At 45.2% G+C, this 288,358-nt stretch overlaps 1 long non-coding RNA gene across 1 annotated transcript; it reads right to left on the bottom strand.

Annotated features, from left to right (window-relative positions):
- Positions 1-3,059: 3,059 nt before the first annotated feature.
- LOC146832755 (uncharacterized) lies at positions 3,060-232,033 on the bottom strand. Its single transcript, XR_014961333.1, has 3 exons — positions 231,738-232,033; positions 134,226-134,351; positions 3,060-4,048 (listed from the first exon to the last, which is right to left on the bottom strand). It is a non-coding gene; the product is annotated as an uncharacterized LOC146832755 (long non-coding RNA).
- Between the last annotated feature and the right edge of the window lie 56,325 nt (positions 232,034-288,358).

Consider the following 288,358-nt stretch of genomic DNA (forward strand, 5'->3'; position numbering starts at 1 on the left):
TACACAATCCATTACATGATTGTCCTATGTAGGGACCACAGAATGTTACAACGGTAATCTGAATTAACACTGAACTCAGAGGCACATTGCAGCCTGTGGGAATAGAAAGGATGGAGTTAAACAGAATAAAGAATCAATGTGAGATATATACCTGCTCTTCTGGTGAGCCATAGAGCTGGCCACACAGGGAAAGGACCTCTTCTGCAAGTTTCTCCAGCTCCTTTGAAGAGAAGGCAGGGGCCTTCACACCTGCTTGGCCTGGAATGATTGCTCCCAGAGGTGGAAAACAGCAGCTAAAAGGGAGGAAGTGCTGATAGCAGCAGTGTCAGTAGGCTAGTGAGTTATGTTTCAAAGCGCAGCGTACATGTATGCGTTGTAGGCGGTCATCAGCATAGACGGACACAGCCATTGGGCCATGACCATCACACTCACCAATGATAGCTAACGGCTGTGTCACCATGGATGAAACCGCCCACGGCCCGATCGACGTCTACCGGGGGTGGGAGAATGCCCTAAATGCGAGGTCAGGGATCTGCCGTTTTAGTGGTTGGAGCTACTGTATTGGTGATTGTTAAATGCATCACCACCGCCACATATGTGTTGTAGCATGCTTACATGATGTGTTCCTACATGGCTCTATAATTTGCTTTACACAAACATCAGTGTAGTGCTTTACTGTGCATAAATGCTATATTACCGCAGTGAATTCTACACCGACAGTGACAGGATTTTAGGAGTACAATTCAAACTTTACAATATTAGGGTACTCATGATACATTTCGGGCTGTATAATGTGTAAATTCCTGCTACAGACACATGTTAAGACCACAATGGGGATAATAGGTGGATGTTGGACAGTAGACAATTAGTATGTGAATTATGTGTAATGCTTTCTGAACCAGTTATGTTTTGTCACATTACTTTTGACTTACTTTACACATATGTTACTCTGGACACTGTGACCAATGTTCAAAATTCTTTCCACTCTAGACATAGGTACTCTCGAGAGGCAGGAGATAACTGCCTCCAGTGTATCGCCTATTTCCAGACCTTCAGACCTTGGAAGTAAGGCATGTCAACAAGAAGTTTTGTTTAATTAGTCAAACAATAGAGGATTTATTTTTATCAGTTGGAGAATGATCTCCTTCCCCAAAACACTAATCCCACATGTATTCCACCTATTGTGAGACTTATGGCAATATTGCATTTTCTGGCCACAGGTTCGCTGGTGGTATGTCACAACCAATGTTCAGTAATGTACTACATGACATGCTTTCAGCAATGATGAACTACATCGACAGTCTCCCAGACGTGAGGATTTAGCCAATGTGAAGGAGGATTTGGTCACATCTCACATGTGGTTGGAGCTATTGATGGCACCCATATTGCTTTAGTGCCACCGGAAGCAGGGAACAAGTTTATCAGAACAGGAAACACTTCCATTTTTTCAACATGCAAGTTGTCTGCTTACCAGATTTGCACATCTAAAACATCTGTGCCCGGTTCCCAGGATCAGCCCATGATTCCTTCGTACTTCGGAACAGCACCATACTCCAGCTGATGTAACAACTACTACCAGAGAAGTCCTGACTTGTTGGTAAGTTTGCACCGCTGGGGAATCCAACTACACCCCAGGATGCTGCTTCAATGAGGTCCATGGAAAAACACAGTGGCCAGTGGAGTGGGCGTTTGGGGTCCTGAAGGCCAGATTCAGATGTCTGGAAAAGACTGGGGGAGCCGTCATCTACTCACCCTGAAAGTTGTATCACATCGCCGTCACCTGCTGCATGCTCCACAGCATTGCCCTGCAACAGAGCATCCCTTATATTGCAGAGGATGGAGACCAATGAAGTGCCACCGGGTGAGGATCCCGAGATGGCAAATGAGGATGATAGTGGTGAAGAGGAAGGAGCTGACTTGTGTCAAGATCTCATCGACAACTTCTTCTCATGAGTGTTAGTATATCATGACTTTGGTTATTAAAGCAACTGTTGTGATGATGTGAGAAGTATGTTTAGGGAAAATATTAGGCAGCCAAAGCTCTGGCAAAATCTGGTTAAAGGTGTTTATGGAGAAAGGCTTTGTTGGTGTTGCTTTGTTTAGCTTAGATTTTTGTCATGAACTGTGTACTCTAGAAGTTAACTATGTGTGTTGTATGTATGGTTTCATAGCTGATCTCTTATTTTTTGTCTGTTTTAAATACCTTCACCATGTTATCTTTATTTGGAAATTTCAGAGTTGTTACATTAGCAGGTATATGATACTGTGTGGACGTACGAAGTGAACATTGATTGTTCCTGAGCCTGACTGTCACAGACTTTGAGTGTACAAATACTGTATCGAAACAGCTCGTGCGGCGATAGGATGGAAGTAATGAGGAATCCATTGGGCTTGTTCCTTGTCGTGTTGTCGCCCTAATGCAATATGTGTGGCATCATGTGCTCCAACAAAATCTTCATACTAGTCTCCCTTCACATTGGCTACATCCTCATTGTACAGAAACTGTATGTAGCTGTTGACGTGTATCCTTACTGTAGGTCAAAGTGTTTGTGGCACATCATTGAAATTTGTTTGTGACATTTCACCAGATGGTACAACACTGGATTGGAATGACCCTGTGATCAGAAACTGTTATACTGCCATGTGTCTGTTCATTGGTTTAAATTATGCGGGATTCCTTTTGTGAGGTAGGCGAAATGGCTCCAGCTGATGACATCGGCCAACTTTATTTTGCCTATTCAATAGGAAATTATCTGATCTATCCTCACCTTCCATGTTGGTAAGGAATGCACCTGGAAATGTGGTCACTGCCAGACTTTTTGAGTCATGTATGATTTGCTATGTTTCTGACATCATGGCAGTCTATGTTTGGATAACTGGAATAGACCAGACACTTGTATGTATGTATTGGTGTGACATAGATGTGATCCTGAGCTAAACATTGTATACATGCTACATATCCATGCTTACACAAATAGCTGGTTTTAGCATTGTGAAGTTCACATGGCAGTACACATATACAGTGCTAGATGTGCGTGATACTACAGCAGGCAATGAGTATCTGACTAGTGTATTTATTGCAGTGAACAAGGAGAAAATAAACATTATGCAAAACCAAACAGGGAAACCAAAAGTGAATAAGCCGGTCATGGTGAATAAACCGTAGTTGAAGATGCCAAATTGATTTCAGTCTAAAGTCCTAAATACTATTCCCATCAGAAAGAGAAAATGATCCTGAAATGCTCCACAAGGTGAATGTTAAACACACTAGAGGAACTTAGGTGCAAGGTTTCTTATTGACTGTGGTGTAGGTCTTGCCATCCGCACCTCCTAGATTTTTGGGTTGATGTCTCCTCCTGCAGGGGAGGGAGGGATCCACTGCTGCTGAGACAGGGGTGTCTGCAGACGTGTCCTCCTCTGATACGGCCTCCCTTCCTGTGGCTGCTGCAGATGTAGATGGGTGGGATGTATTTGGACCACAGGAAGAGGTTGATTGTGGTGCTGGAAAAGCACTGCAGAGGGTGGTGTTGATTTCCTGCAGCACCCCAATGAGCAGACCCATGTTAGTGTTGTGGGAGGCCAGCTCCTGGTGTATTTCCCTCTGCAGCTGCTTCATCTCCTGGATTTCCTTTAGTACCTGGCCCATCCTGTTTTTGGACTCCTGAGATGCTCATAAGACTTGGTTTATGGTGGCCTGGGTATGAGTGGCCTCAGTTGCCTCACTCAGTGGGCCCATAGTTACCATCCCACAGCCCCTACTCCCATGGGCCTGAGCCCTTTGCCCAGACTACACCCTCCAACTGGTTCCTGGTTCCTCAGTGACTGGGTTGGTGATTGTTACCTCAGGATCGAGGACTGGGGGTGGCACAAGATGTTGGAGACTGTGCTAGGTACACAGGTTTGGGAACTGGGGTTACCTGAGGTGTTGCAGCCGGGGTGGGAGGTTTTGTGTGTGCACAGTGAGACTCATCACTGAGTGCTTCATCCTGGGGTAGAGTGGGAGTCTGTTCGGTGGCCAAGCTCTACTCAGGTGCTGTGCCAGATCAACCTGTTGAGAAATAGAGCACATTGTTATTGGTGGAATTATGGTATCTACATCCAAATGTTTTGTGTCACAGTAAGTAGAGACCTAGGAAAATCAAAATAGGTAGAGATTACTATTGTGATATATTTCCGTGGTATAAAACTTGTTAAGAAGGCATTTGGAGACCTTCAATACATGCACTAGAATTGAGCTGCTCATTAGATGTTCTGAAACATTGCGTTTTGGATTTAGGAATGAACATGACATCTCCCATACATTTAAGGCAACACAGTGGAGAAGTAACATGTGTCTTTGTCCATTCCAAGGCCTAGCTATACACAATACAGAAGAACACCCAACTTGGTTGTATATTTTGCATTAGTCATCATGTGAGCAGTGCAGAGTCAAAGGGTCACCTGCCACTTCTAATCAGCTGAGTTACCGTAATGCTTTACAATTATTTGAGGTACAGACTTGGTATGGTTTCACTCATGGCAATCAATAGTTTCAGTTGAGGAGATCAGGACACAAACAAGTTAAGTAGGCAGAAATGTCTCTGAATAGAGCATTGTATGTAGATTGCTAAGTCCATGAAAAGTGAACCACAGTTGTTGAAAATGTGCAAACTCAGTATTGCATCTAGTTATGAGTTAGAAAAATAGGGCCTCATGGTAGTTGTAGTCATTTCAATCTCAACTTGCCAACACTTGACAAATGGTAAAAAGGGTGAAGTCCATGAGAAGTGGAAATCAGTTGTAATATGAGAGACAAACGAAAATGGGCAAACTCACTATTGCATCTAGCTTTGAGTAAGAGAAACAGGGCTAATTGTAACTGCAATCATTTCAAACTCTACTTGTCAACACTTTACAAATGTTGAAGTCCATGAGAATCGGAAATCAGTTGTAACATGTGAGACAGATGAACATGGGCAAACTCACTATTGCATCTAGTTTTGAGTTAGAGAAACAGGGCCTCATGGTAGTTGTAGTCATTTCAAACTCTCCTTGCCAACACTTCACAACTGGTTAGTGTAACATACCTGTTGCCAAAATGTAGTTGGGCTAGACCATACATTTACATATTGACACATATCATGAGCCCTGAGATGATGAGTTCATAGTAATAGGCTTACAGACAGCATTGCAGCATGTGGCATGTAATGGAGATTGATACATGTAATCATTAAAAAAAGAAGGGAAGCAAATATATTATAGCGGAATTCATATGTGTAGGTCCACCCTCATGAAACAAACATTAACAGCTTCTTCTGACAATTAAAGATGAGATTACATTTTTCTTTAAATAAACAAGTATATAAAATCCCCTTGGCCTATTTCAATAAAAAAAAAAAATTCTAATCCTAATGTCCTATTTAGTAGGTAAAATTAAATCAGCTTTTCAATATTTCAGTCTCTTAGTGAAATTCACTCCAATCATACTAATTATCAGATATTTATACTACTTTGATTCAAACCATAGATTTTAAACTTGAGCCTGATTTTAAACTTGAGCTTCCATGTATTTCATGGTGCCCTGTCACTTTCTCAGGGCTCTAGTATATTTATAGCCGTTTTATATTACTGGACTCTCATATTTAATTATTTATAACAGATATAGGATAAAGGTGTTGAGAAACCAGAAAGAACAATATTTATACAGATCAATTATAACTTGCATTGTCACAAAATCCTACTAACTCCTAATCACACACATGCATCTCTGATCCTAATGATCCTAAAAACATATACATACCTGCAAAATATACACCACATACCAAATTGGTTACTAAACATAAGGTGGACCTAATTGATACAATCAAATTAAACATTTCTGTTTCCACTACCTATCACAATAATGGTAATTGCATATATGCTGGTGACTCTGTGGCCTTGGTTCTTCTAGATCTAAGTGCCGCTTTTGACACTGTCTCCCACAAAATTCTGTTGAAGCGCTTGTATGACATCGGAGTGAGGGATAGGGCTCTGGATTGGTGCCGAGCCTTTCTGACGGGAAGATATTTCCAGATTTGGATGCCTCCATTTCAATCTCAGAGGTGTGCTTCGCAACAGGGGGTGCCTCAGGGTTCCATCCTGAGCCCCTTCTGTTTAATATCTATATGCAACCTCTTGCGCAGGTGGCCAGGGGGAGAGGGTTGTCATTGGTGTCATACGCTGATGACACCTAATTGGTGATCGCCTTTTCTAAAAAAAAAACACCAGCTTAGGAAGGTTTAAGGAGGACCTGGTAGAGGTTGCAGGCTGGATGGCTAATAACTGCCTTCAACTGAATGCCAGTAAATCTGAGGTGCTGTTATTTGGGAAAGACCGAGACCTGTGGTCCGAGCAGTGTTGGCCAGACAGCCTTAAACCGGCCCCAGTGCCTAAAGAGGCTGTTAAGAACCTGGGGGTCTAGATCTGTAAGACCTGCGGTCTCCAGGCCCTAAGGGGTAACGTGACACGAGCGGCTGGGCACCCAAAGGCTTGTGTGTAAAGCGACCATACAACACACGCATCCTCTGAAGCAAGGAACGCACACAATAAGGGACGCCACACTGTAGAGATTTATGCAAATAACTCAAGTTTATCCAAGCAGTTCGAGATAAATGCAGTTCATGGGATAACAAGGCAAGTCATAACATATATATGCACTTCATGAGATATAAATTCAGTTAAGGAGATGATAATGGCAATTCACTTATGTCAGCGTTTGATCCGCCAGCACCATATTCACCAGTATGATATTCACCAGTATGATATTCACCAGTATGATATTCACCAGTACCTTGTATATTTTACTCCCCGTGGTAGGGTTTGGGGAATGTAGCGCTACTCCTGGGGGTGTGCAGGGACCCAGGGCAGACCTCGCGGGCCTACCGCTACCTTGAGACAAATCTGACAAACACTTTCAGAGCAGAGCATTAGAACGTAGCGCCACTCGTAACCAGTAAGCGGCGAATACGTCAGCACTGAGCATTAGAACCTAACAATACTCGTAATCAGTAACCATGAATACTTCAGAACGGAGCATTTAGAACATAGCGATTCTCGTACCCAATAGCCATGAATACTTCAGAGCGGAACATGTAGAACAGAGCGCTACTCGTAATCAATAGCAAGGAATACTTCAGAACGGAGCATTTAGAGCATAGCGCTTCTCGTAATCAATAGCCATGAATACTTCAGAGCGGAGCATTTAGAACATATCGCTACTCGTAATCAATAGCAAGGAACACTTCAGAACGGAGCATTTAGAACATAGCGCTACTCGTAATCATTAGCAAGGAATACTTCAGAACGGAGCATTTAGAGCATAGCGCTTCTCGTAATCAATAGCCATGAATACTTCAGAGCGGAGCATTTAGAACATATCGCTACTCGTAATCAATAGCAAGGAATACTTCAGAACGGAGCATTTAGAACAGAGCGCCTCTCGGAATCAGTAGCAATGAGTACTTCAGAATGGAGCAGTTCACGGAGCACAACGGGTCGCTCGGAGCGAGCCTCTCGTACTCCGGTGCAGTTCGGGAGACACAAAGTTCCTGAATAGTCAGTGGGGACCAAGGGCGAATCCCTCGGAGGGGTCTCTCTGTCGTGGTGACCAGGGGACTCCCACGGAGAGGGAACCCGGGCTCAGGGTGCGGTGTGGCTCCCAGCCTGTAGGGGGCGCACCGGGGTCAGTCCCAAGCCTCTGGGCTTACCTTGCTCGACGTCGGGAAGGCGTCCACACCGGCTCCGAAGTCCGCAGGCGATCCTGTTGCGACGGGGGCCGGCCACGGCCTCACGCACCTTCACCACAGCTGCGACGGCACCGACAGGGCCCCGGGCTTCTCCTCGGGCCTCGCGACGTTGAGGGGCACTCTTCCGGCCTCCGGGCCGCAGCGGTGAGCGCGCTTCAGCCTCCACGCCACAGGGGGGGCTCAAATTAAGCTGGGGGGCTCAAATTAAGCTGGGGGGCTCCGCGCTTGACGGAGCACGCTGCCGGGGATCCCAGGCTAGGTCAGGGAGCACAGGGGTCACAGCGCTAAGACCTGGTTGATCCTCAGCGATACCACAATGGGTTAGGTAGGTAGTTTCAAGGTTCAATCTGGACACGCAGTCTCAGCATTCAGTTCCGGCAAGTAGTTTGCTCTGGAAAGTCTTGATGGCGCAGATGTATCTGGCACCCTTAAGGGGTTCTGTTACAGGGGGGTAGGGAGTGAGTTGGCGACTAGGTCCTTCCTAGTCAGGCTGGGCAGAGGTTCCCTGGGTCCTCCTACTGCTGGGTAAGATCAGTGGGTTTCACAGGATCCCTCACTCACTTAAGAGGCAGCACCTAAATCCTGTCACTCTCAGAGGCATAAGTCCCTGGCTAGGCCCTACCGCCTACACTCCTGCGTGGATTCTCCAGCTCTGCTTTACCCCACTGGCCAACTAACTAGAAAAAGTTCCCTCCCTCACTTATGTATCCCTAGGTCAGGTGACCTCTAGCCAAGGCGGCAAAAGTAAAAACCACACCTCCCTTCTAGAAGGTTCCAGCACATTCCAGGAGCTTCCCTATTCTACCCATGGGACAAAAAGGCGGGCTGGTGTCGCAACATTGTTGTGGGGTTCCAGCCAGCTCCTGGCAGCTAGGGTGCTACTATGAAAGACCACTCTGCAGTAGCAGGGGCCTGTGGCAGCCATCTTGGGAGAAGGGAGCACCTGCACCTTAACACTGGTTGGCAATGAAAAGGCGCCCGGAGACCTAAGTCCAACATCAAAATGAGGGTGGAAAAAATGAGGCACGATCAAAAATAAATGGGGAGACCACCCTAGGGCTGACAGGTCCAACACGTGTCTCCCCCAGCCGAAAGAGGGGAGAGCTACCCAACCTCTAGGGAGTTCTCATCGCTAAGGCGGAAAAACCTGGAGAGACCGTCAGCATTGGCGTGGTCAACTCCGGGCCGATGTTCCACCCGAAAGTCCATCCCCTGTAGGGAAATGGACCACCTCAACAACTTGGGGTTTTCGCCTCTCATCTGCATGAGCCAGCGAAGGGGCCGGTGGTTGGTCTGAATGAGGAAGTGAGTTCCAAAGAGGTATGGCCTCAACTTCTTCAGAGCCCAGACCACCGCGAAGGCTTCTCTCTCAATGGTGCTCCATCGCCGTTCCCGAGGGAGGAGTCTTCTGGATATGAAGGCCACTGGTTGATCTGGGCCCTCGGTGTTGAGTTGCGAGAGCACCGCACCTATGCCGTGCTCGGAGGCGTCGATCTGCACAATAAATTCTTTGCCGAAATCCGGTGTTGCTAGTACTGGAGCGGTACACATCGCATGTTTCAGCGTGTCAAAGGCTTCTTGGCATGCAGCTGTCCATATGACCTTGCGAGGTTGCTTCTTCGAGGTCGATTCCGTCAAGGGGGTCACGATGGTACCATATCCCTTGACGAACCGGCGGTAATACCCAGTGAGGCCGAGGAAAGCTCGGACCTCTGTTTGGGTCTTGGGGGGCTCCCAAGCCAAGATGGTCTCTATTTTGGCCTGGAAGGGTTGCACCTTACCTCCGCCCACCAGGTGTCCCAGGTACACGACAGATCCCTGTCCAATCTGGCACTTGCTGGCTTTAATTGTTAGGCCAGCACGTTGCAGCGCCTGCAATACCTCCTGGAGGTGTTGCAGATGGTCCTCCCAGGTGCCACTGAAGACAGCTATGTCATCCAGGTAGGCCGCTGAGAAGGACTCCAGGCCAGATAGTACCTGATTCACTAACCACTGGAATGTGGCCGGAGCATTTTTGAGCCCAAAGGGCATCACTCGGAACTGGTAGTGGCCCTCGGGGGTGGAGAACGCTGTCTTCTCCCTCGCTCCTTCGGCCATGGCAATCTGCCAATATCCGGATGTCAGATCAATGGTGTTGAGGTACCGGGCTGCTCCCAGCCGGTCCACCAGCTCGTCTGCACGTGGGATGGGGTGAGCATCTGTCTTCGTGACAGAGTTCAACCCCCGGTAGTCCACACAGAACCGAAGCTCCGGCGTCGTACCCGGTGGGGCCGCTTTCGGCACCAACACCACTGGACTAGCCCACGGGCTGCTGGAAGGTTCTATCACCCCCAGCTCCAACATTTTGGCTACCTCACACTGGATGCTATCTTTCACTCGTTCAGAGAGCTGGTAAGACTTGTTCTTCACCGGGGGGCTGTCCCCTGTGTCCACATCATGGGTACACAGATGAGTGATTCCAGGCGTGAGGGAGAACAACGAGGCGAACTGTCCCAGGACATGGCGACAGTCCCTCTGTTGCTCTGGGGTCAAGGATGGGGAGAGGACTACACCTTCCACCGAACCATCCTTCTCTTGTACCGCTAGAAGGTCAGGAAGAGCTTCACTCTCTTCCTCTTCGCTCCCATCTGTCACCATCAGGAGAGCAAGCTCTGATCGCTCATGGTGCGGCTTCAGGCGGTTGACGTGGAGCATCCTGAGGGGCTGTCGGGGGGTCTTCAAATCCACTACGTATGTGGTCTGGCTTCGTCGCTCCACAATGTCGTACGGACCAGTCCACCGGTCCTGGAGGGCACAAAGCTCCCCAGGTTCCATGACCCACACCTTCTGTCCAACGTCCAACTCGACCGTCCGAGCGTTGCGGTCATACCATTCCTTCATCACGGTCTGGCTAGCCTCTAGGTTCTCTGAGGCCGCCTTCCACAGCTTGGCCATCTGGCTGCGGAACGCCAGCATGTAGCTGACAATGTCACGGGGAAGCTTCTGTGAAGTCTTCTCCTACCCCTCTTTCACTAAACTGAGGGGACCCCTAACGGGATGGCCATAGAGCAACTCAAACGGGCTGAACCCGACTCCCTTCTGCGGTACCTCCCGGTAGGAGAATAACAAGCAGGGGAGGAGGACGTCCCATCTACGCCTCAAGCCCTCTGGCAGGCTCCGGATCATACCCTTCAATGTCTTATTGAAGCGCTCTACAAGTCCGTTAGTCTGGGGGTGGTAAGGAGTGGAGAACCGGTAGGTCACCCCACACTCCTTCCACATGGCCTGCATGTAGGCCGACATGAAATTTGTACCCCTGTCCGACACCACGACCTTGGGGAATCCCACTCGGGTAAAAATCCCCAATAGTGCCCACGCCACCACCGGTGCAGTGATGGTCCTCAGAGGAATAGCCTCTGGGTACCTTGAGGTGTGGTCCACCAAAACCAGAATGAACCGGTGTCCCGCTGCGGTCGGAGGGTCCAATGGCCCAACAATATCAATACCGACCCTCTCAAAAGGGGTCCCGACCACGGGGAGCGGTTCCAAAGGGACCTTCAATTTAGTCCCAGTCTTGCCACTTGCCTGACAAGACTTACAGGTCTTGCAAAAGGTGTCTGAGGCAATCCTCATCCTGGGCCAATAAAAATGAGGGACCAACCGTGCAAAGGTTTTGTCCTGACCCAGATGTCCGGCTAAGGGTATCTCGTGCGCTAACTCCAGCAGGAAGGCCCGGTAACATTGGGGGACCACTAAGGCCCTCGAAGATCCATGTACCGGCACCCTGGGCTCACTGTATAGGAGACCATCCTCCCAATACACATGATATCCTCCCATCTTCTGACTGGCCACTTGGGCTTCGGCCTGTCGCTGCATGCCTTCAAGCGTGGGGCACGCCCTTTGTGCCTGACAAAATTCCTCCCGGGTAGGGCCTCCTCCCACATGCCAGTCAGCAAGGGTCGGCAAGTCCTCCACGGGAACGACATCCACCTCCACGGACTCCGGGGGCACCTCTGCGGCCTCCCCATCCATCTCACGGGGCGTGTCCTCTACCACCTTCTTCTTTCCTCTTCTGGTGTTGGGTTGGGCCATGATTCCAGGCTCCAACCCAGGGTGAGTTCCATGCTGGGCAGCCATGGACCGCATGACTACGCAAGTCCACCCTGGTAATTCCAGCATCTCGGTGTGAGCTCGAAACTCGACATCTTTCCACTTGGTGTGCTCCAGGTTGTTCCCTAGCAAGCACCCCACAGGCAAGGCAGGGCTCACCGCAACTCTTAGTAGGCCTTTGACTCCTCCCCACTCAAATGGAACACGAGCCACTGGATAGTGACTGACACTGCCGTCAGCCAATACGGCCGGATGGAACTCCTCGGGGACTACTTGGTCTGGGGACACCAGCCGCCTCACTACGGTGGTCATGCTGGTACCTGTGTCCCTCAGAGCCTCCACCTCCTCCCCGTTAATTTTCACCCTCTGCTGATATTTAGCAGTGTTCGGGGGCAGGGACACTACGGGGATCACCTCTCTATCCCCGAGTGAAACCAGGGTCATGCCTGTCCACTCCCCTTCCCTATCTAAGGGCAGCTCCACCCCAAGCGCTATACTACTCACCCCGGGACTTTTCCCGCCCGTTGGGGCTGGGGGTCGCTTGCGACACTTGGGATCTCCCTTGTAGTGTCCAATCTCCCCACATTCGTAGCACCGCACAATCCTTGGCTGCTGACTCCTGTCAGGGTAAGTGGGTCTTGTGGAATTGGACGGGGGTGGGGTTCCTACTCCCTTCCCAAACTTATTTTGAGGGCATTTAGAGAACTCCACCTTTTTATCTCCCCCCTCTTTCTTCTGGGGGAAACCCTGTCCGCCTTTCGAGCCATCTCCCCCGGGGCCCTTGTGAGACACCCGGGTGCTCACCCACATATCTGCCTCCTCCGCAAGCTCACGGGGATCCATCAACTTGCGGTCCACCAGATGTTGGCGCAGCTCCGGAAAGCAGTTATCCAAGAGGTGCTCCCGTAAAAAAAGATTGTACACCCCTTGGTAGTCCTGCACCTCGCTGCCACGCACCCAACCATCTAGTGCCTTGCGGGCAAAATCAAAAAAATCTACCCACGTCTGTGTGGCCAGCTTATGGCTGCCACGGAACTTCTGCCTGTACCTCTCGGGGTTAAGACCAAACTTTTTCAGTAAAGCCTCTTTCATGGGGGCATACCTGACCTGATCCGCCTTGGCCAAATATAGCAGGGTGTCCCTGACATTGGGAGGTATATACCGATATAAACCACCTCCCCAATTACTCTCGGGTACCCCATGGGCAGTCAAGGCTACCTCGTATGCCTCCAACCATTTAGCAATGTCGTCCCCCACTGTGTAATTGGCAATGACTTCCTTAGGTAGGTAGAATTTTGACTCGTGAGACTCTTTAGGTATGCTGCCACCATTGTCCTTATTTGACGCATTCAATTGGAGGGCGCGCAGCTCCAACTCTTTCAGCTGAAGCTCGTGCGACAGCTTCTTTTCCTCCATAGCCCATCTCTTGTTTTCTCTTTCTCTCTCTCTCTCATGTTCCAATTTCGCTAGCTCCCACTTTAATTGTCTCTCTTCCCTCCTGTCCTCGTACTCCTCTGGAGACGCGCTCCTCCTAGAACCTGTCCTACTACTGGCCCCAGAACGTCTCCCTGGGGGCACATTTTCAGACATATCTACGTTAAGTATGTCTAGTACTTCCTGGGCGCTCTCCTCCTGAGGTGCATCTGGCGCCTCCTGTCCCTCATCCTCTCTCCCTTCTGGGTGGGCCTCTACTCATGCCCTTATGGCGGTACGGAGTTCCGGTCCTTTGGCCCTCCGCACCCCAGGCACCCCCATCCCCTGCCCGAACTCTCTCAGTTGCTTCACCGAGTACCCCTAGTCAGCTAACCGGAATTCTATCTTGACAGGTGGGGACCTAGATACTAAGGAAGAAATTCCTAGGATATGGGTGACAGTTACCAGCTAACCAGGATTCTTTTACACTCTCAGCCTGGACAGTGGAATCAATAAATACAGCAAATAATAGTTGCAGAGCTTTGAAACAACAGGCGTTTAATTGTGGCGCCCTCCGCTTCACGGAAGGGTGCTGTATGGTCACAGGTCCTAATATCCCACCGCTCGCCAACAATGTAAGACCTGGGGTCTCCAGACCCTAAGGGGGTAACGTGACACGAGCGGCTGGGCACCCAAAGGCTTGCGTGTAAAGCGACCATACAACACACGCATCCTCTGAAGCAAGGAACGCACACAATAAGGGACGCCACACTGTAGAGATTTATGCAAATAACTCAAGTTTATCCAAGCAGTTCGAGATAAATGCAGTTCATGGGATAACAAGGCAAGTCATAACATATATATGCACTTCATGAGATATAAATTCAGTTAAGGAGATGATAATGGCAATTCACTTATGTCAGCGTTTGATCCGCCAGCACCATATTCACCAGTATGATATTCACCAGTATGATATTCACCAGTATGATATTCACCAGTATGATATTCACCAGTACCTTGTATATTTTACTCCCCGTGGTAGGGTTTGGGGAATGTAGCGCTACTCCTGGGGGTGTGCAGGGACCCAGGGCAGACCTCGCGGGTCTACCGCTATCTTGGGACAAATCTGACGAACACTTTCAGAGCAGAGCATTAGAACGTAGCGCCACTCGTAACCAGTAAGCGGCGAATACGTCAGCACTGAGCATTAGAACCTAACAATACTCGTAATCAGTAACCATGAATACTTCAGAACGGAGCATTTAGAACATAGCGATTCTCGTACCCAATAGCCATGAATACTTCAGAGCGGAACATGTAGAACAGAGCGCTACTCGTAATCAATAGCAAGGAATACTTCAGAACGGAGCATTTAGAGCATAGCGCTTCTCGTAATCAATAGCCATGAATACTTCAGAGCGGAGCATTTAGAACATATCGCTACTCATAATCAATAGCAAGGAACACTTCAGAACGGAGCATTTAGAACATAGCGCTACTCGTAATCAATAGCAAGGAATACTTCAGAACAGAGCATTTAGAGCATAGCGCTTCTCGTAATCAATAGCCATGAATACTTCAGAGCGGAGCATTTAGAACATATCGCTACTCGTAATCAATAGCAAGGAATACTTCAGAACGGAGCATTTAGAACAGAGCGCCTCTCGGAATCAGTAGCAATGAGTACTTCAGAACGGAGCAGTTCACGGAGCACAACAGGTCACTCGGAGCGAGCCTCTCATACTCCGGTGCAGTTCGGGAGACACAAAGTTCCTGAATAGTCAGTGGGGACCAAGGGCGAATCCCTCAGAGGGGTCTCTCTGTCGTGGTGACCAGGGGACTCCCACGGAGAGGGAACCCCGGCTCAGGGTGTGGTGTGGCTCCCAGCCTGTAGGGGGCGCACCGGGGTCAGTCCCAAGCCTCCGGGCTTACCTTGCTTGACGTCGGGAAGGCGTCCACACCGGCTCCGAAGTCCGCAGGCGATCCTGTTGCGACGGGGGCCGGCCACGGCCTCACGCACCTTCACCACAGCTGCGACGGCAGCGACGGGGCCCCGGGCTTCTCCTCGGGCCTCGCAACGTTGAGGAGCACTCTTCCGGCCTCCGGGCCGCAGCGGTGAGCGCGCTTCAGCCTCCACGCCACAGGGGGGGCTCAAATTAAGCTGGGGGGCTCCGCGCTTGACGGAGCACGCTGCCGGGGATCCCAGGCTAGGTCAGGGAGCGCAGGGGTCACAGCGCTAAGACCTGGTTGATCCTCAGCGATACCACAATGGGTTAGGTAGGTAGTTTCAAGGTTCAATCTGGACACGCAGTCTCAGCATTCAGTTCCGGCAAGTAGTTTGCTCTGGAAAGTCTTGATGGCGCAGATGTATCTGGCGCCCTTAAGGGGTTCTGTTACAGGGGGGTAGGGAGTGAGTTGGTGACTAGGTCCTTCCTAGTCAGGCTGGGCAGAGGCTCCCTGGGTCCTCCTACTGCTGGGCAAGATCAGTGGGTTTCACAGGATCCCTCACTCACTTAAGAGGCAGCACCTAAATCCTGTCACTCTCAGAGGCATAAGTCCCTGGCTCGGCCCTACCGCCTACACTCCTGCGTGGATTCTCCAGCTCTGCTTTACCCCACTGGCCAACTAACTAGAAAAAGTTCCCTCCCTCACTTATGTATCCCTAGGTCAGGTGACCTCTAGCCAAGGCGGCAAAAGTAAAAACCACACCTCCCTTCTAGAAGGTTCCAGCACATTCCAGGAGCCTCCCCATTCTACCTATGGGACAAAAAGGCGGGCTGGTGTCGCAACATTGTGGTGGGGTTCCAGCCAGCTCCTGGCAGCTAGGGTGCTACTATGAAAGACCACTCTGCAGTAGCAGGGGCCTGTGGCAGCCATCTTGGGAGAAGGGAGCACCTGCACCTTAACACTGGTTGGCAATGAAAAGGCGCACGGAGACCTAAGTCCAACATCAAAATGAGGGAGGAAAAAATGAGGCACGATCAAAAATAAATGGGGAGACAGGATCGATAGCGGACTCACGTTTGATACACAAGCTAAAGCCGTGGCAGGGACATGTTTTGGCTTACTGCGCGGCCTGAAGCCTATACTTGGCTTCTTCCCCCCTAGGGTACACCAGACCATTATCCAGGCGACAATTCTGACCAGACTGGATTATGGTAATTCATTGTATCTTGGGGCCAATAAGTCTTGCATTCAGCGTTTGCAGAGGATCCAGAATGCTGCGCCACGCATTCTGGTGACACTACCGAGATCTGCTTCTGTCTCCCATGTCCTGCTCAAGTTACATTGGCTGCCTGTTGAGAAACGAATCCAATTTAAAACTCTGTGTGTTTCGCATAAGATCCTCACTCAACAGGCTCCCCTGGGTCTGTCCAAGTTGCTTCAGCTTTATGTGCCTCGGCGGCCTCTTAGATCGGCCAATCAGGCCTTAGTAAGTGTCCCTCGTGTTGTGAGAGCGAGAGCTGGGGGCCGCTCGTTCCGTTGTCTTGCGGCGCAACTCTGGAATCTGCTTCCTGTTTCGATCAGAGAGATCCAGAGTCATCTGGTTTTCCGAAAAGCTATCAAGACCTGGCTTTTCCCTACTTTTGCATAACTGCCCTCTCACTAGCCACCCTCATTGTCTTTGGTCACACTGGGACGCCCCATCGCTGGGGCAGCTATGCGCTATAAAAGTCTGACAAATAAAATAAATAATAAATAAATAAATATAAGCAGCTGGCCGTATATCAATATAGTAGAAAACCCAATACATCATTTATTGAGTTCCTTGGAGAACCTTTTATTATTCATTTAATATATATTGTTAATAACTTCATGGATATTTCTCCCATTTAAAAACTCAGCTATATGGATTTTTAATATAGTCTTATAGCCCGCGGTCGCAGCCTATACCGGCCATTAAAGGCCCGCTCCAGTGTTAAAGGCCCGAGCCAAAGGCGGGGGCTTTAACAAGGGAGCGGGACTTTAATGGCCGGTAAAGCCCAGCGACGGAGGGCTATACGGCTATTAAAACATTTCGCCACTAGATGGCAGAATGTTCTAACAAATGAAACAAAGGCTTCTCGGAGCTCGAGGGGATTTAAATCCCCTTGGGCTCTGGGAGGCCTTTGTTCACAGCAGCAGCTGTGAATGAAAAAAAGAAACATTAGAATGTTGCTCTGCGGGCTTCTACCAGCACGTAGAAGTCCAGAGCACTCCATTGTCTGCAATGGAGTGCTCAACATTCTTATGTAAATACAAAGGGATCAACCCATTTGGATTTTAATATCCTATCAATTTACTGGTAGCATGAGTACATTGATTATGGCTTCTTAACGTTCTATCAGCACATAATTTGGTTATAAACTGTGCCTGGTTGGATTTTGTGTTCTTTTTTATACTTCCCCTGGTTAGTACTCACAAGTTTCTGTCTATTGAATTTTTTCCACCCTGTCAGTAGATTCCTGTAGAGTCTGCACTGCATAAACCCTATTAAGAATTTGGTCACTCATCTTTTTTTCGTCCTTCATATATTTACCCATCTCACTACAATTTCTCTTATTCCTCAATATTTCCCCAAGAGGTATTTAGAGCAGACCTTTTGACTTTGTCAAAAGTTAGCCATATGATATAATTTACCATTAAAACAAAGGAATCAATAACCATAATCCGATGCATTCATTATTTATACACACATTGCAATATTCAACAATAGAAATTGTCACTAAAATATTTTAAATAAAGCACTTTTAATCATTTAAGTCTTTTAAAAAAATAAATAATCTGCAGGTCACAAAATGCAGCCGTAGGAGCACCTACTAGGTTTTACCACACTTCTGATGAAGGGCATACAGCTCCTGCTCTGAGTGCTCTAATTTGTTTTTCAAAAACAAGAACTACATGTTTTCTCAAATTGTTTCTGGGGGAGCTGCTGCAGACCCTCACAACAATAAATAAATCATTGGCAGTGTGCCGTCCCCTCCTTAGGGCACCACAATTAAGAAAACATTTGAAAACAAAGCCCATGCACAGCATTATGGGGTGCTCCTCTCGGTAGCAGTGAATCTTTTATGAGTGTCTAAATTGCTTATTGGCTTTCAGAGCCACCTCCCAACACGTTTTATTTTTTGTTTATTTATTTTTGGGGGGAGGTGAGTCTTAGTCCGTCCTGGGAATCCCCACCATATGGTATGGTTGGAGGCCATAGAAGAAAGGGCCAAGGCCTCTACTGCTTTGCCAGCTCCCCAGCGAGTACCTATCCTTGGATGCCGGGACCAGGCATATATTTTTTAATTCATTTTTTTGGGTGGGTGCCCCAGTCCCACCCAGCAAAAAAACTTAGTCCTAAGGGAAGGAGCAGAGACTTAGGTGTAGGCTGTGTTTTTGTGCTTGCAACATTAATGTTTAGCATGTGTGTGTTATTTAGGATAAATGAATGCTTTTTTCCCCTTCTTTTCCATAGTGAAGGCAGAGATTTGCTCCTCTGCCTCAGAGATCTACAAATTAATATGTAACTCTAAAATCGAGTCATAAAACTACTAGTACTAACTTTACAGTTGTCATTTTAAACATAGGAAATAGGAATCTCCACTCCCTCATGTTAAGGGGTGAACACGTGTAAATCCTGCCACTTGGTGGATATTTCAACCTTGACATGATGAATACTACATGAGCAGTTATTAACACTTAGGGGTGGGCATACATCTACACGTGTGGAGATTTCTGAAAATAGATAGTGAGTGCAACTTTTGGGGGCCTCTCATTCCAGGCAAACTTTTGTGTTTGATATATATATATATATATCTATATATATAATTTCAACGGCCTGCTTCCCATGAAAACAGACTCCAGCATGCTTGGGCTCGCTGTAATAGTTATTTATTGCAACCCATACACAACCAGGTAACGCGTTTCAACTGCAAATGTGTCTTTGTCAAACCTATATTTGAATACTTTTTTATATTTATATTTTTATTTCAATTTAGGTTGTTGTTTAAACGTTTATTGTTAATGGTAATATTTTTTAGATTTTATTTTTATGATTTTGGCTATTTAATTTGTTGGGGTTAATTGTATTGTATTTGGTAATGTAATATATTTAATTTAAACAACTGGTTTATTTACAAAGTGATTTATTAAAGATATTGAATTCTTTTAGCAATAATATTGGAGTCAATATTGTGTGAATCAATATTTCTGACATAGTCTATGTTTATTTAAGGTAGCAATATTTTTGTTTCTAATATTTCTGATTTTGAAACAGGCTAAAATCAATATTTTTAATAACTATTGGTGTTCTCAATATTAACGGTTTTACTAGTTAGGTATAGGGAGTCAATATTTGTGTTATCGATATTTATTTTTTGATAATTTTGTGTTTCAGTATTGTATCATCAATATTATGTAAGTGATCCAATGCACCCTTACTTAAGAATACATTTAATTGCTAAAGCTGAAAAGGAAGGGTTCCTTTTTTCTTATGACTGAGATGAACTGCCACACCAAATAACTCTTTCAGTAACAAACAGTTTCCTTGAAATAGTTTGAGCTGTGCACTGCTATGACCTCTTTATGCCAGTATTTATTTTAGACAAACTTTCAGCAGGCTGTAAACGTCTGCTTTATAATGATCCAAAGATTTCAGAAGTTCACTGATGTGAGAGTGCACTCCCCACCGAGCATGATATATTGGCGGCCGTCCTGCTGCTGGGTTTGCACCACTCCGGAAGCTGGAGGCCACAGGGCTTGTATACGAGGGGCTCTACATGTGGGACAAGGGACATGAAATGCGCCAGCCACGCTTGCCAGAGGCTCATGTGAGAGCCTGCATTTCACTTTGAAAGCGCATCCATCCAGGAAAAGAAAAAGACTACACCTCCCATAAAGCTAAGCATAGACTCATCCAGAGCAGCCAATCAGGGGCATGCTATGTTGCTTGAAATTTGAAGGTGAGCCAATCACGCGCTTTCAGACTGCAACATCCTTTGAAAAAGAGAACCTCTCGAAACGCGTCAGGATTGCAGTCTCATTTGCTGACGAGGGTTGCTGGCTGATTCGAAAATAAAGGTTGTTTGGGGAAAACCTTCCCTTTGTCCGAGTGCAACTCACCTGTTGGTCACTCCCCACCGAGCATGATATATTGGCGGCCGTCCTGCCGCTGGGTTTGCACCACTACGGAAGCTGGAGGCCACAGGGCTCGTATACGAGGGGCTCTACATGTGGGACAAGGGACATGAAATGCGCCAGCCATGCTTGCCAGAGGCTCATGTGAGAGCCTGCATTTCACTTTGAAAGCGCATCCATCCAGGAAAAGAAAAAGACTACACCTCCAATAAAGCTAAGCATAGACTCATCCAGAGCAGCCAATCAGGGGCATGCTATGTTGCTTGAAATTTGAAGGTGAGCCAATCACGCGCTTTCAGACTGCAACAGCCTTTGAAAAAGAGAACCTCTCAAAACGCGTCAGGATTGCAGTCTCATTTGCTGACGAGGGTTGCTGGCTGATTCGAAAATAAAGGTTGTTTGGGGAAAACCTTCCCTTTGTCCGAGTGCAACTCACCTGTTGGTCACTCCCCACCGAGCATGATATATATATATATATATATATATATTCAATGAAAAAACCAAAGGTTTCACACATGTTATAGTTAGCTGGACATTTCACTCGTAAAAAACCAATGAAATTCCCCCGTTATAGTTAGTTCAGCTAACTATAACTCGCGCGCCCGCAATGCACTACTGATGACGTCACATATTACATCACTCATGACATGGTCAGTGACATCACTCATGACATCACTGATGACATCTCAAATGACATCACTGATGACATCATCCAGTGAATGTGTGTTTTTCTGAAAATTAAATATGTTTTATATATGTATATCTCAAGGTCGATGGAAGAATAAATGAGTATATAAGTGTCTAAATTGATGATTTGTTTCTGAAAAATTGATTGTACAACTGACTGATTAAGTGTATCTTTTTGAATACATGGCTTAGTGAGTAATGTTTAAATGTGTAAATACCTGTATCAGTCTCTCACTTTGTATATAAGTGGCTGCATGGGTTGGTGAGTAGCTACATGAGTGTTAATAGTTGGTTTTTTGAGTATCAGTATGAGTGTCTGAGTGTCTTCATGGTGCGGTGGGGGGTATTACATAGTGCATAGATGCATGAATGAGTGACTCACTGTTTGTATGTGTTGAAGACAGCATGTGTGCAGGACTGTATGGGTGGATGAGTGTGTGCATGGGTGTGTTAGTGAGTGAATGACTGTCTCAATAGTGTCTTCATAAGGAACTACATATGTTTTAAACTAGTATATGTGACTATTGGTGTTTATAAGTGAGTATATGTGAGAGTGAGAGATTGAAAGAGTTCCTGTATGAATAAGTATGTGTTTCTATAAGTGATTGTTAAAAAGACTAAGTATGTGTAAGTTTCTGTAAAAGTAAGTGTGCTGGTGTGTGTATAACTGTATATGCAAGTAAATGGATGTTTGATTCTTTATTAGCATGAGTGACTGTGTGTGTGAGTAACTCTATGGATGAGTGGGATTGTGTTACAGGATGTTTAGGTGTATGAGTACATATGATGTGTGAGTACATGTATGAGTGACTGTATAGGATTGTTGGTGGATGAGTGGATGTGTATGTGGATCTTAGAATTACTGAATAGGTTGTTGTAACTGTTATTGGTATTTCCATTGTTTTGAAAATTTTAGTCTCTATTTTTGAATGTTTGTATCAAAGGGTATATTAGGGTGAGAGGAGGTCTACCACTCTGTCACAAGGATAATGTCATCAGTGATGTCATTTGAGAAGTCATCAGTGATGTCATGAGTGATGTCACTGACCATGTCATGAGTGATGTAATATGTGACGTCATCAGTAGTGCATTGCGGGCGCGCGAGTTATAGTTAGCTGAACTAACTATAATGGGGGAATTTCATTGGTTTTTCACGAGTGAAATGTCCAGCTAACTATAACATGTGTGAAACCTTTGGTTTTTTCATTGAATTTCTAAGGTTTTTTAAATGCTAATTCCTAACTATAACGTGTGTGAAACCCATGGTTTTTTCAGTGAATTTCAAAGGTTTTTTAAATGCTAATTCCTAACTATAACGTGTGTGAAACCCATGGTTTTTTCAGTGAATTTGCAAGGTTTTTTAAATGCTAATTTTTTTTTTTTTCTTCTTTTTTTTTTTACATATTTTTATTTTATTTTCTATCCTTTTTTAAAGACTATGGTTAAATTTTTAAAATTCTACAATATGTTTTTTTTTACATATTTTATAAAATAAACAGGTAAAATTTATTAGCAATACATTTTTTCCTTTTTTTTTATTTTTTTTTTAGTACGCGTACCGTAAGCTTACGGTAAGCGTACGGTTTACGCAATGTTCGTAATTTATCTACGCTGTTTGCGTATAGTTACGCAATTTGCGTAGCCGCGCGTACTCCGCGTGGGGCGTGTACGCGTGTACGCTACACGCGCACGTTACGCGGAAGTGTCGGGGAGTGACTGTTATGCGCATGCGCGCGAGCGCGTGTCTTTTTTACGCGCATGCGTACTTTTGCCGTAAGCGTACCGTAAGCGTACGGTAGGTCATGTGATCATGAAACACAACTTTTGATTGGTTGAAACTACTTTCAGTTCTAGAACTCTCCTACACCACACCCATTCCCCTCATTTCTGCTTGTGATCCCTTAGGAGAAGGAGCTGGGTTGTCTTTGTGATACGATGGCAGAACAGCAGAGCTCTTCTGAGAGTGAGGCTAGCAGCACTACCTTGAGGCAGAGAGCGAGGAAACAAAAGACCTCTTACGTATGGGAGTATTTTACTTTTCCAGAAGGCCAGCAAAAGGTAAATGCACCCTTAGTGACTTGCAAGCTGTGTAAGCGTGTACTTTCAAGAGGTAATCCTGACAGGAAGTATTCCTTTGGGAATCACACCATGATGAGACACCTTAAGGATGTACACAGAAGGACACATGCTCGACTTACTGAAGGTAACCCTTCAGTAAATCAACTAAGCACATCCACAGCAGCTCAGCCTGGACCATCATCTGCAGAGCCGAGTCCTTCTTCTGCAGGTCAGGTGAGCCCTTCATCTGTGGGGGGAGCATCTCCTTTTTCTGGTCCTCTGGAAATTAACCCTCGGTTTGCGAGGGTTGAAGTACGGTGCGCCAATTGTCACGATCTAATTACTTATAGGGAGACCAGTATTTCCCTAGTGAACATTAAAATAAATCAGCACACTTGTCGTACCGTCTAATATTCCCGAACTTTCTTTCCTCTGTCGCTGCATGAACACAACGGCTCTTTTAAGAGCCAACCTTACCTTTCATCTATTTTTTATATATTTTTTTAAAAACGTATTTTTTTTTTTTTTTTTACCGTACGCGTACGGTACGCGTAATTTTTTTTTTTTTTTTTTAAAAACACTAAAAATCAATTATCACATTACAAGGTCCTTGAGAGACTACAATTAAAAACTGCAAATGTGATTGTAGAGAAGTGGAAAAAAGGGACCATGACATTATTGACTTACCATACCCACTCAAAAAAAGATTTATTCATTTAATTTATTTTTAGTTGCTTTTAAAATGGTTCTAGTTTTCGAAAATTTTCTATCTCAATCTGAAAAAAAAGAAAAAAGTATTAATATTTAATAAAACATTTAATAATACAGTACACATATTTACATATTTTTCAAAAAATATTTTTGCCTTTTTTTTGCTGTTTTCAGAAAATATTGCATTTCACTATAAATTGTGAAAGCAATTGCATTCATCATTTAACAGCAGGCAAAAAAAAATTAGCAATCTCAAAGATTGTTTTTAAAAAAGCCCACAATCTCTTTTTCCATAAACATAACTTTAAAGAAATGCATAATATTCAAAAAAATATCATCTAATATCAATACTTATTTCTTTAAAATACCGTCTGATATTTTTGTTTCAGAAGTATAATCACAATAATATATGTCAAATAACTCCACAATACATCTGGTTCCATTTCCTTTAGGCCAAATAGTAATTTTAAAAAATTTTTTTGTTTAATTTCCAATGGTAATCCAATAAAAAACAAAAGTTTAAATTGTACAGATGTCACCGATTCTCTGTAACATTTTGGTTTCCGAAAGATTAATTAATAATTAAATAAGTCCACAATAGAATTGTTTACTTTTCCGCATGGCCAAATAGTAATTTTAAAAATCTTTTTTGAAAAAATTTCCAATGGCAATCCAATAACATTCCAAAATTTAAATTGTGCAGATGTTACCGATTTTTTCTAAATTTTTGGTTTTCCAAAGTTTCCTTAAAAAATGGAAAAATTCCACATTACAATTGGTTACCTTTCCATTAGGCCAAATGATAATTTGTTAAATCTTTTTATTTGTAAATTCCAAATGGTAATCCAATAAAATGGTAAAATTGTTTTCTCCAGATGTTGTCAAATCTCTCTAAAATTTAGGTTTCAGGAAGATTAGATAGGAATTTGCTAAATCAAAAGGCAAACGTTGCTTAAAAATCAATTGGGAATCATTACACAGTGTCCAGCCTTTTTCACATTTAAGATAAACTGTGTAATGACCAGAAGTTACAGTAGGTCCATCATGGAAAATTATTGCAACTGTTACAAAAGTTTTTCCTGAAATTGATAATTGCTGTCCTGTAAACTTATTTATTAAAGTATCCAATTTGGAACCATCAGCTCTACATCGTTGCATCATTAAAATTACATACTGTCTGTATTCCTTTAAAATTAATGTTGAAAACATGTCAGATTTACACTCACTGCATTGCATGCTATGATTAGCATCTTTAACTAATTTAGCAAAAGTGACTGTTTTACTCTCTGGCAATGTTAAATAAATAAACCTTTCAGAATCAACATTAGAGCCACATATATTATAACAGTTTTCACAACTATGTTCCCATTTATAAGAGAGACCAAATAAATTTTCAATGTTAACCCCTTCTTCTTCCAGTACCTGAAGAAAATAAATCAAGAATTCCTGTGCGTCTTGCTGTACATTTTGAGAAAACTGTGTTCGTCCTGAACATACATCTAAAACTTTTCTAATTTCAGTAGCACTTTCTATTTGAGTTTTATCATTACTCAGCTTTTCAAAAAGGAGACTCAGCACAGTACAGAATCTTTTTCCCTGATTTACTATTATCTGCTCTTGCAAACATTCCAGATAAAATGCAACATTCAGCACTACATTAGCGTAGCAGTTGACACCAGAGCTATTTTCAAAATAACATCCTACAACCTGTTCTTCATTTTCCTTATTCTTTTTGCTTGCAATTACATCACTCCTCTTTTTTTTCCTCCTCTCTACATCTTCATTACAGATATTCTCATTTCTCCTTTTACGAGAAAGTACACGTTTCTCCAACACAGGATACTGACCTAAATGAGGAGCATAGCTTCTTCTTAATCTATTATACTCCTTTACACAATTTGTATCAGAACTAACTTTTGAATCATCAAAGTCTATCATGAATAAACCTGATAATGTTTTCACTCGTGACAAAGCAACATATGCCATACCTTCTTTGAACACAGTTGAACCAATGTTCACAAATGCACAATCTACAGTCAATCCTTGAGACTTGTGAATAGTTACAGCATATGCTAGAGAAAACGGAAACTGCTTCCTACGTACATACAAGTCTTTCACAAGCATGAAACGAACTGTACAACGACAAATATCTTTAACTTCTTCTATCTGATCAAATTTTATTTTTAAACATTCAATTCCATCTTTTTTCTGATAATTAATAAAACCCACAACTCTTCCCATAGCTCCATTAACTAAACCTTTTTCAACATCCAAATTTCTCCTTAAAAATACTCTACAGTTCATGCAAACATATAGATTTTTTTCTAATCCAGCTGTTTTGGAAATCTTCTTCTCTAGTGAATCCAATTTATTTTTCAGTGTGCCTGTTAATGTGACAGTAATTCTTCCATCCTCAATTTTGTCCACTGCTTCCAATTTCCTGATATCTTCCTTTTCCAATTTCAAAAGCTCCTCATTGAATATTGAGCATTCACGTAGAGTTGGCATTAAGCAGATGACACTTTTGTTTTCTGCAATGTTCTTGTATATCTTCTCTGCAACTATTTCTTCCTTTGGAAATAAATTATGTAGCAGCCGAGTCTGTAATGCTTTTTTGAAAGCTTCTGTGAGTAGTCCAATCCTGATATCTTTCAGAATACTTCCATATTCTTCATCGTTTGCTTGCCTCATATTAGTTGTAAGTTCCTTGTACTCAAAGAAGGACCAAATATTTGTATTACCGATGCTTCCCAATGACTTCTTCGTGTCTTCATGTGTCACAGTATTAAACACTGGTTGTCCTTTAACTGGAGTAAGTTGCAAAAGATCTCCAAAAACTATGACGTGTTTTCCTCCAAATAACACGTCATAGTCTGACTTCAGAATTTGCTGCATTCTTAAATGCACAAAGGCAAGCATTAAGTTCGATACCATGCTCACCTCATCAATAATGAGAACTTGCATCTTCTTCAATACTCTTGAAACTTCCAAGCATGCTTCTCCAGTTAGCTTGTTGTATTGTATTTTGTTCACATGCTCCACTGGTAACATTAGCAAACGATGTAAAGTGATTCCTTTTATGTTATATGCTGCTAACCCAGTTGGAGCAGTAACCACACAAGACAAAGTAGAATCCGTTTTTTGCTGTAGGTAGCTTCTGATGACTTTTATTAGGAAACTTTTTCCAGTTCCAGCTTGTCCGCTTACATACATCCTGATTGGATGAAATGATGTGCATGAGCACTCTTTTTTTTCATGTAGAAATCCGTGATCAATTTTGTTTCTGATCTCTTCATAAATTTGTTGCTGCTCTTGATTCAGTTGTCTTTCCAAATTTTGTAAGTCTATAAATTCTTCTTGAGCTTGATTCATAGCTGTTTCCACTTCATTCATGGCTATTGATGCTTCATTTTCAACGATTGGTTGTCCTAGGGGATCTTAACTGAGTGTTCCTGAACTTTGGCTGTCCTGAGAACTGTCTCTAGCTATTTCTGCTGCAATTGTAGTTTCCTGTTCAATTTCTTCATTTAACATTTGCAGATAAGTTGTGAATGTTCTGCATTGTATGCTGTCTTTGCAAGCATTAAATGAATCTTCATAGCTTTGAAATTCTCCCAGTAGTTCATCCTCTGTACGCCATGGTTTAAACAGCTGTAAAAGAGCCAAGTAGTAAAATTCCTTTTTGTCAGTAGTGTCGCAACTCAGCTTCCGGTGATTTATCAAACTTCCTTTTGTTTGCTTCACCAAACATCCTTCCTCACCAATGACTTTATATTTTCCATTGTTGATGTCTTCTGCGGCTTTCCGTGAATAAATGTAGTTCTGCAGCACTTCATAGAGACACATGTTCTCCAGATGATGACTTCTCTTTGGGTAATATGTATCCAACATGTTTGATTTCAAAATATCTGTACTTTCTGGGTCATTCTTGGCCAAATATTCAATTTCTCCAACAGATTTCAGTACCCGATTTCTCATTGCTGCAAGGCCTAAACTTGCCCAAATTATTCTTCTTGATTTCGAGTAGAGACTTGCAGAAGATAACCTATCTGAACATTCGTAGGATCCAATTTCTCGATGCGATAACATCTTCAAACTGAAACTGTACAGCTTCTTACTGACAGTTTTCTCGTGAGAAATCTCTTCCCACATTTCCTTCAATTCTGTTTTTTCTGATTTCGTAATGTAAGACGTTACATATCGAGCAACAGCAATGGAATTGTCAGCTACATACTGTATATCCATGTTAGCGTTCCACATGGATAAAATCACTGGGTTGTAGTCATTTATATTTTTTGATTCTTCTTTTCTTTTAAGGTTGTAGGTATTCTTAGGTGATTTTCTTGTGATAGTATGTCTCACAGATGACATAAAACTGTTAACTCTTCCATTTGAAAGAACAGGTCTAGGAAATCCAAATCGACATTTAGTGTAGTATTTATCTTTGCTCTTGTATTTCCGTCGACAGTATTTTCCACACCGATGACTTTGGAAACGTAAAACTTGCTCCTTTAACTTTTTCTCTTCTGTGCTTTTTGGTATAGCACATGTTGCATATTCTTCAATGTAAGATAACACTGCTTCATCAGTATCTGTTCCAAACTTTGGGGCATCCTTGATCCACAACAGCATATGAATATGAGGAGCACCTCTTGCCTGGTACTCTTTTCTCCAAAAGAAATCCACTACTTCTCCTAGAGGTGGATTTTTTTTATTGCAGATGAAGGACATCATAGCCTCAAATCTATGATTGAAATATCTGCAAACATTAACCGGATCCAATGAGCACAGTTCTCCTGCTGTCTTGTATTCGATGTTTTTAATGTTTGAATTTGCCTCTCGTAGAAAATCCAGTAAATCATCCCAAGCGTACTCGGCACAGCTTAGGGTAAGGAACCATGTTGGAGTTCCTAAATTCCGTAACATGCATTTTAATTCACCATGGCGTCGGTACCAATATTCATTTGTCCCACGCTGACAAGCCATCAGATTGATCAGTTGTGTTTCCAAATGATCATCTCGGTGCTGCACTTTCTCCATAAAATCCTTAGCAGACACATTTTGTAAATGTACTCCACTTTTTAAAATGTGATTTACTGCATAAGACAGTGCAGACAAGTCGCTTTCAAATAAAAGATGGAACAAATAAGGAATACTTTGTCGAAATCTGGGATCTTCAGCATATAGTCTTGTAGTCCGATACTCAGAAGCTGGAATCTGTTCCGGACGTTCATCGTATCGTCCTCCTTTTCCTTTAGGAAACAGCTGGGGAAAACATCGAGCTTCCAAGCTCTCCTCCCATACACTCACGGGAGTTCCTTTTGCTTTCTTCATCTGAAATAGATCAATATTGTCTCCCATAACTTCTTTTGAATGAAGAGGATGTATGCTAAAATGTTCATAAATTTCTTCTTCCTTTGACTTGTCCACTTTTTCAATTTGTCCAGTTGGTGTTTCTGTGTCTTCTTGTAAATCTTCTTCTTCTTCTTCTTCTATATAAATTGATTCATACCATTTGTTATTCTTTTTCAAATACAAATTTGCTCTTTGTACTTTCCGTACATCTACCAGCTCCTGCCAAATCTTCTTATTCTTTGTAGGTACACCATTAACCAGAATAATTAATGGTTCAGTTTCCAAAGTATCCGCATCAATAGTTTCCATATTTTTTTTCAAATCCAAGGGCAAATACACCACTCTACCTTTTAAACCTCTCAGTAAATCTGAAGGAGGTAATTTACCAGTTTTGGGCTCCATACGTACTATGGTCTGGAACGGATGAACACATTGAATGAGTATAGACTCATATGTATTTAATTCAGAAAGTTCAGCAGGAATAGCATCCAATTCTAAATTATTATGTACAGCTCTGGTCGGCATTCTATTTTCCTCTAACTTGTTGTAACAGTATTTACAAATACGCTGAACTTCACCCAATTCAAAACAATTTTCAAGAAATATATAGGTGGCAAAATCCTTCCACTTATAATTATCTTCATTTTCACTCTTTCTGTAGAGATCAACATACCTGGTTTGTTTTCTATAATGAGTTCTGCGGCAACAAATACAAGTATTATTTGGTCTTTCATTAGAGATTATTGCAAATTTTGTTATGTGATCATTAAATGTCTTACTTACAGAGGGTTCTACATTTTCTTCCACTTCTTCCTCATTTACTGTGTCCTTCTCTGCACTGTTTTGTTCAGGACCAAAGTAACAAAACTGAATTTCATCAACAACCTTCTCTACATCTGATACCGTTCCACGGAACAGAGCCCTATTCAATTCATCTAACTTTATTGCTGGACTTTTAGCAAAATACAACCGTCTCACAAACTTTCTCATTTCAGTATGATGAACAGCCAGCATCCTAAAATGATGGAAAACACTATTACACACTTTTCTAGATAGACAAGCCAGAGAATGACCCTGCAAACCAGTATTCTCTCTCACTCTGCATGGATCTAGACTTTGAAGCACCTTAATCTTCTGTTTCACACTTTTTTTGCTATATTCTCTTAGAAACTCACGAAATTTATCAATAGATTCCTGACGCACAGTGCAAATGCTACTACAATTCCAAGTGTACACTGGGGCTTTAGGACGTCTCCCCATAGCCTCATCCGCCATCACTTGTACCTCATCTCTTGGAACCATTATCTCCTTCTCCATTATGCAACCATTTTTCACTTCATAAGCACGACCTCTGGTGTCAACTGCATGCAGCAAACTATTACTTTGAAAATAACTCTCTTCATTAAAAAAAGGTTCACTACTTGAACTATGCATCCATTTTCCTAAAAACACTTTACAAAAGTTTGTTCTGTTCACTACTCTTTTCCTTTTGCTATGTGATTTCAGTACATTAACCATTTTGTCTAATGTACGCATCCTATTCAAAATTAAAATGAATAGTTTCCTTTTTAATTCTAATGCCTTTGCTGCAATGGCTTCAATTTCTTTTTTTCTCTTATAAAACTTTGCCTTTTGCTTATATTTCTTCACATCCTTTATCAAATTGGACATAACTCTCCTCTGAAACATTTTTCTACGTATCTCTTTAAACGCTGTTTTTCTGTTTAAGTTTATCTTTTTAGTTGCAGAAGGTATATTTGCATTAAATAAATTCTCAATTTTTTCCTGTCCTTTTCGATTGAAATCATTCTTTCCAGTACAGACATTTTGTACATTTTTCCTTTTTTTGAATATGTTCCTTAGAAAATCTTTTGTTTGCTTACCAGAAGATTTTTTCTTCTTCCCAACATGAGCATCTTCAACTAACTTAGGTCCTCCAGTTGTCTTCAAATATAGGTTTTTTTGTGCTCTTTTTTTACTCTGGATTTTGTAGGCATCTTAAATTGTGTTCACTGCTCTTCAGCAATACCTGAAAAAAACTAAAAAAAAATTCCTTTATTTTATTTAAATATATTACTACATTTGTTTTCACATTAGTCACAAAACGAAATTTCTTTGCCAATTTGAAAGCACACTTGCTACTCTTTTTTTTGGCAAGTGATAAATACTTTTACAGACTGACACATTATGAATCCACTTTTCAGATTCTGAAAACAGCACATGTCCAAACAGCTTTTTGAGACCAGCAACATGTGTAACCTGGGTGACTGACTACACTCCATCAAGGGCAACCAGCCTTAGTGATGCTGAATGTATTTGCATTACTGACTGAAACCTCAAACCCCACTTGCTTGTGAATACTGTGCATGATTCCACATGGTAAGTAGCTGGCTGTGTGCTAAGAGTCTGCTTCTGCACCAAAAAAGGCTCCCCCTTTCCTTCTAATCCAACTGTGAAATCACCAGAGCAATACGCAATAAATCTATGCCTGTAATTCCTATTTACACACAGAGTCATGTTTTCACATTAGTCAAAAAACAACATTTCTTTGCCAATTTGAAAGCACACTTACTACTCTTTTTTTTGGCAAGTGATAAATACTTTTACAGACTGACACATTATGAATCCACTTTTCAGATTCGGAAAACAGCACATGTCCAAACAGCTTTTTGAGACCAGCAACATGTGTAACCTGGGTGACTGACTACACTCCAGCAAGGGCAACCAGCCTTAGTGATGCTGAATGTATTTGCATTACTGACTGAAACCTCAAACCCCACCCGCTTGTGAATACTGTGCATGATTCCACAGGGTAAGTAGCTGGCTGTGTGCTAAGAGTCTGCCTCTGCACCAAAAAAAGGCTCCCCCTTCCCTTCTAATGCAACTGTGAAATCACCAGAGCAATACGCAATAAATCTCTGCCTGTAATTCCTATTTACACACAGAGTCATGTTTTCACATTAGTCACAAAACGAAATTTCTTTGCCAATTTGAAAGCACACTTACTGCTCTTTTTTTTGGCAAGTGATAAACACTTTTACAGACTGACACATTATGAATCCACTTTTCAGATTCTGAAAACAGCACATTTCCAAACTGCTTTTTCAGACCAGCACCATTTGTAACCTGGGTGTCTGCCTACACTCCAGCAAGGGCAACCAGCCTTAGTGATGCTGAATGTATTTACATTACTGACTGAAACCTCAAACCCCACTCGCTTGTGAATACTGTGCATGATTCCACAGGGTAAGTAGCTGGCCGTGTGCTAAGAGTCTGCTTCTGCACCAAAAAAAGGCTCCCCCTTTCCTTCTAATGCAACTGTGAAATCACCAGAGCAATACGCAATAAATCTCTGCCTGTAATTCCTATTTACACACAGAGTCATGTTTTCACATTAGTCACAAAACGAAATTTCTTTGCCAATTTGAAAGCACACTTACTGCTCTTTTTTTTGGCAAGTGATAAACACTTTTACAGACTGACACATTATGAATCCACTTTTCAGATTCTGAAAACAGCACATGTCCAAACTGCTTTTTCAGACCAGCACCATATGTAACCTGGGTGTCTGCCTACACTCCAGCAAGGGCAACCAGCCTTAGTGATGCTGAATGTATTTGCATTACTGACTGAAACCTCAAACCCCACTCGCTTGTGAATACTGTGCATGATTCCACAGGGTAAGTAGCTGGCTGTGTGCTAAGAGTCTGCTTCTGCACCAAAAAATGTCTCCCCCTTTCCTTCTAATGCAACTGTGAAATCACCAGAGCAATACGCAATAAATCTCTGCCTGTAATTCCTATTTGCACACAGAGTCATGTTTTAACATTAGTCACAAAAAGAAATTTCTTTGCCAATTTGAAAGCACACTTACTGCTCTTTTTTTTGGCAAGTGATAAACACTTTTACAGACTGACACATTATGAATCCACTTTTCAGATTCTGAAAACAGCACATGTCCAAACTGCTTTTTCAGACCAGCATCATTTGTAACCTGGGTATCTGCCTACACTCCAGCAAGGGCAACCAGCCTTAGTGATGCTGAATGTATTTGCATTACTGACTGAAACCTCAAACCCCACTCGCTTGTGAATACTGTGCATGATTCCACATGGTAAGCAGCTACCTGTGTGCTAAGAGTCTGCTTCTGCACCAAAAAATGTCTCCCCCTTTCCATCTAATGCAACTGTGAAATCACCAGAGCAATACGCAATAAATCTCTGCCTGTAATTCCTATTTGCACACAGAGTCATGTTTTCACATTAGTCACAAAACGAAATTTCTTTGCCAATTTGAAAGCACACTTACTGCTCTTTTTTTTGGCAAGTGATAAACACTTTTACAGACTGACACATTATGAATCCACTTTTCAGATTCTGAAAACAGCACATGTCCAAACTGCTTTTTCAGACCAGCAACATGTGTAACCTGGGTGACTGACTACACTCCAGCAAGGGAAACCAGCCTTAGTGATGCTGAATGTATTTGCATTACTGACTGAAACCTCAAACCCCACTCGCTTGTGAATACTGTGCATGATTCCACATGGTAAGTAGCTGGCTGTGTGCTAAGAGTCTGCTTCTGCACCAAAAAAAGGCTCCCCCTTTCCTTCTAATGCAACTGTGAAATCACCAGAGCAATACGCAATAAATCTCTGCCTGTAATTCCTATTTGCACACAGAGTCATGTTTTCACATTAGTCACAAAACGAAATTTCTTTGCCAATTTGAAAGCACACTTACTGCTCTTTTTTTTGGCAAGTGATAAACACTTTTACAGACTGACACATTATGAATCCACTTTTCAGATTCTGAAAACAGCACATGTCCAAACTGCTTTTTCAGACCAGCATCATTTGTAACCTGGGTGTCTGCCTACACTCCAGCAAGGGCAACCAGCCTTAGTGATGCTGAATGTATTTGCATTACTGACTGAAACCTCAAACCCCACTCGCTTGTGAATACTGTGCATGATTCCACATGGTAAGCAGCTACCTGTGTGCTAAGAGTCTGCTTCTGCACCAAAAAATGTCTCCCCCTTTCCATCTAATGCAACTGTGAAATCACCAGAGCAATACGCAATAAATCTCTGCCTGTAATTCCTATTTGCACACAGAGTCATGTTTTCACATTAGTCACAAAACGAAATTTCTTTGCCAATTTGAAAGCACACTTACTGCTCTTTTTTTTGGCAAGTGATAAACACTTTTACAGACTGACACATTATGAATCCACTTTTCAGATTCTGAAAACAGCACATGTCCAAACTGCTTTTTCAGACCAGCACCATTTGTAACCTGGGTGTCTGCCTACACTCCAGCAAGGGCAACCAGCCTTAGTGATGCTGAATGTATTTGCATTACTGACTGAAACCTCAAACCCCACTCGCTTGTGAATACTGTGCATGATTCCACAGGGTAAGTAGCTGGCCGTGTGCTAAGAGTCTGCTTCTGCACCAAAAAAAGGCTCCCCCTTTCCTTCTAATGCAACTGTGAAATCACCAGAGCAATACGCAATAAATCTCTGCCTGTAATTCCTATTTACACACAGAGTCATGTTTTCACATTAGTCACAAAACGAAATTTCTTTGCCAATTTGAAAGCACACTTACTGCTCTTTTTTTTGGCAAGTGATAAACACTTTTACAGACTGACACATTATGAATCCACTTTTCAGATTCTGAAAACAGCACATGTCCAAACTGCTTTTTCAGACCAGCACCATATGTAACCTGGGTGTCTGCCTACACTCCAGCAAGGGCAACCAGCCTTAGTGATGCTGAATGTATTTGCATTACTGACTGAAACCTCAAACCCCACTCGCTTGTGAATACTGTGCATGATTCCACAGGGTAAGTAGCTGGCTGTGTGCTAAGAGTCTGCTTCTGCACCAAAAAATGTCTCCCCCTTTCCTTCTAATGCAACTGTGAAATCACCAGAGCAATACGCAATAAATCTCTGCCTGTAATTCCTATTTGCACACAGAGTCATGTTTTAACATTAGTCACAAAAAGAAATTTCTTTGCCAATTTGAAAGCACACTTACTGCTCTTTTTTTTGGCAAGTGATAAACACTTTTACAGACTGACACATTATGAATCCACTTTTCAGATTCTGAAAACAGCACATGTCCAAACTGCTTTTTCAGACCAGCATCATTTGTAACCTGGGTATCTGCCTACACTCCAGCAAGGGCAACCAGCCTTAGTGATGCTGAATGTATTTGCATTACTGACTGAAACCTCAAACCCCACTCGCTTGTGAATACTGTGCATGATTCCACATGGTAAGCAGCTACCTGTGTGCTAAGAGTCTGCTTCTGCACCAAAAAATGTCTCCCCCTTTCCATCTAATGCAACTGTGAAATCACCAGAGCAATACGCAATAAATCTCTGCCTGTAATTCCTATTTGCACACAGAGTCATGTTTTCACATTAGTCACAAAACGAAATTTCTTTGCCAATTTGAAAGCACACTTACTGCTCTTTTTTTTGGCAAGTGATAAACACTTTTACAGACTGACACATTATGAATCCACTTTTCAGATTCTGAAAACAGCACATGTCCAAACTGCTTTTTCAGACCAGCAACATGTGTAACCTGGGTGACTGACTACACTCCAGCAAGGGAAACCAGCCTTAGTGATGCTGAATGTATTTGCATTACTGACTGAAACCTCAAACCCCACTCGCTTGTGAATACTGTGCATGATTCCACATGGTAAGTAGCTGGCTGTGTGCTAAGAGTCTGCTTCTGCACCAAAAAAGGCTCCCCCTTTCCTTCTAATGCAACTGTGAAATCACCAGAGCAATACGCAATAAATCTCTGCCTGTAATTCCTATTTGCACACAGAGTCATGTTTTCACATTAGTCACAAAACGAAATTTCTTTGCCAATTTGAAAGCACACTTACTGCTCTTTTTTTTGGCAAGTGATAAACACTTTTACAGACTGACACATTATGAATCCACTTTTCAGATTCTGAAAACAGCACATGTCCAAACTGCTTTTTCAGACCAGCATCATTTGTAACCTGGGTGTCTGCCTACACTCCAGCAAGGGCAACCAGCCTTAGTGATGCTGAATGTATTTGCATTACTGACTGAAACCTCAAACCCCACTCGCTTGTGAATACTGTGCATGATTCCACATGGTAAGCAGCTACCTGTGTGCTAAGAGTCTGCTTCTGCACCAAAAAATGTCTCCCCCTTTCCATCTAATGCAACTGTGAAATCACCAGAGCAATACGCAATAAATCTCTGCCTGTAATTCCTATTTGCACACAGAGTCATGTTTTCACATTAGTCACAAAATGAAATTTCTTTGCCAATTTGAAAGCACACTTACTGCTCTTTTGTTTTGGCAAGTTATAAACACTTTTACAGACTGACACATTATGAATCCACTTTTCAGATTTTTTAAAAAGCACATGTCCAAACTGCTTTTTCAGACCAGCATCATTTGTAACCTGGGTGTCTGCCTACACTCCAGCAAGGGCAAACAGCCTTAGTGATGCTGAATGTATTTGCATTACTGACTGAAACCTCAAACCCCACTCGCTTGTGAATACTGTGCATGATTCCACATGGTAAGCAGCTACCTGTGTGCTAAGAGTCTGCTTCTGCACCAAAAAATGTCTCCCCCTTTCCATCTAATGCAACTGTGAAATCACCAGAGCAATACGCAATAAATCTCTGCCTGTAATTCCTATTTGCACACAGAGTCATGTTTTCACATTAGTCACAAAACGAAATTTCTTTGCCAATTTGAAAGCACACATACTGCTCTTTTTTTTTGCAAGTGATAAACACTTTTACAGACAGACACATTATGAATCCACTTTTCAGATTTTTTAAAAAGCACATGTCCAAACTGCTTTTTCAGACCAGCATCATTTGTAACCTGGGTGTCTGCCTACACTCCAGCAAGGGCAACCAGCCTTAGTGATGCTGAATGTATTTGCATTACTGAGTCCAACCTCAAACCCTTAAACTATTCTTTTATTATACCAGTACACCTTAATTTATTGTGAAAACATAGTCCATATTATTTTACATGTTCCTCACATTTAAATTTCTCCCAAAACAGAAAATAATAAACACAACTTCAACAAAAAGAATTGCATTTCTATTATTCATTTCTTAATTTACCATATACATCCCCTCTCAGACTCTAAACTCACCTTTAAAATTAGTTAGTTGTGAAAGAAATGTGGCACTCAAACAGCAGATTTTCAGAGCCAGGATCTCTGTTCTCTACACCTCTCTCCTCTCAGCAGAACCAGATAATGGCAAACTTTCCCTCTCTTTTTCCACACATATAAATGTTAGTTTCAAATCTCAGTGCTTGCCCCTTTTTTTCAAATGTAATCACACATTTCTATTGGTTGAAAACCAACCCTTTTCCAAAAGTACCCTTCCCCCAACTTGACTTCTGCCTAGTACCCTTCCCCCAACTTGACTTCTGCCTGCTACCATAGCAACAGCTCATGGAACACTGCTGTGTGGAGTCAGGTCAGAAGTTCGCCAAACAATGTTTCAATTCCACAGAGCAAGAGTGCTTGACTTTTCAAACCTAACAGCAAATCCATAGTACTGTTCTTTGGTAACACATTTTTCTGTACCAATACAAAACATGCTTCTATTAATTTACACATACAGCCTAGTTTTTATTCTAGAATGGTATGAAACAGCCAATCAGTTCTTTTTTTTTAAAAAAAAAATATGTATGCCTCCATTTCCAAACTGTCTTTCTTTTCATATTGCCATTCTACTGAAAGACACCACCTGAGTGCATCCAGTTCTCCTTTGAAGATGTTCACAGTGTGGATTGTAGGGCACAGCTATGTCTTCTGGAGTGAAAAGTATGCAGAGAAAACAGATATGGTGAGAGACCTTGCTTTGCCAAATGTAGACATTAAATGGATTGGTCAGAGAGGGTTAAAGTGGCACCAATTGATGCCATTGGTGAAATCCTTCATGCACATCCAACACCCTGACCTCATAATAGTGCACTGTGGTGGCAATGACCTAGGCACTTTGACTGGGGTAGGTCTGGAAATGCTTATGAAGGAGACCTTTGCACAACTGTTTTCACTTTTCCCTAAAACTGCCTTTGTGTTTTCTAACATATGCCAAAGGCAAAAATGGAACTGGTCCAATCATTTCTGTCCGCAGATTGACAAAGCAAGAAAGCACGTCAACAAATCTGTTTCTGCTTTCCTCCGTGACTATGGTATGGGTTCCATTTACCACAACAACTTGCGTTATGACATGCAAGACATTTATAGAGGAGATGGTGTACACTTCAATGATGAAGGGAACAGAGTCTTCCTCTTGAACCTTAGACTCTGCATCGGTACTTACTTGTAGGTACCACTAAAAAAACACTTAATAAACACAACAGCTCTTTTTAGAGCCCCCTAATATCTAAACACTTAAATCTGATTTTCATTTTTTTTTTTTTTTTTTTTTTACCGTACGCTTACCGTACGCATACCCCGCGATTTTTTTAAAAATCAATAAATGTTTTCTTTGTACTTTTCTGTCCTTATTTGACCCCCTTACAAATGTTAGGGGGTCTGTAACTCTCCTCCTTGCCCCCTTTTCTTGTTATCACTCTTTTTTTTCTGAGTGAAACACACGAAATGGCGGCCGCCGCTTCCTGGTTTCGACCGATTCGAATGTTTACTAAGATCTAAGAGCCAATCAGAATCGCGCTCGCGCACGCCACCGTACGCGTACGGTAAGCGTACCGTAAGCGCACCGTAAGCTGGCTCAGATATATATATTGATTTAAAGGCTATTTTCTCAGAATCTACTGAACAGATTTACACCAAACCTACAAAAGGCACTTCCTTGACCTGAGGACTACCTCTCTGCCAAATTTCTAGTAATTCTGTTCAGCCGTTCGGGCTGTAGCCCTGTCTAAAGCTCCTATGGAAAAATGCATGGGAAAAACGCGTTTTGGGACCCCCCTTTTATCTCAGCCCCCACTTGACGAATCCCCCCGAGACTTTCAGGGAAGGAGCGGAGCGTAGCGCCCCACCTTTTTTGAAAAATTCGCGAGGATCCGGCGCCAAAGTTATTCAAAATAGAATGTTGCGGATTTCCTATGGAAACGTGGTCCTAACTATAACTACCTACTGGCGACCGCCAGTAGGTAATATATATATTCACTTAAAAAACCATAGGTTTCACACATGTTATAGGTAGGTGGACATTTCACTCGTAAAAAACCAATGAAATTCCCCCGTTATAGTTAGTTCAGATAACTATAACTCGCGCACCCGCAATCCACTTCTCATGACATCACATATTACATCACTCATGACTTGGTCAGTGGCATCACTCATGACATCACTGATGACATCATCCTTGTGATAGAGTGGCGGTAGCGCGAGTTATAGTTATCTGAACTAACTATAACGGGGGAATTTCATTGTTTTTTTACGAGTGAAATGTCCACCTAACTATAACATGTGTGAAACCTATGGTTTTTTAAGTGAATTTGCAAGGTTTTTTAAATGCTAATTGCTAACTATAACGTGTGTGAAACCTATGGTTTTTTCAGTGAATTTGTACGTTTTTTTAAATGCTAAGTTATGTATGTATTATTATATTTTTTATATATTTTACAATAAATGACATATTAAAAAGTATTTTTTTTCTTTTTTATGGTTTTTCACGGTGCGCGCACCGTGCGCGCACCCCGCGATTTTTTGAAAAAAATTAAAATGTTTTTTTCTGCCTTCGGGGTCCTTCAGGGACACTTCCTGATTTCGACCGATTCGAACGTTGGCTAACATTTAACCACCAATCAGAATTACGCTCGCGTACGTTAGGGTGTGCGGCTATAGATATGTATGTGCTTTTAACTCAATTTTCTCAGGAACTACTGAACAGATTGACTCCATATATGCAAAAGGCACTTCCCTGACCTGAGGACTACCTCTTTGCCAAATTTCAAGTAATTCTGTTCAGCCGTTCGGGCTGTACCTTCGACTAAAGGTCCTATGGGAAAATGCATGGGGAAAACGCGTTTTGGGACCCCCCTTTTTTCTCGGCCCCCGCTTGACAAATCCCCCCGAGACTTTCAGGGTAGGAGCTGAGCGGAGCGCTCCATTAGTTTTGAACATTTTGCTTAGATTCGTCAACCGGCGCCAAAGTTATTCAAAATAGAATTTTGAGATTTCCTATGGAAACACGGTCCTAACTATAACTATCTACTGGCGACCGCCAGTAGATAATATATATATATATACATATATATATATACATACATATGTGTGTGTATATTACCTACTGGTGGTCGCCAGTAGGTAGATATAGTTAGGACCTATTTTCCATAGGAAATCCGCAACATTCTGCGGAGAAGTGTGGCTCACTGGTTAGAGAAGGCATACCCTGAAGCAGAGGTCAGACTCGGAACCAGGGTTCAAGTCCCGACGCGGCAGGGTCTGAGCCCAAGTGTCCACGGACTCGATAATTCTCACTTCGGTGCCTACTCGAATCATGGGTTCACACTCTGCAACTCTGGGCAATAGCTTGCTTAATCTCCACTACGGGCCCCCTCCCGCGGCGGGATGCCTGGCTTTCACCTTGGGGATGCCCAGTACGGGTTATCTCACAGGGAAAAAGCCAGGACGGGTTCCCAATGCAAGCGCCGAGATGCCCAAGGGTAAGTTGAGCGCTATATAAGAACACACATACATACATACATTCTATTTGGAATACGTTGGCGCCGATTGACGAATCTGCGTGAAATTTTCCAAACTTTTGGCCAGCTCCGGTCCACGCCTATCCTGAAAATTTCATGGTGATTCATCAAGCGGGGGCCGAGAAAAAAGGGGGGTCCCAAAACGCATTTTCCCCATGCATTTTCCCATAGGACCTTTTGACGCAGCTACAGCCCGAACTGCAGAACGGAATTACACCAAATTTGGCAAAGAGGTAGACCTCAGCTCAGACTCATGCCTTTTGCTTAAATGGTGTAAATCCGTTCAGTAGTTCCTGAGAAAATTAGAGGTAAAAGTACATATATCTATGGCCTCGGAGGATCCGCGCATCCTCTCTGCACCCTCCCGATCACGAGCTGTATGCTAATTGGCTGCCAACACTCTGAATCAGGAAGTGTTGGCAGCCACAAGGAAACCAAAAAAAAAGGCGCAAAAGGGGGCAGGGTAGAAAAACCCTGACCCCCTAGGCCTGCTCAGGGGGTCCTACAAGGACCCCCAAGGCCCCAAATTTTTACTTTTTATTTTTTTTTAAACAGGAGGATGTGCGCTGGATGCGCGGATCCTCCCGATAGAAAAAAAAAATGTGCGCGGTCTCCCGCGCTGAATTTGGTAATTGGTCCCCGGGGGGGCCAAATCCCGGGGGCAGAGTAAAAAAATAAATTGTGGGGGGGTCCCAATCCCCCCCACACTGCCCCAAAGGCCACCACCCCTGGGGCTCAATGATTGTATATGTGGGGGGGCTAACGGCCACCCCGCAGCCCCAGGGACAGCCACCCCCCAGGGCTTTGTCAACATGGGTGGGGGGGCTCGCAGCCCCCCCAGCCCCGGGGACCACCACCCCCGGGGAAACTTGTACATGTAGGAGGGGGGCCACGCGGCCCCCCTCCTGGAGCCTTGTATAGGCCCTGGGGACCGCCACCCCCCAGGGCCAGCTCCTACAGTGTCCCGGGGTGCCCACCCCGGGACACTGCTGTTTGCAATGGCAGGGCGGGAGCCTTGCGGCTCCCGCCCTGCCATTGCAAACTGCTTTGCTTCATTGAAGTGAGAGCAGGGAAACCTGCTCTCGCTTCAATGAAGCAAAGCAGATTGCTTTTCCACATGGGGAGCAGCATGTTAGCTGCTCCCCATGTGGAAAAGCAATGCCGGCTCCCGCAGGACTGTGGGGGGATTGGCCGAGGAGGGGGGCCACGAGGCCCCCCTCCCCCATTAACTTATAAAAAATATATATATAACAATTCCCGGCCCCGGGGGATGGGGTAATGAGGCCACGCCCCTTTTTACACCTCTCTGCAACGCAGCTCCGGGGCGCTTACTGGAGGTACCTGGTGGCCTAGTTGGTCGTCAGGGGACCTCAGGATTCAAGGGGACTTAATCCCCCAACTTAAAATGCGCCACGGGCGCGTTTGCGCAGTGGTGAAGGTAGGGGGGCGGGGCCTGAGGCGATACTGTGTAAACACGCTCTGTGGTGCGTTTTAAGTTGGGGAATTCCTTCCTCTTCAATCCAGAGGTCACCTAGGGGCCAACTAGCCCACCAGGTACCTCCAGTTAGCACCACGGAGCTGCGTTGCAGAGTGTTGTAAAAAGGGGCGTGGCCTCTGAACACCTCTCTGCAACGCAGCTCCCTGGTGCATACTGGAGGTACCTGGTGGGCTAGTTGGCCCCCAGGGGACCGCAGGATTGAAGAGGAATGAATTCCCCAACTTAAAACGCGCCACAGGCCGTGTTTGCACACATCACCTCAGTCCCCGCCCCCTTCCTTCACCATTGTACAAATATTCCTCTAAAATCAGCCGAACTACGATTTCCGATTTACTCACCTGTCATCAGGAGAGAACCCAGTGCTGCATCTTTTAACCCAGCACTGATCCTGAAAAGTAATTCTATACGTACTTACCAGTAACTTGTATTTCCTTCCATAGGAATCCATTGTGTGGTTTTCACTAGAAAAGTTTCTAAGTTGCCATTTTTGAAACGTACAAATATTCCTCTAAAATCAGCCGAACTACGAATTCTAATTTACTCACCTGTTATCAGGAGAGAACCCAGGGCTGCATCTTTTAGCCCAGCACTGACCCTGAAAAATAATTCTAAGCATACTTACCAGTATCTTGTATTTCCTTCCATAGGAATCCATTGTGTTTTTTTCAGCAGAAAAGTTTCTAAGTGTCCATTTTTGAAACGTACAAATATTCCTCTAAAATCAGCCGAACTACGAATTCCGATTTACTCACCTGTTATCAGGAGAGAACCCAGGGCTGCATCTTTTAGCCCAGCACTGACCCTGAAAAGTAATTCTAAGCGTACTTACCAGTAACTTGTATTCCCTTCCATAGGAATCCATTGTGTGGTTTTCACCAGAAAAGTTTCTAAGTGTTCATTTTTGAAACTTACAAATATTCTTCTAAAATCAGCCGAACTACGAATTCTGATTAACTCACCTGTTATCAGGAGAGAACCCAGTGCTGCATCTTTTAGACCAGCACTGACCCTGAAAAGTAATTTTAAGAGTACTTAACGGTAACTTGTATTTCCTTCCATAGGAATCCATTGTGTGCTTTTAAGCAAAAAAGTTTCTAAGTGTCTATTTTCACAAACTAAAAATATTCCTAAAAAATCGTCTGTATGACTTAAACACATTCTTTGAACTGTTTACAGGAGATTCACCTGTGCTGGATCCAGGATCCACCACTGAGTAAGAAAAAGTAACGATAACACTACTTACCTGCTAAGTGAATTTTCTGCCATATGATAACATTGGTGATTCTATGTGAAACATTTTCTAAGTGTCAACTTTTAAAATACAATAATAATCCTTAAAAATCACTACTGTAAACAAAACGCTTTTACTCAACTGTTTACAGGAGATGTCCAAGGACTGAATCTAGGATCCAGTCCTGTGGTTAGAAAAGTAATCCATAAAGTGACTAATTGCATTTGACTAGAAATTCACATTGAGCTCAGTGTTGCTTTGTGTTTGAAATTGTGTTTCCCATTGCAACAACTGTAACTACTATACTTAAAAGTCTATTGCCTATTTGCAAAGTATTTAAACTAAAGTAATTCATTCTGAGAAAGTATATTTTGTATTGTAATGTATAATGTAATTAAAAAACATAAAATAACTAAAAATAACGTTTAAAAAATGTAGTAAATCAGTATCAAAAAAATCAGTATAACAATTAATACATTAAAAATTGTCATTTACAAAACCTTTGAAATTCACTGAAAAAACCATGGGTTTCAGGCCTGATATAGTTAGGAATTAGCATTTAAAAAACCTTTGAAATTCACTGAAAAAACCATAGGTTTCGGCCCTGATATAGTTAGGAATTAGCATTTAAAAAACCTTTGAAATTCACTGAAAAAAACATAGGTTTCAGGCCTGATATAGTTAGGAATTAGCATTTAAAAAAACCTTAAAAATTCACTGAAAAAACAATAGGTTTTAGGGGTGTTATAGTTAGCTGGACATTTCACTCGAACAAAACCATTGAAATTCCTCCGATATAGTTAGTTGTACTAACTACATCTCGCGCGCCCGCAATCCACTGCTGATGATGTCACATATTACATCATTCATGACATGGTCAGTGACATCACTGATTACATCTCAAATGCCTGAAACCTATAGTTTTTTCAGTGAATTTCAAAGGTTTTTTAAATGCTATTTCCTAACTATATCAGGCCTGAAACCTATGTTTTTTTCTGTGAATTTGAAAGGTTTTTTAAATGCTATTTCCTAACTATATCAGGCCTGAAACCTACAATTAAAACTTGAATTAGCATTAAGCACAGAAGGACATAACTGGAAAAAATAAAATTACAACTAAAGTAAACCAATCAATAAAATAAAAGTATGAACAAATAAAATCTACAAACAATTCAATTAACAACATAAAAGGTACACTCTTCAATTTCATTTCAAAAACTTTATTCAAATACAAATTGTATCCATGAAAGTACAATACAGTGCAATAAAATACATATGGTAAAATACTTTAAAACACAGTACATGAATAAAAACATACAGAGAATTCAAATCGTAGAGTAGAGTGGTGTAGAGTTGTGTAAAGTAGCATTCAGTAGAGTGCCAAAGAGTGAAGTGGCACAGAGTAAAGTGAAGTGGCGTAGAGTGGAGTAGAGGACAGGGGGGTAGAGAGGCATAAAGTGGAGTGGAGTACAGTGGCTTGGCTTGGAGTGATGTACCGTTGATGTACATAGAGCACAGTGACATAGAGTTGAATGGTGAAGAGTAAAGAGTCATAGAGTAGTGTAGGATAGAGTAAAATGGGGTAGAGGGAAGTGGAGCAGAGTAGAGTGGCGTGGAGTGCAGTGGTGTGGAGTAGAGTTCAGTGGCATAGAGTGGAGTACATTGGAATGGAGTAGAGTGGCATACAGTGGAGTGAAGTTGAGGGACTTGGAGTGGCATAGTGTGCAGTGGCATTGAGTTGAGTGGGGCACAGCAGAGTAAAGTGGCATAGAGTGCAGTGGCATAGATTCAAGTAGGGTGGAGTGAAGTGGGGTAAAGTACAGTGGCATACAGTAGAGTGGAGTACAGTAGGGTGGTGTAGAGTGAAGTGGGGTAGAATAAAATGGGGTAGAATTAACTGGGTAGAGTAGAGTGGCAAAGATTGCAGTGGTGCAGAGCAAAGTGCAGTGATGTAGGGTGCAGTGGGGGCAGATTACAGTAGAGTAGAGTGGAGTATAGTGGCATAGAGTGTAGTGGAATAAAGTTACTTTGAGTGATGTAGAGTAGAGTGGCATAGAGTAGAGTGGCTTGAGGGAAATGGGGTAGAGTGAAGGGAGGAAGAGTGAAGTGGGGTAGAATGAAAGGGGGTGGAGTGAAGTGGGGTAGAATGAAGTGGAGTAGAGTAGGTGTGGCCCAGAGAAGAGTGGCACATGGTAGAGTGGCATAGAGTGAGGTGGAGTAGAGTAGAGTGGTGTCGAGTACAGTAGTGTAGAATACAGTAGCAGAGTGGAGTGGCATAGAGTGCAGTGGTGCATGCAGAGTTGAGTACCATGGTGTTAGTGTGCAGTGCATAGAGTGAAGCAGTGTACAGTGTAGTAAAGTGGGGTAGAGTTGCCTTGAGTATAGTGGCTAGGAGTGGCATAGAGTGCAGTGGCATAGTGTACAGTGGTGCAGAGTAGAGTAGCATACGGTGCAGTGGTGTAGAGTGCAGTAGCACACAGTGGTGTGTATTGGCATACAGTGTACTAGAGTATAGTAGAGTAAAGTGGCGTAGCATGGAGAGCTTGCAGTGAGGTTGAGTAGAGTGGCATACAGTAGAAGGGTGTACAGTGAAGTGAGGTAGAGTAAATTGAGGTAGAGTAGAGTGGTGTACAGTTGAGTGGCATACAGTAGAGTGGTGTAGAGGCAAATTGTGTTGGGTCCATATTGCTATTTGGTTATATTTTGTATGTAAATAAATGCACATTTAATTTAGTCGCAAGTGCGTTGGCTTGATTTTGCCAATGCGAGAAAACGTCAAAGAAAATGTTCATTGGAGTGCCTGACTCCACTACATAGCAAGTTAGGCTCATGTGTTAGGTCCATTCTGTTTGGATGTTGGCAGCAAATCGGATTTGCCCTTGAGCCATGAAAAGAGCCCTGGGCCGATCTGCTCAAACTATGTGTCATCCAGTAATTTTACAGTGGTTCATTGACCACTATGGATACCCACCTGCTATTTGTTGTTTTTTTTGTTAAATATGTGGTAGGTGGAAAGTTAATACCCTGAAGGTTAATCTGCTTCACTTCGTACCTAGGATTTAAAAAATGGCCAGCCCTACTACTCCATATGTAAAACCTAAGTTTCAATGACTGGTTTATCTGAGAACGGCCCCCCTCCCCCATTAACTTACAAAAAATATATATATAACAATGCCCGGCCCCGGGGGATGGGGTAATGAGGCCACGCCCCTTTTTACACCTCTCTGCAACGCAGCTCCGGGGCGCTTACTGGAGGTACCTGGTGGCCTAGTTGGTCGTCAGGGGACCTCAGGATTCAAGGGGACTTAATCCCCCAACTTAAAATGCGCCACGGGCACGTTTGCGCAGTGGTGAAGGTAGGGGGCGGGGCCTGAGGCGATACTGTGTAAACACGCTCTGTGGTGCGTTTTAAGTTGGGGAATTCCTTACTCTTCAATCCAGAGGTCACCTAGGGGCCAACTAGCCCACCAGGTACCTCCAGTTAGCACCACGGAGCTGCGTTGCAGAGTGTTGTAAAAAGGGGCGTGGCCTCTGAACACCTCTCTGCAACGCAGCTCCCTGGCGCATACTGGAGGTACCTGGTGGGCTAGTTGGCCCCCAGGGGACCGCAGGATTGAAGAGGAATGAATTCCCCAACTTAAAACGCGCCACAGGCCGTGTTTGCACACGTCACCTCAGTCCCCGCCCCCTTCCTTCACCATTGTACAAATATTCCTCTAAAAGCAGCCGAACCACAATTTCCGATTTACTCACCTGTCATCAGGAGAGAACCCAGTGCTGCATCTTTTAACCCAGCACTGATCCTGAAAAGTAATTCTATACGTACTTACCAGTAACTTGTATTTCCTTCCATAGGAATCCATTGTGTGGTTTTCACTAGAAAAGTTTCTAAGTTGCCATTTTTGAAACGTACAAATATTCCTCTAAAATCAGCCGAACTACGAATTCTGATTTACTCACCTGTTATCAGGAGAGAACCCAGGGCTGCATCTTTTAGCCCAGCACTGACCCTGAAAAATAATTCTAAGCATGCTTACCAGTATTTTGTATTTCCTTCCATAGGAATCCATTGTGTGGTTTTCAGCAGAAAAGTTTCTAAGTGTCCATTTTTGAAACGTACAAATATTCCTCTAAAATCAGCCGAACTACGAATTCCGATTTACTCACCTGTTATCAGGAGAGAACCCAGGGCTGCATCTTTTAGCCCAGCACTGACCCTGAAAAGTAATTCTAAGCGTACTTACCAGTAACTTGTATTCCCTTCCATAGGAATCCATTGTGTGGTTTTCACCAGAAAAGTTTCTAAGTGTTCATTTTTGAAACTTACAAATATTCTTCTAAAATCAGCCGAACTACGAATTCCGATTAACTCACCTGTTATCAGGAGAGAACCCAGTGCTGCATCTTTTAGACCAGCACTGACCCTGAAAAGTAATTTTAAGCGTACTTAACGGTAACTTGTATTTCCTTCCATAGGAATCCATTGTGTGCTTTTAAGCAGAAAAGTTTCTAAGTGTCTATTTTCACAAACTAAAAATATTCCTAAAAAATCGTCTGTATGACTTAAACACATTCTTTCAACTGTTTACAGGAGATTCACCAGTGCTGGATCCAGGATCCACCACTGAGTAAGAAAAAGTAACGATAACACTACTTACCTGCTAAGTGAATTTTCTGCCATATGATAACATTGGTGATTCTATGTGAAACATTTTCTAAGTGTCAACTTTTAAAATACAATAATAATCCTTAAAAATCACTACTGTAAACAAAACGCTTTTACTCAACTGTTTACAGGAGATGTCCAAGGACTGAATCTAGGATCCAGTCCTGTGGTTAGAAAAGTAATCCATAAAGTGACTAATTGCATTTGACTAGAAATTCACATTGAGCTCAGTGTTGCTTTGTGTTTGAAATTGTGTTGCCCATTGCAACAACTGTAACTACTATACTTAAAAGTCTATTGCCTATTTGCAAAGTATTTAAACTAAAGTAATTCATTCTGAGAAAGTATAATTTGTATTGTAATGTATAATGTAATTAAAAAAATAAAATAACTAAAAATAAAGTTTAAAAAATGTAGTAAATCAGTATCAAAAAAATCAGTATAACAATTAATACATTAAAAATTGTCATTTACAAAACCTTTGAAATTCACTGAAAAAAACATGGGTTTCAGGCCTGATATAGTTAGGAATTAGCATTTAAAAAACCTTTGAAATTCACTGAAAAAACCATAGGTTTCGGCCCTGATATAGTTAGGAATTAGCATTTAAAAAACCTTTGAAATTCACTGAAAAAAACATAGGTTTCAGGCCTGATATAGTTAGGAATTAGCATTTAAAAAACCTTAAAAATTCACTGAAAAAACAATAGGTTTTAGGGGTGTTATAGTTAGCTGGACATTTCACTCGAACAAAACCATTGAAATTCCTCCGATATAGTTAGTTGTACTAACTACATCTCGCGCGCCCGCAATCCACTGCTGATGATGTCACATATTACATTATTCATGACATGGTCAGTGACATCACTGATTACATCTCAAATGCCTGAAACCTATAGTTTTTTCAGTGAATTTCAAAGGTTTTTTAAATGCTAATTCCTAACTATATCAGGCCTGAAACCTATGTTTTTTTCTGTGAATTTGAAAGGTTTTTTAAATGCTATTTCCTAACTATATCAGGCCTGAAACCTACAATTAAAACTTGAATTAGCATTAAGCACAGAAGGACATAACTGGAAAAAATAAAATTACAACTAAAGTAAACCAATCAATAAAATAAAAGTATGAACAAATAAAATCTACAAACAATTCAATTAACAACATAAAAGGTACACTCTTCAATTTCATTTCAAAAACTTTATTCAAATACAAATTGTATACATGAAAGTACAATACAGTGCAATAAAATACATATGGTAAAATACTTTAAAACACAGTACATGAATAAAAACATACAGAGAATTCAAATCGTAGAGTAGAGTGGTGTAGAGTTGTGTAAAGTAGCATTCAGTAGAGTGCCAAAGAGTGAAGTGGCACAGAGTAAAGTGAAGTGGCGTAGAGTGGAGTAGAGGACAGGGGGGTAGAGAGGCATAAAGTGGAGTGGAGTACAGTGGCTTGGCTTGGAGTGATGTACCATTGATGTACATAGAGCACAGTGACTTAGAGTTGAATGGTGAAGAGTAAAGAGTCATAGAGTAGTGTAGGATAGAGTAAAATGGGGTAGAGGGAAGTGGAGCAGAGTAGAGTGGCGTGGAGTGCAGTGGTGTGGAGTAGAGTTCAGTGGCATAGAGTGGAGTACATTGGAATGGAGTAGAGTGGCATACAGTGGAGTGAAGTTGAGGGACTTGGAGTGGCATAGTGTGCAGTGGCATTGAGTTGAGTGGGGCACAGCAGAGTAGAGTGGCATAGAGTACAGTGGCATAGATTCAAGTAGGGTGGAGTAAAGTGGGGTAAAGTACAGTGGCATACAGTAGAGTGGAGTACAGTAGGGTGGTGTAGAGTGAAGTGGGGTAGAATAAAATGGGGTAGAATTAACTGGGTAGAGTAGAGTGGCAAAGATTGCAGTGGTGCAGAGCAAAGTGCAGTGATGTAGGGTGCAGTGGGGGCAGATTACAGTAGAGTAGAGTGGAGTATAGTGGCATAGAGTGTAGTGGAATAAAGTTACTTTGAGTGATGTAGAGTAGAGTGGCATAGAGTAGAGTGGCTTGAGGGAAATGGGGTAGAGTGAAGGGAGGAAGAGTGAAGTGGGGTAGAATGAAAGGGGGTGGAGTGAAGTGGGGTAGAATGAAGTGGAGTAGAGTAGGTGTGGCACAGAGAAGAGTGGCACATGGTAGAGTGGCATAGAGTGAGGTGGAGTAGAGTAGAGTGGTGTCGAGTACAGTAGTGTAGAGTACAGTAGCAGAGTGGAGTGGCATAGAGTGCAGTGGTGCATGCAGAGTTGAGTACCATGGTGTTAGTGTGCAGTGCATAGAGTGAAGCAGAGTACAGTGTAGTAAAGTGGGGTAGAGTTGCCTTGAGTATAGTGGCTAGGAGTGGCATAGAGTGCAGTGGCATAGTGTACAGTGGTGCAGAGTAGAGTAGAGTAGCATACGGTGCAGTGGTGTAGAGTGCAGTAGCACACAGTGGTGTGTATTGGCATACAGTGTACTAGAGTATAGTAGAGTAAAGTGGCGTAGCATGGAGAGCTTGCAGTGAGGTTGAGTAGAGTGGCATACAGTAGAAGGGTGTACAGTGAAGTGAGGTAGAGTAAATTGAGGTAGAGTAGAGTGGTGTACAGTTGAGTGGCATATAGTAGAGTGGTGTAGAGGCAAATTGTGTTGGGTCCATATTGCTATTTGGTTATATTTTGTATGTAAATAAATGCACATTTAATTTAGTCGCAAGTGCGTTGGCTTGATTTTGCCAATGCGAGAAAACGTCAAAGAAAATGTTCATTGGAGTTCCTGACTCCACTACATAGCAAGTTAGGACCATGTGTTAGGTCCATTCTGTTTGGATGTTGGCAGCAAATCGGATTTGCCCTTGAGCCATGAAAAGAGCCCTGGGCCGATCTGCTCAAACTATGTGTCATCTAGCAATTTTACAGTGGTTCATTGACCACTATGGATACCCACCTGCTATTTGTTGTTGTTTTTGTTACACCTGTGGTAGGTGGAAGGTTAATACCCTGAAGGTTAATCTGCTTCACTTCGTACCTAGGATTGAAAAAATGGGCAGCCCTACTACTCCATATGTAAAACCTAAGTTTCAATGACTGGTTTATCTGAAGTCCCAAATAATTGCAAACTAGATTCTGCCTCTACATGTTTGAGATATCTTGGGACGTTTTTAGTGTAGTGCATTTTTGCACAGTGAGAATGAGGAAGAAAAACGCAAACGTCTTTTGTTATTTATGGATAAGTGTATATTTTTATATGCAATTGTAAATTTTGATGTGACTAAATGGTCTCTTTTAAAAACTTTGGTAACTATATTGTTATATTTCTCTTAACAAACTACCGTTTTAGAATAGATGGTTTGATAATTTTCATGTTATCGTTTACCTGTTTCTCTGCTTTCATCGTTTGCAATGAAGACAGCTCACTCTGCAGTAGACTGTGAGATGCAATCTGATAGCACGATGTTGACAACCACTTGACGTGAGGAAAAGAATACGTCATTCGCTTGACTTAAAATCCATTCCTCCCAATGAGAGCTCTGAGAATGTTGACAGATATATTAAACACTGGACCAGATAAGGGAATGTGTTGAGGGGCACTCTAGGATGTAGAGAAATCGAAGAGAATGTTCAAATTCCAAACCTATGCTGTCTATCTTGAAGAGATGAGACAATCTACTGAGATTAAAGCTCTTTTAATAAAGTCAGTGGCCATATCACGGAGGACAGAGGTATCTCAGCGTAGAGTGACGGCCTGCATGTGCCTACGCTAGTGTGTGAAGTGAATTCTTCATGTAACACGATATTTTTCCGAAGTAGGGCTTGTGTGGAGAGAGTATTACTTGGAAAAAGTGATGAGGGTTTGCCACTTTCTGAGCTGCGTTCCCTGAGATAATGCATTAAGTCATCGTAATATCGGGTTACATTAATTCACTTTACACACTTGACATATAAAACAAGCATTCGCTGGGCTCAGCATTGAGCCAACCCAGCCCATAGGGTTCTAGCCCCAGGGGCCTATATTTATGGGTCAGACAGCTGTTTTTTTGTGTCTAAAGGTCAAACATATAACTGGACTTCTCAGAGTTAATGCATGAATTTTAACCAGAACAATTATGAAACTGCTTCTCTCTGTTTCCGGCTTGTTCTGCCTAGATGTAATGTCCAGGTTGTTCTGCCTGTAGATCATACATTAACTTGGAGAAATTCCACTTTATATGTTTGAGACACCTTGCAGTAAAAATTAAAAACGCGTCCATCGTGATTAGGCTCCTGACCCTCAGGGGTTCCAGCAGCAAATACAAGATCAACAGAAGCATAATGGAATTGATTGCTCTGCATGAATTTCAAATTCTTTACATTGGGTATGATTAGATCTTTTTTAACCCGTTTTTACTTAACTGTTGTAGATTGAAGATTTAAACTCAATGTTAAAAAAAATAGAGAGATATATGTTTACCCCAGATTTACATTAACATTAAAATGTTATTTATTGCAATTTCTCAATTTAATGTGTTTTTTGCCTACTCTGCTCTGGTTTCTTAACATTTCTTCCCTGCCTCTATGTCTTGCAACAACTGTTTTCTCGCTAATCTTCTCCTTCACTAATCCAATAGAACCTCTGCTATATCAACTTGTATTGCAGCAAACTACTGAGGATTGCACCGGTTTTTCTTTTTTACTTGTAATATATGAATCCAGTCTTGATTTTGTTTGCATGAGAGGGAAAGAGGTGGTGGGAAGGATCTTCTTTGCATTTAAATCTGCCATGCTCTAATGGATGCCGGCACACCTTCCCGCCGAATACGTATTTCTTGTTCTTGTCTTGACACATTTTTTGAGATTCAAAGCCTGATGTATGACAAGAATGGTTGCAAAAAGAAGACACAAATTGCGCACTGATATTTTGTGAACTGTGTTTAATTTTGCAAGGCAGGCTATGAACTAATAGGTAGCATCTCAAAATCTTGCAGAACCACCTGTTTAATGAATGATAACTAGGAAAGTTGGTATTTGAGATTGGCCAGAAACACAAGATGATGCAAGTTACAGCCGGCTGTAATCCTATTATTTGCCTTCCCAAAAAGGATTTTTGTGTTCTGCTTTAAAAAAAAAAAAAAGATTTCCACTTGAGAACACTTCAAAAAGAGCGGGCAGTTGCCAGCTCCCCATGAGGTTGCCCAGTGAGATTCCCAAAGGGCAGGCTATCCAACAAATCCTTTGAGGAATCAGTAACTTTTCACTGGTTTACAACTGCAAACCATTGATACATCTCATTGTGAATTGCAATTAGGAGTGAACACCCCTTTCTAACTGGTATTCCGAATGAATCAGTAAACCTATTTTGCGATTTGGAAAGTCTTTACGAAATCGCGACCTGGTTTTAGTACGTAGAAAAAATACATTTTGAGGCCACAAACTCTGTAATTTTGTGGCTGCTCAATGGCTTATATTCCAGGCCCAACTTTTAAAAGATGTTTTAGGAGCAATCTTCACAGAAGCAGCTGAAAGTTCATGAACTGGAGGGATGATCACAGCAAAATGCTTGCACAGCATCAAAGAAAGTTCTGAAAACAAAGTATTGTTTATGCAGGTCAATGATAAAAATGGAAATAAGCATTAATGAGTCATAAAGCACTAAATCACTGATGTATTAAAGCTCTAATATAATTAGTATTTTTTATTGTTACCATTTTATTTTGTTTTAAATTATGTTATTTATTTTTATAGCATATACCTTCATGAGAAACACTTGACCCTAAAAAGTGCATTAGAAAATGTTTGTTTGCATTTTATGCATGAAACCACAGATTATAAAATATATTGATCTGATTCATAATCAGAAACAAGATTTACTAATAATCAGTTTGGAAAAAGGGGGTACAAACTGCCCACTGACTATTTGCAAATCAATTCTGATTTTGCGAGCCAACCTATGAACTAATAGTTGCAAAATTGTCCATCAGAGTGGGTAGCAACCCGAACAACCTCATGAATATTAATAAGGTAGATCGAGAATGGCAGCTCATTCCACAGGAATTGTGGTCTGCTGGGGTCAGGAGACTACCATGTCAGTGGTTGCCTTTAAATAAAGTAAGCCTTTTTAAATGTTTAATGTAGCTGTTTTCAGGGGCTGCTTTAAAAAAAGGTTTACTTTTTTAAAATGTTTGCGGTGGTTCCATGGACCACTACAGACTCATCAACATTATTTTAACATTCACAAAGTAGAAGTGGTTCCAAAGGGACCATTTCCCTTTCTGGAATGTGTTACCATCTTCTTTAAGGTTCCACAAACATTTCAGTGGTTTTCAACTACAATTGCAGTCACACACTATTGATACATCAGATACTGAATCACAATTTTACAGGGACTCCCTATTTATACTCTTTCGAAATTGCGATTTTTTAAATCTATTTCTAAATACACTTTTACATTTCAATAAGCACAAAGGGTGGGAAGGTTCATTCCCAAGGAAAAAAAACTCCCTGAGAAGAAAATGGAAAAAAACGTTAATATCACCCCATTCTGTCAGTGTTTCAATGTCCTCTATTTAGGTTTCCAAACAGGGGAACTGGAGTTTGCAGATATTCCTTGACATTCCCAGTGGTGCATGTGAAATCCTGCACCTGACAACACTTTCCATGCATACTACAGATAATTTTGTGAATTGAAAATGTTTACGTTCAGTAGGAAACATATATTGTCATTGTTTTGTAGACTTGGGGGCCATTTACACGATGAAAGCAGAGAGACAATAGGAATAATGAAATCCTATGCAGATACTAGTGAGCATCACATAAGCGAGTGGAGCACAGGCAAGAGTGTTTACTTGGGTGCAGAGTTTATAGTTCATCATCCTTGACAACTGATTAGGTAAGCAGTAAGTAAAAGGTTTGAAGATTGCGACATCTTGCCTTAGATTTACTGCAGTCTAAGAAACATTTTCAACTGTGAGAAAGTTATGATGTGTCTAACAGCTAGGGAGAGATCAGTCCACAATCAAGGTGCATAGACCTTGTGAATATATCTGATCACCATCTTTGCTAGTATTTTATGTAAGATGACACATGCCACCTTGTTTGTGGGATGGTCAGGATTTCTAATGAAGATAGCCTTACAGATTGTGCTATTTGCTAAGCCTGGGCAAAGCACTACGCTACGCTCGCGTAGTTTGCGAAGTTCGCGCTACTTCGCACTACGCGAATTGCACGTAGCACAGTGCGAACACGCGTAGCGTAGTGTTGCGTAGTGCTGCGGTCATTTTTTGCTTGCTCGCGGTCCTCAACGTCAAGTTGGCGACCGCGAGCAAGCAAAATGACATCCCGGCGAGACTTTTTCCTTGTTCGCGATCAGCAAAATCAAGTTGGCGATCGCGAGCATGGAAAATAAACCTCCCGGCGAGATTCCCAACACGAGGAGGTCAGGTTTCTCATTGCGAGTGGTCGCGTATGCTCGCGACCGCTCGCGATGAGAAACTACCAGTTCGCGTTGAGAAAGCTGCCGCTCGAGTAAAAATCTACTCGAGCAGCAGAAAACTACAGCTCGCACTGTGCAAGATGTCATTTTCAATGATTGCACAGTGCCGGTTGCTTTTCCGCACTGTGCAATCATTGAAAACGACATCTGGCACGGCGCGAACAAGGTACTACGCAGTTCGCGAAGTGCTACGCGTAGCTCACGTAGTGCGAACTGCACTTTGCGTAGCTTCGCGAAGTGCTACTTCGCGAACTACGCCCAGGGTTACTATTTGCATTAAGACAACTCAATTCAGTAGAATAAAATTCAGTTCCTTCAATGTGGCAGATATTTTGGTACATTTTATTAGACCTATGTAAGCAAATTTTCAATGTAATAAGTGGCTTCTCTAGTGAGTACATGTCTCTTTTGTTTAATGGTACACTCTTCCTCATTAAGCTACAGAGGGAGTAATGGCTCAAGGCTGAGATGTGACAGTTAGCGACACATGGATGTTTTATTCGATTTTCCTCAATGAAGAGCCTATAAACGTAGTGCATTCTTGTGCATAGGTATGAGCTTGAGATAGTGGATTACAAAAATGGTGGTTCCCTAAATGAGGGAAAGCCCCTGGCAAAGAGGTCCTCCATAGGTAGTAGCCCCTCATAGCATCCCTGGGTGGCCACCTTGCTTTTTCAGATATCTGGTTCTGGAGGATCACTGAATATCCAGCCAGCTCTCACCAGTTCCATTTCTTGTTTAAGAAGCCTAAATAGGGTGGGACTCCCAACAAGGTGCCAGCTTCTGGTATAGCTAGCTGACGATGAATGTGTTTATGCTAGTTTTCAGATGTTCGAGTACCACACAACATTAAAAGTCGATGTTACTGTGATAGAAGCCTATTTAGGCAAAACATATGTCTTTGTTTTGCAACTGTTACTGGAGATGTGTTATCAAGGCACACCATTCATTAAGATTCCTGTTCAGGATCTAGTTTTAATGTATGTTTAGTAGAAAGTAACAACAGCTCGTTCTAGCTCTCTTTCTCATGCAGGGAAGTATGAGATTAAGGGATAAAACACGCTGTTATAACATCTATCAAAAGGTGAGATTTATTTTAGGCAAGCAAAATCTTGCACCATTTCTGAATTTTGTTTCTGCTTTTTCTGTGTATTTGTTCTCCTGTCGGTTATGCTCTCAACATTACCACACACAAAGTAACAATAGTGTATGGCTCATTGTGAACTAACCTATGTGCTCTGGATGAACAACCAATTCCCATGAGTCGTACCAATGTTTCCACTTTTGCACCTTATGAGCTGATCATGATTGTATATGGGTCGAACCGCGATGGTGTGACAATTGATGCCATCTCCAGACTTGACATACTATATTAGTGGTTTTTCCCTTGGAGGGTTGCTGTTGTGGTTGTTTGGGTTGTTGATCAGACTTGAGCAAAGACCTAAGGACGGATCTCAGGCTGGCATAACTGCTGGCATTCTCGGCAAGCTGGCTCACATCTTCTTTGCCTTGCCTTTAACCAGACGTATTCCTATTACTAGAGAACTCTTGCAGACTGTCCCCTGTCCTTGCTGGTGGCACATACTCCTTGTCTAGTGAACTTTCTTTGGACTCTTTGGCTAAAATTATAGACTTCCCCGATGCTTGTTAAAGCAGACAGACTTAGTTGTTGAAGTCACTCGCAGTCTATTGTGTATTTTGTTTTGAAGAACGTGCTGAAGAAATTTTAAAGGAGGGTAAAATGCTGCAAGGAGCGAGACTGACACCACAGTGCAACCTGCTACCATTGGTCGGTTGGGATAAAGTTGCACTGGGATTGGTTGTATACATAATAAAAGGTCACACTTTTATTGGTTGAGATTGCTGAACAAAGGATTGTTGGAAAGAAATCATTTCCTGGATTCACAGAAAAACATTAGTGAATACCAATTATTAATCAAAAATCAAAATTTTCAAAGCTATATGAAAATTGGTACAGGGAGATGTAACAACACCAATTAGAGAGGGAGAAGAAGTACCACCTGAGGATATGCCAGGAGACATTGTCATGATGGATAAAGGGTTACATACATGTACTTGGATCGCACAATGGCACAAAATTAAAGTTCCCTCGTAATGGGACTTTTAATTTGAGGATTATTGAGAAATTAGGGAGGAAATTATACGAGATGAGACCACCTCCTAGACCTGCTCAATGTGAAACACTAAACATATGGGAACGCCAAGCCAATCAGGAAGAAAAAGAGACATATCAGGGGAGATGTAGGAGAGCCATGAGTGCATATGCAGATTCTAGTTCGGATGCACAAGATGCACAACAAAAAGCTTGGAGAGCAGACATAACAGCGGGAGCAGAATGTTCCCTGTTTTAACAGTAGGAGAAGAAGTCAGAGGTAAACAAAAGGAAAAGAAAAAGAAACTAGAGACAAGCAAGCCTGACACAATGACTGATTGCGAGAAAAGTGACATAGACAATTACTTTTTGAGTGACCTATTGTTAAATCTTCCGCCACCATACAGTGAATCTCATTTTGAAGAACTGACAAATGTGAAGTCTGATAAATTCCTAATGCACCTACTATACCTGTAAGTTTAAATGAGCCTGCACTTATTTCCCCGATAAGAAGAGAACTCGGAATGACAGACCCTTTGAACCAAAGTGTTTTAAATGCTCCAGACGTTTTGAACCTTTCTGTAACTATTGGTCCAGTTGCACCTCTTTATACACCTGGTTTTAGAATGAAATACAACTCATACATTAATTGTTCCTAATGGAATGAATGTCTCAGCCACTACACCTATGGATTCAGCTGTGAGACAAATTCTTGAGACTCCGATGGTCCCGACTCAAGGAAATGCCATGCATTCTTGAATTGTAAATTCTAGGTTAAAACAGATGCACTTCAATCCATATAACAGAATGGTACAGAATTCAACACCATTTTACCTGCCTAGAATAGGTGAACCTCTGCAAATAAATTACTTTGCCAATGAAATGACAGTGCCAGTGAGAATATCAAATTCTGATATGTCGTTATTGCAGATATCACTTGATGTAAGTAGAAACACAAATAGTGAAGATGTACACTCCAATGGAGAAATTAGGGCTTACTATCAAGAATTTAATGATTGCTTGAAAGGACTAAGTACCCCAGCTACTAATTAATAAAAATCCTGTGAATGTTCAAACACCAGAGAAATCAGATTCAGAATGAAGGGTATGCACAGTCCCACGGAAATAATATAGTTCAGAATCATCAGTTACGTAGACAAAGAGTTCAGAATCCTAATGTACCTCAAGCTCAAACAATGCAAGTACCACAAACCCAGATGTCACAATCGAGTGCACGTGTCCAGCAATATAACTAGAATCAGTCCTGTAATGTAAATACAAATTCCTATGGGAAGAGGGGTACATCCCAACAATTTTCAATCAGACAGATGATTTTGATCTAGACCCATCAGCATGATGGTGCCTGAGAGGGAGGAGGACTGCATGCTTGGCGTAGCCTTAGAGGTAGACTAGAGAGGTCCATATGCGGATGGTGAGGTAAATGGGAATCCTGTCTCATTCCAAGTTGACACTGATGCTACTTGCTCTACTGTAAGAACAGCAAAGGTTCCTAACCTACACCTCTCTGGAAAAATAATCCAAGTTGTTGGTGTTGCAAATAAACAAGTGTTCACCCCAGTTTCTGAAGCTGAGCCAGTTAAAATAGGATCCTTTGAGGATCCACATCATCTTGTTGTGTGCGATCCAAGTCCATTGACTCTACGTGGATGAGATTTGTTATGCAAACTAAACTGTTCCATTTATTGTACCCCAAATGGTATTGTATTCAACACTAATGATGAGGATGCTTTTCCTTAAGGTTGCTAGACAAAGATCTGAGATTGGATTTTATTTCCTATTGACTAAAGATGATCTGCCTACAGAGTTCAGAGATACAATGTTACCTAAAGTCTGGGACTTTACAGGTAAAGACATTGGACTTATTAAAAGTGCAGAATGGGTCTGTATCACTGTGAAGCCAAATGCTGAATTCCTGAGAATCGGATGTATGACATTACAACGCATACATTAACATCGCGGTACATTACATCGCGGTTTTGACAACGCAAGTCGTTACAACGACTTGCGTTGGAGGGCGCTGGACTTAGGAGTAGTATAATTTACTATTCCAACTCCAGTCTACGTACAGTAGGGAAGGGGTTGGATAGTAAATTATACTATACCTTGTCCTAGAGCGCCATCTAGCGCAAGTCGTTGTAACGACTTGCGTTGTAAAAACCGCGATGTAATGGCATCGCGATGTAATCCCCGCGTTGTAAAGATGTTTCTCTGAGAATCCCACAATACAAATTGACTCTTGGGGGCATATCAACAACAACCGGCGATAATTATCGCTGAGCGCACTAAGCGCTCGGATAATTATAGCCGGCTAGCGCCGATTTTTATCGCTGAGATAGCGTGCTATTAGCAACGCTTATCTCAATAGCGATAAAAATCCTGGTGCTAAGTGGCTAACGTGAGATTATCGCTGGAAACCCATTGATGTGACTGAACTGTGTACCAAATTGCAGACCTGACATGCAAGATGTGCCGTTGCCTGAAAAAGATCATGTGCTGTTTGTCGAGGGCTCTTGTTTATGAGATCATGAGCAAAATTTGAAAGCTGCCTATGCTGATAGAACCTTTGCAGGTGTTGTGGAAGCTTCATGGTTGCAAGCAGTGTTTTCAGGGCAAGTGGCAGAATTGGTCACGGATAGTCAGTACAGATTTGGCATCGTACATGACATTGGGCAATTGTGGTCACAGAGTGGGTTTATGACTTCCTCCGGTTTACCAATATGAAAGGGAGAGAGCATAAGGAACTGATTGTAGTCACTTCAATTGCCTGCTCCAATTCCAGCGGTGAAGTGTGTTGCTCATAGGCAAGGCACAGGCTACGTGACAGTCGGCAATTGTTATCCTGATGAGATTGCCAAATATTGTGCTTTAAATGCACATACTTTTAATGGTGATGTAGTCAATGAACTTCAGATGTCACAAATTGCAGCCTATTATTAACTGCTCTTGATACCTGGGAGGAAGTAAAAAAATTACCGGTAGAAGTACCAGAAGCTGAACATCAAGGTTTGATTAGATCTGGCTGTACTAAAAGATAAGACGATTTGTGTATTTATACTGACGGCAGACCTGTACTACTGGACAGTCTGTTACCACCTATGGCTAGACATTTTCCTGATTCTGTGCATGTAGAGAGATATGCAATGATGTGTCACTTCAGACAGACGTGGTTTAATTCAAGATTCAGATTGATGACTGAGAATTTGTGTCACAGATGTGTAGTGTATCAACAACAGAATGCTGGAAGCAAAACCCAAGTCACAATGTGTCACATAGAGAGATCAGAAGGTAATTTTAACTGGATTCAAATGGACTTCATTGAGATGCCCATTTGCAATTGTTGTTAAGAGAGTTGATTTCGAGGTTTCGTTTCCCAACTTCTCTTGAGTCAGACAGAGGAACTTATTTAACAATGAGGTCCTGAAAATGTTGTGTGCAGCATTACAAGTTGAGCAGAAGCTACATTGCAGTTACCATCTAGAGGTTTCTGAACTCATAGAACACATAAATGGAACACTGGAATTCAGATTGGCAAAGGTGTGCACTTCAACATCTTTGAAGTGGCCCGATGCATTGCCTCTTGTGTTGATGAGTTTGCGAAGTACACCAGGACGTCCTTCAGCACTTTGACTGCAATGCTAATCTAATGTTAACTTGATGATTTTATTATGTTTTGAGAAAGCCCCAGGCTTTCAGGCCGCAAGGGGCGAAATACATGTTGGCTGAGCTTGCATATGGTTGTGACTTAGTGATTCTCCTGAATAGACATATCTGGCAGCCAATGACTGGGAGAGAGCTTTTCATACCTTTTACTATAAAAATTTGAGTCCACCTGAACATACTCATCAACGAAGCTGATCTGCACATTTTTTCATAAGGAAAAGGAACACTTGAACTATGCCTTGCTATCTGGTTCGAACTTGCTGAACTGTTGAAAACAAATTGCTGCTAATCTTTCAAAGCTAAAACAGTCTGATTCTTGAGGATTCATGGATCCTACCAAGGCAATAACTCATAGATGCAAATATATAAATGTAAGAGTATTCACTATTATTGCACTAATATTAGTTGCATTGCTTATAATTCTAAATTTGCCTCATTTCATGCCTGTAAGTGATCCTAAGCTTAATGATTCACTCAAGACAGCTTCTTCATCTACTGCTTTGAAAGACAAAACCTTATACATAGATTCTTCCAAAGGGGATCATTCACTAAATGCATATATACCAAACTATTGAATGAGTATATTGACACAATGAAAGCTGGGGACTATTATGTGTGCGTGCAATTACCTATATCAGTTGCTGAGGGCATTACTTATCACAGTACTCCTTTCACATATGGAGCATCTTGTAGTTTATTAATACGTTCATTTTATGGAACTGATCGATTTCAATATTCTTCTTCAAACTACGACTTTTCAAAACTTCCTGTGATTAAATGGTTAAATGCACATCCTAAAGCTGCATTAGCTGAGACAATGGTATATTTCTTTAGACCAGCTTTGACATTAGAAATGGCTTATGCACATAGAAATAACTTAACTTTAGTTTTAGAAGGATACATGTAGAAATGCAACAACTGAAGCTGTAAATGACCCATTTTGGGTGAACTAGATTGTAGATTGAGCCAAGAGCTGGCACTCGCTAATGGCGCTGCGACCCCACTGACAATAGTAGTGGGTGATCTGAATTGTCATTTATGCCCCCTATTGTTCCCTATTAACGCTAATTGGTCAAATTGCCCAGTGGAAAAAGGCCCTCACTTTAGCCACTCACTGAATGGTGCAGAATTAGGAAAGCTCCTCTCTTCTCACGACTTGGAGCATACGATTGACTTAATTCCACTGGGGCAAGATGGCACTCTCCCACCCACCTTTAAAGGCAGAGGGTGCTCTTCCTATATTGATTACATTTTTGTCCCCAGATGCTTAAAGCATCGTATTATCACAGTGGGAATCGAGTGGAGTCCCTTTAGCGACCATAACCCCCTGGTTATGGAGTTTTTCTACCTGTCTAAACAGAAGTTGACCCCACCTGAGGATATTGCCGAGAGAGTAACGGACCAAGGCAGAAGACTCAGGTGGGCGAAATTAGATGGTGAAAGATTTTACCGGTCCTTAATGGATAAAGGTAAACCATGTATTGATAAATGTTTAGACCTTTCAGTAGAGGGGGCCAACTTAACTCAAGCTTTTGGCCAATTAACCAAACTGGTGGATGGCTTGTTGCGGACCAAGGCTCCAGTAAAGACCAACTCAAATCTCCCGAAATGGTTTGATGGGGACTGTACACGAGCCCTGATGGATTTAAAAAAAGCCCTCAGTAGTAAACCTAGGGACCTTCTAAAAGTCCACATGTGCAGACTAAATTATAAGAAGGAACTCAAAAGAAGGAAAGCTGCGCTGCAGGGGGAAGCGTGGGCGGCCTTGAGGGAGGCTTCTGAAAAAAGGGATATAACGGAATTCTGGAAAATAATAAATACCCCTTGTTTTCAAGATAAAAATTCACCCTCGGCTGCCACAAACATTCTACCGGAACAGTGGAAAGTGCACTTTGAAGGCCTGTATAACCATGGGGAGGTGGTTAGTACAGAGGAGAGGAGGGTGGCCATGCAGGGACAGTCCCTAGAGTTCACTCTGGAAGAAATAGTTCTGGGCATAGAGGGATTAACTAAAAATAAAGCCCCGGGACCTGACGGAACCCCCCCGGACCTGTTTTTGAGTAAGGTGGATTTATGGGCCCCCATTTTAACCAGAGTAATAAATGCTGCTATTGTGGTGGGCTTGCCTAGGTCTTGGTCATCGGCTATTATTGTACCGATTTTTAAAAAGGGTAACAGAGATAACCCCCAATGTTATCGCCCAATTTCCTTGATAGATGTGCCTGCTAAAATCTTAGGAAGAGTCATTCTGAACCGACTGATTGACTGGGCCGAGGATAATAATATTATCTCGGATGTACAGTATGGCTTTCGGTCGGGTAGGTCCACTAGTGACCAATGCCTGAACCTGTATTTGCTGGTCGCCAAATATACAAAATCCAGTAAAGAAACCATTTACTTGGGATTCATGGATTTGGCTGCGGCATTTGACCATGTAAACAGGAACAAGCTATGGGCAATGTTGAGCCATCTAGGGGTCGACCCAGGTATAATTAGCACTCTGAGGGAATTGCACAGAGAGACTTCTGCCAAAGTGCGTTATAACATGGATGGGGGGTTAACTGATTCCTTTAAATGCACTAGTGGTGTTAGGCAGGGTTGCATACTGGCCCCTTTTTTATTTTCCATATATATAAATGGTTTAGAAAAGTTTTTAATTAATCTAAAAACAGATTGCCCAAGGGTAGGAACACGCAACATCCCTGTTCTGCTGTATGCAGATGACGCGGTTCTTTTAGCGCGCACCCCCAAAAGCCTGCAGATTTTAATTGACGGGTTTGTTGAATTCATGGGTGCGCTAGACCTGTCTGTCAATTTAAAAAAATCTTATGTGATGACAGCAGGCCACAAACCACGGTCCAGCTTTACTTACAAAATCGGGATTCACACGCTAGACAGGGTGCAATCCTTTTCATACCTAGGCGTGCTGTTTGATGAGTCCCTGAAATTTGCCCCACTGGTACAGGAAAGGTGCGGCAAATTGGCGGCATCAATTGGGGCAATAGCAGGTTACGGGAGGAGAGTCGGGCGTTGGTCCCCGGAACAATCAATGAACCTGTATGGCTCTATGTGCTGCCCCAAAGTCATGTATGGCTCGGAAGTATGGGGTTTTATAAATCTTGACCCATTGCAAAGGGAAGAAAATAAAATTCTCCGCTCAATTTTAAAAGTCCCCAACTGCACACCTGCTTTCATTGCACATAGAGAACTAGGACGACCCTATCTAGAGGACCTGATTAAGTTTAGACCAATCCTGGCGTGGCTAAAAATTTGGTGTAACCCGGATGCTGCTCTAAGCAGACAGATTCTAACAGATTGCCTAGGGAGGGATAAAAGTCTAAATATCCCATGGTTGAACTATGTGAAATCCAGCCTGGATAGTATGGGTCGTAATGATTTATATTTAAACCCGTTAAGGATCACCCCACAGGACAAGCAGACCCTTAAGAGAAATTTTTGGGACCAAAGATCTCTTGTCAGATCTACAGTGGAAGGGGTTAAACCCTCAGTGATCACTTACAGCAGACTTGAAACCAATGATGGGATTGAACCTTACCTCTGTGTTGTGTATAATGCCCAAGAAAGGTTTTTATTGTCACGTTTTAGGCTCAATTTTTTACCATTCTTATTAGCTGAACCAGCTGGTTTTAGTTACTCAATTGAGCAGAAGGGTGCCTGCGGCTGCGACAATAAGTCTCCGCAGGACACCCTTCATTTTGTACTTCTATGTCCTTGGTATGCAATCCCAAGACGTAGATTTTTAAAGGAAATTTTAAAAAAGTCTAAGTTTACTCGTGCTAAAGATGCACTGATTTTTTTACAGAGGGCCAGTGATCCATTAACTCTATGCTCTGTTATTAGCTTTCTGAAATTTGCACTAAGACTTAAGGTAACCAGAGGATAGCTCTACTAAAGAATTTTATAGGATTCCCCACTTGTCACTCAGATTATGTTTATGTGATGCCTGTATAGTGAAAAATGAATTACTCTATGTTTACAGTATTAGTCATTGTTCTTGTATAATGATTTAATATTTTCTTAAACTGTATATAAATGTACTCTTTTATGATGGTTTTTAACCACCGAATAAAGAACTATTGATTGATTGATTCAAATGTATGATTTTTGGTACCCAAGAAAAAAAGCATTGAATAGTGGGAAGTATGATTCCTTTTGGCACTAGACTGGCAACATAAGGGAAAACTTTGCAGATAAAGAACAAGGAGCCAGATGTACGGCCCTAAATTGTGGTTGCAAATGGGCAATAGGACCATTTGTGACGGCAATTTAGGGAATGGCCAGTTACATACCTCCTTTTTCGAATCAGTAAATTTTCCCGATTAGCAAAAGTTGTCTTGCGACTCGCTATTAGGAAGGGGCGTGTCAAGGGCGTCCCTTCCTAATAGCGACTCGCATTTGTATGTATGAATGTTTTGCGACCGCAATTGCAGTCGCAAAACACTTGCAATTTACCACCTACTTCAAGTAAGTGGTAAACCATTCGAAAACGGGAAGGGGCCCCTTTGTGAATGGGTCAAAAATTATTTTTTAAACTGACTGCGATTAAAAAATGAAACTTAAAAGTTTCATTTTTCTTTTTTTTTAATGCATCCAATTTTCCTTTAAGGAAAACAAGCAGCATTTAAAACAAGCATATGCAATGCAATAGGTCTCGCATTATTAAAGTTTGAGCTATTGGCATTGCTAAATAATGCAACACCAATAGCTCAAACTTTAATAATGCGAAATCCTTGTTCCAGCCTTGTTCCAGCCTGCTGCCACTCGCCACGCTGCCTACCTGCTCCCTGTGGGGTCGCCCACACCTGCACACTGCAGCGTCTCCCTGCCGCCGCTGTAGCTTCCACCAACACGGCCGCTGTGTGCAGGGAGACTACCGCTCCCAGCAACCTTTGCGGGTGGAACCCGCCCACGGAAACTGAGCGCGCTGAAGGCGCATAAAGCCGGTGAGAGCCCCGGCAGAGCGGGGGTCCTTGTTCCAGCCTTGTTCCAGCCTGCTGCCACTCGCCACGCTGCCTACCTGCTCCCTGTGGGGTCGCCCACACCTGCACACTGCAGCGTCTCCCTGCCGCCGCCGTAGCTTCCACCAACACGGCCGCTGTGTGCAGGGAGACTACCGCTCCCAGCAACCTTTGCGGGTGGAACCCGCCCACGGAAACTGAGCGCGCTGAAGGCGCATAAAGCCGGTGAGAGCCCCGGCAGAGCGGGGGTCCTTGTTCCAGCCTTGTTCCAGCCTGCTGCCACTCGCCACGCTGCCTACCTGCTCCCTGTGGGGTCGCCCACACCTGCACACTGCAGCATCTCCCTGCCGCCGCCGTAGCTTCCACCAACACGGCCGCTGTGTGCAGGGAGACTACCGCTCCCAGCAACCTTTGCGGGTGGAACCCGCCCACGGAAACTGAGCGCGCTGAAGGCGCATAAAGCCGGTGAGAGCCCCCGCGACGCGGGATCGCGCGCGGGTCGGCGCCGGGCTAAGCCCGGGCAAAGGGCGGGCCGTTGTGAGGCCGTTAGGAGGTCGTAGGTGGTCGGGTTGGGCCACCTCCCTTGAACGTGTAGTGGACACGCTCCTGCAAGTATTCTCCATGAACTGATTCAGTCATACATGAGCTTTTCCTGTTTGTGCTAGAGTCGTATGTTTTTAGGTTATACAGTTAGGTGTATTACTATTGGTTATTGCTCTGCCTCCAAACAATTCCTAACTGTTGGTTTAATTTAATGTTATAGAGTGCTAGTATTACCCCGTATCTAGGGATTATTTGGGATATCAACTACACTGTAATTGTTTATGACCTAACCAGCGCCTAAGATGGCAAAGGCTAAAGTAACGATGGACAATTACTTGGTCAAAAGGGTCAGTATGATAAACAGTGAAAGACGGAAGTCCCTTGGGAAGGTGACCCTGGAAGATAATCCAGAGCTATGTATAAATGACGATGCCCACGGTTCACTTATAGGGAACTCTTTAATCGAAGCAACCTTAGTGGGGAACGTATCAGATTGCATTGTGGACAATGAGGTTAATATTGTAAGCCAAGATATATCGGAGCCCCAGAGCGAGCCTGAAGTCCCTTCTTCTCCTCCGAAAAGAGCAGTTAGAAAATGTAGAAAGTCTCAATTTAAGAAGGGTAGTGCACATCATAAATCAGTGCCAGACCAACCTCGGAGGCCCGTTGTGGCTCATGTTAAAACACAGACCCGTAATGAAGTAGATAATTGTACTCTTGCTGAGACTATAGCTAAAATTTTGGAGGATAAATTGGTGCTTTTGATTAAACCCTTTGTAGACAAAATTGAAACCCTGTCACTAGAGGTATCAAGGCTGGGTGGCCTTGTTGAGGGTTTGAAACACCATATTACACCGCCTATTATACTGCCTAAGGTACCATTGAAACCTGTTCATGCTGCCCCAGATCCTCCGCTAGAGGTGGGAAATTTCACTCCAACTGGCTGCACGACAACATTACAACCAGCTGATGGCGGTATTCGAACTAACACAGATCCACTCAGTAACCAGGGTCCTATAGCCATAGCACAAAAGCCTATATGTGCCAATCTCCCACCAGCTTGCGAACCATATGTGGTTATTTTATCTAATGTTCCCCCACTTGTTCCAGGCCCCCTTAAAGCCTCGGTTGAATCTCATGATTCACTCAAGAGGAAATCAGTTGCTTGGCTAAACAAAAACTGTGGGTTCCCCACGGACCTCTCAAACCAAATATTGTCTACTAGAAGAGTTGCCTGGTTAGGTAATACAAGGAAAACATGTAAGGGGGATTGTGTTATAATAAACTTCAGACATCCCCAGCATGTGGCAACTACACTTTTAAGGGCAGCTTCTCTTGCCATAGGAGGAGATGCTGTTCGTGTTCACCCTTTGGGTTATTTTTACAGACATCCAGACAGATTACTCCAAAGAACAACTAAGGATAGTCCTATTCGTATTGATAATAAATCACTACAATTTGAAATCCCTATGGCAAATAGATATGCAGCGCTGAGGGACTTAGATGAAAACGATTGACTCCCAGAGGCTGATATAAATAAGAGTTTAGTCACATTCCTGGCCACTCACCCTCTAGAGATTAATAGTGGTTGTGGAATCCCTGGTTCCAAAAATATGGTGGCACTGGGGGTCCCCTCTAACCCTCTGGATGAACAGCTAGAGTTAGATTGGCACTTTGGATTTAAGCAGGGAGTGCAAGTAGAAGCTGGGTCTGATACCGTCCCTAAGATAACTATAGTACAGGTAGAGATATTAGGCAATGAAACTGCCATTGAGGAAGATACAATGGTACCAGAAATCTTGCCAGGGTACAATAATTCCAGTGATGTGACCGGATTAAGGGGAATTTCCCCAAAGTTAACTGAGGATCTTAATGTTAGCCTATTGTCTTGGAACATTGCTGGACTCTCTAGGAACCTGATGGACATGGCAGTATGCTCCTTTTTTGGAAAACATGATATAATTGCCCTTCAGGAAACCTGGATGGTAGAACCACCCCATAGAGTAGGATTTAAAACCTTTTGCACTCAAGCGATACCATCGAATAGGGGAAGGGCATCCGGGGGGCTTGTTATCTGGGTTAAAGTTTCCCTAGAAATAGAGGTTAGCCAGTTGCCTAGTACCTGCCCGGACTTGTTAGGACTAAAAATTGTGACCAGTAATAAAAGTGTTATTTATTTATTTAACATTTACAATAGACCATATCCGTCAAACAGAGAATCTAATTTGATAGATACCTTGGACTCCACCCTAGATGGACTGGGAGTTAATGCTCGTGTTTTAATATGTGGAGATTTTAACTGTAAATACGAACCTATCCAGGTTCTTGATAGCCTGTTTGTCGAACAAGATACTGCTAGTGGTATCATGCCCCTGGAGACTTTAAGTTATGCAAAAAGTACCATAGCCTCTATACAGATCCTACAGATGACTGTATCACACGACCTAAGATCATGTAATGGTCGGTTTCCCTCAGACATTCCTTCAGCTCCCACTTATTTTAAGGGAAGCATTAGATCACATATCGACTTCGTAATGGTCTCTCGAAACTTATGGAGATCATTAATTGACTTTAGGGTTGATTCCAGAATAGAGAGTGATCACTATCCCCTCCAACTATGGTTAGACCCTGCCCTATTTCTTCTGAGATCACCCGCAGAAGACCCATTGAATCTCCAAATAGGAGATATACAGATTTCTAATAATAGACGTGCCATAAAATGGTCTTATATTGCGGGCAAAGAAGACGCGCTGACCAATATCTATAATAAATTCAGTGAAATTATAGGGACTCCCCAAATACCACCTTCAGGCACCCAGGGAGTTCTTGACTTACACTTGAAGTTGGTCGACGCACTATCTCCCCTTCTGAGTAAGGCCTATAAAAAAGAAGGGAATAAAACTATGGATCAGGTCGAATCAGGAAATCAATGGTATAACCAAGATTGTAGGGTTGCTAAATCACAACTGATTCACGTAGTAAAACATGGGAGCCAATGTGATATAAAAAATGCAAGGTTAATATATAAAAATACCCTGAGAGAAGCTAAAAAAGTATGGGATGCTAATCTCTGGGATGACTTACTGAGTGCAGCTAAATTACATGACCAAAGTACCTTCTGGAATTTAATTGCTAAGGGAAATAAAAAGGGTAGATCACCCAAGGATATCTTTCTGGACGAACTGACCTGGTGTGATCATTTTTCTAAACTTTACACGATTAGTAAGGATGATTTGTCACTAGCTAATGTAGATGTTGATCCAGTTAGTAGTACTGTACCATTACATTTTACCTTAGAAGAAACAGTTCAGGCACTATTAGCTGTAAAAGTAGGTAAGGCCCCCGGCCCTGACAAAATTCCTGGTGATTTGTTGAAAAACGATGTCAATGTGTGGGGGCCGTACATTAACTTTTTAAGTAACTCAATTTTGGCTGGTACACCTATTCCAGAATCATGGAAAGGGGCAGAAATCATTACAATTTTTAAAAAAGGTGATCGCCATGATCCTAGCAATTACCGCCCCATCAGTTTAATTGATGTTTTACAAAAGATTTTTGCCAGACAGATTTTAAATAGGATTTTAATATGGATTGAGGAGACAAAATTACTGTCAAGATACCAAGCTGGCTTTAGATCTAAAGTAAGCACAGTTGACCAGGTGTTCAGATTTATGTGCATCTGTTGGAAATACGTAAAGATCAGACAGGGTAGTCTTTATGTTGCATTCGTAGATTTAAGGGCTGCTTTTGATCTTGTTCCCCGGAAGTTGCTGTGGTCTACATTAAAGAAGCTAGACATCCCTGGCGAGTTACTTAATGAACTCATTAAACTCCATACAGGGAACTATGCAAAAATTAGATGGGGAAAAGCAGGTGAACTATCTAAAGCAATTCTTGTGGATAGAGGGGTGCGTCAAGGATGTGTGTTAGCACCCACGCTGTTCTCACTGTACGTTAATGATATTCCAACATACTTGAGGAACTGTGCTCATGACTCTCCAAAATTAGTCGGTGAACCAATTACCTCTTTACTTTTTGCCGACGATACCATCCTTATCTCTCAGACCCCGAGAGGGTTGCAAAACTTGGTCAATACCTTTCATAATTATTGTGTGGAAAAGGGGCTAGAAATTAATCCAAAGAAAACAAAATACATGGCCATAAACCCCACTAAAACGTTTAGGAAAAACTTGCTCCTAGAGAATCGCACATTGGAAAAGGTAGAAAGTTTTAACTATTTGGGGTTGACATTAGACAACAAGCTGTCCTGGCAAGGCCAGCTAAATAAAAGTCTATTGTCTCTCAAACAGAATTCTTTCCCTATCCTAAAGGTGCACGGAGCAAGTAGCTCCAAAGCCATTACTCCAGCACTAGAGGTCTTTAAAGCCAAGGCCCAATCAGCAGCCCTTTATGGCGCTGAGATATGGGGACATAGTAATTCTTCGAAATTTGGGATGATAGAAAATACATTTGTGCGCAGTCTACTTAAAATACCGACTCGTACTCCAGTTGCCCCCTTGTTTTTAGACGTTGATCTTAAAAGAACAGAGCACTTGGCTTCTATAAGACCATTATTGTACTGGATTAGGATATGGTCGACCCCTGAACTGATAGACTATAAGGATGGGTTGATCGAACTTATAAAATTGGACGTCCATTTGAAAACCCCTTGGTTGAAATATATCTGTATATCATTTAAGAGATTGGGGCTTTTTACTTTTTGGGAGGAGCCCCATAATTTGACTCAGTCTTCCAAAAAACTCCTCAAGGCAACCTTTTGGTCCCACGTTAATAGTGAACTAATTCTGAGTCCTCGTATTGGTACTTTGACCCAGACCTTTTTAAATGCAAAAGATTCACCTAATTTTGAGGAATTTATGGATGAGATTGCTCCCCCCTTAGCAAAATCTCTCTATCTACAATTTAGGTATGGGGTACTATTGCTAAATTCCTACACATGCAAGTGGGCTGGAGGAAATGGATTGGATTTGTGCACTATGTGTCCCCTTGGGGCTAGGGAAGATATATCCCACATACTCTTTTTCTGTCCGGCCTACAAGAAACCAAGGACTTCTTGGATTAAACCCCTCTGTAGGAATATGGGGACTGAGTCATACAAAGTAGCTGAGCGCATATTAAGATTCAACTCCTCCCAAGTAATGGTATATGGTATAAGTAGATATTTATTTAATGTATACCTTATTAGGAAACGCTGTGGTCAAAAATTGTAATTAAAGAAAGAGGAAGCATGGATTACTTTAGTTATCAGATTATCCTCAAGTCTACCTCATTTTTAATATTGTTTTTACGAATTCTGGCTTTTAGCTAAATTAATGTAATATTTATATTTTACCCGGTATTGCTTAATCATGGACAAAAACCAACCATTATAAATTGTATGTAAATTGTTCAACATGGACTTATGAACTGTGTATTTGCACTATGGATTTATGTATTATGTTTTATGTGTTGACTTTTATGGCTACTCTTAGCCGAAATAAAGTATTGACTGACTGACTGACTGAAATGCTTGTTTTCCTTAATATGATGTCCAGTGGAACAGATTACTTATTATAAGTAATGTTCCCAAAACGTGTTTACAGGTTTGCATTCTGACAATAGAAAGACTGCTAAATAAGGGTTATTTATTAGGTGAATTGCCCCGACAAAAGCAAACATGTAATTCCCTCACATCTAGAATCAGATAAAGTGTATGATCGATTCAAAACTTCAGAAACAGATGTGCTTACAAAACGAAACATTTATAAACTATTCTTTGTTTAGCTCCAAACTGATGTCTATATTACTCTGGTTCCAGCCAGCTTTTGCCCCTAAATGTGAGCACTACTTCTTCATAGACCCCAGTGGTCAAACATCTTGGTTTAATAATTGATGCGCACTTACTCAAACTAAATAAGTTCTGGCTGTGGCCAAGTCATGTTTGTATCAATTTCACTGCGTTAGGCGAGTGCTTTACTCGTTTACGCCTGCTCAAACTAGGATTACCCTGGGATGTCCCTACTTGGGACCCAACATGCTCCCTCTCCTCTATTGTTGGAAGGTTCTAATGTGAAAGACAAAAGGTCTGTACTCAAAATGACCATGGTGGCCCATATGAAGGGGCTTAAAAGTTGCCTTGCTGTGCCTCCCACTGTCACTACAAAGCTTGCATTGTATAGCGCTTATAGGACTATAAAGCCGTGTCAAAACGCGCCGGGAGAAACAGGCAAAGGAGGAGGCAGGATAGGGGAAAGCGAAAAAATGAATAGGTAGAAGGGGCAATATAATGTTACATCACTCGGTGTCCTTGTATAACGTGCATAAGTACTAAATCCGCCTCGGGCGCTAAGTGACAAGACGTGAAGGAAAGGAAGATAGCAGTAAGATAACTTGTTACCACGTCTTACTGCGTGCCGATCTTACGGTATACTGCAGCGACGTAACACAAAATGATGTGGCCCCTGCAGAATGTGATGAGGGGCCCGACTCCTACAGATCTCATTAGGGATATGGCAAAAACTTACCATGGGATGGGGGGTGTCTGTAGGGGAAGCACAAACACCAAACAGTTCCTTTAGAAACACTAGAATTTAAAGCAATGTGTGCATAGTTCACCCCACCAACAAATAAACACTCTTCGGCAGAGCATTCTGTGAAATTAACAGCAGAAGAGATTCAAACTCCCACCGGTCCACATATTTACACTCCTAACATAGCGCCTAGACGGCTGCTTGCTCTCTGTCTTTGCATCTGCTAAATCCATCTCATGCTCTGTGGGTGTCCAGGGCATTTTGTTCTCCAAAAGTATTTACATCTGCTCTGCTGCATTCTGGGGTTTGACTTCGGATCGGGGATCGAAGGGGGTGCCGGATCCTGTCACTCAGTCGCCCTGAAAAGGACACACTCCTTAGATGAACACAAACACCAACACCAACACACGGCATGGATAAAAGTCTTAACTATTCCAGGTGCGACGTAGATGAAGTACAGGAAGGACGACGAGAGAGAGAAGAGGAAGAAGACAGCCACCACGGAGCAGTTCGGCAACCGGAAAAATGTGCTCATAGCCACGCGTAGTCATCGATTTAAAAAAATTGAAAAATAAAATAAAACACAAGTTCAGAACACAGCAGGCGACTCTGTAATAAGTCACTTTAAAATAAAAAAAAGTGATCGGCGAGTTCAAGAACTGTTGAAATAAAAAATAAGAAACAAAAGAAAAGCTGCAGCAGAAAGTGAGAAATTTAATCCAGAAATCGAAGAGGTCCTGTGGTAAAAATTTGGTATACAAAATAGTAATGTGCCTTCCCAAACTAGGCTTCACAATCGTAATTTAGCTGTGCAGGTGTAAATGTAGATAGATCTAAATTTGGATAGGTGGCCTCAGCTGGTCCTTCCCTTCTCGCGCCTTCGGGGAGGGATAAATCATTTTGATGTTAATGATTTTTCCAGGGCTTTAGTGGGATGAAAAAACTGCGGGGTCTCTCAAAGTGGCGTGGCCAATGTGAATAAGAGCATGGCTTAAAACACGTAATCTAAAAATGTGTGCTTAGCATAGTGTGCCGCCCGACTTCTATTTTGCTGGTTCTGTCATTGCATCCAGATATATGATACAAGTAACATCATACCGACAACAAGTCAGGACTATTGGCTTTGTCAATGTTTGTTAGTTGCATAAGATAAATAAGCAGCAACTATGACTTGTATATAATATTGCTGTCACTGCAGTCTGGGAAAAAAAGGACCACCTGTGCCAGGGCATAAAACAGAGCATGAAAGAGACTCGTTTCGAGCCCCCCTTTAAAAAACTGCCGGTGCTCAGACCCGGTGAGACCCGACCCACTTTAAGCCCTGGGTTTTTCAATGTGCCAAAAAAGACCAAAGGGGTCATATGTACAAACACACTTTCCCATGGACACAGAATGGGTAAAACCCTTTGATACATCTGGTACCTAAATCCCCTATTTTCTAAATTTCTGCAGAAGGATTTGCCGATCCGTACTTTTCTCCGTGTGAAAAACGCTTCCTAAATTTAACCCATTTTGTGAGAGAATCAAGCAGAGGTAGTGGGGCGGGTGCAGATTTGTCAACCTTTCTTGCAAATATGTGTGTATTTCAGACAGCATTATGAATAGTTTGTTGCATTTTCTTTGCACGTGTAAACTTGAATTGAGGGATTTGTCAACACATTAGTGCCAGGGTCTCAAATTTCTCACTATGTTGTCGCGTCGTTTCCTGCTGGACATTTTGCTCCCTGGTAAATCCCTTTGAGACACGGCATTTCCCTGCCTGCAGCTTAGCTGACCTTTGGGGATGACGATGGTGACATCAAGCCCACATTAAGTGCAAGGACGTGATGCATGTTGAAAAAATCTTTATGTGAACTGCATCGTGACTCCTGCGTCCACGGGACATCATGTGACAGGAACTGGTCGCCAGACAAATGTCAAAGGCATAGATAGGGCGCGAGATAGTAATTAAGTCATTTTTTTTTTTTACCGAAACATTGTTCTCATGTTACCTTCGTCTTGAATACTTGAACCTTTTAGTCAGCATTATTCAGGGAAAAAAAACTTGGTAAGTACCTAGATAACAATTGAGTTTCAAATAAAACCTCAACCTCCATGCCCGACCCACAACCTAACGTGCCACATCAGTGATGACATCATGCATGACAAAAGGCACGAGCTTAAAACCGTGACAGCTGTTACCTAGTGAACGTGTGATGTGGACCGCTGGGCTGTAGTTTTCAGATGATGGAGCCTATTGAGGCTATTTAAAGTGCTTAGAAACGTCAAAACTGTGGTATAAGCGCTAACTAAAAAATAATATGAAAATGGTCCTCCTTAATGATGCGCAAGAATAAGGCTATTGACTTTAAATAGGATCAGTCATATTGTAATGATGTGAAAGCATCCCTTGATCGTTGCACTAGAGCCGCCACCAACAGAAACATGTTTTACGTGCAAAAGCCACCTGAATGACTTCATACAAGTAGCTTGGCACCTAAGATCTCTGAGGTCTGCCTGCATGATCCTACCACAGACCTTCGGCTACCTACATGCCCCCACTGTGATTTTTACTTTTAACCCAATGAAACACCCCAAAACAAGGAACATAAACTGCAGCTTCTCTTAATTCACTGCTGCTCCCTAGTTAAACATAATAAAAAACAAGAAGCACACAAGACGTCAGCGGTTCCTTCATTTACTTGCTTCCTTCTGAAATGGATCCAAAAAAGAACAATGCCGCGAGTGGTGAGCGCGCCACTGCGAGACATGTGATTTCAATCATCGCGCCCGTGTCTGGGCACGATAATTGAAACCACATGGCCTATTGGTGTCTACTACACGCACCAAGCGCGTAATAGACACCAGTAGGCCATGGGCGGAGCAATGCGCCCGCCTTTGGCCAATTGCGTTATGTCTTTTATAAAAAGATGCACGCAAAGGCCAATAGCGGGCCACAAAAGGAAAAGCACACGCATGAGCGTGTGCGATTCCTAGGTCAGCTTCCAAACCCCGTTTTTCACCTACTAAAGGTCTTGTGCTGCGCGAGCAGTGCTTTGCACTGCAACGCTAGGCGCGAGACCTAAAAACTGCTTTATTTAATAGTAGTCACAGATATGGTGGTCTGCTGACCCCAGCAGGCCACCATCCCTGTGAGTGCTAGCCATTCCTAATGAGGTTACAAATTGCACCTGCCTCATTAATATTAATGAGGCATGCAATTTGTGACCCCATTAGGAATCACAAACAATATCTGAGACACTTGGTTCCTGTCTCCTGAGGAGAAAAGCCGGGAGTTGCTGATCTGTTTTTAAACGTGTGTTTTTAAACTGTGTATTGCGTACTTTGCACTCTAGCACTTTAGGGCGACGTGCAGCGGACCTAGCGCTGTCACGTGACACCCTCTACCGGATCCCATCGCCGCTGGCCACGCCCACCTCTTGGCCACGGCCCCTTCCCGCCCCAACGGTTTACTATTTAAATGTGCATCCCCAGAACGCGCAGCGGACGTGCGCAGCGGGCGCGCCGTTTGCGCGCCGAAGGCGCGCCTATGGCAAGCCCGTCTGCGCCCGTCCGCGACTGTCCGGGGCGAGGGGCACGCCACTCTGCCCCGCTTATCACCTATACCCCGGACCAACTACGCAGTCTCCAGGGACCCTGGCCTATCACAGTCTCTACTTGTTCTCGCATTTCCTCCCTTGGTCTCTCCCCCGCCGCTCCCCCTCACATCCCCCTTCCTACAGTCGGCCCCTCTCTCTCGCCTTGTAGCATTGTTCCTCCTGCAGCCCCTAAAGCCCTCACGGTGTTTTATCTTAACACCCGGTCTGCAGTCGCCCATGCGCATGAACTCTCGGTCCTGCTGGATCTTCATGCTCCGGATCTTCTTTTCCTAACGGAGACCTGGTTCTGCGATGACTCCCTCCCCGCCCTACTATCCTCCTTACCGGCCACTTACTATGCCCTTAGGGCTGACCGCCCTACTGGCAGAGCAGGGGGTGGTGTAGCGGTCATCGCACGCGCCGATCTTCCCTTTCAAATTCTATCCCTGCCTGATATCGCGACCACCGAATATCTGGTGATTCGCACCATTTCCACCTCTCCCCCTCTGACCTGTTTTCTCACTTACCGTCCTCCTCAATCCCCTCTACAGTTTCTCCCTGACTTCTTGGATGTTTTGGCCACTATCACAGTCAACAATTCCTCTATTCTACTTCTTGGCGACTTCAATTTCTGGCCCTCTGACCCTGCTGAATGTCCCTCCTCTAAGGAATTTTCTGATACCCTCCAATCCCTCAACTTCACATCCTATGTTCACTCCCCCACCCACATCAAAGGTCATACGCTTGACCAGATCTGGTCCCTGAACTGCCCTGTGGAATCTCTCTCCATCTCGCCCTGCTCCTGGTCTGACCACCACCTGATTTCATTCTCCCTTCCTATCCTCCCCCCTGCTAAGCCCCCCGCCCTAAAAACACCTGGGTCCGATCATGGGGCCGAGTCAATCCGGAAAATCTCTCCTCCCTTCTTACCTCCTCCCTCCCTTCCCTGCAGAGCCTTTCCACTCTCTCCCAGGTTAAGGCCATAGACCAGTGGCTCTCCTTTGGCCGCGATTCCGTCGCCCCGCTGAAGCGCATTTCCTCTAAGCGTGAGAAGGACGCCAATCGGTGGTTCAATGTAGAGCTTAAGGCCACCAAACTAAAAGTACGCCGCGCGGAGCGGGCATGGAGGAGAAACTATTGCCCCACTCTAAAACTGGAGTATACCGCCATCCTTACCCAGTATAAAAAAGACATCCTGGAGGCCAAAACATCATATTTTTCCTCCAAAATCCTAGCCGCGGAAAACCAGTCTAAGGAGATATTCACGATCATCCACAACCTGGCGTTCTCGGACAGAACCACCCTTAAGCCTGCCCCGTCCGAAGAACTCTGCCACTCCCTCAATAACTACTTTATTCATAAAATCGCTACCATTAAGGCCAACATCCCTCCCCCCTCTCCCTCCTTTGTTGACCCCCAATGTCCCGCTCCCAAGGGTGAACTTACCACCCTTCCCCCCATCACTAGGGAATCTCTGACCTCCCTAGTTCCCCTGGTCAAATCTGGTTCTCCGCTTGACCCCTGTCCTGCCCACATTCTCCGCCATATCTTTGTTACCTGCCCAGACCCCCCCCTTCATCTCCTCAACAGCTCTCTTGCTCAAGGTGTAGTTCCTAACCCCTTGAAGTCCGCGGTTATTGTGCCTATTTTGAAAAAATCTGGGGCAGACCCTTCTGTCCCTGCCAATTTCCGCCCCATCTCCCTCTTGCCATTTTTGGCTAAGGTGCTCGAGCGCCATGTCACCTGCGCTCTGAGCTCCTTTGTGGAGATGCATGGAGCTCTCGCCTCCCGCCAGGCTGGCTTCCGCCCCGCACACTCCACGGAGTCCGTTGTCATCTCGGTCCTGGACAACCTCAGGGAGGGTATGGATACCAATCAGCGCCAGGCCCTAGTGCTCCTCGATCTCTCAGCCGCCTTTGATACGGTGGATCACACCATCTTGCTTTCCCGTGTCAGGGCGGCGGGGATCGGGGGGACTGCTCTGGTCTGGCTCTCCTCCTTCCTGAGGGACCGCACCCAGGCTGTTCGCCTGGGTGACTTCACAGCGGACGCCCGGAAAGTTCAGTGCGGGGTTCCCCAAGGCTCTTCCCTTTCCCCCCTTTTGTTCAATCTGTATGTCGCCCCACTCATCTTTTCCCTCCAACAGATGGAGGTCGCCGTATTTAACTATGCGGATGACCTCCAGCTTGTTTTCAATCTATCCTCTTCCCCCTCTTCTGTTCTAAACTTTCAATCTGTCATGCTCCATATCAGGGACTGGATGAACCACAATCACCTCAAACTTAATCCCGACAAGACCGAACTGGTATTGACGGGTGGTTCATCCAGCCCCTGGTCTCCTCTTTTCTGGCCCCCCTCTCTTGGCCCCTCTCCTGTACCCTCTTCCTCTGTCAAAACACTAGGCATAAAAATCAATTCTCAACTCACCCTTCACTCCCAAGTTAGCTCTGTGGTATCTTCTTCTTTCCTTTCACTGCGCACTATACGCAGGGTGTCCCGTTTCTTCACTTTCCCCGCCCTTAAGCTCATTATCCTGGCCATGGTGGTGTCCCGCCTGGATTACGGCAACGCCCTATATGCCGGCATTCCCGCATATAGCCTGCGACGCCTACAGCAGATACAAAACCAGGCGGCCCGCCTGGCCTTCAATCTCCCTAAATTTCACCACTCTACCCCTCTTTTGAAATCTTTACATTGGCTCCCGGTGCGAGCTAGGGTCCAATTCAAGCTCGCTTCATCACCTTCTTGGCCCGACTTGGTTTGACACCGGCGTTCATCTCTTCCGAGATCATTCCATACGTTCCCACCAGGGAACTACGCTCGTCCTCCCAGTCCCTCCTCTCCATCCCACGCTACCGGAGAAAGAAGTGGGGAGGTTCAAAATTTGCCACCCTTGCCCCGACCCTCTGGAACTCCTTTCCCCTTGAACTTCGCTCCATTACCCTGTACCCGCAATTCCGTAAACACCTCAAGACCTTCCTGTTCACGAAGTCCTTTAAATAATACGCCAGCAGCTTCCCTAGTCTTCTAGCCCAGGACCTTGTTAACTATAGTGCCAAGAAACCGCTGGTAGACGTGTGCTCTACAAGTAATTTTAAACTCAAACTCAAACTCAACTTGTGAATCACAAATGCGACACAATTTGCGGGTCGCAAATTTGTGGGTCATACATCTGGCCCAAGGTCTTTTACTAACACAAATGTTGTAGGTACTAGTGAATGTGAACATTCATTTGAAATTTATGAAAACTGGGGACATTACTTGGAAGGAGGGGATCTTGTTTTTCCAGGAGTATGTCACATCTCTGGAAAAAAATATTTGTTATAGGTTGCCTAGAATATGGTATGGAACATCTTATGCAGGAGTAGTTTTCCCAAAAATGTATCATGTGGAACGAATTGAGGATGCAACTAAAGAGTAGCATGGGAGAATGAAAAGAGATGCGAGAGTAAGTGAGGTAGTGGGAGATACTTTTGGAGCTTTATCACCATCAGTAGTGCTAAACTCTCACAAAATTGGAAAGCTTTCTACTGTAGTGGATTGACTAGCTACCAGTAAAGCTAGAGGATTTTTAACTGTAGATACTGAGATGATTTTAATGAGATCAATGGTGATGTAAAATAAACTTGCATTAGACATCCTTCTCGTGAAGGAGGGCGGAGTCTGCTGGATGCTGAAGGTTCAACAATGTTGCACCTTTATACCTGATTGGAGTAAAAATTTAAAAACATTCATCAAAAATATTATTGACTTGAGTAAAGACCTGAAAGGTACTTGGGAATCCATCAGGAATAGATTCTCTCCAGTTAGTAAATGGTTGGGAGAATTAGGAAATGGATTAATGGTAAAAATCTTGACACGCTTAGTGGTAATTTCTTGGAGTATACTGCTGGTACTAGTGACTATCAAACTGTGTAAGCGTGCATAAAAGAGTCGATGAGTAAAAAGAACGAAACTGAATTAGAACTAGAAGATAAACAGAGTCAATACTATGATGAAAAGAAAGTTCTGGAGTATTCAAAATGCATGAAACTAAAAACAACTAATCTGTGACATCTGATAAGTAACTGACGTGACAGCTTGATTCGCCATCAAAGGGGGAAAAGCTGAATAATCTTTACCTGATACAAACACTAGCTATGAGGATGGAAGTACACAGAAAAAAATGAATGTGCAGCTTGCACACATCTTAAATAATGCCAATAAGTTTGAAAAAAATCCCATAAAACATGCACAGTAAAAGTATACTTAGACCTTAGACTTTTAAATGTAGAATTTTTTCATACACCGTGTCTCTAACTAGTATAACACATTGATTTCCATGAGATTAAAAAATGTTTAAATAAAAACTTAGAAAATGTATTTTCTACTAAAACACAAGTTGTGAAAATTAATATATAGCAACAAAATCTTTATAGTTTTGACTCTTATCTTCAATCGTGTAGACTTTTGATAAAAACAAACTAGCATTTTTGACTCCATTGTAATGCCCCACTGATAAAGAAATGTTGGTGCAAAATGTATATGTTATAACTCAGATGAATGGAATGTTCTATATTGAATCTTTACACTAAAAGAGTCTCAGATGTCTTAAAATGATAAAATAAAAGTACTGTTTATGACTATTTTACATGTATGTACATTGCAATTGTGGCAATAGGCCATATTCAATATTGAACAATCTATGAAACAATCTATGACATTTGACTATTTGACACATGTTTAATCAAATTACACTATGCTTGAGTCTAATCGATGAGCTCATCTAAAATTATAATGCTCTGTCGTTTGAAATGCATTTAATTTAGTTTATTATTTAGGCTTGTACTTTCTCATGATGATGGTGAGAGGAATTGTGTTTTGCTTCTCAACATGTAACTTTCTTGTACTTCCTCATGACATCCCAGAAGTAAAGCAATACATATTAACATTTTCATATGGACATTACTTTGTGATTTGAGCATTACCACATGGAAAGCAACAATTGCGAATGGCTCTTTTTGAACTAACCTGTGTGATCTGGATTGGCAACCAATTCCCATGAGTCGGTATGGGAAAAAATACCAAAGTTTCCACTTTTGCATCTTATGAGCAGATGACGATTGTATATGGATCCAACTATGATAGTATGACAATTGACGTAATCTCCGGGCATAACAAACTATAATAGTAATTTGTTCCTTGGAGGGTCTTTGTTGTCGTCGTTGGGGGTGTTGACCAGTCTTGGGCAGAGACCTGTGGACTGGGATGAATCTTTCCTATAGCTCATGCTGGCAAACCTGCTGGCTTTCTTGGCATGCTGGCTCTTGTTTTCTTTGTCTTGCCCTTAACCAGGCTTATGCCTATTGTAAGAGAGCTCTTGCAGACTATCGCCTGCCCTCGCTTGTGGCAGGAACCCCTTGCGCAGGGAACTTCCCTTAAAATCTTAGGCTTCAATTATAGACTCCTCCGATGCCCGTTAGGTTATCCTTTGAACTTTTTATTTTTAAAGAAAACCATCTCCTAGGATTTGAGAATTATAATTTTCTGTGCTCTGCTAAATGTTTAGTTTCATACTACATCTGTAACTGAATTCTGAGACTTATGACTCCATATTTGAAATGTTAATTATTGCCTTCATTCTAAAATTCCCTATTACAGTTACCTTATTACACCCAAATTGTCTGAGTTCTTTTCAAAACGTTTACTAATGCTTTTCCACAGAGATTTTGCACACATTAATTAGAATTCTGTTGCATAGTAAAGATAATCATAGATTATTTTTAGAACATCAGGTACTGCTATTATTGTTCTGTATAACAACTGCAGAACTATTAGGGGCCTATTATCATGGTGGGCGGATCCACCCGCCAAAACTCCCTGCCAGACGGCCATTTACCCCCTGCCATATTAGCATGGCGGGGGTACCGCGGCGGATGGATAGACCGTCCGCCGCTTTTCCGCCAGCAGGCAATCATCACGATTGCCTGCTGCATCCTATAACTTTACAGCATGGTATTGAGGGTGGTGTATTTTAATTTGATTACTAATTTGTAAATTGATTACCGATTTCTGGTCCTCATTGGGTAGCCAACAGTTGACACCCTAGTTTCCTCCACCCATCAATGCGATGAGCAAGATCCATTGGAGGACCACAGTCTCTATGGGTATACTCTGCAATTGAGTCATGTAAATAAAAGGAAGAGGAACATTTTGTGGATGGGTCTAGGTATGACACTGGAACAGTAGTATGTGGTGTCGTGTTCATAAGGCAGACCAAGAGAAAGAGGGTAGAAACTAGGGTGTGTGCTATGTTTGTGTTTGTAGTATTGCTGGAGGTCAGGTTTTTGTGTTTTGTGTTATGTGTATGCTGTTTCCGTGTCCAAACAGGCGTTAGAAGAAATTCAACTATAAATATACCAAAAGGTCAGAATTCCAGTCATAGGAGGCTCTATCCTCCCATATACAGGGGTGAAGTTTTAAAAATCCTTCCTCTAGGTGAGGGTTCCCACCTGGAAATGGTGAATGTCATCCAGGTAACTTGGGCAGTTATTTGTGTGCAGGAACTATGATTGGAAATCTTCCTTTATAATAGGTCCCATTCTCTAAAGAATCACATCAATCAGGCAAAGTATAGTAGGCAATTGTAATATGACTTTCTTAAACACTGTGATTTACGTCTGTCATAGAAGGTTTTTCTTCTCTGTAGGAGGCTTATTTTCAGAGATCCTGTCACATTCCTGATGGTGTTCTGCGGGCTGTATATTAGAATTATGAGAATGATGTGAATTATCTTGACATATGCATATTTTGAAGTTATGCCGAATCCTGCAGTTGTGTATTATTTCTTCAAAAGGCTTGTGTTATTATAAGCATTATGGACTACATGTATCAACTCGGTCTTTGAAGGTGCGGAAGGGCTGAACAGCACCAAGGAAAAGGCCTGAATGCAAAGACTGCTGCGTGAAATTTCTCAGGATTGCTGCCAGATATTAATTAATGAAGGCCTGGATGCTCCAGGTGTATTTTGTCTCCACAGGACAAGCACAAATCTCAGTGTGTCCACACATTTTATATCTATGTCACACCAAATCCTGATGCAACTTTCACAAGAACTCTGGGGTGTTACTACATGAATTCCAAAACCTTGCTCTGGCATTCTCAGCCTCTTGCACAACCTCTTTATTCCTAGAAATGGCCTGCATGAAAAGGAGTGAGGGGGGTCAGACAGTCTTCAAATACTTCATTGTGTGTACAATGTGGGCTACTCTCATGTGGCAGCAATCAATACTTGGGGCCTGATTAGGATAGCTGTTGGACTTACGTCTGACTGCCATCCCTTTGGAAACGGACTTGCCCGACTAGCTGTCAGCGGTCCCACAACTGCCCATGACCACTTTCAAAGTCACAATGTGTATCTTTTGTATTGGGGCATGTGCTATGGGCTGCAGCACACGCTGTCTTGAAAAACATACACTCTGTGCATATCCCTGCACTATGTGGCAGTCACCATGCGGTGCCTGCCGCATGATGCAGGGATATATATAGTGGGGCACCAAAGATGGCCCCCATGGCCCATGTCAGAGGGCAAGAGGAATGTCTGTTTCGGCCTGCCTTTTTGTGGTGGGTAAACCGCCATGAAATGTCTGGCACAAAGAGACATCGTAATCCCTATGGTGGGGCCTGGCAGACACTGGCACCATTGTAGATATAGTGGACTCTTCGACAGTCCGACTGGCTGCTTGAGTCCTTCGGATCCATGGCAGTCGGTCTCTCCGACCGCCAACCATCCGCCCACCATCATATTGCAGCAGGCAGTAATGCTGGGTCCGATGGCGGTGGTACCGATGGGCTGACAGTGGTGGTCCCAACGCCATCATAATGAGGCCATCAGTTAGTGGACTGTGCCCATTTGCTTAGAGGGCACTGAAGGAGGGCTACCTAACTCAGTCATTTGCCGGGCCGTAACATTTTCAAAATTTTACCATGCTCAGGGACACTTGAACCACAAATTTCCTGCATCATCAAATCAAGTAGGATTCTGAAGAAGACATTACACAAGATTGCATAGCCAAAACAATAATCAACCAATCTTGTAGATTGTAGTTCCTAAACTATATCAGTTGTGTTTGTATATTTCTCTGTGTTGGTCTATTTGGATTTTTTAAATAGCTGCAATTTAGTCAGTCCTTGCTGATTTTCTGTAGCATGTATGTAGGTAATCTTTGAGATTGTGTGTAAATAAGCAAACCTTTCAGGTCACTGTCCACAAACTTAATAGAATTGTATTAATCTCTCCTAAGCCAAGGCAACAATTTATTGTTTCTTATGGAGATGAGTCTCTATTTCAAATGCTCTATGATCTTCGTGCTATCATAGCTGATGTTCTGTTTCTGTAAAATACTCTAAATGGTAGCCCTTAAGACAGAAGTACAGACATTTCAGAAGATTCAAAACACATATGAATACTTCTGCCTAAACTGAAAGAAGTACATCCATATCACCTCTGCTCCAAAGGAATTGCATTAGCTTCTAAAGGCCTTTAGCATAAAAGTCTTATTATTCTCAAGTATCTTACAGAAGCTGGCAGTCACATCCCTCAAATCCTGCAGAAGATTACTTGAACCTATATTCCTGGATGCACCCTGAGGTAAAAAAAAATTAATGTTGTCACCTAGCACCAATTCAACAAGAAGATTCCTAAAGGTAAATACCATTATCACAACTCTGGAACACCTTGAGTTTTGTTATTATTGTTGTGCTGATTTGTGTTATATTTTATGTGATGGTATGTTATGTTAAGTTATGTCGTGTTATGTGGATTTGTATAGCATGATTTAGCACCCAAAGAGTATCAAGGCACGTGAGCGGGTGTGAAGATTGTCTGCTGGGGGTTGGTTGAGATAGTTGAAGAGCCAGGTCTTCACCTATTGAGAATTCAAGAAGTAGGGAGGAGGCCCTAATGTTTGGAAGATGGTTGTTCCATGACTTGGATGCGATGTAGGAGAAGGCTAGGCTGCCTGTTTTGTTTTTCCAGATACGGAGGGAGGGTGTGCATGGGAAAATAAGGCTGCTCGTAGCAGTCTGGTGGGTTGGTGGAAGTGAAGCTGGCAGTTAAGGTACACTGGTCCTATGCAGTGCAGTGCCTTATATGCATGTGTGAGAAGTCTGAATTTGTAGTGTATCATTTGTGTATTGGTAGCCAGTGAAGTTCTCTGAGGTGTGGCATGATGTATGTGCAATGTGGAAGACCCGAGACGAGTATAGCTGTGATTTTCTGGATGGTCTGAAGTCAGTGAGGAGGTGGCTGGAAATTCCAGCATGAATGACATTGCTGTAGTCTAGTCTGCATGCGATCCAACTTGTAATATCTAGGTTCTATACCCCATTATCAGAAGTTTAGTGTAGATTTTAACTTTCATATTAGGTCCTGAAGAATTGCCGCCTGATCCTTCCTGGGACAACTAGGGCAAGAAACATGTTGAGCACATGACACAGCGGGCAACTGCCTATAGCATTACTTTAGATAGTCGCCATTACATTTTTAATCAGGGTAGGAGACAGGAATATTAAATGGGTTGCCCTGATCCTCCTGTCCCTGTTTAAACTCACGTGGTCTTTTTAGAAACCACAACACTACACTTCTACACTTTTTGGGCCCCTTACACACACTCACCATATGGCAAGGAATAAAAGATCTCCGCCAAAGAGTCCCCACTGAGGATGCCCATCGGGTATTGCAGCGCCAACCCGACGAGGAGCATGCCCAATGACGAAGCATGACATCCAGCGGGCTGGGTGTATGAGGGCCCCAATTCGGAAAGGAAGGATTCCCCATCCTCCCTCTTGGTAGCTAACTTCCTGCACTTACTTCACAGCCAATCTCAACCTTCTTAGGAACTGCATACTCCTTTCCTTGTTTATAGTATCTGGGCACGTATGCTGGACCTCTAAAGCCCCTTCTTGGTCTCTCCTTCTTGTTAACACCCCCCCAACACCACTGCCCTTCTAGAGAACTTTGCCAACATAGGACTGAAACAACTTGTCACTACCCCCATGCACACAGCAGAACACACACTCAACCCCGCCTTCACAGGAAGAAACAGCATCCCCTACAGCCACACCACGGAACCTCTCTGGACGGACCACCACTACATCCATTTCGCCTTTAGAAAACCTACCGTACACAAGCACATGCTCCACCTCCCCAGCAGAAGCTGGAACAATCACTGAAGAACAGCTCACCTCCGCCCTCATCAGCACGCCATCTCCCACGACACCAGGCGCCAAGACAGTGGCAAGCAACCTCCACCTCTGGATCACTAACTGCACCGACACACTCGCCCCCCTCAAGAAAGCTACAGGACGACACAGCAAACATAAAAACATAATGCACATTCAGTTTGGGCAATTCCTGAGAATTTCGTCCAGTTTGAAGACACCCTCTAGCTCCAGAAGCATAAAACAAGTATGGGAAGCCCTTTTGCTCGAGGTGTATCAGGTCTTTATGTCCATCATCTGGAGGAACACACGATTTCCAGACAATCCAATCCATACCTGACCCACATACACACTTGGAAACGGTACATCAATGACATTCTTATTCTCATTATCTGGGAAGGTGAACGACACACAGCATTTCATGACCTGGCTAAGCTGACAAAACGAGTTTTTAAAATGTACCCACACTTTCTACATCCAAGTGTTTCTAGATCTTAATATCATGGCAGACAATAGAAAGCTCAAGACAACCACACATGTAAAACCTACAGCAAAGAACTGCCTACTTGTTTTTGACAGCTTCCATCCGAGACATCTAAGGGAGAACCTCCCCTTCGACCAGTTCCTCAGATTACGACGGAATTGCTCAGAATTTAAAGACTACAATAGTAAAGCAGATGTGTTATTCACAAAACTACAGAAACTAAACTACCCTCCAAAAATCATCTAATGAGCAACGAAAAGGGCAAAAAGTAACAACAAAAAAGGGCTCCATGAATTAAAAGCACCCAAACCTTGTGAAGATAGACCCATCTGCATCACTACCTACAACATAGCATCCAACAAAGTTAGCAAGCACTGGCGCATCTTGAACAGTGGCACTCTGCATTTCTCTAAACCATTGTTCTCACACAAACATGGAAAGAGCCTGAGAGACATGATAGTTCACATCAGACAGTAAAGAGAAGCTGGGGACATCGCAGAAGTTTCTTTTCTTGCTCATTGGCCATCATTCGTGTGGATCTTGCAGTGTATGCCCTTTGACCACTATCACAAAAAATTGACTTTCAATAAAAATACCACTTGGGAACAGAGACAATTTACTGATTGTAACTCGAAACGTGTCATATACATGATCACCTGCCCATATCAACTCCATTATGTAGGTATGACAAAAAGGACAATCAAGACCCGGATATGCGAACACCGTAGTAATCTGAGATGTGACCGTGCTACCACAAAGATATGTTTACATTACAAGGAAAATGAACAAATTGTACAGGAGCTTCACTGGACAGTTCTGGAGCAAAACCCCACTGAAGCACAGCTACATGAAAAAAAACAGCGTTGGGTTTTCAGGCTGCGGACTGACACCAATGGGTTGAACGATGGGTTGAACGACAATACACCCTTGAGTCAATTTCTTTGATTTTTTTATAAAGACTATTCAGGAATGTTAAATCTACATCGTACTCCCTAGGTGTACCCAAGTTATTTACAAACCCAAGTTCCTGCTCTACCTTTCCAAAAAAGAGGCTAAAAGATCTTTTTCTAACAAAGGCTGTCTATGAGAGTAAGAAATCCCACCGTTCTAGCACGGCTGTTAAACGTTACAATCTGATTCCTTCTCTAAAGAAGGGGGAATATCTGTATTTAAGGTTTCGTGCCAACCTAATACCCCTGATACTGGGCTTTCCTGTTAAAAGGTATTCCCTTAATGACCTGCATCCATGCCCATGTGATAATTTAGCCATACAATCTGACCTTCACCTCTTTTATTCAGGCATTTTTACAAACAGAGAACTAAATACATTTTACCACTCAAGGCGGCACCAATTTAACCAATGAGGCACTGCCTCGTTATTTCTTAAGAAGCTTTACGACCCTTATGTTTGCTTTTGTGTTTTGGGCCTGTAAGCCTAGGAGATATTTCTTATAATAAATAATGGTATGAATCTTAAAGTATCTCATTAACTGAGTCTCTAACCTCTTAAGAATTCACTTGACTGAACCAGGCATGATACTACATAAGAACTTGTACAGGTATATACAAATGTTTAATGACTTGTAATTTGATCTGAGGGAAGGATTTTTTCTTTTAAATAATTTTTAGTTAATTAACAATCAACTTACTAATTGGGTGTGCGTTATATCTTACTTGGACCCCTTATTGCGTATTTTGCAAGAAGTACATGAGATTGATTTGCGAAACATTGAACTTTATTATTCTGGTAACATGAAGTTGCTCTGATCCGGGCTTTGTAACACCCGTTTTACCTACTGGTTTTAATGAACTCTCATTGCATTGTATTAAGAAAGATGATTTATTATTTTTATGTACGCTTTTATGATCTATGTTTCTAAATCAGATTGAATAAAGTTTTTATTGAATTGAATTGAATTGAATTGAATATCGCAGCAATAATAACACCAAGGATTTTTCCTAGAAATATCTTTCATGTCCAGTATTACTGATGACTGCGAACCAGATTCGTTCAGTTCCGCATTGTCTTACTGGCACTGGGTTTTTGGAGAACTGAGAATGCTTTATCGTTCATTTTTGTTTTGTCCTGTCAGTTCATAGAGATAGACCATTGGGTATCACAGGCACAGCCCTTCTAAAGTAACAGCAGAAAAATATATCACGTTTTTCCACCCATGGTGATGCGTTTTACAAATTATACGTGTCATTACTATACAGCATAATCATTCAGTCATGTCTTTCCAGATCTAAAGAAAATAAGATTACCAATTGGGTATCGTATGACGTATTTATTCTGGTATTTACCACGGAAACTAAAATAATTTGTCCAAACACTAGGAGTGATAACAGGGATCATTCTTGTGGTCCTGAAGAAAAGCCTTGGGGTATAGGCTTGAAACATATAGACCTTGAGAAACATGCACATTAACGTTTGCCTCTCAAAAACACCCCTTATTAATCATACCAGCAGGAGGTCCAAATAAAAATAATGTCTGTTGTTCCTACCCATCCAGGTATTTTTATCTTTAACTTCGACCCTCCCACTCTTATACCATTTAAACCTTCATAGTATTCACTACAAGTGCTTCCACATCTCCGTTGGTCACAGCACGCCCCATTCTGCAGCGGGACGGGAAGAACACAATGATGAAGCATGCCAACAAGGGGACTCTTGGTGGGAGAGATTTATTTTAAGAAACCTTTCTGTTTTCCTTAAATAGACTGGAAAGATAGTCAATAATAGCACGGGGGACTCTTTTTGGTTGATTGCAGCTAAGATAGGAGCTGAGTCCTCCATTTCCAGACCTCTCTCTCCTTTTCCTTGACTCACATTATTATACATTGGGTCATTAGGACAGATTTATCTGATGTATATACTAAAAAAGCCCCCCTGTAACCGGGAGCTACATCTACTCCTCGCGTCTCCCGCGCCGCGGGAGACGCTTCGTATTGCCGCTGTTGTGACTGTGGGGGCCAGAGAGCACTACAAGGACCAGGACGCTGCGGGGTACCGGACACCTCGCCCCTCCCCCCTGTAACCGGGGGCTACATCTACTCCTCGCACCTCCCGCTCTGCGGGAGGCGCTTTGTATTGCCGCTGTTGTGACTGTGGGGGCCCGAGAGCACTACAAGGACCAGGACGCTGCGGGGTACCGGACACCTCGCCCCTCCCCCTGTAACCGGGGGCTACATCTACTCCTCGCGTCTCCCGCTCCGCGGGAGACGCTTCGTATTGCCACTGTTGCGACTGTGGGGGCCCAAGAGCACTATAAGGACCAGGATGCTGTGGGGTACCGGACACCTCGCACCTCCCCCCTGTAACCGGGGGCTACATCTACTCCTCGCGTCTCCCGCTCCGCTGGAGACGCTTCGTATTGCCGCTGTTGTGACTGTGGGGGACCGAGAGCACTACAAGGATCAGGACGCTGCGGGGTTCCCAGTCACCTCGCCCCTCCCCCTGTAACCGGGGGCTACATCTACTCCTCGCGTCTCCCGCTCCGCGGGAGACGCTTCGTATTGCCACTGTTGCGACTGTGGGGGCCCAAGAGCACTATAAGGACCAGGATGCTGCGGGGTACCGGACACCTCGCACCTCCCCCCTGTAACCGGGGGCTACATCTACTCCTCGCGTCTCCCGCTCCGCTGGAGACGCTTCGTATTGCCGCTGTTGTGACTGTGGGGGACCGAGAGCACTACAAGGATCAGGACGCTGCGGGGTTCCCAGTCACCTCGCCCCTCCCCCTGTAACCGGGGGCTACATCTACTCCTCGCGCCTCCCGCTCTGCGGGAGGCGCTTTGAATTGCCGCTGTTGTGACTGTGGGGGCCCGAGAGCACTACAAGGACCAGGACGCTGCGGGGTACCGGACACCTCGTCCCTCCCCCTGTAACCGGGGGCTACATCTACTCCTCGCGTCTCCCGCTCCGCGGGAGACGCTTCGTATTGCCACTGTTGTGACTGTGGGGGCCCAAGAGCACTACAAGGACCAGGATGCTGCGGGGTACCGGACACCTCGCACCTCTCCCCTCCAACCGGGGGCTACATCTACTCCTCGCGTCTCCCGCTCCGCTGGAGACGCTTCGTATTGCCGCTGTTGTGACTGTGGGGGCCCGAGAGCACTACAAGGATCAGGACGCTGCGGGGTTCCCGGTCACCTCACCCCTCCCCCCTGTAACCGGGGGCTACATCTACTTCTCGCGTCTCCCGCTCTGCGGGAGACGCTTCGTATTGCCGCTGTTGTGACTGTGGGGGCCCGAGAGCACTACAAGGACCAGGACGCTGTGGGGTACCGGACACCTCGCCCCTCCCCCCTGTAAACGGGGGCTACATCTACTCTTCGCGTCTCCCGCGCTGCGGGTGATGCTTCGTATTGCCACTGTTGTGACTGTGGGGGCCAGAGAGCACTACAAGGACCAGGACGCTGTGGGGTACTGGACATCTCACCCCTCCCCCCTGTAACTGGAAGATTTAAAAGCGATTAGCCCTTCCCGCCATGCGGGATGCGCGCGGGCGGGCCCTGGGCTAAGCCCGGGCAAAGGGCGGGTCATCTGTGGCCGGGCTGGGCCCCCCCTCTGTGAAGATCACTTCGAACTCCGAGGGCGATCAAGGACCCAGTTGTGGACTTGAGAAGAGGTGGCATTACTGTATATGATAGACTGGACTGAGAGATCACTGTTTTAGACTCAAGTAGGGTGCGGATCTAGACTGTTTATTTTCGGTGAGCTGGGATTTTTTTTTTGTCTTTTTTTATTGGCCCTATAGTTGGTTTAGCTTTTCTCATATCTTGAAGGGGAAGACCTCTTGTGCTTGCCTATCAATCATTATATCTGTAGAAATCGTATACAATGGCTAGTACGGTACAAACAAGGTCATCCAAGCTGAGCTTGAATATTTCACCTAATCCCCGTTCTGCGACCAAACCTGCTCAGCCCACCGCAATTGATAGAATGTTGCGAAAAGCCATCGGTGCGGTTGCTAATGAAATCGAGCGCACTGAGAGGCGTCTTTCATTAACCCCGCAAATCGACCTTACCCCCTTGTCCCAAGAGTACGAGACTGACATGGTTGTAATCCCCCCAAATGCTCTAGCAGTTTCTCCATCTACTGACATTCCTTGCGCCCAGCTGGCGACCAATGACGATTTAGAGACACACATAGCGGGGGGAAGGGACAAATCGGTAGGAAAAAAAGGATTAGCACTAAGAAACCCATGCAGAAGAGGGGAAAAACTACCCCTGCCCCGACCGAAATCAGCAATGTGGCTGCAGGGGAACTTAAGGGGCACGTGCCGCTACCACAAGTACCCCCGAACTGGGTATCCCAAATCATTAATGAATTTCAGAATTATTTTGAGCAGCTCATCAACACTCAAATGAAACTAATGAAAGTCGGCAAGACAAAGTGGTAATCTTGGTTAAAACAAAGGGGGTGGGGGAGGGTAATACTTCGCCTCCACTAACAGCTAAGTCACTGAGACTATCACTACGATCCTGTTAGTTGCACAACCAAGCAATCCCCCAGAAGGGCAATCCACCATTGCCAATCGTCCTCTATTGTCCCCAAACCCCCATCATCCACACACTAGTCATGTTCTTAATGGCTATACTGTGAGATCAGGTGATGTTACTTTTGCCCCACCAACACGTATCCCCCAAGTTATAGCCCATAAGCAGCCCTCACCAGAATTTCCACCCCAGTGTCAATCTGAAGGGCCACCCCCAAGGCGATCATTAACACTCTACCCTGTATAAACTTACCCCCAGAAGCGGCCCCATAAGTAATTATACTCACGGGGGTCCCGGAGTTGAAGCCAGATCATACAGAGGCCTACGATGAACTCAAGAACAAAACCATGTTCTGGCTGAACAAGAATAGGCCGCTAACAGGGAATGACCAGGGGGAAATTCTGTTTGTCCGAAGGGTGAGCTGGTTGGGGAACAGGTCAAAGGATGCTACCGGCGACTGTGTGGTGGTAAATTTTAGGAACCAGCGCGTAGTCGACCAAATATTAAGCTGGGAACTGGTTAGCCAATCAAGTAATATCAGATCTTTGCCCCTGAGCTTTTTTCTACCCAAGGGGAACTCCGTGTTTTGGTCCAGGTCCCGGATCCCGAAGCAGAAGTGATAGCCCTTTGGGTGGTAAGGGTTTCTGACTAAAGAGCAATAGAACCCTTCCCACGAATCGACTCTGTGAAAAGGGTTTTTCCCCTAATATCTCCCAGACTGTAACTTTACCTCACCACCCCGTATTGAATGTGCCCACCAGCTATGTTGTGGAGTCCCCGGTTGGGACTCTTATGGATTGTGTTGCGGTCCCCCCTGCTTCAGGAAATCCCCCTGGATTACCGGTTAGGTCATCAGGGAGTGAGGAAGTAGCGGGGCTGGATCATATCTTCCTGTACCCTCAGCGACCATAGAATTTATATAATCTGCCCAGGTCTAATGAGGACTCAAAAGGTGAAAGGATAGAGGACAATAACCTAGCTACACTATATCCAAGAGAGACACAAACGCAAGAGGGGCTAAAACTGGAATTTAGCGGGACTATCAGCAAAATGTGATAACCAGGAATGGAGGAAGTATATCACCAGGTTTCAGGTAATTTGTTTGCAGGAAAACTGGGCGATAGACTGTAGCCCTTTTCATCTAGCGGGGTACAAGTGTTTTTCTGTGCCTACACAGAAGTCAACCTCGGGAAGAGCAATGGGAGGACTTTTTATATTTGTAGATCTGCAGCTGGAAGGAGTATGGACCAACCTAAATTGGCCCACAAATAATATTCAGGCCCTTGGGTTCCACACAAATGGGCTAAATGTGATTTTAGCGGGTGATTTTAATTGCCACCTGTGCCCCAACCTGATTCCTGCTAATGAGGACTGGTCTCGTTGCACGTTGGAGGAAGGTCCGCACTTTCAGCACTTTGGTGAAGGGACGGAATTGGATAGGGTCCTGAAAAGTCACGCCCTAGCACACACTATAGACCTTGTGGCTATAGGAAGTGGAGGGGAGGTCATTCCAACATTCAAGGGCAGAGGGTGTCGCTCTTTCATAGACTACGTAGTGGTCTCCAGTCTATTTAAGGACTGGATAAGAGGGGCAGAGATCAAATGGAGTATATTCAGCAATCACAACCCCCTAGTGCTGGAGATAAAAGACCTGTCCCCCAGAAGTGCTAGGAGAGGTGTAGGGGTAGCCAGTATTGAGAGGGTAACGGATCAGGGGAGACGACATAGATGGACCAAAGTGGACTGGGACGCTTTTTACAAATCCCTAATGGAGACAGGGAATGGAGTGATTGGGGCGTGCCTTGACCTTTTGTCAAAGCATTTGAGGAAGTGGCGCATCTAATAGATGGGATACTAAAGACCACTAAGCAAGGGAGAGTAAACGCCACCCCCAGATGGTTCAACAAAGATTGTTCCCGGGCACAGAAAGAGCTAATATCTAGCTTGAAAACTGTACCCCGGGACAAGTCACGCATTGCACTGTTTAGGATCACATACAAAAAGGCGATTAAATGCAGGTAACATTCCCTCCAATCACTGGGAAGATTTAAGGGCCGCTGCAGATAGAAGGGACATAACTGCGTTCTGGAAAATAATAATTAACCCATGTTTTCAGGACACTAATGCCCCAGAAATTGGTACTACCATTTTGCCAGAACAATGGTATGATCATTTTAAAAGTTTATATAACCACTCCGCTGAGAATAATATGGATGATTGGAAGGGACCCCGGTGGGTTACCATGAGGAAGTGGTAGCGGGTATCCAGGGCTTAACGCAAAATAAAGCGCCAGGACCAGATGGTACCCCACCAGACCTTTATCTAAGCAAGGTGGAGCTGTGGGCCCCTATTTTCACAAGGGTGAAAAATGCGGCGGTCGCAACCGGCCTCCCGCGTTCATGGTCATCGGCAACAATAGTCCCCATCTTTAAAAAAGGGAACCGAGATAACCCCCAGTGCTACCGCCCCATATCTTTGATCGATGTGACGGCCAAAGTGTTGGGACGAGTGGTCCTCAACCGCCTTATGGACTGGGCCGATGAACATCAAATCATCACAGATACTCAGTACGGGTTCAGGGCAGGGAGATCAACAATGGACCAGTGCCTGAACCTCTATCTATTGGTGGCAAAATATACTCTAGCTAGCAATGAGGCTATATATCTTGGGTTTATGGACCTCACTGCAGCTTTTGACCACGTCAATAGAGAGAAGCTGTGGGCCTTGATGTCCAGATTAGGGGTTGATCAGGGCCTGATTAACACCCTGAGAGCATTGCACTGGAACACCACTGCCAAAGTGCGTTTTAATTTGGAAGGGGGCACTACGGCACCTTTTGCTTGCAATAGTGGGGTCAGACAGGGATATATTTTGGCCCCGTTTTTGTTTTCCCTAAAAATTAATAATTTAGACCAGGCACTAGGCAAATTAAAAGTAGATTCTCCTCGAGTAGGTTCCCGCCCTGTCCCTGTGTTGTTGTACGCAGATGATGCGGTTCTTTTAGCCCGCACCCCCAAGGGACTTCAGCGCCTGATAGACTGGTTTGTCAGTTTTATGGACACCTTAGACTTTTCGGCAAACCTGACTAAGTCCTATGTCGTGTTGGCTGGAACCAAACCCTGTAAGAAGTTCTCATACAAAATAGGCACACACAAACTAGGGCAGGTTCAGACCTTCCCCTACCTTGGCTGGTATTCGATGGGCTTTTAAATTTACAATTTTAATTGAAGAGCGGTGTTCCAAATTAGTGGCCTCGACGGGGGTGATCATGAGTTATGAACTTGTACACTTCAATCTGTTGCTCAAAAGTGGTATATGGGTCTGAAGTTTGGGGTTTTGTTAGCACTCAGCAGTTACAGACAGAGGAGAATAAATATTTGAGAAAGGTGCTCAAAACCCCACAAAGTACTCCCGCCTACATTATCCATGAAGAACTAGGAAGGGTATACATTGAGGACCTGATAAAGGTCAGACCTCTTATGGCCTGGCTAAAGATTTGGTCCAATACCAAGGCAGACCTGAGCAGACAAATTATTAGAGACTGTACAGAAAGGGACAAAGGAATGAGTATATTCCCTGGCTAAAATACGTGAAGTCCACACTTAAGGGAATTGGTTGTAAGGATCTTTTTACCAATCCAACGGAAATTATCCCCCAAGATACATTGAGAGTTAAAAAAAAATCCTGGACCTGGTAGCCTCACGTAGAGCGGCTGCGGAAGAAAGTAAAACCTCAGTTTTGTGCTCATAGAATGGTGAAAACAGAGGAAGGAATGGAACCTTATCTCGCTCTTATGTATAACGCACAGATAGATTTTTAATCACTCATTTTAGGCTCAACCTTTTACACCACCTATTGGCTGAGCCACCAGGTTTTACTTCAACCGTTGAGCAGAAGGGTTCCTGCGGCTGCGACAATAGGTCTCCGCAGGCTACCCTTCATTTTGTACTATTATGCCCATTTTATGTTTTACCTAGGCGTAGCTTTTTAGTAGGAATTTTAAAACAGGCAAAGTTTAAACATGCCAAGGTTGTCTTATTGTTCTTGCAAAGGGCTAATGATCCTCATACACTGTTTTGCATTATGAATTTCATTAAGGTTGCTTTAAGGTTAAGGAACTCAAGAGGGCGGTGTTGAATGAATTTTTTTGGCCAATTGTCTCCAACCATGTGTTATGAACCGTATTTTACTGATTTTAACTGTATATGTACTCTTATGGTATTTTTTAAGTACAGAATAAAGGACTATTGAATTGAATTAATACAGATTGAACTGTTAGTCTTTGTGGAATTCTAACACATCCCACCTGTAAATATGTCTCATTGTAAATATTTCACGCCACTGCACCTTTGAGCACTGCACTGTCTGCACTTATTTTGTCTATACATAATATATTGCACCCATTTTGGAGATTAAAGTGCCAATTACGATCCGGTAAAAAATTTCCCCGTACGACTCGTATCCGGTCTTTTTACCGTACCAATCGTACAAGTGCCGTACAAACTGCCAATTACGATTCGCATGGGAAAAAGACCATACGAATCGCATTGGGAATCATTCCCCACACGTCCTCGGATCGGAAAAAGTGTCCGACACGTCCTCGGACGAATCACCGTACAAATGTGAAAAGTGAAGTCCGACCGCGGAATCACGATCCATCCCGTGCGTCAGAAGTTACAACCGTATGGAAAAAACACCGTCCGCACCGAACACCCATAGCAACCATGGAGACATGCGCCCGCATACGCGCTGCCCCCCCCAGCCCCCGTACGTACGTGCCGCCCCCCCACCCCCGTACATACGCGCCGACCCCCCCCAGCCCCCGTACGTACGCGCCGACCCCCCCAGCCCCGTACGTACGTGTCGAACCCCCGTGTATGTACACCCGTGTACGTGTCCTACCCCCGTGTATGTACACCCGTGTACATTAGAGTCGTACCCCCACCCGTGTATGTACACCCGTGTACGTGTCATACCCCCGTGTATGTACACCCCTGTACGTGTCGTACCCCTCCGTGTATGTACACCCCTGTACGTGTCGTACCCCCCATGTATGTACACCCGTGTACGTGTCCTACCCCCCGTGTATGTACACCCCTGTACGTGTCCTACCCCCCATGTATGTACACCCGTGTACGTGTCGTACCCCCCGTGTATGTACACCCCTGTACGTGTCGTACCCCCGTGTATGTACACCCCTGTACGTGTCGTACCCCTCCGTGTATGTACACCCCTGTACATGTCGTACCCCTCAGTGTATGTACACCCCTGTACGTGTCGTACCCCCCGTGTATGTACACCCGTGTGCGTGTCCTACCCCCGTGTATGTACACCCCTGTACGTGTCGTACCCCCGTGTATGTACACCCGTGTACGTGTCGTACCCCTCCGTGTATGTACACCCCTGTACGTGTCGTACCCCTCCGTGTATGTACACCCCTGTACGTGTCGTACCCCCGTGTATGTACACCCGTGTACGTGTCCTACCCCTCCGTGTATGTACACCCGTGTACGTGTCGAACCCCCCGTGTATGTACACCCGTGTACGTGTCCTACCCCCGTGTATGTACACCTGTGTACATTAGAGTTGTACTCCCATCCGTGTATGTACACCCGTGTACGTGTCGTACCCCCCCGTGTATGTACACCCCTGTACATTAGAGTCATTCCCCCACCCGTGTATGTACACCCGGGTACGTTAGAGTCGTACCCCCACCACAACATCCTAAGTACGGAGCGCACCCCAGGCCCCAACATCACAACCGCATGTACGAGTCGTACCAAGCCACACACAAGGACAGCACTGTACAACAAAATGGCCCATGTACACCCCGTACACACGCTAAAAACGCACGTACACAACCAGGACAAACCAAAACAACACAAGAATACACCATTCGAATGGCACAAAGCCACTAAACATGTCCAACAACCACTAAAACAACACATTCACTGACCTGCAACTGCCAAAAACAAACAGAGGCCCAAAACACCACCACTCCTTATAACACACCCACCCAAACTTCAAACACAGCCACACCCACCAATGGACCAATAAAAAGGGCCCACACACACAAACCATGAGCCTTTGCAACAGACTCACTGCTGCCAGACCCCACAGACAACCTACAGCACCATACTACAAGCTTTACCACACCTTACACTTGCACACCTTCACACACACACCTTCACAAACACCCCCTCATCACATTCACACACACACACCTGCACAACCACACCCACACACCCACAACCATCCACACACCCCCCCCACCATCCACACCCACACCCCTCACCATGCCCACTAACAAGAATCCAAAGTTCAGTAACCGAGAGTTGGAGGTCCTTGTCGATGAAATCCTCAGAGTCGAGCCACACCTCTTTGGAACATTGGTCAGACAGACCAGCATTTCAGCAAAAACAGCCATGTGGCAGACCATCGTCGATGCTGTGAATGCTGTTGCGGACACCAGAAGGAACAAGCAGGAATGCCAAGCCAGGTGGTACGATCTGCGGAGGAGGGTCCGAGCCAAGATGACGGATGAACACAACCAGGCCAACGTCACTGGAGGAGGGCCGTCCCGCAGACCCGTACACTACCATCCCTGGGAGGAGCGGGTGATGGCCATACTGCCGGTGGAGGCAGTCGAAGGATTAGGAGGACTCCGAGACCCGGGTGAGTACACAAACAACGCACCTCACATGGGGGGAACGTCATGCACAACCAAACTCACAAACAGGCACGCAACCACCCCAAGCTATCGCATGACTCAACCACACTCCATGAACATGCACATGCCACTGGCGCCACCATGCCCATGCACCCAGCTGGACAATGTCAAGTCACAGGCCACAGAAGACACCAACACATGACACGATAAGCCGGATGGCGGGAGGGTGGGCCCCAAAAATCACATAGTGCAACTCAGAAGCAGACAACAATGCCCTCTGCCCATATGGCCTAGGTCACAGCCAGACAAACAGTGTGTCCCCACACAGGAAAGACTCGCCAGCAAATGGCGGACGCCTTGCATTAACACATGGGGGTGAAGGCACTGTTTTGCACATGACAGCAGCTAATGAACAGCCAACACTGTGAAAGAGTGGCAGCACACACCACCACAGCAGCAGTGCAGACACAGACACTACACCCAATGGGTGCCTGGAGATCAGAAACAAACTCACATCAACAAGCCAAGGGCCACTCAAAGATCTGCTAACAGTGTGTGCCCAGGAAGCTGGGCTGAGGTGACAGAGGGTGACACACAGAGGGAGGGAGAGGGGGACAGAGAGGGAGGGAGAGGGGGACAGAGAGGGAGGGAGACACAGGGAGACGGACAGAGGGAGGAGGCTGACACACAGAGGGAGGGAGAGGGGGACAGAGAGGGAGGGAGACACAGGGAGATGTACAGAGGGAGGAGGCTGACACACAGAGGGAGGGAGAGGGGGACAGAGAGGGAGGGAGAGGGGGACAGAGAGGGAGGGAGACACAGGGAGACGGACAGAGGGAGGAGGCTGACACACAGAGGGAGGGAGAGGGGGACAGAGAGGGAGGGAGAGGGGGACAGAGAGGGAGGGAGACACGGGAAGACGGACAGAGGGAGGAGGCTGACACACAGAGGGAGGGAGAGGGGGACAGAGAGGGAGGGAGAGGGGGACAGAGAGGGAGGGAGACACAGGGAGACAGACAGAGGGAGGAGGCTGACACACAGAGGGAGGGAGAGGGGGACAGAGAGGGAGGGAGAGGGGGACAGAGAGGGAGGGAGACACAGGGAGATGGACAGAGGGAGGAGGCTGACACACAGAGGGAGGGAGAGGGGGACAGAGAGGGAGGGAGAGGGGGACAGAGAGGGAGGGAGACACGGGAAGACGGACAGAGGGAGGAGGCTGACACACAGAGGGAGGGAGAGGGGGACAGAGAGGGAGGGAGACACAGGGAGACAGACAGAGGGAGGAGGCTGACACACAGAGGGAGGGAGAGGGGGACAGAGAGGGAGGGAGAGGGGGACAGAGAGGGAGGGAGACACAGGGAGAGCAAATCAGCCTTGTGGTGTGTGGGAATGTCTGCTCGTCAGCAGGTGGACTGCGTGCATGTAGACAAGGGTGGCCAGTGCCAGCACCCCCCCTCTCCTCCATGGCAAAACACAGGGCCATGTCACAACCTGTGCACGAGCACAACGACAGCTACCTGCATCATTGAAGTGTGTGGAACAACTTCATGTGCCCACATACAGTGCAATACGGAAGGCGCCAATGCACGGCTCGCCACACCTGCCCACTCCACTGCTGACTGCAGTCACACTTGACGCAGCAAGTAAGACTGTGCCACACATAGTTAAAGTCGCCAAAGCTGTGCCCAAGGGACACACCCATGCACAAGTGCACTGTGAGTGGAATGCAAGAGAGATCCAAATTCCCAGAGGATATGTGCCAACTTTGAAACTAATGAAACATGGATGTTGCATGGAATAAAATTAACATTGTCTCTCTCACACACAGGTCAACCTCGTGGTTCACCCCCCAACACTGGGGGGGAAGACTCACAGAACCCGGCTCTGCGGGAGGCCGATCCCACCGGCAGCGACGACTCTCACCACTCTGTGGACGACCCCGACCAACCTGGCCCCTCTGGTGTCCAACGACCTGCAGCACCTGCGTCAGGTACAACGGGGCCAACCACCACCCCCACTCCTGCCACATCCCAGGAGACACCCAGGATCCCTGCCCCACTACCACAAAGCAGCCAGTCTGTCCAGGAGGGACAAGGTTCTCTGGGCACCCAGGAGGAGGCAGGCAACACCGCAATTGCCATCCCTCAGGGGTCCCGGAGACCCGATGTGCCCACAACGGCAGGCCAGGTGCAAGTGGGCAGGGGTGGTGGGAGTGGAGGACGGCGGAGGCGCCAGCCTGACCAGTTGGCTGGGGAACCGGTATATTCCCATGTCCGAAACATCCTGGACACATACCGGCAGGACACCACGGGCATGGCCCAGGTTGTGTCCACCCTCAACGATATGAAGGGGACCCTCGATGAGATCAAGACCCAGCAGGCCCAGCAACATGCGGAGCAACATGCCTGTCTACTGCAACACCAACGGAGGATGGAGGACAGACAGGCTGAGCTCGTGGCGGTGTTCACGGGAATTCACACTACACTCCGTCGGATGGCCGACAACATGGGCAACCCTCCCTGTGCCAGAAGGCGTAGAACATCACCACCCACAGGGAGGGAGGAGGAGGAGGAAACATCCGATGGAGCATCCCAAACATCGTCACGGCCTGCTTCTGAGGGTCCCCGCAGGAGGGCGGGTCATCCACGGAAAAGACCATGAGGGTCGGCGCTACATCACCATCTCCCAGGACACCTGGCCTGGCACCTGGCCCACTGGAGCAACAGCATCACAGCATCAAAAGACATTCTCTGCCACATGGCCTTGCTGGTCACTGTCTGACCAATGTTGACGAAGACTGTGGCATGGACTCTGAGGATTTCCAATGGCAATGACACCAACTCCCCTACTGAACATTGGATTCCAAACTCCCGGAAAGCCCCTCACGTCATACCCCCCCCCCCCCCCACTACAATAAAAAGTCACACCATGAAGAGAAGATGCCTGCTGGTTGCATTATTACCTTACATGTGTCTTGTAAAAAATCTAAACATGCCTGAGTTCTCTTTTGACTTCAACCATCCACACCCTGGGGCCTGAGTCTGGCACAGGACACACGGGTCACAGTGTATTAGGCAAGACAGACATGGAGCACCATACACACCCGTGATGGGCCCAACCAGCTGAGGGGGTGGCCGCACAACCGTGCCGACAGACATATTGAGTACAGCGACAGCCATGCGCAGAGGTCAGGGATCATGTGGAGTGTCCTGTGGGGCACCCAGGTATGTGTGGACAGGTGGCAGAACCATGTCCTGCAAGCTTGAGTCAGGTGGATGCAGAGAATGGTGGCCTGGCCAACGTTGGATGCATGGGGATGGCACATGTCACAATACCCACACAGTCATGGACATCATGCACAATACAGAGTCTAATCCCACACAAACAGCTTGCATCTTGCTACTCTACACATAGACACATAGCCACTATCACTGAAACCATGCCAGACATGCCGGATGCACCGTGGCAACACACCAGCATTGACTGAGAAGAGGCACCTTAGAGGCTTAGGGACACCTTTATTAGTCATGTATTCGGGATTGCAGAGGCAACTTGGAGTACACATGAACGGGTCATGTGGAGTAACATGTGGGTCCAACACTGGAACCCCCCTTCTGCAGCACAAATGCGTGATAGCCATGGAACTGGCACACAAGTGTCGGATAACAGCTAAACACCCCCTGCTGCTCACGGAGAGGCTGCCATACACCATTGATCCTCTGATGTGAAAGTCCCACACCATGTCAAGCCAATGCAAACCGTATGTGTCCGAGGGCAGTGTTACACACATTGATGCCATCATCACAATCCACTATCCCATCACAGATGACTGTCAACTAGTCTGACCATCTATTCAGGTGTACCCAGCTGCATGTCATGTGTACCATGGTGATGCAACATGTCTGCAGAGGAACCAAACATCGACAGGGGCAGTGTGCATACATCGTGAACAACTGCCACACCCAATACACCCCTGATGCATCCCTTACCCTAAGGAGACTTCCAAACGTGTCCGTGCCTGTAACGCTGAGTCAGCACACGATGACGTGTCCATGAGGAATAGCAGTGCCACAACAATGCAAGCAGCAGACGGCATGCGCAAGTACCTGGGGAAGCGAGACACACAAGAAGTCAGCCACAAAAAGCACAGCCACTTGCATGTGCATTTACTCGACACATGTATGGATGACAACATGCTAGGTCACAATTATGACTGGGGAAATACAACCATCACTGGCACCATCACTCCAGTGACACACCCACACACACCTCTGACTCACGTGCCATACATGCATGTGGAGACACACATCACAACACATGCCACACGGGGACCAATGCGTGCACACTCAGACACTGGTACTCACCACTAAGCAAAGAAGTCGCGTATGAGCTGAGTCCGGATGTCCTCTTGCGGCTCCACATCCTCCACATCACTAGCCCCATTGCCAAGACCTTCGTCCTCCACGGGTGGATGGTCCTCGTCATCTTGATCCAGGATGAGTGGCACAGCTTTCCCAACTGCCATGTTGTGCAGCATGGAGCAGAGCATGAAGATTTTGCAGACCTTTGCCGGGGCATATGGGAGGGCGCCGCCGGTCTTGTGTAGGCACCTGAATCGGCTCTTCAGGAGGCCAAACGTCCTCTCTATCACTCGCCTTGTCCGGCCATGGGCGGTGTTGTAGCGGAGCTGGGCCGGCGTGATGGGGTTGCGGAGAGGTGTGATCAGCCATGGCATGTTGGGATAGCCAGCGTCCCCTACATGGAAAGCACATGGACATAAGCAGGACAGGAGAAGCGGGCGTGCTGGAAGTGTAAGCAAAATACAGGACAGACAGACTGTACCCACCAACAACACATGCTCGTTCGTTGCGCAGCTGCGTCATCATTTCAGGCACCCTGCTATGCCTCATGATGTAGGCATCGTGTGCTGATCCTGGAAAACGAGCACAGACATGTGAAATCACCATGTTGGACAGACACACCACAAGGGCATTGATGGAGTGGTAGTGCTTGCGAATCCGGTACGCTACCTCCTGTGCCTGTGGTGGTACCAAAGCAACATGTGTCCCATCTATGGACCTAATGACATGGGGCATCCCTCCCAGGGCATAGAATCCACGCTTGACCCCAGTCAACATTTCAGGGGTAGGAAAATGGATGAAGTCATCCAGGTGAATCAACATGGCCTCTAAGAAATCATGCAGAACATGCTCTGGGACATGCCACCAACATGAGCTATGGTATTTTGAAAGGTACCCGTGGCTAGAAAATGTAGGGCTGCCATTACCTTCAGCTTGGGTGTCAGTGCCGTAGGATTCCTGTGCAGCGGTTGCAGGTGTGGTGCCAGTCTCGCCGTCAAATCCAGAATCAACCGTTGGGGGAAGCGGTAGCACCGGATACAGTCATTCTCCCGCATGGCAGCCAAGTCCGGAATTGCTCGGGGAAGAGGCGGCGCTCTGCAGTAATTTGGAAGTGACAAGGAAGAGTGAGTGCACCACAACAACAATTTATATGTACTGAGCACATGTTAATCTGTCTATACACATATGCTACATACGGAGTCAGGTATGTGCCACATGCCCTGGACACGTATGGCTGCCAGGTGACACTCCTACCAAGACCCAGCTACACATGGAGATTCTGAACCTCCACATGCCATGGCATGGGAGTAGCTGTGTCCCAGTGCAAGTGAACAGCCAGACGCAACACAGGAGTGACATACATCCACACATCAGCAGAAGTAGGATGTCGATTGCAGAGACTGGTAGCGGAACACTAGAGCCACAGGTCACATGACATTACACTAGGACAGCCCACACACCTTGCCATGAAGGTGTACATGTCATGACTCACCACACATTCATAGAGAGGATGCAGACATGTCCTTGTTACGCTACTCCGTGTCCCATGCATACATATGCACCTCACATCCGATACCACATGTGGCATGGTGTGCGGAACAGTGTGCAATGTCAATCTACACACAGACACATGTTGGTTGCTGCAACAGCTGCAGCTTTTGAGGGTGCTCCAACATCAACCTAATGGGAACCCCCCCCCACATACATGACATAGTCACATCGTGCACCGTGGGTAGTGACATGTCAGGTGTGGTAACCCCTGTACCGGGCATCAGGGGACACTTCCGTGTGTTGGTGTCCGTGCCATGGCAGTGACGTTCATCCCAAGTGTGCAGTACGACATGCACACATGTCAAAGGAGTCAAGGGCATGCCTGGCACACATTGCACCGTCACACATTACATCTGTACACATCTCATCATACATCTGGTGCCTTCTCGACTCAGGAGTAATGTGCCACATCACAGCCTGTCACACCTGTGCCCCACACATGTAGTACTGCCCAGACAATGCCTTGATGTCCATCCATGGACAAGTATGTCAGCCCTATTCCTTCCTGTGTGCTGCCTGTCACCACTGTGATGTGTGAATACCACCGTACTGCTGCTAAGAGGGCCTGTGTACGTTCCCATATCACTATGGGAGTGCTGCCGTATGTGTACCCATAGTGATGGTGAGCGTACAGGCATGTGTACGGTCAGTAAGTACGCATACGCAAGAACACCCATAGTGGTACGGCCCGTACACGCGTGCGTACGTTCACTATCACTATGGGTGTCCTCGCGTATGCGTACTCGCAGTGGTACGACCCGTACACACGCCTGCACGCTCACTATCACTATGGGTGTCCTCGCGTATGCGTACTCGTAGTGGTACGGCCCGTACACACGCCTGTACGCTCACTATCACTACGAGTATGCATACGCGAGAACACCCATGGTGATAGTGAGCGTACAGGCGTGTGTACGGTCCGTCTCACTATGGGTGTCCTCGCGTATGCGTACTCGCAGTGGTACGGCCCGTACACACGCCTGTACGTTCACTATCACTACGAGTACGCATACGCGAGAACACCCATAGTGGTACGGCCCGTACACACGCCTGTACGTTCACTATCACTACGAGTACGCATACGCAAGAACACCCATAGTGGTACGGCCCGTACACACGCCTGAACGTTCACTATCACTATGAGTACGCATACGCGAGAACACACATAGTGGTACGGACCGTACACACGCCTGTACGTTCACTATCACCATGGGTGTTCTCGCGTATGCGTACTCGTAGTGATAGTGAACGTACAGGCGTGTGTACGGGCCGTACCACTATGGGTGTTCTCGCGTATGCGTACTCGTAGTGATAGTGAACGTACAGGCGTGTGTACGGTCCGTACCAGTACGAGTACTCATACGCGAGGACACCAATAGAGATAGTGAACGTACGCACGCGTGTACGGGCCGTTGCTATGCATTTGGGGTGCCCTAGGGGCCCGGAACGCACCGTACCTGTGGGTGAAGCTCAATTTTACATAGAGGACACATGAGGGACAAGTGTTAAGGCCTACATGCATGCTGGTTGTCATGGAGACCAAGTTTTAAGTTTGATTTTGTTCTGGAAGGTGCACAGCAGAAGTCAGTTGGAATGAATCTACTTTGTTGCAATGTGTTTGTGGGGTTGACATCATGCTGAAGAAAAAAACACAATAAGAACCCACTGACTGTGCTAGGTTTGAAGGGATTGGAGGAAACATAGGATGCAAATGTGAGTGACCAATCACTCTGTACTCCTGTGCATGAAACAGGCCAGCAAGGCAGATATAAGGCAGCCAGGTCCCATGAGGGAGCACTTGCCTGCACATATTTCGATTCTACCACACTGCTGCTGCTCCTGATTCCCTGGAACCATGTCAAGGTCTGTGGAGAGGTCACAGCCATTCACCCTGGAGGAGAACCTGGCATTGCTGGATGTGATCCTCCCACAGTACACCCTGCTGTATGGGCGACCAGGGTATCAGGTGAGTGCAGAGCTACTAGCACAGACTGTGTCCCTTTTTTTGTGACTGTGACTTCTGCCATTGTGTCCAGGTGTGACACACATGCTATGTACTGTAGGGGGGTGCCAGGGGGGGGAATGCCTGATGTCTCCCAGCAGTGCCCAGAGACAGGAGGGGTGGGTGCAGAGTCCTCCCAGCAGTGCCCAGAGACAGGAGGGGTGGGTGCCTATCACTCCCAGCAGTGCCCAGAGACAGGAGGGGTGTGTGCCTATCACTCCCAGCAGTGCCCAGACACAGGAGGGGTGGGTGCAGAGTTCTCCCAGCAGTGCCCAGACATAGGAGGGGTGGGTGCCTATCACTCCCAGCAGTGCCCAGACACAGGAGGGGTGTGTGCAGAGTCCTCCCAGCAGTGCCCAGAGACAGGAGGGGTGGGTGCCTATCACTCCCAGCAGTGCCCAGAGACAGGAGGGGTGGGTGCCTATCACTCCCAGCAGTGCCCAGAGACAGGAGGGGTGGGTGCCTATCACTCCCAGCAGTGCCCAGAGACAGGAGGGGTGTGTGCCTATCACTCCCAGCAGTGCCCAGACACAGGAGGGGTGTGTGCAGAGTCCTCCCAGCAGTGCCCAGACACAGGAGGGGTGTGTGCAGAGTCCTCCCAGCAGTGCCCAGAGTCAGGAGGGGTGGGTGCAGAGTCCTCCCAGCAGTGCCCAGAGACAGGAGGGGTGTGTGCCTATCACTCCCAGCAGTGCCCAGAGACAGGAGGGGTGGGTGCCTATCACTCCCAGCAGTGCCCAGAGTCAGGAGGGGTGGGTGTGATGCACAGTGTGAGCCTTTATAATTGATTGTGTCTTTGCCCTCATTCCACCTGTGTACTTTCACTGGCACGTACTGCTTTTGCCCTTCCCCAGAGGAGTATGTCCCAATGGCAAAGGTGCAATGCGTTGGCTGCATGACATGCCTTGTTGTAACCAGCTAATTTGTTCTCATATGTGTCTCTGTGAAATGTTGCAGGTGTATTGATGTAGTGTCACTTGTTCATCCTCACAGGTAGGCGCCTCTGCCAAGGAGCAGATCTGGCTGACCGCCGTCAGTGCCGTGAGGAGTGCGGATGGTCGGAAGCGGCGCCTGTCCCAGGTGAGGAAACGCTGGCAGGATATCCGGTGCTGGACGCGGAGGATTGCACGGGTCCTGCTGGGGGACTCACCTGAGAGCCATAAGAACCGCGGGCGCCGCCGTCTCTCCCACATCCACAAGCGTGTGCTGGCGGTGGTGTTTCCAGACTTGGACAGGCGCTTACAGGAGATGCAGCAGCAGGAAGGGGGTAGGTACATGTGTGTTTGTTGTGTTTCACCAGCATTTGTAAGTGCACTGTTCCATGGATGCACTGCCAGGGTTTAATGGTGCTGTGCAGATTCTGTTACCCACAGTATTGCAGTGCTCTCCTGCCTCCCTTCCCCTCCTTGCAATGTGTTCCCTGGTCTGTGTGAAGTCACTCCGTCACAAGGTTATGTAGCCTGGCACCTTCTCCACGTGTACAATGCCTGCAGCATCATGTGTGGGGGTGGTGTGTAACAGGTTTTGGGACCTTGCCTGTGCCCTGTCCAGTTCTGGTCTTGTGGGTTCCATGTCAGTTGGCACTAATGATGAGTCCAGACATGGGAGTTAGTCTCTCAAGTGTGAGGCCTTACAGCACGCATGTCCTATGTGGTGGCCTGTGACATGATGTGCATGAGTGTGCGGTACGCATAGTGCGGGGATGGTAGCGTGTGTTGCAGTCATTCCCATTCAGGAGCATGGAGTTGTGTGGCCACTACTGTCCCCAGGGGCATATTTTCCTAGGTATCATGTGTGTAATCCGAATATGTTGACAATCTCTGTGTCTACAGCATAGGGTGTGCTCTGTGCCATTGTCCCCTGGCCAAATGTATATTGACGTGAAATGTGGTACAAGTGTCCACTGTACAGCCTGACCTGATTTTCCTTGTTCATACTCACGGTGGACATTGCCTGTGTGTCTTGTTACAATCATCTGATGATGCCCATTTGTACATGATTATTTGGACAGGCGCACCTTGGGTATTTTGTGTGCAACCTTGATTTGTTGCATCCCATGTGTATTTCACCCAGACTAAGGGATGTAAGTGCTTCCTGTGTCTCCAAATAATAGTCTCATGTAGGGGGTGGGTGGTGCGGGCATGGCCTTCATGTCACAACCTGATATCTCCTTGCTAGGACTGGCCAGTGTGTGATGTTTGTCTGGACATGCACTCAAGGTGCAGTGGGCCAGTCATGGTGGGCATGTTTTCAGTATAACCTATGCTGCATGTGCCTCTTGTTCCTGGATATGGTCCCTGCTCATCCCTATTTCCTGCCACGCTGTGTGGTGCAGATGCAGTGCTGGATTGTCCCCAGGGCCTTGCTCCTCAGTCAAAATTCCATTCCATCTCATTTGCTATTGTGTCATGCTCTCCATAGTTTTTAGGTGGCATGGTGGGTCAAACAACTGTGTCTTGCATGCCCTACATATGTACCATGTGTTGTAGATGTAACTCTTCTTTTGTTTCAGGCTATGCACTGTGACCTATGTAGATTGGACTCATGTGACATATGTATACAGATGTATGATTAATTTCTGTCTCTTCACCCTGCCCACAGCATCGTCGGGGGACACGGAGGGAGACATGGGCACAGACGGAGCAGAGGGACCGAGCACCAGTGCCAGCGGTGACATCGGGGCTGGCACATCAAGTGGGACTGAGGTGGAGGAGAGTGAAGCCGGGGACCTGTCGACTGGCACAACAGAGTATGAAGCTGACGGGTCCGAGGATGATCTCTCTGAGTGGGCGGCGGCTGCACCGGCAGCTGACAGCGGCACTACATCTCGCCCCGCCCCCTCCATTGGCATCAGCCGCCTCCCACTTGCTCGTGTCCCTTCCCAACGTGCCCGGTCCCCACATGTCTCCTTCCTGCCAGGCACCGCACCCCCTGCCCCTGTCTCCACTGCTGCCGCCAATGCCGAGTCTGTGGACATCCAGCGGCAGTTGCAGGTTGGTCAGGCTGCGATCCTTAATGTCCTCCATGGCCACAGCCAAGTGCTGCACAACATGGAGGCATACTTGGAGGGCATTCATTCATCGCAGGCTGACCAACGCAGCTTGCTGAGGTCGATAGACTCGACACTGACTGCAGCAGTGGGTCTCCTGCAGCGCTACGTCCCACCCCCTACCCCTGCCCCATCCACACTTCCCACTCCCATGCCTGTCCCACGTACACCCAGACGTCAGCATGCACCCACCACAACACACACAGGCACCACACCAGCAGGGAAGGTCCACAGCACACCTCCTGACACGCACACACAGGGTGAAGTAGGCACACCCACTGGGTCGGGGGGCAAACGTTTGACACGCAGCCAGAGTGGGAGTCCGCATTCCACCCAATCTACTCCCTCCAAATCCCCTCCCCTCAGCTCTCCTGGCCACATCTCCCCCAAAGACTCCTTCTTGGCCGCTCTGTCCCTGAGCCCCACAGTGACGCCACCACGCAAGCGGTCAAGGAAGTCCTCGGTCAGGGTGGTTGATTTTCCCCCCCTGTCTACACCCTCCCCCAGTGGCGCTGCGACCCATCCCTCTGACCCCCCCCCCTCCTTGGGGCCTGTGGTTCCTTCGGGTGCAGAGGATTCCCTGGAGGACCTTGCTAAGGTGTGCAGCGAGCTCCTGGCCTCCACCTTTGGCCCTGCCCCACCCCCTGTGGTGGAGTCCTCCATCCCTGCACCCACGACGCCTAACCTTCACCCTCCTGTTCTTGCGGTGCCTGTTTCTTCCCGCCCACATGATGCCCTCACCCCTGTGGAAGACGACGGACTGTAACTGTGCAGGCAAGCTAGGGGACACGCATCCCACTGTGTCCCCCATCCAGCTGTGACTTCTGGACTGCCCTATGGGCTTTGTAAATATTGAACTTTATACGAACATACAATTTTTGATCATGCTGATTAAAGCCATTTTTGTTTCCTTTGAACGCTACTGCTTTTCTGATATTGCTGTTGGTGGGGCTGCTACATGATTTTGGGTGGTGATCATGTGTTGGTTGTGTGGGAAATGTAGTAGTGTGCTGGTCATAGGGGGGACCCTGGGATCTGTGTGCCATCATACGGTGTTAGCTAGGTTTCTGTGTTCATGTAAGCAGTTGCTGCATGGTGAAATTGTCCAAAGGTGTATTCCTTCCTCTGTGTACCCTGACATCTTCCCTGCAGGGTGTTCCCAATATTTAGCACAGAGCTGTGTGTACATTAGCTGGGTGTGTGACGGACTCCTTCTACTTTGCACATGCATGCGGAGCGATGTCTCCACCTGCATCATTCGTGGCATTCTTGATAGTCATTGTACTTGTGTATGTGGACTATTGACATGACTTCATTTGTACATGTTTTCTTTTCTGCGCTATGCATGCGTATACTCCCAGCCTCGCATACATGTGGTACATGTACTGCAGGGTCTTTCTGCACCTGACTGAAATTTGTGGGCATGGTATCTGTGGCTACTCCACCCTTTGCGTTACATGGGAACTGCTGTAAGTGTTAGGCACACACCCCTCCTGCGTCTGGGCACTGCTGGGAGGACTCTGCACCCACCCCTCCTGCGTCTGGGCACTGCTGGGAGTGATAGGCACCCACTCCTCCTGTGTCTGGGCACTGCTGGGAGGACTCTGCACACACCCCTCCTGTGTCTGGGCACTGCTGGGAGTGATAGGCACACACCCCTCCTGTCTCTGGGCACTGCTGGGAGGACTCTGCACACACCCCTCCTGTGTCTGGGCACTGCTGGGAGTGATAGGCACCCACCCTCCTATGCCTGGGCACTGCTGGGAGGACTCTGCACCCACCCCTCCTGTGTCTGGGCACTGCTGGGAGTAATAGGCACACACCCCTCCTGACTCTGGGCACTGCTGGGAGTGATACGCACACACCCCTCCTGTGTCTGGGCACTGCTGGGAGGACTCTGCACACACCCCTCCTGTGTCTGGGCACTGCTGGGAGTGATAGGCACCCACCCCTCCTGTTTCTGGGCACTGCTGGGAGGACTCTGCACACACCCCTCCTGTCTCTGGGCACTGCTGGGAGTGATAGGCACCCACCCCTCCTGTCTCTGGGCACTGCTGGGAGTGATAGGCACCCACCCCTCCTGTGTCTGGGCACTGCTGGGAGGACTCTGCACCCACCCCTCCTGTGTCTGGGCACTGCTGGGAGGACTCTGCACCCACCCCTCCTGTGTCTGGGCACTGCTGGGAGGACTCTGCACACACCCCTCCTGTGTCTGGGCACTGCTGGGAGGACTCTGCACACACCCCTCCTGTGTCTGGGCACTGCTGGGAGTGATAGGCACACACCCCTCCTGACTCTGGGCACTGCTGGGAGTGATAGGCACACACCCCTCCTGTGTCTGGGCACTGCTGGGAGGACTCTGCACCCACCCCTCCTGTGTCTGGGCACTGCTGGGAGTGATAGGCACACACCCCTCCTGACTCTGGGCACTGCTGGGAGTGATAGGCACACACCCCTCCTGTGTCTGGGCACTGCTGGGAGGACTCTGCACACACCCCTCCTGTGTCTGGGCACTGCTGGGAGTGATAGGCACCCACCCCTCCTGTCTCTGGGCACTGCTGGGAGGACTCTGCACACACCCCTCCTGTCTCTGGGCACTGCTGGGAGTGATAGGCACCCACCCCTCCTGTCTCTGGGCACTGCTGGGAGTGATAGGCACCCACCCCTCCTGTGTCTGGGCACTGCTGGGAGGACTCTGCACCCACCCCTCCTGTGTCTGGGCACTGCTGGGAGGACTCTGCACCCACCCCTCCTGTGTCTGGGCACTGCTGGGAGGACTCTGCACACACCCCTCCTGTGTCTGGGCACTGCTGGGAGGACTCTGCACACACCCCTCCTGTGTCTGGGCACTGCTGGGAGGACTCTGCACACACCCCTCCTGTGTCTGGGCACTGCTGGGAGTGATAGGCACATACCCCTCCTGACTCTGGGCACTGCTGGGAGTGATAGGCACACACCCCTCCTGTGTCTGGGCACTAATGGGAGGACTCTGCACCCACCCCTCCTGTGTCTGGGCACTGCTGGGAGTGATAGGCACACACCCCTCCTGACTCTGGGCACTGCTGGGAGTGATAGGCACACACCCCTCCTGTGTCTGGGCACTGCTGGGAGGACTCTGCACACACCCCTCCTGTGTCTGGGCACTGCTGGGAGTGATAGGCACCCACCCCTCCTGACTCTGGGCACTGCTGGGAGGACTCTGCACCCACCCCTCCCATGTCTGGGCACTGCTGGGAGTGATAGGCACCCACCCCTCCTGTCTCTTGGCACTGCTGGGAGTGTTAGGCACCCACCCCTCCTGTCTCTGGGCACTGCTGGGAGTGATAGGCACCCACCCCTCCTATGTCTGGGCACTGCTGGGAGGACTCTGCACCCACCCCTCCTGTGTCTGGGCACTGCTGGGAGGACTCTGCACACACCCCTCCTGTGTCTGGGCACTGCTGGGAGGACTCTGCACCCACCCCTCCTGACTCTGGGCACTGCTGGGAGTGATAGGCACCCACTCCTCCTGCGTCTGGGCACTGCTGGGAGGACTCTGCACACACCCCTCCTTTGTCTGGGCACTGCTGGGAGTGATAGGCACACACCCCTCCTGACTCTGGGCACTGCTGGGAGTGATAGGCACACACCCCTCCTGTGTCTGGGCACTGCTGGGAGGGCTCTGCACACACCCCTCCTGTGTCTGGGCACTGCTGGGAGTGATAGGCACCCACCCCTCCTGTCTCTGGGCACTGCTGGGAGGACTCTGCACACACCCCTCCTGTCTCTGGGCACTGCTGGGAGTGATAGGCACCCACCCCTCCTGTCTCTGGGCACTGCTGGGAGTGATAGGCACCCACCCCTCCTGACTCTGGGCACTGCTGGGAGTGATAGGCACACACCCCTCCTATTTAACAATATGTACGCTTAGTCTATACACGTGTGTGGGTTCGCTCCATGGGGGTACGGGTCGTACTTACACTGTTGGGGTGGGAGGTACGCTCCATACGTACGCGGGTGAGGGTACGGGTCGTACTTACACTGTTGGGGTGGGGGTACGCTCCATACATACACGGGTGAGGGTACGGGTCGTACTTACACTGTTGGGGTGGGGGGTACGCTCCATACGTACGCGTGTGAGGGTACAGGTCGTACTTACACTGTTGGGGTGGGGGGTACGCTCCATGCATACGCGGGTGAGGGTACGGGTCGTACTTACACTGTTGGGGTGGGGGTACGCTCCATACGTACACGGGTGAGGGTACGGGTCGTACTTACACTGTTGGGGTGGGGGGTACGCTCCATACGTACGTGTGTGAGGGTACGGGTCGTACTTACACTGTTGGGGTGGGGGGTACGCTCCATGCATACGCGTGTGAGGGTATGGGTCGTACTTACACTGTTGGGGTGGGGGTACGCTCCATACGTACGCGGGTGAGGGTACGGGTCGTACTTACACTGTTGGGGTGGGGGTACGCTCCATATGTATGCGTGTGAGGGTACGGGTCGTACTTACACTGTTGGGGTGGGGGTACGCTCCATACGTACGCGGGTGAGGGTACGGGTCATACTTACACTGTTGGGGTGGGGGGTACGCTCCATACGTATGCGGGTGAGGGTACGGGTCGTACTTACACTGTTGGGGTGGGAGGTACGCTTCATACGTACGCGGGTGAGGGTACGGGTCGTACTTACACTGTTGGGGTGGGGGGTACGCTCCATACGTATGCGGGTGAGGGTACGGGTCGTACTTACACTGTTGGGGTGGACGTACGCTCCATACGTACGCGGGTGGGGGTACGGGTCGTACTTACACTGTTGGGGTGGGGGGTACGCTCCATACGTACGCGGGTGAGGGTACGGGTCGTACTTACACTGTTGGGGTGGAGGTACGCTCCATACGTACGCGGGTGGGGGTACGGGTCGTACTTACACTGTTGGGGTGAGGGGTACACTCCAAACGTAATCGGGTGAGGGTACGGGTCGTACTTATACTGTTGGGGTGGGGGTACGCTCCATACGTACACGGGTGAGGGTACGGGTCGTACTTACACTGTTGGGGTGGGACATATACGTTCGTGGGTGAGGGTACGGGTCGTACTTACACTGTTGGGGTTGGGGGTACGCTCCATGCATACGGTGGTGGGGGTACGGTACGTACATATCCGTAACCACGCTATGTGATGCTTGTGCGACCAGTACCCAGGCCTTTACCACGTGGGTACAGCCGTCCCGCCATTGTTGGGGTGACGTAGGTGTGGGCGTGGTACGACTCGTACCCACGCTCTTAAGGCGTGGGTACGGGACGTACCTGTATAGTTGTGTTGCCGGTTCGCGTCGTGAGGCACTTCCTTTGTGGCGGACGCTGGCTTTGCTGGACACGCCCCCACCCCCTCGTGGTGACCAGGGCATGGGGGTCAGGTATGTCCAGGGCATGTGTGCTGTGTGACATTGGTGGTGGTTTTGTGGCCTGCCCCTGGTCCTGCCCCCCCTTCCCCCCTTTCCCCCCCTCCCTTAGTTGTTCTGACCTTCTGCGGCGTCTGCGTCGTAACCTGTAGAGGAGGTCGACTGCTATGAGGGCCGGGATGACACATAGGTTCGGGTCCATGTCTGTCCGTCGCGTACAGGTACTCCTTGTTCGCGTCGTCCTGATTTCCCGGCAGTTTTTGGCAGCCGGAAAATATTCACCGTGCGGGATGACGTCGGTGCGAATCGTAATTCCTGGTTCGTGAATGGCAGGCTGCGTGCGTCCCGACGTCACGTCGGCGCTTTCCCGGATCGCATTTGTATGTTTATTTTCGTCGGTCGGGGTTTTGTACGATTCGCACGGAAATGTTGTTTCCGTGCGAATCGTAATTCCATGTTTGTACATTTTGACGACCGGGTACGCATCGGACGGTGAATTTGCTCCGTCCGACGGTTCGTACCCGTTTTTTACAGGATCGTGATCGGCACCTAAATTAAGTAAAACTGTCAGGATAGATAGTTATATGGACTGGTTAACAAAAGAGTCCTACGGAACCATTGTTGTTCATTCTTGCTTCTTACCTTGGTTCCAATATTGGGTACAAGGGTTAGGTCCTGTGTATTGTTATTGCCTCATGGGAGGTGGGCAGGTTGCTGGTGATGTTCTTGGTGTTCGGTTGTTTGTCAGAATTATTGTAGATCTTTTTCAATTTTGCTGTGGAAAAAGTTGGAGCATTTGTCCCGGAGTTCCTGTGAGGGGGTGATGTAGTTGGCTGAGACTTCTGGGGTTGAAACTTCCTTGATGCTGGCAAAGATCTCCTTGCTGTTGCAAGAGTTTGCTTCAATGCAGTCGGTGAGGGATCTTCTCTTAATGTCTCTCTCAATCAGTACTTGTAATGCCTTGAGGGTATCCAGGCTCTGGGAAACCCTGCTGCAGGGGAGGGTATCTCAGGAAGGATGTGGAAGAGCGAGAGAGTGCCTTTGTAATTTGATCTGGCTTTGGCGTTGTGGTTGGCTCTCCATTTCCTTTCCAGCTGTTTGCCAAAATTTGGAATCCCAGAGTTCTTCCATGTGCCAGGAGGCCTGTTTGTTTGTTCTGCAGTGTTATGAGTCTTGATGGGTGAAAGAGCATCAGCGCAGTTTAAAATCCACTGGTTAAAGGTGGCGTTCCTCAACTATGTTGTCAGTATTGATGGGTGTGTCTGTTATGAGTGCACTGCACAGATCAGTTTATTTTATTCTGTCCAAGTTCCAGGTGGTTAGGTTGGTGCAGATGGAAGTTTTGGCCAGTGGTATGGAGAGTCTGAGGAGGATTATGGAGTGATTGAGGCAGAGTAGTAGCTGATGCTGTTTTTGGAGACGAAGATTGCTTCTAGAGTGTGCCCTGCACTGTGTCCTTGATGTACTGGGAAAGTCCTATGTTGTGCACGCTCTTGAGGAGGTCAGTGGAGCAGTGGTCGAACGGGTCTTTGATCTACTTAAAAAAGATGTAAAATAAGCTCTGAAGACAATCCTCTTATTAAGAACTCACAAACCTTGAATTGACAACTTAAAAGATACACAAACAGGTAATTTAGAAAAGCTGCAAAAGAAACTAATAAGGACAGAATTGCTTGCTAAATGTTTAACAAATTGACTCTACGTAAATACTACACTGGTAGGTCCCCAGGCAGAATAAATCTACTGTATTTGTAGATAATGAGGGCTTAAATTGAATTTAAGTTTTGTGTTGAAGAAATGTTCACATAGCTGGATGGTGCTTAGCATAGAAATGTAATTCGTAAATCAGAAGCTAAAATAGAGAAATTATAAAAGAAGCTCCTCGACAAACAAATGATAACTAATGTGAAAGAAACATGATAAAAAAAATTAACGCATCTATAAAATAATTCCAGCAGATCGACATTGTGAGACAAACTGCAAAATTGAAAATGATAACAGAATGTACAATAAAGAGATAACACACCTTTATTTGCCCACAGATTTTTATCAACAGTGAGGGACACAAGGCAGATCAAATCAGGACTAGCAGTCCCTAAAATTGTTTCCTTCTCTGATACTAGTTCTGTTTCAGAACGTGAACTAGGCAGTCCAGGGAATATGGTACTTGGTTTTGGTGATCAACTGTCCACTTCATATCTGCCTTGTGTTATACTTAGGCCAGAGAGCACAGCCTAGGAGACATAAGAGGTGGGGAGGCAGGAGGGGCTTTTAGTACAACCATATACACCCAGGCAATATCAGATGAGGAACCAATTTTAAGAATGATGAAAACCCATGTGTCTACTATGGTTACATTCCTATTTTCAGTTTTTCCCCATATATATTTTGGCTGAGCAAAAAAATACAAGTTCTCAGTGATGGACTTTCCTTTGCTTTGACCCACAGAAATTACAATCTTAAAGCAGAATTGGAACTCTGTAACTTTTTTAGACTAGTGTGTTCGAAATACTTTTTAGGTAAATACGAATAGGAGGTGACACAGATGTGACTTAATTACATTAAGCATTGAATTTTTCACACAGACTAATGAGTAAAAAGATTATTAGAATGTGTCTCTCTCTGAATTAGATGTAAGATTCAAGAGACAACTAAAGAAAAGTATGGTGCAACGTAATAAAAACACAATCCCAGCCATTACAATCCTTGAATGAATAGTGATATCGTAGCAAAATAAGTCAACAAACGGAGTGGGATTTTCCTTCAAACTCTTAGTGATGACAATTCTGAAGCATAGAGGCACAGACACCCAAGAAGACTATTAAAAGCTGGTGCATGAGCTTCCAAAGAAATTAGGGCAAAATGTATATTTTGATAAGATGTGCACTAGAAGAACATTGGTTGAGAGAAAATTAGTATTTATTTCTTAATAGACCTGACTTCATAATCCTAGATTTTTACATTCTGCCCAAAGAGAACAAATGTATTGACAACTACTCTCGCAGCACGAAAGTAGCAGGGTGTGGGTTTATTTGGAACTTTTAGCCAGGCGCGGCTTGCACAGGTAAGAGCGGTGGGATTGGGAGTCGACAGACGATGACAAGGAAACTTACATTTTAAAAAAGAACACCACTCATCTTGCGCTCGCCGCATCGCCGATTCGGTGATGCAGCGAGTGTAAGATAAGTGGAATTCTTTTTTTTTAATGTAAGTTTCCCTCATCATCGTCTGTCGACCCCCCCACCCCACTGCTTTTACCTGCTCATTTAATCCAATTGGAAATCCAAGATACTATGTCAGTAATAAATGCAATTGAAGGATTTGAGTATTTGTTAGTAACTGAGGATAGTGAAAGTTTGTATACAAACATTCCACAAATTAAGGGACTTTTTATAATAGAAACTGTATTAGACTTAAGCAACCATCCTTAAAGTGTGTCAACTTAATTCATTGATAAATGTGCTAGTATTGCGTTGCCCCAAGTAATCCATATGATTCCAATATACTTATTCAGATAAGACATGTAGATGATATTTAGTTGTTAAGGCACAGCTTCTTGGCTGAATTTAAGGAGTTTTGCCAAAGGATCAGCTTTGCAGTTTGCCCTTGAATTTAAATAAAGCAGTTTTTATCTTTGGTTAAATGCTAAAAGCTCAGATTGGAAGTTACCCTTGAATTTGATAGAGACAAGATTTATTTCTTGGATTTATACATCAAGGAAGATGATGGATGGCTATATGGACATCTGTATAGAAAACGACTTGAACATAATACATTGCACAATAAATGAGTTGTCATTCTTGAAATCAATGATAAAATATTTATTTCGATAAAAACCAAAAAAACTTGAAAGACCACAATTTATTGATACACAAATTACATAAAAATAATATCTCCATTGAATCAACACTATCATAAACCATAAACAATAAAAGAAATAGCCTGGGCGGTATTAAACACAGAATGGCCCTATTTAGGATGTCGGTCGTAGTTGCCTCCGACTTTCATCCATGCGGTTTTGAAACCGACCGCCCTCGGGTCGGTGGTCCGAAACCACAATTATAATGCGACCGCATATGGTGCGGTTGCAAACTCCCATTTCCCTATGGGAGCTTGTGAAGCAGATGAAAACTGGCCCCAGCACAATCTCCCATAGAGAAATGGGAGTTACTGTAAATCCCTGCACTATATAGCACACACGGTGCAGGGTTTCCAGAGGGGTACCATATGTGCCCACTTGGCCCCCACAAGGAGGCCGCTGAAGAAGGGGGGCCCTGCTAGGGGTCCCCAAAGTCACTTTCCGACAGGCTTTCCATGTTGGAAAGCCATAAATGGAAAGCTTGTCTGAGACCAACATCGGAATTCCGACAGCAGAAATGCAGTCCGTATGGGATTATGGTGGTGGTTCCGACTGGCCAACGGGCTTCTTGAGCCAGTCAGGAGCCAGCTGGAATGACCAGTCGGTTTGAATTCTGACCGCTGTAATTGTAATATGACAGTTGGAATTCAAACCAAGGCTGTCTGTCGTAAAGCCTTCGACATGCGTTTGGAGACTTTCCGACCAACATCCTAATGAGGGTCTATATTACCTATTAAACATCTCATTGACTAGAATGTAACATTTTCCTAATCTTCATAGCTTGATACACAAAGGATACAACAGCAAAGCAAAATTTTGTGGACTGAAGAAGTTGTAAAAATAGCAAGGCAGATCTACAGTGTCTAAGAGTAGACTTAATAAACAATGGTCTAAGAAAGCGCAATCTGGGAACCTTATAGAACCTACAGAGCAAAAACTACCTTCGCAAGGGCAACAATAACAATCCCCTGAATGGTGCTCATGCAAAAAGTTTGAACAAAAATCTCTAGTGCCAATTGGCACTGTTCGTAGATAAAATTGCATATCTTCATTTATTACCAGCTAGAATGGGTATTATTAGTTCATTTGATAAACTCTTTTGCCTTCCTACAATTCACACACGAGATTAGAAACAGAGACTTGTTATCAACTTTGGACAGAGTACAGACAAAGTCACAACTATTGAACAGGTCCAGCCTACCTAAGCATTTACACAGATTCCCGATAAACCCTAACCTTAGAATATGAAGAATATCTAGGGATAAAAAAATCACGCACAACCATCCTGGTAAAGGTAGTCTCGGGGTTACACCTAACGGTATATAACATAAAAGGAGAAGTTTGAGCTTTATCAAATCCTCCAAAAACACAGACCTAGTTTCTTATAGCATACATAATTCAAACAGCTCTGAGGTACCGCCAATAATCTCTTCAAAAATGCATTTTGCCAGTTAGCGGTCTAGTGCTGGGTCATTGATTGATGCTGACACTTAGTATAAAGCGGGCCAGTGCTCGGACGCCAAACAGTAAGCTCTAAACACTACCTAACATGGCTGAAGGCACAGAAAGCGCCTTTCTTATTTTACTTATGGCTGTTTTAATATTTGACTTAGATGCCCTCACTTTTAATGAGTTAATTGAATCTGTTTATGTTGCACTAACACTGTCTGCTTAAAATTGCCCAAAGTCTTGCACTTTACTAAATTATCCAGTGAGGGGCTGTAGTAACAGCCTACTTGAGCACTTTTTTTGAGGAGAGGGCCATGATTAAGCTTATTCACCACACCGGATGCCATTTTGCCTGGTTAGCGGTCTAGTGTTGGGACATTGATTGATGCTGGCACTTAGCATAAAGCGAGTCAGTGCTCAGCTCATGCTCAGCACCAGTAATGTTGGCCATTTCACCACACGTGAGCAGTCTATCACTTACCTCCAACCTTCACTCCCTCAGAAGTGAGCCTCCTTGCCCAGGTAGGACGAACTCCCCAGGCCTGGCCCTACCCTCTACTGCTAAACAGTGCTCCACCGCCCTCCCCAATCAAAAAATGACTTCTAAGACCCCACATTCACCAACAGGTAGCTCCCAAAGTGCCCACAAGGGGCTTCTGCCACATGCTTAACAATGCAATATTTGCTCTTTGCACAATTACATCCTACACATCCATGGATACTGTGCGAGGATAAGAGTGACATATTTCTTCTTCAAAGATACATAAATGTCAGATAGTTCCACACCGGATATTGAACTGGCCATTCCGGCCAAATACTCTAAATTGCACCTCAAAAGAGTGGAGAAAAAAGGGCAAGGTATTGCTATCATTCATAAACACAACTTGAACTGTGTTACCTTCGATACCAAAGAACTTGTGCTGGCAGAATATATGGGTTTCTGCCTCACATTCTCTGCCAGCAATACTGTAGCTGTTGTGTTGCTCTATTATCTACCAGGCCATACAGGCGATTTCTTGTGTTCACTGGATGAGAAACTCTCGAAATACATGTTAAAATAATCCAATTTCATGGAATTTGTGGATCTCAATATTCATGTGGATTCTCTCCCTGATATACACGGCCAACTTCTTATGGAACATCTGGCTTCCTGGGATTTTGAGCAGTTTGTTACCCACCCCACTCACATAGCAGGCCATATTCTAGATTCCATCTTTTCTAACTGCCAAGTATCCATGTCACACATTAAACCCTTGTCCTGGTCCGACCATTTCCTTATTTACTTCAGCTGGTCGGTAGGTCTTAGCCCAGAGAATGCAAGGCGTGCCCTTCTCTACCTCGCCAAAACTGGGCCACTGTTTCCTCCTCTTTCAGCCTCACCTTGGGTGAACATTCTCCTCATATGAGTGGGGACATTAAGGCTGATGTTATTTCAGTCAATGCGTGGATTACTCAGTCAGGCGATCGCATTGCTCCCATCAAACTGAGAGACACCACCCCCTTAACAAAACTACAGTCTGCTCCATGGCTCAATGAGGAGCTCAAAAAGCTCTGTAAACATTGCAAAAAAATTAACAGAAGCTGGGGGCACCAGTACCTCCCAGAGGATAACTCAAGTAACAAAAAGGCCCTAAATATGTATCATTTTGCAATCATGAGACCACAATATTACTTTTTCACAGTTCAGATTGATACTTCACATAATAAACCTGGTGAGGGTTTTTAAATCGTCAAAACATGTACTCATCCTGTTGCCCTACTACAGCTACTAACACCCTCTCTGAAGCTTTGTTCAGATCTCTCGAATTTCTTCAACACTAAAATCTAAGCTGTCGTTAAATCCATTGTTCCCACAAACCCTGACATCTTGGACACCAGTGCTCTAAGACTTCCCATGAGGCTTTACTCTCCTCATGGTGCCACCTGCTGCAGAAATTAGTTCTTATTTCACTGGAGGAGTTGGCTCACACTCTCAGAGGGCCTCCTGATGACCCTTGCCCCCTCATATTCTTGATTCCAACATTGAGGCAATAAACCCCTTCATTAAATCAGCTACAGAATCTTTCCATCAAGCCGGTCACAGTTCCTAGCAGATGGAAAGAGGCCAAGCTCATCCCTCTACTGAAAAGACCATTGGCAGACAAATCCAACCTTGCTAATTTCTGTCTAATCTCTTTGTTACCAGCCTTCGCCCAGATACTTGAGAAGCTCATCAATAAACAACTGTCTGCATATCTAAAGCAGAACAAGTTTCTAAGTACGGCTTTCACCTGGGCTTCAGCACTGACACGACCTTGCTGTAAGTAGCTGAGATATTTAAGCTAGCGGTGGATTGAGGTAATCAGGTGGCTCTAATTCTCCTTGATATATCCATGGCTTTTGACACAGTATCACACACTACAATCCTACATTGTCTGGGTGCCATAGGCATCTGTGGCTACACACTGACCTGGTTCTGCTCTTTTTTAGTGGATAGATCCTAATCTATTTGGATGGCTCCATTCGCCTCAGACCCAAAACCCTTGGGCTTTGGGGTCCCGCAGAGGTTTGTACTGATCCCAACATTATTCAGTGTTTATATGACCCCCACTAGCGTCCTTGATCGAATCATTTGGGGTACAAATTGTATCATATGCCAATGATACACAATTGATTCTCACCCAGTGTTAGAAATGGTGTTTCGGATTGGCTAGGGTATGCATCTAAGCAAGGCAGAACCCACCACTCTAGTCAAAGTAAGGGAGTTACACACAAAAGATAATCCCTGCTCACCCTCTTGGTACTTTGGCAGAACAGTCAGGCTTATCCCAGAGGCAATGTTTAAAGCATTTGCGCAACACACACAAACACCAGTTACACATTAGACACATCACAAAAAGAGACTTCACACGAGGTTATATGAAAATATCCTTTGTATTTTACATAAAACACGTTAGACAATAATCACATAAATTACTGTGCCACTAGGCACTTGTCAGGATGTCACATAGATCATAAAATTACTTTGCCAGCCGGCAATGGTCATGAAAACATAGGTAGTGCAATAGGGTGAAGAATAATAGATTGCAAACGTTATAGAAATATCATTACTGTGCACAATATTCAGTCACCTTCAATGCTACTCGTTATCCTGGCAGTGCAGGCATAAAACAAACATCTCACCATGAATATGACATGTAGCATGTAATGAAAGAAAAACACATGAATCACCATATGTCATGAGGAAACAACCTGTAGCACCATAGATTCATGGAGCAGAGAACTTCTGTGCTTCTAGTACACCCTTTACAGTATGGTTGCTTCCCATACATAGTTTAGAGGGCCACCTGCACACCTGCAACAGTGATTGTGGTACTGTCAGGCAGCCGAGGGTTAAAGAAATGGAGAGGACAGGACCACCTGCCCTCCTATTAGGGGCAATACAGTAATTTTGCAACTTCTTGCATTAGGCCAGTACGGGCGGTCTACTGTCCCCAAGCACACTTCGGAACCACACGAGAGACCTCCTCTGGTCCCTTTGCTCAATCTACAATGGCAGCGGCCCCCAACAAGTACCTGGAATGAGGCCACGGGTGAGTTCCTTTATGGAGAAAGCCACTAGGGTGATCAGGCCGCCGTTGTGGATCTGCCCCGCAGTACGGAATCCGTGTCCCCCAGGTATGTCTCACCCAGAAAGGGGGGGCACCTACACCATCGACTTAGCAAATATAAGGGTGACAGTGGTCTAAAACAGTGCTAACACATACATAGTTTTCAGGAAGTCAGTTATGACACATATATATTCAAGTGTGCTCAATGAAGACAAATAACACTATGTAATCCCAATAGTGTTAAGTGTAGGGGAGAAATCCCCCAATATACCAAGAACATATAAAGAATGTCCAGAGCACCACCAAGATATGCTGTAAAAGGTTTGTCAATCTGAACGGTTCCGTCTCGGTAGAAAGAACTCCAATACACATAAGGTTAGTACAAAACAACCATTGATTCCATTAGTTTTTATTCCATTTCTTGCTCAATTATATTTAACAAAAGCCGACACGTGTTTCGTCATACTTTTTGACTTTTTCAATGCTCTGGTAAGTATAAGTAATCCATCTAAGAATGAATCCTGATGCTCGAAGCCCCGAGGACCACAGAAAAGGTAGTCTTGTCCCAAAAAACACAAGGTAAAACAAGCAAGATGCAGTCCGTTTGCTGCAATATGGTCCAAAACTTTGTAACATGAATGCCCGGTGCAAATCTGCGGGTAAGTATAGCTCGAAAAAGTCATTGAGTGCAATGAAACAAAAAATAAAAGAGGAGGGGGCTGAGTGGCTCTCCTCCCCGAGGCTTAATAAACCCTGCAGACCCCACCCCACCTGGGTCTCATGGTATTATAAAGGGAAGGGGGTTGCACAGCCCCCATGAGCCTATTGTGGCCCCAAGGACCCCATCTTCCGGGGCCTCTATAAATGATAGTTTAATGCCCCAGTTCCCAATCCAGGGCACCCACCAAGCACCACACTGAAGACTACAGGGGAGCCCTATGGCTCCCTCAGCCCTAGCCTGCTTTCCAACGGGAGAGAGCAGCTCTTTTTGCTCACTCTCTCTCTGCTTGTAAGAACACAACAAAGAAATACATGTCTGCTCCTACCCAGCAGGGCATGTTTGAAGCTGCTGCTTGCCTTCCCTGCCTACCCTCTTGCAGGCAGGGAAGACATGTTTTCTCCCCCCTGGGGAGGGATTTAAAAATGCTCCCTCTAGGTGGGAGCACACATATATTTCCCTGCTCGCACTGGTGTCAGTCTACATGCATAGTGTTGTCATACAGGATGTCATTATAGCTTTCATAAGTGTTGTGCATATAGAAGAGAAGAGTTGTAGTTAATGTCAATCAATCAGGGTTTCTAAAATGTGGCAATTCACCTGTGAGGGTCTGAAGGCACTGGGAGGGGGGCTGCTGATCCATATGCGCTATGGTGTTCAGTCGAAGAGCCAGGTCTTTAAAGTCCTTCCTGAATTGGATCAGGAACAAGGATAGTCTGAGATTGGCCGGCAGGTAAATTGTAAATTGTAAATTGATACTTGTATAGCGCACTACTCACCCGCAAGGGTCTCAAGGCGCTTGTACGAATACCGCTGTGGAACCCATCCTGGCTTTCCCTGTGAGGCATCCACTCCTGGGCACCCCCAAGGTGGAGGCCAGGCATCCTTAGCGTTGTGGGGGCCGTTGTGGAGATTAAGCAAGCTATTGCCCAGAGTTGCAGAGTGGGACTCAATGATTGGAATGGCACCGAGGCGAGAATTATCAGGTCCATGGAATTTTTGAGCCCAAGACCTGCCGAGGCGGGGAATTGAACCCTGGTCCCGGGCTAGACCTCTGCATCAGGGTCTGCCGCTATAATCATTGAGCCACACTTCCCCACAGGGTGTTCCAGATCTTGGTGGTGAGGCAGAAGAAGGTTCTTCCTCCAGTTCTTGTCTTGTGGATCCGAGGGATGGTGGCCAGGGCCAGCTGGGAATATCCGAGGTGCCTGGTGGGGACGTGGAATGAGACTGGGAGCCAGTGAAGTTGTCAGAGGTGTTCGGAGAAGTTGCTGCGGTGAGGGATGCCGAGGATCAGTCTGGCTGAGGTGTTTCGATTGTTCTGAAATTTTCAGAGTAGTTTCTTGGTGACACCGGCATAGGTTACATTGTCGTTGTCAAGTCTGCTGCTGATGGGTGACTGTTTTTCTGGATTCGGTGGGGATCCATTTGAATGTCTTTCGAAGCAGTTGGAGTGTGTGGAAGCATGATGAGGCAACAATGTTGATCTGCTGATTCATTGTGAGCAAGGAGTTCAATATGATGCTGAGGTTTCATTTGTGGTCTGGGGGGGGTGGGGTTCCCAGTGTGGAGGGCCACCATGAGTCATTCCAAGCTAAGGGTGAGGGTCCTAGGATGAGGACATCGGTTTGTCCGAATTCAGTTTGAGGCAGCTGCTCTTCATTCAGGTTGTGATGGCCCACATTCCTCTGTGGACATTGTTTCTGGCAGTTGTTGGTTCTTTGGTAAGGGAGATGATCAGTTGGGTATCCTCGGCGTAGGAGATGATGTTGAGTCCGTAGTTCCTGACGATGGTCACGAGGGGGCCATGTAGACGTATAAGAGGTTTGGGCTCAGGGAGTAGCCCTTGAGGACCCCCAGCTGATCTCTGTTGGTTTTCAGAGGAATGGAGGTAGTCGGACTCACTGTATTCCTCCTGTGAGGAAGGAGTGGAGCCTTTCGAGGGCCTTGTCACGGATGCCGGTGTTGTGGAGTCTCTTGATTAAAGTGCAGTGGGAGATGGTGCTGAAGGAGGCTGAGAGGTCCAGGAGGATGGGGGCTGCGGTTTTGACTCGCTTGTGGAAGAAGCGGATGTCGTTGATGGAGGCATGGACTGCTGTCTAGGCGCTTTGGTTTCTCCTGAATCCAAATTGGGAAATGTTTAGGACGTGGTTTGCTTCAATGAACTCAGAGATTGGGACCTTGACAGCCTTCTTGATGACCTTACCTGGGAAGGGGAGCAGAGAGATGGGTCTGAAGTTCATGTGGTCTGTCGGGTCGGCGGATGGTTTCTTTAGAAGAGGGTTGACATTTAGAAACGACTTGTTTCAGACTAAACTTGAAATGTATCGTTTCTTTCGTTCACTAAGGCTAAGGAATTACTTTTCTGACGATACCTTAATGATAAGCTCTAGTGTCACAGGATTGAAGAATCTGTCGACATTCTATCCCACTAATTCTATGATTAAGAAAGAAATAATAACATTTGAAAATGCTATAATTACAGAAGTGGAAAATCTTTTTAACGAAAAGATGCACTTTAAATCTAACTTTTCAAAAGATTTACAAACAGCCCTACAGACCTTACAATCACTCCCCAATGCCCTTATAAAACCAGCTGATAAAGGGGGTGGAATAGTCATCTGGGAAAAGGATAAATATAATCAAGAAATGTTGAAACAACTCTCTGCTACCGCACACAATAAAAGATTGAAAACCAACCCTACAATGAGGCTAACTAAGGAGATCGCAGCCCTAAGTAAATTGGGTTTTGATGAAGGTTGGCTTGATGCTAAGGAAGCAGCCTTCTTAATTAAGAAAGCCCCTACAATACCAGTGATCTATATGCTACCTAGGGTGCATAAAGATCCCATTTATCCACCAGGGAGACCAATTGTGTCAGGGTGCAATTCTATTCTTAAGCCCCTGGCACAATATACTGACTTCTTTATAAGACCATTTGCAATCAACCAACCTTCTTATATCAGAGACACTATGGCTGTCATAAACAAAATAGAAGGCTTGTCTTTTGATCCTGTGAATGAACTTCTCGTGTCAATGGACATAGAGAGTTTATACACTAACATCCCCCAACAAGAGGTACTTCAAATCCTTCACAATTTACTCGAGACAAGACCGAGACCACATAAAGTACCGTCCGAGTTTATTGAGGAATGTGTTTGGATCTCTCTGTGTGAAAACTTTTTCCTTTATGAAAATGATTATTACCAACAACAGAAAGGAGTAGCTATGGGTGGAGTTTATGCACCTGACATAGCGAACATCTATGTTTCAACATTTGAAAATGATCATGTCTTCCATTCGTCTAATCCCTACTCAGCCAATATTGCACATTGGCTGAGATATATAGACAACGTTTTTTTAATTTGGCCTGGTTCTAAAGAACTATTACAGACGTTCCACTCTGGTTAAACTCCAGAAGTATACATTTACAATTTACATTGGAATCTGATTCTCAGAAAATGAATTTTTTAGATATCACCATTGGCAATGATGTGAGTAACCATCTATATACCACTTTATACAAAACCAACTTGTAGAAATACTCTTTTAAACTAAAACAGCCATCACCCACAAGCACTTAAAGATGGATTGCCTTTTTGGCAATTCCTGCTTTTGCGAAGGAATTGCACTTTTAAAAATGATTATTTTTCTGAAGCAAAGAAACTAAAGGATAAGTTAAAAATTCGAGGTTATCCTTCTAAGTTACTAAAACGGTCATGGTACAATGACCGTGAAGCCCTTTTAACAATAAAAGATCACCCCAGTGAACCAAAATTAATAAGTGTGACCACGTTTGGCACTCATGCCAACTCAGTCAAAAGAATTGTCAATAAACATTGGAGCTTACTGAAAGGTATTCCAGGTCTTGAACAAAGACCCATGTTTGCCTTTAAAAGAGGCACAAATCTACAAGACTGTTTGGTTCATGCTTATAGTATCAAGAAAGATAATACAGTAAATAACATGAAACAATTGACACCCTTGATAGCACATCATAAATGCAATATGTGTCTGGCATGCAATACCACCCAAACCACGAAAACATGTGTTATAAATGACATTCCGTTCACCTTAAAGACATTCTCCAACTGTACAAATGTGGTATACTGTATCCGTTGCCCATGTGGCTCACACTGCATTGGGAAAACAGTTCAAGCAGTCAAGAAACGTATTTTACAACACCAGTCATGCATTAGATGCAGAGTGGAGAATGCTCCCTTGGTTGATCACTATGTAAACTTTGGCCACACAGAGAAAGAAATGTTGTGGTGGGTGATTGAAGTCATTAAACCCACCAAAAGGCAAAATAACATGGAGCAGATACTCTCCCTTAAAGAAGGAAAGTTAATCTGCTGCACTGACTTAATGAATAGAGGTTTAAATTCGGCTTCAGAATGGCAAACATTAGAATGCTTACGTTAGACTTTTATTTAAAAGAACGAGTTTCATTTTTACCCGAGTTTCATCCCTTTCAGCAATGTGATCATTATGTTAGTTCTGGCCACACGGAGAAGGAGATGATGTGTTGGATGATTAAAGTTATTAAGCCTACCAAAAGGCAAAATAACGTAGAGTAGATACCCTCCCTTAAAAAAGGAAGGTTAACTCACCGCACTGTTTGAGTGAATACAGGCCTAAATTAGGCTGCAAAATAGCAAACATCAGCACACTTACGTTAGACTTGTTTATTTAAAAGAACGAGGTTGCGTTTTGCCTGATCTTTATTCTTTTCAACAATGTATAAAAAGTGAAAATATGGTTCAAGAGGAACAAATACTAATTCCAATATTTTAAACATCTATAACCTGTGTCCTAACTTCAATATAGTATGGACCACCGACATGGTATAAATGATATCAAAAGGTTGGGGATATTCACATTAACATCTATATACGATGTTTGACAGTTATACACTGACGCATATAAGCTTTTGCCCCAATGCGGATTCATCATATTGTATACCGACTGATACCGGAATTTATTTTTATGTCACTACAACGATAAAGTTTTCAGAAAAAAAATACATGATTACTAGAGCTGTCATGTTCTATTACATTCTAATAACGAAATATGACAATATCTTTTGTAAAGCATTGTCGACAGATGGTGATTGTGTGATTAAATGATCAGATGTAATCATATATACACTAGTCCAAGATGGCTGACAGCTTTAATTGGACTAACACGATTTCCTGTTTAAGTGTATCTGACAATGCATAGCCAATGAAATTAAAATACAGTCCTCTTTCGAGCTCTAAACAAACGTGCGACGCATATTTTCAATAAGTTATAAAAGGAAAATGACTAAACTTCTCAGTTGATGCGGATTACTTCACTATTAGACGCAAATTACCAGGTATGCTATAGAAATTAACATAACAGTTACTAAATTGGTTATCAGGCTACACTGTAAATACTATGTGATGCCTGGTATTTTAAAACCTCTTTTTGTCTGTAAATATATTTTCTAGATTAATTTACAACCCGTATGTTCCGAGAACGCTTGAGTTCCATGACCAGGACGCAGACGTACTCCGTATAAACTTTACGATCAGGCTTTCACCATCAGGTATGCCATGAAACTAAGCTCAACGGTTATTGACTGACCTATCAGGCTACAATGTAAATATTGTGCCATGCCTGTCATTTCAACATCATTTCCACAAGCTCTCTGTTAATATACTTTTTAGATTCACCCATAACTGAAGCCTTACGGTGTGATACTCTCTCCGAGGATCTTCAGTGTTAATACGGTTCTCCCAACATTATTGGTCTGTGATGATCATTTAGACATCCGCGAATAACAGGTATTTTGACATAAACAAGTTGTCTTCTATACCTCAATGTTGATAGTTGTGAATATATAAACAGGAGATATTTATTTCTCTGATTAGATACTTACCAAATGAATATCTACATCGCGATCGACCACTAATAGTGTGCAGCAGCCATTAAGATTAGTCCAATCGACCTCAGGTAATTTAACAAGTGCAGAGACTGATTCCTTTGAAGTTAATAATAGGACTAAATTCCTGATGGAGTCTAATGTTCTGTTTAATATCTGATACAATTTAATAACTTTCTTTAAATGTTTCTGCCCTAGAGAGAGAATAAATCATCTCTCTAGATCAACTCGTTTGATAAAAAAAAGAGTATATATCACACTGGGCTTACAGTACAACTTGAAGTAGAATATGCTCAAGGTGGCCATTATTCCTGTATGTTCTTTCCTTACATAAAGAAACACTTTTCTGTACTTTTGGCTAGAATCGAATAGCAATATCATGATTATTGTATTCAGCCTAATGAACATCGGTTTTGTTGTTATTCATCTACAAACTCATGATGTGAAATGGTATTTATCAGTTAAGCCCTTGAAAACATTCTACAGTTTAGAAACAACACTGTTTATATGTGAAAGCTCATTACCTGTTTATATTTAAATGATAAATGGTTATTGTCAAATGATTACTGATGATGTAGCTATATTTAAGTAAATAATTTGATATGTCTTAAAGAATGGCAAAAATATATTTTTGGATTGATTGTACAGTTGAATTTATTACTGAATAATATTTGAATAAAAAACTATTTAGTCTTGTAAATGGAATAAGACTTTAAATAGGATTATGTTGTATACTTGTTAATACAATCATTTTTAAATTACGATCACTGGTGATATAATTGTTTTTTTGTAATTTTAATACAGGGATAGTAATTTTTATCTATTCCATGTTCCAATAGGGGTCATCTATATAGCACATAATAGTCCTAAAGATGGTCTCATGGACGATTGCGTAAGAGACCGAAACATCGACTTAAGACACTTTTTCGAAAATTCATCTATATAAGGAAAAGTGTATGCAAATGTGACACTGTAGGATTATTGAATTTTATTGTACTTCCTCTTGCTACATTGCTTGTGTATATTCCTAGCACCCATATAATTATTTAAAAAAATATAAATTCTTTTCTCTTTACACCCGTGTTTGTACATCTTCTTTGATTGAAATTTCTTTTTTGTGATTGATATCGCTGAAAATGAAATTCAAGAATACATTTACTAATAAGCAAATTGATAGAAGCTTACATCCTATTAAGAATTTGAAAGTATATTACTGTGTATCTTGAATAAATGCCATGACGGCATCTCTACCCATTTATCTAATTTTGCAAGGCCCTCAAGGGTTGATTGGGTTTTCCCATTGCAGTAAATCATTCTGTTGTAGGCAACCTCTGCAAAACTATTGCTCTCAGAGAGTGCATCAAAGTATTTACTTTGCATGTAGTCCATACTACTGTTGACTTGTGCTAGATTAGAGTGCAGTAGAGCATAATTTAGTTATTCTATCTGAGATTATAGGGTTTTCACAATGTATAATGTCCGCACAAGTGTTTTTATTGTTGAATGATGTGTAGAGAGCTTCTTAATGTGATGGGATGTGATGTCGCACATGTGATTTCTAAGGCAAATGTCCTTGTAGGTTAGTAATGATCTGAAATGGGCATACATCAAAGGTTTGTAGTGGGTTCATTTTTTTAAGTAGTGATGATTTTTTAAATGTCATCAGAAATGTTATTCGTTTAAAAATGGATTTATTTTGATTATTACAAATAGAAGTGCATTTCCATTCATATACGGTTTTTGTGGTTTTTCATCATGCAAATTATCAGTAGTTAATCATTTTAGTTTTTGTTCTTTTTCTTTGCCCACTGCATTCCAATGTAAGACTTCATAACAACAGCCTTCATTTGTCAATGAAAGGACACAATTATTCTCTTGACAGGAACTCTCTTCATGAAAGTATGGCTCAGTGATTGAGGTTTGTCTCCAAGTGCCATGGAAAATGTTGCAGTAGTTTAGTCTAGTTAGTTGTTTTTTAAATAATTCATATACTTTATAGGTTGCAGTTAAATTATCCAGGCTTTTGATGTGATTTTCAAATGCTTTTTCCACAATATGTTCAACACATATATTCTGTGTCAGTTTGCCTGTCTTTTTTCTTATAAAAAGTGCTTGAAGCAGATTTCTGAGGACACAAGTTTTTGTAATGCATTATAGTTACATTCCTAATCTTGTCTATGCTTATATCTTTGTTTGCAATGGCTTAGTGTGAACAGTGGTTTGTTTGGCAAGTGTTTCTCCATAACCTTTTTATTGCTTAGGTTACTTTTCATTTTTAGACAGATTACATAATTTTGCATTAGTCTTACCATTAGTATTGTTTTTTAGTAGGCAACCTCCTCTCTTTTCTATTTTTTCTTTTTTCTTTCAGTGTTGTACAGTGTCCATTTTGTCTTCTTTCGGTATTGTAGGCATTGTCTTCAATGTGAGGAAATCTGTTAAAGGAAGCACATAAAGAAATGTAGCTTTCAGTACCTACAGTCATAATACAATAGGTAACTCTATATATTTTATTTCCTTTTTTTTTTCAAAACAGCATTCAATAAAGCAATATACCTGTTTTATCTGGAAATACGTTCATGGAGGTGAAGACATATTTCCAATTTGTATGCAATATCAGCCAGTCAGAAATAACTTTATTTCGCCGACACAATATCAGCATAAAATGTATTCTACAGATATGTAAACAGAGATAAAAGAGCTAATATTAAAAAAAATTAAATGACAAGTCTTCGAACATAATTAATAATCATAGGCTAAAAGGAGAATGTTTGCTTGTAAGTATAAAAAAATATTGCACAACCCAGTGCCTTAAATTGCATATTAAATATCAAGATGACAGTTTGATCTTCTTTTGCTCAAAGCAGATAAGAGAAAGGAGGGCAAAGAGAAACAGGTAAAAGGTTCAGACAATAACTGTAGATAATATAAGGCCACACAACATTGTTTAAAATTCATTGAATGAATGAACAATTATTTTTTTCCTTTCTTCACTATAACATTTACAAAAGAATAAAAATGAAGTTCATTCTGGGGCGATCACTTGTCGCAAAGGGCAAAAAGGGAGTGCAGTAATCGCAATCGTTTTGGGAGGATGGCCTAACATGAGGGGGATATAATTTGGACAAAATCTCATTAAAATGTATCTATGTTGAAGGTTTGTGACGAACGATAGATAAGTGGAGTTTATATTAGTTAGACTTATGCTTGGGGCAGCACAGTTTAATCTAACTGTAAAATGTTTAGTGTTAATATTGTGTCTCTTCGCCTGTAGGTGGACCAGTTGATGAGTTTTCAGTTCTTTCTTGGATATTGACTGGCACATCTTTGGGTCCTCAAAGAGATAATGCAGACCAACCGCCCAAAGTTTGAATTCAACATAACTTAGCCATCTTATTTTACTTGCACCATCCATTTTGAGGAGGTTGTTTACAATATCTTTAGTCAGTGAGAGGGTTTCTTTGCACCAAACTGAGTGCCACATCATAATTGGTGCAATACAAATCTTGTCAATGATGTAAGGAACTCTCAACTCCAAGTGGCAGTTATAATTAGAACACGATTGGGGTAGGGAGGCCAGATGTTTCAGAAACGCATCTTCTATGTGCTGCAGTTTAGATGCATCAGAGATGCCCCAAAACAGCTGCACCATAAGAGGCGACAGATAAAGTTTTCGCCTCATAGACCTTTTTTATCACTTCAATTGGTTTGGTCCCAAGTTTTTTCACAAAACTAAAAAGGGCCCCAATATTTTTTTAAATCGATGCTCCCCTGTTAAAGACCATATTTCTCCAGTTAGTATCTCGATCGAACACTATCTAGATAGTTAAAAGAATCTACAGCTTCTAATTTCACCGCTTCGACATACATTCGTGGTTGTTTCTGCTGCTTTGGGCCTGCCACAAGGACAAAGGAATTAGAATAGTTAATTTTCAGGTCCAGGTTGTTCATGAAGTTTGCGTACTCCTCCATGAGTCGACGCAGTGCATTGCCTGTGTGTGCAAGGATCACTGCGTCGTCGGCATTGAGTAGTATTGGGACCGGAAGAGAATTAATGAAAGGAACGTGGGAAACATTGTTTACAACGCGGGGATTACATCGCAATGCCATTACATCGCGGTTTTTACAACGCAAGTCGTTACAGCGACTTGCGCTAGATGGCGCTCTAGGACAAGGAATAGTATAATTTACTATCCAACACCTTCCCTACTGTACGTAGACTGGAGTTGGAATAGTAAATTATACTACTCCTAAGTCCAGCGCCCTCCTACGCAAGTCGTTGTAATGACTTGCGTTGTCAAAACTGCAATGTAATGTACTGCGATGTAAATGTATGCGTTGTAACGTCATACATCCAAGGAACGTCAGTGGTAGACCCTAGCAATGCAGATTCTACGGCGTTAGTGTATATTGCAAATAAAAAGGGGGCAAGGACGCACCCCTGCCTCACACCCCTGGTGATTTTAAACTGTCTCATGCACTCTACTCCCTTGCCAAACTGAACACAGGCTGTGGCTCCGGCATACAGGTCACAAATTACATTGATGATCTGAGTCTCAATTCCCATTGCCTCCTTGGTCTGCTAGAGCCTAGGCTGTGCCACGCAGTCAAAAGCTGCCGACATATCCATGAGGGCAAGGTATAAATGACAGTTCTTAGCTGCTGTGTTTTTAGCTATGATTAGGTTCAAATTTAAACACTGGTCCACAGTACCAGTAGCTGGCCCATTAATTTAGCAGTTGAATCTAATAAAGATATGGGCCTATAATTTTTGGGCACTGCTTTGTCCCCCTTTTTGTAAATGGGTACAATTACAGTCATCTTCCATGAAGGCGGTGCACCTATTCGGGCAATTGGGACACCATCAGGTCCAGGTGCCTTCGCTCTTTTACATTGGTTAAGAGCGTGTCTTGTTTCTTCCAAAGTAAAGAGTATAGTATCTCCTGATCTAAATGGTACTAAATAGGGGCACTGAACAGTTACCTCCTGCAAGCTACCAAACAGTCATTCAAAATGTGAAGCCCACGCCTTCTGATCCACATGAGTATCCGTCATCAGCATCCTTTCATCTTTAGGAAAAGGTGCATTGATCAGTGACCAGAAATCCTGTGAGCTATTTAATACAGCCGCCCTTTGTAGTCTTTCCCATCATTCCTCTTTTAAAAGTTTTAGCCTGATTAGCCTTGCTTTTTTATATGACTGGCGTAAAGACTTCACCAAATTCTGGTCTCTGGAATTTATTTTCAGGGCCAGATGGAGCTTTTTAAGTGACTTTATACATTCATCTTCGAACCAGGCAGGGACCTTATGATACCCATTAGATATGGAGCATAGTAAATTACTTTTAATTTCTAATAAAATTCGCTCAAAGGCAGATATTGTGGCATTATCAGTCATTATCTCTGTTGTCCGTTTGGAGGCTACATTCCCAGCAAACTTCACTGTTTCAACTCTTTTCCACTTCAAAGTGATTTAATTGTTCCTTGCAATCATTGGAATGGGGACAGTAGCACAGGATTCCTTTTCTTGTAAGGATGGAATGAGGAACGTGAGTGCGGCATGATCACTGAAAGTATAAAAGTTGAGCATAAACTGGGTAAAGTACTTCCTTATGGGATCTGATACTAAAACATAGTTAAGAGTTGAGAAGTGGGAACGGGAAGAAAAATTGAAGTTTAACTGTACCACTTTGGAATCAACAAAGATTACAAGGTTATTAGAGAAGTGGGAACGGGAAGAAAAATTGAAGTTTAATTCTACAGCTTTGTAATAAACAGTATTTAAGATTACAAGGTTATTTACTATTACCAGCCTATTGAGGGCTTCACCATAGTCACTATGAGTGAAATGCGGAAAGGGATCCCCAACTTCATCTACTAGCCCACATGCTGGTGTGTTAACTTTATTGCAAGGATGCGCATTAAAAATCGCCTAGCCAGATTATGTCACAAGGTTTTTGATTTCTCCAGATTGGCGTTATCTTTTCCCAAAGGTTCCAGGCTCATTGCTTGATTGGTCCCAAAATTATTATTATAAAAAGTTATGAGAATCCAAGATCTATCTTTATGGAGCTCAAAAAGGATAATGTGATAATATGGTGATGTGTTCAGAAATGTTTTAGCCGTTAAGGGAAGAGTGTTATAAAGTAATGTTAATAAGCCTCCCTTTGAGCGACCATCAGCTAAAGGTATAGCAGGTGAATGAAATGAGCGAAACCCATAAAGATAAATCTGATCAATTTCCTATGTCTCCTGAAGGCACAGAATATACTAACCCGTCAGCAAGGATAGCCAATCCAAATGAGACTTTTTTTTAATATAACCTGCAATGTTCCAGGAAATAGCTGCAACGAACTCCGAAGGGTTCTCTATAAGAATTGAACGCTAGGACGTAGTGCCTAGCTGTAAGCGTGGATTTAATTGAGGATTTGGAGGGAACAGGGAATCAGAGCTATCCTATTAAGTGAGACTATATAATGATCGTTGGGAGATGTTAAGCAACGATCAGCAAGTCAGTCACATTCAACCGCATCCTCCAGTACATTAAATCTGTTACTAAGGGGTAAAGATGAAGCAGATTGTGGGAGATAGAAACTAGATGGGCGATAAAGTGGATGGGAATTGGTTACGTTATAGTATGCAGGTTTAAATGATCTACAAGGTTTGTAAAAATAACCCAGCGGGAGTAGAGAGAGGGAGAGTTTGGCAGTATTCTTAAGAGTTCTCCTACCATATACTGATTGTTGAAATTAATAATGATGCAGTCCTCTCCTATAGTTTTCGGGCCTCTTCCTACCCAGTTTACTTTCCTGGCCATGATAATATGTTGATACAGATTAAATCTGTCCCCTGTGTGCTTAAAAAGCCCGTGCAGGGCTTTATGGATTAGCTGCTCTGTGGTTTCTTGCTGGTCCGGTTTTAGTTCTGGGACATTTGCAAACACTATAACAAAAGGACACTCCGCTGGAGGGAGATCTAAGATTACGCCTGCCTTGGCTGTAGGAACCGGTTGATTAATAGTATGCCCCCTATGATGAGCGCCTGTACTAGCGCTGCCTGAGCAAACATTATTTGCAGAGGATTGAGCATTAACAGCAGCAGCCCCCAATAAATCCAAGTTGCCTAAAGCTGAGATAGGACTCGGGGGAGGGCGCATAGTTAAAGGATGTGAAGGCTGGGAAAACACCTCTGCTCCAACCCCCTCAAAGAAACGTCAGTTCTCTTAGCATGGTAATTACTATCAGTGGGTGACTTCGATATAGCTAATATTGGTACAAGACCCGTAGCCAAATCATTGGGAGGGGACAAATGAGTTGCGCTAAGCAATGAGGGATTACAGTGATCAGAGCTATGTGTATGTGCCTGTCCCACCTTACCCCCACCCACAACAGAGACTGAAAGACTGCTACACAACAGAGACACAGATTCCTCTATTTTTTCTAGTGTTATGAAAAGGGGTTGCAGAAGGAGAGAGAAAGAACGTTCCAACTTCCCGTCTGTTAATTGGAGCGCAACCCTCAGGCTGGGCTGGGGAGGGCACTCTGTGTTTCGATCAAAGGGTCTCGTAGTCTTAGGTGGAGTGGTCTTCTATACCCTCCCCCTCCTCTTTTTACCCAGGGGTTCAGATGAAGGGCTGCCTAGAGGTTGTGATTGGATTTCTATGGCAATGTCAGAGGCAGGTATAGTCCCAACAGGTAGAGCGGGGGTTGGTCTAGTTAATAAAGAGCCAGGTCTAGATAATCCCAGGCAGGGTCTTACCTCCTCAAGTGAAAGGCGCCGTTCTGTAATCTCAATCTCTTTTGAAAGAGCATCCGCCGCTCTTAAGAGAAATGAGTCTAACGTGTTGGTAATTTGGGCCCCTCGGTCATTTGATTTCGTCTTCCGCTTTACCATCTTTGCAAGTGGGCGATGTAAGCTGTTATATACCAGGCATTAGGGGGGTGGCCAAGCCCGGCCTCCTCCGGTCGATGACGGGCGTGGACGGGCTCACCCTTGGCCCGGGCTTCACCCAGGCGCGTCCCACGCTGCTGGAGACCGCGCAGCTTTTTAAAGCGCCTCCTGGCACTGGTGTAAATGTGGGCAGTGGCAGGCCGCAAAGAACTGTGGGCCTCGGAGTCCCGGCACTGGCAGACTGTCGGCAGTGCATGCAATATCTTTTAAGGAGAAGTAGAGTTGCATTGCTTTCCAACAGTCACGTGATTGGCAATTGTTGTAGCTGGTATTAGGTAGCATTGGACTGTGTTGATAGCCTAATTACTGTTGTAAACCAATGAGATTTAACTTTACTTTTTCATTGTATGTGTTATCTTATTTTCTATTTGGTTTTACTGCCATGTGATCAGGAATATGTATTTAGTAGTATTAGGTTGTGTTTATAGCACACTTTATGTAAACACCCAATCATATAATACTTTATTTCTTATGTATTTGTCTATTGGTTTTCATTATCATGTGGCAGAAATGGGAGTTTCACATACCTTTGTACTACATCTCAAACTTCATAGCTGCAGACTTGTTTATTTTCTGAAATCATTATAGAACTTGGTAGTATTGTGCTACATTTGTCACTGAAAATGAATATAAGCCAATTAGTGTTCTTCTTTCTAACTTTGTCACTGTTAAATACTTTCCTATTTGTTTCTCTGTTTGAGTGTTCCTCATTTTTTTAGGTTTAAGATGTTTTTATTATTATTGCAATGCATAGAAACAAACAATACGACACATCGAGAGTATCCGAGTACAGCGGCGAAGTCAGATGCCGGGCTGGAGGCCCTGTAGTGAACATTCTAATAATACAGTAGCCCGCTGTAACCCTCGATGATAAACAGTGCCGTAACAGTCAAAAACAGTCCCCCCCCATCCCGAACCATCCTCCCCTACCCCTAATTCCCATACCCCCACCCCAAACCCTGCCCTCCCCCTGTCCAGTGCGTGGGTCTGATCCTCTCCGTCTCCCCCTCCCTGTCTCTCCCAGAGGGACTCCACCACATTACCAATTAAGAGGCCGATTCCTCCAGCGCCGTAAGCCGCAGGAGGCGAAGATATCTCGGGCAGGTCAGTTCCCTAAATTCAGTAACCAGCAGGGACTGAAACGGCTGCCAGAGATCATTGAACTGCTCTATATCCCCTGCCAGTGTAAGCGACAATTTCTCCATCCCCAACACATGCCATAATCTGTGAAGCCAGCCCGTGACAGTGGGGAGTGTCTTGGAGCGCCAGTGCGCGAGGATGTTCTGCATCGCCGATCCCAGTGCAATAGCTATCTGTCTACCCCTGCGGGATTTCAAGGGATACATCAACCCGTTCGGGAGGCCCAGTAATATGTATGCGGGGAAGCGCGGCAGTTCAGTGGCAAAATGGGAGTCGATATCGTCTATCACCTCCTTCCAATAAGAGTCGAGGAGCGGACAGCCCCACAGGATGTGTAGCAGCGTGCCCACCCGCCCGCATCCCCTCCAGCAGTTAGCGTCTTTGCTGTGATCCATGTTGTGTATGCGCTCCGGGGTGTAGTACCAGTACGTCGAGACTTTGGTGAACGTGTCAGTGAGTCCCATATGGTACGCCGAGTGCCTGGCCCTATATGCCACCTGCTCCCATTCCTTATGGCTCAGTGACCTGCCCAATTCCCTCTCCCAGCGCTCCCGTCCCGGATTATAGAAGTGTGAGGAGGGTGTTTGTAACAGCTTGTAGAGATCGGTGATCAGCTTCGCATCGGACGTGCGAGTCAGAAGCCATCGCTCATACGGGAGAAGTCTCCTATCAGCCGTCTCTCGCACCTGTGGATGCAACGCCCAGTGGCGAGCCTGTAGGTAGTGCAACCTCTCGGTCTCCGGGAGCGCGTACTCCTGTCTGAAGCGCACGAAGGGGATGACCCCTTCCGGGTCATACATGTGACACAGGGCCCGACACCCCACCTCCCGCCAGAGAGCGAAGGCCCCCCTCTCCAGTCCCGGGGTGAAGTCCGGGTTATCCAGCAAGGGTGTGAGAGGTGAAGGGAATGTTGTCAGGCCGTGCACAGCATTTGTAGCATCCCAGACCCGTAGGGGTACTCGCGTGACGAAGGAAGCATATAGATTCGCCGGGCAGTGAGCCCTTCGAAGGAACGGCACCTCTTGCAAGGGCCTACCCGCCACCGCTTGATCCTGAAAAAGCCAGTGCTTGTCGGATTCCCACCTACTCCACTCCACCAAGTAGCGTAACTGCACTGCCTGAAAGTACCTGCGGAGGTCCGGGATCCCCAGCCCCCCGGCCTCCGGCGCAAGCATAGAGAGCGCCCTCTTCATCTTGGGCTTCTTGCCCCGCCATATGAAACGCGCCAGGTCCGACTGCGTCTGCTGGATCCAGCCCGCAGGCGGCTGCAATGGTAACGCCCTAAACAAATACAAAATCTGGGGCAAAACAGTCATTTTGATGGCAGCTATTCTGCCCAGCCATGACAAAGCGCTGCGATCCCACCGGCCTATCTCCTCCCGAATCTTCCTGCCCAAAGCGGCATAATTAGCCGCCACCATAGCCGGCAAGGTGGGAGCCAGCTGAATCCCGAGATAAGGCACCAAATCTTTCAACCAGAGCATCGGGAAGAGGTCCTGCAACGAAGTCCTAGTAGCTGGCTTGAGCGACACGTCCAACGCCACTGACTTCCCCACGTTCATTTTGAATCCCGAAACCGCGGCAAAGGAGTCCAACTCCTCGATACACGCTGGAAGGGCAGTGAGCGGATCATCCAGCGACAGTATGACGTCATCCGCATACAGGCTAATGGCATGAGTGAAGCCTCCGAACCTCACCCCCTTCACCGCTGGGTTGTGACGCACCCGTTGGGCGAAAGGCTCCATGTACAGGGCGAAGAGCAGGGGCGACAGCGGGCAGCCCTGCCTCGTGCCCCTCTCAATGGCAAAACTTCTGGAGCTGTAGCCATTCACCCGCACCGCTGCCGTCGGAAATTTGTAGCAATTGAGAATCCATGATCGGAATCTGTCCCCTATCCCCACCTTCCGCAGAACCTGCTCCAAATAAGGCCAGTGGACGCGGTCAAACGCCTTTTCCGCGTCCACCGAGAGCATCATTCTCTCCCCTGGGATCCGTGATGCTTTTTCTAAGAGGTGAACTATCCGCTTGGTGTTGTCTACCGTCTGCCGTCCCGGGACAAAGCCCGCCTGGTCTGGGTCTATAAGGCCTGGTAGGTGGGGAGCCAACCGGGCCGCTAGGATCCCAGTGTACAGCTTAAGATCCACGTTCAAAAGTGAGATCGGCCTGTAGGAACTACATTGCGTCCGGTCCTTCCCCGGTTTGGGGATAACCATAATAGAGGCTTGCAGCAGGTCCGGTGGGATGGCCCCGGGAGCAGTGAAGGAGTTGAAGAGGCGCGTGAGAAGCGGGGCCAGCGTCGCACAAAACGTTTTATAGAAAAGGGATGTGTAGCCATCCGGCCCCGGGGCCTTCCCGTGTTTAAGTCGGGCGATGGCGGAAATCACTTCCTCAACTCATATATCCCTGTCAAGGTGCTCCGCCTGCAAAGGCGTCAAGGAGGGGAGGGCAATCGAGTCCAGATAGGCCGCCGTCGCAGATGCATCCGGGGGGTCCCCCGAATAGAGGTCCGCATAAAATCCCCGGAAAGCCTCAGCTATATGGGTGTCCTCCGTAACCGTCGACCCCGTGGAGTCGGAGACCTCCTTCACTAACTGTTGTTGTCGAGCCGCTCTAAGCCTGTTCGCCAGCAGCCGGCCACATCTATCCCCTCCCGTGTAGTAGGCATGGCGCAAGCGCAAAGCCGCGTACTCCGCGCGGTCCATGTCCAGGGCCGCCAAGAGCTTTCTGGCCTCCTTTAGCTGCCGCCATACCCGGGGAGCCCCCGTCCTGCGGTGCACCTGTTCCAGTTCGCGGACCCGCTGGGTGAGCTCCTCCCTCTTGTGCCGCCGCTCCTTGTTGTCGGCTGAGGAAAGAGCTATAAACTCCCCCCGTATCACCGCCTTCATGGCAGCCCACTGTGTTGCCTGCGAAGTGTTGGAATCCGCATTATGGGACAGGTAGTCCTGAATGGCATGCGTCACTTGCGTGACTACTGCCTTCCTATGCAACAATGTGTCCCGCAGGCACCAAACCCGCGGTGGACCCGAGATCGGCGGCAGTCTAAGCTCGACGGTGACCGGAGCGTGATCAGACAGGGAGACCACCCCCATCTCTGTCGCGGTAGCCATCGCACATACCGGCGCGGTGACCAAAAAATGATCCAGGCGCGCGTAAGTTTTGTGTGCGTGGGAGTAGTATGAATAGTCTCTATCAGTAGGATGCATGCAGCGCCAGAGGTCGTGGAGGTCCAGCTCCGCCAGCTGTGTCTTACACCCGGACGAGAATTCCCCCGCTTGCGGAGAGCGAAGCGCGGATCTGTCTAGGGCCGAGTCAAAGACCATATTGAGGTCACCCCCGAGGATAATGTGCCTGTCCTGTGAGGCAGTGACGTCTTCCAAAGCTGCGCGTAAGAAGCATTCTTGTTGTTCGTTTGGGCTATACACAGATCCCACTGTGAAGTGGATACCCCCCACCCTGAACCTGTAGGCTAATAGTCTCCCTTTCTGTTCGGATTGTTTGTGTAGGATCTCTCCCCTGAACTGCTTGGCCACCAAAATCGCCACTCCCGCCGTCTTAGTGTTGCCAGAAGAGAAGAGTTGAGTTGGGAATTTGTGGGATCGGAGCCTGTGGCAGTCCCGAGGCAACAAGTGAGTCTCCTGGAGGAGGCAGATGTCTGCTCGGGTGCTTTCTAGTAGGGATAACACAGCGCGCCGCTTAACCGGGTTGTTGAGGCCCCGAACATTAAGTGTCACAAGCTTAAGAGTGGTAGGCGGCATAGGGAAGGACAGGTGAAGTAGCGCAAAGCCTCCGCAGGCGCGGAGGTCGTCTCAAGAGCGCCGCCAAGGCGGCCGTAATCCCTGTGGTGCACTGGACGTTCCCCCCTCCCCTCCCGAGCCCCCCCCAACACTCCCACTCAACCCCCCAACCACTCCCTCCCCTCCCTCAACCCCACAACCTAAGCGAACCCCCCCTAACCCCAACAAACAACCCCTTGGACAATAGTCGAACAACCCCAAACCCCACCCTTCCCTCCCTCCCTCCCCCGACCCCCAACCCCAATGAACCATAGTCCCAGTCGAGTCCCACGAGGGACTAGTCTGTGGTGAGTAACTTAAGTGGACGTCCAGCCACCGTCTCCTCCCCGCTACCCCCTCCACCCCCAGAGCCCCCAAACCTGCAGAGTGAAGTAAGCTGTGATGATCTCCCCCCGGAGTGTTCTTACGCCGTCAATGCGACGTCACCAGCGGCAGTGTCTCTGGCCACCTCGAGCACCGCGCCGGCCATGCCGGCCCTGATGGTGGGTGAGTCCGGCCTCTCGGCGCGGCCAGAAGAGCTCCGCCCCGTCACCCGCTGCCAGCCGTCTCTAGTAACGCGCCTCCGGTGCGGCGTAGCCGTGTCTTCCTCCGTCTCAGGAATGCCCAATACCCCGCAGGTCTCCCGCAGGGAGCGTAGTTGGTGCAAAGTGCCATTCCACCGAAAGATGAGTCGGAAGGGGTGCCCCCAGGCATAGGGCGTGCTGTGCTCCCTCAGAAAGTCTGTGGCAATCCTGAAAGCTTTGCGTTTCTGAAGCGTTATGGCAGATAAGTCCTGATACAAAGCCACTGGGTGTCCTCGAAAAGTCAGGGATGGCTTCTTCCTTGCCTCAGCCAAGATGCGCTCCTTGAGTGGAAAGTCCGGTAGCAAGGCCAGGATATCCGGCGGTGGTGCCGACGTGCGTCTCGGCGGTCCCACCCTATGTGCTCTGTCGATCCGGATGGGGAAGTCCGTCGCCTCTCCCAAGATCTCCCTGAACAGGTTCTGTAGGTAGCTGGTCACATCGGACCCCTCGTCCGCATGTGGAACTCCCCGGACTCGAATGTTGTTCCGCCGGGATCTGTTTTCAAGGTCCTCATTATGGGCTTGAAGGTCGAGCTGCTGGTCTCGGAGGCGCAGCACCTCCTGCTGCAACTGCTCAATGTCCTCGTCCCTCCTCTGACTAGCACCCTCCATGGAAGCCACCCGCTCTCCCAGGCCATCCACCTCTCTGCGCACCTCTCGCATCTCCCCGGCGACCTCCTGTTTCAGCGTTTGGAAGTCATCCCTAAGGGAGCTGAAGAGTGACTCCATGAAGGCTCTAGTCACCGGCGGCTCTCTCTCGTCCGTCTCCTGCGCCCCCCCGGGGGAGCCCGGCGACGGTTGCCTCCTGTCCACCCTCTGGTGGTTCCTGCTGAGCATCTCCGGGAGAGTGCGGTCCCCCTTCTTGCTGCTTCTGCTGCCCGCCATTGGTAGGGGGCGGCTGGCTCCTCCTGTGTCTCGGGTGCTCCACTCGCCCGCCGGCGTCGCTAGACCTCGGGGGCTCGCCCCACGCTCCTTCGGTCACCCGTCCTCCCGCTGCGTCGGTTGGTCGGGCGGCACCAGCCCACCACCACCAGGGCCCCTCCGAGCCCACACCTCACCTCTCGGGCCCGTTGACGTGACACACCGCAGGAGGGTCTCCTCAGCCTGCTCCTCTCTCGGGCCTTCAGCCCCGTTGCTGCTGCCTCTCACCCCTGGGTGGCAGCGTGAGTCCGTGGGGCCTACTTTCTCTCTCTGCAGCCCTTCCCAGGGAACAGCGCCAGCCAGGGGGGGAGGAAAACCGTCCATTCCGAGTCTCGCCGGATACACTAGGTCCTCCACCCGGCCCCCGTCTACGCAGGTGGCGCCCTCCGCAGGCCCCTGGCCGTTCCTCGTAAGATGCCACGTGTCCTCCCAGGGGCCTAGGTCGCCCGATCCGGGCCCAGTTCCGCTATGGCAGTCCTCCGGGGCTCACCGGCTACTGTCCGTCTCTGTGCAATACAGGGGCGACTCCCCCAGGCAGATGCGTGCCGGGCCCTTGGCCAGGCCGCCGGGTGCACCTCGACCTCTTCTCCTGCCACGCTCACCCCTCACGCTCCTCCGCACTCCTCACTGGGCCCTGTACCTCTCTGCTGCTCCTCCTCTGACGTCAGGCGGCTAGCGGGCCACCCGTCATGTCCCCCGCGGAGTCCAGGACCGACTGCCGCACAGGCTATCCCGCCAGAGTACCTCCTCACCGGTGCCTCCGATGCGCGGCTCCGCTGTCGCTCTCCACCTCGTTGTCCGCCTGTAGGCCGCGCCCCCGGCTCCGCGCCGTGCAGTGGCTCCGGGCCCCGGCCTCGGTTCCGCCTCCCGCCGTCTTCAATCGACCTCTCCCCGTGAGGTTCTTCTGGCAGTCCCGTTCCCGGTTACTCCGGCAGTCGGGGTTGGTTCTCGCCGGCCCAGCCTCGGGAGTGCTTTGGCTCCGCACCGTGGTCCGCGTCGGCAGGCTCCGGCTCTCGGCCCCTCCCTGCTGCTCCGTCCCGCGCCTGCCTTCCGCGGCCTCCTGCGATATCGTTCGGGGGCCTCGCTGAGTCCCACCGCCGGGTCGCTGGTAGTCCCCTTCTTTCTCCTCGATCTCCCAGCAGATATGGGGGAGATACTGCTAAAAATCTCGGTCCAAGGGCCTGGGGTTTCAGGAGCTCACGGAGAGTGCGACCGCTCACTCCGCCATCTTGGCCACGCCCCCCCTCATTTTTTTAAACCTGAACCTAAAGGGTTGGTAATACCTATCCCCTCAAAAAAAACAATAAAGAAGGGACCAAAATAAGACAGCACTGATGGGGAATAAAGAAGGGGAGCGAAGTGCAAAGGAGAAGCGAGTTGGGGCGAAAGAGATATACTAAAGAAACACAAAACAAAGGCAAGCAAGAAGAAAATGGCAACCTAACAAAAGCCCACTATAGAGTGGAGAACATTGTGTAAGAAAGCAATAAAGCAATTAACTTGGGGACGCGCTAACTGGAAGTCTTTCACGGGCCCAGCAGCAGCAAAGGGGGAAACAACAGCCACACCACCGCCAACGGCCAATGCTGTAGCCGCCCACACTTACCCGCTGTGAGGGGAAGGGCTTGCTGGGCTATCCTGGACTGAGACTACATTCCCCAGAGTCCCTTGCCTCGTCGCCTGCCCTGACGCGGTGGAGCGCGCCTGGAGGCGCGATTTAAACGTCATCGGTTGGAGTAGGCTGGGCTGGGCCACCCCGCCTTGCATCCAACATGGGTAAGTGCAAACATCTTTGTAGTTTAGATCAAGAGGGGTTAAAATCTAAAATGCCAAGAAAATCCGAATCCTTAACCTCGGCGGTGGGAGTATTGAGCAAGGAAATTGCCAATGCTGAAAAGGAACTAGGCTTGGGTACTCCTCTAGTCCTTGGAGATGGGTCTGTGGTGTCTGAAATAGTGAAGAACCCGGCTCCGTTGGAACCTATAATACTGATTAAAGTTCCCCAACAGGAGAACGAAGCTCTGGTTAATGCTGGTACTCATTCAGGGGAGGTAGCTGTCGTAACTAATGTACACTCAATGTCCTCAGATAAAGTCCCAAAAGTGTTGCCCTCGGGATGCACAGGGAAAAGGAGAGTAACCAAGAAACCCAATAAACGGGACAAATGTTCAAAGAAGAGCATCCCTAGACAAGGGTCTGCTGTGAATGAAAGCACTCACCGAACATTGTGTGAAGCGGTGGAGGACATTTTCATTACACACTTGGAGCCTATTCTCACTGGAATAGCCAAAGATATAATTGACACTTTGAACATCTGTGTCGCGGGCATCTTAAAAAAATGTGAGCGTTTTAACTCTTTTATTAGGGACTTTAGAACCTTGCATAGCTCAGCTGTTCCTATTGTGTTATCTGAGGCTAGTGAGGAGATTGTGCAAGTGGGAGACCCTCACTCTGTTAGCCAATCCTTATTACAGGTGCAGGCTAAGTTAAATTCTAGTTCTTTACCTAGTTTAGCACGTGGAAAGAGATCACATGTAGAGGGAGGGTTAACTCCTGTGTTTGTTCAGAACCCTTTACATTTTTTACCCAATGGTATGAATGATGATTTTGATGAGCCCTCTGTTAGACAGGAGAATCACCCAAGCCCTAACTTGTGTAGACTTGATCCTTCCCCTGAAGCTACTCCTTTGGTGGCTGTTCTAGTAGGGGTTCCCCCTCTTGATGCCCAGGATAGTGAATCCTCCCAGGCACTACTACGGAAAACTAAAAGATGGTGCGATCAACACTGTTGTGATAATGCTGGGATCTCATCTAATATTATAATGGCTAGACGTGTGGGTTGGATTGGTAACTGCCCTAAGCAAATTGATGGTGACTGCATCATTGTTAACTTTAATAAATGTAATATAGCTGATAGGCTTTTTTGGGATGCCTTGGAGCTGATGAAGGGAGGCATTAGGGCTCTGCCTTTGGGTTTTTCCTATTCCTCTGTATGACGATTGGATAGGAATGTTAATTCTGGTCCTGGGCCAGAATGGAAGAGGGCTTATCAGACTCCTTCTTTTACCCAAAATAGGTTGCCCAACCCCCGTATAAATTGGCCTCTATGGCGTGCAGACACAAACCCTCAATCTCAAACCCCAAGCCCAGGTAATATAAGTCGAGATTTAGTTTTAACAAATAGATTTCTCCCTCTGTCTCACCTTGATATGAATGACTGACTAGAGGCCCCATTGGTGTATTCTCCAGGTCCATTCTCAATTGAACAGGCTCTAGAAGCCAAACCTGATCAAAATTGTAAAATTGTCAGCTGCAACATCGCTGGTATTAGATCTAAAAGGGAGGACACACGGTGGTTGTCATTCATAAAACAATATGATATAATTGCTTTGCAGGAAACGTGGGATAGGGCGAACAATTTCCTCCTGGATGGTTTTGAATGTTACTGTTTACCTGCGTGTCCAGCCACGGCTGGTAGAGCCAAGGGGGCCTAGCGCTCCTTTTTTCACTAAAGTTAAAAGGGACATCAAGGATGTTGGAGTCGGGATCTCATAATTTGATAGTTTGATAGTAGAATTATCCACCCTTAATTACCCCAAAATGTTATTTGTTAAGTTCTATAATTCTGGTGAATGTGATGTGGTGAACCAACATTTATTACATCGGGAAAGTTTTTTAGATAATTATAGGTCAAAGCAAACCACTCTGTTTTATATCATTGTCATGGGCGATTTTAATATTCATTTGTGTGAAAGGGATTGCTGTATAGATGACCATCTGGGACCTGCTCACTCAGGGCCGCCTCATTTTGAGCATTCACAACAGGGGGAGGCTTTAGAGGACCTCCTGGCCGGGGCTAACCTCTTTGAACCTAGATTTAATGCCCGAAGTGATAGGGTCCCTACGTTTAAAGCTAAGGATAGGGACAACATTATTGACTATATTTTTCTATCAACATTGTTACTAGCTAAGGTAGTGTCTTACAATGCTAGTTTGTCCCCCTTTAGCGCTCATAATCGTGTTATCTTAGTGGTTGACAAAGAATGTGGCCTGCTAGGAACAGAAGGAAAGGTGGGAGTTAGCTCTGTAGTACCAAGTGACCAGGGGAGGAGGTTAAAATGGTATAAAGTTATTCCTGAATCTTTCCACGCTGACCTCTGTGAAAAGGCAAAAGATAATATTGCAAAATGTGTCAACCATACTTCCTCAAAGGCGGAGATTTGTTAGGGCCTTTGAAGGTATCTGTGGGCAGATAGCTTCTGATTTGACTGTTAAATCTAAACCAAGACGTCAGCTGGGTGAAAGGTGGTTTGACAGTAACTGCTCACGGGCCCACAGAGAACTACTCGAAGCTCTGAAAAGTACTCCAAGAGATAGGGATCGCATAGTAAGTTTAACCCCTTCAGTGCCCATGACGAGCTGGACTCGTCATGGGCTGCGGTGGCGCTGTGCCCATGACGAGTCCAGCTCGTCATGAACTCCGCCCGCTAATACAAAGCGCGGCACTGGGCGGGGAAAGGGGCGGGCATGCAAGGGGTTAAGGAAATCATATAAGCTGGCAATTCTCTTACGTAAACAGGAGATTAAAGAAGAAGCCTGGAATGCACTTTCCTCAGTAGAAATTTTAAAGGATAGTGCGAGATTCTGGGCCATTGTGAACACACCTTTTTTTTCGGGTGTAGAGAATGACCCCATGGAGAGTAATATCACCGAGGGGCAGTGGCTCACGCACTTTGAGGCAATTTATGGGCTCAATGAGGATGGTGATTCACCTTTGAGTTTGGTAACCTGCCGAGACTCGCTCCCACTGTTATTTGAGGAGGCGGATGTAGAAAAGGCAATCCTAGAGACACCTAATAATAAAGCACCTTGCCCGGATTGTGTGCCGGCGGATCTTTATAAATGTGATCCCATATTTTGGGCAAGGATATTAACCAATGTCTATAATGCCTCTGGTACCCAGGGATTTCCTGCATCATGGGCCCTATCAACAATTATCCCAGTTTTTAAAAAGGGCCAGAGAGGGGATCCTCGGTGTTATAGACCCATATCCTTAATTGACTCTGCCGTAAAAATATTGGGCAAAGTCGTTTTGGCCAAAATCACGGACTGGGTGATTGAAAATAAGGTCTTTTCTAACCTCCAATATGGATTTAGACAGGGTAGAAGTACTCTGGATCAGTGTCTGAATCTACATCTCATAATAAGCAAATATACGATAGCTAAAAATGGTTCTTTATACATGGGTTTTATGGACCTTTCTTCAGCGTTCGATCTGGTTAACAGGTCGAAGCTGTGGACTATTATGCTAAATATGGACATTGATCCTTCTTTAGTTCATTCTTTGGCTGATTTGCATCTGGATATTTCTGCAACAGTAAGGGTTACGCAGGATGGCAAATGTACAAGGCATTTTAAGTTAGGGAGGGGCGTCCGACAGGGATGTATTTTGGCCCCAATTCTTTTTACCCTTTATATCAATGCCCTAGAAAAATCTTTGGCGGAGGCTTGTTTGGATATTCCGCGTGTAGGAGAACTGATCATCCCGGTCCTCCTATACGCGGATGATGCAGTACTATTAGCTCGTACTGCTGTAGGCCTTCAGCGGCATCTGAATGCCTTTGGTGATTTTATGAAATCTTTGGATCTGATAGTTAATATTAACAAATCCCATATTATGATAGCTGGTAACAGAAATAGGAAAATTAAATCGTTTTATTGTAATGGAGCTGAGGTTGATAGGGTGCCCTCTTTTACTTATTTGGGGGTGTTATTTGATGAAAGAGGTTCCTGGGTCCCCCAACAGAAGGCAAAAAAGAATGCCGTACTCCGGTCAACGAAGGTGGAAAATAGATTTTTAAGAACTATTTTGTCTGTCCCTCAATCTACTTCTACTTTTGCCATCCATCAGGAACTTGGACTGGGTTATGTATCTGATCTAATGAGAATTGCCCTGTTGGTTTGCTGGCTCAAAATCTGGCTTAATCCAGACTTAACCTTGAATCATTGTATCCTGCGGGATTGTGTTTCCCAGGATAAAGCCAGTAGTATCCCGTGGTTGGCTTATGTTAAGCATATGTTTGTTAAAATAGGACGCTTTGATCTTTTTGACCGCCTGGAAGGTATCAGAAAGGATGATGTGAAATGGATTAAAGCACAACTATTAAATATTTTTATGCTGGAACGTGAGGAGCAGGAGCTACAGAAACCTCTTGTTAGGGCCCATTATCTGATAATATCCTCTCCATCAATAGAGCCCTACTTGAGAATAGTGACTAAGCCTTTCCATCGGTGGCTCCTGACCAGATTCCATTTTAACTTAATTCATTTCTCCCTGGGTACTATCTCGGGCTGGTCTAAACCTGAGAATATAGATCCATGTCAGTGTGATAATTTTTCTTCACAGGATACACTGCATTTTATGATGTTTTGCGACTTTTATGCAGAAATACGAAGGAGGTTTCTAGTCCCTCTTTTGAGGGGCAAGGGTTTCCTACAGGTCAAGCCAGCTATTCTTTATTTACAAATGCTTAGCAATACCTGGGACGTTTTTAACATCGCTAGCTTTCTTGTTGCAGCTGTACGACTTAAAAAAAAGAGACTTTCTCTGTTAAATCGTGTCTGAAATTATCTATCTTTCCATAGATTGAATTTGATATGTTTTGAACTTTAATGAAATATTTACTTACGCCCATTTTGTTTTATATATTTGATATGATCGTCCTAATTTTTTTTAATGTGTATTGTACTTTTTGTGATTTGAAATAATCGAATAAAAGTGGTTTGAAAGAAAGAGTGTTCCTCATTTTTGTATGTCAGTGCAGGAGCAAGATGGTTTGTGTTTGGCTTGTTGGGTACAATTTCAGTTTTGGGGCCAGAGAGCATGCAAAGAAAGCAAAGTTTGAAGCTAATTTTGGTTTGAAAGGAGTAGGCATTACATGGATTGGGGAAAAAGGTTTGCAATATCATCAGTTATTCCCTCTACTTTCCTGTGTTACTAAATCTGACCATCCACAATTTATGATTATCTACTGCGGTGGTAATGATATAGGTCACTTAACAGGAGTTAGACTAAAAATAGAGATCAAGTAGGCATTTTCCAACTTAGGGGATGATTCCAATCCAGGAAAAAGGCTGTACGAATCGTTGTACGGAGCGTTTTCTCCGTACGACACGTACCCGGTAAACTTTCCGTACAACCTAGGAAGTACGATTCGTACAGAAAGCCTATTTCCGTACGTTTCGTACAAAACACCGTACGGGTAAAAAAAAACAACGATTCTGATCCGGAACAGCTTGTACGCGACGTCCGGACGCATTCAAGCAGTGGTTTTCGGCCCAGCAAGTACGATTCGTCCCTACATCGCTCCGGACGGCTCTTTCTTTACGGGAGCCAAACACAGCCGGAAAAGCAGAGTCCGACGTGAACCGCTATGCAACGGAGCCCCGGTATGTGACGTACACGCCATGAACCCCATCGTACGTGTCATCCCGGTCCTCCTAGCCTACGACCTGGTGCACCAGACCCGACGCACACGCCGCAGAAGGTGAGAACAACACCCAGGGGCCAGGGGGGGTGAGGGGCAGGAAACATACCCCATACCCAAAGCCAAACCTATAATATGGAGCCCATACATTACCACCAGGGTCTGGTCACTTGGGGGGGCATGGCCAGCAACCCCTGCGTACCGCAACAACGGAAGTGGACGTGTACGGTGTGTTGCACACGTACCCCTACGGCACAAGTACAATAGTGATAAGGACCGTACACACGCAATGAATGTGTGGGTACAGTGCATTGCACACATACTCCTACGGCACCAGTAGAACAGTGATATGGACCGTACACACACAATGAATGCGTGGGTACGGTGCGTTGCACACGTACCCCTACGGCACAAGTACAATAGTGATACAGACCGTACACACGCAATGAATGCGTGGGTACGGTGCATTGCACACGTACTCCTACGGCACCAGTAGAACAGTGATACGGACCGTACACACGCAATGAATGCGTGGGTACGGTGCGTTGCACACGTACCCCTGCGGCACAAGTACAATAGTGATACGGACCGTACACGCAATGAATGCGTGGGTACGGTGCGTTGCACACGTACTCCTATGGCACCAGTAGAACAGTGATACGGACTGTACACACGCAATGAATGTGTGGGTACGGTGCGTTGCACACGTACCCCTACGGCACCAGTAGAACAGTGATACAGACCGTACACACGCAATGAATGCATGGGTATGGTGTGTTGCACACGTACTCCTACGGCACCAGTAGAACAGTGATACAGACCGTACACACACAATGAATGCGTGGGTACGGTGCGTTGCACACGTACTCCTACGGCACCAGTAGAACAGTGATACGGATCGTACACACGCAATGAATGCGTGGGTATGGTGCGTTGCACACATACCCCTACGGCACCAGTAGAACAGTGATACGGACCGTACACATGCAATGAATGCGTAGGTACGTTGCATTGCACACGTACTCCTACGGCACCAGTACATTTGGGATACGAGGCGTACACACGCCAGGAATGTGGGCTTATGGACTGGCCCTGCATGTTACCTTCATATTGGTGTGTGTGTAGGTCCAGGCCAGCAGTGTACTGCTCCAAGGGGGTGGGTGGGTGCAGAGGATTCCCAGCAGTGGCCAGCCATATGGGGGTGGGTGCAGATGAATACCAGCAGTGTCCAGACATATGGGGGTGGGTGCAGAGGACTCCCAGCAGTGGGCTGCAATATGAGGGGTGGGTGCAGATGAATATCAGCAGTGTCCAGGCATATGGGGGTGGGTGCAGAGGACTCCCAGCAGTGGCATGCAATATGAGGTGTGTGTGCAGATGAATACCAGCAGTGTCCAGACATATGGGGGTGGGTGCACAGGACTCCCAGCAGAGGACAGAGACATGGGGGTGGGTGCAGAGGACTCCCAGCAATGGACAGAGAGATGGGGGTGGGTGCAGAGGACTCCCAGCAGTGGACAGAGACATGGGGGTGGGTGCAGAGGACTCCCAGCAGTGGACAGAGACATGGGGGTGGGTGCAGAGGACTCCCAGCAGTGGACAAAGATATGGGGGTGGGTGCAGAGGACTCCCAGCAGTGGCCTGCAATATGAGGGGTGGGTGCAGATGAATACCAGCAGTGTCCAGACATATGGGGGTGGGTGCACAGGACTCCCGGCAGTGGACAGAGACATGGGGTTTTTATTTATTTATTTTTTATTTATTTATTTATTTTTTATTTTATTTATTTTAAAGGTTTTATATAGCTCTGGCTAGACCCGGAGGTATTAGAGTGCTTTACATGAGTATCAAACCATAGTTGCAGGTTACATCGTTATAAAGGTTACACAGTTATTAGATCATGGCAACATAGTTACATGTAAGGTCGAAACAAACAATAAGGACATATACATAAGGGAAAAAGCAGGCAAGGGGAGAGATTCAGTGGAGGGGGGGTAGGAGCAGGGGAAGTAGACAGAGAATGAATGAGGGAAAGAGGAGGGGAGGGTGAGAGACACAGTATGGAAAGAGCAGGGGGGTGACGGGGACACAAACCGGTAGACAAGTCAAAGCTGCGTCCAAAGTCCAGTAAGATGTGATCCCAGGGGAAGTGGTATCATTTCCCCATCTCTGTTGCGAGAGGTTCCCTTTACACAGTGGACTCTCTCAGAGGGGTCTCTGAGACTCCAAGGCCTACATACTGGATCCTTCCCCAAAAAGGGGAGAGGGAGTGCTTTGGCAAGGGGTGCCATACCATAACTCAACTGTGAGTGGCTCCCTTGGCGCTGTGGACTCTCTCAGCGGGTTCGCTGAGACTCCAGAGTATAAATATTGTGTCCTTCCCCAAGAAGGGGAGAAGGAGTGCTTAGTGAAAGGGCACAAAGGACAGGGGGCTAGGTGGTGTAGCAGGTAAGGGGAGAGATTCAGGGGAGAGGGGATAGGAGCAAAGGAAGTAGACAAAGAAAGAAAGAGTACTAAATGGGAACAAACAGCAACAGTTTGGGGAACAGACTGTTTTCTCTCTGTGGCCATGAGATTGCTCCATCTCTAAGGTAAAAGCCTAGCACAGGCCATTCCAGAAGCTTTGCCATCCAGGACATGAAGTACACAGTTTGTAATTCAAATTATTTTTCACAAATTTACAGAAGTTTATAGTACACTGCACATCAGCAATCCAGATGTTTTCATATTAAGTTCTTGTGTGCAGAGGATGGTTTTCAGAACTAACAGTGTTTAACCCAGTCATCATCCAGGGGAGATAGTTCAGAATCATGAGGCTGAGGGAGAAGATCATGAACCTGGTGAAGGCCAACTCGTGGACCGCAGGGTTCTCTGTAGAGGACACGTATGTTAGAGGGAGCAGGCATAGATTCTCCAGGACGTTCAGGATGACGTAAATGTGGCACAAGACAAGGTAAGTGCGGGTGGAACATGGCATGGCACCATAATGATTCCAGTAGGCCACAGCCACCAGGAAGCAGGGGGCAGAGTGGAATCCAATGCAGAAACGCCAAAACATACCTTTGTGGGCTATCCCCTCCCCAATCGAAGCGCTAATGGAGGAGAGATAATTCAGACCCTCATCCTCATCAGATACCAACTGCCCTCCTCCGGTCCTGTACTCGCTGAAACTGCTGCTCTGATTTGGTGACTGTGATCGGCGTACAAGGGAATGGTAGTGATGGTGGGTGCAGAGGACTCCCAGCAGTGGACAGAGATATGGGGGTGGGTGCAGATGACTCCCAGCAGTGGCCTGCAATATGAGGGGTGGGTACAGATGAATACCAGCAGTGTCCAGACATATGGGGGTGGGTGCAGAGGACTCTCAGCAGTGGTCTGCAATATGAGGTTTGTGTGCAGATGAATACCAGCAGTGTCCAGACATATGGGGTGGGTGCACAGGACTCCCAGCAGTGAACAGAGACATGGGGTGGGTGCAGAGGACTCCCAGCAGTGGACAGAGACATGGGAGTGGGTGCAGAGGCCTCCCAGCAGTGGCTTGCAATAAGAGGTGTGTGTGCAGATGAATACCAGCAGTGTCCAGACATATGGGGGTCGGTGCACAGGACTCCCAGCAGTGGACAGAAACATGGGGGTGGGTGCAGAGGACTCCCAGCAGTGGACAGAGACATGGGGGTGGGTGCAGAGGACTCCCAGCAGTGGACAGAGATATGGGGGGTGTACATCATTATCAGATGACCCCACCTACATGGTGATATGGACGCATCCTTAACTTTGTACTATGATGATAGTGCTATAACAACACATCACTGACAGCAGTGTCCCACTCCCAGGAGGTTGGATGTATTTCACACACTGCATGACACACCACATGTGGGTGTGAGGACATATAACACATGCATACCCACCCATGGCGGATGCAGCACAATACACACCCTGATATCATGCCACAAGACTGTATAGTCATGTAACTGCCTACAAAACTAAGATAGCCAAAGGGAACACACACTGTCACGCACATCCCAGGACTGATAGGAATGTCCAGGTGCTGGTCCAGCCACCAAGATGTTGTCTCTCATGGAAGGAATAGGGTGGAATTCCCCTCGATACAATGCCCACAATTGTCAGTCAGGTGCCCAAATACCCTGCATAACAAGTACCATTTGTGTGGTAGGCCGTGGTTACACACATGCATAGTGCTGAAAAGGTTGAATTTGTCCCTGAAGGCATTCCGACATACTCAAAACACAAGTACAGTGACTAGCAAGGATGGCACAGACGATTCAGCAGGAGACATCGGTGAGCAGGCATGGCCATTGTTGAAGGGATCCGTCACTAACAAAGGAAATGTTGACACAGGTCAGCACAACAATTGTGCAACTGTTTGCAGGGAAGATGTCAGGTGCCACAGAGGAAGGAACACTCCTTGGGACAATGTCTCAAACCAAAATTAACACACACTACCAATGATTCTTTGCAGAGACATTGTGTTGGCACACAGATACCATGGTCCACCTCATGACCACCATACAAAAACATTTCTCAGAACCCTAACACATTAGCAGAACACCAACTCCAGGAGCCTCATCACCAACATCAAGTACCTGAAATGCAATAGTGTTGAAAGTAAAAATGAAGGCTTTATTCAGCACCAAAAAAACCAACGAAAAATAGACTATGTACAGAGGCCAATGGCCAGTCCATATTTCAAGTCCAATGGGGGACGTAGGGGACCGCGTCTACCCCTAGCTTGCCTGCACAAAGGAACCTCAAGGTTTGTCGACCGGGGGGGGCATCATCTGTGGCAGGACCAGGCACCGCAGGGACAGGAGGGGGAAGGGTAGGTGTGGCAGGTGCAAGGGGGGATGTCTCCACCACAGGGGGTGGGACAGCGCCGAAGGTGGAGGTGAGCGTGGCGCTGCACACTGCTGCTAGGACGTCCAGCCTAACCCCTGCACCAGAGGATTCCCCAGGGTCAACAGAGGATGTGGTGGGTGAGGGATGGGGTGCAGCGCTCTTGGGGGAGGGGGTCGACATGGTGGGGGACTCAACTCCCATGCCCGGGGACTTCCTCGTCCGCTTGTGGGGTGGTCGCTCAGTGGGGGCGAGGTCCAGCTCACCCATAAAGATCTTCTTGGGTGAGCGTTTCGCAGGGGAGCCACGGGGAGCGGTTTTGGAGGAACAGGGTTGTGAGGACTGCGGACTGCGACTGTGGCTGCGTGTATGTCATCTGTCCCCAGACCCTGTGGGTGTGCCTACATCCCCCTGAGTGTGCGTGCCAGGAGGTGTGCGCTTTGCCTTACTTGGGGGTGTGCTGCCTGTGTCTGGTGGGGTGCATGCCTGTGACTGCCTGGGTGTGCGTTGGACAGGCATGGGAGAGGGAAATGTGGATGGGTCTGGTGTAGGGGGGGACGGAGCACTGCTGGAGAGTAACTGCTGCCATCAGGGAAGAGTCCATGGACCGCAGAATCCTGCGTTGGTCAGACATCGTTGCTGACATGCCCTCCATGGACGACACCATCTGTGTGAGCAGTTTAGTGTGTCCATGGAGGACATTCAGCACCGATGCCTGCCCAACCTGCAACTGCCGCAGTATGTCCACAGACTCTTCACTGAGGGCAGCAGGGGTGACAGGGGCAGGGGGAGCGGTGCCTGGGCCGAAGGAGACATGTTGTGCCTCTGCACGGACAGAAGGGACGGGAGCAACTGGGAGGGCAGAGATGGTAATAGAGGAGGCGGGGGCAGATGTGGAGATGCTGCCAGGTGGTGTTGCAGCCTCCACCTCCTCCAGTAGGTCAGCGTCGGACCCGTCGGCGTCATAGCTGGTATCGTGTCCAGACAGGTCCTCTGACTGACTCCCCTCGCCCTCCGTGCCACTGGCTCCTCCTGACTCTACAGCACTGGTGGCACTGTCGCTGGGTCCCTCCTCCAGGTCCGTGCAGGTGTCTCCCTCCTTTGCGGATGAGGATGCTGTGGGCAAGGAGAAGAAACCGAAATGCATCAGTCACCTGTATACATCTGACACATGAGCACAAAAACAATTGGTCACAGTGCATATCAGGCAATGCATCATGAGTAACAGCTAGATTACTCCGCACATATGTAAGCCCTGTACTGCCCAGTTGGTAGACCCACTATGCCACTTGGACACATGGAAAAAAGGAACACACCAGGCCACAACTTGAATGAGAAATACACTGAGAAGCTAGCGTCTGTGAACCGGTGAGCACAGCAATACAATGAAGTCATGCCACCTCGTGTTTACCCTGAAAGAAACAGTAGTGGTGCACCCAACATAAACTGACACACCGAAAATACTCAAGATGTCACCACACTCAGAGACCTGTAAGTACTTTGGAACACAAAACGAAAAAATGTTGGTACCTTGGGACTCACAATACTTTACACAATCGACATGTTTTGAATGTGCCAATTCGCCATTTTGTGAAAAGAACACTCATGTGCCTGCATGAAATATGTCTCACAAGGCAGTGCACACAAAACTACATTTACACTGTCATTGAAGAAGCTGGCACCTTTTCTAAGAAGCCACTGTTAGAAATGAATGGTGTTGCAGAAAGTACATATACATGGGCCCACGGAGGTCTTGATGTCTTGAGACTTGTCAGATTGTATCACCAACAACAAAGGAGTCTCACAAAATCAAGAGCACTGTGGGAACATGTATATGGAGAATCTGCAAAACCATTTAATTCTAACAGTGGCTTCTTTGCAATGGTGCCAGCGTGTTCCATGAAAGTTGAAATGTCGTTTGGTGTGCACTTCCTTGGGAGACATCTTTCATGCAGGCACATCAGTGTTCTTAACACAAATCATCAAATTACCACATTTAAAACATGAAGAACTGTTGACAAGTGCTGTGAGTGCCAAGGTACAATTTTTTTAGAGGAACAACTTGAATTATGTCAGTTGTCACATGCCCATCCGTCACCTGATTACACAGTTGGCTACACATATGACCTACTGCCTGTCATCTCTAGTGGCACCAATGTCCACACCCAGGACAATGCATAAGCTACTGGGCCTGCAATTGGGTTGTTAAAAAGCATAGCTGTACTGTGGAGACACCCCCATGGCAAGCCAGAATGTCCACACAGATGTCAGCACACAAAGTCCAAACTGCGTTGCATCTGAACCACACACAGGTGCCAAAAATGTATGAGCAGGAATCATGTTTTTGAAAAAATGACACAGGCTGCAAAGCACGAACATTAAGCACTGGCCAGCATCACAGGGGCACTGCACGGTGATTATGTTTGCAGCCAATTGTCACACACAGGTCAGACCTGGCAAGGAAAACTCAGGCCTCTCCCGCACAACCACCCATACCTGAGTCAATGTGATTGATACAGATCAAGAAGTGACACCTCTTATTCAGGGTAACGAAAACTGTGCAGCAAAAATTGCTACATTTACACAACATCCCCTCCTGGGGCTGGCAACACATATTTGTGACTAACAACCAGCAACAGATTGTTGTGAATAGCCACACAGGCACTGCCCAGTGTGAGTATGCACAAGCAAAATGGTGTATTCCTGTCCAGTGGACACATGTAGCACACATTAGAAAAATACAAACTAGGCCAGGGAACAATGCCACAGAGGCAGACCTATGCTGAACCCACAGAGAATGTGCACAGTGTTGGATGACACACATGATTAGGAGGCCAGGGTGTCTCAGGGGACTGTAGTGGGCACACTGCTCCGTGTTCCTGGACTGTACCATGAGCAACTGTCATGGCACTATGCATATCTCCCACTCATGCACATCATGTCTGAGGCCACAACATTGGTCATGCATGCTGCAATGGTGTGCAGTTGAAACCTCACACTCCTATGTTGAGAATCATCATCAGTGCCAACAAATATGGACCCCCAACATAGTGAACAAGTCATGGCACAGGCAAGGTACCAACACAAGTCACAGACCACCCTCCCACATGATGCAGAAAGCAATGTGCACTTAGATTTACTGGAACCCTAGATGACCATGTGCAAATGTGATTACACACGGACCAGGGGACACTTGTCAAGGAGGGGAAGGGATGAAAAAGAGCACCAGGTGACATTGGGGAACAGAAAATGCCCTGCACATATAAACTCTGGGAGTGTATCCAGGCTACAGAGCACTTCCAAAAGCTGGTGACACATAACACAACAAAGAGCCATGTACCTACCCCCTTGTTGCTGCAGTCTCTCCTGTAACTGCCTATCGAGGTCAGGGAATACCACCGCCAGGATACGGCTCATGTGGGTGGTCAGGCGTCTGCGCCCACCATGGGGGCGAGGACTGTCGATCCCCAGCTGGACCCGGGCGATCCGCCGGGTCCAGCACCGGATGTCCTGCCACCTTTTGCGGACCTGTGGCAGGCTCCGACTACGCTCCCCTGCAGATCTCACGGCCCTGACGATGTCCCGCCAGATCTCCCCCTTCTCGTAGGCAGTTACCTGTCAGGATGACAAAGTGACACAACATCAATACACCTGCTCCATGTCCCAGAGACACACATGTGGACATCTTTTAAATGTTGAACAGGGCATAGGTTGCTGACAGGAGTTGCATCATTCACAATAGGAAATTGGCCTGTGTGCAAGCCCCATTGCACTACATGGCATTGAAAGTCAACAGGTAGCATAAGGGGTGCGACACACTCACTGATCATGTCACACACTGTGCAGCACATGCAGCAGCAGGCTGATGACCAGCACGTGTCAAGCAGTCACATGTCCCACTCCACTGACACACCCTCAGCAGACTAGACAGACACACCTAGGCACAGATCACTCGCCTGTCATTGACAACAGTGGATACAACCCTCACTCTGCACATGTGCCACTTGCCAGTGGGGTGTCACAGGTGTTGTGCTAGCTCTGCAAGTCAGACACACAGCATGGCTTACTTGTCACATCAGATGGGTAGATCTGTTGCCTCCTCCATGCAGCTGGGGTGCAACACTTCACATAGACACTCACCCACATGACAAGGAACATTCACACACATCAATGTCCATGAGGTCGTACACATCATTTGGACACTCTCACCACAGGTCCACTCAACTCATACACATCTGTGGGTACAGTCACCTGTCACACCGGGGGGACCACTGAGTCACCTCAGGACAATAGGGAAAAAAGCCACCAAGGATTTGCTAGACTGAATGTGTCATGCACTATGCAGTGAAAGGCACAGTAAGCACAATGCAAGTGAGGAGTGCACACAGGAATACATCATGCTCTGCATGAGAGACATCAGCATGTCCCCCCCTGGGACCCACTCTAAACAACATTGCATGTCTGTCCCACCTGGACACAATATTGACAGTCACACAACAGGTGCATAGGCAAAGGTAGTGGAGTCAGCACTCACCTGCTCCCCTGGTCTCCCATACAGCTTGGTGTACTGTGGGAGGAGGCAGGCCAGCAGCGCCTCATTCTCCTCCAGGGTGAATGGCTGGGCCCTCTCCACAGTACGTGACATGGTCCAGAGGAAGCAGAGACAGCAGCAGTGTGGTCGACTCGAAAGTTGTGCAGGCAAGTGCCCTCTCATGGGTTCTGGCTGCCTATCTTGCTGAGAGGCATTCATTTTGAGGAGTACATAGTGATTGGTCAGACACATTTGCATTGTACGTTTACTCCAATCCCTTTAAACATACACCTATGACACGCATTCGCATCGTTCAAATTTTGAGCATCATGTCAAGTCAACAACCACTTTGCCACATTGTATTTTGTGGCCAACTGACTGTTCCAGGACACCTGATGGACACATTTCAACTGAAAACTCAGTATCCATGACAACCAGCATGCATTTAGGGCCTTATACTTGTCCCTTATGTGTCCCCTATGTAATTTTGAAATCCACACACAGGTACGGTGTGTTTCACACGTACCCCAACGGCACAAGTACAATGGTGAAACGAAGCGTACACACGTGATTATTGCGGGTGTACGGTGCGTTTCACAGGTACCCTTACGGCACAAGTACAATGGTGAAACAAAGCATACACAGCTATAGCTAGTCGCCATGCACTGCTTCTACCCTCACATATTACAACACTCATGCCATGTTTAATGACTACATTGGCAACATTCCAAATTACATTTTAAAATGACATTATTGATAACAACAATGTGCATGGTGGGGGGCAAATTATAGTTACTTTAGGGCATGAGTTATAGTAACTTGAAATTACTTTAAAAGGCGAATTTCTGTGGTTTTGTTGGTTTTGTTGGTTTAAAACTTAATGTTTTAACTGACATTTTGACCTAACTGTAGCACCCCTTTAACCTTTATTTTTTCTGCAAATTTCTTTAAATGTAAAGTAAAATAATGTTATCATTACTAACTATAGCAATTTGGTTCCGCCCATTCAGTACACCCAGATTTTTTGCTTTTTGAAAGTAGCCAGTTTTTTTACTTTTTACTGTGAGTCTTACTACATGTGACTCACCCATGTTAATGACATGACAAATGAACTGCATGTGTTTACTTCCAGTGACTGCCTTTTAAGATAAGGCTGCTGTAATGTTGTAAGGGGCACTTGGCTGGTTACACATGAACATGTGTGCACAAGTGTGAGGTCTGCATGTGTGAGACAACTGTTGTGCGCAGTCCACTAACTGCGCACAGTTAGCCTGGCACAGAAGAGACTCTGTAGGATTAGGGGGTATATTTATGGCACAATCACGCAGCACAGCAAGTCCCCTTGCTGTGCTGTACTGCACTGCTTGTCAGAGAAAGGGCCGGAATGCCCCATGTTTAAAAGAATTCAGCGCATTTCTGCCTTTGTCTCTGTTTTGGCACCATTTTGGCTGCCTAGCATCAATATAGGCACCCTTGCACCATGGTGCAAGAGAACAGGCACCCTTGCACCATGGTGCAAGAGGGCCTGTGTTGCATGAATGATTGTTTGTGCAGGAAGGTGGACCTTCCTTCACAAATGAGGTAACAAAAAGAAATAACCATATTTCTTCTCATTATGCTTCCCCAGAGAATTCGCCTCTTTTTGGCACATTCCCAGGTCTACAGGTTTGGTAAATCTGGGAATGCATCAAAAACCATGGGAGTTGTATGGGAAAACCCACACAATGCCCATGGAATGGCTTCCCCTGGCAGAGTAATGCAACATAGTGATTTGCTCTGCATTGAGTTACTCCAGATTGATGAAACCACTCAGAGCCATGCAAAGTGGCTTTGCTTGGATTAATAAATCTCATTTTTGAGTTGTGCTGCACATGCACCATGTTGTGTGGTTCAAGTAAGACACAACTGGCCTCATAGATTTGACCCTAGATATTGACCTGGGGTATGCCTTATAATATTAGTGTGCACAAATAGGGAATGTCAGTATGATTTACTATTTTGTTTGTAGCAATACTTTATTATACACATGGGTAGAAACTGCCTTAGGGTGCAGGTTTGCTTCCCTTTGGCCTACAAAGTCAAGTGACATGTGGAATAGAGTGCAACCTGTGTGGAAAAATTCAATCTACAAGTACCAAAATGATATCAGTACTACATATGGGTCATCCAGAACTGAACCTTTTCTTTGGCTCAACTCAGGATCAGGGCCGAGGCCAGTCATCACCCAGCTGTGACTCGTTAATACATTTCTTCCCAGCAGCAGGGACAAAGGCCTTTCCACACAAAAGGTGCAAATAAACAGTTCTTCGGTCAGCTCTTGTGGGAGAAAAGTGGAGAGGCGGAAGGATCTGCATCAATAAATCAGCTGTCACACTGTACCAGGGATCGGGCTGCCAAAGCCCACTGACAAAATGGAATGAGGGAGCCCAGACAGCTGGATCCAACACAGGAAGGGGCTCAGCTCCCCTTTGAAGAGCTGGTGATAAAGGCCCTAGCAGTGATAATAGCGCGGGGCAGAGCTGAGGCCCCCAGAGGAAATGTGATAATGACTCCTGGATGACACCATCATGAACTGTCCTGGCATGCTGTGCAGGAGGGTTGGGACAGAGGTGGAGAGGTGACGTGGCTCCCTGTGTTTTGCCAGGGGTCCCTGGATTCTGGAACCTACCATTCCCCTTTAAAAATTCTTACACAAGGGGGAGACCCTATTTTGGCTGGTGCTTTTCTGCACTTCACTGCAGGACCTTCGGGCTGCCATGGACAACTGGAACGAGGAACCCCCTGATACTTAGGAACGACTAAGGAGAGGGGATGACCTAAAACTCCTTCATCTGTAGTGCAGCCTTGAAACTTAAGCAGATCACAGGTGTGTTACTTAAGGATCATTCAACTTCATACACCAAACCCATTGCACGGGCTCTCAAGATTTACAGGGCCAAAGCACTGGGTTCAGCCCTACATGTGGCAGAACTGTGGGGTTTTTCCAACCATGACGAATTAATCAGAACTGAAAATAAGTTCTTTAGAAATCTTGCCCCTCAAACTCCTAGCACTCCACTCTTTCCCATTTTTATGTACCTGGGATTAAATAGGGTTGCGGGTAAAATCCGCCTCTACCCCCTTTTTGTATTGGAGAGGCCTATGGACCACCCATGAACTTGCCTACTATATGGATGGTCTTAAGGATGTTATGAAGGCTGGCCACTTCAGCCAGGTCCCCTGACTCTTGAGAATCAAGAAGGCATTTCACTCACTTGGGATGCCCGAGTTGTGGGATCAGCCAGATTCCACTAATTTCACGTCCAAGGATCTTCTGAATAAGCATTACTGGGCAACACTTATGGCCAGTAAATCCTTGAAGAGTCACTTACTCTAAGCTTACTAATGCCCACTTGTTGGTTTGAGCTATTCTGGTATAAGGTGTCTGTTGTACTGGACGGGAAGCTTTACTATCAGTTCTGAGGGGTACCTTCCCACTGAGAGTGTTCACTTCCAATAGGGTGGATAGGGTAGCCTCTGCATGTCCTGATTGCATCTCTTCAGTCAAGAGCATTCCGCATGTTTTCTTTGTGCGTCCAGCTTACACCTCCCACTGCCACACCTGGCTAGCCCCTAAATGTAGGTTGCTAAGCATACTTAGTTATTGCACCACCTTTCGCATTCTCAGGACGGATAGCTGCCTGGCTATTACCATATCCACTTCCAAACTCCTAGGTGTTGTGGGGGTCCTTAGAAGGAAGGCTCTCCCCCGTAGTTGTCTGATACCACTGGAACCATTTATCCTGAGGAAATTTTGTTGCCATATCTATGTGCGCTCATTTTTGTCAAATCCATGATTCACATTGTACTTAGATTCTTTCAAATTTAGCTCTGGTCTGAAAACTATGTTTCAATGTATGTTTTTATCTATGTATTGTTGTTTTTAATTGTTTGTACTTTTATGGCCCTGGTGGCCGAAATAAAGTGATTTGACTGAATGACTAAGTATTCTACCCAGTTGACCCCAGGACCAGTGGGTCTCCTCGAAGTGTCAGGGAGGCTAGACCCCTTACACCCCCCAAGAACCAGTTGGAGGAAAGCTATGGATGTCTGCACCCAAGGACAAAGACCAGGAGGCTGGAGGTCTGCCAAAACTGCTCCTGGTGACTAGAGATTGCTGCAGGAGAAAAATAAGACCAGGATCATCTAGTTTGGCCCAAGTTCTGGCATTCTAAAAATTGGTGGCCTTTGAGTGGAGCACGTGAGGCTCCACTGTCATTTCTAAAATTGCCTTCAGGGTGAGCCAGGGTCCGGGGTTGGCACATAAGGAATTCTTCATTCTTTACAGGGTGGGGGGCCCGCTCCCCAGACTTTTCCTTGGCCCAGGTACCCCATCTCCCAGGCTGCATATGGAAAGGAGGGAGTTGGTACCTCATTCCCGACCCCCAAAGAGCAGAGGGAATGGGGATTCCCATCCTGCCCCACAGTAGCAGTGGACCTGTCCCTCTCCCCTGCCTGTGGTTGGGAGCAGCAGGTAGCCACAGCGAGGTACAGAGGAGCTTCCTATCTGCAGGAGCAGGTGGGAAAGAGAAGCTGCCAGAAAAAAGTCAGCAGCTCTCTTTGGAGCAGTGGGAGAGACGCTCATCAAATATTCTTCACTCCAGGATGGAGCGCCCCATTATGCCCTATAGGACTTTGAAACATGCATAATGTTCTCCTCTTGTGGTGACCACAAGAAGGCAGGGGCAGCACCAACTTAAAAAAGATGGCGGGGGAATGCAGGAGTGCAGCATGTCCTCCCTAGAAGTTTCTACAAAGGACTGACCATATGTTTGTGAGATCATAGAAACCACGACCCCTTTGGCATCTTCTTGAATATTTCATAGCATTCCCACGGCTGGAGTTTTGACTCTACATCTTGGAGTGCAGTATCCTCTAGGGGCTTGTTTTATGGCTGCATTTATTGAGGCCGAAAGATGTTTAAAAAAGTTACATTTTGTGTCTCACTCTCTAGGGGTGAAGTCTATGTTCTCATGTTAAGTAATCAAAATGTGATGCCCTCTAGGGGTTGTTTTTATGATTGCATTTTCATGGTTGAAAGCATACAAAAAGAACACAGGCATATATTGTTATATGGAGGCTCCATGGAGAACATCGTTAGGATCGTTCTTGAATCCAGCCCAATTGATTACCTGAACTACAGTTCCCATCAGGCAGTGCCCCACCTTCGGTACATGTGATGACGTGTTTCCCGCAGCAGGGCAGGATTATAGGGACGCCCGGGCAGATGACCGATACCGGTTATTCTCCCCCCTTCCTTATTGAAGATGGACTTTTCCCTTGGGTCCAAATCCTTGATGGTGTGGTAAGGATGCTCTGGGACCAGTGTATTGTTGTCACTTGAAGTTGTTTGTGTTTCGGGGTAATATATTTACTGCCGAAGGTGCGTTTCTAGTTCTTGGCATACTGGAGTCTGTGTTCTTGTCATTGTGCAGCTCGCATGGCCGTGAGGAATATCGGCCCGAGCTCCTGCACATTTCCTCTGCACTAACTTGGAAGCCTTGATGTAAACGGTATTCTGTTACAGTTTGTTTGAGTATTAGTCAGTCAGTTGTGAAGGAAAAAGGCATGCAAGGGCTTTGTTTTGGGGCATTCATTCTACATGCCGAAGTCGTGTTTCGAAACGACATTTGTGTGGATCTTGGATTACAAAGTGACAAAGCCGTGTTGAGAAACGGTCTTTAGAGGTTTGAGTCCCCTACTAAAATCCGCTTTGCTATTTGGGTCATTGGAAAAAGGCGGCATCGCACAGCGATAGCCGACCATTGTGTCTACATCATTTTATCACCATTTACTCAGGATCTGACATTTCTGGCTCTATGGTTTCTGCTGCTTTATACTGCCTGATGTATTCTGTTTTGAGAAACATGCCTTCATTGATTTCCTATGTTTTTATTGTCTTGTAGTAACAGGGGAATTAGGATCTTGTATTGGAAACCCCTGTGAAGCCATATCAAGCATATGAAAGGGTGGGTCATTTGTAAATCGTTGGTATAGAATATTCCTTACAGAACAGTCAATTCTAGTATTTACTTCCCCATTTATTTTATTCAGAAACACAGCACAGCACTTGGTTTATTGGACTCAAGACAAGAGAGCCACTACCTTTCTAGAGTTGCTAGGAAGACGCAACATTTTTCTTTTCTTTTACAGGTACTGTTTAAAAGTATAGAATAGCTATATATATACATATATACTTGACATGCGTTTTATGTCTAGCTTGTTCTAAATGTATGTTCTCTCCACAGGTCTCCCTCCCAACTGTCCCCATCCTTTTCTTCCCATGCTTGATCAGATCAACATTCTGTGCTATAGGAACATACAGAATTGAGACAATCAAGAGGTGGACCCCTTGTTTCCATCGAACCAACTCCGAGGTATCAGAGCTGATACATATTATGCTCATTATTAAATGATGTATTGCTATTATAACGTTGAAAGTAATTATTGATCTAAGTGAATGCACGTTCCTAACATTAATAATTGCATTTCTTTAACAAGTGGTGTGTTGATTTGAATGTTTGACCAACCAGTAAACTTAACTTATATGTTTGTATGACCCATTTAGGGGGTCAAAGGTGATTATTCAATGTCATCTATGGTATTTTCCATCTGTGAATGTATACATTTGTAAATTGATGCATAGTATTTAGTAGTGTGTGTAATAAATGTGCTTTTCTTTTTTGTAAAGAAAAAGTACTGACTGGACAATCATTTATTAAGCGTTATTGTTGCGTGCTAGTGAATTGTGATTAATAGCCCATACCACTTCTCCCGATTAGGGCTTGGACTACTCTGCTTCACTACCCTGAGAGAGACAAGTGCTACAATGAGGTGCTTGGTTCCCAGTAAGAAGAAATTGGGGACCTATTACTTGTGCAGGCCACATAACTAATACCCCAATTTCCTACACTAACTATAACATCAATTGTAACCTTTGTTTCTTCAGTGAATATATATAATAAAAAATAATTCCTACAGGTTTTATAATTCCCTGCCTCTATTATTTTTATTTAAAGGTTGTTGCAGTATTAGTGTTTGGTGATTTGTGGCTGGATGTACTCCAGTTCTGAGCTGGAGTACATATAGTTCTATTTCAGGTCCGTTTTGGATGTTGTAACTTTAGAAGTGGCCTTACTATTTAGTGGCTGGGTGCACGTCTTTCCATAAAACCCTGCTTAATCCTCCTTTAACCCCTCCTTACTCCTCCCTTTACCCTCCTCCCTAGTAGTAAGTATTCCCCATTTTCCACCCACTCTTTCCTGTACATTTCACATTTATCACCAAAAGGCACACTTGAGTGTGCAGAGACTATGCAGTCGGGGTGAAGATCTCTGAAAAGAGAAAGATAGGAGTGGCAGGTGCAGAGTCTCTGCATGTAGGTTTTGATTACAGCCTCATATCGGCATTGAAGCATCATATGCTCAAGTATAGCCTGGGAAGTACAGCTATAGCCTCACATGTCAAATACTGCCCCATAAATTTATGCTCAGGGGAACCATATGTGCACAGGTATTATCTAATATTGGGTTTGGGTTCAAATTAACTATTCTAACTCCAGTCTAAGAAACACTGAGGAAAGTGCAAACAGTGGGTGATCATGGTCAGGTTTACTGTTCTAACTCCAGTCTAGAAGACAGTAGGAAACATGGACACATCTGAATGAAGGGGGAAGGTGGGGATAGGGACATATTTACTATTCTAATGCCAATCTAAGGGAAATTGGGGAAACAGCATACATAGGGGAGGCAGTGAGATGTAATGTTCAAACTCCAATCTAACAAACATTGAGGGAAAGAAAGACATTGGGAGGGGCTCAAAAACAACACACACAGATAAAATGAATAAATACTTGAAACAATTTCATAAAGGTGAATAGATCATTAAAAGTTCCTAAATATAATAAAAATTATAAAACATTTAAATAATTCTTCAAAAACTTACAAATATGTCACAATTGCACAAAATAAATTTTATTTGAAAAATATAAAAATATGTAGCATGTTTTGACCACCCACACAAAATAACAGGCAAACATTAAAGAAAACTAATAAAATCTGCTCAGGTCATTTATTTGCGTTTTATTTAATTAGAAAGTACTTATTTTCATATAAAAACACAATTCATTAATTCCAGCAATATTATGATCATCAAACAATGACATCACACAAGATATTAAAATATTGATACAAATTAAATATAGAAGTTAGCATAATTAATTTATTACTCAACTATTATAAATGTAACTATATTTTGCTTGGACACTACCAACACAATTTCACAATAAACCCCACAACTGATAAATAATGTTAACAGTTGTAAAATGTTTAAACAACTAATTAACATATACTAAATAATCAGTTAACATTAGTGATTAAATCATTTAAAAACACAACCCACCTAAAACGGTAATAAAACCCACAACACAAAATTAAAATTTAATAAACAATTTAAAATTGTGGTAAACCTATAGACACATAACAAATAAAAATATAACTACAGTCATTATCATTTAACCTCTTCAATGCCCATGACGAGATAGTCTCGTCATGGAGCACGGTTGCGCTGTGCTCATGACGAGACTATCTCGTCATGGACCCCGCCCGCTAATGAAAGGCCCGGCACAGGAGGGGGAAAGGGCGAGCACTGAAGGGGTTAAACAAACACTAGTCACCTAATTGTCATTAAATCCAACTATCTGAAAAAATATACATTACTATTATATGAATTAAAAAAAAATTCACAATAACCTAAAAGTGAAAAAAAGACATGAAAAAGTAAAAAAAACATAATACATTTTGATAGGATAGTGAACTACATTTAAACCCGTTAATGTAAATAAGTAGAAAATATATAGCTTCCATCCATATTTTTATCTACAATATTTTTGTAGTCAAAATATTGTGACCACGGTATTATGTTCAAACAATATTCTGGAGTTGATATTTATCGAGAACCCCATAGGATTAGGGCTAGCCAAATCATTAGGAATACATTATAGTTCAGTGTTGGATACAGATTTATGGTTAGGATGAGAGCTAGAGTTAGATTTAGGGTTAGGAAAGAATTAGGATTAGGGTAAGGAATGGGGTTAGGGGTATGGCTGTGGATCAAAATATCAGTAAATTAAGGCTATAAAATTCAAACAAAATGTACCTTCAAACCAAATCACCCAAATAATGTCTATTTCATTAGACATGCCCAATTACAGCACAATAGCAGAAGAACATTTTGATGGAAAATCAACGTGTTTCGTAATTTGTCATTCAAACTCTTCATATTTAAATTGTCAGATGGATAGTGCTGTCAAATGTAACAGCAGAGCTTGTTTGTAACAGGCCTGTCAGTCCTGTAAGCTTTTTGCCATCAAATGTTGCAGAGTGTCAAGGACTAAACACAGTTAAAGTCTCTCTAGTTGTCTTCTTGGTCCCAGAGTAAAGAATGACTGCTTCCAGGGGTCAGGATTCCACACTGCACAGAAATATATAGATGTGAAAGGTGTTAAGTGTCTACTTAAGAGGATCCTAGTTAGAAGGATAAAGTCATATAGAATAGAAAAAAACCTCCTTGGAAATTCAGGTAACTCGTTAATGTTTTTAAAAAAGGATGTTGCGGTTAAAAGGCAAGGCACCAAAACTACGCTGTAATCTGAGTTGAGAAACAGGCCACATAAAATATTCCAGAAAAGGGAGACTCAGAGGAATCCTGTCACAGAAAAAGAGAGCTACAAAAAGGTAACTGAGTGGGTGATGAAAGCGACAAGAAATCAGGAAAAGAATGCATTGGGGTGCATCCACCTTACGTCCTAGCTTTGTTATAGATGATCTAGACAGGAAATTATATTATAGGAAAAGAGGCTGGCACCATATTGGATTGCAAACCTCAGGCAGCAAAGAGGTGACCATCAATGATATAAGGCTAGGAATATGCTATTTCTCAGAAACTGCGGACAAAGGATTAACACTCCCCTACACTTGACATCCCTCATACCTTTTGGATTCTGATAATCACCTTCAGTATCCAATTCTGAGCAGTGCCTACAGAACACCCCATCAATCAAGAACAAACATACTGACACTGGCAGGCAGAGTGAGGGAAGACTCCAGATGTAGAAATCGAAGATGAACTCTCATCTTGTTATGATTAGCGTCCAGGATGGTATCGCTCAGTTACAGACCGCCTGATGCTTGTTGGTAATAGTGGCACGATGTATGATTTCTGAGTGTGACACAGTATAGGTTGACACGTGCATATTTTTAATAACCTTGATGACAGTAGTAGGTCTCTGTACACTAAACATTGATGGTAACTGAACATTGAATTAGCCAACGCTTGTTTGTATACAATTACATTCATCAGTGTTTGCAATGAGGATATTGAATTAGATAATGCTTGTTTGTGCACAAACTTTGTGAAACTTTTGCTCTTCGCTCGGAAGAGAAATCGCTCTCTTGACACCCAAACAGAGAAGCATGATCAAACACTAGAACAGAATCTGGCGTTTCTTATCCACACTTACAAGTTTGTGGGATCAGGCTATCCCTTTAGCTGAATTTACTTATAACAACACAGTTCGCTCCACATTGGGATGTTCACCATTATACTATCTCACGGGATTCCATTCTCATAATCTTCCTGTGAATCTAACAACTCCACCATCCTCTGTTTCTTCTATCACAGACTGACTGGCTGCCCTACAAGACATTCAGCTAAAAGCAAAGCAAAGTTTGACAAACACAAAACCCAAATGAAAATACAGGCAGACAAAAACAGAAGTCCTGGCCCTAACTACAAAGTTGGGGATCACGTTTGGCTCTCCACTTGTAACATCACTTTAGCAAATCCCAGAAAGTTTTGACCACGCGTTTTAGGCCCATTTAAGATTACACAAGTTTTGGGGCCTGTTGCAGTTCACCTTCAGTTACCCCCTGAATGTACCATACACTAGGTGTTCCATGTTTCCCTCCTTAAATCCTACCTCCCTAATACCAGATCAGACTCTCCAAACCTCTCCTGTTGTAATCGATTGCCATCAGGAGTACGAGATACACCGCATCTTGGATGTCAACACACATTTGTGGCAGACTGTATTATTTGATTGAATGGAAAGGGTATGACCTGTCTGAGTGCTCCTCGGAGCCTGCATCCTTCATTCATGCTCCTCACCTTATACAGTGTTTCCACACGTTAAATCCCACTAAGATCCAGACTGTAAGGCGGCCTATGGGGGGTGGAGAACTGTCCTGGGTAGTGTCCTGGACACCACTACTCAGCTACAGTCGTCTTGATGTTGGTTGGTAATAGTGGCACTATGTATCATTCCCAGTGTGACACAATATAGGTTGACATGTGCATATTTGTAATGACCTTGACGGCAGTGGTATGTCTCTGTACACCAATCAATGTTTGTTAATGAAAATTGAATAAGCCAATGCTTGTTTGTATACAATTGCATCCATCAGTGTTTGTAATGAGGAAGTTGAATTAGCCAATGCTTGTTTGTGCACAAACTGTGTGAGCAATGTGTTGAACTCATGCCAAATGTGAGAACGTGCAGCATCTCATTACCCTAGTCAGGGTGCAGGATCAGAATGCGCTCCTGTCATTTTTCTAAGCAGCAATTAAGTTCTTGCTAACTGTTCATTATAAGACTGCTTGAAAGGCAGTGTTAGTTGTTCGAGTGTGCATTCAAGGAAGGAAGTATTATCTTTAATAATTGCCCCAAGGCTAGAAACTTCAGTATTGTTATCTCACCAACTGTCAAAGAGACTGAGAGTTAAAACCCACAACTGCAACGACACATATTCAATTGCATCTTGAAATGTAGGTACTCAAAGCACAATAGCAGAGTACTAACAGTGTTAATTGTACCTGGGTCTTGATTTGCTTAAAAATCTCCTACAAACATATTATTTCTTCTGGACGTATATTGTCAGAAAACTAGAAAACTAGAACTGAGAGAGAGTTGTTCAATGTCAGCGTTGCATTGGGTATTAATGTGTGTCACAGTACAATGTAGAATAATATGTTATGGTACTTTCACAAGAAACAGTTCTAGTGTAGTATTCTTCTCTTACATATCAAAACTACTAACATAAATCCAGAACTTGGAGGCCTAGTGTCCAAAGTCAAGGAGTGACATGCTGTCCAGAGCCCAGCAGCCTTGTCATACAGACTTTGCATATTTGGAAGCTGGTATTGTCTCTCTCTCTCTCTTCCCAAACCCCCTTTCTCTTGGGAACTCATGAAGGTGCAGTGTATTCAATCATTGCTACCATGTCAGGTCCCACTGGGATTCAGGGAATAACATTGCCCTATTGGGGCAGTCTGGAGTTCAGGTGAGTGGCTCGCAACAATGTCCTAGCACAATATAAAGCCAGGGGAGTATGCCAATGCTGGTGAGACCTGTGCTGAGATGTAACAGTATGCCTCCTCCTGAAACTCATGAGCTTATCAGGGTATTGTAGGAAAAAAAGATGTGCCAACAATGGAGCATGGACTACAGAAGCATTTTTTCAGGAGCATTCATAAAATATGTCATTTATACAATGCATCAAAAGTTAAAGACATTCTCAAATAATTTAGGAATCAAAATCTTCTGAACCTCTTATTCTGATTAGCATAGTACCATGAGAGATGGTGATTTTGAAGGTTTTATGATGTGCATCCAAAATATATGACTTCATTTGTGATGCATGAAATGCAGCATGAACGTATATAGTATGAGGCAATTTCAGACAAAAACCTGCATGATTAACATGAGGGGGGTCAAAAAATGGCCCAAACTATTGTGGTTAAAACTTAACTGGAAATGAGTGTATGGGAGGAAATCAGGAAGATAACCAATCCATAATACCAGAATCAAAGGAAGAGGAAGTTGATTATTACTGATCTGCATTTTTTTCAACCTTGGACTGACACAGCCCTTCCAAAACCAACTGCATTGTTTCTCATTTTCTTTAGATGGTTCATATAAAGAGTACCTACTGGAACCAGAGGATCAATACAAGGTAAAGATGGGGAAACAGTTGGATTAAAACCTCTCAGACACAACAATGGAAAAAACCTTAGTAGCTCTACAAGTTGCTTTGTTAAAAGAAAATTCTGTAATTGACAAATAGGACTTTGAGATATCTTCAGTGGTATGAAAGTTGCACCAAAAACATTGCTGCAGACTCTTCCAGGCGGTTTATTTTTTTGAAAACATATTGAGTCATTTCTTCAACTGTAGCAGTTTTCACAAAGGAGAAAAATAAACCTTCTTTGAAAAAGTTTCAACTGTAATCATTGTGACTTGAAAATCTTACATTGTTTGAAGATTAGGAATGAAATCAGTACAGATTGTGAGTCACAGTTCAGGAGCCACTAGTAAAGTCTGCAAATATCCAATTGGTTTACAAGGCAAAGATGTATTTTGAGCACACGTAGGTTAGGAATTAAAATATTGTACTGTACTCTGCTTTAATGTACAAAAAAAATCAAAGAATATGAGTCAATAACTTTTTAAAGTCATTTACGACCTGAAATAGCATAATCATGATGATGCATACATGTCTATTATGTTCATGCCCAGACCTAAGAAAAAGATAAGAGTTTACCTGAGTTCATATGGTTTTGGAAGTGGAAAACGTTTCCTAAATGCCACTGTTTGGTGTGTTGCTGTAAGCCATATCAGGTTGAGAGAGGGACTGTGGTTCAACAGTGCCTATGCACCCATTGGAAGCCGGAGGGGGCTGATAGAGGTAGCAGATGTCACAGAGAGCAGATGGTAACATGCCTCTAGAAAATCACTTGGTGTGCAGAGTATCATACTTGGGCTTCTTTGTAGAAATACAAATACCATCAGTACCTAGTCAGTGTTTGACCATCTAAGGTGCCCTATCCAACATGATGATCTCTCCAATGGGAGTGTCTGAAACTTCCTAAATCAAGATGTGGCAGAGTCTCTTCCTAAGAGGTAGGTATTTGGCATACCAATGTGTATTTGAGAAGGCAAGATGCTTCACAACTCACTTGTTCCCTGAATTCTTTATCACATTTTTTGTCTCCTTGTGATGCATTTTCGTCCTTTATTTGTTTCAGGACAATGAATTTTTCCTTTGGAATTCTCCTTATTGATCTGATTAGCATCTTTTGCTATTGTTGTCATTTTCCCTCAATCAGTTTGGATTAACTTTCTGGTGGATCTTCTGAGTCTGGACCTGTACCTGGTTAGGCTCTTTTCTCTTTCTTGATGTCAGTGGTGGAGGGGTTGGGACCCTGCTGGCTTCCCCAACACAGTCTACTAACAACTAGAACAATGTAGAGTTGCCTAATGAGTTTTTTTACCTTTGTGGGTTTCTCAGCCTAGAAGAGAAACCAGTCACCTTTCATTGATAATATTCTGTGCAGGGTGTCTTTGTGGCTATTAGGAGAAGCTGTTCTTTCATCAACCAATCTTGAAGGGCACTTAAGAGCCCTAGTTCATGTCTAGTCTTTTACAGAACTCAGTAAACACATGCATGGTGGCCTATAATGGGTGTAGGTAGAAGGATGGGGGCGGGGAGGGTGGTCGAGGGAAGCATAGGCTATTCACTCACTGGCAATGAGGTAATGGCTAGGAACTAGGGGTGGGCGGAACTTGTTGGGTTTCGCTCCACTGAATTTTGCAGAGTTAAAAGAAAACTCAATGAGATTCTGCAAAGTTCCGCGAATGGGCGGAAATCGGCATGTTACGCTGCTCGTGCTGATTTTTAGTGCCAGGAGCTTGTTCTGCTCTGCAAAATCAGTGTAGACAGCACCACATGGTGCGCCAGAGGGTGCTGCTTCTTTGCTGCCGCTCGCGTAGGTATCCTACTTGAGCAGCAACTCTCTCACAAAGAAGGGTCACGACCACCCGCGTTGAGAAAATCTCACTGGGTGCCTTCCTAGTGCTCGAAAATCACACAAGGAGTCGCCAGTTCTCCATCGTGCTTGCTAAAACACCGTTGCTGAGCCGTGCTTTAGAAAAAACTCCACCATATGGTGGTTGGTGGAGTTTGCCTGGAAATCCATGTTACAAGCGTAACACGGAGTGGCCAAAACTCAGCAACCTCCAGCTGGGGAGCAAAATGTATTGCTCACCCCCACTGGGCTGACTGGACTTCAATTCATTCTCAAAATGATTTTACCATGCCCATTTTTGGGCTGGTAAATTTGCGTCTGATGTTAATGGATGAATGCTGACCAATTTATCATTGAGCAGGGTTGAACCTCATTTGGGAATTCTGCACCTCTCACCTTGAAATCTGGCCTTAAAGTGCTAATATTCTCCTTACACACCAGACTGGGCTTTTTATTGAGCTAGTTAAAGGATCATTGGTGATGCTGTGTGATTGAAGGTATTTTGATCCTTTTCCTCAATAGACTTTGTAGACAGTGGAAACGTCCTTGAACGTAATCCTTTCCCACTCTGGGAGCCAGTGGAGAATGTTTTGTGCTGGTTTAATGTGGTGATGTTTGCCACAATTCAAGCATTATAATTGCAAGATTTTCCAGCATTTGCTGTCTGTGAGTGAGAACCTTAGGGATTCCTAAGTGGACGACAATACAGGAGAGTCGCACACTGTTGACCACAGAATCAAAACATATTCCCAAGTTCCTGATTTTTTTTTTAAAGTGATGGAAATTGTGAGGAATTGGGTTATTGGTTGACTTGGTGTGAGCTCTGGTAAAGCAGCAAACACCATCCTTGTCAGGGTAAGGCACAAGCAAACCCCAAATTAACCTGTGCTCAACTCCCTGGCAGCTTGGCACAGAGCTGTCAGACTTAACTTAGAGGCAATGTGTAAAGTATTTCCACAGCACTTCAAACAGTAAACACACCACACAAAAAGTATACCACACCAGGTTAGACAAAGAAAGCAGAATTTAATAAATATAAAAAGACAAAAATGCAATCAGTAGAGCCGGAGTTCTGGGGCTTATAAGAATAAACTGTAAAATGGGGCTTAAAAGCATAAAGTGCCAACCGTGGCTATCTGGTCTTGCTGGACCGGGTCATAGTCAAACATTCAGGCCGACATGGGTTGGAAAAAACACTACAAGATTAGTCCAGTTGAAGTTTTACCTTCCCAAGTTTTTTACCAAGAGTCTCAGTCGCAGTGAGCAAGGCGAGGGTCGCGAGCGGTAATAAGCGTGGTGGGAAGAGCAGGCCGGGTGTTGCGGACGGGTGGGCTGGAGCTTTGTGTTGGCGGTCCCCTTCGGACTGTTAATGCTGCTGTAAAAAGAGACGGGCTGGGGGGGTTTGTGCTGAATTTCCATGCCAGGGTGTAGTCTTGGTGTGAACTGGCCAATCCGTGGTCACAAGAGCCCAAAAGCTTGGTTTTAGGAGCCCATGTGCCACACCAAGGGTCCAGGACCTGAGAGGCACCATGTGGGGGTCAGACACTCACTGTAGCTGGGCCCAGGACCTGGTTGGGGAACTTTTGTGTCCCTGAGGCTCAGATCAGGATGCCAGCAGACTAGCCTTAGGAGTTATTCTGGGGTCCTTGGTTCCCAGGTGAAGTTGCAGGTCCAGTTCTTCTTCCCTAGGAAAGAGGGCAGCAGGCAGCAGGTCAACATACCAGTGAAGCAATTCCTTAACAGCAGCAGTCCAGTAGAGTGGCAGATCTGGTAGCAGCACAGCAGTTCTTCTTTGTGGCGGAGTATCCATAGGTCCAGAGGTGTACTGAAGAATTGGTGTCCGAGGTTCAGTATTTAAACACAGTTTTGCCTTTGAAGTAGAGAAAAGCTTCTAGAGGCATGTCTTTGAAGTGCCCAGATAGCCTGCCTTCCCTGGCTTCAGACTAGCTACTGGGGGTATGCAGCCTTTTCTGTGGAGGCAGGGCACAGCCTATTTAGGTGTTATTGGGGCTGTGCCCAGCTCCTCCCTCCCATCCTGCCACTGATGGCCTGTCCAGTCATACCTAATCTTTCATTGTGTGTGGCTGTCTAGGATGACTACACAAAGTCCAACTGTCAGCTACAGCCAGTCATGTGACCAGACACAATCTGCAGCCACCATAAGGCTAAAGCAAGAAAATGCCAAAAGTTAGGATTTTAAATTGAGATTCCAGAGACACCACACATGAACTGGTTATCTCTTCCCATTTGAAAATTACACATAAAATGTAATAACGCAATTCCAATCGTATCCTATGGGAGAGAAAAACAAATTTAAGAGTTTCTCACTACCTGGACAAGTAAAGCTTAAAAGCAGATGTCCTACTTTTTACATACTTTGCACCCTGCCTTATGGCCTGTTCAGGGCCTGCGCTAGGGGTGACTTATATGTATTTAATCGGAAGGTTTGGGCCTGTCAAAAGGTTCATTTTGCCAGGTCGTACTGACAGTATAAATCTGCGCACACAGGCTCTAAAATGGCAGGCCTGAGATGTGGTGCTACTTAAGTGAGTGCCACAACCAGTGCTGAGTACATATAGTACCAGTTTTCTAGGGAGTTATAACTAAATTAAATATGCCAATTGGGGATAAACCAATATTACCATGCTTAGAGGAGCGAGCACAAGCACTTTAGCACTGGTTAGCAGTGATAAAGTGTGCAGAGTCCTACAGCAAACAAAATCGAATTCACTAAGAATGGAGAAGTTAAAGTAAGAAGTCTGGTGATGACCCTGCAGAAATGGCCAATTCCAACAGAAATATTCTAAGCTTCTCTGTCCATGTGAGGGGCGTGAAGCCAGGTCTTGTCCATTCTTTTATCAGGTTTTTGATTTTTGGCCCCATTCTTGCAGAGAAAACGTCTCTTTAGTGTCCAAAAACAGTGGTGCAATTTGCCAGAGTTTCTGTGATTTTTTTCCAGCTTAAAATGGATTGCTGTGTTGTGGCTTACTTTTGAGAATTCACCTGAAATTTCATCAGGAACTACCCTGTGCTCTAGTTGGATCCAACGCCTGTCTGGTGTTCCTGAAAAAGGATGTTGTTGTGAACATAAGTTGTTAGAGTTCTTTCATAACTTTCCTTTCCATGGTATATCTGGGCAAGTTAGACATACGTCTGTTTTTGTCAGGATCTTTGGGTCTAGTGATGGATTTCACAAAAGAGGATTGATGATGGCGTTTTTGAGAAAGCAAGGAATGGATTCTGTCCTCAAAAATTATTTTGTATATTTACAATATCACCATTCGGTTGATAAAGGAATTTTTTAATTTCTGAAAGTGGCTATATTTCAATGGACAGGTTGGTACTTTTGATTTGAAGGTCAATATCAGCACCTTCTCAGTTTGCAGTGGACAGAATTATTAGAGATGGAGGGATAGAGGTTGCCTATTTTGGACTCAAATAGGTCTTGGAGTTGCTCACAATCTTATTGTAATGGACATGGGCTGTTCTTCAAAGCTTCTGGGGTTGACATTTCTTGGAAGATGCTGAAAATCTCTTTCATTTGATGGGATGTCTCTGATGTGCACTTTTTAAAACTAGGCCTTTTGGTCTCTGTACTGGCTTTGATAATGGCTTTGTGATAGCCTTTTCTGTGTATCTTGCACTGGATCTTGTCTTCATTTGACAAAGACTTCCGCCATTTGCACTTGAGTTGGCCGTTTATCCGTTTCAGTCCCCTAGCTCCTTGTAGAACCATTTGTTGGTGGTTTTAATGCCCAATATATTTTCCTTATTTACCAGGGGCCAATTTAATAAGTACAATGGAAGTATTGTGATACATATTTTCTGTGTAAAGGGAACCGGTTCCTGGGATTCCTAGAACAGTTCTAGGCTTTGTATCTGTATTATGTCTTTGTGATGGGTGGTGGGGTATATGTGGTGCAGGGGTACACCTGTCAGACATGCCAACCTGAAAATATTCCTTGCCGTATGAGAAGAGAGTGTGGCTTGAAGGGGCAGGGCTCTATGCCAAGAACTACATGAGAGACCCATCCCCTGCCCGATCTGCCTCCTTCCCTCCTCCAAAAAAATGAAAAACAAACGGTGCCTGAATATTTTGCTGATGTCTGGGGTGTTTTCACACCCCCTTCATGGAGAACAGCTGCATAAAGCCTCAAAAGAGGAGCTGGAAATCTACTCTTTGCAGTCGTTTGCAGCTTATCTACCCTGACACGGTGTGATTTTGGGTCTTCACTGGGTGACTTTTTGAAGGGAACCAAAATGGTCGACACACGGTGGCACCATGTGAGGTGGCAGGTACGAACTGTATTTCTGGTTAGAGAGGCGTTAGAGGTATTTGATTATGAGTGATCATGGGGACCACCACCTGTTTCCTGCATTTTGCATTTTGCAACCCACCCACTGGTTCCAGTCTTGGTCCTCCATGTTTACAAGGATGCCCTACTGCTTATGAGTGTCACAAGGACTCCTTTGAGCAAATTACATTATGTAAATACCGACACCTTTTCCTCTTAAACCCCTAAAGCAGGGGTACTCATAGTACGGCCCGCGGGCCGCCAGCGGCCCGGCAAGCCTTTCTTGGCGGCCCGCGGACCTTTCAGACATCGTAACGGTGTTTTTTGTTTTTTTTAACAGTGTCAGCAAACAAAGACTCTGCTCTGTGGGGGCCCGGGGATTCAAGCAATAGTCCGAGTGGAGCTGCTGGGGCGCTAAGAGGTGAAATACAACAAAGCCTCGTTATCATGCAAATGGTCTCTTAAAGACCTGTGAAGTACTCGGGTGGGGCTGTGTGTGTGCCCTGGAAGGGAAGCTGCCTCAGCTGCCACACAAGCGGAGGGGGGGGGAGAGAGGTGACAAAGAATGACAAGAGAACAGCAGGGTGTGAGAGTCGGGTAAGGGGACAGAGGGTGACAGAGGGCAGTAGGGAGAGACAGAAACAGACAGAGACAGATAGAGATAGAGACTAACAGAGACAGGGACAGACAGAGACAGATAGGCAGAGACAGGGACAGACAGATAGAGGCAGAGACAGAGAGGCAAAGAGACAGACGGAGAGGGAGACGGAGGGTGACAGAGAGAGAGGGAGACGGAGAGAGAGAGGGAGACGGGGAGAGACAGGGAGATGGGAGAGGGAGGGAGACGGGGAGGGAGGGAGAGTGACAGAGAGGGAGGGAGAGAGACAGAGAGAGGGAGGGAGATGGAGGAGGGAGGGAGACGGAGGGAGAGGGCGGGAGACGGAGGACGGAGGGAGACGGAGGACGGAGGGAGACGGAGAGAGACGGAGAGGGAAGGAGAGGGAGAGAGGGAGGGAGAGGGAGAGAGGGGGAGGGAGACAGAGAGGGAGGGAGACAGAGAGGGAGGGAGACAGAGAGAGAGGGAGACAGAGAGGGGGAGACGGAGAGGGGGAGAGACAGATAGAGGGAGAGAGTGAGGGAGACGGAGGAGGGAGGGAGATGGAGGAGGGAGGGAGATGGAGGAGGGAGGGAGATGGAGGGAGAGGGAGGGAGACAGAGGAGGGAGGGAGACGGAGGACAGAGGGAGATGGAGGAGGGAGGGAGACGGAGGAGGGAGGGAGGGAGATAGAGGGAGGGAGGGAGATAGAGAGAGGGAGAGAGAGAGATATGTGTATGCCGGGTCTGGTGGCTCAGTGGACGAAGGCGTCCGCTGCAGGGACCTGTGTTCCACCTCATGGTCACAGTTTTTTGTTTGTTGCTCTAGCCCCGCCCCCTCCCCCAATGACCCCGCCCCAAAGGTGCGGCCCTCGGCCACAAACCACACTGTAAATTTGGCCCCCAAGAGAAAGTTTGTGAGTACCCCTGCCCTAAAGCAATGATGGAGTTATTACCAGTATGGAATGAAAATGCTGAATTTCTCTGATTGTGTGCGTGTAGCAGTCAGTGAGCCTCAATTAACTTTCCCAGTGGGAATTGCGGCAAATAGATTTTTCCACATTTGACTCATTGCAATACCAGTAACAGTGTCCTAAGGTAAAATGTTGTACATTTCCAAACCAATTTTCAATAAATATTTTACCTATCCAAGCCAAGTAGAACAAGTGAATTCTTTTTTTGCGTTGTAATTATTTTCAAAGAATATCTTTGTTTTTCCGCTTGCAGTAATCAGAATTTTTGGAATGAAGAAGTGCGAAGATTCACTTAAGGGTTTCCTATTAGGAAGAGCAAGAATGTTCGCATAAGCTTCCTTTAGATTCATGTCAACCCATGCTTAATTGCTACACAGATCTAATTACAGTGTATTATTTCCAGACACCATCAGGCGTTCGTGGCACCATCATTATTAATTCATGTAGGTCAACAATCATCTTTTTAGCGCTCCAAGCAACGAACATGCCAGATATAATTATAAGATTCGGATCTTTAAACGAGTATCCATGGTATCCTCTGACACACACACATCTCAAAATATTAATAAACATTTAATTTGAAGAGCTGTTTGTGGACCCTCTGAAAAGGAACAAAACTGCAGTTAGAGAATCACGGTGACATTTGTATTTGATAATGGCATATTTGAACTCTTTGTGAACAGTTTCTTCACTAAATCGGAGTTACTGCTTTATATTTGTATGTAAACGTGGTTCATAATAATACATGAAATATGTAATAGATATATATATATATATTTCCTGTGATATTAACCCATGCTCTGTATCCTATGTTGTTGCTTGGCCTCTACCTCCACTGTACATATTTTGAGCACCTCACAACCATATAGTTCGATTGCATACATGAGGACTATTGGAACTGACAATGTCGAACATAGCATGTATGGGTGTAATCAACTATTTGGATTGTATTATCTGTGTTTTTAAGTTTCTCCGGATTGCATTGATTTAATTGTGTTGATTAGCTGCATCTGCATCGTTTTGCTGTTTCTCTCTGGCTTATATATTTATTCCTCGCACACGCATTTACTCAGAAAGGATTGACCCCATTCACACTGCGTCGCGTACGTAGGAAGTACAGAAATACATTGGGGAAACATAGCATTAATCTTTTTGTATAGCATTTAAATCATACAATCACCTACAACATTCTAATAAAATCAGCTATTCCACAGCCTAGCTCTGCACACATTTCTGCAGAAGAGCATCCCATACTGAATTGCATAACAACTGATAAAAGTATAAAATTAGCAGCAGCCTTTCTGGCTTATTATTGCACTTTTTTTAAACTAAAACCCCTGAGAAATAACTTTTGTAGTAACCAGATCACTATTTTAAATACACTGGTATTATCGTTAGCCCACGCCAGGAGTTTCTCAACTATTTGCTGGCAGAAACTCTTCTGCAGGCAACAGATCAGACTGATCCGCCTATATTTTCGGGGATCTTTTTGACCCAATAATGACAGACACTATATACTTTTATCACGAGCTTTATTTAGTGCTTCTTGCTCGGTCCCCGTCCCTACTCTAACTGCCCTCTTCTTGCTGTGTCTCCTCCTCTTCCCTTGGGCCCCGTAGCTCCGCCCACCCAACTACTAGACTGCTCACTTTCTACATCTCCCCCTTTGTTAATAAAACAAGATAACTGACTTGTTCATAGTTCTTCAGTTAGTCGTCTTGGCCTTTGAATGTCTCGTCGAGGTCGGAGGGATACGCTTCCGGCTTCAGACTCAGGCTCTACGTGAGTATCATGTCGCTGGACCGCGACTGCCGGTTCAGGCCTTTCTCTCCCCTCACTCTCTGGTCGTCTCATCATCTTCTGGAGCGACTCTCTCATGACTGGAGACCATTTTTGAAAGTGCAACACATTCCTGGTGATTTGTCTGCTGTCAGACTCTGCGGTCATCATGGTACCCTTTTGCTGAGTAATCGTCAAAGGCTCAGCTCTGAATTTACAGTCCGTTTTCCTTTGCTTTTCCTGTTTGACTATGACACAGTCCCCTTCATGTATGGATGGTGATTTTGCTCTCCTTCTAGCGTCCGCATATGACTTCATTTTGTCTTTTCCAATACGGTCAGCTGTCATTACTTCCTGATGAACACGGGCGGGTGACACCGCTCTCAGGGCGCCTTCCCAGGTAGGTATCCGGGTCCTGATTGGTCGCCCAAGCATTAGTGTGGCAGGGCACTTTCCTGTGGTGGCATGCGGTGTTGTTCCATATGCCCTTAGGACTTCATTGAGAGCCACTTGAAGATCCCTTTTCTCAACCGTAGCCTGTTGAAGTCTTCTTTAAAGTGGCCATGAACCTTTCAATAGTCCCATTGGCCTGCGGCCACAAGGGCGTGACTTTGCGGTGCTTGAAATTCAAATGCTTTGCGAATTCACCAAATTCGTGTCCATTAAAAGGAGGGCCATTATCTGTCTTGAGTTCCTTGGGAACACCCCATGCCGCAAACACTTCGTCTAACACCGCAATGGTGCTTGATGCACTGGTGGATGATACGAATTGGGCTAGTGGAAATCTTGAATATTCATCCATTATTGCCAGGACATATTTTCCCGATTGAAGAGGTCCATAAAAGTCCATGGCAAGTTCTTGCCACACTCCACTGGGCAGTTTTGTCATTTGCAGAGGAGCTGGAGGATCTCCTTGACTGACTAGTTGACATTGGGGGCAGTCTTTGAAGGTGAGTTCCACCATTTGATCTAAAAGCGGAAACCACACCCGCTCCCTGAGGGCTCTTTTTGTCGCGACCACTCCCCGGTGGCCTTCATGGGCAAGGTTGATGATGCCCTGACGTAATTGCGTCGGAATGACAATCCGTTGGTCCCTCAGCAAGAGACCTTCCGAGGTAGCAGAGAGTTCACCACTCACATGTCGGAATGCTTGCATTTCTTGTCGGATTGTGGGATCACTCACTTCCTCTTCACTGTCATGTCTCCACCGATTAGTCTGCAGTCGGCGTAATACTTTCTGCAGGATGGCGTCTTGCGCAGTGGCCTCTTGAATGGCTTCCAGGGGGAACTGCTGGTGGTTGAGCTTGGTCCACCACGAAGTGGATGTATTCCTCGGCCATCGATGATCGTGATGCCGGTGATGATTGAGGGTGTCGTAACATGTAATCAGCCAGATTTGCTGATTTTCCCGGCTTGTGCAGTATCGTGTATGTATATTCCTGGAGACGCAAACCCCACCGCTCAATCCGAGGTGGCATCTTTGACCTGGGGTTTCCAAAGATGGTGACAAGCGCCTGATGATCGGTCACCATGGTAAAATGTTTGCCATTGATAAAGACATGGAAATATTCGCAGGCCCATACAACTGCCAGACTTTCTTTTTCTGGTTGAGAATACGCCTTCTCCGTGTCCGACAAACTGCGTAAGCCACAATGTGCCGCTGATCGATGTCATTGTCATACTGAGCCAAAATTGCACCCAGGCCCACTGGACTAGCATCTACAGTTATCTCCGTCTTCCTCTTGGGGCTGAAATAAGCTAGGTTGTCGGCAGACTCAACCGCAAGTTTGATGTCTTGGAACGCCCGCTCGCACTGAGGGGTCCAGACAAAAGGCTGTCCCTGCTTCGTGAGTGTTCTGAGAGGGTGACTAATCGTGGCATAGTCCTTTATGTATCTGGCGCAATAGCTGGCCATGCCCAGAAACGAACGAATGTCACTGACATCTTGGGGACTCTTAGTGTCATTGAGCGCCATCACTTTTTCAGGGTCAGGCTTCATCCCGGCTCCAGAGAACACATGTCCAAAAAATTTGAGAGTGGATTGATGGAATTCACACTTGTCTTTGTTTAGAGTCAGATTGGCTTCCAAGAGGGCATGACATACCCGATCCAGAGCCGTATCATGTTCCTGAACGTTTGACCCATACACGAGAATATCATCACTGTAGTTCAACGTGTTGGGTATATGGTGTATAGTCTGGCGGATGGCCTCTTGAAAGATCTCCGCAGCCGAGGAAATACCAAAACTTAACCGTTTGTACCAAAACAGCCCCAAGTGAGTTGCGAATGTTGGTATGTTTCTCTATTTTTCATGCAACTCCAGCTGGTGGTATCCCTTGTTCAAGTCAAGTTTCGAAAATACCCTGGCACCATTTAATGCAGAGATCATGTCACTCAGATGGGGCCGGGGGTGACGTTCCCTTTCGATGGCAGTGTTAGGGAGCCTCATGTCAACACATAGACGCACCTTTCCGGGGGTGCCTTTCTTCGGCACGATGACTACAGGCGACACCCATGGTGTGGGACCGTCGGTCCGTTCAATGATGTCGGTTGCTAATAGTTCTTGAAGTTCATCCTCCACTGCTTGCTGAAGGTGGAAAGGCATTCGCCTGGGATATTGTGCTACAGGCCTTATCTGTTCATTAATGTGAAGACGAATTTGGCATCTGTTCATCTTTCCCAGCCCGGTGAATAGCTTGGGGAATTTGTGTATAATGTCCGGGTCATCACTAACCCTGTATAGAATCTCAACTAGACGAAGGCGCTCCGCAGTGGGTAAGCTGAGAAGACAATCAGCCTCCGGACCCTCAATTACATGTATGAATGCCGGCACAGACGTGGTCTGGTGCCTGAGTGTCGTTGGGAATTTTCCTAGACAGGGAAGGGGCTTCTTCGACATCCATGTAAATACCCTGACATACGCAGGACTCAAAGGCGGCTGTGGCTTCATTTTCTTGTATTCCGTCACAGGGATATAATTTAGTGATGCTCCACTGTCCAGAACAAATTTCGTTGCGTGATTCCCCACGCTTATATTTAGTCTCGGGTATTTCTTGAGTTGGTCAGGATCTGCTACCATACTAGCGTATTCAATAGTGTATTCTGATTCACGCGACCCTGATCGGGAATCCCTGGACGGCGACCTTCTCGACCATTGGGACCTCCTTGATTCTCTGCTGGAGTGTGAAGAGCCAGAGGACGACTTCGGTCGATCGTGTACGGCTTTCACATGGTGCCGTCTGGTGTCAGGGCGAGATGGCCTTGTCCTTTCATTCCTTCTTTCCCTGCGATAGTCTCCACACATCGCTTCAAAATGATTCGTCCGTCCACATTTCCGACATTGCTGACCCATGGCCGGACAGGCATCTATGTGCGGAAAGTCATACCCGCACCGATAACATTTTCTTGAGCGATCTTGTTTCTTGTCTCTCCAGCCTGACTCGTGAAGCCTACGCTCTGTGTATTGATGGCGAGAGGACGGTCGGGATCTGTGCTGTCGCTCTCTCGAGCGTCTGCGATTACTGCTGGCCTGCACTCGGCATGCCTGCTCTCTCCTTTCAGTACGCCCGGTCTCCATGCTCTTGGCGTGTTCCTCCACTTGATCGTAAACCCGGGTCATTTCCTCAATCTCATCCAGATTGTGACTCTTTCTTAATAATCTCCTCCTAAGCGTCTCGGATTGACAACCATCGATTATTTGCGATCGGATTGCATCATCCGTTGAAAACGCGTCAAATTCGTAATACCTGGACAGTCGACGTAGTCTCGTTATGAATGTGCTCATCACTTCCTCCTTCCCTTGACGGGCTTGGTGAAAGGTATGTCTCTCGTAATCCACGTTTCTCTTATGTAGGAACTTCTTGTTCAGAGCGTCTCGCACCTTATCATAGGTTCCTGTGTCTGCCGTCAGCAGTTCTTTGATTAACTTGCCGATTTCTTTACCCACGAGATTGCGCAGTGCAATCACTTTGTCTTCATCCTCTGTCCCTTTTGATCCCTTGATATAATCTTCAAAGTCCTAGAGCCATTCCTGCCATCTGGGGCCCATGCTCCCTCCAGTCGTCAGCGTTAAAGGTTCTGGGGGGCGCAGATGTGACACCCCCGTCAGGAGTGGTTTGACTTCATTTCTTTGTGGAGAGTTGTGGTTCGACATCTTGGCAGTACGCTTCTGTTTCTTTCTTGTCTATGCACGTGCTTGTTTGTTGTTTCTTATTTGTATGTCAGTCAGTCAGTCAGTCAGTCATAAGCTTTTATTCGATATGCAAAATATCTTATAAGCGTAATAAAATACAATCATTACAGTGTACAAAAGGAAACATTGCTATAAGAAGCCAGTATGAAAATTCATTAAAAAGATAAAAGGACATAAAATGCCCGTTACTAAATTAGCTAAAAAGGAATTAAACAGCTACTGACAATCTCTTACAACGAATAAGCCAAAACTGCTTTAAAAATTTTGCTATTCCACACACTATAGGGGGGGAAGTGTCCGTGGTTAGGATACGCAAGGCTACTCGGTGGCTACGTGTGCCCATATTTCGACATAGAGGTTTCAACCAAAAACTCCTAGGCCTTGCATAATCCGGACATTCAAATAGGACATGCGCAATGGACTCAACCCTACTCGGGCAACATGCACACTTGGGAGAAGTACGGGCCGCTGATGTCCAATTCGATACCACAGCACCTAGGGGAAGGGATCCAACTCTAAATTTAAAATAAAGGGCTCGGTCGAAGGGGAGGGTGATCAGATCCAGGTATGGTTCAAAAGCCACAATGTCTTTGATTTGTAAAAAGGCAATAGTGGACTTGCAGTGGTTAGAGTTTGTAATTAGACGCTCCGCAATCCATTTCCAATAAAGCGCCTTGACAACTTCTTTTGGAGGGGCTGAACGTGATGACCAATGGTCTCCTAGTCCGATCTTCTCCAGAAGCTTTTTAGTTTCTCTTAACCATCTTATCTTGGCCCAACCCCCCAGACTCATTATTTCCCCCAAAGCATCCGCATAGGATTTTAGTTCTTCACCCCTCCAGATTCGTGTCCATAACAGGAGCGGGCGAAGCTGGGCCTGATCTTTGATGTTTTTACAGCCCGTGTCCAACCACACTGGTACAGATGGTGTGCTCAGTGGAATGGAGATAATGGATTTCAATAGCTTGCTCTCCGTTGTCACTAGGGCATCCAATCGGCAGTGGCCCCACAGTTCTGCCCCATACAAGGCTGATGACACTACTTTGGCCTTGTAGATATCAATTACTGGGGTAAGTGATCTCCTAGGTGAGGCCCTGAACTCCCTCATGAGAGCTCCTCCTACTCTCCTATGGTTGAGGACCATTTTGTCAATATGATTTGCCCAAGACATCCTATCCGTGATCCGAATACCGAGGTAATCGAATTCGGCTACTTTCTCTAAGGGAATCAAATTAAGTGTGGGTGGACGGCCCAGTTTCTTAGGAGGATTTAGGACTAGATATTTTGTCTTGTCCACATTTATTATTAAGCCTTTTGCAGCACAGAACTCCTGGAATCGCGTTAGCAATTTCTGGAGGCCTTGTGGGGTCTTCGAGATCAGGAGCGTGTCGTCCGCAAAAAGCAGGGTGGGGATACGTACTCCTCCAAGACAGGGGGCGTCGGCTGGTTCTTGTTGAAGATGTTTGACCACCCCATTCACATATAGTGAAAATAGGGTGGGTGCCAAGACACAGCCCTGTCTTACGCCCCTGGACACTGGTATCTTCTCAGTGAGCTCTCCATTTTTACCCCAACGGACCTGTGCAAAGGTATGGGCATGAAGGCTAATGAGTAGGGACAAGATGTAGGGGGTAGTCCCAACTCATAAAGCACCCTCCAAAGCTCTTCCCGGGGGACTAGGTCAAAGGCAGTCTTCAGGTCTATAAAGGCCAAGTAAAGACTACCCTTGCCCAGTTCCACCACCTTCCACCCCAGTAGTGCCAACCTAAACACCTGCTCTATTGTCCCCATACCAGCCCGGAAACCTGCCTGAAAGTCTGATAGGATTTTATTCTCCTCCACCCAGTGGAGAATCCTTCCAAGGATAGCTTTACCAGCTATCTTTTGGGTGGAGTCTATCAGACTTATAGGGCGATAGTTCCCCGGAGTTTCCCTGCATCCTTTTTTATAAATCGGGACCACCACCGCCCCTTTCCAGGATTCTGGCACTGCCCCTCCCATCATGATATCGTTTAGGAGGGCTGCTATGACCCTTGCCCATTCCGCTGGGTATGCCCTCATAAGGTCCCCCGGAAGGCCGTCGGGGCCCGCTGCCTTGCGAGGCGCTACCCACCCTATAACTCCCTCAATCTCTAAGGGAGTGAAGAGATCAAAGGCATGAGGTTCAATTGCTCTTGTAAGGTCCATCCCCACGTTCAATTCCCCATCTGGGGCGAGGTATAGGGACCCAAAGTGTTTTACCCAACTTTGAGGTGGGATGTTGCAGGGTCTCACAGATGCATCGGGTTTATTCCGTGTGCTTATGAGATTCCAAAAGGCCCTTGAATCCCTGATTTTGCTAGCCTGGAGCAGGTCTTCCCAGAATTTATCTTCCCATTCCCTCTTTGCAAATTTAAGGGACTTATTATAGGCCTTCCTTGCATCCTGTATCACACTACGGGACTTGAGTTTAACCGCCTCAACTAACTTGGCCTTGTAAACCCTACATGTTTGGGTATACCATCCATCGACTTGTTTTTTAGGTTCTTTATTGCCCGACTTGTTAGGGTATAAGGTAAACACGTTAGTTAAGGCTTCAACCAGGGAGACAAAAAGCCCACTCGCTCTACCCACCTCTTCTAAGGAGGTTCCGAGGGATGTTACCGCATGGTTTAAATGGGATTGAATTTCCCCTACCTTTGCCTCGGATAAAACCAATTTCGCCCATTTTATTCGCCTACCACATGGGGAGACTTCAGACTCATCCGGAAGTGCGGCTACCGGGTTAATATTGTCATTCCTTGAGGGGCGCCACCACTGGTCCATACTTAAGGAGAGTAAATTGTGGTCACTTTCAGTCGTGGGGACCACCTGCATGTCCCTTACATAAGACCATTAACATACATCTATTAGGAAATAATCTAGCCTAGAGGTATGTCCTGGTCTATTGTACGTGTGGGCACCCCCCCTATCCGAGGATGTCCTCCCATTAGCTGCCCTTAAGTTGAATTCAAGGCTCAGGGAGTATATCTGGAGCGCCACTTCTGTCCACCTTCTAATCGGCGGGATTTCCAATACCGGGATCCCCAACCTGGTGTCCTCCTCGTCTTGGTCGAGGGAAAGGTCCGAGCCCAAGGGCTCGAACGTACAGTTCATATCACCTGCAACCAATGTACGAGTCTTATATGGGGTATTATTTAGCAAAGTCTCGAGGAGAGATATTACAGGAGACTTTCTCCCGCCCTTGGTTCCCCGGGCATAAACATTATAAACATTTAAGACAATTCTTCCCCTTTGATCTATTAGGGTGATGTTTTGTATGTCAGGGGAACCTGTGGGAGACTCCACTACTCTGCAGTCTAAAGAAGCCGCGACCCAGATGAGAAGGCCGCCCGAAGGTCGCCCTCTCCCTGTTTCCGAGACTTGCGCAGGGGAGGAAAAGGAAGAAAAACCCACCCTATGGACCGGCACCAAGCTCCATGTCTCTTGGAAAAGGCACAGGGAGTGCTCATCAACCCAAGCAGCAAAATCCGGTAGAGCCAGTTTTCTTGCAATCCCTGCGACATTCCAGCTGAAAACCTTGAAGACTAGGTCCGTCACAGCTGAAGTGTCGCTGGGCGCCAGAATGCCCCTGTCTATGGACCCCCTCAGAGGTATCTGGGGGGAACAGGGATCTTGTGGGGTGTATATAGGGTCTCCTATCCCACTTGCAAGGTTTGATTGGGTGGGTGATACTCCTGCTGGCTCTACTCTTCTCCCAATTTCCAGTCAGTAAGGCCCTGGTGCCCACAATTGGTTCTCCCTGGTACCCCCCGAAACCCCAGCCCAGTTTTGACCAAAAACAGGGGAACTTAAGCTTCCTCCTGTTGGGCTAACAATTTGCCTGGGGTAAAAATAAGAAAGATCTACCACTTTAACCCCCGGAGCCCCCATACTTTTAATGGGAGTGCAAATCGATGGTACTACTCTTGGGTCTTGGAAATTTATGATTATACAATCCCCCTCCTGCGTTTTTTTCCCCTGCCCTACCCAACCCACTCTGCGGACACTTAGAATAATACCATCCACACCCAACGGAATTGGCTTATTTGCCTTCAGCCAGTGGATACACTTATTCTTGAGTGATTGGTGATTTTCCAACTGGCCATCCTTTAAAAGGGGCACATTAACCATGACAGCAACAAAAGGTTGACAGTCTGGTGGGAGGTTTACTGGGGGGATCCGTCGTACTAAATTACTGGGGGGCAGTAAGGGGATAGATGGGGCAGTAGGTTGGGATACAGACCTAGGGGCATTCCCTATCGCTAACCCGTTGGATTTGGTGCGTGCCCCTGGTTTTTGAGAGTCTTCCATTTTGCCACTAGCTATCTGTGGCTGCTTTTGTGGAAGAGGCTTAGGTTTATTTTTGTCAGGCTCTAAGTATGTTGATGGACCCTTGTGTTTTGGCCCTGCTTTTGGGCGGGGAGGAGATTTAAGAGCTGGGATTAGTGGGCTATTAGAGACAACTTTATTTAGACATATTGGTGGCTTAGGGTCTCTCTGAGTTGGTGGTTCATTCCCCTTTATGCCCAAGTCCTTATTTTCAGTCACTCTGGTTATTTGTTTCAATGTTGTTTTGAGTGAGTGAAATCCGTCAAGGGTTGATTGTTCTAATTTATCTATCCTCTCCCCTAGCCCCTTGACTTGTGCTAGTAACGGTTTCAAGAGGCTATATACCTTCTCAAAGATATTTTCAGCTGTTACTGGGTCCGAGAGCTTTAATACCTTAGCAGTGTTGGCGTCTGGGTGTAGCCCCTTGGGAGAGATCAGAACACCCCCTTCTATGTCAATTTCATTCACTATAGGCATACCCCTTATGGATCTCGTGCCAGATCCGGAAGGCTTTCTTACTCTTTGATAAAGAGCGGCCTGCCTCACTAGACAACCTTTTTTACGTTTTCGTGGCTTTTTGCTTAGGGGCCTATTCTCCTGCCTAGTATCGGGAGTTTGGGTGTTAGGGGAAGCCCTCAATGACTCCCCTTCTGGTATAACTATGGAGGGAGTGGGCGGTTTTAGAGGCTCAGGATCACTGGTGGCTTCGCTTGGGGAATTAGGTGATAATGGTGTGGACAGCTTGCTAAGTCCACCGTCTTCCATTGTAACTATAGGGAGAAGAGCGGCCAGATTTTCCAGCCTAACCATATTTTGCTCTATACCAACCAACTGAGGGGGGTCTGTAAAAACACCAGGCACACTAGGTGGGGAAACAGTTTGAACCTGGACACCGGCCGGTGTAAGCGACTGGGCGGCGACCCCCAAGGATGAGTGTCTTGAGGGGAGGTAAACCTCAGATAAGCGCCGCTCAAACATAGCAATCTCCTTTTCAATCACCGCCGCCACCCTGGTAATAAAACGGTCCATAGTTCCTATGACAGGGCTCGCGGCATTTGGCCCCCTTTCGCCGTCGCTCCTAAGAAGCTTTCCAGAGCGAGTGGACATAGTTTCAGGGAACAGAACAGGGGCACACACCGGGCGTATGTACTCACTGTTAATAGAGTGAAAGGGACGTGGCCCAGCCCAGACTCCTCGGGCCTCTGAGGGCCACAGAGGGCCCGCTCTTTGCCCGGTCTTCGCTCCGGGTGGAGCTCCACGCGCGTCCCGCTAGCGCGTTCAGGGATAGGCCACGTTATATACCAATGAACAGGAAGGAAGGGGACGGGAAGAGGAGACAGCTGCGCAAGATCACGGGGCTGCTGGTCCTCGCAGTCCCGTCTGAAGAAATTATCCGCAAAGGTTTCAGGGCCAATGTTCCGCTATCCTCAAGGCACAATAGAGACAACAAGGTCCGGGAAATACACCAAGCTCCTCTCACTACGACCGGCTCCCGCGAAGCGGGGGCCGGGAGTCGTTAAGAGCGTTCAGGCAGCAGGGGCGGGAAGAGGAGACAGCTGCGCAAGATCACGGGGCTGCTGGTCCTCGCAGTCCCGTCTGAAGAAATTATCCGCAAAGGTTTCAGGGCCAATGTTCCGCTATCCTCAAGGCACAATAGAGACAACAAGGTCCGGGAAATACACCAAGCTCCTCTCACTACGACCGGCACCCGCGAAGCGGGGGCCGGGAGTCGTTAAGAGCGTTTAGGCAGCAGGGGCGGGAAGAGGAGACAGCTGCGCAAGATCACGGGGCTGCTGGTCCTCGCAGTCCCGTCTGAAGAAATTATCCGCAAAGGTTTCAGGGCCAATGTTCCGCTATCCTCAAGGCACAATAGAGACAACAAGGTCCGGGAAATACACCAAGCTCCTCTCACTACGACCGGCACCCGCGAAGCGGGGGCCGGGAGTCGTTAAGAGCGTTGAGGCAGCAGGGGCAGGAAGAGGAGACAGCTGCGCAAGATCACGGGGCTGCTGGTCCTCGCAGTCCCGTCTGAAGAAATTATCCGCAAAGGTTTCAGGGCCAATGTTCCGCTATCCTCAAGGCACAATAGAGACAACAAGGTCCGGGAAATACACCAAGCTCCTCTCACTACGACCGGCACTTGGGACTTGGGCTTGTTCGTTACTTCACGCTTGCTTTGGCCCGGGCTTATTTGTCATTTCTCATTTACATTGACTTGTGCTTGTTTGTTAATTCACGCTTGCTTTGGATTGTGCTTGTTTACTTTTCAGGCCTTTTCCTCGATCAATGCTTGTTTGCTTGGCATTGCCTGACTTCAAAATGGCCGCTCATGAACTTCATAGGAGTGTCCTTCAAGGATGCCTGACTCTAAGATGGCCGCCAAACAGAAACTCTCATCCCCATGAGATTTGGCCGCATTCATTCTTCAGGCTCACCGAGCTTCATTCGGCACTCACCGGCAGCCACTTCCACAAGCACCAGGGCTTCGGCAGTGTCTCGCACACCTTTTGGTCACTTCGCCTATCCAGGCAGGCTCGGGGTAAGCTCCCGACTTCTTCCTTCGTGCGCGTGCCGTTCCTCACGCATCGGGGTTGAGCTTTTCCGCTCTTGGCGTGCGACGGCGCTCTTTCTTCCGGGCACTATCACGAGGCTTCAGCAGTGCCTCGGACACCTCCCGATCACCGGAGCAGCAGGCAGGATCGGGGTGGGCTCCCGATTTGTCCTCGTCACTCGCGTGCCAACTTGCACACATCAGGGGTGAGTCGCAGTTTGGCGCGAACCGGCTTTCTGCTTCAAACGCCCTCAGCGTTCGCTGACACTTCTCCTCGGGGCTCTACGCGACTAGCAACTCGCGGAGCAGGTGCAATCACCACTGGCCTCTTGATCTGGGCGGTGGGCTTACTTCAGACACGTGTGTCTCAACAGCGTTTTCTTCCTTCACGCTACAGGGGACGGGACGCTTCTTCCTGAGGTTCGGTGGGTGGTGGGCTACACCATCCCACCCTCGTCGCCAGTTGTAGTGTCTTGACCCAATAATGACAGACGCTATATACTTTTATCACAAGCTTTATTTAGTGCTTCTTGCTCGGTCCCCGTCCCTACTCTAACTGCCCTCTTCCTGCTGTGTCCCCTCCTCTTCCCTTGGGCCCCGTAGCTCCACCCACCCAACTACTAGACTGCTCACTTTCTACACCCTGTTGCCCTTCTTGTAAATGGAGACTTTTATGGCTTCTTGACACCATTTTGGGAGCGCACCGCCTCCAAAAGAGAATTAGTGAGCTTGTTCAAATAAGGGCCCTAAGCTTGAGGCTCTGAAATGAACAATGATAGAGTTGCTCTAACTGCTCCACACTATTTGTCGTACCAAGGGTGTGGAGGAATTTTCTCAGTTTGAACTTCCGGCTCACTAGAAAGGGTTTCATTTAGGCATTCAATAAGGCCTTCATGTGCTTTTATAATATGACTGATATAGTCTTCTGTGCCCCCCCACCCAATTACATTAAATGCGGCTGCCCTTTGACGCAATTCCATTTCAGTGCCCTCTTATTATTTGATAAACTTAACTCTCATGAATATGTAGGTCTACGAACAGCAGAGTTGGATACCCAGGGGCCTTTCATCTCTAAACGAAGGGCATTGTGGCTGCTATCATGCCTCTCGATAACCGTCTTATCTAGCACACAAGGCATTAAACACAGGTCTAGCATGATTTAATCAATCCTCCTAGACTAATTTATGACTGAAGGTAGGAACACCTGTTTTATCTGAAGGAGACTGGCCATTACATGCCCTGAGACCTAGATTTATTGACAGTGACTATAGTTTGAAAGATTTGAAAGTGCTGACCCCTTACTCACTGGAATGAGATCAATTTGCAGCATTTCCTACTTGGCATCTTCCTCCTATGCAATGCCAATTCTGAGTTTTAAAGAGGCTCAAAGGTAGCATTAATTTCATTAGCTAATATTATCGCTCCAATTCTAGCATCACTTTCAATAAAGGATTGTAGACAGGCTAATAATTGTGACTCCAAATTCCTCCTGTCATTCCTGATATACACGTTAAAAATGGCAATATTGGAGCCTTTACATGGACTAATCAGTAACCCAAGAATATCTGTTAAATTGATTACTATTCTTTAAATACTACAATCTAATGAAAATTTTACCCAAATAGTTAGTCCACCAGCAGGTCTCTTTTCCTCGAGAGACTACCTCAATAGAAAAATGTTACAACCTGGTCTATGCACTAAGTCTGTGCATTGGGTCTCTTGAAATAGACAAATGTTAAAAGAGTCTATTAAATCACCTCAATTGGAGTCCTGCAGCTTTGTATTAGGCAAGCAATGTTCCAAGTTGGTAAGTTCCAGTATTTAATCGATTTGGCTAACAGCAAGGGGGAGAGACCCAGACTTTCCTGCATACAGAGTCAATCAACTGTCTCAGCTGCTTGGCTTGGGAAACAGCCGGAACACTGCTGCCTTAGCCACGCTTGTTCCAACATCGCAAGTGTAACCACGCGTGCCTTAACCACGCATATGCCTTACCCATGCATATGCGTATGAATGGGTTGTGGGGTGGTTTTCAGGGCTGGGGGTAGGGAGTTTTAGGGCTCAGGTCAGGGGACAGGAAAGGGGCAGATTTCAGGCCGAGGGGGTAGTTGGGCTTGGGCAGGGAGAAGGTTAAGTTATTGGATTTTGTAACGCGCACAGCTACTCCTAGGAGTGTCCTGGCGCGAGCCTGCAGGGTTCCGAAAAGAAGACAATTAGAACAGGAACGTTTTGAGCTGTTCCTTAATGACCTAGCTCTTGAATAGCGCGCAGAGAGAAAGGCAGCGAATTCCAAGCCGTCGCAGCCCTAACAGCCAGTGATCTGCCCCCCATTCTTTGGTGGCGCACATGGGGAATTTGCGCAAGCAGCTGAGCCGACGATCTCAGATGCCTGGTAGGCAAGTAGAAAGCAAAAACGCTTTCTAAGATAAGGAGGACCTCCATCATACAAAGCGCAATGTGCTATGACCAAGGCCTTAAACTCCACACGCTTCCTCACCGGGAGCCAATGCAACACGCGCAGATGATGCTCAGTACTCATCCTGGTAGGAATGTTCAGCTCCAGCCGGGCTGCCGCATTCTGGACCACTTGCAGCTTTTTAAAAATATAGTCAGGAAGGCCCAGATACAGCCCATTGGCATAATCGACCCGAGAGAGGATCAGTGCACGGACCACTGTTTCGTTCGCTGATCTTGGCAATAGTGGAAGGGAGAGACTTTAGATACCAAAACAACTCCCCGCCAGTTTTTTGATCTGAGTTGAAAAGGACAGCTGCTCATCAAACCAGACCACCAAATTTTTAACTGGAAGGCCTGAACAAGATGGCATGGGAAAATCAGGTGGCCAAAGTGATTCCCTAAAGCGAGGAGGACATTTGCCATATAGGAGGATTTCGGTCTTTTCCTCATTGCATTTCAGTTGAGTGGCAGAGAGCCATTGGAAAATGGCTGTCAGACACTCCTGCACCCTTAAAGTGGAGAAATCCGACTTGCCCCAGGTGAACAAAAGCTGGGTGTCATCGGCATAAGCAATGATCTTGGCACCTCGTTCCTCTGCCAATTGGACCAATGGGGTGACATATATGTTGAACAGCAGGGGGCTCAAAGAAGACCCCTGCGGGACTCCCGTGGTCACCAACTGAGGGGGAGACGAGAAAGGCGGGAGCCAGACCTGTTGCGAACGTCCCGCAAGAAAGGATTCCAACCACTTCCAGGCTCGTCCAGTGATACCATTGTCCGCAAGTCGAGCCAGGAGCAGAGCATGGGGAACAGTGTCGAACACAGCCGACAAATCCAGCATTATAAGGGCTGCACTTCGGCCTGAGTCCAGACAGTCTTGAATAGCTTCCGAGACCTCGAGCAAGGCGGACTCAGTGCTATAGGCAGCTCTAAATCCTGATTGAGCTGGATGCAGTAGACTAAACCCCTCAACAAAGTCAGTAAGCTGTTTGTTGACTGCCTTTTCGCAAATTTTTGGGAGACAGGGGAGCAGAGAAATTGGGCGATAGTTCCCTGGATTCCCTGAGTCGAGCGATGGCTTTTTTAGCAGCGGAAGGATTTTAGCCTGTTTCCACTCCAAAGGGACAACTGCCTCTTTGAGGGAGAGGTTAATAAGCGTGTTAACCTCATAGTTAACCGCTTCGGCAGTAGAGGCCAGAAGCCTGGCCGTACACGGGCCCGCAGGAGACCCCGATTTCATAGATTTCAAAATTTTAAGGGACTCCGACAGATCAACAGAGGTAAAGGCTGACAACGTGGAAACCACAGTTGGAGCCGCATCCAAATGAAGGCTCTGGCCAGCAAACGTCGCCTGGATGGCCCGGATTTTATCAGTGAAATAGTTAGACAGCTTTTCGCACCAGGCAGCAGAGACAGGGAGTTTAGTGATCATAGCCTTGGGGGCCATGAAACTCTGGACAATAGAAAATATCTCTCTAGAATTGTTGCTAGCGGAGTCAATTCGTTCAGCGTAATAAAAACTTTTGGCCTTTCTAATGGCCAGGTAGTAAACCTTCTGGGCTTCTCTAAGTGACTTCTTAGCCTCAGGGCAAAAGTCGACGCGCCAGCCACGTTCAAGCTTTTTGCAGTGTTGTTTAAGCATTTTCAAATCGGCTGAGAACCAAGGTTTCGAAGGAGAATTCCTAGAGCGGCGACGACATAAGGGGGGGGAGAGACTATCCACTGCCCGCCTAATCCAATCCGCAAAGCAGGCCAAAGCCCTTTCAAGTCGGCAGGAAGAGCGGCCCTGGAGGTTTCTAAAATATCCTTAAAGGCTGCCGGATCAATTTTAGCGGTAGCAGGGCTGGGATTGGCCTGATGGTCCGCGGCCCCTTCTCCCACTACCCACGTAAATCAGGAAAGGAGGTGGGGTTTAGGTTTAAGAGGGTGGTGGCTGGGTTTAGGGCTCAGGGAGGGGGGCTGGGCTCAGAGTAATTTTCAGATTCTGGGTTTTAGGGCTCAGGGCAGGGGACCGGAAAGGGGCAGGATTCAGGCAAAGGGGGCAGTTGGGCTGGGGCAGACCGGAGGTGGGGGAAGGCTTTAGGAAGGTGGGCCTGATTTTAGGGTGCCGGGAGGGGGGCTGGAGTCAGAGTAGTTTTTGGAGGACTAGGTTGTAGGGCTCAGGGCAGGGGACAGGGAAGGGGCAGTTTTCAGGCCGAGCGGACAGTTTGGCTGCGGCAGGGGGGAGGTGAGGTTAGGCTTTAGGGAGGTGGGCCTCGTTTTATGTCTGAGGGAGGAGGGTTTGGGATCGGAGTAGTTTTTTGGAGCTAGGGGTTGGGTTTTAAGGATCAGGATAGGGGGTCGGGTAGTTTACAGGGCTGGTGTGGGTAGAATAGACTGCAGGTGGGCCGAATTTTAGGGCTCAGGGCAGAGGGGCAGGAGTCTGATCTTTACCACACATGTCCCTTTACCAATCCTGTCTTTAATAGGAAATTGCATGGTAAAGACATGCATGGTAAAGGCATGTGTAGTAAAGACGTGGTCGTGGTTAAGTCTGCTGGTTCAGGCATGCGTTGTTGAGGCATGCGTTGTTTCATCACACAGCCGCTTGGCTTGAGACCACTAAGGTCTCCTGAAAGTTATTATTTTGTCCATTGTTTGGCTCACTTCCCTTGACGCAAGTGGGTTGTATTTCAAGCTTATGTTCGATGGTAAAGGAAATGTACACCGAATCTCCAGGGCTATCAGCGCTCATCTGCCAGGTCTTGAGATAAAAATAAGATTTCTACATAGTCAAACTTATCTCCAGATGCTGGATGTGGAGTGGCACTCAAAATATTGAACCACACCACTGACATGCATTTGATTGTGGTCCAAAGCCAGTGGATTACCTTATTAGTGATTCGTTACACTTCTCTTGCACCACTGGGAGGCCACTTTATGCTTATATATGATCCCTGCAGGGCAGGTTGATTCTTTTCCTGCGGGTTATGCTTGGACCCTTATTGCCAGAGTTTGAGAAAGTGGCATGTGATCCAATATTTCTCTCTTGTACATGCAACTGAGTAGCCCATAACTGGGGTTTGTGCATATGAGTGCGAATTATCCCTTTCAGTTTGGGAAAAACAATTGCAAGATTTTATAAATGGTTCTTTTTATGAAGCCCAAGTGTTTCTATTTTCAGGATTTTCCTTCCCGTGTTTCAAAATTTTGTGATGCTCCCTTGGGCTATCAAAATGACTCTGTCTCTTATCTAGCAATTGGGTGTACTTTTCCATGAGGCCTTGTCCCGTTGGACTTCTATGTACCGCAACTCTAATGGACTGGACAGTTGGTACTGATGTGTTTTGGGAGGGAGGAAAGATCGAGGTAAGATGTGAAGTTAATGTCCTGACTAGAATTTAAGATTGACTACCTCTTTTTGAGGTCATCTATTACCTGGCGAAGGTCATGGCTGGAAAGAAGCTGACTTATTTCCTATTGGAGAGAGGCATATATCTGCTGAGTTAGTCTGAGACTGGACCTCTGCTTCTGTTGCTGCCAAAAAACTAGTGAGGCGATTCGTACATATCACTGTATGTTCATAACGAACCGGACTAGGTCCCTGGTTGCACTCCGATTTCACACAAAAAGGTTCTATATTAACATTCCCATTTGCTGTTGTAAGTAGCAGAGTGCTCTTTATGCCAGTACTCTTTCATGGCTTTTTAGCAAATATTCTGGCCATGGGGGTTTTGCTAGTCGTGGGACCTCTGTTGGTAGAAGAATGTTAAATATTCTCAACCTGCTCAATTAAATCGTTGATTTCCCTCACTGTGTTGCTCTTGGGCAGAATTTTAGCTGGATTTTTAGGCAAAATGGACCCTGGCGGCGCATCAGTTGCTTTTCTCTTTCCTATATTTGAGAAATTATTGCTGGGCTCAGTGGTTTTATACCTTCAGAGAACAGTTCATAACATAGAAATGTAAAAGGTGCTTAAGCTGGATTGAGGTTTAATCAACTGTCTTTCCTTGCTAATGCTTGGGATCAAGGGGGATGGCCCAGCACTGCCACTTCCGGTCGATGACGGGTGAAGATGGATCCGCCCTTGCTGCCGCCCTACCAGCACGTCACGGGGACTCCAACCCTCAGCTGTCTTCACGTCAGGAGCCGCGCGAGACCATTGACACGCCAAGAGTCACTATAAATGCTGCTCAGGGCTCCCGTGGTGCGGGAGCCCTTCATTGCTACACCGCCCTTGCTGCCCCCCTACCAGCCCATCAGGGGACTCCAACCCCCAGCTGTCTTCGCGGTAGGAGCCGCGAGAGACAAATTGACGCGCCAGGTGGCGCTATAAATCCTGCTCAGGGCTCCTGTGGTACGGGAGCCCTTCATTGCTACACCGTCCTTGCTGCCGCCCAACAGCCCATCACGGGGACTCCAACCCCCAGCTATCTTACGAGGAGCCGCGCAAGACCATCGACGTACCAGGAGGTGCTATAAATCATGCTCAGGGCTCCCGTGGCGCCTGTCTGCGCCCGTCAGAGCCCGGAGGAGACCAGGTTGGGCCACCCCTCTTGGCTTTTGACTACGGATCGACCAGGCTAATAAATCAAGCGGTCAGTCTACACAAGGTTAGTGCCCTCAATAACTGATGTGTGTTTGCCATCACTAGAAGTTCTAGGGAGCAATTATTCCTGGTGGCTATTACCACTATTTCTTTTTCTCCCTCTTAATAATCAAGAGCCACGGCCGTTGTTACAAGTAGTTATGCGTAAACGCACCCACACAGTAAAAAATCCTGCCGCTCTGCAATCAGCTCCTCCCCCATATCCAACCTCAATAGACAAAAAGCTACCATGGGCAATTGGAGCTGTTGCTACGGAAATTAAGCGAACGGAAAGGTGCCTTTCACTAACTCCGGACTTAGCTCCATATTCCATCACTCGCGATTCCGACACCCCCTCTTCGCCTTTAATGCAAACCATGGACTCAGCACTGAAACCCCCAAGGACATGTGCAAAGTCATGTGCGATTCACACTGCTAAGACCATTCCGGAGAGTGTAGGAAAAAAGAAAGGGGGGAAACATACACTCACTACAAACTTGGGCATTAAGTGGAAAAGACAAACAACGAATAAAGCAATGAATAGAGACTTGGGGGCAACTGGATCCGGGGATATACTGCAGGTGAACCCTAAGCAACCACCTTGGGTGACAAACCTGGTGATGGACCTTAAAGCACATTTCAGAACTATCGTAAAGGACAAATTCAATATATTAATGGACCAGATTGACAAATTATCAACATTGGGGGATCATTGGGTGGGCAAGGCAGAATTAACTCACAAGGGGGTTGAGTCAACCAAAAGCCTAGTTAAAGAATTAGCCTCGCTTTCCAACAAGCCAGCCTCCCCTTAACGTACCGACCAGTCATACTAGGCTCAATCCAACCAATCATGAGGTTGCAGGCCCATGTTTGAGAATTCCACCGCCTCAGAGTCCGGACTCAAGTACCCCATACCAGAGGCCCTCCCATGGTCCACCTACAGAAAGTACCTCTAGGCCATCACTGGCAAGACCGCAACTACCAAACAACCAGCAACAAAGTTCAACCTATGGGACCTGCGCAAGGTCTGTACTTCGGAAAGAACCCACAGATATAGAGACTGCCCTGCCATGTATTAACTTACCCCCGGCTTCAACTCCCTATGTTATTGTGCTTTCAGGAGTACCAGAATTGAAAAGGGGTGTAGGGAATCTCACTCTGAGCTTAAAAATATATGTATTTTTTGGTTGGCCAAAAACAGGCAATTTCCCTATAAAGATGCAAATGAAATTATCCTTACGCACAGGGTAGGTTGGCTGGGATGGAGGCCAAAAGATGTCCCTGAGGATTGCATACTGATTAACTTTAGGGACACACGCGCTGTGTAATACATTTTAGATTGTGGCTACCAGAGGGAGATTAGGGGCATTACTTCCCTCCCCCTGGGATATTTTTTCCCACCAAGGACTGTGCCTCATAACATGAGACGAGTGGTTAATGATTGGGGGATGTGCAACCAGAGTAGGCCATTGGTTAGAATGAACCAGGACTCACCCAGATCACTTCTGTATAACCTCCCCATTACAAATTGATTCAGCCCATTAGATTCAATTGACAGACCTAACGTGTACTGGGCCTCTTTACCAAAGTCCCAGTCGTGAACTCGAGACTAGAATGGGAACACCGCATCTGAATGAGCAATCAATCAATCAGGTGTTTGTTAAGCGCGACTACTCACCCATAAGGATCTCAAGGCGCTGGGGTGGGGGGGGGGTCGCAGGTTCCAATCCATCAAGGAGGGGGTCTGTCGAAGAGCCAGGTTTTGAGGTTTCTTGCAAAGATGGGGAGTGATGTTATCTGCCTGAAGTGGAGCGGAAGGTCGTTCCAGGCTCTGGCTGCGCGGAAGGAGAAGGAGCGGCCTCCCGATCTGGTCTTTCTGGTGCGGGGGACCATGGCGTAGGAGAGCTGGGCTGATCGTAGGGTCCTTTGGGGTGCATGGAATTTGAGTCGGCTGTTCAGGTATGCTGGTCCGGTGTCGTGGAGGGCCTTGTGAGCGTGGGTTAGCATCTTGAAGGTGACTGTAGCTTCAATGGGGAGCCAGTGGGGTGTGTGCAGGTGCTGGGAGGTGTGGAGTGTGAGAAATGTGACGCACTTAAAATTGCGTTGGATAATATTGATATGAGGGCATTCTGGAATTTGATCAACACAGGCACATTTGAAGGTAATTCGGCCATATCGCCAAATCTAGGGGAGGAAGTCTGGAGAGCCCACTTCAAATCTTTATACAGTATGACTAAGGAGGAAGTCGGGCGGGTAGCAATGTCCCCTCCCTACCCAGAGCCGTCTCATCGAGATACGCCCTTGTTATCCCTAAAAGAGATTATAGATACACAGGGCAAGACATTACCACCTAAGGCACCAGGGTTGGACAAGATCCATGGCGACCTTTTTCGCTCTGAGCCTCTAGTTTGGGCCCCTTACCTGTGGTCCCTTTTCAATGCCATCCTGCAGGGTATGGCGACCCCTTCCACTTGGGCTGAAATTATCCCAATATTTAAAAAGGGCTCCCTGCTCAGTCCTGCCAACTATCGCCCCAATAGTCTCCTAGACGTTAGTCAAAATATATTTGCACGTGCACTTCTGGGGCGACTTCAGTCTTGGATAGAAGAGAGTAATGTACTCACATCCCTCTAAGCTGGGTTTAGGGCCAAGACCTCCACTATTGATCAAATCTTTAGATTACAACCCCTCCATTGGAAAACTGTGTTCTTAGAGGGTGGCAGCCTATATCTCACATTTGTGGACCCTAAATCCGCATTTGATCTAGTTCAGAGGGATACATTGTGGGGTATGCTACTGGATATGGGAGCCCCAGAGTATCTTTTCCACCAGCTGAGAAGCCTACATCAAGATAACTTTGCACAAATAAGGTTTGGCAAAAATGGAGAACTCTCAGCTCCCTTACCTGTAGAGAAAGGGGTACGCCAAGGCTGAGTCTTGGCCCAACTCTTTTTTCCCTTTTTATTAATGGCCTAATAGAGTCCTTGCTGGCTGGAAAAGATATTGATGCCCCTAGGCTAGTGAACTGTATAATACCTGCCCTAATTTTCGCAGATGATACCCTCTTGCTTTCGAAATCCCCCATGGGCATGCAAAGGGTTCTCGACGCATTCAGTGTATTTTGTAGAAGCAGGGTCTTGGAGAGCCATCTCCAAAAAACTAAGTATATGGTCTTTAATGCGAACACCAGCAATCGCCCAAACCTCTGTCTAGATGGAAGGGCCCTTGAGAGGGTGTCTATGTTCGAGTACTTGGGGATCACATTAACTGAAAAAATGGCATTGCGGACAGAAATAAAGAAAGCTATCCTAAAGTTGGCCCAGTCCACCGGGGGCATTGCAAAGGTATATAAGAGCTGTACGCATAATGTGATAGGTCCTGTGGTTAACCTCTACAAGGTACAGGCAAGGGACGCTGCCTAGTATGGAGCAGAACTATGGGGTTATTGTCTAACTACTCCTCTATCATTTATAGAGAATTCATTTGCAAGGCAACTCTTGGGTCTCCCCTCTAGTTCTCCCCTAATACCCCTCAGAATGGACCTCGGGATTAGTTCTATTGCAAACATAGTTTCCTCTAGACCCCTACTATATTTGCAATGCCTCTGGAGAACTCCCGAACTAGACTCATACAGAGACGAGTTGAGAGATGTTATGAGTCTACAAGCTGCAGGGAAACTCCCTTGGCTGGCTTATATTAGGAACGCCTGCCAGGCCTTTGGGAGGGCAAACTTGTGGACCTCTGCTGAAGAAACCTGTCCCATGACCCCCAGAAAGGCACTCCTTGAGACATATAGAGAATATAAACTTGCCCAGCTATGGAGGGGGACCAAGCCTGGGTGCCTAACTCTTAGGTTCATGGAAGTAAAACTGCAATACAGGCTAGAACCGGCGCTAGATTACATCCAGCTACTTTTAGCGAAGAAGCTCTTCCTCCAATTCGGGCATGGGGTGCTCCTGCTCCAATCTTTTACCAACAAGTGGTCGGGCACCCGCAACCTGGATTGTCCAGCATGTGAGTACGTAGAGGAAACTGAAATGCATGTACTTTTCTTCTGCCCTGCTTACAGGAGGTCAAGGTCTCGCTGGTTGTTACAGTTGTGTAGGAACCTGGGGTCTAGACACTGCTCTGAGGTCTTTAGGCTTTTTAAGTACGACACCGATACGCCTATTGTGTTCTCCATCTCGTGTTACTTGTACTCTATGTGGTGTACCCGTAGAGCCATCTAAAAGAATACCCCATAGGCCAACCACAGTCTAACACTATCTATTAGGCACTCTGGGACATGTACCCTCTCTCCTAAATTGATTGAATGTAACCATTGTCCCACTGATTCATTATTTTTGTAAATTACTAATTGCTATAGGTGTTTTAAAATTTTTAGAATTTTATTCCATCATTTTTATTTTGGTACAGGCATTGTTTTTTAAAAGAAATAGCTACTTCTATTTTACATTTGGACAGCTTCTTCTATAACGTATCATTTATGAGCTCCCTTAAATACTTGAATGAAATTGTCCTTTGTCCATATGCACTTTATTGTCCTCTACCGCGCGGCCAATGTAGAGGACATGCATTAAATGCATATTCCACAACCCTCTGTCTGAGGGCGCTTAGAAGAGTTGGCTTTGCTAATTTAAGATCTTAGACATGAATGTACACATAAAGTGCTATTCCTAAACACAAGATTATAAAGGGAAGAGAAGCCATGAATGAAGTCATACTAGAGCAGACCCATGTTTTCACCTACTTGGGCATCACCCTAGGCAGAAAACTTAACTGGAAACCATGTATCGATCAATTGGTCCTTAAACATGCCCAACTGTTCGGTGCTCTATTAAAGGAACAGCGCCTTTCTCACACCAAGCCTGTAGCTCCAGTTTTAAAAATTTATAATTCAAAAATTAGTGCCTCAGTTTTGTACGGGGCTGAATTATGGGGACTTGACAACCTAGCCCCCTTGGCGACAGCTCAAAACAAATTTTTGAGGGGTATAACCAGTCTTCCCCAATCTACACCACTGCTGCCCCTCTATTTAGATTTGGGTTGCCATTTTATCGACGACACAGCATGATATAGACCAGTGGCCTATTGGAGAAGGCTCTGGGTTGCCCCAGAACTGTCCCTGTACGCACAAGCTCTTCTCGAAGTTAGGGAAGCCAACCGTATATGTGCAAAATCTCCTGGTTGAGGTAGGCTAAAGATATTTTAAGTGAGATGGGGTTGAGCCGACTGTGGGAAAATCCTGTTGATAATGTTTTCCCCTCAAAAAAGGAATTTAAGGAGACGTATTGGTGCATAGTTAAAATGAAGCGCTTCTCCTCTATATCTAGGCCGTCACTAACAAGGGAGTTCTTAGAGCTTAAACATGATACAGAGTACGAAGGGTACTGGGATTTTATTACTGTTTTTAATGATAGGAAACGTTACCACCAATTTAGAGTGGGTTCACTCCCAATGAATTCATTTATTGGTAAATGGTGCACCATGAATCGCAGTAAATGCCCATTCTGTCCGACTCAGAATGAATCCCTGGTACATATTTTATTCATTTGCCCTGTTTACAAAATCCTCAGGCACAAGTGGCTCAAACCCATCTGTTTGTCTCTGGGAAGTGCAGACTTGGCATGGCTGCTAGCAGCCCTATCCCGGAATCGGATCGATTGAAATAACACCAAACATGGTTTAACAATTTGCTCCGGGAATATTAACGGTCTTCTGTCGAAATCTCAATCCCCAGACACACTAGGATTTTTAAAAAAGCACGACATTATTTTTCTCCAGGAAACTTGGTTAGCAACCAGCATCCCAATCAAAGGGTATCTAGAATTCACGTTGCCCGCTACAAGACAGAGCAAGTACGGCAGACTGCGTGGCGTACTTTCAATCCATACATCCACTAGACTGTCCGCACGCATCAAACAGCTAAAATTTGATGGTGACTGGGTTGCTGTCATCGTGGTTGAATATCCTATTCCAGCTAGCCAGTTACTTCTACTAAATGTTTACATCTATTCGCGCACCACTGACAAAAAATCCAAACTGGACCGCCTGACTGAAATTTTATGCAACATCTTAAGCGCACACGGCAGTAAACCCTGTTTAATATCTGGCGATTTTAACACAAACCTCTTCCCCAATCCGTTTGAGGACCTAGGAATCATCTTTCCAGCAGTTCCCCCACATCTTGCCACACAAACATTACCATTAGGACTTAGACCTTACAAATTGGGCGAATACGCTGTCCTCCAATTCAGAAGAATAGGCTACATCGTAATAAACGGTCACTCACCTACTGATACTCCTCCGGCCTGTACTAGAACAAACGGCCAAACCCACTCATTTCTGGACTTCACATTAGGAAATAGTGAAATGCTCTCCCTAATCGAGTCCCATCACATCACAGCACAAGGGGAGAGTGACCCAACGTTCCCCACCACCAGGCAATCACACACGCTATCAGGTTGCCACTCAGAGAACCGAAGGAGAATGAAATGGACATCCACCTCTGTCTCCCCCGTTATGGAGAAATATAGTGCTTTTCTACATTTACTAAGTGAAAAAGACGTACCCATCATCGACGGCTGGGAAGCACTTGTAAACAGATTAATTAACGAATTTCAGTCCAAAACATGTACCTGGCAAGACACACCACAACCTCTCATCTCATCTGCGACAAAAAAGCTAAAATTTCAAAGAAATTCGGCCTTACACCAGGCCGAGAAAAACCCAGGAGACGTAGCCCTATTTAACCACTACCTGCAAGCTCAAAAAGCTTTCAAGACATCTGTACACAGAGACAAAAAAACAGCGTCAGACCAGTTTTGGTTGAAGTTAGTCCATGCTAGTAGGAAGTATAACACAAAGTTATTCTGGTCTCTCGTGAATAGAAGCCCACTAGCAGGCAGAGGACACGTATCGCAAACATAAGTGCCGAGGATTGGACCCAGTTTTTTTCCAATCACTTCTGTGAACATTCAAGCAGGTCGGACCATCCCAGCCCCCAGCCCCCATCCATCGTCTAAATCTGGGTCAGCACCCATTGAAGTCCGCTGCATCGGTAACACCGGGTCCATCATCTTAGTCAAAGATGCTCTGGATGAATCAATAATTGAGAGAATGGAGGTGCGAAACGAGCCAACAATAGAGATGCTGATGACACCAAGAGTGTTAAGAAATACCATTGCTCGGATAATCAGGAAAGGTAGGTCAGACGGAGCTTCTGACCTAAATGGACTACCCCAGGCCCTGTTCAAGTCAGACGTAATCTTATGGTCAGGCCACCTCGCACCCCTGTTGTTATATTGCAGACTCAGCTATAACATCCTTGATTCCTAGAAAGGTGCCATCATCCATCCCATCTATAAAAGTGGCAAAAGAAATGAACCAAAAAATTATAGAATGATAGCTCTCCTTGACATCGAATCTAAATACTACGCCAGCATTTTACTGGAAGAGCTGTCAGCCTGGGCAGAATCAACACTGCACCTCCGCTTCAACCAGACTGGCTTTGTGGCCAATTCAGGCACAACCAGCAACATACTGGCACTAACTGTTTTGATGGAATAAGCAGAAGTTTAGCGTATTCAACTTTACTGCTGCTTCTTCGACTTCAAGGCAGCTTTTGACCAGGTGCCACATGGCCGCTTATGGCAAAAACTAGAGAGCTGGGGTATACCTCCCGCTCTCTTAAGAGCCATAATCCAACTCTATTCACGAACATGGATTAGAATAAAGTTGGGAGACGGCTCTCATGTCTCAAAAAAGATTCAAACAGGAAGCGGTGTTAAACAAGGCTGCGTGTTGGCACCCCTCCTTTTTAACCTGTTCATTTCTGACCTATCCTCCACACTTGACAAGGTTAACTCCCACCCGCCACAACTAGATGGTACCCGCATCAGCAACCTTCTATAAGCTGAAAACCTTGTGTTACTTAGCCACACCAAGGTAGGCCTGCAGAGGCTACTAGATGAACTTCTTCCCTACACAATAAACAACGCCCTTGAACTGAATCTGTCAAAAACAAAAATAATTCATTTTGGCAAACAGAAGCAGCAGAAAGGTGGGTGGTTTTTTAACAGCAAAAGCACCGACACAGTGCCACACTATAAATACCTGGAAATTCTCCTGGACTCCAGAGGCTCCTTCACCAAGCAAAAAGACACTGTTAAGGCTAAAGCACTGTCGCTTGAGGTCACCTCGGCAAAAACTTCGAAACAGCTACTTGGTCCAAGCCTAACCCCACTGGTCAAGGTGATGAATGCTAAGATTAGAAACTCGCTATCATATTGACATGAGATTATGTTGGGCGCAACAAGCACCTTATTAAACAAATTAACCACTAGAATCTTTAACGAGCATGGCGCCTGCCAAGGTCCTCATCCCCAGCACAAGTTAGGCTAGAACTCGGCCTATTAGACCATTATGGCATTGAGGCATGCGCGTTCATTAAGCTCTGTAACAGACTGAGCAACTTCCGGGAAGGCAGTCTGGAGGCCAAACTTTGGAATGAAATAACGACCAGCACCAGTCAAAAATACCAGCACCACCTGGCACACTCTCTATAGTTACTCGGAGTCACGGAATACTGGGGAACAAACCCATCACAACAGGTCTTAAAGATCATAATCAAGCGAACTATCCAGCTTTGGTCTTGTAACTCCGACAGGGCAAAACTATCTAGAAGGAACATGCCTGGGTCGTTATTTCTGATCTCAAACAGGGGGTTGAGTCATCTTACTTATCAAGCACATTTTTACTCTTCAAGCAAGCTAAAGTTTATGGACCTCAGGTTGGGCGAATGGCCTTTTTTAAAGCATCTGCCAGAATGGCGGTGCCCCTGCCTTAGTATCAAATGCAGGGAGTGCGTCTACCACTCTGAAAGCATGGAGCATATAGCCTGCACATGCCCCGCCTTGCTCAACAATAGAAATACCTTATTGCGGGAGGAGTGGAATAAACTTGGATCTCGCACTTGTTGTCTGGCCATGATAGCTGCTATGAACTCAGAAAACACAAAGTTGAACATCCGGTTCACTTAATTTGTTAGTAGAGCAGCTAAATCGCTGGGGAAAGACAGGGCAGCAAATCCTCTGCCGGATGGCAGTGCCGCTTCATCACCATAAAACCATTTAATGACCTCCGGCATATGGAGCGTGGCCCACCGAAACATGGTTTTCATCTCTCAAATTACCTGTCATGTTCACCGGCCTCCCTTTTAGATTTTTTAAAGCGACGCTGTGACTGAACTATATAGGCTATATCCTCAAAACTTGGACTCTCTTAACCTTAATCCATTTTAAAGCAAGATTATTGCACTGTTTTGGATTAACCTGGGTTATTTTTTCACTTTGCTCTATGTATACATGAATTACTTGGTTTTTAACATTTTGTTATGGTTTTTAGTAATCAAACAATAAACTTTGAATTGAATCGATGACCCAGTTTGGTTCCATTGTTCTTCTGTTTTTCCTCCCATCAGCCCTGCATGTATTGTAAAGCTGCAGCCTAATAATCGAGTCTAAGATCAGGCACCCCCCATCCTCCTCTCTCTTGCAAGTGTCAGAAATTGTAATGCTCTCCTAGTCTTCCCATGTGGCCAGATAAATCTATTAAACATATTCTCCAACTCCTTAAACCAATGCTTCCCAAATTCCAAAGGTATAGCCCTGAAAAGATATAGAATTTTGGGCAGTAATATCATCTTGATTATATTGCATTGGCTTACAATAGAGAGGTGAGGGTTGTGCAACCTATCAAAATCCTTTTTCCTTTCCTGATTATTGAGGCTATTTTTATCTCCACTATTTGATCAAGCTCAGAGGTAATATTTATCACTAAATAGGTGGCCACCTGGGTCACCTGTCAGTCCTATAAAAAGAGATGACTTGTTGACAACTATTTGTGTTTTCTGTCGATTGAGAAAATACCCTGAGATCCTACCAAATGCTAGAGGTTCCTCCCCTATTGCCGCAATTGCTGTCTGAGGGTCAGGTGTAACGACTGCCAGGTCATCAGCATATGCAAGGATTTTTATCTCTCGTTCCCGGAATCTCATAGGTTTAATAGTTCTATTTGTGTCAATTTTATGGATCAGGGGGTCAATGTATAATGCAATGAGAAAGGGGGAACACGGACAATCCTGCCTGGTCCCCCTTGTAATCTGTATCAGGTCTGTATACTCTCCATTCACTCTTACTCTGGCCGCCGGGGTCCTATATAAACCCTGAATTGCCTTAATAAATCCCTTTCCTAATCCAAATCGTTCCAGTGTGCCCCACAAATACTCCCAGGAAACCCTATCAAACGCCTTCTCAGCATCAAAAAGAATCAATGCCATAGGGTTTCTTGAGACAGATGCAGTATCCAGCAACGTTATCACCCTACGAACATGTTCAGTGGTACCTCTACCGGGTATAAAGCTGTGTTGTCGAGGATGGATCACCTCACCAATGATTAAGCTTAATCGCGTTGCCAATGCCTTCGAGAATATTTTCTCATCACTATTCATGAGAGTGGTGGGTCTCTAAGAACCCGCTTCCCGCGGGGGCTTAACCCTTTAAAAAAAAAAAAATACAATAACTGCCTGGGCCCATGACTCGGGGATAGAATTCCCTACCTGAGCCTGTCTGAATGTTTTGATCAGGTCAGACTTTGAAGCCGAAAAAAAGGTTTTATAAAATTCCAGGGGAATCAGATCCGGTCCCACTGCCTCGCCAGATGGAAGATTGATCATTGCATTATTTAACTCCTCATCTAAGAAGCAGGTCTCCAGGGAGTCTGCATCATCAGGGGTGAATTGTTCTAATTGAACATCTTCCATATGATTCCTAATTGCACTCTATGCTGCATTCTGCTCCTCCTGATAAAGTTTTCTGTAGTATTTGTGAAATTACTTCCGTATACCTGGAGACACTGTCACCAGATTCTCCCCTTCATCTTGGATCTCGTGTATCTCCCCATCAACCTTTATTGCCTTGCTTGTACTGCTAGCATATGTCCTACCCGTTCGTTGAGATCTTTACACCCCTGCGGCCATGCAAGATATCTCTCTGCTGCCTTAAATGCCGAAATGTCCCCAATTTCTGATTTAGTTAACGCTAATTTGTGTGTTATGCTCTCAAGGTGTGCCCCCAGCACTTTGCTCTAGTCAGTTCTTCTTCAACACCACCCAAGGCTTTATTTAATGTTTTGACCAGCCAAACTTCATTCTTTCAGGTTTGGATACTGTAGCTAAGTGTTTCTCCCCTAGCCCTTGCCTTGAATGCGTCCCAGACCACCCCGCTACTTACACTATCCCTATTGACCGCCATGAAAACCTTAATCCAGCTGTTCATGCGTGAGATATATCCCAGATCCTTCAGTAAGCCTCTCTTAAACGTCCAGATTGTCTCTGTCCTTTCCACCACTGTGAATTTAACAGTTAATACCAAGGGATTATGATGCAACATGACTCAGGTGTACTTTTCCATGCTACAGCTTAAGACCAGTTGTTGTGAGGTAAAAAAGTAGTCTAACTGTGCTACTACTTTATGAGGAGCAGGCAAGGTATGTGCTCCCGGGATCAGTGGGTTTTATCAATGGCCAAATGTTTACTAGACCGTTATCTTGGGTTACTGATACCAGGGCCCTATAGACCTTGCTTTTCGGCCTTCATATTTGCCGATATTTACCCCCAATATCCCACCCAGGCTGTTAGTGTTCAGATCTCCACACATTATACCTGGTGACAGCCATGATGCTAGCTCAGCATTCAGAAACTCCAAGACCTCAGGTTCATCACCAGTGTGCCCGTACACAGAGCATAAATTAAAGGTATGTTTTTGATAACAACACTCTGCCAATACCCACCACCCTAGTTTATCCGACGGGCATTTCTTAAATATTATGTCACTCCCCTGGGATAAAATAGCAACCCCTCTAGTCCTAGCCCCCTGTGTAGTATTAGTGACCAGATTATATCAATGTTGCTCTATTAATGTACGCCTTGTACCTACAATATGTGTCTCTTGAAGGCACACTGTCTGCTCGAAGCGTTTTCAAATCTATTGCTACTTTTTGCCTTTTGCATTGATCATTCAGACCACAAATATTTACTGTCGCAATTCAGATGCTCATCGTCTAGTAAAAAAGGAAAAAGGTCCTAATATGATCATAATCGGTGGAGTTCAAATTTCTTCTTACATCCCCTCTTACATTACCCATGTTTGCCTTATATCTCTAATATCCGAGGTGCACCTCATGTACCATTTTTACCATGTTTACCCCCTCCCTTCCCCCCCCTGCCCTCCCTGGCTGGCCCCCCTACATATAAGCAAATAGGTCACCATGTGACCTATGTGTTGCCACCTGTTCCACCAGACTTGATATGCTCAGGTGTCCCGCACCGCAGAAAAAAGTACACACACACAAAAAAAAAAAATCATTCTCCAGTGTCTATTTAAATACAGAAAAACATAATTTTTCCCACTATTTAAAATCTATAACATTATCTGTTTATCTACCAGCCAGCCCCATCGCCCGTTCTCCCCATTTTAGTGTGACCAGAGTGCAACTCTTCCATGTCCTCACTTATCTATCTTGCTGCAGCAGCACCTTCTTTTGCATATTGGAGTGTTGTATTCCGCTTTAGATGTCCGTAGATAGGTTTTCCTGAAACATGTCCTTAAGTAGGCACTATTCGCATTGCCCTTATATAGGCATAAGATCCCAGTCCTTATTTAGGCATTAGCCATCCTATCCAAATACAGGCATCGCCACCTACATCCGTCCACCCCAACATCACAACGAGTTCTTAGAAACCAGATTCTTAAGCTCTTGGGAGTTCCCCTAGCACAGGATTATTGAGTTATCCAAGAACTCATTTATTATGCAAGAACCGGTATTCCTTAAGGGTTCATTCCTGACGTCTTCCTCTGCCCGACTTTACGTCAATACTAACATTCCAAGGCACCTACCAGGTATAAATATACCTTCCCTTGCCCAAGCAAGTAGGAGGAGACCTCGACTTTAGAGGAGCCTGTATCCCGACCTGACGCACTGACAAGAGACGCTGTCATCCCTGCTCGCAGAGAATCCAGCTTCCAGTGTTCTGACTTCCTTCGCGGGGAGTTAGAGTTCGAGAACGGGAAAGAGATTCCCACCTCTCTCCTTCTCAAGGTATGGAGCTGACTAGAGCCTAGAGGGACTCTTGGCATACCAGACTATAGCATACCATACTATAGCCTACCATACTATAGAATACATCACCTACTTCTTACCTTGTACTACACTCAGGTTAGGTACACTGGGGTAGAACTAGTTAGAGAAGCATCTTATGAGTACTCGCATTTTTAGCTTATGTTATTTATGTATATGAATATATTTGTCATTGCTAAAAGATAATGCTAGCGCAGTATTATTTCTTTCTACTGCTTACGCTGTACATAATATCTCTTGCATACTGTCTTATTATTGTAACAGCTCATATCTCTTACACGAGAAACAAGACTGTTCAATAGATCCTTTTATTGAAACGCCCGTCTATTCTTTCTGTGTAACTCTGAAGAAACGAAGCATGCACGATTAGCTGAGTGAAACTGTTATCTGTTGTTTCCACGATTCTGAGAGTGTTCCGATTCTAAAGGGAAACAAAGTTGTCATGTTTATGCGGTTGCCAGAAACTACTCCCTTCTTGTTTACAAGGAGTTTCTAGTGGCCTCTGAGTTAGCTGGCACAAAGTAATTAAGTTTAATATACTCGATAGGGACATACTGACCTCAGTCTTATGCCAAATCGATAGGGTATATTATTCCAATGCGCAGAGCCTATTAGGGAAATAGGAATTACACTACAGGAGCTCCTTCAGGTAGACTTGGGCCTTGATTTCTGATGTTAGCATCCACACCCTTCCCCTGCATATAATCTTAAGTCACACTGGGCTCACAAGATACACTTCGCATCCAAGTGCCTGAAATGGTGAGATTAGCTGGCGTAGTCTCCCTCACCTTTCTCAGGTGATATGACAAACGTCTGGTCGAGCGAAGAATGTATGACCGTCAAAGAAGCGTTTAGCATCCGGTCTTGCATTGTCTGATATAGCTTGCCGAAGAAGAAAGTTCCCAAAGAAGGCTAGAACCGCCCTGGAAAGTTCAGATTGTCCTGCCGTGTTGTTTTTCCTCAGAAATATGTAATGAAAGTGCATTTAATTTATATATTTAATTTTATATATTAAGAGTACAGAATATACCAAATCTTGACGGGGAATTGAGAAGCATTCTGTCTGCAACTGATGTATTCAGAAAACTCATTGTTAGGGTATATGGTTTTTAGATCTATATTAAGTGGGCAACTTTAGAAAGTAATTCAGCAATGATGGGATTCTTTTTTAATGCTGAAAATGTAGAAAACTCGGTTTGATTAAGACTGAAGTGAGGTCCTGTTGAAATGTGTTAGTGAGGGACATTGCAGGTGAAATGTGTGTGTTAATTGAGGTTTGTATTTGTCACACATCTGTGCTGCGTTTTTACATAAGTCACACCAGTCTGTATATCTATAGTCCTCAAGATGGCAGGTCAAATAAGCAAGCCGAGACTATGGCATCACAGTCGGCTCTTGGTATTGAGGAGTCACTGAATGATACATATTACAGTGTCACAGAGGGTGGAATAGATGCTCTAATTCTGACTCACTGTTATATCTATTTTATTTTTCACATGTTCGCATTTGGGTTTGAAGGTATGAGGATAATTAAGTTATTGATGTATGTTTTATAACGGGCAAAAGGAGAAAAGTAGGGTTCAGATGTGTCATCATATCTATGAATGTGTAAAAATGGAATACATTATGGATTTTAATTTATAGTCCCTTGCTAATTGTTCATTAATTGTGAAGAGTTTTCGTATCACTAATGGCGAGTGTAAACTGAATGGTGCCTAGGTATTTGGAAAATTTAGGAGGTTAAAGTTGCACACTTACCTAGTCTGAAGAAGTAATCCAATGGGGTTTTATAGCTCTCTATAGTAAATTGTTTCATATTCACTTATAATAGACTAAAAAAAATACATAAAACATTAAAAACCATGGCTTCCAACAAAAATAAACAGACGGAATCAAATAATGAGAAAAACAATAATTATACACAAAGGAAGCGACTGGCAGTATATAACAAATACATGACGTAACGAAAATTCAATACATGTATCTTGGAATAATTAAAAGACGTAATGTTTTTTTTCATCCCATATTCGTCCATTTTAGTAAAAAAAAATTCAACACAGTGGTGGTTTGCCTTAATCAATTTTGGGTGAACAAAATTTAGGTTGCCGTACGCTCAGCACAAGAGACATGATGCTGGTATAGTACTGAAACCTTCCTGACAATAGATACAGTTAGGCCTTCACAGCACCCCTTGAGGCCAGGACAGCCATGTGCAAATAAAGGCACCATGACATTCGGTATCATTCATCCCATATTCCACCCATCTTTGATCAAAGGTCCAGGCTGGACACCCCCACCTATCTTCTGGGACACCAATGTCCACCCACGTGCTGTAAAATCTGTAATCGCTTAGGGAGCAGTTATCTCTTTCAGCAAAAGGCATGTAGAGACACCTCACCTAGTTGAATCTGGTATTGAGGTATTTCCTTATTGAATTCACCTCCATGAGTTTATTAGTAGAGTCTTGCATCTATTACTGCAGAGGTAGCACGAACTTTACTGCAAAATCAAAACATGTCTATGTGCAAATACGAAAGTAAACAAATAAGGCACAAACTGCACTAGTATGACCCATGGGGACTTTTATTGCAGGACTTGGTAAGAAATGCAGAGCTCCTCTGCCTTGCCCTCCACACATTTTGGTCCATGAACTTTGGGTGGAGTAGGAGAGCTCCTCACTTGGAAATTTGGTTGAATTGAAGTTGGGGGCAAAGTAGTTCTTTTAAGCCAAGTTATTAATAATTTCTATCTCCCAGGCAGGGCCGGACTGGGAACCCAAAGCAGCTGAGGTAATTTTGTCGGACCATCCCCCCAGAGTGGGGGAGGCGTGCAAGTTTGAAGCACTGCTGCAAGACTGGCTCTCGGTATCAAAACCACCCCCCCTCTGCTGCAAAAGTGCTGCATCCTTCCAGCCTCACGGGGAAAAGCCGGATACCCGCTACGGCCAGTCTGGCCCTGCCTCCAGGGAATCCTATTGTCATGTCAACACAGTCAAGTTTGAAGAAGGCAGGCACTGCAGTGGGAAGTAAAACAATTTTAATATGAACTTTTAAGTTCTGGGAACTGATCAGGGCTCATCTCAATGCAGAGGTCACAGCCAGAAGTTCGAGAAGCACAAATTCTTGGACTGTATCATGACCAGGGGCCGTGTTGATAAAAACATATATTAGGTGCGTGTGAAATCGGCAAACTTTGTATACAACAACATCTGGAAATTGTATGTTGAAACCACAGCTGTTTCCAGAACTTCACAATGTTTTCAAGATTTTGTCTGGAAATGGGGTGCAAGTCAGCAAAAAAGGTTGTTTGAGAGTAAAAAATCTACTTCAAAGCAACAATAAAAAACAATTGTGGGAAAAAGTTTTTTTATTTATGGAAATCTCACCCACAAATGGTACTTCTAACAGAAATATAACTTCTGCACACCGCTAATATTTTCTTGCTTAAAATAACTTACTATCTTTTTATTTGCTTGTAAAACATTCTTACCCTGATCATATTTTGTTATCCTCAGCATGAAATTTAAAAAAAAAAGGACATTTGCATATATTACATTGTTTCTGGCTTGGCTCATCAAAGAAACCCAGACGCTCCACTGCATAAGAACCCTCATACTTCCCTCAGAATTCTTACTAAGACTCCTTTGATCGTAAAAGAAAAGTAGAAATGCAAATAAGTGAAAAACGGAGGCTGTTGAGGTAATGAAGGAAGCAATCTTCTGAGTTACTTTAAATGCAAACAAGCATTTGCAATGCAAAAGGAATCGCATTTACGAGAGTTTAAGCTATTGTCATTTACAATGGCAATAGCTCAAACTCTTGTAAATGCGAGACCTATTTCACATCAAAGAAGCAGCCGCCATTGTCCTGGGCTGCTTGAAAGTGAAAGCGGGCATGGCGAGGAAAGCACGTCCTGCCTGCAGTAGGAGAAACTCATTAAAGAAAATAGTGCTTACAGACTAAATAAGACACACTGTGTCGCAACAGAAGCAAAACGGCCAGTCGCCATGGGAGGTTACAAATGCAGACAAGGCGGTACAGAGGAGGTACTAGCAAGCTTAATAACGACTCCGAAGCCAGCGTTTACGAAAGACAATGACACAAGCCAATTTAAAATATGGGCGGAGAGTGGGTGGGCTTTTAAGCCATACTTCACTACTGCATGCCTCGCAGCAGTGCACAAGCGCCCAGGCTCGATCTAAAAAGGCAGATTTATTTGTGACTATTCTCATTTTAAATTGCTGTTGGAACACATCTCTACAGTAGCTTTACAGCCAATTAGTGAACTAATCCCTAGAATGAATGCTGTGGGGTGCTTTAGCACAAGCTATCTTAAACTGACTTAGTAAACCATTTATCTTTAAAGCAAAAGCACATACAATATTTTTTTTAAATGTAAATTGGAAACGTAGGCAGTAGAGGCAATGCCTTTCACACCGTTTGTAACAGTCTGTGTTTAGCACATAGGACTATGAACTTCCATGGTATTGTCATTTCTTATTAATGGAGAATATGAATTACTTAGGAGCTGACCCTGATGTGGCAGCTGTCAAGTCATTCATAATTAAGGCTCCCTGTATTCCGTTTTTACTGATTTTTACAGATAAATAAAGACAGAAAACCATGTACTTTCATGTTTGTGTATATTTTTAAATGTGGATAAAAACGGAAATTGGGTGCTTTTTGAGTGATTCTAGATACACTTTGCCATGACTGCCAGGCCAATAACTGTGTGGATTGATAGGTAAGGGGGTTAAAAAAAGTAATTTTAGTAAAGAGGCTTAAACAGCAGTAGATATACACAAGGTGGTTTCTGAAATGTGCATACTTTCATATAAGTGCATTGATTTAACATCTGTTGGTGTTCATATCAGTGAAACCTGCCATGCATTCAAGCATGACTGCATATTTATTTGTTAAATAAATGTGGAAATCTACCAGTTTCAGCTTTATTTTTTTCACAAAACCCATATTAAATATGGATAAATACAGATAAAGTTGACAAAAATAAATACAGATGGAAATGTAAAAAAAAAGAAAAAACATAAAACCGGGAGCCCTATTCATAATCTTCATCATGGGAACAGGTGGATAGGCACACAAGGTGCTCAAAAGCGCAACCAGTTGGCTTCTACAGAGGGTCACTTGTCACCCTTGTGTGAGAGCAAAGGTGTCAATGGAACATAAACTTTGCCTTAATAATTTGCACTTTTCACATCATGAGATTGCTGCTCTTTACTGCATTCATAAAGACTTATGGATTGGAGGTGTTGGTAGCGGTCACGCAATTCAGTAGCACCTCCCGCGATTTGACAGGGTGTCGTCAACCGCCAGACTCTTTTGGAACATACATACATACATACAAACATACATGCATATGGCACTTCTGACGTCTCAAAAACAGAGAGTGCTTTTACTTCTTTGGCTTTGTTCTATCAGAAGACATTTATTACACCACAACAGTCTAGGCATTTTGGCCATGATGGACAATGGTATGTTACTCTTGCAAAATCTGACATAGAGGCCAACGGTTAAGGATGAAAAAGTTGTCACCAGCCATTTTCCCCTACTTGTGTTCACTATTTTTTTTAAATGTCAACCATTAGTTTCTTGGAGAGAACCACAAGCAACAGTGACGGCCCATGTAAGGCGTTTTACCGGGGCGGTGACGTGGCGCAGAGGAGGGGCAGGGTGGGGGGTTGCAAAATGCGGCAAACGGCCTATTTCAGGTAAGTTACGAAAAAAATTAATAGAACGAATTTCGTTGCGCGCGCTGCATCGCATTTGGTAAATGTGCTGCCAACTGTGGGTGGCCTGTATATGCTTGCATATCACGCCTTACAAAAATAGATCTTGTCAGCCCCATATACAATCAAACAAATTCATAAATAAATAAACATTAGCCACCTCAATGGACTGTATGCGTATATATTTGCATGGATGGAGGCTGGATGAAAGGTTGAATCATGAAACGCGTGCACAAATGGATGGCTCTAACGGTCCGAGACCCAAGCTGAATTTCTGTCACTGAAATGACAGAAAGACTCAAGCAATACATTGTCATTACTGAGAAAAACTGAAGAAGACACACAAAATATCTCAACTTAACCCATCCCTCAATGATGGCATGAGGTAAAAAATTAAAGTCGCATACCTGTGAGTGAACGTTTTCACATACTAAAAACATACAGTCCGTTCACATAAAATGGCAGTTTTGAGACATTCAGAGCAGTGAATGCATTACCACCTAATAAAGTTTCCCACTGACTCTTTTACTTCGTTAAGATTGAATAAATAACTGGACCCGGATGCTGGCTATGAAGCCAGGACTGGCAGACAGTGTGAAACATTACCTAACGCTCAATGGCAGCTATATTGGCAGCCACCTAACTGCCTTAAGCAGGCGGCTGTGCTTTCTGTACCTACCATCCTTTTTCAAGCATGAAAACCAGAGCAATTTTTTAAGCAGACCAGAGAGAGACAAGTAAGGCAAAGGAACAAAACCGAAAGGTTTGCCCTTGTCTGGGTGAGGAGAGCCCCTAGGCATTTGAGGGTGAACTTCTGCAGTTAACAGGCAGCATGAGAATGACCCTTTGGACATTTTTAACTGCTTTGCTCTGGCGGTCAGTTAGAAAAACCCACCACCATTGTTAAATAGCCAAATGTTTCTTCATGGCGTTGACGGTGAAGAATAGAATGGAAGAAAATAATGTTTTCTGAAAAAGGCTGGTCAGTTTATTCTTGACTGCAAAATAACGGTAGGAGAGTTCCTTAGGCAGCCTACGCTGATGCTTGTCAGATGATGCACAAATCGTGCATGGCATGGGCCAAAAGCTTACTTGCGATTAGAAAAGAAGCCACGTTGCACAGATATAGAAAAGGCAGATTGTGGGCACATTTACCTCATGAGGGTTTAGAAGAACTGAATGCAGAGCACAAATGCTCGAAAATTACATAAAGGTGAAATACAAAACTGATGACAAAATCCCCCTGTAATTAATGTGATAGGTTGAAAAGATATAGTTCACAGAAGCAATTGTAATAGAGGAATCACGACATGAAGAGTCTGAGCACATTGTCACATTTACAATAAATGATCCTCTTTTATAGGTTTATTTTTTACAGATTCAGTGAAAATGTTAACCCATCCCTTAAAAATATACAAAATTAAAAATATTTAACAGACATTATCAATGCTGAAATTATCAAACTGAGTTTATGGGATGGGTCCTCCAACGTCTTTGTATTACCTTAATACAAGCAAACACGATTATTCTCCTTAGCTCTGACAAAGGTATACATTCAGCACAGCTCTCAAAGCACACAAGAACCAGAAACATGCATTTTCAAAAGGCCACTTGTAATCAGCCCCATTCAGCAGACTCTAGCACGCACCACTCCATCATTTCTGTGACATTTGTAACTCAACCTTTAAGGAAATCTATCAGACCCTTCTGTAACACCCAATTGATTATATGGTGAACAAGGACAGAGCTGTAAGACTGTTACAGGCTGCTCTACAATTCACTCCAAACAAGCAATCAGTCTCGCATTTGTGAAAGTTAGAGCTATTGGTGTTGTAAATGACAATGTTTTTAACTTATGTTATTTTGTTAGCAGTGGAGGGATTATTTAGACAATGAGAGTTAGAGCTATTTCCGTTGTATCTGTTCATATTTTTTACTTATGTGTTATGGAGTGGAGTTGATGTATGTGATGTGCAGTGGAATTATGTGATTCCCATCCAGATATTGTGAGCATTTAAGAAGCAGAGATGTACTTTAGGATAGATGTGTTGGTGGAATGATAGATGTTTGTATGAATGCTTGAATCAATGGATACCTGTATGAATAAATGGATAGATGTCTGGGTGATTAGATGAATGAAAGGATGGTAGATGGTGCATGGGTAGGATAATTAAAGATGGTTAGTATGGACACAAAAACGTAATGTCACATTCTCTACACATTGAGAAGAGCATGTATGTAGCAGCATCAGCAATAAAACAAGCAAAAGCTCAACAAGATGGCTACAAGTCTGACTGATTGCAATAAGCAGAGAGCTACTTGCCTCAGGCTGCGATGTTCTGAGCTGCTCAGAGGCAACAGTTGACACAGTTAATTTAACGTGCTTAAAAAGAACCCACAAATGTTCTCCCAATCATTTTCTACACAAAAAAACAGAGAGCAAAGGTACATGCACAAAAAGATGTCAACGCAATTGGTCCAAGAGTGTCCCTACTTAAAGAATTGCCTGTCGGGCATTGTGGTCCACAACACAAATTTCAAATCCCCCTTGTAACTATAGTGCTTTGCTACAGCTTCATGCTATATGTACAACCAAACCACATATTCTATATCCTATATTAGAACATTGGAATGTTGGGAGCTGCATTAAAGACAATGGAGTGCTCTCTGCTTCTAGAGGCCGGTAAAGGCCCGCAGAGCAACATTCCGATGTTTTACAAAGGCTTCTCGAAGATCGAGGGGATTTAAATAAATAAATGTTTTATTTGTTAGAACATTCTGCCCTCTAGTGGCAGAATGTTCTAATAGCCTTATAGCCCTTCATAGCAGGGCTATACTGGCTATTAAAGTCCCAATCCCTTGTTAAAGACCCTCGTCTTTAACGCGGGAGCGGGCCTTTAATAGCCGGTATAGCCCACTACGGCGGGCTATAAGGCTATAATATATAATTTACATATCTGTATCCTACTAAATAAATGTATCAGAGAACATCATTCCAATTATAGATGCCATGCAATGTCCATATCAGCGATCGTCATATACTGAATATTAGGGATTCGGTCTCTATTCACTGCAACACATACTTAGAAACGTGCAACAGAGTGCAACAAGCATTGGCATAGCCAATAGGTCTCGCCATTGGGGCGGGCGAGCAACATAAGCACGTGTGAGCATGGGCAAGTGCAAAATACAGGACGGGAGGTTGAGAGGGCTCTGCAGGCAGCAAGCAGTTTCTGTGTTTTAAATAAGTTATCAGATGCCGCCAGCGGACATTCCCAGTGTTTACCAGAAGTGTGCCTTGGGATTCGACCCCCATCCCTCATTCATTCTGGAATTCCAGACCCCCTTCCGAGCAGTAGGACTGCGCCTAAGGACACCTGCATTACACCGTCTGATTCATCTGTGACTTCAAAATAACATGCCTACTGCACGCAGTTTACATTTAAAAACGTATTCATAAAAATGTGTGAATCAGGCTTGGTTGCGCTACATGGTTTCACAAGTCTTATGGGAGGCAACTTTTACTTACAGAGAGCAATGAAAAGCCTTTTGTGCTCAGCACGCTGGTGCAAGGAAGCAAGTGGTGCCTCTGGTGACCACAAGATGGGAGAGGCCATTGCGGAAAAAGAGGCTGCTTCACTTTTGATGAGACCGAGGTGACTGTCGCCTTTGCGTAGAAGAGCCTGTGGGAATGCCGGCTGGGAAACCCAAATTGGCTGGGTGTTGCTGCGCGTGAACCTGGTGCAGGCTTGGTAGAAGCGGGTGGGGGCGGGAGCTGAGCAACCAAAAAAACATTAAACAAGCTCGGCCGCGAAAGTGAAAGTGACCGCGCTGTGTTTAATTAGTAACATGAGCCAACATGGATGGATGGATGGATAGGTTTTGATATGAAGGGTGGACAGACAGAATGGTGAAAAACTGAATGATGGATGAAAGACTGAATAGACAATAGAATGTAAAGGTTAAATGGGGGACATCAGCAGGTAAATGGTAGGATGAAAGGATGAATGGATAGATCGATGGAAGAGACTAGAGATATCTTCTGGGGAGGGTGGTGATGATTTGCTTCATTTGCTTTGTGCCATAAGAGCTTTGGATAAAAGTGGGGGTATTTTCAGTTTCTTCCTACTCATGTGCTCAAAAATATATAGTATTGTGCCAAACAACAGCAACTAACAGTATGGCATTAACAAGGTGCAACTATTGCAAAAAAAGGAAATGTTAACATATCGCATTTCTCTTTCATTTTGTGTAATGAGTTAACCTGCTTTGTTTATATAAACACATTTATCATGTGTTTTGGTGTGTGCTGCAACTATAATAGAAGGCGTTAAGTATCATCATGTTAATGTTACTGGGTATTTGTAAAGCGCACGGCTACTCCCAGGAGTGTCCCGGCGCTAACAGGGGGGACCAGTGACAGAAACCCTCAGTAGTCAGACCGAAAACACCGATCATGAAAACAGCAATGTTTTTAGTTTATGACAAAAGTGCAAGAGATCATCTTCACGGCGCAACTCAATGGGTAAATTGTTCCACAGCCCAGAGGCCACTACCTGAAAGGAGCGACCTCCCAGACGGGAGCGTAGAAACCTTGGGTTCTGTAAAAAGCAGGAGGACAAGGATCGTAAATTACGAGCGGGAACATACTGCTGACATCTGTTCCTTAGATACGGAGCGCCGATATTGTGAAAGGCCTTAAAGGCCAGTACAAGTGCCTTAAAAAACACCCTCTTACTCACTGGGAGCCAATGTAGTGCTCTAAGGAGTGGGGTCGTATGTGTCCTGCGGTCGGCCATAAAGATAGCCCGGGCAGCAGCATTCTGAGCGACTTGAAGCCGGTTGATTAGATACTCAGGAAGGCCTAGGTACAGGACGTTCACGTAGTCAAGACGAGACAATATTAGAGCTTGCACAACTATCTTCCTATGAGATACAGAAAGTAAAGGAAGAAAGTTGCGCATCATCCTCAGGAGGCCAAAACAGGTGCCCGCCACCGTTTGAACCTGGGAATTCATGGACAGGTTATTATCCAATTTGACCCCCAGATTCTTAACCGTGGTAGCCAAGGTGGTCGGGCGGACATATTAGAGGGCCACCATTCTCGCCATTCTTCACCCGGCTTGCAGCCGAAGAAGATCATTTCTGATTTCTCTGAGTTACAGCATAGTTGGTTCAAATTAAACCAACTAAATACCGCTGATAGACAAAGGTTGAGCCTCTTCCCGTCCAGGACTTCGCCCTTACAGCACGTAAACAATAATTGCGTGTCATCGGCGTAGGAAACGATTCTGGCACCAAAAGGTTCGACCAGCAATGCAAGGGGGGCCATATACACATTGAACAGAGTAGGGCTCAGTATAGATCCCTGAGGGATGCCCACATTCATCAATTGAATGGGTGCCTCAAAAGGGGGGGACCAAACTGTTTGCTGACGATTAGTTAGGTAGGACCGGAACCATTGAAGGACAGTACCGCCGACACCGTACCCCCAAAGACGATCGAGAAGAAGGTCGTGTGGTACGGTATCGAAAGCTGCCGAAAGGTCAAGCAGTATCAAGACTGCTTTCCCGCCCTTATACAATGTAGCTTTAATGGATTCCGATATCTCAAGGAGAGCAGTTTCAGTGCTATAGTTGGCACGGAACCCAGATTGGCTAGGATGTAAAATGCCATTAGATTCAACAAACTCTCCGAGAACCTAATTCACATATTTCTCCAAAGTCTTAGAGAGGGCCGGGAGCAGTGAGATGGGTCTATAATTACTTGCTGTCCAAGGGTCGGCAGATAGTTTCTTTAAAAGTGGGAGGATTTTCCCCTGTTTCCAGCTATCCGGTACTATCCCTTCAGTTAATGAAAGGTTCAGCACCCGATTTACTGCCGGGTTGATCACCTCAGCTATAGAAGCAAGAATCGTTGCCGGGCAAGGGTCCACAGGAGAGCCTGATTTAAGAGAGCGCAGGATATTTAAGGATTTTTCTGGAGAGAGCGTCGGGAATTGTAACAGACATTTCTCAGTCTTAGGTGTCTGAGAGAGAAGCCACTTCGAATTCACCCGGGAATCTGAACAAACCTCTCCAAAAGAGGCTTGTATAAAAGAGATTTTAGTAAACAAATATTCCGCTATGCTCACTGTCCATTCTTCTGTCGGAGTAAAAGGATTCATTATAGCGCAAGGGGCCGTAAAATCTTTCACAATTTAAAAAAGTTCTTCGCTTTTATTACCGGCTTTCTCTATTTTTCCGTTGAGAAAGTTCTTTTTTTCCAGGCGTACGTTGCTGTAATAGGCCTTTAGTGACGTCTTATACGTTTGTTCAGCGAATGGGTTAAATTCCTTCCTCCAGCTTCTTTCTAAGCGTTTGCACAGGCTCTTTGTCTTCCTGAGATCTTCCGTAAACCAGGGAGCAGATGTTCTGCCTCCATTTGCTACCCGGGTCTGAAGAGGGGCAAGAACGTTTACGCATGATTTCAACCAGCTTTCTAAGGCGGGAACATCATGCGTAAGACTGTCCATAAGACCAAACGGATGCGCCTCAAGAAAAACTCCTATGGCTGCCGGAGTTTTAAAAGATCTAAAACTATTAGTACGCTCCACGTATCGCTTCGGAGACTGAGCAGGTGTTTTCATTATTTTAAAAGTCAGTAGATAATGATCAGACCAAACCAGGGGATGCGGCGGGGCCATTTCAATCATGTCTGATGAAAAAACCTGGTCTAGAGTTGTCCCCTTTCCTGGGTGGGAAGGGAGACGTAGGGAGTAAGATGTAGCATATTTAAAGATTCATATAGCTTCATCGAGTCCGGATCATGGGACAAATCCATGTGAATATTAAAATCTCCTAAAATTAAGCACTGTTTGTATTTAGCGACCAAAGGGGCAATGGCCGAGTTTAACACTTCAAGGAAGCTTTTAGCCTGACCAGGAGGTCGATAAACTAAAGCTCCTGCAATAGACTGATGTGGTGACAACTTTAGAAGGAAGCCAAGGCTTTCAGCGTCTTCCAGGACAAAGTTAGGTAAAATAGCACAAGTTAAAGTGTTTTTATAAATAATCGCAACTCCTCAGCCTCGTTCCTCTAAACGATCTTTCCTTAGAATAAGGTAATTAGGCGGGATGGCGTTAGCAATGGTTGTATTGGATCCTTCATGGAGCCATGTCTCTGTCAGAAACAACACGTCTGGCTTAGACTCAGAGAGGAGATCAAAAATTGGGTATTCAGGCTGTCTCATAGAGCGAGTATTAAGGTCTCTGCTAACTCGCTGATTAGTTAAGATTGACTGATCGAGGGCGTGTTCTCCCAGCGATGAAGTTTCGGCTATAGTCGTGGGGAGGGGGAGAGTCCAGTGGCACATTTCACAGCTCCAAACTCTCATAAACCCTACAGAAAGAGAGTGGGGCGGCAGTTCGCACAACTATCCAAATCTTTAAGATCCCTGCTATTATAGCTAATACGTAGGTCATTTACACAAACAGTCCTCTTACCCAAGCGACCAGCTCCCAGGTAGTCGGTCGCATCCGGGACGCGGACGGGCGCAGACGGGCTTGCCTTAGGCGTGCCTTTGGCGCGCCAGCAGCACGCCCGCTGCGCGCGTCTGCTGCGCGCTAGCGCAGCGTCCTGTTTTATCGTCTCCGTGATTGAAGGACTAGACCGCGCCTTGCCCAAGATGGCGGGTCGCAACTAAATATTTTTCCCCACTTCCTGGTTCCCTCAATCCCTGGTTCAATTCCCACACCCTCCTTGAAGTTTAGTTCACCAAATCCGATCGTTTCCTTATTAAAATGCATACATCACATCACCCCAAAGTTTTAAAAGATTTTAAAAGATATTGGCATACAAAGTTTTCCTTACAGTACTAAGAATGTGCAAAAAAGCAAGAGTGACAACGTTTCCCTTACAGTACTAAAAATGTGCAAAAAAGCAAGAGTGTTAAGAGCGCAGGATCGGCGTTAACAAAGCATAAACAGCTGAGAGAGCTAACACGGGTCCGCGCACGCTAGCGCAGCGTCCCGTTTTATCGTCTCCGTGATTGAAGGACTACACCGGCGGGTCGCAACCAAATATTTTTCCCCACTTCCTGGTTCCCTCCATCCCTGGTTGAATTCCCACACCCTCCTTGAAGTTTAGTTCACCAAATCCGATTGTTTCCTTGTTAAAATGCATACATCACATCACCCCAAAGTTTTAAAAGATAATGGCATACAACGTTTTCCTTACAGTACTAAGAATGTGCAAAAAAGCAAGAGTGACAACGTTTCCCTTACAGTACTAAAAATGTGCAAAAAAGCAAGAGTGTTAAGAGCGCAGGATCGGCGTTAACAAAGCATAAACAGCTGAGAGAGCTAACACGGGTCCGCGCACGCTAGCGCAGCGTCCCGTTTTATCGTCTCCGTGATTGAAGGACTACACCGGCGGGTCGCAACCAAATATTTTTCCCCACTTCCTGGTTCCCTCCATCCCTGGTTGAATTCCCACACCCTCCTTGAAGTTTAGTTCACCAAATCCGATTGTTTCCTTGTTAAAATGCATACATCACATCACCCCAAAGTTTTAAAAGATAATGGCATACAACGTTTCCCTTACAGTACTAAAAATGTGCAAAAAAGCAAGAGTGTAAAGAGCGCAGGATCGGCGTTAACAAAGCATAAACAGCTGAGAGAGCTAACACGGGTCATGTCTTGCTCTTAGCCCCACCCCTAGCCCCGCCCACTCACCACACCTCCAGCTCATTTTAATGAGTACCTGCACTTATTTTTTCCCATTTAAAGCACTTTCTGTATGTATATTGAAGCCCAAACACCTTGTTTGTAACTCTTCAGAAAGCAGTTACGTAAAATGTAAACAAAACTGATGCGGGGCTCCTTCACAAACCAGAAAGCAAAACCAGATCGTTACACATCAGGTACCTAATCCGTAAACCAGTGAGGAATGCACAAACAATGAACTTCTTTTTAATTCACCATCAAACTGAAATACCGTACCTCACAGGTTACAAAACCAATGTGCAACTCCTTCTTCCAGGGAGATCTGCCGAAACCTAGCACTTCCTGTTAACCACTGCAGGGCTCCAAACAGTACTGGGTGTGTGGTCTGTATTTAAACTGAAAAGCACTCTAAACAAGGGAAATCCACTTAGAAAAAAATGGAATTGTATAAATCGGTATGGACGATCACCAAGATTACAGTTAAAACAAGCAACTGCTTTAATTTGTCAAAGCAATAGGGAGCAGGTGACCGGCCGGTGTTGTGTAATATCTGGTATCCCCACGGTATCGTGTATCCCCTGCTCCTCGGCACTTTTCGGAAACGAAACTCAGCCCGGGCAGGTTCAGACAGAAGCAGCTGATCACTGCTCGGGCTGAGTTAGGGGATACACGATTCAACAGGATGCCAAACTCGGCTCTGGTGATAAATCACCTGACACTTTTGCACGAAGAGAGACAGATAGAGATACATAGAAAGAATGAATAGTAATGGAAATAGCAATTAAGTTGATAAACATTGTGAAAGCAAATAAACTATTGCTGAAGTATATCGAATCGTAACAAAATAACATGAGGGGAAGAGAATAGAAACCACGGCAGGGGTTCAAATACAGGAAAAAATAATATCAAAACGAACGAAAGATGAAAGGGTAAAGGTTAAAAAAAGGCAATGAAAAAAGCAAAGTAATAAAATGGGGAAAGAAAGTCTTTTGATTTTCATATAATGAATATGTTACAAGGTGTTAATGACAAACATATAACTTGCACAATAAGTTGAATAACAGTGCATGTTTAGTTTGACTCATACAACATACTTGACATTTTACCAGCTGCCCTATCTTTTTGTGCCCATGCTAATTAAACAAGCATTTGCAACACAATCGGTCTCATACTTTTGTGAAAGTTAAAGCTAATGGCGTTGTAAATGACAATGTTTTTTACTTATTTTTTAGGTCGAGCCTGGGCAGCGCATGCACTACTCTGTGGTATGATGTATTGGAGCACTCTCCTCCAATTTTTGCCATTGGCTTGTGTCATTGTCCTTCGTAAATGCTGGCTTCTGATTCGTTAATAGGCTTGCAAGTCCCTCCTTAGTAACGCCTTGTCTTCATTTGTAACCTCCCATGTGGACTGGCCCTTTTACTTCAGTTGTTACGCGGTACGTCTTTTTTTGTCTGTTAGCACTATTTTCTTTAATGCGTTTCTCCTACTGCAGGTACAACATGCTTTCCTGCAACGTTCAGTGCACCATGCGTGCTTTCACTTTCCGAGCAGCCAGGGATAATGGTGGCCGCTTCTTTGAATAGGTCTCGCATTTACAAGAGTTTGAACTATTGGCATTGTAAATGACGATGCCTATTATATATGTGTTAATTAGCAAAACAGATAAATAAAAGTCATTGTCATTTACAATGCCAATAGCTTAAACTCGGGCAAATGCGACACCTATTGCATTGCAAATGCTTGTCATACATGGCTCCTGGTGCACACTGGTGGCACCCATTCTGATGTTCGTTTCTCACATTGCTGGTTTTTGTACGCAGATACTGGTGCACGCTTGTGTCTCAGGCTACACAGCACACATTCTGGGACTAGTTCCCTTCCTGCCTTTGATTGTTCACGGATCCTGGTGCATGCTGGTGGCTCACAGCATACATTCTGGTGCCAGCTTCCTACGTGGCAGGTTTTTGTACAGGAATTCTGGTTCACGCTCATGTCACTCACTGCACAGCACACTCTAATGCTGGTTTTCCACATAGCAGGGCATGTTTTCCTTCACAAATCCTGGTGCGCGCTTGTGTCGCATGCTGCGCAGCACACTCTAATGCTACTTTTCCACATGTGTGGGTTTTATGCACTGATTCTGGTGCACACTCATGTCTCATGCTGCACAATACACACTAATGCTGGTTTTCCACAGGGGTATTTTTTATGCACTTATCCTGGGGCACGCTCGTGTCTCACGTAGCACTACACACATTTTGATGCTGGTTTTCATACTCGGATCCTGCTGGTGCACGCTTGTATCTCACGCATCAGAGCACATTCTTTTTTTTTTTTTTTTTTAAATCTTTTTATTAGGTATTTTAACATTTTTATATACAGGGCACAGTACGTTGTTACAGATAAAAAACAGTAAAGAAGAAAAATAGCGGCAGAGAGACATTCAGTAAAGGATAAGTACAATAGGACAAGAGAGAGATACATTCATTAATTGCGATACCTACTATCCCCCTCTCTAACGAATTACAAACTGTGCAGCTTCTAGGCAACAAGGAAAACAAAACATAAATAATAAACATAATTAGCAGGCCTGTTTACTTCATTAATCTAAATTAGAAATTCCCTTCTTTCCATCTAGTGATAGGATCCCAGATTATCCTGCCCAATTTCCTCCCTTTTTTGCCTTTCCTAGCATATATCTCCTTCTCGAGGTGATACACAAAAAGTAGTTTAGCAAGCCATTGATGATACGTGGGCGGTAAAGGATTAAGCCAAGCCGTGGCCAAGCACAATCTAAAAACTGCAGCCGCTACAAACAAAAACTCTCCCCCTGACTGTATCCCTCCTTCCTCCTCATTTATGCCTAACAAAATAATTGGGGGAGTTAACGAAAAGGCATTTATTCCTAAAACAGTCATTATAAAGTTCTCAACGTCTTTCTTCAGCATATCTAAGTGAGGGCACGTAGCAAACACATGTTCTAGGTCTGCTACATCACTTCCACATCTGAAACATTTTGTTCCTAAAGTTCCTCCCCATTGGGCTATTTTGAATGGGGTATAATACAAGCGATATACCGTTTTATAGTGCTGTGCCTGCAATGGTGCAGAGCACAGGAGCCTATGCCCCTCTTCCAGGGAAAGTTCAAAACAACCCTGACTAACACTCAGACTATCCTTCCACTTGTCGCTCCACTTTACTAGGTCATCCTGCTTTCCCTTCATTAATTCGTAATAAAATCGTTTAATCGAACAATCTTTCCCTATCCGAATCACTTCCATTACCAAATCCTTATCAAACCCCGAAGATCCACCTATTTTATTCATCAAAAAACTCCTAATTTGGAGAAACTTAAAAAAATGATTATTTTGCAAATTATACCTATTCTGGAGTTCGATGTATTGACAAATACCTGAGTCCCCCATAACATCCCCTATGCTCCTCACCCCCTTAGCTACCCACTCTGCGAACACCGAGTCAGCGAAGATCTCTTCAGGAAAATTGGGATTATCATTGAGCCTAGTATAGCGGTTGAACCTTCCCAAGCCTGCCCTTTTCCGAAATGCTTTCCAGACTGCAAATGCTGCCATGATAGTCTTAAATTTTGTGCGCTTGTAGTAGCTGGGCTCCGTGAATTTCAATAACACATTTTCAGCCTCCCTGCCCAAAACCAGACCGTATATTGCACCCGTACCTAGATCGCTACCCCCTTCAGCCTCAGCACCCCCCACCAGCCCTAACATGTTTTGGAACATTGCGGCCCAATAATACAGTTTTAGGTCGGGCACTGCCCACCCTCCCCTTTCCTTTGGCAATGTCATAAATCTAAGTGCCCTTCTTGTCTTCCCTTTCCCCCAAATAAAACTATTAAACATATGTTCTATCTTTTTAAACCACCTAGCATCAAACAATAGGGGGATTGCCCTGAATAAATATAAAAACTTAGGGAGAATTAACATTTTAATTACCTTTGTTCTCCCCACTAGGCTCAGGTGCAAATTCTCCAGTCTGTCCAGGTCTTTTTCAATTTTACCCATTAATGGAGCAATATTCATTTCCACTAATGCATCCAAATCAGCCGAAATCAGAATTCCTAAATATGTACCTGAATGAGTGACACGATTATCAGTACAGATCGCAAAATGATTTTTAATTATTTGTGTTTTTCCCACGTTCAACTTATATCCCGAAATATAACCAAATTTTGTTGCCTCAAGTTCAATTTGATTAATAGACTCCGTTGGTACTGGTGTAATGACTGCCACATCGTCAGCATAAGCTAACACTTTACACTGACCAGTTAAAGTAGGGAGAGCGCTAACCAATCCACATACCTCAATACGACGAATAAATGGGTCCATATAGATGGCAAACAGCAAAGGCGAGCAGGGACACCCCTGCCTAGTTCCGCGACTTATTTGGAATTGGCTTGTATAACCGGCATTGACCCGGATAACAGCAGCAGGATTCAGGTACAAGGCTTTAATTGATTTGATGAATCCCTGTTTTACACCGACCCTTTCCATAGCCCCCCATAGATAGCCCCAGGAGACCCGATCAAATGCCTTTTCCGCATCCAAAAGCATAACAGCCATCGGGTCCCCTGAAACTTCCATAGCATCAAATAACGTGATCACTTTACGAATATGGTGAGTAGTCCCCCTTTCTGGAATAAAACCATGCTGCATTCTACTCACAATATCCGTAATCACTCCTGCAAGCCTTGTAGCCAACACCTTAGAAAACACTTTTGCGTCGGAATTCATTAAAGTAATAGGTCTGTAAGACCCAGGCTCCTCCGGAGGTTTCCCTTTTTTCAGTATTAATACAATTACCGCACCCCCCCATGATGCAGGGATTGAGGATCCTATTTGCGCCTGCTGCATTGTGTCAGTAATACCCTCCTTTAGTGCCCCCCAAAAGACCCGATAAAATTCTACAGGAATTTGGTCCGGCCCTGCTGCCTTGCCTGCCGGCAATTTCCAGACTGCCTCTTTTATATCTTCTATTTGCAACGACCCCTCTAAACGCTCTGACGCATCCTCCTCTAGTACTACCCCCGGCAACCCTTCAAAGTACTCATTAAAAGCCCGGTTGTTAAATTCTCCGAGATCCTCAGTATATAACTTTTCATAAAAACTCCTAAATACTTCCCGAATTTCCTCTGGATCCGTATGTAACCTACCCTCAGTATCCCTTATCTCCCTTATTGTTCCAACAGCCTCCTGTTGCCTTGCCCGCACCGCAAGGTGCCTACCTACGGCTTCACTGCACTCATAACACTTCTCCCTTTTAGCTGTGAGCAACTCTGCTGCTTTAATAGCCACGTCCCTTTCAGCCTCGCCTTTCACTTTCAGTAACTCATTCCATGCGCTATCGACTTGGATACCATTCCGGAGACATTCTTCTAGTTCCGCCTCAGCCAAAACCAGCTTTCCCCTTACCTCCTCACCCCTCAAGCGTTCTTGTTTCCGTTTATAGGAGCTAAAACTCATTGTCTCACCTCGAATTCCTGCCTTAAAGGCATCCCAGACCACTCCCGCTGGCGCGCTACCTCTATTAAACAAAAAAAAATCTTTAATCCACCTGGCCATATGCTCTACATAGGCCTCATTTTTTAACAGTCCCCTCTCAAACGTCCAATTACTGCACTGTCTCTCACTTGTTTTATTTGGTTTATTTAAAAAAGTAAGTATTAATGGGTTGTGATCACTGAATAGCCTTGGTAATTTATCTATCTGCACATTCGTCGCGTCAGAACTAGGGATCAGAAAGTAATCCAACCTAACACACACTTGATGCGGGGCCGAATAGTACGTGTACCCCTTGTCGACCACCCGTTTTATCCCCCAGACATCTATTAAGGCATTATTAACAATTAGATTTTCCAATGCCCGGCTCACTCTTTTCTTTCTTCCTTTATATTTACCAAAAGAACCTTGCCCTAGCCCATCTGCCCCATTAATATTAAAATCTCCAGCTATAATAACTCTGGGGGCCCAGGTAGCGATCTCCACATCCAAAAATTGAAAAATTTCCGGGTCATCTTCCGTTGACCCATAGACTGATATAAGTGTAGTCCATACCCCATCCAAGAAACACTCTACCATGGCCCACCTTCCCCACTGATCCTGCGCTTTCTTCCTTACCCCAATAGACCTATTTCTAGCAAGAATAGCGACACCTCTCTTTTTAACCCCCTGTTTGGAACTCACCAATAAGTGGAAGCCCAGCTGATTCAACAAATATACCTGCGTATCCATTATATGTGTCTCCTGTACAAAAACCAAATCAACATTCATTTGCCTTAGAGCAATAGAGATTCTCATTCTTTTTTGTACGTCATTTAAACCACACACATTCCACGTTACGCACCTAAAACCCATAGAAACCCATAAATATCGTTGCTCAAAACCTCTCCCCTTTCTTTCTTTATCCTTAAATTATCCTTTATTGCATCCTGACTTGCCTCCCTTAGGACAACATCCCTCTGTATCCAAGCATCCGCTTTTTCCAAGTTACCTGAGTCTACTTGCCCTGATACCCCCTTTCTTACCCTCTCATTAAATCCTCCTTGCCCATACTGCCTCACTTTCTCTACCTCCACCTGTCCAATACGTACCGTGCCCTGTCCCCCCCTGGGTGCCCCAACCCGCTCTCTCCCCCCCCCTCCCCACCCCCCATACCGGCAATTAGGTCGATCCCGACCTAAGTGTGACGGCCGGCCCTCCATGGAAACACCCCCAGCCTGCCCGTGCCCCTACCTCTTAAATCTTCATTTTGCTGATGCGATTAGCCACGTTGCTGTAACCAAATCTAATCTTCCCCTCATTTCCTTTTATTTCATTTTCTTTCTATTCTTCACACAATTACGATACTGTAGATAGATAACACTATGTTAGGCGCTCTGTGTTTCTAATGGCTGCACCACGATCATTTTGCCTGCTTTGTTCCCTTTCTCCACTTCGCCCCTTCTCCTCCTTGAGAAAAGTTAAGTATTCCTGTGCCACAATTTCTGAATAGAACACTCTAGTCTGCCCATTGACGATGACCTTGAGACGTGACGGGAACATCAGATACGCTTCACACCCAATGTTCTGGAAAGGTGTAATAAGTTGTCTCATTTGCCATCTTCTCTCCACTGTTTTGGGGCAAAAATCTGGGCGAGCGAAGAAAGAAATATCTTTATATGTTCGCTTCTTCATTGGCTTAGCTTTCGCAATTATCTCTTCCCTCAGCAGGTAGCTCCCGACATAGACTAATATGGCTCTCGATTTGGCTCCTGAATTGTTCTTCCTCTGGACCAGAGGGAATCTATGTGCACGCTGTACCTCTTTGTCCCAGTCCCAATTACCCAGGTCTGGAAATGCACCTTTCAACAACTCCACCACGAACCCCCTCATATCTCCTTCTTCTCTTCCTTCTTCCACACCAAGGATTCTTACATTATTTCGCCTCTGCCTATTCTCGAGATCTTCTAGCTTCCAGAGGACATCCAATGCTGTCTTTTCCTGCTTTTGTCTGAACTCCTGCAGCATCAATACCTCCTCCTCCACCTTGCACGTTCTCTCTTCAACCTCATCAAGCCTTTTAGCCGCTTCTTCATACAACTTGTCAATTTTAGAAAGTGAAGACTGGATTCTTTTATTCGCATGCTTTGCCCTTTTACTCTCCTGACGAGCCTCGCCCTGAAACTGCTTCAAAGTTGTGAACAGCAGCTCAAACTTATCTGCATCCGTGTGTCCCTCGAATTGTCCTCCGACTTTTTCCTGGGTCGGATTCCCTCCAGAAGCACCCTCGTAGACTGGATACGAGGTAGATGGTGCCTCCCACACTAACCTCTTTGCGGTACCTCCTTGTGGTAGGTATCCTGACTTTTTTGCTCTCCTTCGTGGCCCACCCCTTGATCTGTTAGGAATTATCTTTGGCTTCGATTTTGTTACTTGGGCTTTCCCTGTGGCAGAGGCCTTTCCCACCAAAACCTCTGACATCCCCGACATCTCCAAAGACTCGGAATCCAACTCCTCTGAACAACTGCCCACTGAGATATCTGTGGATGAATCAGAGCTAGAGCTTGTATCCTCTGGCCCCCCATTCCTTTCATCCACCCCTGTGTAAAAGCACTCGTCGCTGTGCGAGCCCGTGGACCTTAATTGAGTTTCTCTTTTGCCTTTCTTTCCTGTGCGTAGGTCTCTCCCAATCGCAGTCTTGCCCCTTGTAGCTGGCTGTGTTAAGTTAGCCATACGATTTTCATCATGAACAGCAGAACTACTCGCATCTTGTGCTACTAAAAAATTTTCACTGATCTTATCGCCATCCTCTCCCCTTTGCTTCTCGAGAAAAGCAGGCAATGTGTTTTGAATTCTAGGTGCTGCTCCATTCTCTGCACAGTCTACATACTCATGCTGGTTTACATTTGTAGCGGGTACCTCTACCTCTGTCTCCGACTCCGCCTCCACGTTCTCCTCGTTCCTTCCTCCACTTGAATTTACTTGCCTCAGGCCGCTGCCCGATAAGCTCATCTCCAGTTCCGAAGTCGGACTTGCATCTAATTGAAGATTGGGCTCGCCAGGTAGTTCTCCTGCAGCCCCGACAGCCGCTGCATCTGTTGGTCTCGGCATCCAATCTGTGAGCACGTTGACTGTCGATGCGTCACACCCGTCACACCCGTCACCTCTGCCCACTCCTACAAGAGGAGTGTTACCGAGCGGCTCTGTAACTTCTGTCAGTGAAGGAACAGCTGCTGGCGCCGGCGTACCTTCCACCGCTACCGTAGTTGTCTCTAGCGCCCCGAGATGAGGTGCCGTCTCCACAGCTGCCGCCTCCACTGCCGGCATCTCTCCCAAAGCATCTCCCTCGGAAAGCGCGATCATGTTGACGTTGATGTTGACAGGAGCAGTTGCCGAGGTAAAGGATTCAAACAATGTTGACTGCCGAAAGGAGCTGTCTTTCTGCCTCTGCTTTTCGCCAATCGTGCCACTGCTAGCCGCTCCTTTTCCCATTGCCTGCTTCCTGCACTCGGCCTCTCGGTCCTGCCTTCGCCTCTCGCTGGCTACCATGCGCTCCTCCTCCCGCAGTCTTGCAGCCTCCTTCCGCGCCTGTCCCTTCCGATGAATTTTAACTCTTAGGTTAGCAGCCGGTATGTCAGAGTCACTCTCTGGCAGCTCCTGCTTTCCTGCAGCATCCTTCGCGACCTTCGCGACCCTCTGCAGTTTCGGAGCCATGCTGCGTCTGTCACGCCTGAGGTCCCTTCTACTACTCTGACGGTAGTATGAGAGACGGTTGATCACCAGTCTTATCAGCGCCGTCAACTTACTCCGCGCGGGCAGCTTCTCGCCTAATCTCGCAACCAGCCATGATGTAAGTATATGCGACTCCCATAGCATCTCTTCGATAACGATATCGTATCACTCGCTCTTTCTTTCTTGAGCGATCAGTCGGTCCAGTCAGTACACTCTCCCTTAATCAGCATCTTTCAAGGAAGATCCACCAAATCCACCAAATCCATCAGCACATCAGCACATTTTCAAACAGAGGGCTTCGGGAGCAGGTCCAGGGGTTGCTGCTTCCTACGGGCAGTCGGCGGCCATCTTGCCGGCGTGCATCAGAGCACATTCTAATGCTGGTTTCCCACATGACTGGCTTTCGCGCACAGATCCTGGGGCACGCTCGTGTCTCACATTGCACAGCACACACTAATGCTGGTTTTTCACAGGGCTGGTTTTAATGCAAGGGTCCTGGTGAACGCTCATGTCTCGTGCTGAACAGCAAACTCTAATGCTACTTTCCTACATGGCTGGTTTTCGTACATGGATACTGGTGCACGCTCATGCCTCATGCTGCATAGCAAACTCTAATGCTGGTTTACCACACAGCTGGTTTTCGTGCACGAATCCTGGTGCACGCTCATGCCTCACACTGCACAGCACACTCTAATGCTGGTTTCCCACATGGCTGGTTTTCACACAAGGATCCTGGTGCACTCTCATGCCTCACGCTGCAAAGCACACACTAATGATAGTTTTCATACATGGACCCTGGTGCACGCTCGTGTCTCATGCAGCACAGCACACTCTAATGCTGGTTTTCCATAATGCTGTTTTTAAGGCACAGGTCCTTGTGCACACTTGTGTCTCACGCTGCACAGCACACTTTAATGCTGGTTTCCCACATGGCTGGTTTTCACGCACGGAACCTGGTGCACGCTTATGCCTCATGCTACACAGCACAATCTAATGCTGGTTTTCAAATGAGTTTATCCTAATACAGGCAGAACAGGCTTTCCTGCAACATTAAGTGCGCTATGGATGCTTTCACTTTCCAAGCAGCCCAGGACAATGGCGGCTGCTTCTTTGCAAGGAAATAGGTCTCGTATTTACAAGAGTTTGAGCTATTAGCATTGTAAATGACAAGGTTTTTTATTTATGTGTTAATTACAAAACAGATCAATAAAAGGCATTGTCATTTACAATGCTGAATCTTAAACTCTCGCAAATGCGAGACCTATTGCATTGCAAATGTTTGTTTTTGTTTGCAGTGGAGTGATCAGTTAGAAAATGAGAGTTAGAGCTATTGGCGTTGTAAATGTAAATATTTATGTGTTATAGAGTAGAGTCAGTGTATGTGGTGTGTTACCATCCAGATAATGTGAGCATTTAAGAAGCAGAGGTGCAGTTAGGATGGATGGGTTGGTGGAATGATAGCTATTTGTATGAATGCTTGAATGGATGGATAGCTGTATGAGTACATGCATGGATGTCTGGGTGATCAGTTGAATGAAAAGATGGTAGGTGATGCATGGTTAGGAAAGTTACAGATGGTTGGTATTTATAAAAAGGAAAGCTTTGTACTTTATTGGACCTTTGGTCAAGACTGGATGATATATCAGGCTACATGGTGGCCCAGATCTCAATAAATATAAAAACCATTTACAATTCAGAAGTTGGTGGTGGTTTTGTGCCCTCACCCCTAAACTATGCTTCGTTGTCAGCTGCTTGGATGCCTACCTAATCTGCAGTCTTCCAACACAGTATTACACTTGGACTCTGGTTTAACCCATTGAAATCTTAAATGCTGTGTTCCATAAAACCTTACAAGAGACAGTTACTAATTATGACTGATTAAGGAAAAGTCTGATGACTGGTCCCATTTATAGCACTTGCATGTGGTGTTCTGCACGTTGCAAGGACACGTTGACAATGCCCTGTTGATGAACACAATTATGCCACTCTGTGGCATTGAGACTGCCAAATATAGGCCTATTTGTAAACTCTATGGTGCATGTCATGCACACAAAAGGCATGCTACATGTTTCCGGAGCCTTGCAACTTGTAACTGTGTGAGGGCAAGGAAGGGAATGCATGACTGGCCCAGCAGGGGCAGAATTACCGTCTTTTTGTTCTGAGGACTGCAACATTTCTGAGTGAGCCTTCACAGTAGCAGCTTCCCAGTATCTCTGTTGCTTACTTGATTGCTAGACCAAACAAAATATATCGTATTCTGGGGCCGTATTACAGATGACTGCGCCAGCGCTAATTGTCACTTTGCGCCAGATTATGCGCCCAACGGCATTATAGAGGATCAGTCTGTAATGCGCCGTGATGTTGGTGAAGACTTTGAACTCTGTGTTTATAAGCGTTTGTGTCTGTGCGTATATTGCATTAGCGCACAGACGCAAATGCAAATAAGCACAGACATACTATGGTGCACAGCGACAATTAGTGCTGGCGCACTCATCTGTAGTAAGGCCCCAGAATGTTTAATGTACTGATTTAGTTGATGGGCTAGGTGAAAATCCTTATTCTCTCACCAAACACCTGACCCATACATTCACTGAAGTACTACGAAGAAGAAATAAGGCTGCACTGTACTCTGAAAAAACAATAGTCTAGGCTCACAAATCAGAAGTATAACTATACCCAAAGCACACTCCAGAAACATTTTGTATGCCTTGCAAAGATGCAGATAACAGTTTCAGGTGTTCAGCATGTATTGTATTAAAAAGCACTCCTGCCAAACTTGTGATGCTGTACCAGCTCAGACAGCCCACCACCCCTGCCCTACCTGAACAAATGGAACTCCAAGGCCATGCGCGTTGCCTGCTCCAGCTTTGCCAGGCCCAGTTTCACCTGCTGCTGCTGCAGCAGCGTGGACCCCATGGGCTCATTGCTGCTTTCCAGGGCCTCAAGCAGCTCAGCCAGCACCGGAGGCAGAAGGAAGGCAAAAAGTGGATTAGTTTGACCAGTGTAGCACCCGTACATTGTCACCCTAAGGGCGCCATATTAGTTAAGGTACTATCATCGTTGAAGTTAATCAGCTTAGGGTGCGCCATCTTGGTTAAGGGATCGCAAACTGCATAATCATAGTTGAGGGCTCGCGAACCTAATACAGCGGCAGAAACACAAAACAAGTACTGGCGAAAGAAGCGAGACAGCTCTTAGCAGAGGCACTGTCACACGGAGGGCAGACTTCATGCATTTAAGTTCACAGCATCCAGGCGAGCCTCCGCTATTTTTTCTCACTACTGACTGATGAGAGAAATGGGGGGGTTGTGGGCTGGGAATGAGAAAAATGCAGGGGTGGGCGGCTGTACATACGAGATGGGCTTTACATGTGTTGCACAGTGATAAAGCATGGCGTGCCACGCTGCAACAATAAGAAAAAATTGTTCTCCCCAACAACAGATGAAGAATGCAAGTGGAAAGAAACTGTATTTAGGTGGTGCTTCTCTGCGAAAAACTGAAGTGAGGTATCGCTGCATGAACCACTTAGGAGGCAACAAAGAAGAGCGACACTGGACTGAACCAATGGTAAGCAGGAGGCATGAGCAAACTCCTTTATCAATATAATAGGTCATCCAGACAGCACATGTGCGTTCCCTAGGCTCAACATAAAAAGCAATACAACTATGTATTTTTTTTTCCTTTTGACATTTACACCTAAAACAAGAAGCACACAAAGCAGTCCTTTAGAAATATGCATTTCTTCTATGATTGCAAGAAATTGGATTCATATTTGGGGTGGACAACTATACATCTCAAGAAATAATCACAACTCGAGACAGCGTAGACCTTCAAAGTCACTAATTAACCTAAGCTCCACCCGCTGATAGGAATGGTGTAGATAAGACAGGCTTAATTTAGGGCAATGTGTGACTTATTTATCCGCTGTCAGAACAGTAATAAAGTAAACAACACCAAGCAATAAAAATACCAAACCAAATTATAAAAATAGAGTAACATTTAATAAGCAAAATAACATCAAAACAAGACTAATCCATTAAGGGATACAACAGATATGAATTTTAAAGATTAAAGTGATAATAGCACTGAAAAGCATTACACACCATTGATAGCCAATGGCCACAGTAGAGTTTTTCCTTGGGACTCAGTCTCTGAAATTGAAGTCAAAATCCTTCAGTGGGTCAAGCTGCCAGGCTGTATCCGACGGTGAGTTCCATGAGGCCGGGAACCTTATTGATCAGGGCCCATTGATTTGCTACTGCGGAGAAGCTCCAAGTGGGAGAAACCACTTTCATCAAACCAGCGTGGCTATGCCTTGGATGGATAGAATGGGTTTGTGTGTTCCGGTCCTCCTGAGAACTGGAAATCTAAAACCTTGTAAGTCCCAACTTTTCAGAGGTTGTATGACAAGTGCAGTTAGACACAGCTCAGGTTTCCAGGACCTGAGGAACAACAGTTGAGAGTCAAGACTCACTCCAGGAGAGGCCATCAGCAGGTTCCAAGTCAGGTTCAGTTGTTATTGGTCAGCCTGGCACTTCATGGAAAAGTCCTCTTGCAGCTTGTTGTGGCCCTATAGCTACACAGGTCAATAGGCGTCTACTTTTTTGTCCCGGTTACAAGGGGAAGCAAGTCCAATCCTTCAAGGCTCTGCTCTAGTTAAGGAAATCAGGTCCGGTCCTCTTCTCTTCTTCCACAGGTCCATAAAGTGTGATTAAAAAGGGTGCCGGAGGTTCCATATTAATGCTTGGTTGCAACTAGTGTATTGCTCCTAATGGCGCCCAAAGCGCATGGGTAAAAGTTCCTAGGGGTAACCCTACCCTCTTTTGAAACAGTTCCTGTTTGCCCTTCTGTAAACAATCCCACAGTGCCCCCTCACTCTCAAAATCCAAGATGGAGAAATCCTTTTCTCTTTATGCAGAGCCTGTGTGCACTTCCCTCCCAGATGTATGACCAGGGAAATCAACACTTCTCTGAGGTCACCCTACACCAGTTCTGGAGGTAGCATTTGGGGCCAGCCTAATAAGAAGGACATAAGCACGGACATCTCCAGGTGTTACCAAACATTTGCCTGCTACAGGGGACACCCCTTCGAAGTAAATTAAGTTCCTGGGCCAACCCCACTTGTCTTTCTGCCAGGGGAAGAGAAAAACAACCCCTGATTCCCAAGCCATTGTACCTGCCCTATGATCATTTTTCATACCATTCATCACAGCTTATTCCTGGCTGTGCCACTGCTTATGAGAGAATACAAATTAGCTCGAGCAGCTTCAAGCAGGGAACAGTTTACTTTCTAAAATATACCTTTCCCTAATATTCATTAAAAATACTACTTCACACCATTGAGTTGGGATTTTGATAACTAATAGAAAATAGTTGTTTCATCATTTTTGTAGCTGGACCCTAACTGGAGATACCAATATTTATTTTTACTATCGCTTCTCATTGTTTGCCTCTGGGATAGCAAGAGCCTTCTCACAGTAAAAATAGCTTTTGGGTGCTAGTCAATATTAGGCCTGGGCGAAAATTTCGTTCCGTTCGCGGAAATTGCGATAATTTGACATTTTCGCGTTCCGCGGAGAGCGCGAAAATGTCAAAAATTCCGGTTTCCACAGCTTGGCAATAATTTGTTTCTTGCTCGTGCTGTAAAATAATACATTCTCGCGCGCGCGCTATCGCCTTACCTGAATCCCTGCGTTCGCCGACAAGTTTTCTTGATCCGGTCGCGTTCTCCATGAGATGTTGTATTGTTTTTAGCCATTTGCGCTGTCTCGCGACAGTTCGCGCCCGCAGTGACGTCATGCGTCGCGCGATCACGTCTTTCTTCTCGCGATCATGCACCGCGAGACAACTCAAAACAAGATGGCCGCGCCCGCAAGCAACCACTTGGGTAAGTTGGCGACCCGCAACCATGCAGAAAATCTTGCGAACATGCCGGAAAAAAACTTCCGCATTTTCGCGAAATTTCCGCTTGTTTGCGATAATTTTAAACATTTTCGCGATAATTTGGAAAAGTTAATTTCGCAAATTCCGCCCACCCCTAGTCAATATAAGGGCATGTTAACTGTATATTTCTACGGTTAACTGTATATTTCTACTGTTCTACTTTCATAGACCATGCACACTGCCTTGTGGGCTATACGGCCGACACAGGAGTGACTTTTTGATATTTAAAAGAAATGATTTTACCTAACAAAAAACGTTTTGTTGAATGAATACACAGGAGATTTTTACAGTGCAGCAGTCAGGAATACACAGGGTAGGCCTGAAGCAATGCTTGCCCTGCCGCTGTAGTTGATGGCACTATAGGCATTGCAGTCCTCTAGTGCCATTATATTTCCGGACCCTGTGTTAATTTTCTACATCATATAGTAGGGACATCCAAGCAAGTTAAATATTCCAATGAGGAATAAGCCAAACTAACCATATCTAAGAGGGCGCACAGGCACTCTACTAGCAGGGGTAAACTGCACAGAGTTGTAAAGCCAGCAAAGCAGATATGGTAAAAATCTGGAGGGCCGCCACACAAAATATGGTCATTTCCTACAATGATTATTAAAAGGAAGCATAATTGTTCAAATGAATATAGGGCATTTTACACAAATACCTTTTCATGTGCCAACACTTGGCTGTTTCAGAATAGTAAACATAACCAAATGATATTTGTTTCTGGTGCAGCCCCAGTGTCAAGTCTCTCTTTATTATGAGAGATGTAAATCTTCACTTTTTAGTCTACATTGAGCATTCTGGGACTTTTAGTTTCTCTTTTAAGATTGACAATATGGCTGAAAATTGCAGCATGCAAAGCGCGCTTGTAGTTTGAAAGAGAAGACTGACTGGCTTGGAAACACTAAAAGTGTTGTGTGGCAATGAACAGTGTAATGGTCAAAAACCCAAAGAGAATCCAGACATTCAAATACCTGCAGCGCAAGCTTCACTTTAACACATAAAAGTTACGGTCAGAGTTTATAGGTGTGCTAGGCGGTTGTTTCAGGTGCAAAGTGAAGGGCATGCCAAATTCAAGGGGAAACATTTCAAATAAAAAAAAAAAATGAAAGTTAAAAAATATCCCTAGCCTCAGTATGTTATTTGGTTTTAGGTGGTGGATACTCCCTCTACTTGGTCTGGTTAGTGACTAGCAGCCAATCGTGGGTGCTACTGGTTACAGCACAATCTCCCTTTGCTCTACAGCATTTTGTATTTCACATTTATAAAACATTTGAAATGGGTAAGTAACGAGACATTTCCATATTCGTTAAGTGAACACAAAATTTGTTTCTAACAATGTGTACCAATCTTTGTGTTTTCCAATATCTTTTTTTATGGGGGTAGCAAACAAAATTGCTCATGCATTAATATATCTTTGTCCCCACTTTTCAAAGGTTTCCTTTTAGCCACTGACCAGTTTAAATGGTCTTTTATTTGTTAGACGCCTACAGTCTTGTTTTGCAGTTTTTATATAATTTCACAGCTTTCACATCTGGTTCCTTTGGAGTAAACCAAATATAATGCCCTGTACAGCCTATAATATTTGGTAGCCCCCATTTTTCTGAAGATTGAACATGCCAGGATACAATTTGACATGGCCTTATGTTGGCTCTACGAACACATGACTTTTTTCAGCTCATGCATTTCTGTAAAATCTGATTTCCCCTACTTTTCAACTCTAGTTGCCTTTTATTTGATAGCAGACTGCTGTATATATTCATATTTGTGATTTCATTCCACAAGCTTTCACATCAGGGTCCTTCTGGGGATATTAAATCTAATGTTTTACAAGGGCTGTAATATTTGGTGTTCCCTATGTTTCTCGGGTTAGAGCTTAACAGGATTCAATTTGACATGGCATACTTTGGGCTAGATGAACACAGTATATTCCTGCCAAATAGCACCCTTTACTGTGTTTTCCAACATCTTTTACTGTGGGAATATTACATATTACTGCTCCTGCATTGCTGTAATTTCTGATATCCCCTACTTTTCAATGGTTAGCTTTTAGCCACTGACCAATTCAAGTTACCTTTTATATGATAGTAGATTACACTATTTTTTTGCATTTTTCATTAGATTCTATAAGCTTTCACATCTGGTTCCTTTCGGGGATACCAAATATGATGCCTTGTTTGGGCTATAATATTTAGTATCCCTTATATTTCTTGGGTTAGAGCTTACCAGGATTCAATTTGACAAGGTATTTTGTGGACAAAGTATTTTCCCGCCAAATAGCACCCTTCCCTGTGTTTTTCATAATATTTTACTGCGGGGATACCACATATTACAGCTTCTGCAGTGCTGTAATATGTAGAATCCCCAACTTTTCAAGCATTACCTTTTAGCCACATATCAACTTAAGTTGCCTTTTATTTGCTAGCGGACTGCTATATCTTTTCACAATTTAATTGCACAAGCTTTCACATCTAGTTCCTTTGGAGGATACCAAATATAATGTCTCATAAGGGCTATAATATTTGTTATCCCCTATGATTCTCAGAATAGATCTTACCAGGATTCAATTGTACATGACATTCTGTTGTCTGGGTGAACAAAGTATTTTCCTGCCAAATGGCATCCTTCCCTCCGTTTTCAATAATATTGTACTATGAGGATATCACATATTACAGCTTCTGCATTGCTGTAATATCTGGTACCATATATATTGAACTCCACAACATATAAAATGTGGTATCCCTTGTGTTTCTCGGGTAAGAACTTAAAAAGATTCAATTTGACGTGGTCTAATGTTGGATGGCTTAGCACACTATTCATTTGCCAATAAGCACCCTTCCTTTTACTTCACAACATCATATACTATGGGGATACCAAATATTTGGGCTCACGCATTGCTGTAATATCTCGTATCCCCTACGTTCCATGGGTCACCCTTTAGCCATTGACCTCTTGAAGTTGCCTTTTATTTGATAGCAGATTACAGTATCTTTTCACATTTTGTACATAATTCCATAGGAAGTTACATCCAGTACGCTTAGGGGATAACAAATATAATAGCCTATATGGCCTATAATATTTGGTATCCCCTGTGTTTCTCGAGTTGGAAATTACCAGGGTATAATTTGATATAGGCTTATCTTGGATGGTTGAGCACAGTGTTGCTATGCCAAGTAGTACCCTTTTTCTTGCTTTAAAACATTGTTTACTATGGGGATACCAAATATTATGACCCACGTATTGCTGTAATATCTTGTATTCCCTATGTTTCATGGGATACCCTTTAGCCATTGACCACTTGAAGTTGCCTTTTGTTTGATAACAGACTACAATACCTTCTCACATCATTCCACAAGATTTTACATCCGGTTCCCTTACGGGATACCAAATATAATGGCCTTTACCTGCTACAATATTTGGTATCCCTAGTGTTTCTCGGGTTAGAAAGTTACCAGGATTCAATATAATATCACCTTATGTTGCATGGGGGAGCAGAGTATTTATATACCAAATATCACCCTTCCTTTTGCTTTCCAACATCATTTAATAGGGGGATACCAAATATTATGGCTCACGTATTGCCATAATATCTTGTATCCCCTATGTTTCATGGGTTACCCTTTAGCCATTGGCTAGTTGAAATAGCCTTTTGTTTGATAGCAGACTACAGTATCTTTTTACATTTTGTACATCATTCCACAAGATTTTTCATCCGTACCCTTAGGGGATACCAACTATAATAGTTTATACAGCCTATAACAGTTGGTATCCCCAGTGTTTCTCGGGTTAGAAGCTACCACGATTCAATTTGACTTTGCCTTATGTTGGATGCAGGAGCAAGATATTTCTATACCAAATAGCACCCTTCCTTTTGCTTTCCAACATCATTTCCTATGGGGATGCCAAATATTATGACTCACGCATTGCCGTAATATCTCGTATCCCCTATGTCTCATGGGTTAACCTTTAGCCATTGACCAATTGAATTTACCTTTTATTTGATAGCAGACTACAGTATTTTTTCACATTTTGAGCATCATTCCTCAAGATTTGCCTCCAGTACCCATAGGGGATACCAATTACAACAGCCTTTACGGCCTATAATATTTGGTACCCACAGCGTTTCTCGGGTTAGAAATTACCAGGAGTCAATTTGAGATTGCCTTATGTTGGATGGAGGAGCACAGTATTTCTATACCAAATAGCACCCTTCCTTTTCCTTTCCAACATCATACACTATGGGCATACCAAATATTATGGCTCACGCATTACTGTAATATCTTGTATCCCCAATGTTTCATGGGTTACCCCTGAGCCATTGGAAAGTTGAAAGTGCATTTTGTTTGATAGCAGACTACAGTATCTTTTCACATTTTGTACATCAGTCCACAAGATGTTGCATCCGTACCCTTAGGGGATACCATCTATAATAGCCTATACGGCCTATAATATTTGGTATCCCCAATGTTTCTCGGCTTAGAAGATACCAGGATTCAATTTGACATCGCCTTATGTTGGTTGGAAGAGCACAGTATTTCTATACCAAATAGCACCCTTCTTTTTGCTTTCCAACATCATTTACTGTGGGGATACCAAATATTATGTCTCAACCATTGCCGTAATATCTCGTATCCCCTATGTTTTATGGGTTACCCTTGAGACATTGAATAATTGAAATTGCCTTTTGTTTGATAGCAGACTACAGTATCTTTTCACATTTTGTACATCATTCCACAAGATTTTGCATCCGGTACCCTTAGGGGACACCAAATATAATAGCCTATACGGCCTATAATATTTGGTATCCCCGGTTTTTCTTGGGTTAGAAGTTACCAGGGTTCAATGTGACATTGCATTATGTTGGATGGAGGAGCCGAGTATTTGTATACCAAATAGCACCCTTTCTTTTGCTTTCCAACGTAATTTACCATGGGGATACCAAATAATATGGCTCACGCATTGCTGTAATATCTCGTATCCACTATGTTCCATGGGTTACCCTTTAGCCACTGACCAATTACGTTTGCCTTTTATTGGATAGCAGGCTACAGTATCTTTTCACATTTTGTACATCATTCCACAAGATTTTGCATCTGTACCCTTAGGGGATACTAAATATAATAGCCCATACGGCCTATAATATTTAGTATCCCCGGCGTTTCTCGGGTGAGAAATTATCAGGATTCTATTTGACGTTGCCTTAGGTTGGATGCTGGTGCAAGGTATTTCTATACCAAATAGCACTCTTCCTTTTGCCTTCCACCATCATTGACTATGGGGATACCAAATATTATGGCTCACTCATCGCTGTAATATCTTTCATCCCCTATGTTTCAATTGTTATCCTTTACCTATTGACCAGTTGAAATTGCCTTTTGTTTGATAGCAGACTACAGTGTCATTTCACATTTTGTACATCATTCCACAAGATTTTGCATCCGGTACCCTTAGGGGATACCAAATACAATAGCCTATACGGCCTATAATATTTGGTATCACATGTGTTACTTGGGTTGGAACATACCAGGGTTTAATTTGACATGGTCTTATGTTGGATGGGAGAGCACAGTGTTTCTATCCTAATAAGCCCCCTTCTTTTTGCTTTCCAACATCGTTTACTATGAGGATACCAATTATTATGGCTCATGCTTTGCTGTAATATCTTGTATCCCCTACGTTTCATGGGTTGCCCTTTAGCCACTGATCAGTTGAAGTTGCCTTTTATTTGATTACAGACTACAGTATCTTTTCAAATTTTTAAATCATTGCACAAGATTTTACATGCGGCTCCTTTGGATGATATTTTATATTATCACCTTTACAGGCTGCAATATTTGGTATCCTCAGTGTTTCTCAGGTTAGAAGTTAACAGGATTCAATTTGACATTGCCTTATGTTGGATGGGGAGCACAGAATTTCTATACCAAATTGCACCCTTCCTTCTGCTTTCCAACATCAATAAGTATGGAGATACCTAATATTATGGCTCTTGTATTGCTGTATTATCTTGTATCCCCTATGTTTCATGGGTTACCCTTTAGCCATTGACTAATTGAAATTTCCTTTTGTTTGATAGCAGACTACAGTATCTTTTCACATTTTGTACATCATTCCACAAGATTTTGCATCCGTACCCTTTGGGGGTAACAAATATAATCACCAATACTGCCTATAATATTTGGTATCCCCGGTGTTTCTCGGGTTAGAAGTTACCAGGATTCAATTTGACATCACATTATGTTGGACAGAGGAGCACAGTATTTGTATACCAAATAGCACCCTTCCGTTTGCTTTCCAACATCATATACCATAGGGATACCAAATATTATGGCTCATGCATTGCTGTAATAGCTGGTATCCCCTATGTTTCATGGGTTACCCTTTAGTTATTGACTAGCTGAAATTGCCTTTTGTTTGATTGCAGACTGCAGTATCTTTTCACATTTTTGTACATCATTCCACAGGATTTTGCATCTGTACCCTTAGGGGATACCAACTATAATAGCCTATACGGTCTATAATATTTAGTATCCCCAGTGTTTCTCGGGAGAAGTTATCAGGATTCAATTTGACTTCGCCTTATGCTGGATGGGTGAGCACAGTATTTCTATGCCAAATAGCACCATTCCTTTTGCTTTCCAACATTGGTTGCTATGGTGATACCAAATGTTGCGGCTCACACATTGCTGTAATATCTCCTATCCCCTGCATTTCTTGGGCTACCATTCAGCCTATGACCAGTTGAGGTTGACATTTATTTGATAGCAGACTACAGTAGCTGTTCACATTTTATATATCAATCCACAACATTTTACATATGTTTCTTTTAGGGGATACCATGTGTAATGGGCTATATCAGCTATAATGTTTGGTATCCCCTGTGTTTCTCGGGTTAGAACTTACCAGGATTCAATTTGATATGGTCTTATGTTGGCCGGGTGAGCACAATATTTGTATACCAAATAGCACCCTTCCTTTTGTTTTCCAACATCGTTTACTATGGGGATACCAAATATTATGGCTCATGCATTGCTGTAATAACTCGTATCCCCTATGTTTCACAGGTTACCCTTTAGCCGTTCAACAGTTGAATTTGCCTTTTATTTGATAGCAGACAACAGTATCTTTTCGCAGTTTTTACCTCATTCCACAAGATTGTTCGTCCGGTTCCCTTAGGGGATACCAAATCAATTGGGCCATATGCATCAACACATTTTTCCATAGACACACAATTGGCAAAACTCTTTGATGCATCTGGCCCATAGTGTCCTCTACCGCCTAATATATTTGGTATCCCCTGTGTTTCTTGGGGTAGAACCTACCAGGATTCAATTTGACATGGTCTCATGCTCTCCAACACACTTTACTAAGGTGATATCAAATATTATGGCTCAGGCATTGCTGTAATATCTTGTGTCCCCTACGTTCCTTGGGTTTCCCTTTAGCCATTGACCATATTTTTTGCATCATTCCACAATATTTTACATCAGGTTGCCTTAAGGGATACCAAATATAATGACCTCTCCCATCTATAATATTTGTTATGTCCTTTGTTTCTTGAGGTAGAACCTACCAGGATTCAATTTGACATGTTCTTATGTTGGATGGGTGAGCACGCTATTTCTATGCCTAATAGCACCCTTCCTTCTGCTTCCCAACATCGTTTACAATGGAGATACGAAATATTATGACTCAAGCACTACTGTAATATATCATGCCCCCTACATTTTATGGGTTACCATTTAGCCATTGACCACTTCAAGTTACATTTTATTTGATCGCAGACTACAGTAAATTTTCACATTTGTGATTTAATTCTGCTAGCTTTTACATGTGGTTCCTGTAGGATATACCCAATGTAATGCCTTATAAGAGCTATACGATTTGGTATCCCCTATGGTTCTCGGGTTAGTTCTTACCAGGATTCAATTTGACATGGCCTTCTGGGTCAACACTGTATTTTCCTGCCAAATAGCGCCCTTCCCTGTGTTTTCTAACATCTTTTACTAGGGAGAAATGAAATATTAAGGCTCCTGCATTGCTGTAATGTCTGGTATCCCCTACTTTTCAAGGGTTACCTTTTAGCCGCTGACCAATTCAAGTTGCATTTTTATAGCAGATTACAATATTTTTCACACTTTTTATTCCATTACACAAGCGGTTCCTTCCTCTATTTAAAAAAATCTTTCTATTGTGTATGAATTCTGGTCATTTTCATGTAATATATATGTTTTTTAATTGATGATTTCAAGCGATTTGGCTCACTTTTGTACAGCTTTCGTACATTTAATTTGTTGCCCTAAAAGGCATTAAAGATCTGAACAATCTGGCAATTTTTATGGTATTTGACTTGATCAGTGTTGCAGTCGTTATGGAATTATGTCTGAGTCCATTGCGGTGAATGTTTGAACAAATGTTTGTAGAAACAAAGTTGTGGTTGATTGAAGTCCCAAAAGGAGATTTTTTTTGACTTTTTAGTCTTACATGGAGCCTTGTCCCTTTGGTCCGGGGGCCCCTCTTTATTTTCCGTCCTATCAAGAATATTGAGGACAAAAACCTCATAAGGGTAAGTGTCTATAGGTAAGAAAAGTTTGACTATATATGACTCCACATATATGTACCTTGACAATACCATATAGCATCAAAGTACATAGACTTGGAGTTAAGAATAGTAAGGCCGCTGAGACCAATCCAGGTGCTGCTCTCATAGCATCAGAGCAGGGCCTGGATTGGGTGGGGAGTTTGGGAGTCTGTGCTGGACCAGGGACTTCCGGAAGAGAGAAGCACTGAGGCGGCAGGTAGTGGGAGTGGCAGCTGGACTAGCAGGTAAGTGCTTTTTTAAATTATTTGCCCCCGCGCTGCCACACCATTTTATGTTGGCACCAGCTGCTGCTGACGGTTAGTAACCCAAAAGCCAGATACAACTTCAACTATGTATTGGGTTGTACAAGGCTACAACCTGTCTCTCACATTTAAGCTCTGGTGCATTGAACTAAGTTCACTTGTGTCACCTGTTAGTGTGAAAACAAGTTTTGTAGATCTAAGCCTGCGCCTTAGTTTACGAAACATCACGACATGCAGATTACCCAAAGGATCCTTCAATAGCACTCATAAACAAACTACCTCTAGTGTGCCTCAAGACAGATCAAATTGAATTTAGCACTCAGTAGGAAGACCTAAGTATTCATCATTTCAGGCCCCTATCTGATGGTCATTGGGCCACATCCCTGGAAGTTGGGTTTGATGACACATTTTTATGTTAAACAATATTGTTAACAAAAATATTGTGTTAAAAATATTGTTTGCCACAATATTGTGTTCCTATAAAAATGAAGATTGTGTCAAAATATCAAACAGATATTGTAGACAGTAATATCATCCAAAAATCTAACTTTAGTCATATACATACAGTTTAAAGTAGTAAAAAGTAGTAATATATAAAATTGATATGTAAAGTGAATACATTTCACTAATTAACATATACATATGTGTGGATGTTAAAGTAATAGACTGAGTTACAGTAGTGTACAGTGGAATGCTATAGAGAGGGGGTATGTATGGTAGAGTGAAGTGGCGCAGAGTGTCGTTCAGTGGAGTAGAGTGTCATAGCCAGGAGTAGAGTGGAGTGGCGAATAGTACACTGTTCGGTGTAGTAGAGTTTGGTAGAGTGGAGTTGTATAGAGTGGAGTAGAGTGCAGTGGCATACAGTAGAGTGGAGTGGAGTATATGGGAATAGTGTGCCATAGTGTAGAGTGGAGTAAAGTGGGATGGAGTGACCCAGAGGACGTTGTGTAGTGTGTCTTAGAGTGTTGTAGATTAGAATAGAGTAGAGTGTTGTAAAGTGGAACAGAATGGAGTAGAGTGTTGTACAGTGGAGTGTAGGGGCATACAATGTAGTATAGTGTTGTACAGTGGCATAGAGTGTAGTATAGTGTTGGAGAGTGGAGTTGATTAGAGTCTATTAGAGCATTGAATAGTAAAGCAGCATTGAGTGGAGTGTCCTACAGGGGCACTGAGTGGAGTAAAGTGTTGTACGGTGGAGTCTAGTGGAGGGGTATAGCATAGAGTGAAATAGAGTGTCATAGAGTGGAGTGCCATGCCATACAGTACAGTGCCATAGAGTACAGTGGAGTGATGTAGCATAGAGTGCAGTAAAGTGTCATAGAGTGGAGTGGTGTGGCATGTTATATAGTCTAGGAAACTCATAGAGAGGAGTGGCATAGAGTATAGTCTTGTAGAGTAAAGTGATGTTGAGTACAGTGTGGGGGAGTGTGGTACAGTGGAGTTGCATAGAATGTCTTAGAGCTGAGTGGCATAGAGTGGCATGGAGTGGCATTAAGTGGAGTAGAGTAGTACAGTGGAGTAGTGTGTCATTGAGAAGCATGGAATAAATTGGGGCGGAGTGGTGTAGAGGGAGTGAAAGAGAGTGGAGTAAAGTGTGGTAGAGTGGCATACAGTGGACTAGAGTGCTCTACATTGACATACACTGGAGTACAGTATTGTACAGTGGAGTAGCATACAGTGGCGTATTCTGTGGTAGACTGGAGGGGCATAGAGTGTCAGAGTGGAGTAGAGTGGTGTACAGTGGCATAGAGTAAACTACTGTGGTGTCCACTAGGATAGACTGTAATACAGTGTTGTACACTGGAGTAGCATAGAGTTGAGTTGAGTTTGGACATCAGGTGGCAGACTCCCACATCCTTAAGGCCACTCAAATGAACAGCATGATAAGCCAGGACGGTGAATATATGTCCTTGTCAGTTGCAGACTCCATGTACCACTACTGCAGTGATGATGGCTCTCACAGGATGTACCACAAATTGGACAGCACCTGGACAAGCGCCTCAGGCACACTGCAAGACTGCTGGATAGCACACCGTTAGCTTTCTTGTAGTTTCTTGATGCGATTCCACACATAAGCCGCACAGGGAAACAGTTGACATCACACAACTTCAGACAGCACAGGCTTGGCTTCCAGTGTCATTCGGCCTCTTTTGGTCACTCCACAGCTGGGAACATAGCTGGTCTTCTCCTCCTTAACAGCCTCTCCTCCAGTATGGCTTGGCCTAGGCTCTCTCCTTCACACTCTGAGCAGTCATACAATCTTCCTAGTGCTAGGCGGACCCACAGCTTCTCCAGCTAGTTTTAAAGACTTCTGGTGATACAGACTCACCTCTGTGAGACTGGGTGACATGCAGATACCAGCCCTGCATCATAGCACCTCGGTGAGTACTCTGCAAAACATTCTCTTTCATGGTCAAGAGGAACTGGAAACTACATAAACGTTTTTTGGACACAACCATTATATTCATTTTCCCGACAGGACGTGGATCTACTAAGGGGTTCCTTTTTTGATGTCTTCTTTGACTGTAGTACAGGCAAAAATGCAGATACCACATAGCCTTTGTTGTTTGTCTCTCACAACACATAGTTATGATGCTGGCTCAAAGCAGCAGTATCTAATACACTTGCTATCATCCATCATTCTCTTTCCTGAAATAGCAATAAGGACATACAAAAAGGCAGGCCCTGGCTTGAAACGTGCTCACCTTTAACCCCTTGTGTGCCTATGACGAGCTGGACGCGTCATGGAGCACAGTCGTGCTGTGCCCATGACTAGTCCAGCTCGTCATGAGGCATTCCCTGGGGAATCCCTCTGGTGCGGGCACCAGAGGGATTCCCTTTTAGTGAAAATAGCCTCGGGAGCTCCCCAGCTCCCGAGGCCCCCCCCCCCCCTTTCCCTGTAATGACGATCGGCCCGCACGTCGCGCCGACGTCATTACAGTGAAAGTGAAACTGAAATGAGCCAAGAGGCTCATTTCAGTTTCACTTTCTACGTGCTCAGGGGGCTATCTCGGCCCCCTGAGCACGTAGAAAGACGGGAGAGGTATCGTTGGAAATGGGAGAATCTCCCCTTTCCAATGGTACCCCTCCCCAGTGGATCCCTGCTTGGGGATCGCCACAGGAGGGCGATCCCCAAACAGGGATCCACCCACTAGACACCAGGGAGGGGGGAGCGGCCCCTTGGGCAAGGGTCTTTGCTCCCCCCAACTGACGTTGGCACCATTTAGTCTTTTTGCCCCCCTGGGGGGCAGATGGGGGCATTAGCCCCCAATCTTCACCCCCGGGGGGGGGGTAAAAAGCCCACTAGACACCAGGGAATTAAAAAAAAAAAAAAATTGGGGTGGGGGCTGCCCAAAACGGGCAGGCCGATGCCCCCCCCCAATTACTACAGTCTTTCTGCCCCCCCGGGGGCCAGATGGGGCATTGGCCCATAATCTGCCCCTTCGGGGGGGCAGAAAGTCCACTAAATACCAGGGATTAGTTTTTAGGTTTTTTTTAGGGTGGGGGCTGTCCACAACGGGCATGCCAATGCCCCCACCCACCCCCCACCATTACAGCCTTTCTGCCCCCCTGGGGGGCAGATGGGGCATCGGCCCCCAATCTGCCCCCCCGGGGGGGGCAAAAAGCCCACTAGACACCAGGGAATAAAACAAAATATATATAATATAGAGGTGGGGGCTGCCCAAAATGGGCAGGCCCATGCCCCCACCCCACCCCCCAATTACTACAGCCTTTCTGCCCCCCCGGGGGGCAGATGGGCATTGGCCCCTAATCTGCCCCTTTGGGGGGGGGCAGAAAGCCCACTAAATACCAGGGATTCGTTTTTAGTTTTTTTTATAGGGAGGGGGCTGCCCAAAACGGGCACGCCAATGCCCCCACCCACCCGCCATCATTACAGCCTTCCTACCCCCCCTGGGGGACAGCTAGGGCATTGGCCCCTAATCTGCCCCTTCGGGGGGGCAGAAAGCCCACTTGACGCCAGGGATTTTTTTAGTGCAATTTTCTTTAGGGTGATGGATTTTATTTAGGGTGGAGGCTGCCCGAAACGGGCACGCCAATGCCCCCACCCCCGCCACCATTACAGCCTTTCTGATGGGGCAGTAGCCCCCAATCTGCCCCCCCCAGAGGGGCAGAAAGCCCACTATCCACCAGGTATTTCTATTGCGCAATTGATTTTAGGGTGTGGGCTGCCCGAAAGGGGCACGCCAATGCTCCCACCCACCCGCCATCATTACAGCCTTTCTACCCCCCCTGGGGGGCAGCTGGGGCATTGGCCCCTAATCTGCCCCTTCAGGGGGGGCGGAAAGCCCACTTGACGCCAGGGATTTTTTTAGTGCAATTTTCTTTAGGGTGATGGATTTTATTTAGGGTGGAGGCTGCCCGAAACGGGCATGCCAATGCCCCCACCCCCCGCCACCATTACAGCCTTTCTGATGGGGCAGTAGCCCCCAATATGCCCCCCCCAGAGGGGCAGAAAGCCCACTATCCACCAGGTATTTCTTTTGCGCAATTGATTTTAGGGTGTGGGCTGCCCGAAAGGGGCACGCCAATGCCCCCACCCTCCCACCCCGCAAAAATGACAGTCTTTCTGCCCCCAGGAGGCAGATGGGAGCTGTAGCCCCCAATCTGACCCCCCCTGGGCGGCGCAGAAAGCCGACTAGAAACCATGGATTTTTTTGGTTTATTAGTGTAGGGGTAGGGGCTCCCCAAAATGGGCATGACAATACCCCCACCCCCCCTTCAGAGAAACTCCAGTCTTTCCGCCCCCCCTGGGAGGGTAGTTGGCAGCAGCGGCCCCATATCTGCCCCCTGGGGGGGCAGAAAGCCCACTAGGCGCCAGCGACTACGCAGGCTTTTTTATGCGTGGGGGTGGGGGCTGCCCAAAATGGTCATACCAATGCCCCCACCCCCACAAAAAATACCCACAGTCTTTCTGCCCCTATAGGGGCATATCAGGATGAAACCCCCTTCCCCGATTCCCCCCCAGGATGGCAGAAAGCCCACTGGGCTCTGGCTTTTTTTTAGCAATGTGCACACCTGTGGATTTTGGGCCCTAGCGCAGTTGGCACATAGGCAAACCTAGCAAACCTGTACATTTTTTAAAACTAGACACCGAGGGGAATCCAGGATGGGGTGACTTGGCAAAAAACCCAAGTGACCCCCCTTGCAAAACCAGGTCGTTTTGAGATAGGCAATTTTCATGTCGCCTCACTACGTTGTGGGCCCTTGCCTGTCGCGGGTACTTGGGCCTCCCACACGAGTGAGGCACCGTTTTTATCGGGAGACCCGGGGGAACGCTGGGTGGTGGGAAATTTGTGTCAACCCAGTGATGCCACAACTTTCCCACACAAAAATGTGTGAAAAAATTGATTTTTTCAGCTAAATTTGAGGTTTGCAGGGCATTCTGGGTAAGGAAACGTTGGGGGATCCCCGCAAGCTATACCTCCCTGGATTCCCCTGGGTGTCTAGTTTTCAAAAATGTATAGGTTTGCTAGGTTTCCCTAGGTGCCTGCGGAGCTATGGTTCAAAAACTACAGCTAGGCACTTTGCCAAAAAAGGGTCATTTTTCGCTACGAAATTGAGGTGTGTCCACGTTACGTTTTGCGCCGTTTCCTGTCATGGGCACTAGGCTGACCCACACAAGTGAGGTACCATTTTTCTCGAAAGACTTTGGGGAACGCGGGGTGGGTGGAAATTTGTGGATCCACGCAGATTCCAGAACTTTCCACCAGAGAAATGTAGGGAAAATGCGGTTTTTTGGCAATTTTTTAGGTTTGCAAGGGATTCTAGGTAACAGAACCTGGTGGGAGGCAGTCAAGTCACCCCATCTTGGATTCCCCTGGGTGTCTAGTTTTCAAAAATGTATAGGTTTGCTAGCTTTCCCTAGGTGCCGGCAGAGCTATGGTTCAAAAACTACAGCTAGGTACTTTGCCAAAAAAGGGTCATTTTTCACAGCGAAATTGAGGTGTGTCCACGTTGCGTTTTGCGCCGTTTCCTGTCGCGGGCACTAGGCCGACCCACACAAGTGAGGTACCATTTTTCTCGGAAGACTTTGGGGAACACTGCGTGGGTGGACATTTGGGGATCCAAGTAGATTCCAGAACTTTCCACCACAGAAATATGGGGAAAATGTGGTTTTTTTGGGCAATTTTTGAGGTTTGCAAGGGTTTCTGGGTAACAGAACCTGGTGGGAGGCAGTCAAGTCACCCCATCCTGGACTTCCCTGGGTGTCTAGTTTTCAAAAATGTATAGATTTGCTAGGTTTCCTTAGGTGCCGACAGAGCTATGGTTCAAAAACTACAGCTAGGCACTTTGCCAAAAATGGGTAATTTTTCGCTACGAAATTGAGGTGTGTCCATGTTACGTTTTGCGCCGTTTCCTGTCGCGGGCACTAGGCTGACCCACACAAGTGAGGTACCATTTTTCTCGGAAGACTTTGGGGAATGCGGGGTGGGTGGAAATTTGTGGATCCATTCAGATTCCAGAACTTTCCACCAGATAAATGTGGGGAAAAAGTGTTTTTTTGGCAATTTTTTAGGTTTGCAAGGGATTCTGGGTAACAGAACCTGGTGGGAGGCAGTCAAGTCACCCCATCTTAGATTCCCCTGGGTGTCTAGTTTTCAAAAATGTATAGGTTTGGTAGGTTTCCCTCGGTGCCGGCAGAGCTAGGGTTAAAAAACTACAGCTAAGCACTTTGCTAAAAAAGGGTAATTTTGCATTGTGAAAATGTGGTGTGTTCACGTTGGGTTTTGAGCCATTTCCTCTCGTGGGCACTATGCCTACCCCTACAAAGGAAATTTTATTACCTATTGACTTTCGATGCATTTCTGCCTTCCAAATGAAAGACATTGTGTAAAAAAGAAGTCCTTCTAAAAAATGACTGATAAATGACTGATAATTCTCATGCTAGTATAAGTATTCCCAATTTCGGAAATGTGCAAATATCTACTGTTTTCCATGTACACATTTTTACAGAATAATTACTATATACCCGGTACATAATAAAAAACCATTGCAAGTTGCTGCTCAGTTTTTGGATCTGGGTTCGTCGGGTTCTTGGTGAACCTACAAGTCCTATATATCCCCACAACCAGTAATGTCCAGCGGATGTAACGGTATATTGCTTTCAAAGAGCTGTCATAATTTCAAGAAGTTACAGGTGAAAACGTTGACACAAAAGTCTTTTTTATTCAACAAATTTTCAATTTATCCTATATTTAACTGTTAGTTTCTATAAAAAAACCTTGATGGATCTACACAAATGACCCCTTTCTAAATTCAGATTTTTGTCTACTTCTCTAAAATGTATAGCTTTCCAGGATCCATTATTGCTTTTGTACCCATTTCTACCATTAACTGGAAGGAGGTCGAAAGCACAAAAAATAGCAAAAATAGGCTAGGTCCCAGAAAAATGCCACAACTGTGTATAAAATTTTGGGTTTATGACAAAAGTCTGGTATCCCCTAAAAGCTGGGAAAATGGTGATTTCAGCCCCACAAACCCTTTTTTGATAACATATGCAGGGAAAAACTCAGAAGCTTTCATTTGCAGCCCGTTTTTCCCATTTTCCCCCCAAAAAACTAAATTTTGCTGTATTTTGGCTCATTTCTGTGACCCCTCCAGGGGAATCCACAAACCCTGAGTACCTTCTGAATCCCCATGATGTTGGAAGAAAAGGACGCAAATTTGGCGTGGATACCTTATGTGGTCAAAAAGTTACAGGGGCCTCAGCGCGCACTACCCCAAATAGCCAAAAAAGGGCGTTGCACAGGAGGGGAAAAGGCCTGGCAGCGAAGGGGTTAACAATAGAATCTCCGGGCACACTTCTTCTCCCCTACTAACCATCATATAGTAGTATCCAGGATTAGCAACCCCTTGGTAAAAGGTCCTCATAAAATTTCCAAGGGTATCCCAGTCTCCATCCTCCCACGTGTCATTGTGTGGGTCTGCAATCTCCAGCCTCAGAAATGCAGGCAATACACTCAAGCAAGTAACATTTTGCCCCAAACTTGTCTGTGAACTCCTCTTCCTTTACTCTGCGCCCTATAACCTGGTTGTCCAACTAACTAGTTGCCATGAATAAGGCCCTAACTAGAGTCAAGTTCTATACCGGTATTGGATACTGGTCTGCAGCTGAAAGATAAGTGCAGATAGAAGAGAGAAGAAGGGATTATTGCCCCAGGTTTCTGTTAAAACTGGCCCACATGACAAGTCAGGAAAACAATTCCTCACCAGCTCACTTCATATCCGAAACTTTGGTTTAATTTCACCTTCCTCCATACATTCTCAAACATAAAAGAAACTAAGCTGTGTTATGCAATTTTCATCCTGTATTCTGCCAATATTTTTTCCATTTATGTTATACATTTTGCATGCCATACACTACATTTTTTCTTTATCATTTATAGATATTTTCTTGAAATGACTCTGATAAATCGAATGCAATATAACTTAAATTGAAATTCAGTGAGAGACGCTTCCACTTATGCACCCACAGTTGCCACGTGTACCCATGTCATTGATTTTACTTAGCAGAAACAAATCATTCCAGGTGCCATATTGTACAAAGTGCCCCAGCGGAGCAATGTGTGTTTGCGCCAGGGCACTTTGGTATTACAGAAGGGGCCCCAGACAATTGTGTGGCCCCTTCTGTACTAAGATAGCACAGGTGCACATATAGCGCCAGCGCTATCATCAGAGGGCTATCTTTCATTTGCATTTGATGGGCACCCCCAAATGGGAGTAAGGGTCCAACCTAGTGCTATTTTTTGAAACATGGTTGGCGCAAGCAGTGGCACCTGTGAAACTATGAGCTCAATACATTGTGGAGCACGCCGATCGAGTGGTGGCGTGGTGACCGTCACCAAAAGCTGCTCCCAGGCCGGTGGTGGCCAGACTTATGAACTACAGGGATAAAAAGGCCATTCAAAGAGCAGTAGGGGCACAAAGCCATTATTCTATGACAACATACGAATATTCCTGTTCCCAGATTACACTCTAGACATCTAGTGACGTAGGGCCTCCTTCCTGGGAGTAAAGAAATGCTTGAAACAGGCGGGACTGGCCTACTCGCTACTCTTACCAGCAAAATTGAAGAGAATGGTGAGCAACGCCAGCTATTTCTTCACTGAAACAGCCAATGCTTGGTACTGGGTGGAGCAGATTCTTATATTACTGACTATCACTAAGCTGCAATGGGTCACTGTACCACCTTGATGGCAAGCTGATTTTTGGATGTACCGTATCTGATCACGGCATGCCAATCGCCCCCTAGACACTCTCCTTAGATATAGGTTTGCATTCCAATATGCCACAAGGATAATCCCAACTGTGGGTCTGTTTGTTGATTGTTTGGACAGTTGGGGTTGGGAGTTAGTGGTTCTAGTTTACTTGTTTGCAAGGTCACACAATGCGTACTGCCTTCCTCACATACTACCAACCACCATAATTATGAGGGGACCCTCCCTCCACTGGTCGGTGCCTCGCCTCCATTTTTTTGTTTGACAGAGATGGATACACAGAGAGGGTAGCAGACGGAAACATGCGGGGAGCTTCAAGTAAACTGGGAAGTTGCTTCCCCTTGTAAGCTATTGTTAGAACTCCTGAATTTATCTGGGCCCTTTCATCGTTTTCAATATTTATTACTGATTTCCCTGCATTATGGAGTGATTTACAGTAGGGTGGAACCTTCAAGAATTATATCCAGGGCCATCCTTTTGTTCTCTGACCTTGTAGCTAGTGAGCCCGCCTACCATTTTCACGCTATCCATTTGTGGGTGGCACATGGTGCCCCACAACCAGGCCTGAGGAAGACCCCAGCGTTGGGATCTAAACAGCCTACTTAATTTGGGGGTCGAAACGCCGACATACCTTCGTTTGTGTGCCATCCTAGCCAACAATGATTTGTTCGACTGGCCTACTAAAAACAAATGGCCTTGTATTCATTATTTGTTTAACTGTGAGGCTAAGGAAAACCCTCTTTTAACTGTAAACAATGGTTATGATGGATTTAATGTCACTATCTTTCTCTTTTGACTCCTTCTATCCTCACTTGATGCACAATACTCTTTCCCCTTCTTCTCCTATTTGGTGGGGCACTTGCCTGATACATATTTGTATTTTTCCCGTTGATATATAAACCTGTGTTCAATGTGATTAAATAACGTTGAACCTTGAGTTATGCACAGAAAGTATGAAGTTTCAATTTATTTTTTGACAAGTGTACTATTTAGAATTGTTCCACTGGGACCAGCTTCCCTATTGTACTATGTTATTCCCAGGTCCCAGTGACTTTGTTTGGGTTCACCCTATTTCTATAACTTCCCTCCATTGCCTACACATTGTGCTTTGGTCAGGCTGCGTATCTTAACGTGAAATGTCCGAGGTATGGGGACAGCAAGCAAGTATCACACAGTACAAAAATATATTAGAAAGTGTGAAGCCCAGATAGCCTTTTTCGAAGAAACCATAATGCAGGAGGCGAAGACGCGCGTATCCAGAAACATTGGTGTGGTCAATGTTACAGCACAACATATTCAGGCTTTATAGGGGTTAGGCCTGCAGTTCCCTTTCGATGCCTGGCCATGGAAATAGACCTTGAAGGGCAATATGTTCTGGTGGAGGGAGAGGTAGATGGCAGGCCCCTTTTATTAGGCAATATGTATGTGCCGAACATAGCAAAGCAAGCCTTCTTGGCCAACCTCACTGTCATCCATACCAGATTTGAGTATATCCCTTGGATTATTAAGGGGGATTTTAACTGTGTCTTAAACCCACAATTAGATTGCTCTAACCAAGACAAAAGGGTAACTCTTTAGTTATAACTGCATACCAAATGTTGTGCTGGAAAATTGGAAGTTGATTCCCGGCTCACTGGGGCGGCATCCTGTAGTTCCTTATAGCTTCTGAGACTCCTGTGCCTAGCACAGTAAGTTTCATATACTATGTACATGAGAGGTGAAAATGACGTCCAGTTTTAAACACAATGGACATGAGGGATTAAAAGCTTTGCGGTAAAAATAATGCCCTATACGAATATATAAATTGTTCACGCTATAGGTCTCATGAAATTATGAGCAAGTGCGGTAGGCAGACGCCACCAGACATGTCAGCATGACATTAGGAATTTCCATTACTTCATACCACAAGATTGATAAATGTTTAATTTGCATTTATAGTATTTATTGTGAGATGTCACTCAAAATGGTACAGCATTTGTTTTCTAAATGAAACGCAATGGGCAGCTTGCATTATTTTCATTATGATATGGCTTAGATCACACTTATGTTAAAATAGTGCCCATGCTTGCAGACCCTCATAATATGCACTGAGTGCTCTTTCGATGTGAATTGTAAATCAGTGAAAGGAATAAGTAGCAAGCAGAGTGTCTGCTTCCTGACGTGTGAGCAAGGAGACTGATGTCTCAGAAACATGTTGGGATATTCGTGTTTATCCTGAATAAACTGTTGAACAGCAGAGGAGACTTTTGGATTATTGTTGTGCAATGCAGCACTGAGTACTGGTATAATATATATAACCTACTGGCGGTCGCCAATAGGTAGTTATAGTTAGGACCTTGTTTCTATTCAAGAAGCGTTTATTTTTTTGCCAATATCTTTGGCGCCGTTTGATGAATCTTTGCAACATTTACAAAATTAATTGGACGCTCCAGTCAGCTCCTGTCTTGAAAGTTTTAGGGTGAATCGTCAAGTGGGGACAAGAAGAAAAAGGGGGGTTCCAAAATGCGTTTTCTCCATGTTAATTTCCATAGGAACCTTTAGACAAGGCTACAGCCCGAACTGCTGAACGGAATTACATCAAGTTTGGCAAAAAGGTAGCTCTATGTTCAGAAAGCGACCTTTTTGTTAAATGGTGTAAATGTGTTCAACAGTTCCTGAGAAATTCATATATTTAGAAATATTAGTATCTGATGACCGCGGTGGATCCGCGAACGCTCCCGATGTCGAGTTTGACTCTATATTTCAAACCAGGAAGTGTTGGCAGCCATCTTGTGACTCGGTTGAACCGAGTCACAAGAAAAAAGGTAAGAAAACAAGAAGAGGGGGCAAAGTAGGTACACCCTCACCCCCCAGGCCTGCTCAGGGGATCCCACATGGACCCCGAGGGCCAAAAAAAAGCGTCTTTTTTTTCGGTGGGATTCACGTAGGTTCGGCGAATTCTGCAGAATATTTTTTTTTAAAAGAAGTGCGATCTCCCGCGCTTTGTTTAATTAAGCCCCTGGCTGGGCTAGGACCTGGGGGCAGTGCCAAAATAGGATGCGGGGGCCTGCCGGGCCCCCACAGCCCCAGAGACAACCACCTCCCTGGGGCAGTTTTAATGATATGCTGGGGCAATTGGGCCCTTGCAGCCCTGGAGACTGCCACCTGCCTGGGGCTTTTTATTAAAAAAAGGGCGTGGGGGCTCCTGCCCACCCCCACAGTGCCACGGGGACTGCCACCTCCCCAGGTCTTTCATCTTCAAATGCGGGAGGCCTCTCGCCCAGCCACCTCCCCAGAGCTTTTTTAAAAATAAAGTTGTGGGGGGCTCCTGTCTACCCCCACCTCCCTGGGGCTATGTAAATTCTGGGAGGGGGGCCACACACACCCCTCAAGGAGCCCTAGATGGCCCTGCGGACCGCCAACAACACAGGGCTGCTCCAGCATTGTCCCGGGGTGCCCCCCCGGGACATTGCAGTTTGCTATGGCAGGAAAACTGCTTTCACTTCCATGAAGCAAAGCAAAGCAGAATTGCTTTTGGGCGAAGGGAGCTGCATGTTTGCAGCTCCCTTTGCCCAAAAGAAATGTCGGCTCCCGCAGGAGGCGGGGAGCTGGCAGGGACCACAGGGGCATTGGGGCTCCCCCTGTGGACCCCATCATTATGGTCTTGCTCTGGGGGATGGGGTACCCAGGGCCAAAAATGTCCCGGGAGGGGGACCACTTGTCCCCCCTCCCTTTATTTGAAAAATAAAATAGAATGGCCAGGCCCTGGATGATGGGAGCTGAAATCGGCATGGGGAGGGGTGCCGCGCGGCCCCCTCCTTTAGATTAAAAATTAAATACAAAAATGGCCAAGCCATTTTTAAAGCCTATAAGGCTGGGCTTCGGGCCAAAATTTGGCACAGGTGGAGGGCCACGCCGCCCCCCTCCAATTTTTTTTTTTAAAGCAGGGCAGGTCCCGGGGGATGGGATACCAGGGGCCAAAAGTGGACCAGGGAAGGGGGGCCACGCAGCCCCCTTCCAGAGAAAAGATTTTGCTGGGCCCCTGAGGATGGGGTCCCTGGGGCCGAAATCGGCCTGGGGAGGGGGGCTGCGACCCCCCCTCCCTTTTCAATAATTATTATTTTTTATTAAATGGCTCAGGCCCCGTGGATGAGGTCCCCAGGGCCCAAAAGGGTCAAGGGAAGGTGGGCCACACAGCCCCCTTCCTAAAATTAAAAGAATTTTTAAAAAAAGCAACTCCCTGGAGGCCCCGCCCCCTCCCTGCACCACTCTGCAAACATGCCTCCTAGTGCACTCTGGGTTGGGGGATGAAGTCCCCTTTGCTGGTGTGGGTGCTTAGGGGTCAACTAGCCCACCAGGTACCTCCAATAAGCCCCACCCGGTGGGATTGCTGAGATGTGGTCCGAGGCCATGTCCCTTTTTACACCACTCTGCAAACGTGCCTCTTGGCGCACTGCTGGTGGGGCGATGAGGTCCCCTTATGTCCTGAGGACTTTAGGACTAAAGTGGACTTCATCCCCCAGGCAGCAGTGTACCAGGAGGCGTGTTTGCAGGGTGGTGTAAAAAGGGGGTATGGCTCTGACCACTCTCAGCAAACCAGCCATGTGGGGCTTACTAGAGGTAACAGGAGGGCTAGTTGACCCCCACGGACCCTCAGGAGGCAAGTGGAACTTCATCCCCCAACCAAGAGAGCACCAGGAGGTGGGTTTGCAGAGTAGTGGAGAAAAGGGGCATGGCCTGTGTCCACCTCTCAGCAATCCCACTGTGTGGGGCTTACTGGAGGTAACAGGTAGGCTAGTTGACCCCTAAGGACCCCCAGAAGCGAAGGGGACTTCAATCCCCATCCAAGAGCATGCCAGGGAGCGCATTTGCAGAGTGGTGGGCAAAGGGGGCATGGCCTGCTATGAGAACTTAGCAATTCTGATGTGTGGGACTTACTGGAGGTAATAGGAGGGGTAGTTGGCCCCCAAGGATGACCTTGGGGGCCAACTACCCCTCCTGTTACCTCCAGTAAATCCCACACAGTGGGATTGCTAAGAGGTCTTTGGAGGCCACGCCCCATTTTCTAAACCACTCTGCATATGTGCCTTACATTACTGGTTTGGGGATGAAGTTCACTTTACTCCTGAGGGACTTTGGGGGCCAAGAAGCCCTCCTGGTACCTCCTGTAAGTCCTACGCATCACAGTATTGATGTCAGCAGTGCATACCTGCCTTTCACCAGGGAACATCATAATTTTCTAATTTCATTGGTAAATTGTGTTCGAGGGCAGCTGATGACTGTGCTGGGAGATGGGCAGGCTGACAAAGTTCAGGACAAACTTTAGAATGTTGTGGAGCAAATTAAAAGTGCATAGCATAATGTTTTTATCAGTTTGCACTGAACTGAAACCAGTAAGTCTGGGCGATGAACTCCGCTCGCGGAGTTTGCAGATTTTTCTGCACTCCGTGTTACACGGAGCTCAAAAAGTTCCGAAAAACGGAGCGCAGCAGCGCAGAGTTTTTTCCTTGCTCAAGTTCGTCAACGTCAAGATGGCGAGCTTGAGCGGGGAAAATCCACCTCCTGGTGAGATTTTTCCTCATTTGCGATCGTCGACATCAAGCAGGCGATTGCGAGCGTGGAAAATTAACCTCCCAGCGAGATTCCTCAATGCAGGCAGTCAGATTTTTCATTGTGAGTGGTCGCGTATTCTCGTGACCGCTCACATTTAGAAACTGCCCGTTCATGTTGAGAAAGTTGCTGCTCGAGTTAAAAAATATACTCGAGCAGCAGAAAGGAAGCAGGGCCCGCTTGCGCTGTGTGGATGGTGCCGTTCGCGATGATTACACAGTGCAGACAAGCATCTGGCACTGAAAATCACCGTGAACAGTATTTATCTCACGCACTCCACCGCTTGTGGAGCTCCGCATAGCGCGGCAGAGTTTTTTTGCACTTCGAGGAGTTCCACGTAGCAGAACTCCGTGAACTCCGCGCAGGCTTAGAAACCAGTTGAAGCTGTCTATAACACTGCCTTTACGTGCTTGTGGCCTGGGCCCCCCACCAACTGCAGTCACTGTCAAACTCGGTGTATATGTGCTGCTCTGCACTTCCACTGTATAAAACCTGCTAGCACTCTAATTGCTGTGCAGCATGAGCCTGGCAGTGGCAGCATGATGGAAAGCAAGCATGGCAAGCCAAGCAGAACTGTAGACACTGGCAGCCGCCTGCCTGGCCGCTACAGATTAGAGCATGATGGTGACCAGCCATCACCACATCTTCCCTCCTCACTGAGCAGGTAAGTTGAGGTGGATAGGTTACTGGGGGATGGTGTGTGTGTGTGTGTATGTGTAATTTGCCGATCCTGTATGGTGGGGCATGTATGTGTATCCTCACCCTAGATTGACATTAGCAAAGTGTATTAACCCTTGGTAGTGTCTGCCAGCTACTTTTTTATGTTATGTTTCTATTTACTATCTTTAAAACACCCCTTACTATGCATTTTTGCAATGTTACTACCCATTTATAATTTTATATCAAAGTTGGCCCATTTTCGTAGCTTAAAGAGCCACAAAAAATAAAAAGAATAAGCGAGTACTTCGACGGCTGCCAGGCACGAGCTAGAGTACGTACTAGAGCAACTGGCTCTAGTCCAGCACGGGCACCGAAAAGAGGCTTTACAGCATATCCATTAAAGCAACATTTTGTCGTGCAACTGGCCAGCCAAAGGCGCTACCAACCACTCTTAGTAGATCACGCCTGCAAGGGATGTGTCTTCAAGTCATGAGCAACTGTAACAAGGTTATCCATGTGTCCCTTTTCATGCAGCACTGTAAATCTCCCAACCAACCTCCCCCTCCAGGCCAAATCATCAAAAATGTATGCTGGCACAACTCAACAACCACATTGAAAAATACAAACTGCACAACACCTTCCAATCAGGGTTCAGGAAAGGCTGCATCACAGAGACTGCAATACTGAACATTGTTGATGACCTACACAGATCACTGGATGAAGGTCAGAACTGCCTCCTAGTCCTCCTGGACCTCCCAGTGGCCTTTGACTCTGTCAACCATGACATCCTCCTTAAAATCCTCTTACAACGTGCAGGTATCAATGACACTGTCCTTCAGTGGTTTGCCTCCTCCCTGAATGAATACTCACAGTAAATCAAATAAAATAACTCCATCTCAAAAGTAACACTAGTCTCACAAAGAGGTCAGCAATGGTCAACCCTGTCTCCTGCCCTATTCAACCTCTATATGGAACCCCTTGCAATGATCCTGAAACAAGCCAGAATTGCCTATCATATCTAAGCAGATGACACTCAAATCTACAATAAAATCTCATAAGTTAAAGACATCCAGCATTTAAACAGAACTCTCTACACGGTTCAATCCTGGCTGTCCAACAACCGTTGTAAGCTTAATCCCAGCAAAACCAAACTCCTGTTCATCCAGCCAAAAGAAAAGTCATTTCCCGTTGATATCTGGTTCGACAGCCTCACCTCATTAAACTGCAACATATCCATCTCCAACTCTGTAAAGTCTCTGGGGATTACACTTGACAAAAACCTGACCATGAAAGAGCATATTAACGCCTCAGCTAAACGTTCCTTCTATATGTTAAAACACGTTAAAATAATAAAAGCCTTTCATCCCCATCGAAGACCTAAAGACTGTGGTACAATTCGTAGTCCTCTCCAAACTAGACTATGGTAACGCAACGATCACAGATACCCCAAATACACACTTAGCTCCTCTGAAAGCTACGCTCCTGTTGGGGGACAGCCGATTCGACCACATCACAGTACCTCAACTGGCTGCCAATCGAGTCAAGAGGTATATTCAAAATTGCTTGAATAATGCTCAAAGCTTTCTTCACTGAAAAAAAGGTTTACCTTGCAAACAATCTATCAAAAGCCGGCCAAAAGAGACCTCTTTGAAGCTCCAACAGTTTACTCCTGATTTCACCCAAATTCAAGAAAGAAAAATCATGCACCTGTTTATTCTCTGGTAATGCTCGCAGAATCTGGAACTCGTTGCCTCAGGATTTACATGACAATCACTCATTCCCTAACTTCCAGAAGAAACTTAAACTTCTTCTTATTAATAAATACATAAACCCTCCCCACTAAACGATCTGATTGGCCTAATGCTCCTACCCCACAACCTTCATTGAAATGTTAGTACCACTGCCTTGGGCAAAAACTGTTTCTCTATTCTCTCCATCTTCGCAACACCATTGTTGTGTGTAGATTTAGATTCCGTATATAGTTTTCGCTATTTATGCCCTTATATAGGTACATTTCACATTGCCCTTATTTAGGCATAGAAATCCAGCTCTTATTTGGACATTGTCCGTACAAACCAAATACAGGCATGGTCACCTACATCCGTCCATCCACGTCACAACTATTTCTTGGAAAACCAGGCCCTTAAGCCTTCAGGAATTTCTCTCAGCTTGAGTATTGATTTCTCCAAGAACTCATTAAGTATGCATGAACATCTATTCCTTAGGGGTTCATACATGACGTTCCTCTGCCCGACTTTTACGTCAATGCTAGCATTCCTAAACACCTTCAAGGTATAAATATACCTGCACTTGCCCTGGCAAACCACGGTACGGTACGATCCGTAGCGGACGATTCGATCCAACCAAGACTATGCGGTTCGCCACGGCAAGTTCGGAAGGAGATCAAGTTCCAGCCTGAAGCACTGACCTGACGCTGCCATCCTCTTCGCAGAGAATCCAGCTCCAGTGCTCTCTGACTTCCCTTGCGGGGGTTAGACTATCGAGTCCAGAAAAGAGATTCCAACCTCTCTCATTCTCAGGTATGGAGCTGGCTAGAACTTAGAGAAACTTTTGGCAACTCTTGGCTAAACTAAAATATACCTAGCTATGCTTTAGATACGGCACCTACTTCAAACATCGTACTACACTTAGGTTAGGTACACTGGGGTAGAACAATTTAGAAGCATCAGATGAGTATCACATTTTATCCTGTGTTATTTATGTATGTATTTTAACTAATATATGTCATAGCTACAAACCATGCTATTGCAGTATTAATTTATCTTACTGCTAACTCTGTACATATTGTACTTCACAGCCTGTCTTACGATTGTAGCAGTTCATATATCTTGCATGAGAAATAAGACTGTTCAATAAACCCTTTTTACTGAAACGCCCGTCTCTATATTTCTGTGCAAACTCTGTAGAAACGAAGCATGCACGATTGACTGAGTGAAACGGTTATCTATTGTTTCCACGATTCTGAGATTGTTCCGATTCTAAGGGAAACAAAGTTGTCATGTTTATGCGGTTGTCAGAGACTAATCCCTTCTTGTACTTTCGAGAAGTTTCTAGTGACCTCTGAGTTAGCTGGCACACACAAGTAATTAAGTTTAATATACTCGATAGAGACATACTGACCTCAGTCCTATGTCAAATCTATAGTGTATGTTATTCCAATGCGCAGAGCCTATCATGGATATAGGAACTACACTACACCATACCATAACTCCCTCATAACTATATAATTTGCATATCCTACTGACTAGTATATCCTATTTTTTAATATGGTTACTATGCCCTTCTACTTACTCTTTTAATGTAACTCGGGTAATTGCTGATATGACATTCACATATCCTACTGTGTATTGTATACCTCTTTTTGTACTGTTATCATGTTATTATGTATTGTTATTTACTTTTTATGTAACTTGTGTAATTGCTGCTATGTCATTCACATATCCTGCTGTCTATCGTATGTTACATTTTATATAGTTACTATGTGCTTTCATTTGCCTTTTATGTAACTCATGTAATTGCTACTGTGCTAACTCTGTAAAGCTTTCAGATGCCTTTGGGTCAGGTTCGTGCTGTACAAAACTCAATAAATACACAAATTCTAAAGTTGGACTGGAAGTATTTAACCGCCTAACCGCGGCGCAAATTTGGGCTGGCCGCGTCGGCCAATGGACGTGTGCAGCACTAGCCAGGTAGTGCTTGTGACGGCCGTTGGCCGGAGGGAGCATGGAAGGGGTTAACATCCATTTTTAGCGCTATACCATCAAAGTCCCTGCTGTGAGTAAAGCGCCATAAAGTCACCTAAGCAAGAATTGTTTAGAGCAGCTGGTTCTGGCCAGGGGAAAGGACATGCTCCAGGGAATTTTCCATTGAATGAGGCTGTGCTGTTTTCGTGTAGTTCCTATACGACCTATATAGGAGCTGTGCGTTTAGACAACATACATTGTAGGATTGATGCCAGACTTATTCTGAGCACCCCCACCTGGTATGTTAGCATGTAAACCAGCTAGCTCACAGTGCCACTAGAAACTCCTATTACCAAGGAATAGTTCTTGGCAACTCTCGAACATGACTACCCTGATCCCTCTGGACCGTGGAAACATTGTACTACTTTTTGCTCAATCACTCACGTTCACTTAGTCTCAGAGGGATACACAGAATAAACGGTTGAGACGTTTTCAATATGTATTTATTGAACAGTTGTTATTCTAGTGTAAAAAAGATATGCTGTAACAATTATTAGACAGCAGATATAAATGACTAGAAGCATTAAGAAAGTAAAAGGGTGGTAGATTTCTACAATTCTGCTATAATCATGAATACAGGCAAGTATATAAAATACATGACAAAAAAGCGTACTCCTACGATGCAATCCTAACTAGATGTATCTAGGTGTACCTAGCATGCATGTAGGTGTTACGACAGGAATCCCTCTAGGATAAAGTCAACCCCCAGTACCTGAAGTGTTAGACTCTGGGACCCCATCCTGGTCTCAGGTTGGACACCCCACAAGGGATGTCAGACCACTGCGAACTGGAGTATCTGCATGCAAGGAGCTTCACCGTCTCGTGTCAGTGTGATGGCATGGAAGTCCTGATCTCCTCTCTTTGTCTGAGCAAGATCTGGTGTTTTTATACCCAAAGGTTTCCCCGAGGGTAATACCTTGCTGTGTCAGTGTCGGACTTAGGATGATGTCTGAAATTAACTTTATACATAGTTATTATGCAGGAGATGAGCCCTGCCGAGTTTCCAAGAATCCTCGTGCATAATGTATGAGGCTTCTACAAGGGAAACCCCACGTTCTGTGTGCAGTGTCGTATCTAGGTAAAAGGTCCATCCCCCAGGAACCGTTATGTATGTAATGTAGGGGAAAATATAGGTGAAAGTTGAGATGTTACCTGAGATTATATCGAGGTACCTATATGGAATATAACCATGTGTGTTTGACAATAAATGAGTGTGTGCACAGGATCAAACTGTTTAGTAAAGTGAAAAGTCAAACACAGATCTAGCTCAGCCAGGGCATATAAACATTGTGCCGTTGGGGTATTTTTTACAAACGTTTAGCCCCAAAACCCTGGAGACTCAATCAAATACAACCACACAGCCGCTACCAACACACCGCTCAGCTGTCACATGGGAATAGGTTTCAAGTTCTATCTGGCTTGGTAGATAACGATTGACAACTGATGGGGAAGTATGACCTGGCTACTGTTCAGATTAGCGGGGGCTTTGTACGACAATCTTGGACCCCCCCTAGAGTCCCCCCATTACAAGTTCCCCAGCAAGTATTAATAATATAGGGCTACCCCAAGAAGTGCTGACTCTTTCACCTACGGGCAACCTGTTCAGATGCTCTCAATCCTCTGGATCTAAGAGTGGTTATGATATAGCTTTGGCCCCTGCTCACCCATGTTTAGTATGGATACTCAATTTGATGATTGCTTTGCGTCGTGGTACCATCCATACTAACTGGGTCAGCTTGAATACTCATGACTTATCTTCCCACTCCCAAATTGACAATGTTGGCATACCAGTGTTTTTCTGTACTGGTAATGATTCTCCAGTTCTTCAAGTCTCAAATAGCATACTCACTGATTTTGAAGGCACTTTGTCCCTGCCCAAGTGCTCCATTAAAAATCATGACTTACCTTTGATATCCATGGTTTCTTGGAATGTGGCTGGCCTAAAAGCCAAGATGATGCAGCCACCGTGGGGTAAATTCGTCGACAAGCATGACTTATGTCGCTTTCCAGACACTTGGTCAATAGAATCTCTACATAAAGTCTTTTCAATTTCCAGCTAAGCCTAATAAGTTTGGAAGACCTATGGATGGTCTAACAATATGGGTGAAGTCCTTCCTAAATTGTAAGATATGCTAATTAACAATTGATTATATTGACATACCCGGCATTGAAGTAAGTAGGGCGAGGGACCATAGTGTGATGATCTTCAACATATATGCACATGGGGTTAAGGGTAGACATGCTTCGGTGACAATGCAGGCCCTAGAGGCTTATCTGGCTGTCTTGTTCAAGTTTATATCTGATCATTATAGGGGACTTTAATTCTACATTTGAGCCCTTAGACATGGATGATATTGAAATCACTGCTGAGGAGGAAGAATCTTGGGCTCTCCCCTCAGTTGAAAGTGCTCTCCATTGAATTGGGGGTCAGGTTACTAATAGTCATACTAAATCCGATTCCAAGGGGGCATACGCTTTTAACAACCATTTGTCCAAAATCCAAATTGATTTCATCCTCATTGACTTAAGATTGTGGTCCAGAGTGGGTGACATGGTAGTACAGGAAAGAGTGGAGAGCAACCATAACCCTCTATGTCTTACAGTGCTCGCTTTGTTTGATAAGTATACAATTGACCCAGCAAGGCCATCTAGTACTTGCAATGTTGTAGATATATCTGATGGACGTCGCCTCAAATGGCATCAGTGTATTGTGAAGCCAGAAATCTTGTCAAACATCAACAAAGATTTTCAGGCAACTCTAAGTACCATTGCAAAAAGTACGGAAAAGGAGGGAGACCACCTAGACTTTAGTGTGTTGTGTAAAGACCTTTTTGAGAGGATTGCAGCTTATTTTATAATTTAAGAAGAAGCCACCCCAAACAAAAGACAATGGATAGTTTAACAGGGAGTATAGGCACCTGAGGTGCACTCTAACTAAGATAATCAAATTGAGAAAGCCATCTATGATTGCAGCCATCAGAAAGTAATACAAACTTAGCATATTGAATGCAAAGAAGGAGTGGGACAATAATAGATAGCAGGAGTTAGCGGAAGCATGTTGATCTAGAGGCTATTCACGCTTGAGAAAATTGGTTGCCACTGGTACAAATTGCTGGGGCGAAGAACCGCAAAACCATATTCCACCCTCAGAATGGGTTACTCATTTTGCTGCCCTGTACTATGAGGAGGTAGTCCCTGTCACCAAAGTTACTCTGTTGTATAGTAACCTCCAGAATTGTACCTCTCCCCCATTCACTAAAGAGGAGATTCTAGACTCACTATCTACATTTGCGTGGGGAAGGGCTCCAGGCCCAGATGATATTCCTCTTTATTTGTTTGCTCACAATGCTGATGCCTGGGCTGACTATATACTAGCTCTATCAAATGTAATTGCTCTGAGAACATCTATTCCAGAATCTTTGCAGGGCATCAATGTTATACCAGTCTATAGCAAGGGCGAAGTTATACCCATATATATGAACATCTATTCTGGAATCTTGGCAGGGTACCAAAGTTATACCAGGATATATGAAGGGCGAGAAGACTTTACCTGCCTATTGTAGGTTCATTAGCCTCATTGATTGTGTCCAAAAAGTCTATTCTTATTTGGTCTGGTTTAAAATCAAACGTGGATATCAGATTGGGATGTTATAAGCCCACTTCAAGCGGGATTTAGAGCCAAAACCTCTACGATAGACCAGGTATTTAGGTTTATCCTAATTTTTTGGGAAGATTTTTCTGATCCGCAGGGGCAACTTATTTGTTGCTTCTGAAATCTGCCTTTGACCTGGTTCCATGCTTGAGGCTGTGGCAGGTTTTGAAGGTGATGGGTATGTCTCACAATATTCCGTCCGTGATTAAGCTACATGAGAATAACTTCCCCTGTGTCAGATGGGGGTAACAGGGCCAACTCATCGACACGATCCCAGTGCTGAAAGGTGTTCTGCAAAGGTGTGCACTAGTCCCCACTCTCTTCTCTTTGTATCTAAATGGATTGGGTGACTATATTTCTGACTGCCCAGTGGATGTCCCAGTTATGGCTAACAGCAAAATCGCTATATTGCTATTTGCAGATTACACTCTTTTAATATCGAAATCTCTGAGTGGCCTGAAAATTCTTCCTAACAAATTTGCTGCCTTTTTTCATGTTCGTGGCTTAGAAATCAATGCGGCCAAAACAAGTTTTTGCTGTTTAGAAATCATAAAAAAGTTAACGGAAGGATGATGCAAGGGGATAAGGCCCTAGAGCGGGTTGATTCATTTGATTACCTAGAGATCAAATTGTCAGCCAATATGTCATGGAGTGCACACATCAATAACATTTGCTTGAAGCACAGACAGACTATTGGCATCATCCTGAAAGAACATCAGGCTTCTTTCACTAAGCCAAAAGTGACAGCTCCACAGGTGTATGAGCCAGAGGCTCAGCACTAAATGGTGCTGAGCTGTGGGGCTTTGGTGACATCTCTGTGTTGGAGCAATCGGAGATCAGTTTTTTAAGATCAATGACCTCCCTTCCACAAAGTACACCATTGCGCCTTCTATTTTTGGTCATGGGAGTTAGAAAGGTAGCCCTTAATGTCCCCCTATGGTCCATGCTATTCAGACTAAGATCATGGGCTACGCCAGTGCTCGCCCAGAATGCTGCTGCCTTACAAGACATCATTAAGTTAGATAGATTTCAAACAATTCTCCGGTTGACCTCAACCAAAAAAGTGTCTTTTTTTTAGGCTTTGGGGATATTTCGCACCACCCTACTGACACCAAATAGCCTCCAAGGAGACACTAAAAAATAGTATTGGGCATTTATGCTGCAGAGGGAGGAGCAAAATGTTGCAGGCACTTCATTGACGGGGGAATTTTTGATGTTTAAATTGGTGCATGGCCTAGAGAAGTACTAGGACTTAATTATGGGGCCTTTAGACACCATCACTTTAAAGTAGGGACGCTCCATCTGAAATCATTCACTGCAAAATGGTTGGAATCTGTCTTTGGGAATTGCCTTTTCTGTCTTGATCAAAACAAGTCTTTACCACATGTGCATGCTCGGCTTATGTCCAGTCACACTCTGCATGGCTGTCACCCATTTGCAGACAACTGGGCACATCTAGCCACTGCACTGCTTTGAGGCTATTGAGATCAGACCCTTCCATACTGTATAGCTGTGCAGTAGCAACATTTTTGGGGCTGATGTGGGCGAAAAGAAGAACAGTCATAAAATGAGTATATCTTTTATATTGACTTGAGGATAGTGATGCACTGGTACTGGTCTTATCAATTTTTGAATTTTGAATGTCATGGTGTTTTTAACAGATTGTGCATTCCGCTGTTGATATTAACTTGGCATTCTAGCACTTCCTCATTAAAAATGTAAAAATGTGTTGCACTTTTCTTTTACCTATATATTTATTTTATTTTATCAAGCTTGTATAGCTTTTCCGAAATAGAGTTATATTTGACTTGAAAAGTCAGGATTACAACTGAGGTGATCTCTCACAAAGAAGTGACTGTTAATCTTATTACTGACAGAAATTATGTAATACCGTGGATTATTTGAGATTTTGCAGTGAGTGTTGATCACTTCATATTTCCTGTTTGATGAAAAAACAGAGCAAAGGCAGAGGATCTGGTATTACATCATAGTGCTGACTTTGCAACTGGGAACCAGCTGCGGGTCTTGGCATCAGGGCTCACCATCCTGTGCTTTTATGCAAATCTCTTAATCTACCAGTGCAACCTCCCCCCCCAAAATTTAATTGGGTAATACAGCTAGTGCTAGTGCTCAGATGGAGTTTACGCTACTTAAAACTGCCAGAATAAAAATAAAAAAGTAACGACATTGGAAGTGGTTTACAACTGCAATATCTGTAATTGATGACTGGCTGTAATTTAAGAGTCTATAAAATACATTGGAATACCCTCAGTTACCAGATGTTTTTCATGTATGAGCATCATCTCAAGTCTCTTGTTTCATGCGTTTTGTCTTTGGCATTCTGATATAAGTTTTCAGGATAATGATTTGCATAGAAACCTACATCATTTTTTTTTACGGAGGTAGGTTTGGTTTTGCTCGAATATAAAGGCTCTAAGCTACAATATGGGAAGTTTTACCAACAGCACTTCATGGTTGATGGGGGATGGGTCATGCAGCACCTGGATATCTTTGATGAGCTCACTGCTCACAGAAGGTGACCAGTTATAATACTAAGGAAAGAACTACTCGAGGACTTGGTGAATATGTTTTCTCAAATAGCTGGTGAGAACAAATGAAAGTTGAGATAATGTATATTGTAGGTGGTACCAATTGCACATTGCAATGCAGAAAAGAAAAGACAATCAAAGTGGAAGCTCTTTCTTATTAAACAGTTTGAGAACTCTCTCTTTTGATATCCCAGGATGAGAAAGTGAAGAGCAGGTGTAGGAAGGTAGGATCTTTTTGCATGTGTACCCCGACTTTTTGCCTGGTGCTGTGCTGGTTTTTGTCTAGTCTGACTGGAATCCTGCCAATCAGGACACCAGTCTTTCTGCTTTCTGCCTAATTTGATTGTATTGAGTACTTAGGTACACTCCAGATTGAATACTAGGGTACCCTTGTCAGTCCCCAGTATATGGTACATATGTACCCAGGGCAGAGGCAACTGCAGAGGCCTTCCATGGGCTAGAGCATGTATTATGCCACCCATGCAAAATGGAACTACAGGCCTGCCATTGCAGCCTGTGTAAGTTGGTGCATTCACCCCTTACTTGAGATATAGGTTTACTCTATCTAAGGGTCACTACACTTAAAACCTATAAGTCACCCCTATAGTAGGCCTTAACAATGCTGAAGGCAGGGTGCTTGGTTCTAGGTGGGAGGGTGCAAATACATGAGCAGGACACTCCTGCAACCTACAAAGTCCATTCTCCCGGGTTGTTAGTGCTGCAGCCATTTATGACATATAGAGTGGCATTAGGTTGACGGCGTAATGACCAACTCTAAAATGGCTGAAAGTAACCCTATCGTGTTTGGTGTCAAACATCGTGGAATCATACCCCCACACTGGTAACTGGTGTGGGAAGTATGATTCCACACCTCAGAACCGAGCTTTGTGAGGTCTCTGGTGTTCCCAGTACCAGCCTTCTAGTCCCAGGCAGCCCAAAAGGGTCGCTGCCGACCAGAGACACATTTCTGCCCTCCTTCTGCTGAGCCAAGCTTGAGCAGGGGAAGGCCGAACAATAGGCATCCTGTCACAGGGAGGTGTGCCCACCTCCCATACAGAATTTAGTGTATTAGGCCTGGGTGGGTGCGCTTGCCAGCGACCGATAGTCTGCATGAGGGGCACATTTGGTGTCCCTGTGCGTAGTCCAGTTCAAACCAGTCCTGGGAGCCGTTGGCTCCTGCTCTGGTGCAAAACTGGACTAAGAACAGGGGAGTGACCTCCCCACTGTCTAAACCCTCCCCTGAGGGTCCCCTGAATCTGTCCAACCCTCTCCCTTGGGTACTTAAGGGCTTACCTTGCTGTAGGACCCTAGATTCGATGTGGACAAGATTCTGATCAAGAAACCACTGAACTTCGACCGTTTGATCACACTTGACTTCGCTAGACTTTGTTTGGGCCTGACTTCATCTCTCTCTCCATCCAAGGCATCGTCTGTGCCCATGCACCATACAAGCTCTGTGCAGGACCTTTAGAGCATCAAGGACAACTGAAGACATCTTCCTTGGAATGAAGGATTCACTCCCCTGCAACCGCGGGCACCACATCTCACCTGACCGGTGTGCTGCTCCTGAGCTCCTATGGACTCTGAAGGCTCCAGCAACACAGGCAGTGGGTTTTCAAGTCCCTCAAGGCCCGAGCTGCCCTCCAACCAAGTTTGAGGTCAGAATCCCTCGTGGGGGTTGCAGTACCTGTACCCATTTGCACCGCGTACTTTTAAAAGTGAATATGCTTGTTGGCATTTCCAATACAAGTGCAATGGGCTCCGAGTAGCCCCAACCACTGGCACCATTTCCACCAAAGAACTTCGGCTTCCTCACACCGAGTGCTCCATTGGCTGTTGCTTTGCAAAACTGCTCGAGGTCCCCTCGTGACTCTTGTGCCTCTGGCCTGCGGGCCCTCTTGAGGTTTAACACTGCTTTTCTTGGGCTCCCCTGGTTGCACCCGGCCTGCCCTAACATCCCTGTATTTGGTGAGTCTCCTGGACCTTGCTGGTCCGAACAGTAACCACCCTTGACTTACTGCGTGGGTTGCCGCTGCCAAGGCTTGTTGGTGCTTCGGCTGGACATCGACCCCTCAACACTCGACATCCTTTGTAGGACAGCTCGTATCCAGCTCCTGTTTGTCCTCAACATCTCCTGGTTCCTGGGGCTGCAGAGTTAAAAACCCCCTCAATGCACCTGAAGCACCCGACATCTGTGGGCATTTGTCTAGCTGATGCCACTTCAGACGTATGCACCCGGCTTCCCTGAGATAGGTAACTCTGGTACAACAGTATCCATGGGTGGGGTGGCTCTCCAACCTCCTAAGTTGCACAGGGTTTATTTGAAGTCCACTTAGTAGGGTCCTTAAACTCTAAAACTTCAACCGCGACTTCCCCAGAGAATTGTACGGAGCACGTGGTCCTGTTCCCACACTGCAGCCGTCCTCCGTGGGGTCCCTACTTACTCACCTTGGGTGGTTCCTTGGGGTCCCAGCGATTCTACTCACTCAAGACACTGTCTCGACTCAAGTTGTGGTTCTTATACCACTATTTTAGTATATCGTCTGGTCTCCCCCTGGAGCCCACTGTGTATTAGTGCTATTTACTATGATTCACTATTGTTTCTTTGCTACAGTATTGTGTGCTTTGTGATTATCTGCGTGTGACAGACACCTTATTGTACTAGAGTGTCATATTAATAAATACATGTTTTTATAACTACTATGTGGTTCTCCTTTCATTTAACCAATACTATAAGGCTGCATTCTGTTAAAACAAGCTGCTTAATATTCCTTCAAGACTAAGCCTGAAGGCTGCTCTCCACAGCTACCACTTGGATAGCTTTCTAAGGTTATCTTTGACCTCTTAAATCACCATAAGGGTTGTTTGGACTGGTGCAAGGTGCCCACTTTAATTAGTAGACAGCATATACCTGGCCAACTTCTCACAGCAGGGAAAGCGCAGTGCATGCCCCAGTGTGAGAGTCAGACCCTGACTGAGTTCCAGTCTGTCCCCAGCAATGCCTGCTTTCTCAGCCTTCCACTCTCTAGTCCCTCTCTCCCCAGCAGTGGTTGCTCTCAATCTCTCCATTCACTGCCATCCTGGACATTCTTTTCTCAGCAGTCATTGCTCTCCCTCTTCCTCCCAAAATTCTCGCCTACTAACCTCCTGCTCTAATCCCTTTCCTCCCTTTGACCCCTCTCTCTGCAAACACGCCATGCTCTCTCACTATCCCTCGCCCTGCCCGCTCAGTTCTCAGTATTGCATTCTCTTAACCCCTCTCCTCTCAGCAGTGCTTTCTTTCTATCCTGACCCTTCTCCTGGGCACTCCTTTCTCTAAAGTTTTTCTCTGCTTTGTAAAAGAAGGTGTTCCACTTTTTTTCTGGCAAGACTGACCACAGCAGCATCCCAGATCTTGGTGTCGCATATCTACAAGATGAAAGGTATATGACTGTTGTGGGAAACTGGGTTGCTGGTTGAGGGGAAGGGAGGTGAGCCCTTCTGAAGCAACAGTCAAAATACCTGTCAGAGTAAACCTTAAACGGTACTAAATTAATCTGTTTTAATCCACTGGTAGCTTGGCACAAAAGCAGTCAGGCTTAACTTCGAGGCAATATGTAAAGTATTTATGCAGTATACAAACAGTAATAAAGTGAAACACAACATAAGAAAAATCCCAACCCAATTTAGAAAAATAAGATACATTTTATTAAATGTAATAACACCAAAACAAATCCAATCAGTACAACTTAAGTTATGATTTTTTAAAGTTTTCAGTAAAATCTAGAGCCTAAAAGATCACTGTTATTTGGTTGCACAAGACCGGTGCAAAGTCAAAAGTTAAGGTTTACTGCATTGCTGCACAAGTCAGATACAAAAGACGTATTGGGCCTCGTCTTGGCTTACTTTTGGACTGAGAAGAAATATTGAAGAAAAGCGGAAGGAGAAGGTAGAGCTCAAAGAGGCAAGGCAGCAGGCTATGCCCAAAGAGGTTTCATCATCACTGGGGAGTCCTAGACGAAGTCTTGGTATAGCAAATGCCAATGGCAGGGAAAAATTCTGAGCAGAAAAAGATTTTCCAGGCTAATGAGTTTGTCATTGTTGATGGGGAGCTGGTCGTCATTGAGCCAGATGAAGACTTTTTCCGTTCAACTTAGACAACCTTTTAGGAGTCGAAAATCTCCAGAGGGCTCCACAAGGCCAGATGCCATCACTGAGAGGTACCGGTGAACAGGATTTGCTGCTGCGGTGAAGACCTTAGCTGGAGCTACTGCAAAGTCCGACCGACTGCAATGCACCTTTGGGGGATCATATGGCAGGTAGGTTCCAGTCTTCTGTTGGTTCTTCTGGCACTTTTTGGTGAACGTTTTTTGAAGTCTAAAGATTAAGGGTAGGTGGGAGCAGCACCTATAACACCACTTCCAAAGGTGCAGGATGGAAGGGGCAGCATTTGGCGGCTGTAAGGACTAACTCCAGCAGATTGACCAGGTGCAGGGTTCAAGGTCTCTAGAGATTTTTATGCCCCTGTATGCAGGAGGCCAGCCAGTTAGCCCTTAGAGTCACATCTGGTGGTCCTGCTTTCAAGGAGATGGTCCAGTTCTCTACTAGCAGAAAGGTTGGGCTCTAGAAGCAATCTTCTGGGAAGCAAGGTGGGTCTCAACCAGCAAGGCACTCCTTTGGTAGCAGCATGGCAGTCACCTGGGGACCAATGCAGGCCTCAAGCAGCAGGGCAGTACTCTGGAGGTCCATGAAATCCTTCTGAAGTCTTCCATGGGTTCAGAAACGTACTGAAAAGATGATCCAATGTTCTAATAGTTATACCCGGTGCCGGCTTTTGAAGTGGAGACATTTCCTATGTTACCCATACATCTGGTTCTAAGGCTCTAAGAATTCTGGGGTGAAAAAGACTCAGGCCAGTCAGGTTTCATTGTGTGTGTGTGCTGGAGGCAGTCCTTTGGAAGTATAGGTGGGGCAGGGAACAGCTCGACCCCCAGCTATCCCAGCAGCAAGGCACAATCTGCCAACACCTAATCCATTTTTGTCTCAAGCAGCTAAACTACTCACAGTCTTGTGACCCAGTACACTGGCAGAAGGCACCAAATGGTTAGGAAAGAAAATGTCATCTTTCAAAAAGTGGCAGTCTGAATTTTAACTTAAAATAAAACGTTACCATTAAAGAGGATTTTAAGTTACAATTCATTTGAGTCCAAATTTGACATCCTTATCTGTTCCCAATCAAAAGTTAACATGTAAATGTAATACAGTCAAACAATGTTATCCAATGGGAGAGACAGGCCTAATAGTAGTAAAAAATTAATTTAGGAGTTTTTTCCCCAACAGGACATGCAAACCTAAAAACACATGCCCTACTTTTTATTAACAATGCACTGTGGGCTTTTTAGGGACTAGACAAGGAAGGCAATATGTATTAAAAAAGAAGGTTTAGGCCTGGCAAAACATGTATTTTTCCAGATCGGATTGGCAGTTGAAAACTGCAATGACAGGCCAGAGATGTGTTTTAAAGTGCTACTTTAGTAGCTGGCACAAGGAGTGCTGCAGGCCCACCAATAGCATCTTGGGTTAGAGGTCTCAAAATGTTATGCAACGCAGTGGAGCAAGACACCTTGCAGTGCTGCGTGACAGGTAGGTGACAGGAATGCACCATATTTAACATTATATTGCGCATTCCTGTTCTTTCCTTGCGCTGGTGCACTTGTGGCTGCGTAGCACAAATGCAGATACTCTTGCACCATTGTGCAATGGGGGTTGCGCAGCAAGCAAGATCCTTTTTGTGCAGGAGGGGACATCTACCTGCACAAAAAAAATACTGTGTGGCTTACTCCAGATTTACCAAGTCACTCAGGGTCACCAAGCTGACCTTGAATGGCTTCGTAAATCTTAGTCTAGGTTTTGCTTCACCCTGTGTCCCATTGTGTGGCTGTAGGATGACGCAAAACCTTTCATAAATATGCCCCTTAATATACAGGTATCTTGTACCATATACTCAGAGCCGGACTGGCCAAAGTGGGAACCAGGCATTTCCCCAGTGGGCTTCCAGGATGGGGGCCAGTTTTGGACCCCTGGGAGGCCGTTTTTGTTACCGGGGGCTGGTTTTGCAATATCAGCCCCCAGTAACAAAAGTGCCCAAAACCGGCCCTGGAAAACAGCTCAGCCTCCCTCCCTGGGGGGCTGGCCAAGCTGTTTGCCAGGGCCGGTTTCCGTTCACAGTCCGGCTGTGCATATAATAGGGACTTCGAAATAAATTAAATTTACCAATCAGATTCATGGTGTTTCATGGAGAAATCACAAGCATTTTAAAACTGGATGGAAGTAGTAAAGTTGGGAGTCCTAACGCCAACAAAAAAAACAACTAAGAAAACATAAGGGATAAAGCAAAAAGTTTGGAAGTGACCCTACAAAGAGGGCCAGGTCCAACAGGTACCTTGATTGAGAGAGGACTTCAGTGAAGTCATTAGGCAGCTGACCATACTTGCTTTCTCAATGCGCAAGGGCAAAGTTCTAGCAGAGGACCAGATTTCATTCTCAAAATAAGTTTGGTTAAGAGTCTCAATGTCAACTGGATGAAAGTCGATTAGTAATAACATAGGACAGATCAAGCTTTAAATTCACTTTAAAAAAATCTTTTTCAATCCCACTTCGAATGCCATTGATTTTTCTTCCTGTTGCTTGAAGATCACCCTAGAAGTAGCTTGTAAGAAATTGGGTTACTGAATGAGTGGGGGGTGAAACCCTTCTCAAGCAGCAACCACAATTCTTCTCAGAGTCAAGTCACACGCAAACCCTAAATTAACCTGCCGCACTAGCTTCAGCCCCGGTGGAGGGCCCATGACACCTGGATTTGCGGCAGAACGCCACAAAAAGCATTCAGGCTTCCCGCTGTGCTGGAACACCGTAACCTGCCGCACTAGCTCCAGCCCCGGAGGAGGGGGCGTGACACCTGGATTTGGTGCCGGAGCGCCACAAAAAGCATTGAGGCTTCTCACTGCGCGTGAACGCCGTAACTTGCTGCACTAGGTGCAGCCCCCAGAGGAGGGGCTGTGACATCTGGATTTGGTGCCGGAGCGCCACAAAATACATCTGGACTTCCCGCTGCACGGACAACACGCGTGCTCGACCAGGGCAAACACCAGGCCAAGACGGGCCTGTCTTTGTCCGGGTGAGGCTGGGCTGGGCCACCCTCCCGAGACTTGACCTTGGATATCCCAGGTGCATGAACAAGGGCACATTTTGAGCGTTTTGCCCTTCCATCTTCATCTGCTTGGTTGCTCCTTATATTTTGAACTGTGTTACTTGGTGTATTCAAGCATGGGCAAAAAGACGGGGTCCCCCGGAGCTACTAGTGTGCTGCCACCACCTCGTACTCGCTCTAAACATTGACAAATATTTAACTCGGGCTGTGGATATGGTCACTA

The sequence above is a fragment of the Triturus cristatus genome, chromosome 5_1, assembly GCF_964204655.1.
Source record: "Triturus cristatus chromosome 5_1, aTriCri1.1, whole genome shotgun sequence".
NCBI lineage: Eukaryota > Metazoa > Chordata > Amphibia > Caudata > Salamandridae > Triturus > Triturus cristatus.